Raw genomic sequence first — 288,358 nt, 5'->3', positions numbered from 1 at the left:
TACTCCTTTTACAGATGAGGACGCTGAGACTTTAAATCACTCAGGTCATTTGCCTAATGTCACATCGATGGGTATAGCCAGGATTTGAACTTGGATCTCTTTGTGTCCACAGCCTTAGTCACTAGGCTGTAATAGTGGGTTAAATGATCGCCCTGACCCCTCTCGACTCCAAAGTCTTAGAATTTTATGATTTAACTCAAAAACGAAGAAGGGGAAGATAAAGAGAAGGCAAGTTCAGGTAGATGTCTTCTGCCCAGAGGATTGGCTGCGCAAGGTTAGCTTTTCTTGGTCTTTGATTCTTTCTCTCGGGAGACACAGGAGGTTGGATGGATGGGGAGATAGCAAGAGCCCAAGAGTAAGAAGGTTCTACTAACTGTCCAGACTTCACAGCAATGAGCACTACCCTCCCAGGCTCTACCTTCTCATGAGATCTTGGCAGTGGGTTCACTGTGGAGGGCAGGCACCCCATCAGTATGGGTTCTGAGGACCCACCGAGACTGGCACAGCTCTAAATAAGTGAAAGGTAACTCTTAGCCCATCCCCAATGCAAAAGAAGATGGTTTTACCTTGAAACTAATGATCAAAGAGTCTACACCTAATTTTGTCTTCATAGCTTTGTATTCTTTTTCTTAAAGAACTCCCCTATTCCTGCAAATTACATAGGCTTCAGGTATGGCAAAACTACTCTTGTTCTGACATATTTTTGTTCCTTAGAATGCAAGTAATTTAAATAATTGAAGTAGGGCTCCTTGGCTTTAAAAATATGGACTTGTTTTAAAGAAATGTTGAATTCAAGTCATTTTCGAGACTCTTCAATAACTTCCGGAAATAAGGTTCAGAAAAATCACCCATTAGCTACGTAGTTTTTACCAAACTGTGGTAGGCACTACGGAAGGTTTTTGTACTCCTTAAAAAAATGACTCTAGCATTTTTCCATAAAATAGTTGATACCTATGAAGCTCTTATTTAGGGCTGATCTATAGTCAGTGAGTTTGTTGGTAATAGGATTAGTTAGGAGAATATAGCCTCAAGTACCAAATGTTATTCTTCAAAAGAAAACATTAAAATTAGCCCTTTTGTTTTTTATCTTTAAATTAGTGATTATTAACATAAGTTCCCAGATACAAGGCAAGGAGTTTTTCTTCAAAAGTTATCTTTCCCCACAAGAAAGGTTTTAACTTGTGCTTAAGTTTCTGTAAAGTCTCTCATAATTATTAGTGTTCTGTCTATTATTTTATTATGAAAAAACAAAGTCCACTTTAGAGAACACATGTGAACTTGAAAAAAATCTCAATCATTGTTAGTTTGGGGGGAAAAAAAGAGGCAAAACAGATTTAATCACAATACTAGGGTTGATAATCTCACATTTGGAAAGACTACTTATCTTTGTAAACGATTTAATGATCAATTTGAAAACTTTACAGGAAATGTTTAAACTATGGATGATACAAATGTATATTGTTGAATTTATATATATATTTACATTAAATATATAAATATATTTTGAATTTTTAAAAAATAAATTATCCTAATACTAGGTGAAAGGATACTTGGATCTTGGCGTAAAATTTCCAAAGACAGCATTATATGCAGATGCAAAAGATGTATTTATCTAACACTCAGAAGGGAGTGGAAATTATGTGCTCTGGAAAACTTACAGATGACTTGAAATCATGAAGGCGCTGAGATAAAACTGGGTAGATAAAACTATTCCTTGAATTGTGAAAAAGGTGATTTCTAAATTAACACATCTATCGCTTTAAATGTGCATAGGAAAGGTACTTCCTAAATGTTACATATAGATACTTGACTATTTCACCTACATCCCTAAAAGTTTATATATTCTAATTGTTAAAAACAAATACATGAAAACCTTTTTTGGTCTTTTTGGTCTATCTTGTTGAAAAAAATGGCAATCACTTTATATTTGAACATATTCTCTTTATAATTAATAAAAATTTCTGTTAAAACACACCTATTTTCAGTTCGGACAGGTTAATTGATTTACATCATCATTAAATATATTTGAATTTTCTCCTAGGAATGACAAAGTTGTGAACTGCTTATACCAGAATCGTAAGTCACCTTTTAGGCTAGTTTGCTTTCCCTGGGCAGGAGGTGGCTCCAATTATTTTGCCAAATGGGGCCAAGATATTCCTAATCCAATGGAAGGTATGTGAACTTTCATCACCACCTAAGTAATTTATAAGGTCAGGTGACATGCACATATAGGAATGCGAAGCACGATAAAGCTTTTCCTTACTGGTGAATAATTAATAGTAATAGGCATTCAAGAGTGCTCTTCAATAAGGTGATTTTTATATTTCTAGAGCAAGAAATTCTGTTACCTTCTGTTTCCTAATTAAACATGATATATCACTTGATATTGTCCAACAGGGCACTGAGACTCTGTTCACTTTTTTTATGTTCCTTTTGTCTCTGTGCTTCAGCTTACATTTATTGCCCTGTCTGTCCTAGGAACTTTCTTGTTGGTGGATTGTGAACTTGAATTTTTCTCACAGCAGCATGAAACTGAATACCATTATTCTTTTAATTTTCTGATTGTATTTTCTTAATCCCTTGATGTGTGACGTTTAAGACTAAATCAAATGCCTTGAGGGACAAAATGCTGTACCTCTTGTCTCTGTGGCGTCCAATTCCTAGCTGGCTCTGCAGCACTGTCTTCCAATTTTTATCTCTCTAGCTCTGTGGGAATGCAAATAGCTTGCTGGCCTCTTGCCCTCTTAAAAGTAGGCCTCAGCCTGCAGTCTAGAACTTGTGACCTCTACCAAGTAATTGACACATCTCCACAAGGGGAGTAAGGCTGGAAGAATCGCACTTCACTTCTCCAGGATTTTCCTCTCTCCAGGAATGTCCTCGTTGCCTCAGAAGCTCAATGATGGCTTCAAACAGATCAGTGTGTGTGTGTGTGTGTGTGTGTGTGTGTGTGTGTGTGTGTGTGTGTGTGTGTGTGTGGATTCAGCTTATCTACCTGTTCAGTGAGAGGGTTTTTCTGCTGCAAGATACTTTTTTTAAAAATTTTTTATTGGATTGTAGTTGATTTATTGTACAATGCTGTGTTAGTTTCAGGTGTACAGCAAAGTGAATCAGTTATACATATACATATATCCACTCTTTTTTTTTTTTTTTAAGATTCTTTTCCCATATAGGCCCTTACAGAGTATTGAGTAGAGTTCCCTGTATTATACAGCAGGTTCTTATTAGTTATCTATTTTATATATAGTAGTGTGTATATGTCAATCCCAATCTCCCAATTTATCCCTCTCCCCTCTCCCCCCTGGTAACCATAACATTGTTTTCTACATCTATGACTCTATTTTTGTTTTGTAAATAGGTTCATTTGTACCATTTTTTTAGATTCCATATATAAGCGATATCATACGATATTTGTCTTTCTCTTTCTGATTTACTTCACTCAGTATGACAATCTCTAGGTCCATCCATGTTGCTGCAAAAGGTATTATTTTGTTCTTTTTTATGGCTGAGTAATATTCTTTTTTTAAAAAAATTTTATTGGTGTATAGTTGATTTACAATGCTATGCAAGATTCTTCTTAACAACCAGAACTGGAAAGCTGGTTTAATGGAGTAATCTAACAAACCATCGTATATCAACTACTACCTGCCTTTTCAATATTACTATTTTGAAATATTTGTTTCAGATTTTATTTTTACTTTTGACAAAGATCTCCATTCATTTTTTTTTTTTTAAAAACAGCTATTTAAAAAAACAGTTTTAGATTTATGGAAAAGTTGCAAAGGTTGTTCTCATCTATCCCTCACCGCATTTCCTCAATTGTCAAAATCTTTCAACACACAGTTTCATGTCTTATTTTATTTCAGGGAAGTTTGCATGGACTATAATTTCAAATATTAGTTCTTTTCCAGTGTTTCAGTTTGTTTACCTTTCTTCAGAGTCTCCAATTATTCCTGTGTTGGAACTCTTTCTGCCTTTTATAATTATCACCTTCTTTGGGGATCTTTTCCTTCTTTCTTTGTTTTCTTATTCCTAGCTTTTTTATTTCTGTCCTCCATATCCATTTAAATACTTTGCATCTATTATCTCACAGATAACTTTCAGTCATTTTTGAAATAATTTTTGTCTTCTTATTCAATTTCTTTCCAGCATTCTGTCAGCTTTTTTTGCAATTGTTTGTCTATTTCTGTTCAGGATTTAAAATTTGTGAGTTACAGTGTTTTTTCATACCTGCAATTTCTCATTTGAATTTATGTTGGAGTGTTGTATTGTTTGCTTTGTGAGTTTCTTTTTTAAATTTTTATTGGAATATAGTTTTTTCTTTTTTCTTTTTGGTTGCGTTCGGTTTCTGTTGCTGCGTGCTGGCTTTCTCTAGTTGGAGCGAGTGGGGGCTACTCTTCGTTGAGGTGTGCGGGCTTCTCTTTGCAGTGGCTTCTTTTGTTGCAGAGCACAGGCTTTAGGTCCACGGGCTTCAGTAGTTGTGATGCATGGGCTTAGCTGCTTCACGGCATGTGGGATCTTCCTGGACCAGGGATTGAACCCGTGTCCCCTGCATTGGCAGGCAGATTCTTAACCACTGAGCCCCCAGGGAAGTCCTACTTTGTGAGTTTTTTAAAAAGCATGTTCATTAGCTGAAAAAGTTTAATTCCTACTTTCTTTGTTCTGTGTGTTACGTTTATTTCTGTTCATGATGAAGTGTGTTGGATTTTCCCGACACACAAAAACAGGTCGTTCTATTGGGGGGGAGCCCAAGGTGATTAGTTGCTGACTCTGTTTATTAGTTCAAGAGTGCCCTCTTCTGTCGCTATAGTGAAGTGCAGTTTAAAAATAAATGACACTTTGTAGAGCTGCGGTTTCCACATTCTTCTGATTCTTTGATCCTACCTTGTATCCGTAGGGCTCTTATCTTCAGCTCCCTCCTTCTTTATTTTTGCCAGCAGGTCTCCAAGAGATGTTTCTCCCCTTTCCAAGATGCCTTTCTCACCCCTGGAAATGTTGCCCTTCCAAACACCACCCCTCTCTGCTCCCTCCTGCTTTCCAAGCCCCTTTCTCTCCACTTTCCAGTCATCAGTACTCTGCCATGGAAGTCTCAAAACAATCCATTCATTGGAAGAGAGCCCTGTTACTAATGTGTAAATATATTTTTTCAAATTATTGGAAGTAGTTTCATACAAGGTTTTAAATCAACAGCTGACGGTTTAATATAGACATTTCATGTGTTTTTCTAACTTTATATAAATGTACCATATTGTAAACATTCCTCTGAAACTTGTGTTTTTTATCCTCTAATTTTTTGAGATTCATCACGTGGGTATGTGGATCTCCACTTCATTGATTTTTAACTAGTGTTTATTATTCCATTGTGACTAAAACACAACTTATGCATCTACTCTTCTCTTTACAGGTATTAAAGTCTTTTTCATTTTTTTGCTATTAGTAATAATTTCTATGAGCAGTCTTATATACAGTTGACCTTTAAACAATGCAGGGGTTAGGGACACTGACCCTCTGCACAGTCGAAAATCCACATATAACTAGTAGTTGGCCCTCTGTTTTCATGGTTCAGCATCTATGGATTCAACCAACCGTGTTTCCTGTAGTACCATAGTATTTACTATTGAAAAAAAAGTCTGCATATAAATGGACCCTCACAGTTCAAACTCTTGTTGTTCAAGGGGCAACTGTATGTGTTCTTGCATGCATGGCTAACAGAGTCTATATCTAGGGGTGGAATTTCTGGGTAGTGGAATAGGAGTGTCCCCAACCATAGGAGATATTGTCAAACTTTTCTCCAAAGGAACTGAAATGATTCACACTGCCAAAGCAGCACATGAAAATCCTCATTGCTCTATATCCTTGACAATATTGTTATTGCCAAGGTTTTTTATTTTTTGCCAATCTGTGCATGAAATTATTCTGATTTTGTTCTATTTTTTCCAGTTTTACTGAGATATAATTGACATGTAATACTGTATAAGTTTAAGCTGAACCATATAATTTGACATGTGTATATATCGTGAAATGATCACCCAATAAGTTTAGTTAACGTCCATCACTTCATATAGTTTCAACCTTTTTTTCCTGTGATAACTTTTATCTTTCAAATATACAATACCGTTTTGTTAACTATAGTCACCATGCTGTACATTATATCCCTAGAACGTATTCATAGTAATCAAAATAGTATGCTATTGGCATAAAAACAGACACATAGGCAAATGCAGTAGAACTGAAAGCCCAGAGATAAACCCCCAAATACACAGTCAACTAATATTTGACAAGAGCGATAAGAATACTCAGTGGAAAAAAGACAGTCTCTTCAATAAATGGTGCAGGGAAAGTTGGATATTCACAAGCAAAAGAATGAAACTAGACCCCTCTCACCACTTACAAAAATTAACTCAAAATGAATTAAAGGGGCTTCCCTGGTGGCGCAGTGGTTGGGAGTCTGCCTGCCAGTGCAGGGGACACGGGTTCGAGCCCTGGTCTGGGAGGATCCCACGTGCCGCGGAGCAGCTGGGCCCGTGAGCCACAATTGCTGAGCCTGAGCGTCTGGAGGCTGTGCTCCGCAACGGGAGAGGCCACGATGGTGAGAGGCCTGCGCACCGCGATGAAGGGTGGCCCCCACTTGCCGCAACTAGAGAAAGCCCTCGCACAGAAACGAAGACCCAATGCAGCCATAAATTAATTAATTAATTAATTTTAAAAAAATGAATTAAAGACTTAAATGTAAGATGTGAAATCATAAAACTCCTAGAAGGAAACAAAGAAAAAGCTCCTTGACCTTAATCTTGGTGATGATTTTTCAGATATGACACCTAAAGCACAAACACAAAAGTAAAATAAACAAGTGGGATGACTCCAAACTAAAAAGCTCTGCACAGCAAAAGAATCAACAAAATGAAAAGGCAACTTACCAAATGGGAGAAAATATTTGTAAATCACACATCTAAGAAGGGGTTAATACCTAAAATATATAAGGAACTTATACAACTCAATACCAAAAAAAACAAACAATCTGATTTTAAAATTGAATAGACAGAGGAATTGAATAGACATTTTCCCAAAGACAACTTACAAATGGCCAACAAGTACATGAAAAGGTGCTCACCATCATTAATCATCAGGGAAATGCAAATCAAAACCCAAAGGTATCACCTCACACCTGTTAAAATGACTATTACCAAAATGACAAGAGATAACAAGTGGTTGATGAGGGTGTGGAGAAAAGGGAACCCTCGTGCACTGTTGGTGGGAATGTAAATTGGGGAAGCCACTATGGCAAACAGTATGGAGGTTCCTCAGAAAATAAAGAATAGAACTACCATAGGATTCAGCAATCCCACTTCTGGGCATATATGCAAAGGAAACAAAATTGGTATCTCAAAGAGATATCTATACGCCCCATGTTCATTACAGCATTACCTACAATAGCCAAGCCATGGAAACAATCTATCCATCTACAGATGAATGATATAGGAAATGTGATATCTAGATAGAGAGATAATGGAATATTATTCAGCCATAAAAAGGGAAATCCTGACATTTGCAACATCATAGATAGACCGTAAGGGCATTACGCTAAGTAAAATGAGTCAGACAGAGAAAGACAAATACTGTATAATATCACTTACATGCAGAATCTTAAAAAACAAATTCAGAGAACAGAAGTGGGTAGGGGAAATGGGTGAAGGTGGTCAAAAGGTACAACTTCCAGTTATAAGATAAAGAAATTACTCTGATTTTAAATGGAATAACCCTCTTTATAGATGAGACTGGGCATTTTCATATATGTATTGCTACTTATGTTTTCTTTCTTATGAGTTTCTTATTAGTATCTTATGCCCACTTTTCCATTTGAATCTCTTTTTTTATTGACATGTAGAAATTCTTTACATATTCTTGACCCTAATTTATTTTAGGTTTGGTTGGTTAAAATGTCTTTCCCGGTCTGTGCCACCTCTTTATGTGTTGTCTTTTGATTCACAGAAGTTTTAAAATTTAATATAGTCAAGTTTATTACTCTTAAAGTTTGTACTTTTTACAGCTTACTTTTAAAAGTATATCCTAACCCTCAGTCACAAAGTTATTTGCTGATGTTTTCTTCTATCAATTCTTAAGTGTTTTGTCATATTTAAGTTAGAATTGACTTTTATATATGACGTAAGAGCTTGGTATTTAATTTTATTTTTTCCACATGAATAACCAGTTGACTTGGTTATTCAGAGATCTACACTTTCCCCCACTGATTTTAAACTCAGTTATAAACTGAGTTTCCACATACATGTGGTCTACTTCTAAGCTCTCTATTCTGTTCCATTTGTCTATCTGCCTTTCTCAAAAATTTAAGGCACTCCAATGCCTTGTGCCTCTTGGCCACTCTTTAAACCTGGTATTTTATTTTCCTGATACAAGCAATAAACAGCCATTCTGTTAGCACAGGCTCATGACTGGAATTTTCACTCCCCTCTTATTTTTTTTCTTCTAGGTATTCCATTTACCTTATTGTGAGCCAAACTCTGCATACATGTGATTCATCTAGTATTTCTAAATGTTTTATAGTTGGAGAATATTTTTCAGATATTTAGTCTGCTGTAGTTTGTGCTCTTTTTTAGTCAGCAAATTCCAAAACTTTTCTCTCTTTACATTGACCATTACTATTCATGTCTTTGAAACTGTTCCCATCGTATTAACATAAGCTCTTTCACAGTATCACAGCATTCCTCTCGCTGTCTGTATGTATTAACTGTCTTCCTCAATCTCCAGGGCATGCCATAAGGCTTGCTGGGAGAGAAAGTCGGCTTGAAGATCCTTTTCCAAGTGACATCTACCAGATGGTTGATGAAATTGCCTGTGCTCTGCTGCTGGTCCTTCAGGGTGAAAATTTTGCATTTTTTGGCCACAGGTATTTAATCTCTGTTTTGAAAGACATTTGGGGGAGTTTCTTCCATCACAAATCTATGGTTAATGTTGTTCTTTGTGTCTTGTGGGACGCATGCCTTTGTTTTGGTTACACTGCTTCACCACTGCTTGAAAGAACGATTGATTCAATATGGTTATAGCTGTTCTCAAATGAGAAAGTCAGACCAAAAGAAGCCCTGCAGTAGGGACCAAAAAGATAGAAATGCCAGGTGGTGAGATTAACTGAAATCTTATTTTCAGGAGTGTGTAAATCCTAGGCTCCTCTTGGTATATTCTCTTTTAAAAACAGCCCCAGCATGTTGGGTAATTTTAACCAGCCACAGCTCTTACAAACGGCCTGTCTGTGTAGTCTTCTTACCTTTTTTCCTTATAGGCCAAAAAAAAAAAATCAAGACTTGTAAAATCAAGACTCTAGGCAGCAACTTATATTCCATTTATTTTTAAAATTTGAAAAGGATATAAATAGTATATGTTTCTTAAGCTAAGTTATAGAATTTTAAGGTTAGGTCATGAATTCTGGAGTTCTGTCTGCCTCCTACTCAGTTTGAACTTGGGCAACTTCCTTAGGCTTCTAAATTAAGTTTCCTTCTCTGTAAAGCTGGAATAATAATGGTTCCCATTTGTGAGGATTAAATGGATAATAATCATAAATTACTTGGTATTATGGTAAGGACTCAATAATTTTGGCTACTATATTATATATATTGGGTTGGCCAAAACGTGCCTTCAGTTTTTAAGTTAAAATAAAAGACACATTTTTCATTTTCACCAAGAACTTTATTGAACAATGTATTCATCCTTTTGTTCCACTACCTTCTACCATTTTTCAGGCAACTTCATAATTCCATCTTCCTAAAACTTTTTATCTTTTTGAGCAAAGAACTGTTCCAGGTGCCCTTTACAGTCTTCCAGGGAATTGACATTTTTTCCATTAAGAGAATTTTGTAAAGACCTAAATAATGGAAATCTGAAGGTGCAATGTCTGGTGAATACGGCAGTTGAATCAGAACTTCCCAGCCAAGCTCTAACAGTTTTTGCTTGGTCATCAAAGAAACTTGTGGTCTTGCGTTATCCTGGTGGAAGATTATATGTTTTCTGCTGACTAATTCTGGACACTTTTTGTTGAGGGCTGCTTTCAGTTGATCTAATTGGGAGCAGTACTTGTTGGAATTAATGTTTGGTTTTCCGGAAGGAGCTCATAATAGAGGACTCCCTTCCAATCCCACCATATACACAACATCACCTTCTTTGGATGAAGACCGGCCTTTGCTGTGGTTGTTGGTGGTTCATTTCGCTTGCCCCACGATCTCTTCTGCTCCACATTGTTGTACAGTAACCACTCGTCACAATATGTTTTAAAAACGGAACGTTTTCATTACGTTTAAGTAGAGAATCGCATGCGGAAATATGGTCAAGAAGATTTTTTTCGCTTAACTTCTGTGGAACCCAAACATCAAAGTTATTCACGTAACTAAGCTGGTGCAAATGATTTTCAACGCTTGATTTGGGTGTTTTTGAGTATGTCGGCTATCTCCCGCGTGGTATAACGTTGACTGTTCTCAGTTATTGTTTCGATTTGATCGCTGTTAACTTCAACGGGTCTACCTGACTGTGGAGCATCGTCCAGCGAGAAATCTCCAGCATGAAACCACTTTTGACACGTTCGATCAGTCACAGCACCGTCTTCATACACTGCACAAATCTTTTTTTGCGTTTCAGTTGAGCTTTTACCTTTCTTGAAATAATAAAGCATAAAATGCCAAAAATGTTGCTTTTTTCTTCATCTTCAATATTAAAATGGCTACACAAAAATTCACCAATTTTGATGTCTTTTTTAAATGCACACTGATATGACAGCTGTCACATGCAATCTAACAAGATTGTTTTTAATGAAGTTAAAGACAACCAAGTGCTGCTAGAGCCATCTTACGGAAAAAAATGAACAAACTTATTGGCTAACCCAATATTCATAGATATGCTCAAGCAAAAAATGAAAAATGAAAAGTATCCAGTATCCTAGATAATCCTTCAGAATTGTGATGTGTCTTCATAGTATTTTTGCATGAGGAGATCCTATTTTATATTTTTTCCTGATTTTTTTCCCCACTTACTATTGCTGTGGAGATCTTTTACTGCTGTAAGATTACATTGCTTCATGACTTTATCAGTCCCCTTTTGCGGAGAGAAAAGTGTTTTCTGTTATGAAAACACTTCAATGAACACTTTTGTAGAAAATTTAGTATACACCTCTTATAAATTTCTTAAGGACCTATCTCCAGAATTTAGGTTAATGATATGACATTGATAAAGCTCTTGATATATATTTCCAAATTATCTGCAATTTACACTCCATCAGCAGTGAACATGGGACTGAGTTTCCCTTTCTTCATCCTCCAAAGATATTTACAAAAAATTATCTCTGGCAGTATTGTCTACAAAATATAACTACATAATGTCCACAGCAGTCCATAAACTTTTTGGTCCCAGCACTACTTTAATACTTCTAAAAAGCATTGAGGACCTCAATGCGGTTTTATGTGTGATTTATCTGTCAATATTTACCATATTAGAAATTAAAACTACGAAACTTTAAAAACACTTGGGACTTCCCTGGTGGCGCAGTGGTTAAGAATCCGCCTGCCAATGCAGGGGACACAGGTTCAAGCCCTGGTCCAGGAAGATCCCACATGCCACGGAGCAACTAAGCCCGTGCACCACAACTACTGAGCCTGCGCTCCAGAGCCCACGAGCCACAACTACTGAGCCCGCGTGCCACAACTACGAAGCCCGCGTGCCTAGAGCCTGTGCTCCGCAACAAGAGAAGCCACCGCAATGAGAAGCTCGCGCACCACAACAAAGAGTAGCTCCTGCTCGCCGCAACTAGAGAAAGCCCGCATGCAGCAACGAAGACCCAACACAGCCAAAAAATAAATAAATAAATAAATTTATAAAAATACTTGACTTAACATTAATAAATCCCTTATATGCTGACATAAAGAATATATATTTATGTAAAAGAATATATTTTTCAAAAAAACATAGTGAGAAGAGTAGCACCGTTTTACATTTTGGCATATGTTTAATGTCTGGCTTATTAGAAGGCAGCTAGATTCTCCCTTCTGCTTCTGCATTCCAACTGTGGCAATACCCCATGTCACACATGTGGTACGGAAAACTCAACTATGCTCTCATGAAAAAATGAGAGTTTTAAAGGCAAACGATATTTTAGTATTATCCTAAAATAGTTTTAACCTCATAGGCCACCTGATAAAACCTCATAGACCACGTGAGAATGTCTCAGGAATTCCTGGGAGTCCCCAGACTGTACTTTGAGAACTGCTGATAAATATTATTAAAGACATAGTGATATATATATCTTTCATAGAGAAAAGGAAATTTAAATTAATTTCAAGACATTGTGGAAATCAGTACCAGATCTTAGTTTGAATTACCTAGGATGTCTTGAAACACTTCTTATGCGCTATAAATCATTGAAAATATACCTTTTACAAATAAGTTAGTTATTACTCAACTAATGTATGCTTTTCTTTGGACTGTTTCATGACCACTGCTGTGCGTATGATGCTTGTTCTTGTGGAGTCCCGATGGATTATCATGAGTTTTGTTGAACAGTTATTATCATGTTTTTCTTCCCCAAATGTAGTATGGGATCTTATGTTACTTTTATGACTGTGCTACATCTAAAAGAAAAATATAAGCCAGAACCGGTGTATTTATGTGTGTCAGGTATAAGCGCTCCTCATGTAAGTAATTTCGTTTTCCTTAGGGAGGCTGGTGGAAAGGAGGGAAACGGGGGGAAAAATCAAGTTGTTATTTTCCTATCTGGCGAATTTTGATCCAGCATAATGAAGGATTAATGAACGATACTATTGGTTAATGAAACACCCACAAATCTCTTTCAGTATCTTCTCTCCTTTCCTCTGAAATGCACTTTAACTGTTTCTGGTCAGTGCCTGCACTGGCCCTAGCATCTCCAAGCTAATATTGACTCTAAGTGTATTTTCTTTCATTCTGAGGCAGATGAGAACTTAACTTTCAGCAAACTAACTGGATCAGAGAATTCTTGAAATCACCAAAAGGGAGAGTGGGATAGCTTTTGGTGTCTGAACAGGTGTGTTACATGAAACATCAGACTAATGTTGTTAACGTTTTAAGTCAAAGGCCAGACTTTGTTTTTCCGAAGATCTGTCAGAAGAACAAATTACCTGTCTCCTAAAGGATTTGGTAGGCATCCCTGCGGATTTTGTTGATGACCAGGCATTTTTACAACAATTTCCCAAACTGGTGACAGATAGTCGCATTGTTAGTAATTACATGTAAGTAATCGAGACAAGTTTTTTTCTGATATATAATTATCTATGGAAGATGCAGGTTGGCGGTTCTCTGGGGCTGCTTATCCAGGAAGGCAGTTTGACTTCCTTCCCTTTGAGGCCCACCTGTAATATTTTTGGTGCCTTAGAATGGAGCTGGGCCTGGAAATTACATCAATTAAGGATGAATAGAGCATCTTTTTTTCTTCAAAAAAATATGGTTCAACATGTATGTTTTATCACATAACAAATATTTGTTGAATAAATCACTAACGCCAAAGGATTCTCATCTTAGGGGGTCAGCAGAAGGGGATCCCTACTTATTAAGTGTGGAGGTGATCCAGGACAGGGGAGTGGTTTGCTTTTTTGGGAATTTTGTCCCAGATCTCATTTGGCTCCATGGCACATGACCATTCCTCTGTCTCCTGAGGTGTCTCATTGACACTTGATTCTTCTAACAGGACTGACGTCCTAACATTCCAGATGCTGGCCCCAATAATCGGAACCTACAAATGGTTCTTCCTATTCTAACTTCCCCACAGCAGGCCCTATGGGGCCAGCATGCGGCCCTTAGTCACCATTATCTACTGCCATGCATTTCTTCTATTTTGTCTGGGCTTTGTCTCCTTTGTGGAGGAGCTAGATGCTTGGGCCTGTGTTTATTTCCACCAAAAAGCCTGGAACTGGGCCTAGGGCCACCTTGGGCACTGCCTGTGACTAGAAGTTTACACAAATAGCTTTTAAAAAAAAAAAAAAAAGTGGAGCAGATTTGAAGCACCTTGAGAACAGAGACAATCCCGTTCATCTTCATCACATCCCGGCATTCACCCCAATGCCCACCTCTACTCGATCACTAGGTCCACCATCCGTCTCCCAGCTGCCCCAAGTCTGACCATCTCTCTCCACTTCTACCCCATCTAAGCAAATGTGGTCCTCACAGGGCTGAGCTGTGTTCCTGGCTTAGCACAGAGTCAGAATCCAAGAAACACCCGTCCGGCCACGGACCCGTGACCGTGGCAGAAGCCCAGAAATCAGAAGGGGCTGGCCAGGGTCTTGTGGGATCCTCTTGTTAAGATGCTACTGAGCTTTTTTATCCAAGGATGGTCTCCCAATAACTGCATCCCTCACAGCAGCCTGAGTGGAATTACCAATGTGAGAAGTGGCCTGCTCTAATACATATGCTGCACCAGAATGAATAGCACCGCCCAGCTCACGATACTGACCAGAGACCTGAGGTATCCCCAGGTGAGAAGCGCTATTAACAGCAGTCCAACCGTACAGCTGAACAGCTGAGCCACCACCTAAAGACCAATAAAGCCAGTGAGGCCCGAAGCTATGTACAAAGCCACAATGCCTGTGAAGACCACTGCATTCGGAGGGTGCTGCAGACCTTCTTGCTACCATTGTGCCTGCAGAAGTTCTCATAGAGCTCCTTGATCTACTCCGCCAGCTCCTGCTGGTAACGAAGGCAAAATCCAAATCACTGTGGACATTCACTGAAATGATAACGTAGGCAAAAGCTGCTTTTTAATAATTAAGCCTCGCACAAACACGCCGTCTGCAGAGTCTGCTTCCCAGGATCCAAACCCTTGGCTTAGTAGCTGTGAGACTCACAGCCAGGGTCTCATCTGATGAGAGTAACTCTCTCCAGGTGTGGCAGTGAGGATTAAATGAGATCATGTTTAGGAGACAGCATGGCACGTAACAAACCTCATGCAATTTTAAAAACCAAACACAGCAAAACAATTCGCTACCAAAGGCTCTTGTGACTCTGTCGAATTAACATTTGTTAAGAAGAACCCTGGGGGTTGGAAAGGGAGCAGAGGTTCAATAACAGACCCCAAGAGAAACTGAAATAGAGACGTTCACAACTCACAGGTCCTGCAGGATGTCCACGGCACAACTGGAGGGGCCACACAGGGAGGTCAAGGCGGGCTACAGGCAGAGAGGTGGCAGCACCTGAAGGACATGCCCTTATTAGGGGGTGCTTTATGCATGGGTGGAGGGCTTTGGGGTTCCTGGGCTATAGGCCAAACTGGTCAATTCAAACCCCAAAGAGCGGGTTTTGGTAAACTTCACGGGAGAGTTATCTAAGAGGCACACGAGGGAAGGCTCTGGGAGGCCAGGAGAAACCTATCACAAAAGCTGTTGGGAGGGTCCTATCAGGAACTCACTCTTTTTTTTTTTTTTTTTTTTTTTTTTGCCAAGCTGCACGGCTTGTGGGATCTCAGTTCCCCAACCAGGGATCGAACTCGGGCCCTCGGCACTGAGAGCACAGAGTCCTAACCACTGGACCGCCAGGCAATTCCCAGGAACTCACCCTTATTTGTGACTCTACATGTGCTCGCAGGAAGGGCTAGTGTCAGTGCCATGCTCCCACAGGCCACAGTGTGGATGCCAAGGCAGCGGTATTATAAAGCAGTCCTGCTAAACTCTCAAGAGCTCTCAAAAGAAACCTCCCCCAAACCAAAAATAAGAGAAATCACTCACAGGGATATTCCACTCATAGAAAAAAACAACAACAACAAAAACTCTGTAACAGTCTCACCCTCTCCCCAGAGAATCAGATCACAGTAGCTACTCACAGCTCTTCGTTTCCTGTGTCTCCAAATCCTGCACGTTCTCCCCAAGCCTGCTCAGCGCATTCTTCTCCTTTCGCTCCTGCCGCTTCCCCTTGCTCAGTCTGTTCTCCTCTCCCCGCCTCGCTGTAGCTCTCAGGTTTTTCCAATAGAAATGAAATCAGGCCTGAGAACGTCTCTCAGCTCTTTCCCATCACCCAACCCCAAGGCTCAGAGCCTGGTGGCCAAAATGAAAATCTGTGACAGGTGGGAAAGCTTCGTCAGCTCCCACCTCACTTAAGCTGTCCTCCTGCCCTACCTGGCCTCATGTGCTGTTCTCTTTTCCATCTGGGACCCTGACTACATACACCACATGTCAGGCTGTCTGATATTGTCCCAGGGCTCTCAGATGTTCTGTCTCTTTTGTTAAGTTTTTTTCCTTTTTGTTTCAGTTTGGATAATTTCTATTAACCATCTTCAGGTTCATTGATTCTTTCCTCAGCTGTGTCAGGTCTCCTAATGAGCTTGACAAAGGAATGCCTCATTGCTGTTGCTGCTTCTTTCTAGAATTTCTTTTGGGCTCTCACAGTCTTCACCTCTCTAATGAACTTCCCCGTTTGTTCATGCATGCCTACCTTTTCCATGAAATGCTTTGACATCTCAATCATAGGTCGTGTAAAGCCCGTGTCTGATAGTTCTAACATCTGGGTCTTATCTGAGTCTGATTCTTTGGATTCAGGATTCTTTGGATTCTTTGGATTCTTTGTCAAGAGCTTTGGCTCTTGACAATGGAGTTATTTGTTGCCTTCTTGTGTGTCGGATCATTTTTTTGGATTGAAAGCTAGATATCATGCACGAAACTGACATAAATATTTTTTACACTTGGATTTGAGCACATCCCCTCTTTGTCAGGCCATTCATGTGGGGAGTTGGGTCAGTCCAGACTGGAGATGAGCTGTGTTTGGATTTTGTTGTTACTATGGTTACCCCAGGACAACACTGCTCCCAAGTTACTGTGTGCGTACTGTGGAGTCTGGGCTGCTGGAGAATTTTTCTCAATTTTTCCATCTTCTCTATGCCTCATAGAACAGTCTCTCCCCAGGCTCACGCTGACAGACAGCTGTTGCTTGGTACCCTACGTGTGATGCTAGCATCTGGGGTAACGTGGGGAGTTCTTGGACATCCTAGCCAGTCTTGAGCTTCAATCTTAGGCAGGTCCTCTGTACCTGGGCCTTGTGGGTGGGTCTTGTGGGTATTGGGGGGAAGTTTCCAGTCCCTCCCCAGGAGTAGAAGACTTTTTCTTGGTTTTTGTATAGAACTGTGGCCCTGGGGACTTCCTGGCAGTCCAGTGGTTAAGACTCCGTGCTTTCAATGCAAGGGGCGCAGGTTCGATCCCTGGTCGGGGAACTAAGATCCCACATGCCGCACGGCATGCCCGAAAAAAAAAAAAAAAAAAAGAGAGCAAAAAGAAAAAAAAGTAAATGGAGCAAGAGAGAACTTCTATGGGAAACTGGTATTTAAAGGGAATTAGATGTGTAGTTGTGTTTCTCAAGCATATCCAATAAAAATGACTCATGATCTGTCACATTTAAAAAAAAAAAAGAATTGTGGCCCCAAGACCCTTTCCCACTCCTTCCCCAAGCGTAGAGGGTTAATGCTTCTATCCCCTACATCTGTGGGTCTCCTCCTGCGCCTGGGGCTGGAAGTATTTGATGCCCTGACTCCAGCAGCTGAGGCCTGCTTAGCAGGAGGGGAGGACTTGGGCAGGGGGCAGGGTTAGTGCCCATCTCATGGTCACATCCACTTTCCTGCTGCCCACCTGCCCCGCAGAGAAGGTTCTTTCTGGCCTCTCGCCTTGTTCCCAGTCTTTCTCGTGAAACCCCTAGTGAGGGCCCACGGATGGGACCCTGTGAGTCGGTGTGAACTGCATCTGACACACCACCCCACACTTGGTCTCCAGCCCTTGCACATTTTAGCGGATTTCTTCTTACCCACATGGACAGCAGGCACCCCTTCCTCCCAGGCTTTGCCCACATGAGCCAGTCCGCATGTCCCACCTCTGCTTAGAGGGGCCCGACCTTCCCCAGAGTTCGGTTTCTAGTTTGCCTTGCAAGCTCAGCTCTCTGATGAGCTCAAGAGAAGTTACGATTTTGCAGTCTGTTGGGCTTTTGTTCCTCGTTAGGCCAGGAGTGGTGCTCCTAGTTTTCTACATTCTGGGCAGAAGTGGGAATTCTTGCCTGGACTACTGAAACAACCCTTTGCCCCTTTCGGTCCCACATTATAATGTGCTCCTCACATTATACCCGGAGGGATAACAGTCAAGTTTGGTCATGAGTTGCCTTGCCTTAAATCCTCTTGGGGGCTTCCTGGCTGTCTTACGATGACCAAAGCCCTTCATGAGGCCTACACTTGGCCCTTGCTTGCTTCTTCTACCTCAGTTTGTCCCGATTCCCCATTCGCTCTTGGAACAATAGCCATTGGTTTCTGCTCATCTGTTCCCTCTTCCCCTGCTGCCTCTCTCCCCTTTGCCAAGTTTTTCCTATTTATTCAGATCTCAGGTCCAACTCCATTTCCCAGGGAGTCCCTGCTTGATGCCTCCCTACCCCCACCTGTCAGGTGTTCACAGATGACCCTGAACTTGGTGACACATCTCTCCAGTCGTCCGATGATTTAATTAATGTCTGTCTCCCCAGCCAGTCTCTAAACTGCAGGAGGAAAGGGACTGTGCTTATTTATTCAAGTGTCCCTAGGGGCTAACACAGCACCCAGCACCGAGCTCGGTCAATGTTTCCTGCTGTTGTGATTAAACTGAGAATTGGTGGAACCAACTCAGGGGCCCTGCTTCCATAAACCTGCTTCTGTTCTGTACACAGCAACCCTCTGCCAGACGATGGAGGGCTGGGGAATAGAGAGGTGGTCATTTGGGGGGAATGACACTTAAAGATACTATATAACCAGCCTCATCCTGAGCTGGACTGGGTGCCCAGGTGCCATCCTGCTGCCACTGGCATTGTTCTAGAAGCCAGATGATCTTGGAAAATAGCCTGGACCACAGTGACTCTCAGGTGCTGACAGGTAGAAGAACCATGGATAAAAAAATGTTTGTAGGGCTTCCCTGGTGGCGCAGTGGTTGAGAATCCGCCTGCCAATGCAGGGGACACGGGTTCGAGCCCTGGTCTGGGAAGATCCCACATGCCGCGGAGCAACTAGGCCCATGAGCCACAACTACTGAGCCTGCGCGTCTGGAGCCTGTGCTCCGCAATGAGAGGCCATGATAGTGAGAGGCCGCGATAGTGAGAGGCCCGTGCACCACGATGAAGAGTGGCCCTCGCTTGCTGCAACTAGAGAAAGCCCTCACACGGAAACGAAGACCCAACACAGCCATAAATAAATAAATAAATAAATAAATAAATAAATAAATAAATAATAAATAATAAAAGCAAAGTCTAAAAAAAAACAAAAGTTTGTATTGCTGTAAATAACAAAAGGGAAAGAAGTGAGGACACGCCATGTTTGATTTTAATGAAGCTATTAGGGCTTCCCTGGTGGCGCAGTGGTTAAGAATCTGCCTGCCAATGCAGGGGACACGGGTTCGAGCCCTGGTCCGGGAAGATCCCACATGCCACAGAGCAACTAAGCCTCTGCACCACAACTACTGAGCTCTCATGCAACAACTACTGAAGACCGCGTGCCTAGAGCCCGTGCTCCGCAACAAGAGAAGTCACCGCAATGAGAAGCCCACGCACCACAACAAAGACCCAACGCAGCCAAAAATATAAATAAATAAAATTTTTTTAAATAAATAAATAAATGAAGTTATTAATAGGAAAAGATTCTGGGGGTGTCTATTGTGAAAAGTTACCACCCGGCTCTTCTATGTTTGCAGCTTTGATACACCCTCTGAGGCTGTTCTTTCTTGTGAGTTAACATGACTCAACATGCTTTACTGGATCTGAAGATATACCAGCGGATTTGGAAGGTGAAATTATTTTGATGGTTTGAGGTATTTTATTGAGATATCTGATGATTTTTCAGCTAATGTCAACTAGCGGTTACATGGAGTAGAAAATTGGCCCAAGTTTTATTTAGTGTAAATGGAGAGATGTTGGTTGTGTGTGAAATGAGAGAAGGCAGGTAATACCGCTGTATACCGATAGGTCTCTGAGAAATTAAAAATATAGGAAATACGGAACCTGAGACCTTGGAAGTAACTCTACCACTGGTGTCAGCTCTTAGAAAAGTAACATCTGGAAGTAAATCTTCTGTTGTTGGCGGTGTTATTTGTTATTGAATATAATTCTGTTTCTTTTTAGCCTGGGAAGATGTAACCAGTGGAAGTTTTGATATTCGTGTGCTTCCAGGACGCCACTTTTATCTTTTGGAACCTTCCAATGAGATCTTCATCAAGAATTACATAACCAGGTCTCTAGAAGTATCAATGCTTCACTGTTGTTGGATATTTTCCCTCTAGGTCTTAAAATAGTCCAAGTGATTGTCTGATACTCCTCTTCAGTTTTCAGAGTAGCTTATGAGTTTGATTCAGAGATTGGAAAATGATACATTTGCTACTGTCAGGGTGATTTGTTATCTACAAATGTATTTCCCCACAGAGCATTTAAGTATCTGGGGGATGAAAAACACATCAGTTGAGAATACTTCTGGGAGGGTCTTTCTTCTTCATATTAGAATCTCATTTGAGTCTCATCTGTGGAAGGTTTGTCAATGAAGTTCCTGCTTGGTCGACGATCCATTTTTTCCCTTCAGTTATTTTGACAGTGAAAATGATAGACAGGGGAAGTGCTTGAAATGAAATGATTCTTTCATTAACACACTGTGGCTCAAAGCCTGATCTCATCTTTTGAAATATAGGGTTGTCCCATTCAATGAGGAAAAGCACCCTACTGCTTCGTTAAAATAAGACAGTCCTGACTAATCATTGCTGCCTGTCCTGGCAAGTCCTCGGAATGCCCATAGCCCTGGTTCTCGTCTAAGGGGTTCCTCCGACCTGGACTGCCTGTTGTCTCTGTGTGGTCCCGCTGCTGCTCTGGCGGTGACCGACGGGGACCCAGGGCGAGCCTACCACAGACAGCCCTTGGCGTACAGAGGGTCAAGCACACCCAACAGGCTGCCTCAGATGTAGGGAGAAAGCGCAACAGTTGAAAACAGACAGGAATAAGAAGGGAAACAGGGAAAACTATCTGAGACGGAGCAATGGCAGAACACTACAGATAGGATTCACAGGGAATGAAGAGGCACCATATACCCGGAGCTGCGTGGATCCTGCGATCTCTAGCAATTCCCAAACTGTGTTTGTCTCTTGGAATCCCGGCTGTTCAATCGGTATCTTGATTTGTTATCTCCCACTGATCTTCACAATAAACCCCCCTACTTCATGCAACCGATGACTCTTCCTTATGGCTTAAACTGCTTGACACAGCATTATACACTAAAATGTCACCTTTTAAAGCACAGATATGGGGCTTCCCTGGTGGCGCAGTGGTTAAGAATCTGCCTGCCAATGCAGGGGACACGGGTTCGAGCCCTGGTCTGGGAAGATCCCACATGCCGCGGAGCAACTAGGCCCGCGAGCCACAGCTACTGAGCCTGCGCGTCTGGAGCCTGTGCTCCCAACAAGAGAGGCCGCGATAGTGAGAGAGGCCCGCGCACCGCGATGAAGAGTGGCCCATGAAGAGTGGCCCCCGCTTGACGCAACTAGAGAAAGCCCTCGCACAGAAACGAAGACCCAACACAGCCAAAATAAATAAATAAATAAATTTAAAGCACAGATATGTTTAGGATCACATAATATGGGTTCATGTTTTTGTTATGATTTAAAAATAGTATAGAGAGAGTCTCAGTACCTAAGATTAAAGTGCACACAGGAGGTATTATTTAGAATGTATCATTCCTTTTTAACCAAGTGCAAATAATATAAATTTCATTATGGGGGGAGTTTTGGGTTTTGAGTTAGAATTCATGTAATAAATTTGAGCTAAAAATAACCTCAAGCGAGATTACTACAAGCAACTATATGTCAATAAAATGGACAAACTAGAAGAAATGGACAAATTCTTAGAAATGTACAACCTTCCGAGACTGAACCAGCAAGAAATAGAAAATATGAACAGACCAATCACAAGCACTGAAATTGAAACTGTGATTTAAAATCTTCCAACAAACAAAAGCCCAGGACCAGATGGCTTCACAGGCAAATTCCATCAAACATTTAGAGAAAAGCTAACACCTATCCTTCTCAAACTCTTCCAAAATATAGCAGAGGGAGGAACACTCCCAAACTCATTCTATGAGGCCACCATCACCCTGATACCAAAACCAGACAAAGATGTCACGAAGAAAGAAAACTGCAGGCCAATATCACTGATGAACATAGATGCAAAAATCCTCAACAAAATACTAGCAAACAGAATCCAACAGCACATTAAAAGGATCATACACCATGATCAAGTGGGGTTTATCCCAGGAATGCAAGGATTCTTCAATATATGCAAATCAATCAGTCTGATACACCATATTAACAAATTGAAGGAGAAAAACCATATGATCATCTCAATAGATGCAGAGAAAGCTTTCGACAAAATTCAACACTCATTTATGATAAAAACCCTCCAGAAAGTAGGCATAGAGGGAACTTACCTCAACAGAATAAAGGCCATATATGACAAACCCACAGCCAACATCGTCCTCAATGGTGAAAAACTGAAACCATTTCCACTAAGATCAGGAACAAGACAAGGTTGCCCACTCTCACCACTATTATTCAACATAGTTTTGGAAGTTTTAGCCACAGCAGTCAGAGAAGAAAAAGAAATAAAAGGAATCCAAACCAGAAAAGAAGAAGTAAAGCTGTCACTGTTTGTAGATGACATGACACTATACTATAGAGAATCCTAAAGATACTACCAGAAAACTACTAGAGCTAATCAATGAATTTGGGAAAGTAGCAGGATACAAAATTAATGCACAGAAATCTCTTGCATTCCTATACACTAATGATGAAGAATCTGAAACTGAAATTAAGAAAACACTCCCATTTACCATTGCAACAAAAAGAATAAAATACCTAGGAATAAACCTACCTAAGGAGACAAAAGACCTGCATGCAGAAAATTATACGACACTGATGAAAGAAATTAAAGATGTTACAAATAGATGGAGAGATATACCATGTCCTTGGATTGGAAGAATCAACATTGTGAAAATGACTATACTACCCAAAGCAATCTACAGATTCAATGCAATCCCTATCAAACTACCACTGTCATTTTTCACAGAACTAGAACAAAAAATTTCACAATTTGTATGGAAACACAAAAGACCCCAAATAGCCAAAGCAATCTTGAGAAAGAAAAACAGAGCTGGAGAAATCAGGCTCCCTGACTTCAGACTATACTACAAAGCTACAGTAATCAAGACAGTATGGTACTGGCACAAAAACAGAAATATAGATCAATGGAACAGGATAGAAAGCCCAGAGATAAACCCACGCACATATGGTCACCTTATCTTTGATAAAGGAGGCAAGAATATACAGTGGAGAAAAGACAGCCTCTTCAATAAGCGGTGCTGGGAAAACTGGACAACTACATGTAAAAGAATGAAATTAGAACACTCCCTAACAGCACACACAAAAATAAACTGAAAATGGATTAAAGACCTAAATGTAAGGCCAGACACTATCAAACTCTTAGAGGAAAACATAGGCAGAACACTCTATGACATAAATCACAGCAAGATCCTTTTTGACCCACCTCCTAGAGAAACGGAAATAAAAACAAAAATAAACAAATGGGACGTGATGAAACTCAAAAGCTTTTGCATAGCAAAGGAAACCATAAACAAGACGAAAAGACAACCCTCAGAATGGGAGAAAATATTTGCAAATGAAGCAACTGACAAAGGATTAATCTCCAAAATTTACAAGCAGTTCATGCAGCTCAATATCAAAAAACAAACAACCCAATCCAAAAATGGGCAGAAGACCTAAACAGACATTTCTCCAAAGAAGATATACAGATTGCCAACAAACACATGAAAGAATGCTCAACATCATTAATCATTAGAGAAATGCAAATCAAAACTACAATGAGATATCATCTCACACCGGTCAGAATGGCCATCATCAAAAAATCTACAAATAAATGCTGGAGATGGTGCGGAGAAAAGGGAACCCTTTTGCACTGTTGGTGGGAATGTAAATTGATACAGCCACTATGGAGAACAGTATGGAGGTTCCTTATAAAACTAAAAATAGAACTACCATACGACCCATCAATCCCATTACTGGGCATATACCCTGAGAAAACCATAATTCAAAAAGTCATGTACCACAATGTTCATTGCAGCTCTATTTACAATAGTCAGGACATGGAAGCAACCTAAGTATCCACTGATGGATGAATGGATAAAGAATGTATTATTTATAGGGGGCTTCCCTGGTGGCGCAGTGGTTGAGAATCTGCCTGCTAATGCAGGGGACACGGGTTCGAGCCCTGGTCTGGGAAGATCCCACATGCCACGGAGCAGCTGGGCCCGTGAGCCACAATTGCTGAGCCTGCGCGTCTGGAGCCTGTGCCCCGCGACGGGAGGGGCCGCGATAGAGAAAGGCCCGCGCACCGCGATGAAGAGCGGTCCCCGCACCGCGATGAAGAGTGGCCCCCGCTTGCCGCAACTGGAGAAAGCCCTCGCACGAACCGAAGACCCAACACAGCCAAAAATAAATAAATAAATAAATAAATAAGAAAATCCTTTAAAAAAAAAAAAAAAAAAAAAAAGAATGTATTATTTATATATACATAAATATTATATATAATATTCCATTATATAGATATAATGGAATATTAATCAACCATAAAAAAGAAGGAGCTATTGACCTTTGCAACAATATGGATGGACTTGGAGGACATTATGCTAAGTGAAATAAGTCAGACACAGAAAGATAAATACTGCATGATCTCACTTATATGTGGAATCTAAAAATAAAAACAAACTAATGGAAACAGAGAGCAGATCGGTAGTTGCCAGAGGTGGGGGGAAGAACAGTTGAAGATGGTGAAAAGGTAAAAGAAAAACGTGCAAAAAATTATATCTGAGAAATTCCAACGCAAAGTTTTTCTCATAAGTTAGAAGTATATAAATACAAGTTTCTATTAATTTTTTAAAATGGCATTACCTTCACTTTCTTGATCATCCTCACGAGCACGTCCTCCTCTTCTTCCAAAATCTACACTTTGCTGTATGCAATAGCTTTGCTGCCAATGAGTATCTTTGTCCAGGGCATTCGTCTCCCAGTGCCTCTCTGCCCACATGCTTCAACAGCAGCATTATTTATACCTATTGAGTGGACTAGCTAGTTTCTGAGGGCAGTACTTCTGATTGTGCTGAGTTGCCTGTATAGATTCCTTGAAAAATTGAGACCAAAACTTGTAAGACTTATTTCAATTGATTTCCAGAAAAGAGAAGTTGTTCAGTCAACTTAGCTGATTAGTGAAAAGAAACTGACTTCCCGGAAATTCTGTATATAAATATACTGAATAATAAACCTGTCCTCCCCATTCATGACTTAACTCTGAAAACCCTGACCTGCCTAGTTCTCAAGCCGCTAGGGCTGGCCCAGGGTTCTCAGCCCGGGGCTCGGCCAGCAGCCATCCCCTTCCCCTGGACTATTCCACATAGGGATAAAGTGCTCCTAGCAGATTTATCCCTTTCTCCTTTTAACCTCTTAGTTTATATACAAAGGCTTTGCTGATTACTTTCAACAATGGAATTGTTCCATTCTTTTTTTTCTCCATTTTTTTCCATTCTTTTCTTTTTTCCATTCTTGTGTTATTTGTTTGAAATCAGGAGTAAGCGGGAATTGTCAGCAGCCTGGGTATCAAACAAGAGAGGCTCAAAGAAGCATTCTACCCCTACCCCCTACTTTCCTTCTCTGAAGCCAGAGCTCCCTTTTGAGCCAAAGATCCAAAGACCTGGTAGAGAAAGTGGATAGACCACTGTAACATCAGAATCCCTGTGATCTCAGCAGAGTTGCTGGGTAAAACTTCCATCAAGCTCCAAAGACAGGACAGTAGCACAACTAGAATAGTTGTATTGTGATGAACAAAAATCACTTGTAAGCCAGAGACCAGGGTCTCTACCCTAAATATCCTTGAAAATAGCCCAGCCACCTAATCAATTTTTATGGGGATCTGAGAAGCGTGCGTACATGTGACTAGGATGAAGCACAGACTCCCTGCCTCATCTTTCTGAGTTTTTTTCTAGGAAATTGTCAGCTTCTTTATAGATAATATTATGGTTAAGAACACAAGCCCTGGGGCTTCCCTGGTGGCTCAGTGGTTGAGAGTCTGCCTGCCAGTGCGGGGGACACGGGTTCGAGCCCTGGTCTGGGAAGGTCCCACATGCCGTGGAGCAACTGGGCCCGTGAGCCACAACTACTGAGCCTGCACGTCTGGAGCTTGTGTTCTGCAACAAGAGAGGCCGCGACGGTGAGAGGCCCGCGCACCAATGAAGAGTGGCCCCCGCTTGCCGCAACTAGAGAAAGCCCTCGCACAGAAACGAAGACCCAGCACAGCCAAAAATAATTTTAAAAAATAAATTAAAAAAAAAAAAAAAAAGAACACAAGCCCTGGACCTAGACTGCCTTGGTTTGACTCTCAGCTTCAGCACTTAAGAGCTGTGTGGTCTTGGGCAGGTTACTTAACCTCTGTGTGTCTGTTTCTTCATCTGAAATATGAGACAATATGCTACAATACCACCACCCACCCACTTGTAATACTTATTTATGAGGATGTAAGTTGACAACAACACATGCAAAATATTTTAAATAGTGCCTGGCACATAATGAGTGTTCAATAAAGTATAGCTGCTGTAATTTTTATTATAAGGCTCTTTGAAAAAAAAACTAGTTCTAGAAAAAACTGCAAAAAGTACTTGCAATGAAGCAAGATGTGAAAAATGCTTTTTATGATTTAACAAAGGATACAGCATTGTTAACATACACTCAGCTTTTAGAAAAAAATGAATAGAAAAAATATACTAAAATGTGTCAGTACTAATTGCCTCTGATTATTGGTAAGTTTCCTGTTCGTTGGTTTACTGTCTGTACTCTCTAAATTTTCTATAATGTGCACATACCGTGTCTATAACAAGGACAAAGTTAAAATGCTACACTACTGCCCTCAGCTTCCTAAGGGCAGAGCAGGGCTAGGCTGTCCAGAGGTATAGCGATCCTCCCCTGCAGGGTTGGCAGGCATCTCAGGTGTTGTTTGCTGTCAAGTCTCGTGCCATTTTCCAATGACAGCAGCTCAGTTCCTTTTGGCAAGCTAAGCCTCGATTAGAATTCTAAGGCTTCTTAAAAACCATGCTAAGTCCCTGCCTTCCAGGAAGGAGTTTCTGGAAAACTGTGCTTCATGTTTTGAGGGTAGGGAACCGTTTGGCGATCCCATGAATGTCTCGGACCCGCTCCACCCAAGAATGCAGCCCCTGACAGTTACCCAGGCAATTTCAGGGGTCCCCTCCCTCCTCCCTCCCCAGGTAGAGAGAAGCCCACTCCAGAGCAGGGCCCAGGACTGCTCTTCCTCTCCAGCATGCCCTTCCCTGGCGTCCCGACTTGAAACACTCCTGCTGTACGTGGTAGTTCCAATGTACAGCTCCCCCAGTCCGACCATGACGAGCTGCCGTGGGAAAAACATCGGCCTTGAGTCAGGATCCTGGATTTGAATCTAGCTTTGAGATACACTGCCATGGGACTCTGCACAAGCAATGACGTTCCTCTGAGATTCAGCTTCAGCCAAAAAAAGGATAATATCAACCTCAGCAGGGACGTGTGAGGATTGAACAAGATTAATAACGTAAATATTCTTGATTTCATTCTGCTAACTCTGCCCACCCAGAGCTCATCACTTGTATCATACTATTCACCACGCCTTGAACACCTGTGATGGGCCAGGCCCTGGCTGAGCAAACAGGGATGAACAGGGCAGCCGGCGCTCACAGAGCTAGGCGTCCAGTGGGAGGTGAGCAGGTCACAGTGACCATGGGATACCTGCTCTAACGGGGGAGCGGGGGGTGCTCTGCGACCACAGAGGAAGGGGCAGCAGCGGGTGTGCAAGAAGCCTTCGCAGAGGAGACGGTGCTTAGCTGAGCCTGGGGGGTCCGCGCCTGCGGGATGGACAGAGGCAAGGAAGGGTTCCAGGCAGCCCCGACAGCATTTATTAGGACCCAGCACAAAGTCTACAGGAAACGTATTTATTTGTTCCCCCACGCAACCACGCTAGAGGACAGGCACGAACATTCATCTTGGTAGCAAGAGCCTTGGCAGATGGTAGGAACCCATCTGAGCCCTGTACCTCCTTGTTGAGGGAATGCATGATAAGTGAGTGGATATTAGGAGGGCCTGAAAGTTACCATAGGTGAGCAACAGCTTTAGCGGTACAGCTGTTTTCATTCGAGTCCAAGCACTCTGGGCCAAAGGGAAAGTTTCATGCCCCCGTGCTGCTCTAGAGCTGGGCTCAGTGCTTTCGGTGAGCAATTTCAACCTCCGCTGAGCTGACTCTCCTGGAGCTGGGTCCTCGGCATCCCGCCTGAATGTGCGTGCACTCGATTTCCCCCGCAACTGTGCTCGAGGCTCTTCAAAACAACTGCCTTCAGGCCTCTCCTCAGACCTTCTCCTGTTCATGTTTTCAGGTTTCACAAGGCGCCCTGACCCCGCCCCTAATGTAGCAGTGACCCCGGTGTCACCACCGACACTCACATCGGGTGCATCCTGCCATGCACCCAATGCAGACATTTAAAACATTTTAAAGAATATTTAGTTTTGACAAAACGCTCATAATACAAAAAAAAAAAGAGCAAAACTATATAAATAGCAAAGTCGGTAGATGTATAAACACGCACATATACATGCACATGCGCACATAGACGGTTAATGCGGTTATCACTTGGGTGAAGGAATACCTGATGGTTTTACCTTCTATTTATTCTTTCCCGCAAATTTCCACACTGGACATTTTTTTCCCAAAGATCATAAAAACAGTATTTTTAGATCGTGGTTTTCCAGACTGCACTTGCCTGGGAGAGCCCCTGGACACCCCAAGGAGCAAGGTGCGCGGGTGAGACCGCAGGCGCCCACACCTTCTTCTCCAGGATGGGAAGCGCCGGAGGATCAGGGCCCGCGGGGTCCTCCCGGAGCAACTCGGCGCCCGCCTGCCCCCTCGGCCCAGGCCTGCTTTGCGTCTAACCAATCCCCGGGGGTCACAAGAGTTGCCATAGGGAGCCCGGTTCGCCGTCAACAGCTGGCACCGTCGCTGGCTACCGGCAATCACGGGGCGGTCGCGACGGGGTGGGCGTGTCTCGGGGTCCCCGCGGACGGCTCGCGGGGGCGAGGACCCTGGGCTGCCCGAAGCGCCGTGCCATCCAGGGGTCATCACGCCGGCCCCAAGCCCCACTCGAGCGCTTCCCTGCGGGGAGCACGCCTCTCCCCACCCCCGCGGCCGGCGCACCCCCAGCTCACCTGCAGGGACACGGTGGCGCGACACCCGGACGCTGCGCCACCCCAGGCGCTGGGTTCCCCGACGCCGCGCCCCTTCGCTCCTTAAAGGGCAGCGCGCCTCCGCCCGCCGGTTCCCATTGGCCCTGCTCCCGGGCCCGGCCGTCTCCCATTGGTCGCTGCCCTTGGAGGGCGGGGCTGGGCGGTGAGCGGCACCCGCCCTGCCCGCGGCGCCTGAAAGCTAAGGGACAGGAATTTAAACGAGTTCTACTCCGCCTCTGGCTCGCTGCCCTATTCTTTCTCAATAGGTTGTTTGCAGGAAATCCAGAGAGGTCTGTCTCCCCAGGGCACGGACCTCACTTGGGATTTCTTTTGATATGTATCTCTGTCCTCTGCATGATTCCTAAAAACCTGGAAGGCAGGCAGGTGTTTCTTCAGACCTCTCTGGTTTCCCCACCGGTCTCTACGCACAGCCCATCAGGAATGGAAAAGGCTGGTAGTTTGTCTCTTTTCTCCTCATTAGGCCACTTAGATTCTGAACACGCGCTGCAACCACCCTGAACTGATTTTCAATTAGGGTAAAAGCACAGGACTCTTCAAGTTGACCCCATTCTCCAGGGGAACAAACCCAATGTCACTCCAAGTCTGCAGACACAGAATGGGGTTTTGATTCACATTTGATTAAATTTTCAAAGAACTGTAACTGCATTTTCTGGTCTTCCGAGGAGTTCATTTCGGACTCTGTATTTACATAGAAGCCTTAGTGGGGCAAAGTGACTGGAAGAAACGGCAAACTTAGTTTGAAGAAAGTTACTGATTTGAAATGTCTAAAAATGCAACAACGTATAGCAATTCGAGGCCCCGAAACATTGTAGCTTGTTTTTGCATAAAATTACATTTAAAAATTATTTGCTACTTTTTCATGTAAATCCCTTGGTTTTTTATTTTCTCCTCGAAAATATTTTCATGGTGAAATCAATGCGTTTCCAAATAAAGAACAAAAAGCAAATTTTAGAAAAATGTACTGGGGGAAATTCCCTGGCAGTCCAGTGGTTAGGACTCTGCGCTTTCACTGCTGAGGGCCCCGTTCGATCGCTGGTCAGGGAACTAAGATCCCACAAGCCTTGTGGCGTGGCCAAAAAAAAAGAAAAGAAGAGAAAGAAAAATGTACTGGGCAGGATTTTTTTTTTCTTCCTAATTTCCCGACTATGAGAAACACAAAGGCGCAAAGGAAACAGCAGCTTAAGAACAGCAAGCGCCCTGTCTGCTGGGGAGAGCGCTGTTTATCAGCGTGTCAGCAGGGAAATACTGCAGTGAGGTCCAATATCTGTGTGCATCTGCAGCCGAGATAATTTGGCATTATAGTCACTATAAGAAATCAGGAGAAGAGGAGAGAGAAGATATACTGTGCTCCATTTTATTCTCTAAGTCTAGAATGTTCTTTTAAGACCTCTTTTCAAAACATGTTCTTCTCTTGAGTTGCCATCCTCCGACTGGATGCCAGAGCCATTGATGGCCTGTCTCAAGGAGCAAAAAGAAAGAGACAATGGAAACACTGGTGTCCTCTAGTCAGAGATAATAATATACTAGGTACAGTGAAAACTCAGCTTTGTGGAACCCTTAGGGAGTCAGTCAAGTTGGACAAATTCTTTTTTTTACTAGGTAATTAAATATTGATTATAAACCAGTATGCATACATACATAAGTAAAATTTTAAAAATAAGGCACACATTTATGAACATACCACCAGTTTAAGAAATAGAACATTCCCTTTACCCTTGTGACTCTCTTTCCAATGCATCCTATCCGCCTTATTCATTCATTCATTCATTCAAATAGTTACTGAGTGCCAACATGAGCCAGGCACCATTCTAGGTTTTTGAGAAACATCTGTAAGCAAAACAAACAAGGATCCCTATCCTTGTGTCACATTCTGGTAGGGGATGACAGATAATAAACACATATAATAAGCAAATTATATAGTCTATTAAAAGATGTTAGGTGATAGGTGCTATTTTTAAAAAGAGCAGAGCAAAGGGATGGAGAATCTTGTGTATGTGGAGTGAGGAGATGACTTGCAACTGTAAATACGGTGATCAGGGTATGCCTCTTGGGAAGATGACATTTGAGTAAAAATTGAAGGAGGTGAGGGAGCTGACCTGGAAGATCCCTGGGGAAGTGTTTCCCTTGAAAAAGCAGCATCCGGTACAAAGGCCCTAAGGAATGAGCTTCCTGGCCGATGTGAGGAACAGCAAGGAGCCGGCGTGGCCAGAGCAGAGGAGAAAGAGAGGAGGTCAGAGCGAAAGAGATGGAGACCAGATCATATGAGACCTTGCACAAAGGCATTTGGCTTCAAGCGGGAGGGAAACAGAACCACTGAATGGTTTTGAGTGAGGACTTACATGATCTGACTTACTGTTTTAAAGGATCACTCCTGTTGCTATGACTACAAAGAACAAGGTTGGAAGCAAGATTCTTACTGTAATAATAATCCAGGAGAGAACTTATGGGGGTCTCCAACTCAGGTAGTAGCAGCAGAGGTAGTGGCAGCAGAGGTCAGATTCTGGATGTATTTTGAAGGTAGAGTCAACAGGAGTCCCTGAGAGATTCTACGTGTGATGTGAGAAAGAGAGGCATCAGGATAACTCCAAGATGCTTGCCCTGCCCTGAGTAACTGGAAGGACCATAGGTGGAGTAGGCTTGGTGGGATGGCAAAGGTCAGAAGTGGAGTTTTGGACATGCTGCATTTGAAATATCAGACATCCAAGTGGAGACGCCAAACAGGCAGGTAGATATTCAAGTCTCGACTGGGCTGGGTATATAAATCTGGGACTCATGGTCATAGAGATGGTGTTTAGAACCTGGAGACAGGATGGCCCTAGAAACGAAATGGGCATAGAGGAGAAAAGGAGAGAGAACTGAGGAGTGAGCCATGGGAAATCCCAACACCAAATGTTTGAGGAGAAGAGGAAGAAGGAGCAAAGGAGGCAGAGAAGTGATCGCTCAGGTAAGAGAAAAACCAAGAGAATGCGATGTCGAGAAAGCTTAAGGAGTGAGAAAGTGTGTTAGGTTAGATGAGGACTGAGAACTAACAACGGGATTTAGGTCATTGTCAAGATCACTGATGACCTAAAGGGACGTTTTGATGCAGTCATCGGGGGAGGGGGGCAAGCCTGATTAGAGTGGGTTTAGGAGCAAACACGAGGGGCAACACAGAATAGTTAGAATCGTTTTTTGGGCTCTGCATTTGTTTATCCCTTCACCTACATCACACTGTCTTTTTTTGGGGGGTGGGGAGTGCATTGGGTCTTTGTTGCTGCGCGTGGGCTTTCTGGAGTTGCAGCGAGTGGGGACTACTCTTCGTTGCGGTGCGTGGGCTTCTCATTGCGGTGGCTTCTCTTGTTGCGGAGCACGGGCTCTAGGCGCGGGCTTCAGTAGTTGTGGTGCATGTGGGATCTTCCCAGACCAGGGACCGAACCTGTGTCCCATGCATTGGCAGGCGGATTCTTTTTTTTTTTTTTTTAACATCTTTATTGGAGTATAATTGCTTTACAATGGTGTGTTAGTTTCTGCTTTATAACAAAGTGAATCAGCTATACATATACGTATATCCCCATATCTCCTCCCTCTTGGGTCTCCCTCCCACCCTCCCTATCCCACCCCTCTAGGTGGTCACAAAGCACCAAGCTGATCTCCCTGTGCTATGCGGCTGCTTCCCACTAGCTATCTATTTTACATTTGGTAGCGTATATATGTCCATGCCACTCTCTCACTTCATCCCAGCTTACCCTTCCCCCTCCCTGTGTCCTCAAGTCCATTCTCTACGTCTGCGTCTTTATCCTGTCCTGCCCCTAGGTTCTTCAGAACCATATATATATATACATTTTAGATTCCATATATATGTGTTAGCATACGGTATTTGTTTTTCTCTTTCTGACTTACTTCACTCTGTATGACAGACTCTAGGTCCATCGACCTCACTACAAGTAACTCAATTTCGTTTCTCTTTATGGCTGAGTAATATTCCATTGTATATATGTGCCACATCTTCTTTATCCATTCATCTGTCGATGGACACTTAGGTTGCTTTCATGTCCTGGCAATTGTAGATAGAGCTGCAATGAACAATGTGGTACATGATTCTTTTTGAATTATGGTTTTCTCAGGGTATATGCCCAGTAGTAGGACTGCTGGGTCATATGGTAGTTCTATTTTTAGTTTTTTTGAGGAACCTCCATACTGTTCTCCATAGTGGCTGTGTCAATTTACATTCCCATCAACAGTGCAAGAGTGTTCCCTTTTCTCCACACCCTCCCCAGCATTTATTCTTTGTAGATTTTTTGATGACGGCCATTCTGACTGGTGTGAGGTGATACCTCATTGTAGTTTTGATTTGCATTTCGCTAATGATTAATGATGTTGAGCATTCTTTCATGTGTTTGTTGGCAATCTGTATATCTTCTTTGGAGAAATGTCTATTTAGGTCTTCTGCCCATTTTTGGATTGGGTTGTTTGTTTTTTTGATATTGAGCTGCATGAGCTGCTTGTGAATTTTGGAGATTAATCCTTTGTCAGTTGCTTCATTTGCAAATATTTTCTCCCATTCTGACGGTTGTCTTTTTGTCTTGTTTATGGTTTCCTTTGCTGTGCAAAATCTTTTGAGTTTCATTAGGTGCCATTTGTTTATTTTTGTTTTTATTTCCATTTCTCTAGGAGGTGGGTCAAAAAGGAGGTTGCTGTGATTTATGTCATAAAGTGTTCTGGTAGGCAGATTCTTAACCACTGCGCCACCAGGGAAGCCCCCATCACACTGTCTTAATCATTAAAGCCTCTCAATTTCGTTCTTCTTCAGGAAGGATTGTCTTTGGCACTTTGCTCTTCTATAGAAATTTTAACATCCATGAGTCAAGTTCCATAGAAGAAAGTTCTTGAATTTTTCTTGGCATTGCACTGAAACTCTAGCACATAAAACAAGTTGGCAAAGCATGGTCCCATTTTTGTATTCTGGAATGAATCATGTAGAATGGAAAAAATTACAAAGGAGAGGTCACCGAGCAGTCAGTGACATTTGAGCTGACTTTTTTCTTGCTGTCTCCCTCACTTCCAATCCCTGGGGTAAAAGCCCACTTTCGAAACACAAGGAAACTTGGCCGCTTATCCCATAGCTTCTCCACCCTGCAGCCAGAGTTAGTGTCCTGTCATCCAAAGGACATCCTGCACCCCTGCTGCCTGCATGTTTCAGGGACCTCCCAGCTCTCTTATGATAAACCCCAAACTCTTCTTGGCATACAGGTGGCTCTAATGCTCGTCAGGCCCTCGGTAAAGCTCACCTATGAGATTTTCCTGGGAAGAACCCCTTCAGGGCTCTGATACGGTACCAGACTGCCATCTCGCCACACTGGCTCCCTTCCCCCACAAGCACGGAAGAAGAGAGGGCGAAGGACGAACAGCAGAGACAGGCGGCCCCGATGCAAACGGGGCTCCTGGAGGCGCGTCTCCCTGGAGGCTCCCGGCCACCTTTTGAAGGTGAAGCTGCAGTGAGTTCTGGAGGGAGTGCTTTCCAAGCCCGCGGAGGTGCAGCTGTCCACTGAAATGGGACTCCGCTGAGCGATGGCCGTGACCGGTTGGACCCCTGCGCAAGGTCCTCTTGGCCGGGCTGCCCTGCATCCAGAGCAGCGCAGATTTCCTGTTCAGCCCTCCCTGGCCGCTGTTTCCTTCCAGCACCTGGTCGATCTTCTGCACCTTCTCACTGGGTTCCACGAAGTTCATGATCTTCAAGTGTAGCGAGCGCGACCTGGCCTCCCCACGTTTTTTCTTCTTCCCTGCCTCTACTCCCGCTCCTCGAGGTGTGAGTGTCTGCCATCCGCCTCTGCTTTCAGGTTCCTTCTGACAAACCTGAAACACGGATGTTTCAGGATGAACTTGAACTTGAACCTGGTGAAGAAGCCCCCTGCTGGTTCTTCGGAGGAAAGGCTGGGGTGGCTTATCCTTCGGAGGTTGCCCAGTGGATGGAGTTTCCTTTGGACACAGCCTGGGGCAAATTGGTTCTTTCTGTGTCTCTGCCACTACTTCTGATGTGTGGGCGGAAGAAGTGGCCAAAGGGACGCACTTGGGAGTCTGTGCTGGGCTGGGGACACATCCCACCTTCCCTCTGTGGGGCACAGCCCTGAGGCCTTGGTGAGCTGCACCGCTTGGATCCCCATGCAGGCGTGGCTTTGTCAGGGAGACTGGGGTGTGGAGGGGTGCAGAGGCCGTGGAGCCCTTGACCTTGGCACAGTTAGGCCATCTTTGCCCTTCCGTGTGGAGGCCTGGCCAAGGCCGGCCCACTCCCGAAGCAGGGAGTTCCTGCGTTGACTTGTGCTAGTGGAGAGGACACTGTTCCTGAAGGTGAGGTGCTCTCTTCCCCTCCTTGGCTTTGCTGCTGCCCTTCCACCCTGACACCTGGTCCTCCTCGGGTGGCTTATGTTCTGCGTTGCTCCTCTGAGTATTCTTAGGATGGGAATTAGTGGCGGGGGCAGCTAGCTAGCTGACACGCCACTGCTGTGTGTTGGCAGAAACTTCAGGTGGGTCCTTGGTGTGCTGCTGTTGGTTAGATCCACTGAAGCCTGGGGTTTCAGGGCAATGACGTGGCCCTCCTGCTCAGCTCTCTTGTACCTCAGAAGCAAATAGATGGCCATCACTTGGTTGTGCTTCTGGCCATCAACGAGCCTTGGATCTCTTCCATGTTGTCACACATGGACACCATCAACTCAGTTGGCCAGGGTTCCTGGTAGTCAGAGAGTGGCCCCACAGAAGGCTTCAGTTCATCTTCATGACCTGTATTCATCCATGGATCTTTCTGGATGGGCTCTAACGTGCCTTTCTTGCTGGAATTGAGAAGGAGAAATTTCCTGAGCAGTTTTTCACATTTCCTGGACGTGTGAAGGGGCATGTGGTGTACACCACTGACTACCCACTCCTGCTGCTCCTCGAAGGCAGGGGTCCATCAAAAGGCGGGGGTCTGCTGACCGGTATACACAGGATGACCCTCAGATTCCACACATCTACTGTGGGCCCATCTTAATTGGACCTGGAATTGCTCCAGGGCGGCATCACGAGGGACTGCCAACGAACGTATCCAGCTTGTTGCCAAAGGTGAATTCGTTGCTGAAGCCAGTCTCCAAACTTGATTTTCATATCAGCATCCAAAAGCAGGTGTTCTGCCTTTAACTCTATGAATAACGCACTTCTGGTGACAGTACTCCACTGATGGACTTTGCCAGGACCTCCTTTTCTTGTGGACTTCCATGAACCACTAGGTACTCAAACACATCTCTTCCACTGAGTACTTCCTGACAAGGCACAGTGGATCACTACAAATAATTGTTTTGGGATGGCTCAAGTCCTTCATGATTCTTACTTCAAGGGACCGTCTCTGGAGTTTGGAGGAGTTTGGCTAAGCCTTGTCAATGATCTTCATGACTACCTCTTTCCCAAGTCAGATGTACTGGGCCAACTTCAGCTTGGTCAAGTTGCCCTTGGCAATGGTCTTGACTGCCAGTGGTTGTCAATATGGTGTCCTCCTCAGCAGCGATGGCTGAGATGACTGCAGCATGTTGGACTTATTGCTGACTGGGAGTCGAGGTGTCCCAAGGTCAACTTAAAATTGGGGAAAGCTGGTCAGAAACTTGACCCAAATCACCTCAAAAGAAAATCACTTCCAGACTCCCCCTGATGAACTGATCTTTATAATGGAACCAAAACATAATGCCAGACGTACAAATAAACAAAACCAAATACTGACAAACCTAAGTAAAAGGAAAGAGAGAAAACATAATTTTAGAAAGAAGTGAAAAAAGAAAAAAAAAAAGATGAAAATGTGAAAAAAAGCTTAAAAAAAAAAGAAGGAAAAAAGAAGAAAAAAATGGGGGAAAAAAAAGTAAAAATTAGTAACAGACAAAAACCCCACGATATCAATGAGAAAAGTTGGTCAGAGTTCTTCCAGTCACTGAAAACCAGCATCTTGAGCTAGAAGAACTGAAAAGTAGCCCAGCCAGGGAGCTAAATAAAGGTTCAAAATTTCATAACAATGTCTTCTTGTGAGGCCATACCAAGAAATGGGCCCATCCAAGCTGGGGATCATCACAGTGGTTTTCTCACTTTGTGAACTCTAAAACACTTTATTCTTTTAAATAAATTATTGAGGCCCCCCCCCCAAGAGCTTTTTGATTAATGGGTTATAGCTATAAACATTTACCTTATTAGAAATTGAAACCTGGGGACTTCCCTGATGGCGCAGGGGTTAAGACTACATGCTCCCAATGCAGGGGGCCTGGATTCGACCTCTGGTCAGGGAACTAGGTCCCACATGCATGCTGCAACTAAGAGTTCGCATGCCACAACTAAGGAGCCAGCGAGCTGCAACTAAGGAGCCTGCCTGCCACAACTAAGACCCAGCACAACCAAATAAATAAATAAATTTAAAAAAAAAGAAATTAAAACCTGTAGCATGCTTCAGCAGCTTTTTCATTTCCAGTTTGAAAAGCTATAATAATGTTTGGCTTTGAAGAGCTCATACTAGCTACACTGAAATAAAAGTTATATATGAAGCAAACTTCATTTTTCAAAGATTTTCTTTTGAACATAGATTAAAATTTTCTACTGATTTTATTTTTTTTCCTGCTTTGTTACATTTTCTATGATGAGTTTAACCTTATTATTTTACTAGTCACTAATCAGAAATATCAGCTTTTTCCATAAATATAAGTGGTTTTAAATGATACATTAACTACTATGATATGCTTCTCCATTTCTGCTATGTGGTTTTGTGTGATTGGCTGAATTTGTTCATGGTCTGATTGGCCTAAACACCTGTCAGTGATGAATATTCACAAGTAAGGAAGTGAAAAGACTCACACTGGTGTTGTATATTTGAAATGAGTCTATTAGCACTACCAAATCCATTATGAACTGGTCCATGGGGAGAAAATCAAAACAGGATTCTTAGTAACTTCTGACTAAAAGATGAGGTCAAGTCACTCCTAAGCTAGTAAAGTTAGAAAGTCAGTGATGTCCTAACACTGAATTAGTGATTACGGTACAGGTGATTATGTCACAACTTTAGATGAATAAATAATTTTATACAAAAACATTTTAATAAATATAATTTCCTCAAACAACAAACAACCAGTACAACTTCCCAAAACAAACAACTAAGTAGGCATAGCCTAGACATGGAAGGTTACATTTAACATCATTTTAAAGTTAGGATTCTTGAAGAGAACTCCTTGCAAAAAACTAACCAGGGGCTCCCCTCGTGGCGCAGGGGTTGAGAATCCACCTGTCAATGCAGGGGACACGGGTTCGAGCCCTGGTCCGGGAAGATCCCACATGCCGCGGAGCAACTAAGCCTGTGCGCCACAACTACTGAGCCTGTGCTCTAGAGCCCGCGAGCCACAACTACTGAGCCTGCATGCCACAACTACTGAAACCCGCATGCCTAGAGCCCGTGCTCCACAACAAGAGAAGCCACCGCAATGAGAAGCCCATGCACCGCAACAAAGAGTAGCCCCTGCTTGCCGCAACTAGAGAAAGCCCGTGCGCAGCAATGAAGACCTAACTCAGCCAAAAATAAATAAATAAAATGAATAAATTTATTAAAAAAAAAAACAACTAACCAGGATGATTTCACTGTAACAAGTTTCAGAAAAAGACAATATCTGACAGGAGGCACTTTTACTTTCATTTGGTTTAATTTTTATATTTTTAGAGTTTTCAAAGTAAAAAGGTTCATAAATATCTTCCAGCTTTTACCCAGACTAACAATATATAATGGCTAGCTCAGAGCTTTGTCTTCTCAAGGTACCACTGCCAACAACCTTCTATTTGTTTAATGTTCCTCGTTAAACTTGTGTCATTTCTAGCCTTGGTTTCAATGATAATACGTAGACAGGGCTGAATTAAAGTACACATGGCTCATAATTTTGTTTCCACCCTGCTCGTTTGGTTATCATATTGCATGCGTTTTACATATGCATGTCCGATTAATATATTCTGGAACTGAACTCCATTAAACAAAATGTCTCCCTACTGGGGATATCATTGGTTCCCCACCTAGCAGCCTTCCCCCTTCGTTTTTGTCAACAGTCCTGCTTCCGTTTAGTTATGGAGTCATGATATGCTCAGGGTCCATCTCCAGGAGAAGGCTCATAATTGGTCTCAGCCAGTCTTTTTTGACTCATTCACCTCCGCCAGTGACTGGTGTAGGTGTGAGCGTGTGACCAATGCTGTCCAATGAGCCACAGAGGAAGTCTGTCTGGGTTTCTTAGGAAGACTTTTCTTTCTGATAAAAAGAAAGAAATGCATGGGGGAAAACTTACTGCCCCCCACCGCATGGTTGTGTAGGATGTGATGATTGGAGCTGTTACCACTAAACCGTGAGCTTGAGAGGACAAGCCTGAGGGCCAGTGCCAAAATTCAGAGGATGGCAAAGGGCAAGTACAGAAAGCCCTTGGGATTTTGCTGAGATGTTGTATAGCCAAATGAGCCAGTCACGGAAACGATCCAGACTTGAACGACAGATAGTAACCATTGAATAACAACTTTCAGTAGGATGCTTTGTTACCTGCAGACTGAAAAGGTCATTCATTTTGCAGCTCATCACTAAAGTTCTTCTAGTCACTGATTTTAAAATAACTGATTACTGTTTGTATAACAACTGTTATGTATGATATAGTAACAATCACACTGTGATGGTTAATTTTATGTGTCAACTTGACTGGCCCGATTAAACATTATTTCATTATTTCTTTGTGTGTCTCTGGGGGTGTTTCTGGATGAGATTAGCAGTTGAATCAGTGGACTCAGTAAAGTAGATGCCCCTCCCCAATGCAGGTGGGCATCATCCAATCCACTGAGGGCCTGAATAGAACAAAAGTCAGAGGAAGGAGGAATTTCCCCCCTTGTTTCTTGCTTCCCTGATTGAGCTGGGACCTCCCATCTCAACTTCTCCTGCCCTTGGACTGGGATTCACACCATCGGCTCCCCTGATTGTCAGGCCATTGGGTTTAAACTGGAACGACATCACCAGCTTTCCTGGGTCCCCAGCTGGCAGACAGCAGATTGTGGCATGTCTCAGGCTCCATGATTCACATCTGTTATCTCCTACTGGTTCTACTTCTCTGGAGAACTCTAATACACACACACAGAGCAAAGGTTAGGATGCCACAGAGGGAAAGAAGAATCTGGTGCTCAATTCTCTTACATTCTTCTATTGACAAACTTCCTTGTTGGTAACTTTCTTTCATCAAAAAATTGTGGCTAATGACATAACTTATCACCAAGCCTCTTAAATCATTCTCACATCACGGCAAGCGTATAAATCTAACCACAGTCCAATTCTAGAAGGAATATAAAAAGAGCGTTTTATATTCAAAGACCAAGTTGAGGTTCTACACGGTAAAATAACGGTAACAGCTATTATTGAAAAGTAAACTGATTAGAATAGGATACCAAATATATGAGTTAAAGTGATAACTTGAAGACTATGTTTGGGAAATATGGGGAAAAAATGTTATATGGAAAGAAAATGAGAACACAAAATTTAATCTATATCATTTAACAATGTAAGTGCACACTTAAATGTGAAACAAATTATAAGGGAACACTGAAAGGAAATGTGTTTTGAAGTAATTGGGTCGTGGGCCAATTTTTTTTCTTTTTACTTTTTTGTTGCAATGTTTGTGTGATACAAATGGGAGAGAAATTACCTTTGAAATGTAGTCATTCATTTTAGCAAAATTTTTGTGGAAATTATATTGATTAGTCTTAAAATAGAACAGAAGCACTAAAATCATAGAGGCTTAATTTTTATTACCCTAAGTCTTAATTCAGGTTGTCACTAGATTCATCAATTCCATTTACTAAGCAGTTTGTATGTGCCAGGCACTGTACTAAGCATTTTGAGTAGATTATTTCTTCTAATCCTCACAACAGGTACTATTTTTATCACTTCACAGACAGGGTTAATTAGTTTGCTTTAGGGTCACGTGACTAGTTAGTGATGAACTTAAGATCTCGACCTTAGCTGGTCTTGCTCCAGAGCCATGGATGTAGTGGCTGCGAATTTTCATAGAGCAAATATAAGCAGAGAAGATGCTCCGGTTACAAATCTGAAACCTTAGGGGTACAAAAACTTAGCCATATTTTTTTCACATTACTCTAGCATTTCAATCAGACACGTGTTTCTATTTGTCTTACAGCGTAAAAGCTAGATCTGAGAAGACTTTATTTTTATTTTACTATTTTTTTAGATTTTAAAATATTTATCAGATTACTTTGAAAACATAAGATTCACAAATGTTTCATTCTTTTAAAATTATAATTACCTTCCACTTTGATTGAATAATTTCTTATCTTTTTATCCAAAAATTTCTACTGAGAGCTTTAAAAACTTATATTTGGTGGCATTACTTAAAATGTGATTTATTTTCATTTACTTTCAGTATTTATCTTTGAAATGATACTTTATCATTTCTTAAATCAACGTGGGTTCATTGAATGTTTGAGAGCCACTCTGTAGGACTAAGTCATTAGCCTATAATTTTACAGTAGATGAAGTACTATGTTTTCATTACTTTGAAAAAAAAATAATAATGACTTTGCAGTTGACTCTTACATTTAACATTTTAATCTCAGCTTTGCCACCATTAAGTATAACTGTTTGCACTGACCACATAAGAAGCCAAAAAATTACTGGGTCACAGGTTAATCTAATTCAATTTAAATCTAACAAAGATAACCATAATTAGCAATTTACCACAACAAAAGCCAGAGTTATTACTTTCAAAACTGTATCGATTTGGGAGTAACTAGCCTTAAAAGTTAAAACATTATTCTGGGGGTGCTGAAGCTCTTTCAAGAGTTTAATAGTTTCAAGGGTTGAGTGATTTATGAAGTCTAATCTATTACCTAACACAGGCAACACTGTGGTTGGACCTACTATCTGAATCTTTATAAATAGGCCTTTTTTTCACTTGATCTGCCTTAGGGTCTAGGGTCACAGCCTTTATCAGTGGTAGTATAAAGGCTAGTCCCCACCAAAAATTTTAAGTATTTTTAAAAATAAATTTATTTTATTTATTTTTATTTTTTGGCTGTGTTGGGTCTTCGTTGCTGCACGTGGGCTTTCTCTAATTGCGGTGAGCGGGGACTACTCTTCCTTGCGGTGCGCGGGCTTCTCATTGCGGTAGCTTCTCTTGCTGCAGAGTACGGGCCCTAGGCACGCGGGCTTCAGTAGTTGCAGCATGTGGGCTCAGTAGTTGTGGCTTGCGGGCTCTAGAGTGCAGGCTCAGTAGTTGTGGCACACGGGCTTAGTTGCTCCGTGGCACGTGGGATATTCCCAGACCAGGGCTTGAACCCATATCCCCTGCATTGGCAGGCAGATTCTTAACCACTGTGGCACAAAGGAAGCCTCAAAATTTTAAGTATTATATTACAAAATCACAAGACACGAGCTTCTTGCCTTCCAATGCCCAAAACGCCCATCTTGTTTCTAATGAATAAGGCGACAGACATGATAGAAACAGGACAGAGATGAATCAGGACAGTCAGTGACATTTCAAGAACAGAGGAATTCTGTTGGGCAGCGAGGTCGGGCTGCCCAAAACTGTTTGTGATCTGAGACTAGTTTAGCACTGCATGTTTGCAGCTCATCATGACGATTTCTTACTATTCATTTTATGAAACAAAAGCCTGTTGTTACACTCAAACTCGTAAATTCGTTCTTAATTTTTCTAATGGTGATTTTTTAAAAAATTGCACTTTACCCCGTCTAACCTGCAATACTCTGACCACACGCATAGCTTTCCGTTTTGTTTACGGCCAGTTGGGTGGTATGTAGGTGATGAAAACTGAAAACACAGAAACTAGACCAAAGAATGGGAAACAAAACGAGCAGTGAAGAAGAGATTGAGAAAAGGAGGAAGATATTTAGAAGAGGAATAAAAGTGCTAAGTTAGACTGGAAAGGGAAAGGAAAGGGGGTGGGGAGGGAGGAAGCTCACTGGGTCAGAAGCAACCTAAGGTTTCGGTCTTGGTTCTCGACAAGGGTAAATCAACAGATGCAGACCGCTGACCTTGAAAGTGTTCTTCAGCTGGCTTACAATTGCCCATGACTTCCCAGCGACTCCATTCGTAACCATTGAAAGTCTCCATTGGCTGAAGTCGTCACAGCAGACATCTGGTGGAGTTTTCTGAACCGCTGTCGCAGAACTCAAGATAGCCTTTATTCTCCTCTTTCCGGGGCTCAAGATCTCCTACATTGGTGCCTGCAAACACGTGGTTTCCTCAATCCACCTCCCCATCCCCCATTTATCTTGATTTCCACGGTGCCGGGGATTCGGCAGAGGCTCGGTGATGGGGGAACTGGGTCAGAATTTTGATTCCCTTAGGCAAGCCAAAAACAGAAAAGTGAGGGGCTCAGACTGCCAGGCACTGAAAGGTAGAAACTGGGTTAGAAGAGAGCGGCGTCAGGTGAGACCGCCAGGCGCCGGAGTCTAACCGCGGTACACTGCTCCCCAGGCTGCGCAACAGAGAGCAAGGCGGCCGGTTACCGGGCAACCTGAAGTATCGCGAGACACACAATGCGCCTGCGCACTGTCGCTGGAGGGCCTTATCCGGAGCCTCCGACCCGCTCCTAAACTCAGGGTTTTTAGAGAAACCTTCCGTCACTCTGTCGCGACGTCCTGGGCCGACTTTCCCGTTTGGAAGTGGCCCGATGCAGAAGAATGAAACGTGTTCCCTGAGCCGTTCCTCCTCCCCTTCCCCCGCCCCACCGCATCGGAAGGCGGGGCCCGGGAAGGGGTGGGCTCTGCGCACGCTCAGTGTGGCCCACGTGGAACCGGCGCAGGGACGACCGTGAGTGGGGTTCTGCGCTGGGGTCTGAGATCCGGAGGGGCCGCTGGTGGGGATCGAGCCTGGGACTCAGCCGGGTGCGCGCAAGGTCTCCCAGGCTCCCCGTCCCTGGGGCCGCCCCCGCCCGTACCGGCGTGTTTTCCTGCGTCCCGGCCTTGGCTCACGCTCCGCTCTCTGCCTGGAATTGAGCGTCTGTTGGGTACGAGAAATAGGTAAAGCCCCACCCTGGCCCTTCTGTACTCCGCGGTCTAGAAGTGGAGGCGGACCAGAAAATGACTCCAGTCGCGTGTGTTAAGTAGGTAGGCACTCGATAGAGAGGCGGCAGACCATAGGAAGAGAGTAACTCGGGGGTCGGCTACCAGATCCAGAAACCCGGAGTCTTCCCTGAGTCCTTCTTCTGCTTTACCCCGAGTTCATCAGTCGGGCGGATTGCACCTCTTAACTGTTCCAAGTAGCATGCATGCATTTCCGCCCATCCCCTCTGCGGCGACTCTAGCTAAGGCCACCGTCATTTCTTACCAGGACTACTCTGGAGCCTCTTTGCTGCTTCCAGTCGTGGCAAAGGACTCCTCCTGGCCCGAGTCCCCAAAGATCTTTCTATGACGCCTTTCCAGCCACGCCACTCCTCTGCTTTGAACGTTGCAACCGCTTCCCACTGTACGGTTTGCAAGTGTATTCACCATCTGGTCCTTCCTCGTCTTTCCCAGTATCTCTCCGCTCTCTCTGGCATCTCTGCCCCGGCGACACTGACATCATTTCCTTTAATGCAGTTCCCTGGGATGCTCTTCCGAATAGGTACTCCCTTTGGTGGGTATTCTTCACGTGTGGGTTAAAAGGTCACTTCCTCCGGGAGGCCCTTCCTGACCCCTTCAACTGAGTCAGGCCTCTGCTCAGGATCCTGTAGGTCCCTGACCTTAATGTGCATCACATGTTGTATTTTACTTGCGGGTAAGTCTCCCACATAGATCCTAAGCCCAATGAGTTCAGTGGCTGTTTTTGCTTTAATTCATAATCTTTCTGGCTTGGTGCATTGTGGATAATCCACAAATACTTGTTCAAGTAAGAAAGGTGGTGGTAGGGCTGAGGGTGGGAGTAGTTCCCCAGGCAGAGGGAATGTGCGTAAAGCCGTGGAGGGAAGGAACTAGTGACCTCATTAAACGTATGTGGTTCTGTGGTGGGGTGTAAGGAGGAAGGCTGATGGTGACAGGGGGGCCCTCGGATGTCACTCCAGTGAGTGTGCACTTGATCTCATGGGCAGCAGAGGCCTGCAAAGGCACCTCAGCAAGGCCTTCCCAATTTTCTCCTCCAAAGCTGTTACTTGTTCCACTTTGGTTTTGGATTATATCCCATGAGACTCTACTTACCTGAACCACTTGGCTCTTGTCTCCCTCGCCTAGATTCTGAAGACAGGAGGAGCTAATGCCCAGAGCAGCACGTAACTGTAAGTACCTACCCCCTGTCTGAATGCTGAGGCACATGAACTGTAGTGTGTGGTCTGGCAGAGCTCCGATAGATGCTCATATTTGCTCCTTGGTCGTTTATTTCCCTTTTCCTGACCATCTTCAACCTGGTGCCAGTCTCTGCCAGTCACTTCCTTGGACTTGGACGAGCTGCCTCCTGCTTCGCACGGGGATGACGGGGATGGGGAGGGCTGCACCGGAGGAAGCAGCTCAGGGGGCAGACGCCGAGTCTCTAGCAGTGGGCAACGCTGACATGAACGAGGTCTGAGCTCACACCCCAGGGAGCTGAGTTTTGGTTTTCCGTGAGAAGGTGACGTAGGAGGAACATCTGAGGCCGGCAGAGGTCAGGAGACCCTGTCTCAGGCCTGTCCACTGCGGAAAGGCCCCCCGTCCTACACCAATGGTGCCCAATCCCGGTTCTGTATCACATTAAGCTGGGCAGCCTTTGGACAAGTACAGGTGCCCTGCTGTATTCCCCAGGATTCCGATTCAGCAGACCTGGGGTACGGACCAACCATCTCTATCTTTTTTAAAGTCACAGATTATCTTTTCGGTGCAGCCAGGATTGAAAGAGCATAAAATTTGGATTTGGGAAACCAGTTGTGACTCTGGCACGGTACTTAACCTGAGTCTGTTTCCTCCTCCACACACAGGGCCATCACACAGGAATCGGGTGGGAACCAGATAATTCTTGGAGAAAGTGCCTTACGACGCACTCCACGGGACACCTGCTCCTCAGCATGGGCAGCCGGGCTCTTAGGAGGGTGTTTAATTGGAGGAGATTTCGTTTTTCATCCTGCCGGGGGCGCTTGGGGGAGCGGGGAGCAGGTGTCCGTGGGATGAATGACCTGAAGTGAGAAAATCTGGTTACCTGAAAACAGGAACAGTTCCAAAACCAGACTTCTCCAGAGCTGCCTTGTTTAACTTCCTCCAATTCTGCAACTTGGGTCCCTGTGGTTCCCGGCTGAGCCCAGGAAGGAAACTGAGGGAAGAAAGAGGGATATGCAGTTGCCTCTGGGCAGGACAAACAGGACATGTCCTCAGAACAGTGGTGTATAACATTTCCCCAGCAAGGATCCCTGTTACTGTTTTGCCTTAATGGATTAATATTTTTAAATTTCATTACGATATTTCCCTAGATTTTATCACATTGTCAGCCAGAGGAACGGCCAGCTTGGACTTATCAGGGGAAGGGGGAATCTGTGTATCTGTGTTTTAGGAAAGACAGACAAGAAACTTAGGGTCCACGGAGGGAAGGAGACTTACAAAAGGGCACAGAATGAAAATATCATTTGGATTTTTAGTCATGTGCATACATTATGGTCCCAGTTCTTAAAAAAAAATCACAGCTGGTTAATTATGAACGGCAGAGGCTTCCAGGGCCCTTAGAGACTGTGTGCTGAGGCAGGCAGACTCGGGGACTTACAGAGGTGGTGGTGGGAACTTGTTCACGGCTGAAACCCGGTGCCCATGACTCAAGAGTTGGAGGTGCTCAGTGAATGTTTGCTGAATGAATGGATGGAAGCCTAAGTAGAGGGCAATACAGAAAATGGTAACAAATCTATCAGACTAATACCAGAGGTCCTGAAGAGGATAAATAATTATGAACAAGTAGCAACATGGAACATTTTAAATAAAGGAAATAAATAGAAATTCAGTATGATCGCAGTAATGCAAAACATTCATAAATTGCACGTATATGAATGAAGACCAAGTCACAGGAAAAAATGGGGAAAACTTAGAAGTTAGATGTATGGTCACATATATATATATATATGTACGTGTATATATGTCCTATATAAGTAGGCTTGCTTTAGCCTTTCCAAAATCAGAAGGAGCACAGCCAAGAAATCCTTAAGGCATGCCTGTCTAGTTAACACGTGTTTTCCTTTGTCGTTTTGCTCCTCTGCAAAGGGTCTTCAGAATGGCCGCAGCCCCCCAGGCACCAGGGAGGGGCTCTGTGCGGAAGACGAGACCTTTACCTGTGAAGACGTCATTGAACAACCCGTACACCATCCGCTGGGGTGCCCTGGACGGGGAGGATATGCACTTCATACTACAGACCCTGGAGGACAGGATTAAATCTCTGGGGCTTCAGAAGACTGAGGACAGGAAGAGAAAGAAAAAGCAGCCCGCTTTGAAAACACAAAGCGGAGACACGTGCAGCCTGGATGTGGACACCGGTGAGGATCTGAAGGAGGAAAAGCCAGAAGGTGGGCCCCAGGCATCAGGGTGGACCCCTGCCGACGTCAGAAAGCAGCTTGCCATCGGCATCAATGAGGTCACCAGAGCCTTGGAGAGGAACGAGCTGCTCTTGGTCCTGGCGTGCAAGTCGGCCAAGCCAGCCATCGTCACCGCGCACCTGGTGCCGCTGAGCGCCAGCAGAGGTGTCCCTGCCTGCCAGGTGCCCCGGCTCAGCGAGAGGCTCGCACCCGCCATGGGCTTGACGTGCGTCCTGGCCTTGGGGTTCAAAAGAAACACCGCTGCCTTTGCAGAGGAAGTGAGGGCCATCATCCCCAGAGTCCCCCGTCTGGACGTGCCGTGGCTCCGAGGCACACTTGAAGACCCCAGGGAGAACCCGGAGATGGAATCTTTGGAAAGCCAAGACAAAGAGATTTTGGACACTTCCTTCGAAGACCTCTCTAAACCCAAGAGAAAGCTTGCTGAGGGTCAGCAGGCTGCAGTGTTACAACCCCTGAAAATAAAGAAACTGATTCCAAACCCCAATAAGATAAGGAAACCACCCAAAAGTAAAAAAACGGCTTCAAAGTAATCTTGTATAAACCTGTCACTTCATACAGTTGTAAAACGACACCTTGTAGAGAAGCCTTGAAATGAATAAAATGACTTTTACATATATTCTTGGGACGCTGTTTAGTATCATTCCTTTCAAATGTGTAAGAGTCTCTGTAGCATACAGATACGCTGAAGCTTAGGGACACTAAGTGCACAGAATATTCAGCAGTATGAGTATCAAAAGTTTATTAAAACTAATGTCCATGCTTGTATAAATTCACTATTTAAAAGGCTGGCACAATGCTTGTGAGCAGGAACATCTATCCTGCAACGCTGGACATCTTTCTATCCAAACTTGGCAAACAGGCCACACAAACACGGTTCTAGTTGGCGGGGGAGATGAAACTGGATGGCAGGTGCACCAGCAGTTGTAAAGGAAAGATAGTAAATGCCAAGCAATACATTGTCCTCAGAAAAAATACATTATTATTTTTTACTGTCAGTTTGCCTTTCTTTGTAGGCAGGCCTAAGCGTGGGCTTGGGAGAAAGGCTAAACATTTATCAAAATTGCCAGATAAGGTATTCTGACTAGTTAGAATTCACCCCTTTACACGGTTAACTTACTTCCTTGGGACTTTAGCATGTATCCAAAGTATGATGGTAATTAGGTGAAATAAAGCAGTAAGAGAATAAAAAAATAAGCGGAGGAGCTTGGGTGCTCAGAGGTGGGTCTGCCATGACAGGGGTCACTCGTGTTAGTGTATGGAGCAGAGTCAATGCTCTATGTTAAAGTATCTGCTCTTTACAGCATGTGTTTGGTAAAGGTGCTTTCTGCAATTCACGGGGAAGGTACTGGCTTGCCAAAGTTTATTTTCAGCCTAAATTCTGGTTGATCTGTGGATTATGCCACTTCCTTTTAAATTTACTGAATGCCATCTTGACCAAAAAAAGGCGGGGTGTGTGGGCAAGGATACGTCATGGACCAGAGCATTTCCATTACTGACAAAGGACACGGGGTGGTGTGGGCTTTTTGAATCTGTAAGACACTGTATATTGCATTGAAATTTAGTTCTAACGGCTACTTTATAAACACAAGCAGCTGTACTGATTTTCTACTTTAAAATGCTCATTGGTAACATGCGTAAGTTATAAAGAGGCATTATAAGGCGGCAAATGTGCTAATAATTTATAAATTACTGTACTTAAAAATTACTGAGTAAAAGAACATGAACTCTCTTAACTGCAATTCTGTAAGTGGAGAGAGGAACAATGCCACAGTTTTGTCATGAGGTGAGCCCGTGACACAACTTCTGAGGGACAATCCTGCAATTATTCGAAAACCTGCTTCATGTAAGACTGCCATAAAAACGAGCGGAACGTAAATCCCAACTGGAGCCTCGACTCTGGATTATGTTAAAAATCTTGTTTGCTTAATTCTGGCGTTTCAGTGAATTGGTTCACTTTTGCTTCTGCAGGCATCCTCCTCACGTTAGGAAAAAAAAAGGTAACGCAGTTGGGTTTGAATCATCCTATAGAAGTCTTCCCTTGCGTCTTCGAGAAGGAACACAGTGCTGTCCTAAATTAAGGACGACTTCGGAGCCCACGCATGCCCCCTAGTGGAGGTCCCAGGGTGCCACAGCTGTGGGGTGGCCTTCAGGATGACGGGAAGCTGCGGAAAGAGGCTTTCTGATTTTCAGAGGAAATCAGGGGCAATAGAACTTTTTCCCTAAAGGGCCAAGTTTAGGCCTTTGGGTCCATAGTCTCTGTCGGAACAACTCAACTCTGCCTGCCATGTACAGGCAACACATGAATGAATGAGGCCTTGTTCCCATAAAACTTTATTTATGGATGCTGAAATCTGAATTTCCTGTAATTTTTATGTGTCACAAAACATTTTTTTTTTTTCTCCTCAACCATTCAAAAATGTAAACACCATTCTTAGCTCGTGGGCTGTACAAAAACAGGTGATGTGCTGAGTTTAGCTTATGGGCCACAGTGTGCTTAGCTCCTGCCTGGCTTTTATAAGGTATGATTGTGTCCTTTGACTACTTGTAACATGAAGGAAGGGCATCCTGTTGTCGAAGGTAATTAGGTTTTTCTGGACTGAACGGCCTAGGCACTGGTACATAAAGGCAGGAAGAAGTATCTGCTTTGTGGTATTTGAGTTGAGGCCATTTTAGGTGGCCTTGTCCAGCATCTTCTTCCCCTTGGGCTATTGGTGATATATACATTATCTATGTACACCGAGAAACTTGGTTTTTCAAATCCTAGATAAAAACACCATCAGTAACAAAACCACAAGACTTATTTACAAATAAGACATCTTCCTAGAGCACGACAGCTTTCATGATAAATTAGAGTCAGGATAAAGGAATATGTGCAATTCTGCATAAGTAATAAAAAACATTCAAATTATCAGTGTCCTGATGGCACTAATAAACTCCACTGGGCATGTCTTCTGACTTAAGGGCTTTGATTTTTCTTTTCCTCACGTATCCTGGCTGTTGCTGAGAAGAAAAGAGTCTCTGCAGGAGCAGAACAGTCTAGTTTGTCAGGGGTGTGTGCTCTTCAGAGAACACACTTAATGCTTGCCCCAAACCTTGCTTTGGAACCAATCCACAAACCTGCTGAAGATCAAAGTACCCATTTGTGTGTTTATTGATTTGGCAACTTTGCTTCTAGAGAAATAGTCAACCAGTACATTTTTTTTTTTAATTTCTGTAGCTCTAGGCCTATCTTTTTATTTTTTAATTAATTAATTTATTTTTATATTTATATTTGGCTGTGTTGGGTCTTCGTTTCTGTGCGAGGGCTTTCTCCAGTTGCGGTGAGCGGGGGCCACTCTTCATCGCGGTGCGCGGGCCTCACTATCGCGGCCTCTCTTGTTGCGGAGCACAGGCTCCAGACGCGCAGGCTCAGTAGTTGTGGTGCACGGGCTTAGTTGCTCCGCGGCATGTGGGATCTTCCTGGACCAGGGCTCGAACCCGTGCCCCTGCATTGGCAGGCGGATTCTCAACCACTGCGCCACCAGGGAAGCCCCCAACCAGCACATTTTTATCTCACTCTTCACTTTAACACCCACCACTCATCTCTGCGTTACAGAAATGCTGGCTCCATAGAGGTTCCCGATGAGATCATGTGCAGTGACATAAGTAAGCCCTTTCCACATGGCTCCCTCATTCTGCTACATGGACCCACAGACCCCCACTTAATAAACAGAAAGGCAGCAGTTTATCTCCACACAATGGCAAAGATTTTCTTACACGATTCTGTGATTCTGTTCAATCCATAGAAAAGCGGCCCATTTTTCTAGAGAGGGACAAGTACCTTCTCTTCATTGAGAGACAGTCAGAAGGTTGAAAATTAGAGGAATGTGCTCTTTGTATCCTCCTTCCATCCCTCCTACAAATGGGTCAACAGTGAAAAAAAGGATGAATGTTAACATTCTAGCTAGAAATGTGTTCTATTGGTCACCAGTGGATGTTTTTCCATCTTTTCTGTTACTGACACTTCGATGTCACTTAGGTTGTGCTTTTATTCTTTGGAATGGCAGTTCCAGGAATCATTAACTAGGATATTAACAAATGATGACATCAGAGTTCTAGAAATAGAAATATCCATCTACTGTAATACGAGTCCAACCTAAAGGGAGGGAAGAAATGGAATAGCAAAAACAAGTGAGCAAGAAAAATTATAATGTAGTACAATAGATCTATATTTTAAAAAAGCTACTAAAGAAAAAACCTCTCAACAATCTGAAGAGAAGTAAATATGGGATTTTCTAGGTAAATTTATCAAGTTTACAAAGGTTTATCAACTTCACTTACCTTTTCGGACTCTGTCCCTGGACACCTCCAGTTGTACAAGTAATACTGTAAATTGCCATCGCCTATGCCAAACTTGAGTTTTTCCAAGAATGTCTTATTTTCCATCAAATCTAGCGCATTGAATACATCAAATCCTTTCTGTCAATGTAAAAAAAAATTTTTTTAATTTTAAAGTTTCAAAGGATTAGAGTGTTTTGTATATTATGTATTTCAGTATAACATTTCATTCCCCTACAAATAGCTTGAATTGATAATGCATTTATAATAAGGTTTAATGTCTGCAATATATAGTATGGGTTAGGAATTCAGTTCAAAACTGTCTTATTAAACTAGCAAGCAGTGAATCTGATGGAGTCAGCAAGATTATCCAGAAATGCTGAATCGAAAAGTACAGTCTGATGGCTGACAAAAAATAATCTATTAAAATTTCAGGAAATATTTTGTCCCTGTTTTTGAAGCAAACAGTTGCCTAGATGGCTCTATCACCAGAACTGTTAGTTACTGGCCTTTCTACGTTCTGACTTACCTGAACCTACGCCAAGAAATCAAAGCTGTAAAGACTTTAAATCGTGTATCTGTCTTGGGCTGATAATGGGAAATAAATTTAGTAACATTTCAATAGTAAAAACAGAATTTAAAAAAAAGGTTAGATAATACTATGCAAAATGTGATATAGATGAAGTACCTACATTTCTATTTCTCAGGGGTTTTACCTTAAATAACTTATTACTGGCCTTTTTGGGAAGGTAGTTGAAAATGAGCTACAAGATCAAAGAAGCAAAGGAGAATGGTGATTTGGGGATCCACTTATAATAGATTAAAAAAAATGTTTCCAATGATCAAATACTAGGAAGACTACAAGGAAGACACTTTTGATGTGTTGCTCCCAATTTCTCGTGAACAATATTTATCTTCTCACTCAGCAATTACATCAGAATGTCCCCGTCAGCTGATTTCAATTTCTTTTTAAAGGAAGATATTTGTAGCAAGAATTTAACAATTATCCTAACTACCACACTGAGGAAATAGAAAAATAATGCAAATATAGTAAGGAACATTTTGAATTTAATTCGTTTCATTTTAAATCCTTTTAATAATAATAATTCTAATAGTTAAAATTAAATTTCTTTAATTTTAAAATTCAGAGACTATTTATTTGAATCAAAAAACCTACTGTTGCCAATTATTCACTGCAACACATTCATATTTTCCCCATACAGACAGACCTTGTTTTATTGAGTTTCACAGATTCTGTGTTTTTTACAAATGGAAGGTCCATGGCAACCCTGCATCGAGCAAGTCTATCAGAGTCATTTTTCCAATAGCATTTGCTCACTTCGTGTCTCTGTGTTCCATTTTGGTAATTCTTGTAATATTTCAAACTTTTTCAATATTATATTTGTTATGGTGATCTGTGACCTCTGATATGACTACAACTCGCTGAAGGCTCAGATGATGGTTAGCATTTTTTTTTAGCAATAAAGTATTTTAAATTAAGGTCTGTATATTGTTTAAATATGCTAGTGCACACTTAACAGACAACACTATAGTGTAAAGATAAATTTTATATGCACTGGGAACCAAAAAACTCGTGTGGCTTGCTTGATTGCAATGCTTGCTTTACTGCAGTGATCTGGAACCATCTGGAACCAAACCCACAATACCTCCAAGGTATGCCTGTATCATGGGATCACGTTATTTTTCTTATATTCCTTACATTATGAATTTCATGTATCTTTATATAAGGGTTACAAGTTTCTAATTTGTACAAAATGTCTTTTTGGTTAAGTTACAACAGAATTAATGATGAAAATAGCCACTAAAGTTAAAAAAAAAAAACCTCTTTTCAAAATTCTTCCTTTGACTGTCAACAGTAAGAAGTATCTCAAACAAATCCCCCCACCGTGTGGAAGAAAATACGAGGTGTTTTATATACTCCGATATACATATTTGGAGACACAGACGGGTTGGCAAGGAGTGAGTCGCGTACCAGCTTGGCGATGATAAGCGCGTCATTCATGAGGTCCAGCAGCGGCGTCTCTGTGTGGACATTGTAGAAGGAGTAGGCGGCTTTGAGGCTCTTGTGAGCGGGGTGATGCATGACTGTGGAGGGGAGCGTGTAGAAGCTCAGGAAGTCAGTTAGTTTACCACTGGAGTTCTAAAGAACAAAGGCAATGTCAGGTAAACATCTCCTTGAACAAGTTTCACCCAGGCATCTCAGCTCACGTCTTGATCTCTGACTTGCTCCACAGCTTTCCGTTAGAATGAAAAGCAACAGCTCATGCTCCGCTCTCCAAGTCTGATGTGGAGCCCCTTACCATATGCTGGGCAGAGGCCAAGGAAGAGCGTGGAGCTGTGCCTCAGCCTAAGTGCTCGTCAGTGACTGGCATCAAGTTCTTAAGAAGTAGAATGTTCTAAAAAGAACGCTCTCTGGTTGACTAATGAGTCTCTCTAGACTTATGGGACAGTGATAAAAGTAAATTCATTGTTTTTGCAGGAATAAGAGCACCAAGGATTAGAAGGCTACCTTTTCCAACTAAAGGATACTGTATAATAATCTTCTTGGCACAAGGCAGGAATTGTATCAGCTTAAAGTGAAGTTGGATAGGATTTGGAAACTGTTTTTTTAGAAGCTTGTAAAAAGGCATTGGTACTGCACCAAAATATATGTGTGTGAATAACTGAGAAAATCTGAAGCTATCAAAAATCAAAAGGGATGCAAAAGATGGTGTTTGTTTTGTCATCACTGGTACACTTTCTATACAAGAAATTAGCCAATATTGTTTGCATTGTTTCCATTACCTGCAGTGACCTATGCAAGTCTGCATATAATTCAAACCATGATATATTTGAAGTATACAGCTGCAGAGGCTAGACCACATATGCCATTGCTAATATTTGTTTTAGCAGAAAATTCCAGAGGATGTATTATCTGGTTTTTGAGTGCTTCTGATTCATTAAACCTTTTATTCAGACATTATGAAATTAAAGATGTTAAGCAAAAGTGAGAGATGACTTAAAGACCTAAATTTTCAGCGTTATTAAGGATTTTCAACTTGAAAAACACCACAGCAGAAATTAGAGGAAAAAAAAAATCACTGGATGGGCTCAGTAGTAGAGTGGAGATGACAGAGGACAGAATCACTGAACTTGAATTTACCCAATCTGAAACAACAGAAAACAGACTGAAAAAAAAAAAAAGAATTAAGCCTCAGGGATCTGTGGGGCAGTAACAAAAGATTCACCATTCATATCATTGGAGTCCCAGAGGGAAAGAAGAAAATGTGGGGCTGCAAGAGACAATGGCTGAAAAGTTCCCAAATTTGGCAAAACGGACATAGTAGATTCAAGAAGCCAAGTGAACTCTAACAGGATAAACCTAAAGAAATCCACACCAAGACACATCATAATGAAATTTCCAAAAACTAAAGACAGAGAGAGATCTTGAAAGTAGCCACAGAGAAACAACACATTACCTATGGGGAAATACTAATTCAAATGACAGCAGACTGCTCACCTGAAACCACAGAGGCCAGAAGCAAGTGGCACAAGAGCTGAAAGAAAAGAACCGTCCACCATGAATTCTGTATCTGGCAAAACTTCCTTCAGGAAAGAAGGGGAAATAAGGACATTCTCAGACAAATGAAAACTAAAAGAATTTGTTGCTAGCACACATACCTTTAAGACTGGCCAAAGTATATTCTTCAAATAGAAAGGAAATCATAAAAGAAAGCATCATGGAGCATCAGAAAGGAAGGAAGAAGGAACAGAAATCTGGGTACACACTTTGAGCTATGCTTCTTCTCATGAGTTTTATAAATGACTTGATGATTGAAACAAAAATTATGACATCATCTGATACTCAAGACAGTGATATTTAAACAATGAGACTGTACAGCAGAAACTAACACAACATTGTAAAGCAATTATACTCTAATAAAGATGTGAAAAAAAAATGATGAAAAAGTAAAGAGAAGTAAAGTCAGTTGAAGTGGTACAACATGGATACCAGGAGACTGTGATAAGTCACATCTGTATATTGTAATACACAGAGCAACCATCATGAGACCTACACAAATATACTCAAATGCACTATAAATAAATCAAGACATCCAAACATGTTCAAGGAACAGGAAGGCAAGGAAACAGAAACAGAGGGACAGAAACCAGAAGAAACAAACAGAAAACATGTATCATAATATAGAAGACTTAAGCTCTAACATATCAATAATCATCAAATGTAAATGGTCAAGAAACACCAATCAAAAAAAATTCTGGCAGAGTGGATAAGGAAACATGGCCCAAATATATACTGTTTACAAGAAATTCACTTCAAATTCAATGACGTAGATGGGTTGAAAGTAAAAGGACTGAAACAGATATACCATGCAAACATGAATTTTAAAAAAGTAGGAGTGGCTATACACGTATACCTCAGAGATACTGTGGGTTTGGTTCCAGACCCCTCAATAAAGTGAATATTGCAATACAGTGAGTCACACGAATTTTTTTGTTTTCCCAGTTTATATGAAACTTTTGTTCACACTATACTGTAGTCTGTTAAGTATGCAATAGCATTATGCCTAGAAAACAATGTACATACCTTAATTTAAAAATACTTTATTGCTAAAAAATGCTAACCGTCATTTGAACTTTCAGCGAGTAGAAGTAGTAACATCAAAGATCACCATAACAAATCTAACCATAATGAAAAAGTTTGAAATATTGCAAGAATTACCAAAATGTGACACAGAGAAACAAAGTGAGCAAACACTGTTGGAAAAACTGGCACCAACAGACTTGCTGGACACAGGGTTACCACAAACTTTCGATTTGTAAAAAATGCAGTATCTGCTTAGTACAATAAAGCAACGTGCAATAAAACGAGGTCTGCCTGTATTAATATACAAGGAAGTAGACTTCAGAGCAAAGAGAACTACTGAAGACAAAGAGGGGTGTTACATGATGATAAAATGATCAATCCACTAGAAACTCATGCAGGTCCAACATGTATAAGTACCAAACAAGACCCTCCAGAGACATCAAGAAAAAACTGACAGAACTGAAGGGGAAAAAGACAAATCCAGAGTTATAGTTGGGGACTTCACACCCCTCTCATTAACTGACAGAACTACCAGAATTAAATAAGGGCTATGACTACAGATTCTGTAGCCATTAAAAGGGAATACTATGAACAACTTTATTCTTACAAATTTGACAATTTAGAAGAAGCAGACCAATTCTTCTAAACTGTATTAAAACTCAAACAAGATGAACAGTCCTATAATCATAAAAGAAAGTGAATTCATTATTTCAACACAAAAGAATTCTCTAAGGTCAGATGGTTTCAACTGGAGAATTCTAGCAAACATTTAAGGAATTAACACCAATTCTATATAATTTCTTCTAGAAAACAGAAGAGGAGGTCATACTTCCCAACTCATCTTATGAGGCCAGTAGTATCCTGATACCAAAACCAAACAAAGACAGTACAAAAACAGAAACTGCAGACCAATATCTCTCATGAACTCAGCAAATACTCAACAAAATATCAGCACTCCAAATCCAATAATGTATAAATTATATACCATAACCAAGTGGATAATTTTTCTAGGTATGCAAGGGTGGTCAAACATTTGAAAATCAATAAATGAACAGACTGAAGAAGAAAAATCATGATGGTATGAATTGAAGCAGAAAAAGCACTGGACAAAATCCAACACCCATTTATAATAAGAACTCTAAAGAAGTTGGGAATTTTCTCAAATCAATAAGGAGCTTCCATGAAAAACCTACAGCTAACATCATGGAATAAGATTCATGGGGTAAGACTGAATGCTTTTCCCCTAATATCAGGAACAAGGCAAGGATGTTGATCTTCACCACCCTTATTCAATAAAGTACTGGAATATCTAGCCCCTGCAATAAGGCAAGAGAAAGGAAGAAAAGGCATACACATGGGAAGGGAAGAAATAAAACTGACCCTATTTGTAGATGACACAATTGTCTATGTGGAAATCCCAAGAAATCTCCAAGTAAATTCCTGGAACTAATAAGTGATTTCAGCAAGCCTGCAGGATACAAGAGCAACAAAGAAAAACCAATTACATTTCTACATACTAAAAATGAACATGTGGAAACCAAAATTAAAAACACAATACCATTTATAATCACTCTAAGGAAATGAAGTATTTAGGTAAACACTTTTAAAATATATATACAGGATCTGGATGCTGAAAATTACAGAATGCTGATAAAATAAGTTTTAGAAGACCTAAATAAATGGAGACATACCATGTTCATGGATTGGAAGACTTGTTAATTCTCCCTAAATTAATCTACAGAGTTAACCTAATTCTTATCAAAATCCCAGCAAGGTCTTTTGTAGATAAAGACAAGCTTATTCTAAAATGTATATGCAAAGGCAAAGGAACTAGATTAGCTAAAATAATCTTGACAAAGAAGAATAAAGTGGGAGGAATCACTCTACCTGGTATCAAGGCTTACTATACAGCTACAGTAATTAAGACAATGTGGTATTGGTGGGGAAACAGACACAGAGATCAATGGAACAGAATAGAGAACCCAGAAATGGACCACAATACAAAGTATCAGTATTCAGGCTATAGAAAACTTTTACAGGGAATTCCCTGGTGGTCCAGTGTTTAGGACTTGGCGCTCTCACTTCCAGGGGCCCAGGTTCTATCCCTGGTCGGGGAACTAAGATCCTGCAAGCTGCACAGTGTGGCCAAAAAACCAAAAAAACAAACAACAACAAAAAAACTTTTACAAATCAAGAAGACAAGGGTTGCGTGAAGTGGTTGAATTATGCCATCTTGAACAAAGGAAGTTCAGTTCCAACCAGTTTTGCAAAAGCAAAACAATATTAAACTTTGGGACACATCCCTCTCAGATGAGATCATCCAAACTGGCCTTTTCAAAACTAAGAAAAGCAATTAATCACACAGACAACAACAGAGCAGATCAGAACCCTGATTCCCCATGATTAAGTAGCAAAAGTTGTGCTCTTCTGCCAGGAATGGAAGCTGTAAGAACAACTGGTTCTGAAAGGGTGAGCAGGAAGCTGGTTCAGAAGCAGTGAGTCATGGGGGCAGGAAGGGAATGGACACTCTATGATCCTTCTGGAAAATGGACTCAGTTGCACAGTGTTCTCATACTTCTCTGTACTATCTTATCACCTTCTCTTTACCTCCACTACAAAAGTATCAATGATGTGCTCTTGGGGGAGGAACCAGTGGGCTACTTCCTCTTCATCCATCACCGGGGCTAGATGAAACTGCTTCAGGTAACTGTTGGTTAGTTCTTGAACAGCTTTGATATCTCTTGGTTCCATTGGCCTCAAGCCTGAAGTTTTTGTAACCTGTTGGAGTGAAAACAAAACCAGTTGGGAGGGGCTTCCATGGTGGCACAGTGGTTAAGAATCTGCCTGCCAATGCAGGGGACACGGGTTCGAGCCGTGGTCCAGGAATATCCCACATGCCATAGAGCAACTAAGCCCGTACGCCACAATAACTGAGCCTGTGCTCTAGAGCCCGCAAGACACAACTACTGAGCCTGGGCGCCACAACTGCTGAAGCCCAAGTGCCTACAGCCTGTGCTCCGCAACAAGAGAAGCCACTGCAATGAGAAGCCCGCGCACAGCAACGAAGAGTAGCCCTTGCTCGCCGCAACTAGAGAAAGCCCACTTGCAGCAATGAAGACCCAACACAGCCAATAAAATAAAATAAAATAAAATAAATAAATTTATTAAAAAAAAAAAACCAGTTGGAGGTTTAAATAAGAGGAGTAAACAAACTTGGCACCAAAGCATGATCCCCAGACCAGCAATATTAGCATCCCATGGGAGCTTGTCAGAACTGCAGAATCTTGGGCCTGCCGCAGACCTACCAAGTCAGGATGTGCAGTTTCACAAGATCCCCTGGTGATTTGTATACACATAAAGCTTGAGAACCACTAGTTTAGAATATAAGCTACACGACATGTTCTATCCTATCTTTGTGTACCAGGTCTTTGGTCAGTATTACCCAAGACCCAGACAAAACCAACGGGAACACTACAAGTTCATCTATATCCCCATGCCAAGAACTTTAACAGCCTACACGATAGGGCAGAACAATCTCAGCATGTGTTCTGGAGGATCACGCTTTTAAGACTGCCACGTCTGACATTTTGAAAACACAGTTGAAAATGGCTGAGAAACTTTTTGTCCAATAGCCCATGAAAAAAATGTAGCTCTTCTGTTCTTGTGAGCAATAAAAATGAAAGAAAAGTAAAAATCATATCGGTCAGTATGGGAAGGGAAGCATTTTAATTACCAAGAATGAATGGCTGGTTGCCAAGTAGTGGCCCTGGTCTCTCATGCCATCTTTTGATTAAAAGGTGATCAGAATAGGCATCTGAATCCATCATTCCAGAACATCAAAGTTTTTATATTAGGCCATGGGAATAACAAACCCTCAAGGTCAGGACAAGTCCCCATTTGGATTTGTTCAAGTGCTTATCCTTAAAAGAGCTCCAGACAGCAACTATAGGAAGTGTACAGACACCAGGACACTTGACAACAGAAGTGCGAAAGGTCACTACATTTGCTTGTTTGTACAAAGAAAAAACTTAATACTTACAGATACAACTGCATTTTTCCAGTTAACTCGATATTTTTTTTCTTGAAGAAATATTGGATAAATTTTAAGTGACAAATAACTTGTATATAAATAGTGCTATTCTAGCTTTTCTGTCTTAAATTACCACTAAGTACTTTTAGATTTTTTTTAATTGAAGTACAGTTGATTTATAATGTGCCAATCTCTGTTGTACAGCAAAGTGACTCAGTTATACATACATAAACATTCTTTTTTTATATTCTTTTCCATTATGGTTTATCACAGGATATTGAATATAGTTCCCTGTGCTATACATTAGGACCTTGTTGTTTATCTAAGTACTTTAAAATTAAAAACTGCCTTTAAAAATTAGATCATCACAATTCCTGCATGCCCCCAGACTAGTGGTAGGGGAGAAGCCCAAGGTGGAAAATGGGTTTTCATCTTGAGTGTCAGCTCTGATGGATGTTAGTAGTTGTGCTGAGGTTTCTAAGGTTCTGTGACAAGAACCGCTGATTGATTACTGCTTCACTTTGGGAGGAGACGGGCTTTGTGTTTACAGACCCAGCAGTCCTTAGCTGAGTATTTACTATGTGCCACTCTGTTATGATTTATGGAATCTACAAAGACGCAGTAATGCAGCTAAAATAGTTTAATATTCTAAACTGACAGAATTTAATTCCTTGACATTTAATAGAGAACTCATACTTTTAGTATTTCTGTGGATCTCAAAGCCAAAGGACCCGAAATCTCCAGGTCCCAGGTCCCACCCAAGGCTTAACCCTTGGTTAATAATGGCCTGAATAGGTGTTGAATGAATGAATGAATTCCTAGGTTTTCAGCACAATCATTTACCCAATAAGGTGAGGTGAAGGCTGCAGACACGGAAAAAAGTCACTGTCAGCTCTGAAGAGATGATATTTCTATGGCCTGGCATTTAAGTACAAGCCAGGAGTGAAACTGTATTTTTCTTTTGTTTCCCTAAGCCAATTTTAGTTATTCGGAGCATTTCTACACTGCAATTCATGGGAAGAGGGAACCTATGTGATTGCTAAATGGTGTTACATGAAATAAATACACATTTCTAAATGCTGGTAGGAAGGCCAAAGCCATACCAAATGTATACTGCAGTCATTTGAAAAGATTATTTTTTACTATGAGGATGACCTTGATACATTTTAAATAGCCTTTCTCAACATCAGATTGTTCTTTCTTTTGTTACTGGTTCAGTAAGAATCAATAATATCAAGCAATGAGATTAACTAATGAAAGCAACAGGATACATCCTCTCTGTTCACAGAGAACATTCAGAAATGAAGACTGAAGCTTGCCAACTCCTTTTTGGAGCAAAATATGCTTCTGCAGCACAGTTCTTATTCACTGAATTTTCATATTGTGTAATCACTAAAATCAACATCCTTTTTGCCCAGAAGACACCCTTAAAGCAGCAGTTCTCAAATATTTGTTCTGGGACTTCGTTATGCTCTTAAAAATTATTCAGTACTCCCAAAGAGCTTTGCCTACGTGGGTTGTATTTATCCGTATCTATCATATTAGAGACTAAATTAGGAATTAAAAAAAAAAGAACATATAAGCTCACATTCCATACAGCCTCTGGAAGACTGCACAGTGCACTTGTAAGATAATGAAATGAAAGATGCAAGTTATACCTCCGTGTTATTATAAAAAATTGACTTCACAGGCCCCCCAAAGGTTTCTGGGAACTTCCAGGGATCCCTGGACTACACTTTGAGAACTGCTACCTCAGGTCTCTGAAGGTCAGAAAAATGGGTAATAGAATTTAGATAAGGAAGACTCAGTGAAACAGTATTGTTTGGCAAACCGGCAGGGAGAAAACACATAAACTTGGTAATTTCCAAGCACTTCAAACAAGTTTTTACAGGAGCATTAAAGCAGGAGAGAACATCAGACTATATCCAGCTATAAAAACATATAAGGTCCTAGACACAGGGGAAGAATATTTACTTTTGCTGATTAACAATGGCTTATGTGTCTCAGAGCCTAAACTTGTTTCTTTCTAACATCAGAAAGTCACATCCTCTCTAAGAAATCTACAGAAGCACGAAATAAATTTTAAAATATAAAATTATATTTTAGGGAGCTCCCTGGTAGCCTAGTGGTTAGGATTCTGGGCTTTCACTACTGTGGCCCAGGTTCGATCCCTGGTCAGGGAATTGAGATCCTGCAAGCTGCGCAGCGCGGCCAAGAAAAAAAAAAAGAATTATATTTTATATAATAGCTGTTGTCTTCAGGAAGAGGTGGGGGAAATGTTATACCTAGATAAAAATTTCAGCTTTGGCATAATCTGAAAGAATCAAGTGGCAATGTTTTCTGAGACTTCAATAAAAAGCAGAAAAACTTTCAGTAACTGAGAAAATCTTAAATTTCATAAGCAAACTCTATTTCTGAATCAGATACTTTCCCACCATCCAACTAATATGCATTACTTGTTGGACTCTATATGCACTGAAATCTGTGTAAAATCTGCTTGTAAGCACATAAGGAAACAAAGCTCAGAGCCCTACTGAAAAGCAGAAGCAGTGCCGTTCTCTGTCAAACTATGTGGTGTGAACTGATTTGGAGCTAAGATTCCATAGCAGAGATGTCAGCAATGATTATGGTTATTTATTTGATTTAAGAAGGAGCAGTAGGACATTAAACACTAAAAAAACATCGACAGGTACTAAATCGAGAACACCTGAGTCTTAGCATGTCTTCCCAGGCGTAAAGTTCTTGCAACACAATGTAAAGCCACTGGGAAATTAACCTGACTCCTGCTTTTTATCTGCTTCAAATTCCTTCACCTTGAAGAGCACCGACCAAAAAAAAAAAACCCAACGTGGTTTGGAAATTCTCAACACCAAATTAAAAACAAACCAACACTGAAAGGGTAGGAAACTGTGTTCCTCTTGGGAAAACCTTAGTCTCGCAGGTAACAGTAGCTAATGGCATGGGCCCTGGGGATGGTTCTGTCCTGACTGGAAGACTCTGGGCAAATCAATCTGGTGTCTTAATGTCCTCTTCTGTGATTGGGGACGATGACCCGCCCTCTCTGATCGGTGTAGATAATAAATGAGATAATGAATGTTAACAGTCTGGCATAATGCTGGCTGCAATCAGTGTTGACTTTTATAGTCAGACGTCCACAGCAAAGATGTAAAGCCGGCACGGTGAGCAGAAATGGGCCTGGCGAATCAGAAAACGAGATAGAATCAAAGAGCAAAAGCTGTATTCAGTAAGGTTCTTGTCTTTACACTTCAAGGTACAAAAATGTTCTTAAACGATGCAGTTGCCAGTGGGGGCGTCATCCGTCTGGGCCCTCGGGAGAGAAGGAGGTGGTCTGCTGTATGCTGCCTCGTCCAGCTTCTAACTCAGGAGCTGACACCACGGTGGCTGTTCGAAGCACCTTTCAATTTTCCAGTGTCTCTACTTGCATCTCTTCTATCTTATCTCTCTCTTTTTTTTTTATTAATTTACTCTTTAGTTTTCTTTCCTTCCCTATGACTTAAAAGGAGGAAGGGAGGCTGGAACACATCAATGAGAGGTGTTTGGACCTCGACACTCATCCCTTCCTGCCTCAACCTGGTCTCTAATGACGGCACAGTGAGACGTCTGGTGGGACTGGGCCTTGGTGCCCCCAAGGCGGTTGTGTTAGAGGTGAGGGTGGAGGCAAAGGGACCTCACGGGAGAAATACGGACGTCTAGGGCCTGCCCGCCAAGTCCTCCACTTATTACTGACAGGCCCTGGTCTAAGCATCAACCTTCACAAGCCTCAGTCTTTGCATCTGTACGATGGGGATAAGAATACTGACTTCAAAAGGTGGTTGGAAGAATATACTGAACAATATACGTGACAGCACTTTATAAACTTCAACTTATTAGGGAAGAAAAAAGGCAATCACCATAGCAACACGGCCGGACGAGGACTGCTCCACCAAGGAAACTAGGTTAACCACAACCAAGATGCCAAAATCTGGTTTCACCACGAATGCCCGACCAGCGATTTATCACCAGCTTGTCAAAACTTTGTTACCTATGAGTTGATGGATGCTTGTACAAAAATATGGAGGCTGATGGACAAAGTCAAGTCAAAAATAACTTTCAGTACCTCTAATTCTAATCATCCCGAATAAACCAACGACAACTACTACAATTCCTTATTCTTCATTCTATGTTAGGCAACTATGTGTAAGGGGGCACATTCCTTACCCACAAGCTAGACAGGTTTAGGCTCAAGGAACTTAAATCTGGGGAGACCAAAGAAGAACAGCATTCGCCCCTAGTGAAAAAAGGAGGCACGCCTCCAGTTCTTATTTCAACTCGCATACGGCAAAGTATGTGACAGTCTGCAAGGAGGACGCTGAGAATCAGTGGTGTCTTGTCTCAACTGTGCACTGTGCCTCTCTCGTGCCTCTTTATTTCTCATGGCCACTTGTGCCTCTGCATGACTCTGTCCCTCTCAGTGGCTCTGGGGCTCGGCCACTAGCAGAAATTATTTCTAGCTGATCAGTAAATCACGATGGTCATGATTATGGTGTGACCCCTTAGAGCAGTTTCCTGCATCTCCATTTCAGTGCACACATCTCCATACACTTACCTTCAATTCTGTCACCCCAACTTGAGGGGGCCTGGTCCTTCTTCCCCAGGACACGTGGACCCTCCTTCATTGTGTCACCTGTGCTTTTTATTTATGTCTGTTCTGATCTATGTGGCCCCCTCTGTCCTTGACCTCACAGATAGGCAGTGAGTTCATTAGTTCGAGCCCCACTGTCTGCAACTACAGCTTAGGCAGAAGGGAGACCGTGCCTTCCAGGCCCTCTAGCAGGTGGTGAAGCCCCAGAATGACGACCCTGACATCTCCAACACCTGGTTTCCTTCACCTCCACTTTTCTCCCTATGAAATTCTGCCTGAGTCAGAAATTAGTTGATTCTGGTCTGTCATCAGAAAAAAGACATCAATTCCTACAGCCGCAGACCACATGCATTTGGTAAACACACAACTGACCCAAGACAAAAGGCGCTAGAGTCGGCTGCACCTTCCACTGGTGAAGTCCTCTCCTTCTTTGGGAGGAACACGGCTATATTGCACCAGAATCCCTCAATTGAGTTAAAATATCTACTACAACCCAAAAGAAAGAGTAGCTCTGACGAAATCAAAAGTTTACACGAAAGATCCCATCTTTGGCGGACAGATTCCACGATGGCCCCAGTGACGCCTGCCCTCCTGTTCATGTCCCTCGAGTTCATGTCCCCGCCATCCACTTGTCTCGAGTGTGGGTGGGGCCTGTGACTTGCTTCTAACCAATGACATACAGCAACAGTGATTCCACTTTAATTGATTACACAGGGTTCTAACTTCCATCTTACTAGCAGATGCGCTCTGTAGACTCTACTCGCTGGGTTTGATGAAGCAAGCCGCTGTGTTGTAAGCTACGCTACAGAGAACCCCAGCCGACCAGGAGCTGAGGCAGCCTCAGGCCGACGGCCAGCAAGGAACTGAGGACCCCAGGCCAACTGCCCATAAAGAACTCAAGGCTGCCAACAGCCATGTGAGCTTAGAAGTGGATCCATCCCCGGTCAAGTTTTCAGATGAGGCCCCGACCCTGGCTGACACCTTGATGACAGCTTCACGAGAAACCCTGAAGCAAAGGCCTCAGCTAAGCAGTGCCTTGATTCCTGACCCACAGAACCCAAGAGATAGCACATGTGTTGGTCTGAACTTCTACATTTGTGGTAATTTGTTATGTAGCGATAGATAATTCATTCACCATCTGAGCCCCAAATAAAGCTAAGACTGGTAAGCACGTTTAAATTTCCACTTATTAAGAGACAACTTTTCACACTGGGAATTTACTAGTTTAAAAAGATGCTAATTTAATGAGACATTATTTCCTCTCCCCGGGTTCCTTCTTTAAACCTTATTCCTTAGTTCCATGTGTTAAGATATCATCAGAAGCCTGAACTTTTCTTTCCTCTTCCTAAACAGAATATAAATACTCAAAATTTCAAAACTTACATGTCTCGAATTCAAGCCCTTCCAACCCCAAGCTGAAGAACTTTAAAAAGCCTTAAAAAAAAAAAACCCACCTCCTTTTATCTGGCCCCAGAGTTCTATGCAGTCTTTTTAGCTGCATATTCACATCCTCAGACCCATGAGCCAGTATTTAGCTTCCTGCAAATAATTCTTTTCTACATTAAAAGTTTCCATTATTAACAGCTTTGAAAAACTGCAAATCATTCTTACTTACATCCGGAAGTCTGTACAGCTTCATTGTTCTCTGCAAAGTCATATTTCTACTCAAGTGAGAAAATTTCACTTCTACCAATTTTCTGGGGTTTAGTGATCGATGCCAGTATCTGGAATACAATACAGATTTTAAGATCTAATTGATTTCTGACTCTCCAAGTTTTTAACCTTTGTCTAAGCTCAGCTGTTATAGGAGCATTGAATGAACACTTAGGTTGGGCCCAGTGCAGTGCTGGATGCTGGCCCTCTTCCTATGCAATTATTTTATCCGTTCTTTTTTACCTCTAAATGATGTCCCACTTATGTTCCTTTGTTGTTTGTAACCGTCCATCTCTTTCAATAAAGAGAAATCTTAGAATTGCAGAGGGAATATTGATAATGTTCAGTCTGTAAGTATTGAATGAGCATCACAGATTCTAAGATGGCAAACCAAAAAGTTTAAAAACATGAAAAAACTCTCCTTAAGTTTAGTAGCCTTCACATTTATATAACGCACACCAAAGAAGACAACTTTTTGAAAAACAAGCTTGAATTTCTTAAGTGTTTCTAGTTTAGGTACTCGGATGAATGATTATATTAAAATAACACCTGTGAAGTCTTATTTATTCTGTTTATTTATGAATAAGTTAATAGGAGAGAGTCATTTTACAGTTTTGTCTTTTATACTCTGTTTTCCTGAAGTTTCATCTTATTTGAGTCAACAAAAATAACAGAGGGAGATAAACTCTTTCTGATGCTCTAGGAACAGGTCAGTCAAGTGACAATCTGATAGACAATTTTCTTACTAGATTAACCTTTGAAAGCTTGATAAGAGCAGATGAAGAAATAAAAACAGCTTTAGCCTTCTTATTACTCTTAGCAAACGAGTATGAAAAATGGGTTTTTCAGCTGATGTTTATCAAGCTTTTGGAGTAGCTCCTGATAGCACTGGTATAACACTGAGTGTTAGAGAAGGAAAGAAAATCGTACTACAGAGCATCTCGAGATAACTGATGCCCTGGGTTTCCCAAGGCAGAGACTATTCTTTCAAATGGAAGAGACACAGAAATGGAGGTGTAGCACCATTAGTATACAGGTGACTGTGGGGTTTACTGCAAGAATACTGGGCTAGTGGTTCTTGGTTCTAGCTCTATCTCTGCTACCCACCAACCACATCATCACGGGTCAGCCAAAGTCCCTCTGGGTTACTCGGGTGGAGAATAATACTTGTAGCAACATGGCAGGGAGGCTCAAAGCGTTAGGTACAGCTGATATGCAAGATACAGGTGGGGTGCTATTACCTGCATGTGGCCACTGGCTTCGGAAGAACCACTCCAGCGGTATAAACGGCCTGGAAAATCCCTTCCAGGTTCACTCTTCTGGTTATTTCTCGAATCAACACTGGGGCTACCCGTTTTGATCTCAGTTTCTTATGAACACAAAGAAAGTTGATTTCGACCATCTTCTTCACGCTAAGAAATAAAGGTGTTGAAAGTTAGAGCCACCGTAAGAGGAAAACATTTTCAAAAAACAAGACAACACCTACAACATTTCAAAGAATAGGAAACTGAAAGCCCTCCTTTAACACAATATTTAAGAAAAATATTCTACCTTTTAGATATTTCACAGATTCAGTTCTTTTCCATACTCCCCCACCAAAATGATCATAACTCCAGGCTATGGAGATGCAAACCCTCGTTCTAAATAAATTTGAAAACTTTGGTCTCTTCTGAATTTTCAGTGTAGAAACTGGATCAGCTGTGCCTCAAAGTTTCTGTATCTGTTTTTCCTGTAATGTATACAATTACGACAGTAACTGGGTCACCCAGATGCAGAATCTAATAGGACGTTGCTTTGGAGCATAATGCAATACCCAGGATCCCTGGGAAGTGCCTCGACCAGGCCAGAGCTGGTGCTTTTCTGAGCGACAATGAACCTTCTAGAGCTTCAAAGCCCATCCTCTGCTCTGGTTCCAGATACGCAGGCATTTCATTTGGCACAAAATATTCCTTGAGATCAAATGCTTTTCAGCAGTAAATAAGCTCACCCAGTACATTGAAAGGTGAAGAGACCTATTATGCATTAGATCTTCGTGTTTCATAACTGTATCTTTGACTTTCTGGGCTGAAGACCCAGAGCAAAAATGGAACAGACATATCCTGTGGATAGAAAGACTTAAAAAGAATCCCTCGAGCAATTTTTTCCCCAGAAACAAATCTGAAATACCTATTTACAGTTTTGTTTTTTCTGCTATGTATATATATACATACCTGTGTGTGCATGTATGAGATTGAGAGGCAGAGAGAGAAAAAAGATAGAGAAAAATACAGCTCTTTTTTTTGGTCACTGTTCACAACCTGTTTTTTTATGAATTATTTTTAACTTTATTTTTTAGAGCAGTTTTAGGTTCCCAGCAAAACGGAGCAGCAAGTACAGTTTCCATACACTTCTGCCCTCCCCACACACACAACCTCCCTCATCATCAGCAGCCTGCATTCAGTCATTTCAAAAAGCCTATTCTAGGGGATTCCCTGGTGGTCCAGTGGTTAGGACTCCACGCTTCCACTGCAGGGGCCGCAGGTTCCATCCCTGGTTGGGGAACTAAGATCCCACATGCTGCGCAGCGCGGCCAAAAAAAAAAAAAAAAAAAAAAGCCTATTCTCATCATAATTCTTGGAGAAGCAATGTATCAAAACTGACAAGCTTCACTGTGTACCTGTCGTAGATCCGAATGTTCGCGGGAATGGCGCTGATGAACCCCACTAGTTTTTTGTTCGAAGACACCCTGACTCCACAGTGCCACTGGAGGAGCCAGCCTGGGGGCCGCAGAGCCCTGAAGTCAGTGCGGGCAAGGAAAACAGGTGCGGTGAGTGTCTAGGAAAACAGGGACAGACAGAGACAGGCCAACCCCACCTCGCCCTGTCCCCAGCAGGCACACATAACCGGCGAGACTCACCACAGCAGGAACTCGGGCGAATAGTCAAACCGGAACATGTTGTCGTCATCTTCCACGTAATTCTCATTCAGCAGCGTGTACAGCTCCCTGAGCTACGAGACCAAACAAGCGTCCTGCCTGTGATGCTTGGGACCAGCGCAGAAGCAACCCATGCCAACTCGGGGACCGAGGTCGAGGGTTTTACTCACCACTTCGGCGTTACCCAAATCTAAAGTGTCCCACATAAAACCCTGCGGCAGGGAATACGGTTCTTGACGCACGTTTTCTTTATCAGCTTCAATTGCGCCATGAGATGTTATTACTTCATCTGGGACAGGGAGGAGGGGAAAAATAAAGACAAAAAGAGAGACGATTCAATTACAGAGTGTCCTGACGATCCAAAATGGTCAGTTACAGGAAACAAAAGCGGGCTTATTAGGGCTCTTGAGTTCCATATAATCCTTAAAAGTACTGTATCGTTTCAGCTGCTGCCAGCGTGAAGCGGGGTGGTTACGCAGTGGTGGAGGGTTACGGTAGTGGACCAGTTACAGGAGAAATCCTCTGTCATCCCCTGGCAAACTGGACATTACGAAACAATGGTGACTTCTCAGTCTGAACTCCTAGATTACAGATTAATCATTCAGCACAACTGCCGGCGACACAGGCTTGATACGACCGCCTTAGAGATGTTTTCTGTTTAACTCTGCTTTTTCAACAAACGGGGGGCAAGGGCTGCAGTGACCTGACCCTTCCCAGCAAAATTCAAAATTAATTTCAGGACTGTTTACTTCTGTCTGGGCAGCTGGCAGCACAGTGCAAGCCATCAGTGTCTCCAGCGATTTCCACAAAGGCGCCCTTTCCCACTTCTTCCTCCGGAGCTTCCCAGCGAGGCTGGGATAAAATCCAGGCCCTTGACGGTGGCCACTGCTTGCCTGGCCACCGTGGACACATCTACCCAGCCCTGCCCTCGGGGCTGCGGGCCCACCGCCCTCCCTCAGACTGGGCCTCTGCTCAGAAGGCCCGTCCCCCGCCTTTCACACGGCTGGCCGCCGGCATTTTTCAGCTATAACCTTACACGTAACGTCCTCACAGCACCCTCCCCGACCACAGCTCCTTCCTACAGGGAGTATATCCTCCCCACCAGCCCACCGTTTATCCTGCTTTCCCACCACTGCTTCCCGGGTCTGCACCCCAGTGCCTGGCATTTAGTGGTAGACACTCAATAAATATCTGCTGAATAAATGACCTTCAGTTACAGTTATTACCATCACAGACCTTTTTACAGGGGGGAAGTCACAGGGTTTGTACCAGCCCCGAGGGGTTTCTTCTTTCCTTCTTCCTAATCCCTAACTCTGCACGTTCATCTTATCTCCACTCTACCAGCACACCCCCAAGTGAATACCTCAGGCTCCAGGGTCAGCCCTAGGAGCCAGATTCCCAGCTGTTCCCCTGGGGTTCCTTGGGAGTTGCCCAGGGCTTGGCCGACCCACACAACACCAGGGGCCCACCAGCTGGGTGTGTTTGACTGAACCGGGACATGGCTCTGGAGAGAAACGAAGAGGCAGAGTCTCCCTGACTTTCAAACGTTCTCCCCGACCTCAGGCTCCCTCTTCCACCATTAACCTGGTGTTGCCTTGATTGAGGTATGTAAAGAACATTCTAGGAACCCGAGAACACTGCAGGGATTTAGGGGAGGGCCCGAAACGAGGTGAGCGGCGGGGCTATCTTCCCAAAGAGGTGCGCTGGGGTTAGGTGCCAGCTGGAAGAGAATTTTCTCCCCTGGGCAGTGACCCAAAAGCCCCCAGCAGAATTTAGCCAAACCCCATACATTCAGATCAATAAACCTACACCCCTGTAGCTAATGGTCACTCAACTCAATGTCATTTAAAATCCAGTAAACTCATGCTAGAGGGTCTTCCTCCACTACCAAATAATTTCTAGAGCCTGAAAGAAAAGAAATCAAGCAAAGATAATTGCTTTCCTCTTTCTTTCATGCTCTGAAGCTCATGATTTTGAAGCTGCTTGGAGTGGGCATGGGTGGAAAAAGAATGGTCACTTTTAAAAAGTTTGAAACCCATTATTTGAAGGCACAGAGAAGGACTGTTCCTTGCTTTATATTTGTTAAAACTGATTATGTGTACGTAACTGGGCTAATAAGAGTTTGGGATGGCGATGAATACCTTCTATTATACAGATTTTGGAGCTGGAACTATCAAGGAAGAAAAATATGGACATAATATATGGAAATATGTATCTTCATATAAACATATGACAAAGCAGCAGGTTTAGCTTGTAATACATTGAAAAACATTTTTATGGCATTTATATCATCTTTTTTCTGGCATAATGTGAAAGAGTAACAATGAAATTATTAAGTTTCTTTATTAATTATTAAATTATTAATTTAATAATTATTAAATTATTAAGTTTACAGAAACTTAAGTGGTAAAAGTTCAAGTGAAATGTGATGGAGCAGGCCAGGCACCGAGGGAAAGAGGCCTATTACAGATTTTTACACGACCCAGAGCACTTATGAAGGCCTTCACGGGGTGTCCCAATTCGCTTATTATACTGGAATGTTATCACATTGCTAATAATTAACAACATGGGTGAGTGTTCAGAATCCTATTGTTAATCAGAGCAAAATTTTCCATTTCAGTAAGATTTAACAGGGCAAATTTTCTGTGTCTTTTGGGATAACTGAGGTGTGAGATTGCTAAAAATTTATGCAGAAGAAAAACCACTCCATGAAGATCAGAACCAAAAAACTGGGGGTGGGCGAGAGCCCTCTTATATACATATATTTAATACACTAATGTTTGAAGTGTGGGGAAACTATATTTTTTATAGGGACAGGAGCTAGATTAAAATTGTTGTTACTGAAAGCCAATGTCGCCACCCAACACTTATTTTAGGAAGAAAAATATGACTTTTGTATAAATTTCGAATCTGCGGTCTAAAACAAATCATATAAGTGAAGTAAAGTCTCTTTTATGTTTTTTTGTTTGTTGTTAACCCAGCTTTGTTTTTGGGGGGAAAAGGCAGAAAAGCTTACTTAGTTTGGGTACCGGCTGCGTGTCCCAAAACTGGTATCTGTGTTTGGCAGCCTCATCAATGTTCCTGGCGGGGCCCTGGCATGCGGATAACAGCTCCATTGCCCTCTGGATATCCTGCAACTTCTGCATTGGAATGGTAGGATTCTACAACAGCAAAGACACACAGACACAAAATATGAGGAAGCTGCCGCTGCTCCCAAACCTGGGGCAGGTCCACGTGCACCTGCACTGGAGACTATACAGCGTTCGCTGGAGAAACGCACAATCTTCCTCTACGCCTGGCCCTTGGGCTCAAGTATGCTAACGTATTAAAATACAAGCAAACGTATTGGGTTAAAGGCAACAACAGTCCTATAGCTTCAATGGGGCTCTGACAGTCTGGGAACTCTCAAGCAAACCGAAGCACTCTCTGCTTCAGTTTCCCACCCATCTGCAAAGGGTCCTCGGTCCTCACCATTAACTACTCATGTGGGCGGGGCAGCAGAGAGAAGTGCCGTGCCGTGCAAATGTTACTATCACACAGCAGCCGGTCAGACTCCAGCCTTGGCTTCGCTGTTGGGGTTAATGCTCGGCAGGAGCAACGTGGGGACAAGGGAAATAACTTCTAGAATGGAAACCAGGCAGACAAGGGAAATTTTAGTTCATAAAAAGAAAGAAAGAAATCTGAACGTAGTGCTGGGCTGGGAAGGAAGTTCATCAGGAAAGGACTCTCTGAGGATGCCTTCTCCTGGACCACACCCCGCCCTCTCCCAATTCTGACGCTCCTCCAGAGACAGCGAGGGTGAGCAGTTTCCTCTGTGAATTCAGATCTTCTGCAACCATAAAAGCCTTTTCTCCCCAACCCAAGCGTTGGAAATAACCTCCCTTTTAAGTAATACATATCCTCAGTCTATAAAATTGACAATGCCTTTAAATACTAAAGTTCCTTCCTCAAAGCCAATGTTCCTGTCATCTCTGAAGATCCCGCAGCTCTTTTTTTTTTTTTTTGGGAAATCCCTCATCGAAAGTGAGACTATAATTGAAATGAGCAAGTGGCATGTAGGACTGAATATGGAAATCAGTGAGGTTTGTTCAACATGTGAAATTATCGATTAGTTTTAGAATTTTGATGCCATACAAAGAATGCTCTTCACTGTGGGTTCAGAATTGGTTAGAAGGCGTCTCAGAGTCTTCGGTTTCCCTGTAGGTCAACACCATGGGCACCAAGGAGAGGTACCATCGACCCTCAATGGTTTATTAACAGCAGCTCTGGACTTCTGTTCCATTTTGACTCTGAAGTCTGTGGTCTGGAGCAAATCTTTGAATCTGGGAAGCTTGCTTGTTTGACCCAGTACAAAACAGGGTTTATTTAATACAGACCATCCTGTGGTGGCTTTACTCACTGGGTTCCCTTAAGATTCTTGCCCCTAAAATGATTCCAAGAAACAAAGTGCTGGAGTCTAACCAGAGGTAGGTTGAAGTCTTAATGTCTCCTCTTGGAAGTCTAACAGCATCACCCAGGACTGCCACAAATTTTGTAAGCCGTTTATCTTACATTTTGATTGATGTCTGAATCATCAGGTTCATATATATCAATTACACATACTAATTTAACAAAATAATCTTGTTGTTCTAATTTACTGTATCTTTATATTTCTCTTGTTTGGGCCTCTTTTGAACCTCCCACACAAAAGTAACTGATTTCTAGCAAATGAAATTTACATTCACTTGAACCCTCAACAGTACAATCAACTAGGAGACCTGCAACTTACATAAGGTGAGAGCACAGCATATTTCAGCTAGTAATGCTTGAACATGCACCCGTTTATCTTAAAATAGGCCAAGTAGAACCCAGTCTTACAAAAATATACCTACAGTATCTGCACCGAATTTGCCACGGTAACCCTTCTTTTCCTGCTATTTGAGTTAAATCCTCTAACAGGACTATATCAAACTCCAACCCTTTTGTAACAAACATGCATCAGCATCTTTGTTCCAAAGGAGCCAATGATGGTACCCCGTCTGCATGAAGAAGCCTTCAGAGTGCTTTCTGCCTTGGCAGGTTGACCAGCAGTCTTTACATGAAATCACCATTCATGAAAGAGTCATATTCCAATGCTCACTATTAAATGCTTTCGTTTTTTATTGAAGTTAGGTTGATTCACAATATTATATTAGCTTCAGGTGTACAATATAGTGAGTCAATATTTTTATAGATGACACTCAAAGTAGATTCAAGTAAGTACAACTTTCAAATCCATAGCGACAGAGCAGTAAGGAAAACTCAGCTATGATAAAGTCTTAAACCTATCCAATCACCTACCACAGCAGCACCAGATGGGGTGTTCGGAAAGGTGAGAATGTGTATTGACCCCGCATTAGCCTCCCACTATCATATTCTGCTGTAAGAGTCAGACACGCCTCTTTTCCTCCATATCTGCTCCCTGGGAAATACTAAACATCAACTGTTCTCTTTGCCCATTATTTTCCAATTTAATACCTTGGAAAAAATGTTCAAGTCCTTCATCACTAAGAAGTGTACAAGAACCCAAATATCATTTTATTTTGGTTCTTGAGCGTAGACCACAATATTCTCTAAACTGAAGAATCTCTAAAGGTCACTGTAATTGACGGTGTTAATGTAGAGCTGGCATCAGTTTCAGGGAAAGGAGCCGCAGTTTTTAAAATGCAGTGAAAAGCCCACACTAAAACAATTTTGACTTAGTCTTCATGAAAAAAGAAAAGAATTTCTCTACCATATCATGGTAGCAGTTCCTCCTGCCTTGCCTGGCTGTAGTTTCTTTTTCTTCTTTTTTTTTTTAAACTCCAACCACCCACTCATTTTATTTTTTAATTTTTAAAAATTTATCGAAGTATAGTTGATTTACAATGCTGGGTTAATTCCTGCTGTACAGCAAAGTGACTCAGTTATACATATATGTATTTTTTTTCATATTCTTGTCCACTGTGCTCTGTCACAGGATATTGAATATAGTTCCCCGTGCTATACAGTAGGACTTTGTTGTTTATCCGTCCTACATATACTAGTCTGCCTCTGCTAATCCCAAATTCCCATTCTGTAGTTTCTTATAAGTGACCAGAGGCAGGGGAAGGGTCCTAAATCACCAGGGGTACAGGGCTGGGCAGCAGCTGATGGTGATGACAGAAAGAATAAGGAGACGGTCACAACTGCATGTAAATAACACCACATTGGTCTGATGAAGCAACGATGAGAAATGGAAAAGATACCTTGCCAGCTTACGGTGCACCTTATATGAGTTACCTTGGAACTTATGTCTGTGGACAGACTATTTATTACCAGAGAAGCAAGTTGAAAAGCTAGTGAGGGAAACTGCACTTTCTTCTCACCCCACAAAGGCAATCAGGGAAAAATTGGGGCAAGGAATTTTCCTTCTCAGTGATTCCTGGTCCTTATGTGTAAAACAGGTAACAACGACAACAAAACTACCTGCAAGACTCACTCAACATCGTAAGATGTAAAGTTTGTGCAAGAAAAAAACCTGAGACCCCACAAAACTGGCGTAATGGTAACAACTGCCATGTATACACTGTGCTTCACAGCAGAGGTCCCACCCCCAGGGCCACGGACTGGTACCGACCGGTCCGTGGCCTGTTAGGAACCGGGCTGCACAGCAGGAGGTGAGTGGCGGGCGAGTGAGAGAAGCTTCATCTGTATTTACAGCCGCTCCCCATCGCTTGCGTTACCGCCTGAGCTCCGCCTCCTGTCAGCATTATGGTGAGCTGTATAATTATTTTATTATATATTACAGTGTAATAATGATAGAAATAAAGTGCACAATAAATGTAATGCGCCTGAATCATCCCGAAACCATCCCCCCCCGCCCTGGTCCGTGGAACAACTGTCTTCCACGAAACCGGTCCCTGGTGCCGAAAAGGTTGGGGACCGCTGCTTTACATGGTATAAAAACCACGTTATAAAGATGGTCTGATTGTGACCTCATTAACAGCCTATGAGCTGGGGAGGAGGCGTGTCCCCAAGTTGCAGATGAAATGAGCTTAAGGAAGGGCAGAGCCTGGCAAAGGCTCACAGCTTGAGAGCTTTGGGGCAGGACCAAGCTCCTGCCGTGACACCACGCACTGCTCAACTTACTTGGAGCTACAACAATCAGATAACCTCTGCTTTGTTATACTTCTGACTCTACCCTTTTCGCTGTGAGTTTCTGGCATCGAGGGCTCTGTGTTTCCCTGGGCCCAGCACACAAGGTCTCTGTTCACAGCCAGGATGATGCGTGGCCCCAGGGAAGTGGCGCCTGGCATCGGCATCTCCAGAAGCATACAAAGATGCAGGGCCCAGCAAGACCACTTCTGGTTTGGTCCAGAATGGGTTACTTCCTCTACCCTTGGCAATAGAATTAAGAATGGCCGCTGCAGACTGGTCCAAGGCAAAGTCAACGTGAGACTTACCCATGGTTGCTCCTGCTGAAACCTGCTGCCGGATGGTGCTGTGCTATTCAGGTCATTAGACACCCAGAAAAATGAACATGTGAATATCTTCTGAACAAAAGGGAATCAAATATTAAGCCTAACTACAAAAAAAAAACCCCAAAAAACCAGAAACAAAAACCTAACAAGGTCACGGTGAGACTTTCTTCTATGACTACAACCTACGTACTAATTCACTGAGAAAGGGGGGATGCGGGCAGAACACACACACACAGAAGCCCAGCACGGACCTCTTAGTTTTCTGGGTGCCAGCGTCAGTTCTGGGAAGGCTGTAAATACCCTGCTGTGACCACGCAGCACACAGTCGCGGCAACACCCTAACTACACCTCTGACCCAACAGGGCACTCGCCTAAGCTGCCCGGACCCGCTTTCACACGCATGGGACACCACGGAGGTTAAAAGAAAGCACGGTTCTCACTTTGGAAGGCGGCTGAATTTTAATCTCCTGGGAATCAGATGCCGAGTCTGACTTGGTGCCTCCGGAATTCGGTTTCTCCTTTTTTCTCTTCTGTTTCTTCTTTTTCTTTTTGGCACCCAAATCACCTCCGGGACTTCTGTTAGGAAATTCACAGGGTTTGTAAAAACAACAACAGGTCATCACGTAAAATCTGAATTGCATGAAATTAATCATTTAGGAAAAACACATGTTATACACAGGAGGGAAAAACTACGTTAGGACGTGCAATATTCTGATTGATAAAAAATATATATATTTTCAGATGACCAAAAATATATATTTTTCATCTGTATTTGGTCTTGATCCATGGCTCCTGGGTCACAGCTTCCAAAACCCTTGGAGTTTCCTAAAAGATTAGAACTTAAAGGTGTCCCTTATGTCATGTTAAGGAGGTCACTTCTGGAAGCATCTAAGGACGGGGGCAGGTCTCCAGGGGAGCCAACCCTGTGATTAGAGGGTTGGAATTTTCAATCCCATCTCCCTGGGGCTGGAGGTTGAATCGAACACCAATGGCCAATGATGTAATCAATCATGCCTATGTAAGGAAGCCTCCATAAAAACCCAACAGGATGGGGGTTCAGAGAGCTTCCAGGTTGGTGATTTCTCTCCACGTGGAGATTTGGGGACAGTGGCGCCTGGAGAGGACATGGAAGCTCTGCGCCCCTTCCCCATACCTTGCCCTGTGCATCTCTTCTATCTGGCTGTTTCTGAGTTACATCCTTTTATAATAAACAGGTGATCTAGAAAGTAAATGTTTCTCTGAGTTCTGTGAGCTGCTCTAGCAAATTGACCAAACCTAAGGAGGGGGGTCTTAGGAACCTCCAGTCTGTAGCCCGGTCAGAAGCACATGTGACAACCTGGGTTTATGCCTTGGAGGGGTCGGGGGGGATAGTCTCGTGGGACTGAGCCCCTAACCTGTGGGATCTGATGCTGTCTCTGCGTAGACGGTGTCAGAACTGAGATGAATTTCAGGACACCCAACTGGCGTCTGAGAATTGCTTGGGGCTATGTGGAAACCCTCCACCCCTACCTCCCCACTGCAACTGGGTCCAGGAACCCAGAAGAATATTAGTCTACGCTCAGTCATCCTGCAGGGTGCTTAGATGACATTTAAGCAGGAAAACTGTAGCAATAAACTCTATTTTATCACCAAAGTCAAATAGCTTTCACAGGTATCACTGCTCCACTAACTTACTTTTTAATCAGCCTTTTCAGGGAGAGATACATGTCGTAAAATATTCCATTATAAACATCTCTTGGGCACAACAAACCACGAATCTTGACACAAGAGAACCAAAGAAAGGGCATCTCTGCTGGGGGTGGCACTTTTTCTAATAAAGATTTTTATTAGAAGGATTAACAATAAAAAAAACTCTACAAGAAAAAAAATAAGTTCACTGGTAAAACATTTGTTTGGAACCCTTGTCATCTTAGAGCTGTAATCTTCTGAAAGAGAAAAAGAGACACAAGGAGATTTAAAATTTCTCTTTCTTTGGGCCTACTCTCCCACAGTATTCCCAGAAGGTAAATTCAAATTTCGAGTCAGAGATTATTATTGCATTTTCCCCTGATGCAGGGAAAAGTGATGGAAATAAGCAATTCTGTTCTATTGTTCTTAATTAGCTCTATCTGTTCCTATTTTCTTTCTTGAATTTTTACCTAATTATCAAATACATACTCATTATATAAGACACAAATGTCATTAATTAACAGCCTTATAACAGGGTCCCTCAAAGGCAGCCAATAGTTCTTCTGGTATAAATTCTTCTAAAATAGTCTTTCTTCTCTAAGCATGCCTTCGTTTTTACTACGAGTAAGTTTTCAACAAAAATTGAATCTTAAACACACTATTTTGAAACCTGGCTTTTTTTCTCCTTCCACTTAACAAATGTGTCTTGGATTTCTTTCTTTCCATGTCAGGATATATTGAGCTACCTCATTTCTTTTTAGCAACTGGGTAGCATTCCATTGTGTTAGTATATCATATTTTACGTAACCATTCCTATATAAAATATGCTGCTGCAAAAAAATACTCTGGTACTTCCATCTTTGTGCATTCATGCTAGTATGTCCAAAGGTGGAAATGTGAGGTCAGAGGGCATGCACATTTTTAGTTTCAGTGGATAGTTAAGCCTGCTTTACTAATTACTATTCCAGTTTCCACTACACCAACAGTAAATCAGTTTCTGGTTCTGAATACAAGGAGCTTGGAAGTCACCACTCCATCCCAGCAGACTGAAAAATCAACAGTTCTTCTGAGATCCCTAAGGGAGGGAGGCAAGGACACAGGACAAACTGCTGTCCCCAAGGTTGGAGAGACAGCTTCTGGGAGCAGAGACTCACGCGTGGAAACTTCCATGGGAGCCGGCGCTCAGGCGGGAACCCCTGGACCGCGATTCACAGAGCCCTGGAGGCTACATGTGGACAAGCCCGGGAGTTACGAGCCCAGTCACAGGGGTCTCCCACGCTTGTGTGAGTTTTCCCCCAGGAGCGCAGTCAGGTTCCCACAGAAGAGAGCGAGAAAAATCCCCTCGAGCTTCCGGTAGACGGAGGGGAAGAGGAATCATTTCTGAAATCGGCCAGACGTTCTGTGCTGCTTAACAAGGCCTGTCCTCAGCAGAAACTAGTCAACCAGAGCCTAAGCAGCTGGGCTACGGTCAGAGCGTAACTAATCTGGGGGAAAGAAATACCTGGCTCCAGCCCCCATTAGCCATCTGTTCACTTCTGTGACCTCACGGTCCAGGGGCGCAGGCTCACTAAAAGCCTGAGGCCGGATCACAGGACCCTGCAATGCCTCCCGCCCCGCACGCCTCACCACCGCATGACAAAAGGCCTACTTACAGCAGCTCCTTTCACCCAGGACATCACATCCGGCTATCAAGAAAAAACTGCAAGGCATTCCAAAAGGCCAAAAACGCGGTTGGAAAAGATACAGCAAGCATCAGAGCCAGACGTGGCAGGGACGGTGGAATGATCGGGCCTGGGATTTGAAACAACTATGATTAATATGCTAAGGGCTCAAATGGACAGAGTAGACAGCATACGAGAACAGACGGGCAATGTAAGCAGAGATGGAAATCCTAAGAAAGAACCGAGAAGAATCAAAAACGCTGCGACAGAAATGAAGAATGTCTTTGACGGGCTTATTAGTAGACTGGACATGGCTGAGGAAAGGATCTCTGAGCTTGAGGATATAGCAGTGGAAACATCAGAGGCCCCCCTAAACCTGAAAAGCAAAGAGAACAAAGATGGAAAAAACAGAACAGAACGTCTGAGGACTGTGGGGAAACTACAGAGAATATAATATATGTGTAATGGGAGCACCAGAAGGAGAAGAGAAAGAATCAGGAGAAATACTTGAAACAATAATGACTGGGGATTTCCCCAGGTCAACAGCAGGGGCTAACCCACAGGTCCAAGAAGCTCAGAGAACACCAAACAAGATGTTGGTGCCCAACATGCCCCCAAAATGGCACCTTGGCAAATCATTTTCAAACTACAGAAAATCAAAGCTGAAAGGAGCCAGACATGAAAAATTACCTTACCTGTAGAAGAATAAAGGACCGAACAGTAAATGAGAACAGCAATTTCCCTACATCTTTGCCAGCACTGAAATATAACCATTCTTTTTCATACCTGACAATCTGATAGGTAGAAAAACATTTCACTGTAGATTTAATGTTCCTTTAGTTAACCAGGGGTGAGGCTACATATCTTTTTTTTTAAAATAAATTTATTTATTTATTTTTGGCTGCGTTGGGTCTTTTTTGCTGTGCGTGGGCCTTCTCTAGTTGTGTGAGCCAGGGTTACTCTTCACTGCGGTGTGTGGGCTTCTCACAGCAGTGGCTTCTCTTGTTGTGGAGCACGGGCTCTATGCGCATGGGCTCAGTAGTTGTGGCTCGCGGGCTCTAGAGCACAGGCTCAGCAGTTGTGGCGCACGGGCTTAGTTGCTCGGCAGCATGTGGGGTCTTCCCAGACCAGGGATTGAACCCGTGTCCCCTGCATTGGCAGGCAGATTCTCAACCACTGCGCCACCAGAGAAGCCCTACATATCTTTTTATATGTTTAGAGACCATTTATATTTTTCCACGAATAGCTCATTCATATTCTTTTTCCATTAGCCATCTTAAAAAAAAATGATTTGTAGGTGCCCTTTATAAAAGCATGGATAGAACTTGTCATTTATTAAGAATTTTTACTTTGGGCACTTTAATCTCATTTAATCCTCACAACAGGCCTATGAGAGATACTACCCTCTGCTTATATTCCATTGCCTAGTTTGTTGTCTACTGTTTAGACTGTAAATACTTTACACAGTTTAGTTTTTAGCATTCCACTTAATTTATGGTATTTTTTCCTGTACAGACACTTAAAAATTTTATGGGGTCTAATATTTAAAATTTTTCCCTTGTGGCTTTTTGGCTTTTAAATCTTGCTTAGAAAGTCTTCCCAATTCCAAAATTACATAAGTATCCTTCTATAACTTTTTCTCTTTTAGCTTTATGACTTTTGGGGGAAAATATTTAGCTTTCTAATTCATTTGGAATAAAATGTGTAGAATGTGAAGTCCTGTATTTCTACTTTTCAAAAATACGTTTCAAATACAAGACTGCCCCATTATAACATAGCTTGTTATTACAGGGGTCACACTGTAGCGCCCAAAGACTAACAAGCAGATATAATAAGAGAGGCGGAAGTGCCTACTCATTGGATACAATTGCATGGCAAGGTCTTCTTGTTGCCAGACGCTGCTCCAGGTGCAAGCGGTTTCGAAACGTGCCTGCCAATTCTTTGATGCTTCTCCCATCCAGATGTGGGGGTCTCTGTCCCTCCTCTTGAGTCTCGGCAGGCTCGTCACTTGCTCGTAACCAGTGTAAGTGACACTACATGACTTCTGAGACTAGGTCACAAAAGACCACGCAGTTTCCACATGGCTCCCTTGGGATGCTCAAGTCTGGGGGCAGCCAGGAGCCACGTAAGAGGTCTGACTGCCCTGAGACCACCCACTGCAGCCACGGGAGGGAGCCCTCATGAATGCCCAGCGTGGTCAAGTCTGCAGAAGACTCCAGCCCAAGGCAACATCTGTCTATAAGTGCACAAGAGACCCTCGATGAGGAATTGCCTTTCCCAACCTCCTCACCCACCGGATCTGCAAGCCTGATAAAGCAACGTTGTTTTGTGTCACCAGGCCTGTAACAATGTTGCATGCAGCAATAAAAACTCAGCCAGAAACGGTGGGGTGTGAAAGTGGAGGGCTGCTGTAACAAAAACCCAAAACACACGGCCCTGGCTTTCAGACCAGGTGGAAAGACCCTGCGGCGACTGTAAGCAGAAGCCTGACCGTCTCAAGGAGGCTGGCGGTGAGGGCTTGGGAAAATAAAGGAAATGATATGGGAAGATCGACGGAAGGGGACCCTCATTACGTAGTAGAGGAATGTTTATAAAACTGCTGCCAGAGATAACGTGGGAAATAGAAAAAGGACCTAATGAGCATGAAAATCTAAAATGATTTCTGGGCAGATGGTTGAAATTGTGCTGGCTTCTCCCAGCTGTCCTCTAAGAAAATGAGAGCAGAGAGAGATTAACTCAAGAATGAGCTTCTCAGCAGTTGAGAGGAAGTTAGAGAGTACATGAACCCAGGCAGGACTTGCTAGACTCAAAATTAAACTGTCCCTCATCCCCAGCATCTCCGGAAGGCAAAGGCTGCACATATTAAGAAATGGTCTCAGGACAGAAAGTCAAACCTGGAATGGAGCTGTGGCCAGGACCTCAGAAAGATCCAAGGTGGTGCTCCACAGACCATTCCAAACAGACAAAACGCCCTCTCAGTTTCTGAAGGACGTGCCTCTTCTATTCTCTCTCTAAACAGTACGGCTTCTAAATCTTCCGGACGTTCAACCTCACATAAAGACCAAGGTAGAGAAAAGCTTATCTTGAAGAAGAGATTGGTGGGTGTGGCTTTTGTACAGTACAGTGGATTATACCAGGGGGTCCCCCACCCCCGAGCTGCAGACTGGTACCCGTCTGCAGCCTGTTGGGAACCGGGCCACACGGCTGGAGGTGAGCGGCGGGTGAGCGAGCGAAGCTTCATCTGCCGCTCCCCATCGCTTGCATTGCCGCCTGACCCATCCCCCCACCCCTCCCCGTCCGTGGAAAAACTGTCTTCCATGAAACTGGTCCATGGTGCCAAAAAGGTTGGGGACCGCTGGATTATACATTGAAACAGGAAGTCCTGTACATTTTTTAAAGAATTACACCAGCTTGAAAGAGACAAGAGCAGGACAGAATGCAAAGAGGCCTTTGGACCCTCAGCCTTTTACAGGCAGGAAGCAGACAGAGAAGGTCACTCACTCAGATGCAAAGTCATCTTTTCTTTTGGAAGGAGGATTTAAAGGGCAGAACCCAGAGCCCAAGGGATGGAGGCCAGAGCCATGGAGAGCAGCTCCTGAAGATCAGGACTGAACTCAGACCAAGGGACTGGCGACAGGCTCCTGGTTGGAGTTCAGAACTGCTACGGACCGCTGGCTGTGCTGTGCTGCTTGCCCTGTTTGAAGGGGACCACCACCGTGGCTCCCCCACATCTGTCCGTCCTTCCACAACGGGCGTGTGGGGAGCAGACAACACACCTGCTCAGTTCACGGGCACTGAGATGGACTCTGAGGGCCCCCATCCACCTAGACTTGGTTTAGATGATGAGGTCCTGCACTTCAAGCCTGAGCCTCATATATAAGCCAAAACGCGGTACGATTTGCGGGAGAGCCTCAGGGAGGGTAAATGTGTTCTACCTGGGGGAGAACGTGCATCCTTTTAATGGCCAGAAGATGGACTGTGGTAGCTTTCAATACATCCTCGAATTTTTTAGAGACTCCTCCCAATGAACGATGGAATCTAGCTCCCCTCCCCTCGAACGTGGACGGGCTTGTGACTCACGACCAATCATTCACAACAGACGTGTCAATATATGACTTCCCAGTCTAGGCGAGAAGCCCCCCCCCCCCCCCCCACTGCTAGAGATGCACCTGCTGGTGAGGCCACGTGGCTGGGCTCTAGTCAACAGCCAGCGTGGACGGACAGTCACGTGAGTGAGCCCCCCTGGGCGCCCACTGCAGGGGCGCCTTCAGCTGACTGCAGCCTCAGCTGAAATCTGACTGTGACCCCATGAGACCCCCAGCCAGAACTCCCTCCAGCCATGCCCTTTCCAAATTCCTAACCCACAGCATCTGTGAGCCGAATAAAATGGTTGCTGGCTTATTAAACAGCAAGTTACTGGAACATAAAGATACAGCAATGAACAAAGCAACGTCCTGTCCTATGGAGCATATATTCTTAAGGCAACAGACAACACACAGATGGGAGGCTTATGGGAAATTAAACGAGGCGGAGCCTGCACATTGTGCAGCTTAGCGTCTGGCCTGGAGTAAGCCATTCAGTGACTGATAGGTACTGTTATATTATTACACATTTACGCATGTTGTTTCCTCTGCCAGGACACCCTTCTCTCCTTCATTTCCTGGCAGATTGCTTTTCGTTCAAGATTTAGGCCAAGACAATAGACACATGAAAGGATGCTCCACATTGCTAATCATTAGAGAAATGCAAATCAAAGCTACAATGAGGTACCACCTCACACCAGTCAGAAAGGCCGTCATCACAAAATCTACAAACAATAAATGCTGGAGGGGGTGTGGAGAAAAGGAAACCCTCCTACACTGTTGGTGGGAATGTAAGTTGGTGCAGCCACTGTGGAAGACAGTATGGAGGTTCCTCAGAAAAATAAAAATAGAGTTGCCATATGATCCAGCAATCCCACTCCTGGGCATATATCCAGACAAAACTATAATTCAAAAAAGATACACGTACCCCTACGTTCATAGCAGCACTATTCACAATAGCCAACATGTGGAAACAACCTAAATGCCCATCGACAGATGAATAAAGAAGATGTGGTATTCCATATATACAATGGAGTACTACTCAGCCATAAAAAAGAATTAAATAAAAGCCATTTGCAGCAACATGAATGAACCTAAAGATTATCATACTAAGTGAAGTAAGTCAGAAAGAGAAAGACAAATACCATATGATATCACTTATATGTGTAATCTCAAATATGACACAAATGAACCTACCTATGAAACAGAAACAGAATCACGGATATAGAGAACAGACACGTGGTTGCCAAGGGGGAGGGGGTTGGGAGGGGTGGAGTGGGAGTTTGGGGTGAGCAGATGTGAGCTTTTATATGCAGAATGGATAAACAACAAGGTCCTACTATATAGCACAGATAACTATATTCAATATCCTGTGATAAACCATAATGGAAAAGAAATAAAAAAGAATGTATATGTATATATGTATAACTGAATCACTTTTTTGTACAGCAGAAATTCACACGATATTGTAAATCAACTATACTTCAAAAAAAAGATTTAGGCCAAGAATCACCTCTTCCGAGAACCCTTCTTGCTCCTTTCTAACCTGAAGTAGGTGCTCCTAACTCAGTGACCCTTCTGCCCTCTGAGTACCCTCCCATCTGGCACACTCAAAAGCCGGTGCTCTTACCTCTTTCCCCACTAGAGTGTAAGCTCCCTAAGAACAGAAGGTCTCCCATTTCTTTAAAAAACGTGTGAAATAATAGAGAAAATATACATTGGTCTTTGACCCCAGTCCCCGGCACAGAGCTCCTAGAACCCTTGGAATTTCCTGGGAGCGAGCAGTGTCTTTTGCTCCAGTGAGGTGCCTCTGCGTGGGCTCCTGGATGGTCACGACAAAGACCAAGCCATGATCAGAAGCTTGAAATTTTCAGCTCCGTCCCCAGTTCTCCAGAGAGGGGAGAGGGGCTGGGAATGCAGTTAATGATCGATCATAAGCCTTCATAAAAGTCCCCAGAAGTGCAGGGTTCAGAGAGCTTCCAGGTTGGTGAACACGTGGAGGTGTTGGGAGGGTGGTGCCCGGACAGGGCATGGTCACCCGTCCCCCGCACACCTCGCCCATCCGGGTGTTCGTCTGTATCCTTTACCACGTTCTTTCACAATCAACTGGTGAACGGTAAAAAGTGTTTTCCTGAGTTCTGTGGATTCAAATTAATCGAATCCGAGGAGGGGTTCTTAGGCAACTCCAATTTGTAGCTGGTCGGTCAGAAGCACAGGTGACAACCTGGACTTAGGATTGGCATCTGAAGTGGGGAGGGGGCAGTCTGGCGGGACTGAGCCCTCAACCTGTGGGATGTGATGCCGCCTCCAGGCAGACAGTGTCAGAATCGAGTTATATGGTAGGACCCCAGCCCGTGCTAGCGCTGCAGGAATGCTCAGTGTGGGGAGCCCCCGACACCTGGTGTCCGAAGCGCTGAGGGTGACAGCAGTGAGAGTCAGGAGAACACAGAAGGAGAACTGGGGTTTTCCTACTCAGGTAAACACTATCTGTGCTCACCGACATTTCTGAATTCCCCTCCTGTGGACGTTCCAGAGGATGACGCATACACTCCGCCTCCCACCCCCCCACCCCCCCCAAGTGAGAAAGGTAGGCCCGAGCAGGCTGAGCCAATGGAAGCTGAGGAGGTGGAACAGGTCCTGCTCCCAGGTGAGAGCACATGAGGGCCACCACACCTTCTTCTTTGCTGACTTCCCCTCCCAGCGAGCCCCAGAGCCTTGTCAAGATGACGCATCGGGAGGGGACGGGCCTCTGTCAGCTGAGGCCCAAGAGGCCTCTGAGAAGTAGAGGTCCCCACGTGCTGCAGGTAGTGCCGGGGGAGACCAAGTTTTGCTGACTTAATGTGACAGAATTGTGGGCTTGGTCTTCACCACTTAGAGGATCCCAAGGGCCAGCCTCATCACCCAAAATCTAGGTCACACACAGACGCTTCTTTCTGGCAGTTATTCATGTATTAAAATCAGAAAACTTTCTGAGTTAAAGTAATTCATTCCTCTGTAGAGTCAAAGCATGAAAGCCATGTTCAATAGTGAGAAAAAGTGTTTAAAAGACAAGCGCATGAGCTATAGATTCGTGTTTCCCTGTTCTCCCTAATCCTGGAATAGAAACTAGTGCTCATTTTTGGAGATACAAGAAGACCCCGCCAAGTGGCACCCTCGTGGTCTAAAAACAGTAATGCGTTCCCACCCCCAAATGAGCAGTTTGTTTCCATCAGTAGAATCAAATCTGTACTATATATTGTGATGTTTATGTTTAAAATCATCTAGTAGTTAAGGACTTCCATAAATATCTGACTAGCAATTGGGCTTAAACAAACATATCACAGCCAGATACCAGAGCTAGAAATATGCCATGGATGGTACGGTTTTGTACATTCTCTGATTTGGGAGTCTGACTATTTCGGGTTTTCCTCCCTCAGTGTTCCCAGGGTTGGCACCTCATAAAGTGGTGAACTTGCTGTGCTGTGCTTATGTGATTTATGTGCGCATTCGTGTCAGTGTGTGCAGGGTACAGAAGAAAGCTATTCCTGTGTGTATCCCTAAGATCGCTAACGTTTTAATGCTTGACACTAGTAGATTTTTATAACAAATGTTTGTTGAATGAATGAATAATTCTTGGGGTAGCTCCAATCACACACTGCCAGGAAGTAGAATATCTCTGAAAGCTACAATTCCCCCAACCTGCATGGTAAAGTTGATTGCAGCCTATTATCATGTATTTACTACGCCATCTACTATGTACTCAGCATTGTGTTGGGTGCAGGGGAAGGGTGGAAGAGGTCTAGCCTCAAAGAGACTGGAATTTGGGAATCAGAGCTGACAGGCATACCACTAGTCCCTCACTAGGACAACTGTAACCAAAAAAGATAATAACAAGTGTTGGCGAGGATGTGGAGAACCTGGAACCCTCACACACTGCTGGTGGGAATGGAAAATGGTGCAGGTGCTTTGGAAAACAGCGTGGCAGTTCCTCAAAATGCTAAACAAAGATTTACCACATGACTCAGCAGTTCCACTCCTAGGTCTATGACTAAGAGAATCGAAAATATTTGTGCACACAGACACTTGTATACAAATGTTCATAGCAACATTCTTCATAACTGCCAAAAAGTATAAACCACCCAAATATCCATCAACTGATGAATAAATAAAGAAAATGTGGTATATCCATATAATAAATATTATTCAGCAATAAAAAAATTGTAAATAAAAGAAAGTATTGATACAAGCAACAACATGGATGAGCTGTGAAAACATTACACTGAATGAAAGAAGCCAGTCACAAAGGGCCATACACTGTATGACTCCATGTATATGAAATGCTCAGAATACGCAAATCGAGAGAGAGAAAGTAGATCGGTGGTTGGTGTCAGGGGCTGGGAGGATGAGGAGGGATGAGGGGTTTCAGTCTGGGGTGACGAAAATGTTCTAAAATTGATTGGGGTGATAGTTGTACAACTCTGTGAATATACTGAAAGCCACTGGATTGTACACTTTAAATGGGTGAATCACAGGGTATGTGGACTATATCTCATCAAACCTGTTGAAAAAGTGGCAGGTGAAATTCCTGTCCCCGGGGGGTGATAAGATGCTGCAAAGGGCTCAGGATAATAGAGGAAAATCCCAGCTCAAGAAGATTCAGATTCTGAGGAAGAAAAAGATTCAGACTCTTAAGTGCCTGAGGCTGATTACTGAATCCCAGACGTTTAACCATGGAAATCACGCAGCCCTTTTACAAAGCTCCCTTGGCTCTTTAAGAACAGAAGTTCCATTTCCCACCTCCCCAAGAATTCGTACAAAAAATCCATAAGGAAAAGCCTCTCCATTTTGCTACCCCAGGAAGGAAAGATACTTCCGTCTGTGCCTAAAGAGAATCTTTGGCACATTCAAACCCCAAGTGTAAACCAACAAACTCCTTGTCGGCCACGGAAATGTCAAACTAAATTTAATAAGCACATCCAGGAAATCTCTTCAGAGATATATTCAGGGATTCTGCAGACAGGACTTAATGGAATGAGCAAAGTAACACATTTTACAGGAAACTGTAAACGTTTTACAGTTGCCCCAGGAGAAACAAGTGAGAGAGAGACCGCCAGCTGCCCACAAAGATCCATCCCCGCTTCGTCCGGGAGCTCACAGCGTGTCAGAGAGACCACACTTCCCCACTGCTGGCAGTCAGGTACGGCCATGTGACTGAGTCCCAGCCAGCGGGATGGGAGTGGAAGCGAGCCTGCCACTTCCTGCTGGCCCAGACAGGCTCCCGGGGGTGCTCTTCCACGCTCTCCCTCCCCTGGGCCGACTGAAGGCAGGTGTAGGATGAGACAGTAAAGGACGGCAGAGCCACGTGACAGGAGAAGGCAGCCTCTGATGGACAGGATAAAGGGAAGTTCCCCTGCCGTCCACCTGAACACCTGTCTGGGACTGTCCCATCAATACGGAAAAAAACTGGGACTTCCCTGGTGGTCCAGTGGTTAAGACTTGGCGCTTCCAATGCAGGGGGTGTGGGTTCCATCCCTGGTCGGGGAACTAAGATTCCACATGCCGCATGGCGTGGCCAAAAAAAAAAAAAAAGGAAAGAACTTCCATCGTGTTGAGCAATGACACCATAGGGTCACCATAGGGTTACAGCAGCTTAGCCTGTCATAACTAATACATTAATTTTAAGAGCTCGATTCACAGTATGTGAACCCCAAAGATAAGAAAAATTTTAGATTTCACAGGATTCCACCAGAGAGATCACTTAGCTCCTCCCCACAAGGACCATTAGTAGTTTGATATTATAATTATTTTACAAAATTTTCCCCCTTGATTTCCAACTTCCTGCATAGAAAATGGTGGGATTATAGGTGATTTTAAACGCTGCTGTATTTTCATGCATTTTCTAAGCTGTCTATAAAAGCCACAATGCCTCTGCAACTAAAACATTATTAAGATACAACAGAGCTCAAGAACAGATAAATAGATCAAAGAAATGGAGTAGACAGACCTGTTACAACTCACAGCATACAAGAACTTGATATATGATAATGATTACATCATGAATCAGTAGTGAAAACATAAACTTTTAAATAAATAGTATCAGAAAAACTGACTTTCTATACAGAAAACATTAAATTAGTTTGCTACTACCCAAGAATTATAAAAACAAATTCCAAATAAGTTAAATACCCAAACGTGGAAAACAAAACCGAAGGCGGTGATTAAGGCAATGATTAAGACCGAAGGCAGTGATTTTTGCCGGTTTTGCTAACATCTATCCATGCCTAGTACAGCGTCTGGCATATATGGTCAAATAAATATTTGTTGAATGAATAAGCGGAAGAATGACAATAACTTCATAATATCAGTGAAGAAAAGAATTCCTTAAATAAGGACCCAAAAGTACAAACCGTAAGATAAAAAGGGGTAACTTGACTACATCAAAGTTAAATATTTTGTGGCAAAGTGATTATTGACAAAATTTTACAACTACAGAAGTAGGGGAGGTATTTATAAAGCACATGATAAAATATTAAGTCAGAACATATAAAAAGCTCTTTTCCCATTCACATTTTATCTCCAGCATAGTATAGACAGGCAACATAATATCCTGGTCAGGACTGCAGGCATTAGCTAGAGTCAGACCACCTGGTTTTGAATCCTGGCTCCACTATTTCCTAGCTGTGTGACTTGGAATATTTTACTTAACCTCTCTGTGCTTCAGTTTCCATACCTGCAAAAGGATGAAGCTTTCAATGAATGGTGTTACAACAATTGTCAGGATAAAATGAGCTAATACATTAGTATCAATAGTTGGCAAAAAGAAATCACTCAGCCAATGCTAGCTATTATTATGATTATCCTGCTTTACTTTTCTTCATATAACTTATCACTAGCTAAAAACGTATTATTTATTTGTCTTCCTCTGACTAGAACATAAGATCCATAAGACAGCCTTTTCCATTGTATTCTTAGCACCTAAAACAGTGTCTGAGGTATAAAATAAATATTTGCTGGGTGAATGAGAAATCAATGTAAAAATCAATAGGAAGACAAAACACTGAGAGATGAATGGGCTGAGGATATGAATAAATGATTCACAGAAGAGGAAACCCTACCAGCCTATAAACTTATGAAAGGATGCTCAACCTCACCAGCAGCAAGGAAACTGAAAATGAAACCACTTCAGATTCTACTTTTTATCCACTGACTCGTCAAACATTTTCAAGTCTAATAACATCAGAAGAATGTGAGGAAAGGTAATATTTATATAATGCTGGTACAAGCAATTTGGAAACAACCTGGCATCCCCCCCATAACTATCATCCACATCATCACCATCATCATCACCATCATCACTCCCACCATCATTACCATCAATCATCATCACCATCATCATCACTATCATCACCACCACCACCGCCGCCATCCCCACCACCATCACTGTCATTGTCACCATCGTCATGGTCGTTGTCAGAGCAGCTAACACTTTAGTGCACTCACCGTGTAAGCACCTTATATATATCAACCTCGTAAATTGTCACAACAACCTTGTGAGGTTAAGTCCTACAATTATAGTTAATCCCATTTTATAGAAGAGGAAACTACAAGACATAGAGGTTAAGTAACTTGCTGAAAATCACAGCTAAATAATGGCAGAGCCAAGGACTCAAATCAGCCAATCAGACTCCAGGATTCAGGTAATTACTACAATATATCGTCTCTTGTTTATGCGTTTCCACTGGATGAATATCTGTTTAGATATTTATTGGCGGTCTTGAGGTCTTCTCTGGGGAATGACCTCTTCTTTTGTGAACATTTTTTATTAGCCTAGTTGTCTTTTATTGACTGGTAACAGATCTTTAGTGTGTGTGTGTGTGTGTGTGTGTGCGTGTGCGTGTGTAGGTGTGTATGTGTGTTCTGTTTGGGATACCAAATCACTTTATTTAGAGGGAAATGCACTACCCAGGAGAGAAAATACATGAGGCAGTTTGGCACAGTTTATGAAAAAGGTAACCCAAAGGAGCATCACGGTGCCCAGGTGATGGAAGAGAACTCACAGCCACAGCTGCAGGGCAGGTGGGCTGAGGCAGACTCAAACTCTCCCGGGTACCGGCCACAGGCTGCTCTCATGCTGGATTGGGGCACCCATCTGATACACGCTCATCACCTGGCCGCCCAACTCAAGAACGGATTTTATCTATAGGTCAGGTTCTTGAAGGCCCACGAGTGAGTCTGTTTTGTCAGTGGCTCATGTGTGCGATTCCAGTCACGACTTCTTCACCCGCTTCCTGCACAAGCGTGATGCACAGTCCAGAGCAAGAAGCTAACCTTGCCGCCGTCATCACCTGGCTTTGCCACGGCCTGACCTCCAGCAGGATTTCCGCCTCCTCATCAACGCGGAAGCTTCATCCCTCGCCCTGCACCTTCCTTCCCCTCCTGGGGCTGATGGAGGAAACACCTGTCAGAAGTTCTTTAAAGCCACATCATCTCTGGTCAAAGCGGTACCTCGCCGAGAAGCCCTTGGAGGGCTCCGAGCTCAAAGCTGCCCTAGAAGTTTATGATCAGTGAGGGGCGGAAACCTGACCGTGATCCTTATCATTATAAAGGTCAGCCAAGGAGGCAGGCAGCGGTAGCTACTGAGGCTGGAGCATTGGGTAGAGGTCACGGTGGGACCGGCCAACAGTTCCAATGTTTCCATGGGTGTCAGCAGCAGAGGGCGGCTGGCTCCTGGCAGTGGCTGACCAACAAGCCCCGAGCAATGCGGGCCTAGCTGCAGTAGGACCCGGACGATTCCCTCTGCTAGCTTCTGGCCTAGAGTTTGCTAACCAAGTCCCCTTTCTTACATATTGGGCTGTTTCCAAGGTTTTAGTTCTTACTGTAATCGAAATGTGGGAAAATACCTTCTACCTCATTAGCCTTCTCTTTCCACAAGTATTTCATTATTATTCAACACATATGGGGCCTACTTCCCATAAAAACCCAATTCTAATAAGAGTTAATGTTAACTCATCATAAAATTTTACCAATACTCATTGGCCAGAAACTAGTCTAGCGTGAAGTTTAGTTTGTGAAGTAAGACCTGTCTTTGCAGACTATCCAAGACCAGAATAAACGAAGAAATATGTAAAATGCTCCTAAAAATTGTCTGGATATCTTTAAGATCACTACATGTAACTGAAAGACTACATTCAAATTCTCCAGCTATTCCACAAGCACATTTCTTAAAGGCTTACTTCCTTGCATCTTAGGTAAAACTGTTCCGAAAGATAAGATGGTGAACAAAACAAGCAGAAAAATCAAGTTTCCTAAAAAGGCTGAGCTTGTTGGCAGAGTATATCCTTTGAGACAGTCTAGATTAGTTGGCAGAGTATAACCTTTGAGACAGTCTAGATTAGTGAAAAACTACCCTATTTCCTACAGCCTGTTCTTACTCATGCTCACAAATGTTTTTCTGATAGAAGAATAGCCCATACACACTAGCTCCTACTTCTATGACTTTTCTCATTTCTGGGCCTTTCAGAGTTTACTGAAGGAAGACGATTAACAAATCAAAAAAAATTTTTTTTTCTGGCTGAGATTCATTTCAATATTGTATTAGCGCTGGTATAGATAATAAAATTAATGTGTCAGCAAAGTTCACAATTCAGTGTGCTTTTCAAACGATATTCCTATTTGTGAATTCCCTTGCTAGATCCAATATTCATTTTTTACTCTCTCTTTTGTATATTCCAATTCTGCCCATGGACCTACTCAATTCTTTCATTAAATAAACGTTCCATACTTTGATGAAATCCTCGTGGTTACAGAGTGTGGCAAAATATTAGGCTTCCCCTCTCCCCTAGAAAAATCTGGTGAAGAAGTAAGGGGCAAGACATGCCCCACGGGGAAGGCAAATCACCGCCTCAGGCGGTTAAATCTGCGAGGAGGGGCGAGGAGGCGCCAACGGCGAGAAGGTGATGGTCAAATCCCATCTAGGCTGGAGGGATTCCAGGGACCGATGGCCCCGAAGGGGTAGAAACACTAGAACAGAGAAAACACTAGCTCGACCTCGAGTGGAAGGGCTGAGCAATGAGTCTGGGATATGAGACCAAGTACAAAGGCCAGAAACGGGATGCAGAGAAAACATGATTTCAGTGGACGGTCAAGGGTCAGAGGCCAAGCAGAGGTCGCACAGGTGTCTCTCATCTCCAGGAATCACAAAGGTGAACTTGGAGTTCTCAAACACAAAGGACAGGACCTCCCAGATCCAGAAGGGAGCCAGAGGTCATGGTCCACTTTGCGGTGGCAGAGGAAAGAGACAGGACATTTTTTAAAAGCACAAGCATATGCAAACTATTATATACAGAATGGATAAAAAACAAAGTCCTACTGTAGAGCACAGGGAACTATATTCAATATCCTGTGACAAACCACAATGGAAAAGAATATGAAAAAGAATATGTATATGTATAACTTTGCCATACAGCAGAAATTAAAACAACATTGTATATCAACTATACTTCATTAAGATAAATTAAAAAAATAAAATAAAAAAATGTAAAAAGCACAGAAACACCCCAGGGCTCAGAGAAAGTGTCTAATAGAGAAAGAACAGCTGGCAGTGCCTAGAAGTACAGCTGAAAAGTGGGACAAGCCAGGAGATGGGCAGGACAGGCGTCTCTCTTCTGCCTACATTTATCTTGCCCCCTGACCTTTGGGCTATGGAAGCAGAAAGTCAATCCAAGGAGCTCTGGGGGCCTGACAGCACCCGTGGCACAAGGTCTGTGGTCCTTATCCCCTGAGGGTAGGGACCAGGCCCAGGACCATGTGTGTACTTGTTAAATCCCTGTTAGATCCTAACAGTTTGAGAGCCAAATGCTTCAATTTCCCAACAAGACACTCCTACCCAGAGAGATGCACTGACCAGTATTCCAACATCCAACTGAGGGTGAGTGACAGGAGTTTCTTGATTCCTGGTTTAATACTCATTTCCACACACCACACCGCCTCCTTAAAACTTGTTATCTGGAAAGCTTTTTAAAATATTTATGAAGAAATATTCTGGAGAAGTGCTATACATCCTAGGATACTCATTTCAGCGCCGTTTGTTAGCACAAAAGACTGGAAACAATCTCATGATCTATGAACAGGGGACAGATTAAATGAGAAATGGGACATCCATTCAACAATAGCATGCAGCCTTTTAAAAAATGAGGTTGGGAGAATTCCCGGTGGTCCAGTGGTTAGGACTCCGCACCTTCACTGCCGAGGGCCTGGGTTCAATCCCTGGTCAGGGAACTAAGATCCCACAAGCTGTGCAGCGTGGCCCAAAAAATAAATAAATAAATAATGAGGGTGGCCTATGGGTTTTGATATATAATATATATGCAAGGATTTCCAAGATACACTGTTAGGTGAAAAATCAAGGTGCAGCAATGGAAGGTCACACTCCCACTGCTGGTGAATGTCCGTGCACATGTAAGCACGCCCATGCACACATGCACCGGCCCCGCATCCTTGTACGTGTACAGAATGCCACCAGGAGGACATGCCAAGAACTGGCATCCGGAGCTGCTCACAGGGAGGGAAACTCAGGGCTGGCAGAATGAGACTTCCTTTTCACTGGATACCCTTTTTGTGCCTTTTGAAGTTTGTACCATATGCTCATACTACCTATTTGAAAAATAATAATTAAAAAAAGAAGGTGTCTACAAAATCAAAGGTAATATACAGATGTTCTATCAGTTAGTGTACAGGTCAAGCTGTGCGGGTCGAGTCCCAAAATAACAGCAGCATGGGACACAGAAGCCCACGTCGCTCTCACAGGAAAGTCTTGCTTCCCTCGGTGGGGAAGTTCTGCCGGAAGAAGATCCAGAATCCCTTCACCTGCTCTCGGCCATCCCTAGGATCCCTGGGATGTGTGCTGGGCTCACCTGGTCCACGGAGACTTACCATCTCAAACAAGCACACCCTGGCCCTGCTCCTTTGGAAGAAGGGGCCACTAACGGCCTCGGCCACTGGGACCCAACAACAGGAGACTGAACAGACGAGGGTATTCTATTATCGCCACAGAGTCATATGATGGACTAGTTAGCCAGTTCCCGTGACTCCGCAGGAGGCTCTGTAACACCCTGGAAAGACGGTCCTGGTACATCAAGTGACAAACAGGAATCTCCAGGACCAGAGGAGCAGTGTATTTGCATTTTTGTAAATATATACGAACCGGAAAATGTGTAAATGAATATGCCAAGTCATTGTCTTTTTGCTTGGTGATACATTCTCATGTTCCATTTTAGAAATGATGCGCTTTTGCAAAAAGGGTTTTTTTAAAAACTTCAACTGGAAAAATAAAAAAGGAACGCTGCTTTCAGGGGCTCTTTCTTCTGTTTCTTTAAAACGTTAATAAATACCCAAGGGCAGTAAAGAACAAGTATCTACCCCACTGCCAAATACTAAATGAAGAAATTGTGGGAAAGTATCATAGTAAGTGAGTCGCCATCTTTCTCTGGGAAAGTAGTACACGAACTTGACCATGGAGTGAACACAGAATAGAGAAGCCCATATTCCCCTGGCGTGTGTGTTCAAGCCAGCAACAGAAGCGCAATGTGCTTACAAAACAGAAATTGCAAAGGTAAATCCCAGCTCAGCATGGGGCCCGCACCGGGTGACCGTGTGCTGGGTTCTCTCCCGTGACGGGCCACCAACTGAGAGGAACTCAAAGCGTCGCCCAGAAGCGCTACCCATGGTGGGCGCTGCACAGGCCGGGCTGCGGAGCTGGGGTACCGGGTACCGAGGGGCTGACGCGGCTTCCTCCGGCAGTGCTACCACCCAGAGATGTTCAGTAACCGGATTCCTAAGCCCATGTTGCTTCTTACAAGAATCTGACTTTGTGGAGGCGTGAATGATGGCAGTGCGGGAGGGAAAGGATGCTGGTGTGTGACAGGCTACTGTGGGCTACACGGAACTTGAACCAGAAAGGAGAAGAGACAGCCAGGAAAGAAGCATAGAAGAAAAAGGATCTTATTGCAACTATTGATGCTATCATTAAACGCAGTCCTTTGACGAGACCAAAAGACAAACTAAGAAAGGGTCTTCTATAATCGAGGTGCAATGTCTTTTAAAACAAAGAAACGTATGCATTTATTTCCTTTTAAATTCACTGACATTTCTTGGGTTGGCCAAAAGGTTCATGTGGGTTTTTCCATAACATCTTATGGAAAACCCAAACGAACTTTTTGGCCAACCCAATAGTATACCCATTACGCTGGTGAATCTTGGCTCCAGAGGCGCAGAAGCTGGTAATCTACGACATATGGGGAGATGAACTTGAAACATTATCAAACAAACTGCTCTGTATTGAGAGTCCACTAAACCATGCAGTTTGTGAACAGGCAGGGGTCGGACAGTCAGACAGTGAGAGGCCCCAAGACCTAAATCTGAATCTAAGATGTGGCCTGGGCAAGTTATTTAAACCTGGAGAAGGCTCAGTCTCCTCACCTGTTATTATAATGATTCAGTGAGAAAAAAAATAATGTATATACAAGGAAAGAAGCCCACGGCAGGAGGAGTTCAAAAGATGAGCTATCAGGCTTCCCTGGTGGCGCAGTGGTTGAGAGTCTGCCTGCCAATGCAGGGGACACGGGTTCGAGCCCTGGTCAGAGAAGATCCCACATGCCGCAGAGCAACTGGGCCCATGAGCCACAACTACTGAGCCTGCGCGTCTGGAGCCTGTGCTCCGCAACAAGAGAGGCCGCGACAGTGAGAGGCCTACGCACCGCGATGAAGAGTGGCCCCCGCTTGCCGCAACTAGAGAAAGCCCTCGCACAGAAACGAAGACCCAACACAGCCAAAAATAAAAATTAAAAAATTAAAAAAATTAAAAAAAAGATGAGCTATCATTTTCCCATGCTGGGTCCTATACAGCAAAGAGCACAACTAAGGATGCCACAGTCCACATCCTTCAAACGCAGAATTAGGAAAAGGAAGTCCTTGACGTCTTCCTAATGCACACAGGGGAACATCTTTTCAGTTAGAAGTTGGCCTGTCAGTGAAGATGAGGAACCACTGGAATCCACTCAACAGACCTTTACGAAGCTACCTATGTGTGCAATTCCCAGATATTACAAGGATTGGGGTCTGTGTGAGCAGACAGGTAGACACATGTCTCGTGTTCTGTAGGCATGTTTTTTTGTTTTTTGTTTTTTTTTGCCTTTTTTTTTTTTTTTTTTTTTAATGCTATTCTTGTCTGCTTACATCCTTTTTATGTATGTATGTATGTATGTATGTATGGCTGTGTTGGGTCTTCGTTTCTGTGCGAGGGCTTTCTCTAGTTGTGGCAAGCGGGGGCCACTCTTCATAGCGGTGCGGGGTCCACTCTTCATCGCGGTGCGCGGGCTTCTCACTATCGCGGCCTCTCGTTGCCAAGCACAGGCTCCAGACGCGCAGGCTCAGTAATTGTGGCTCACGGGCCGAGTTGCTCCGCGGCATGTGGGATCTTCCCAGACCAGGGCTCGAACCCGCGTCCCCTGCATTGGCAGGCAGATTCTCAACCACTGCGCCACCAGGGAAGCCCTGTAGGCATGTTTTGAGGTGCCAGCCTTGTTTATTATCTCCTTCTCTGAAAACTACTTTGATTCCAGACCTCCCTGAAGGCCTGGCCCTAAATGGCCATGTTGTACCACGTGACAACCCCCTCCGGCTGCCGGCTCACCCTCTGCCACCCCTGCCTGGACCCAGCCTGCTGGTAGCGGACGGATGGAGGGAAGGCTAGACGGACAGACAGACCCGCCTTCCTGACCTGCTGGTCCTCAATTCTAATAAAGTTCAGCCATGCTTTATTTCAAGACAACCTATTGTATGTGTAAAATAAAATCTATGTGAGCCAGTGTGTAGATGGTACACATACATGTTAAACAAGAGACACTGGGAGTTCCCTGGAGGTCCAGTGGTTAGGACTCAGCGCTTTCACTGCTGAGGGCGTGGGTTCAATCCCTGGTTGGGGAACTAAGATCCCACAAGCTGCGTGGTAAGGCCAAAAAAAAAAAGAAGAGAGAGACACCAAAAACTCTGTTCCCGCCTACAACGCACCATGTGACCCTGGAGAAGTCACTTACCTATGAGCCAGAGCTTCCTTCCCGTAATACAAGGGTCTGCCTGAGAAGATGGCTGGGGGGCAGAGCGACTGGTGGAAAGGCACGCGTGAAGGATACACTCAGTAAGGGTCCCAGGGCCTTCGCCAGGGATTGTCACCCTCAGTTATAATGACCAGAGAAGGTGTCATGAAAGAAAGGACACTGGAGCTGGACCTTGAACTTGGAGAAGAGGCAGATGTGGGAGGATTAAGAGACCACACTCAGAGGGACACTGAGCGAGGCGTGGCCTATGGGGGCCAGCGGAGGATGGACGCCAGTAAATCCCTTTGGTGAACAATGATGTCTGACGTTGAATTTGAAGTTGTTTTCTGCCCTAGGCTATAATCAAACCCCTGCGCTCTTGATTCACAAAAGCTTCAGCAAATGCTGTGCAGGACAGCCCCGTGTATTAGTGGTTCCTGCCGGGGGAGGGGGATGAAAGAGAGCTGACTGGATTCCACCAGGGTCAAAGGTCTCGGGAGAAATGCTATAGGACCCAAAGCATTAGGAGCTAGTGATGGGGCAGTTGGGGCCACATGGACGTGCTGGAGGACCACGAAAACCTCGGTCCCCACGAGACCCTCACAAATACGTATGAGCTTGAGCCATTTTGTTAGATATTAAAGAAAAAAGTGACCCTGGAAGGTTAAAGGATGTGGAAACACTTGGGTTTTAGGAAAATTGGGAGAAAAATCCTACCAGCTTCTAGACTGAAAACAAGTCAAAACAAAGAAAAAGAATACGGTTACCTATAAAAGAAAGAGAAGCAGATTGGCAGAGAAACTTCTGTTCCACTAAATGCTAGAAGATACTAAAACAATGTTTCTGGAGTTTGAAGGAAAACGGTTATCACAGAATTACACTTATACCCAGACTCTGGTTCATGCATGAGAGTAAAAAAAGGCATCTTCAGACATATACGAAGTTAGAAAATATATCATCCACCTACTCTAATAAAATTAAGGGAGAAAATAATCAAAGAAGAAAAGGAGAGGGTGTAGTTTATAAGAAATAGTGGTAAGCAATGGAAACAGTAATGCAGTCAGGAAAGTTTAAGAACTTTTTGATACCATGGATGTGACTGTAACGTTAATAGTTAAGAAAAAAGCTTTAATATGATATAAGGGCAAAAATTAAAGAAGCTACATGGAATTGAAATTTCAGATTATTTCAACAAAATCTAGGAAATGTAAAGGAAGGAGAAATCCAAACATCCTACAAGGTTTGTCTTGTTTGGTAGTACACAGAATATTTTGGACATTGGTTAATTTTTGACATTGATAGAGAAATACAGAAAAAAAGCACGCTTGCTTGAAATTTAATGATAATTCCTAGAAGAAGAAAAATAGGATATAGAGCTCCTAAACCACTAGAAGGAGAAAAAAAAAAAAGGAAGAATGGAAACTTGATATATTCTGCAAAACACAAGAAAAGAATAAGGAAATATTTTGAGTACCGAGAAGGCTTACAAAATTCAAAGGCAGGATATGATCTGAGCAGTCCAACACAATGGCCATGACCCACATGCGGCTATTAAATTTAAATGAATTAAAAATGAATAAAATTTAAAAGTCGTCTCCTAAGTCACACTGGTCACAAGTGGCCAGTGACCTCTGTATTGGACATTTCCATCACCACAGAAAGCTCTAGCAGACAACACTCATAGTCAGTGCACAATACAAGGTAATATGAGTCTATGTAAAGTATGATCCTATTTATGTTAAACATACATTTATATATACATATAAACAGATAAATATAAATGCTAATTGTCAGTGGAAAGTAATAGATAACAAAAGCATCTGTGTATAAAGTATAAAGTACGATCTTATTTATGTAAGTATATGTGTAGGTGTATATACATGTATATAAATATAAATAAGTGTGACTTGATTACACTGTCAATAGTGGTAGCTCTTAGAAATGAGATGATGGGGGCTTTTACTCTCCATATACTTTACTGTTTGCATTTTTAATAAGCATATTTTAGAGGACAATGAGTAAAAGTCATTTACATATTTTCAATGGGAGTAACCACCAACCAACCAACCAACTAACCTCTTTCTTGAACCTGGTACAGAACCTGGTTCCAACCCCATGGTTAACCCAGTAACTAACCTGAACTCGTAAATAGCTACTGTGTACACTCAGGTTGATAAACAATTTCAAGATGGCACTGTAGGTGCCCTATACTTGGAGACTTTCTAGAGTTTAGCCAAGCTCTGCAAGAAGTTTGTTCTGGGCCTCAGGGTGATGTCACCCTTTCAGATGTTAAGCCTGAACCGACATTTGATACTTCTAAATGTCATTCCCTAAATTGGGAGGTTGCTTGGGCAAAGGCTGTTAGCTCACCTTTCCATTTAGATTTATACTATTGATAACAGATCACATTTCAGAGGAGCAGCTTTCAATTAGCCCTTGAGTTTTCCATGACAAGAAAAATCTCTGGAGAGTTACAGTAATTTTTTTGCATCTTCCCACCGACTCTACAGTTGACTAAGGAGAAGTTCCCACCGCCCGTCTCAACAACAGATAAAATCAGAACTAACAACACAGGGCACACAGAATAACTTCCATTTTTCCTCTTTAAATTGGGGGTAACAGAAGAGAGGTTAGGGTCTCTGTTAAAAGAATTCCGAAGTTTTAATTTTAATCTTTCCCAAATACCAGATCTTTAATTTTTCTAAGAAAAATAACTTATTTAAAATGTCTGGGGGCTTCCCTGGTGGCGCAGTGGTTGAGAATCTGCCTGCTAATGCAGGGGACACGGGTTCGAGCCCTGGTCTGGGAAGATCCCACATGCCACGGAGCAGCTGGGTCCGTGAGCCACAACTACTGAGCCTGCGCGTCTGGAGCCTGTGCCCCGCAACGGGAGGGGCCGCGATAGTGAAAGGCCCGCGCACCGCGATGAAGAGCGGTCCCCGCACCGCGATGAAGAGTGGCCCCCACTTGCCGCAACTAGAGAAAGCCCTCGCACGAACCGAAGACCCAGCACAGCCAAAAGATAAATAAATAAATAAATAAATAATAAAAAAAATAAATTAAAAAAAAAAAAAAATCATTAAAATGTCTGGGAAGACCCCTCAAATACCAAAACTATTTCAGATATACCCCAGGGAATAATTTGGTCATTTATCTGCCAACATAGGCATCTTCATATATGCTTATTTTATTCCCTATGTAAATATTCTTGGTAGCTGCCTCTATTCACCTCAGCGAATAATGAGGGAAAGGCTCTCTGCATGAAAAGGAGATGAAACACATCAGTTCATCCAGGAACTATGCATTTTGCAAGTCAGTGTTGGTAAAGCAAGGAGAGAGATTTGCCAACTTGAATGTTAACTTCACATGGGGCCAACTGTGTGCTCCCGTTTCCACCACGGGGCAGTAACTATGCTTAACGCGGGGTAGGCAGGCTAAGAGATAAAGACCAGGACCCACTCTGTTTTACAAACGGAGAAGATGCAGATCAATGGGGCAGATCTAAGATTACCTTAGAACTTTTTTTTTTCCGTGTCCCCTGCAGTAGAAGTGCAGAATTCAAACCACTGGACCGCCAGTTCTACCTTAGAACTTTTAATATGCTTGAAAGTTTTCAAGTTCCCTCAAACGCTTTACAAAGACACACTTCCCCTAACTGTAAATCATGTGCTCGAGCAATATTTAAAGCATGTTTCTCGGTAATCCTCCGTTGGTCTCCTTCTAATCGCTGCATATCGTTTGAAGGTAATAAAGCTACACTTTTTTGAATTTAGTCTTGCTAATTAAAACGGACACAAATCCCTGCCCTCCCCCAAGATTTTTGGAATTCATGAAATCTGGGTAGTGGTGTGCTACTTTCATACCTGGTTGGACCAAAAAGTTAAACGAAGAGCACATTTTCCATGAAAAATACGGCACAGAGATAGTGAGGTGCAAGTATTTTATAACATGTCAGCCATTGCTTTTAACTGAACAAAAGTCATATTTCATTTATGGGCTTCTGGCATTATCCACAAAATGAAATACCTGTTTTAATTCATAAAAAAAAATTCTACAAAAATGGAAGAGAAGCATACACAGTAGTATTTACATTGTGCGGACAAAAGAGTCTAATTTGGTAATTTCCTTTTCCCTGAGGCTCTAGTTTTAGTATGTCTAAGACACCCTATAAATACATTATACTCAATAGTGCGGGTGAATTAATTCTTATAGGTCACAAGGGTACTATTTAGTAAATGACTGCTTTCTGCACTGACCCATACCTAGAGGCCTCAAAGTGATAACTTACCTTTCAAAGGTAAAGCGTGTACATACCCATTCCTCCAAAGCCTCATTATTTGTCACCTGATTAAACTGGTGGAATGAAGAGGCCAGGTGTCAAAAAGAGGAGTCTTTCAAATTGTAACATTTACAAACTTGAGCTACTTAAGAAAAAAAATCTAGGTTTCCACTGAGCCATATCATCAGTACCCGAGCCAAATAAAACACAATTACCCCCAAATTGGCACACAGCATCTGAATTCAAATCCAGAAAAGCAGTCCAAGTAGCACAGCAACTTGGATTTTCACTAATCTCCTTACATTTTAATAGACTACAATAAATCCATTACAACGATTTCTTCCTTCTAGAAGCTGAAATCATGTTATCTGTTCTTGGTGAAAACCTTTCAGTCCATTGAGCAGCTCTAATTTTGAGTAACTGTGCTAACATATAATTAATGTGCTGATGTACAAAACTGAAAATGTCTGAAGAAGGCATGGAGATGATTCTGAGTGCTAATCTGGGAACTTCGCACAGCCTCCTGCAAGGTTCCCGGGGGCAGGTCCTGATCAATGGGTACACAGATGAGTAATTCTCTGTACCACGGACATTCTTGACTGTATAAGCAAAGAAGTACATAATCAAACCTTCCAAAGGATGAAGAACAACAAACAGACATTACAGTGGAGAAGGCAGTCCATTACAGTGGACGTCCAGGGTCTTGCCAGAAAGACAGGAGCTAAAGTTTTTTGGGTAATGCATCATATTTGCATCTGGGCCCATTTCTGGCACCAGGGCCATTGTTTCAATAACATATCTATATTTAGCTATCTATCACAGACAAATTTCTATCACTGCACAAACAGAAGTCGAGCTCAGATGTCTGCAGAATTTCCTTTCCTCTCTTTAAAAAAAAACATTCTAGACCAGACTGATAACATTCTGTACTTGCAGCTGCCACTGAAAAATATTCATGCCAATGAAAGATACATTTAGTCAGCTTTTCTTTTTCTTGATCTTTTAATATTTTATAACACATTAAAGCTCAAAGTTCCTTTCTTAAACAAATCTTCAAGCAGACGTTAAATAGAATGCAAATACTTTACACTTTAAATCATCAATCATTTAAAGAATCCTCTCCATGAACTGAATAAATAAGCCATCTGTGACTACGGCCTCCCTATCATGTTTTTAAGCTGACCCACTTCTTCCCCGGTCACCATGGTTTGTAAAATCTCACTTCTAAGGGGATGAGTGCTCGGTGCCAGCCCCTAGTTCGCATTCAACTGGGTAAAAGGGTAACGTAAACCCCAGGCAGCATTTAAAATGACCTCCCCTACCTACAAAAACAGAACTTCAATACCCTCCCCCCCCCCACCGGAAGCAATCTTTTCTCCAACCGGAGAGCAAATCAAGAATGCGAGGGAGAAAATGAGCCAGTGAAAGGAGGAAGAAACCTGATCAGGTGTTAAAACGCATGGCTCTGGACATCAACCAGCAAGCAGGATCGCGTCCGGTCGGCGGGAGCTGCTCCCCAAGACGGAGCTGAAATCAAGGTCGGACCCGCTTCTAGAGATGCTGACCCACTTCTAGAGATGCGGACCCGCTCGGCGGCGGCGAACCTGCGCGTTCCCAGGAGCCTGGCCGGGATGCCCGGCGCCCCCGGCCCGGCCCGGCGCGGGGCGGGGCGGCCGGGGCAGCACAACTTTCCGCAGCTCCCCGCAGCGGCGCCCAAACGAGCAGGGGCGAATCTCAAGCCGCTCCCGGCCATCATTGGCTCTTTTCTCCCGGTGGTGGTGGCGGCTGGGGGAGGGGTGGGAGGACTTCGGGAGAGGATGACAAGGAGCGGAGAGAGGAGGACCACTTCCCACCGGCCGGGCCGCCACAAAGGGAAGGGCGCCGCGCCCCCCTCGGTGCCACCGAGTCTCACGCCTGACGGGATGGGGACGCGCGAGGGCCGGCGGGCCGCGCGGCAGGTGACAGCGGCGTGGCGGGTCCCCGCGCCTCCCCGCCCACCCGGGGCCTCGCCTCCGCCGCGCGGCTCGGCGAGCGAGACGCGCCCCCCCGGACCTCCCGCCGCCCCTGAGCCCCGCGAAAGCCAGGCGGGGGGGCCGCCCGCCGCTCAGCGGTGCGGCCGCCGCGCCCCGGAGCCGGCGTCCGCGAGGAGCCCCGGGCGCGCCTACCCCTTGGCGTGCTCCGTCTCCTCCTCATTGTCCCCGTCGATCCCGCACGTGTCCTGGTCGTCCAGCTCCAGGCTCTGCTGGCTGGCCGCGGACTCGCTGTCCTCCGCCATCGCGGCGGCGCGGGCTGGGGCGGCGCTCCGGACAGCGGGCGCGGGGGGCCGGCGCGGCGGAGGCGGCGCGGCGAGCAGCTCCCTCTAGCGCCGCCCGCCGTCTCCTCGGAGCCGGAGCCGCAGGCGTGCCCGCCCCTCCTGGCCCCGCCCCGCCTCGCCTCGCCCCGCCCCGCCCCCTGCGGCCTGGGTCTGGTGGAGGGCGGTCCGCGCGCCCCCGCGGCCCGGGGTAGGGAGCGGACGGGGCGGGGGCAGTAGGGGTGGTCGCGACCCGCCGCGCGCAGGAGCGTAGCCCTGGGTCCCGGCCGGTGCCTGAACCCTGCGCTCGCCTCTGAATGGAGCAACCTGAAGACCCCGAATCCTGAGTCTTCGTTTTGGGAGCACAGGCAACGCGATTTTACATCTCTTCATATTAGGAAGAATTTTAACTCTTTGCAGGAAATTCTTACTCAGGGGTAGGCGTGCCAAGAACACTGATTTCCAGAACCCTAACCCCCGCCCTTCACCTCATCCCCAACCCCGAACGCTTTGTAAAAGTTCCATTTCATATGTCTCTGTCTTTCCAGTATACTATAAAATCAAAGCCAGTGTCAAAACAGTGCTTCCAGCCTTCCCGCCTCTCCGTTCCAACGAGACTCGCAGCCCTAAAACTCTTGACAGAGAAAAATGTGGAACTGCCCCTGTTTTTGCTGGACAGCTTAGACCACGACCATTTTGGGGGAAATGGGACTTGTCCATGATGCTGGGGCCTTGGACAGTGTCAGTGAGTGAGGCAACTCTGGCGTCCTCAAGTGAAGGTTATGACCTAGACCTCCAAGCAAAAGTGGGTGGCCTTCTAGGCTCAAATGGTCCCGTGTCTCTCCCCGTGAACGCAGGAGGGGAAGGAGGCACCCAGCGGATTGCCAAATAAAACGCGGGTGAAGTCCAAACTCTTATTTGCTGTTGCGGTCTGTACACCCCGGTCCCTTCCTTTGTTCTCCTTTCATGAGCAGAGTTCAAGGTCCCACTAGGTCATGGGAAGCCTACATGGTTTTACAAAGGCAGTGGAAAGATAGTTATCAGGAATGCTCAGAGAGGAAAAAAGAGACTTTTAAAAGCCACCTGAAATTTTTCGTGCGGGTCCTTTTTTTTGCAAAAGGCATCGGGAATATTTTGGGGCTCCTTTTTTCCCCACAAGCAAGACCATGCCCTTAAAATACAGTAAGATAGAAGTATGTAAAGACAAAAATTGCAGAGCTATTTCAAAGTTCACCAGACTTTTATGACTGACTGAGGTTGAACCAGCAAAGGTTCTGTAAGAAGTGCAAAATGGGGCCAAACCACGAAGGAAATACAATGCTTTCTTTCACAATTGCAATGATTTCTGAGGCAGAAAGTCACATGTGGCCTCTGGCTTCAAACTTTAGGCAAATATAGATCAGTGAATTTCCTGCTGCTCATCCCTGTGAATGTGAAGAGTTGGATAACGGTAACCTGGTTGGGTAATCAGCAGGATCCTGACCAGGAGGAAAATCTATCCCATCAGTTGCTATAGCCTATTGGAAGGGTTCTCGAAAATATTTTTAAAATACAAAGCAAAGTCAGCAGACACGTATTCATCTGAATTCTCAAGAAATTGTGACTGAGAACCTCTCGAAAAGAATAAGAAAACAAATTATCCTGGAGAAATATTAAAATGAGGGTATCAAAAACCAATTAAACACTGGAAAGCAGTGATAAATAGGGAACATCTGTTCCCCAGAATGCAAAGAAGTTGGCCCAGATGACTTTTTGGTACTGGATGGAGGTATTACATAATACAAACGTGTGTCATCATTAATCATTTGAAGGAGAACAGAGTTTGCCGACAACCCTGGAAAATTCTTAAATCCTATTGTTATGCATAGAAACTCACTATGTTTCTAAAAAATTTTGCTTCTTCCTCTGGTTTAATCCCAGAGTTTGGGGGACTGGAAGCAGGTGGTATCTTCTAGAATCTCAGATCCAACATTTATTTGGGGGAAGAGAGTATTGTACACTGGTTACTAGTGTGTTAAAAGAAGCTCTTGGAAATTTCCTATCCTACTTGACTCATCTCTTATTATAGATGTAAGATCATAGTTGTATAATTAGTCTTGTTTTATTTAAACTACGGTAACTTTTTGCCTTTAAAAAAATTGCACCAAATTACACATACCATAAAATTTACCATCTTAACCATTTCTAAGTATACAGTTCAGTAGTATTAAGTACATTCACATTGTTGTGCAAGCCCATCTCCAGAGCTTTTTCATCTTGCAAAACTGCAACCATAACCGTTAAACAACTCCCCATTTACCCCTCTCTCCAGCCCCTGGCAACCACCTGTGGATCTGACTACTTTCTATCCCTCTGAATTTGACTACTCTAGGTACCTTGTATAAATGGAATCATACAGTCTTTTTGTGACTAGCTTATTTCCCTTAGCTAAACGTCCGCAAGGTTCATCTGTGTTGTACCATGTATCAGAATTTTCTTCCTTTCTAAGGCTGAATAATATTCTGTTGTATGAATAACATTCTGTTGTATGAATAACATTGTATTATTGTAAATCATAAGATCCTGAACTTTGAGGCTGATGCTGTGATTTGGGTGAGATGTTGGGGAGTCTTGTGGGCAAGAGGAAAATGTGAATATAAGATGGATGTGATGTAAGAAGGATGTGAATAACTGTCCAGAAGGTAGATTGATAGATTCATTGCAAAAGTATGGCCTCAAATCTCTACTCCTGTCGTTGGCAGCTCCTCCCATCAAGAGATGGAACCAACGTCCCCACCACTTGATTCTGGGATGACCAACAAAATTTGGCAGAAGTGACAGTGTGGCAGTTTTGGCACATAGAGTATACCCTTTTGCTTCCTCTATCCCTTTACTTCCAGCCAAAAGAAATGCTGATGATACAGGGTGTGTATGTAGGATACATCATATTTATTAATATGAGAACTAATGAACTCTGGCCAAAGGGAGGCTTGCACGCCCTACTCTACCCAGTGGAATGCTTCCCCTCCACAGGCACAAGCCTAGGTTAGCCTGTGGGCTGGACCTGGAGTGAGCCCAGACCTCCTGGGCTCTCCAGTTCTTGGTCAGTCTGCCAACTGACCACAGAAACATGAGCGAGCCCCACTAAGCTCAGCATAACCCCCATAAGCCCAGCTGACCCATAGATGTGTGAGAAATAATCCATGGTCATCGTTTAAAGCCATTAAGTTGTGGAGTGGTTTGTTTTTTTGTTTTTTTGTTTTTTGTTTTAATGCAGCAATAACTAACTGATACACTACAGAAAAGCAAAGACCAACAGAAAATCTTAAAAATTGACACATTCTTTATCATCAACTTGATAACTGTCTATATATCAGGGTACGTCTGAAAAAAAACTCCTGCCAAGTCGAAAGTTCGCACGTCCCGCTCTGTGCTCACAAAAACAATGCCCATTACTTTTGCATTGTGTTAACTCTTCCTGATAGCCGGTCTGCTTCACACTCAGGTTGACTTGATCTTGATTAAAAAAAAAAAAAAGTGACTCCATTTCTAATTGTGGAGGAAGCTCTGACCACGCTGTACCTTTTGCAATTGTGTGTTTTGACAAGCACTTCTTGGGGTCAGTCTGAGCGCCGTTTTCACCTCCCATTGCTTATGATTCTGCTGAAAAGTTTTCCTACTTGTTCAGGCTAGCAGGGTGGTGGCACCAGACCAGCTGCATTATGGAACTTCACTGTTGGTGCGACTGTCTTACTCCCTGTGGGACAAAGTAGGGTGTGAGGGGGACGCCAAGGAAACTGCCAGAGGATGTAGAGATGATGCCATAGCGTGAGCTAGAAGGTGCCTTAAGTCTGTAAACAAGGTCATTTCGCGACCACCCTGCTTGCCCTCTGAATATATCCAGGCTTTGTTCACCAACACATCACTGGATGGTGTAGTGCCAAAGTTTATCAGTTCTTTTATGAATAAAGACTGTCTATTCCAGAAGCACATTCTCATCAGAAATTTTTACTTGAAGTATAAGTACGAAAGGAGGCAAAAGGATCTATTCTAGCCTGTCCAGGATTAGGGTTTCCCAGTCCTCTCAGGAAGAAAGGGTGGAGGAGAAAGGAAAAGAGTAAAGGAAGTAGGGAGAGTAGGTACGGGAGCGGAAGGGGGGAGGGGCAGAGCAAGAAAAGGATGCTAGTGGGATACAGGGAAGCAAAGAAAGGCGTAGGGAATCAGCTGCCAGCAACCCAAAGGCCACAACGGCCTCCCAGATGAGAGGACTCCCTTCCTCCAGCCTCTACCTCCCTTTAGATCCTTTTCAACAGCGCTACTCAAATGATGCTTCTATAGCAATCTGATCAGTCCCCTGACTTACAACTTTTGCGAGTCCCAATTGCTCTCTGCACTGAGTCAAAGCTCCTTAGGTTAGCATTCAAGGCCACCCACAAACTAGCCTCACCTTGCCTCTGGTCTCACCGTCCCCAAGCCTCCCCATGACCAGCATACTGTTTCCACTAGGATACCCCATCCAGTCTCTATAAACGCACCAGGTCTTTACTCAGATTTCACTGGTCTCTTCCCCCTTCTCTCATCCATCACTAATGACAGGTCCAATGTTGCTTCCCTGTCAAGCTTCCCAGACACCAGAGAGTTGCTCAGTGCCCTGTGCTCCCAAGGTCCTCTGTTCATGCCTCTGTTACAAATGCAGTAATTCATCTTTTTCTATGCTTGCAGCCATCCCATCATGTGACTGTCAGCTCCTCAAGAGTCCTGCTCCATTTATTTACTGGTCTCAGTAGCCCTATCACCCAGCAGTGCCTGGCTCAGAACGAACTAATGAATGACTGTCCCTTCCACCTCATTTCTCCCTATATGCAAACCCATCACCTTCTGACGGTTTACTTGCAGAGGCATTCAGGCAAAATTTCTTATCATGGAAATCCATGGTAAAATCCCTACCATGGATTTTCATGAAAACTTAAAGATGGGAAGTAGAGACACAGTTTAACTTGTTTCTTCTAAGAACAGAGATTTCTTCCAGGAATCATATGTGAGCACATGATTCTTGTTCCCACTTTTTCAAAAGTAAAATATGTGAGGGAAGAAGAGGAAGGGAATCTATTTGAACAGTAAAAGAGGAAAACATGCTTTCTCATTGCTAGGACCTTTCGTCTTTCTACAAGCTAATACCATTACCGGTACATCAGTCCCTGAAGCCAAGTCAGTGGGGCTCCCCGGGAACCTCCCATGCACACTCAGTTGATCTGCAAGAAAGGAAGATGTACATCTCGCCCAAGCTTGCTAAGATGCAGACACTCACGGGCTCACACTGGCACTCCTATTGTGTCAGAGCTTGGTGAGAAAGTTCCTGGGAAAGCCAGCTATATTTCCTCGGAAGTTTGGGAACAGACATGAAGATAGAGACTGCTCCTTGCTCCGTGTCTGGGTAATTTTGAAACAAAAAGCTTGCTGGAGCAATCATGGGTCAAGCAGAGACTAGGAATGGTTCCTGGCTTTGGGCTGTCTTGCTGGTACCCTGTCCAAGAGGGGAGCCATCAGCCAAAGGGACCCCAGCAATAAGAATCGGAGTGTATGACCAGGTGCGGGGCTGGTGGGAGAGATTAGAAGTCAGCTAGGCAGGAAACTTATGGGCCGTCAAAGGATTTGTGTAAAAGCACCACAAGAGAAGCAACATTTGGATACTGGCCACTCAGTGGGTGTCGATAACCAAGAGGAGATTATATCTGCACCAATTAAGTAAAACAGGTTACACCATTTTTTCTCTAATCCCTCTTCCCTACCACTTGGGCTCTGGAGGAGCCAGAATCGGGCATGCGGAGAGGTCCTGTGAACCACGGGGAAATGCCAGAACCAAGGGTGGTGTGGACTTGGCATTGGACAGATTAAAGATTAAAGATTCAAACAGAATGTGACTGGAGTGAACTTTTTAATACCTGCAATCACTGGAAGCTCTGGAATCTGCGCAAGATATCACTAAGGGTAGGGAAAGGGAGATTTGAAAGCATGGTTGAAGGCAGTGGTTAAAGAAAAGACACACACTCCCCTTTTTTTTTGGCTGCGCAGTGTGGCATGCGGGATCTTAATTCCCCTACCACGAATTGAACCCAGGCCCCCTGCAGTGGAAGCGTGGAGTCCTAACCACTGGACTGCCATGGAAGTCCCACACCCTTTTTATTTTATAAAGACAAAAACACCCCACCTATGTATCATTTTATTTATTTGTAAATAGTGTCTCCGAGCAAAAATGGTACCATCCTTTTAAGAAGAAACTGTAGATAGATTCAGATCCCTGTACCTTCCTATTCCTGTTTATAGCCAAGGAAGATACATATTCACAAGATTTGCATAGAGTAAACCTCAGTGTTAAAATTTGTTGAGGGTTACAGCCTGGTTGAATTTGTAAAAATTCTGAATTGGAGAATGTTTTTACAGAAATTTGTAGAAAGTGATTTAAGTCATACTTTTTCATTAGACACAACCATTTACCCACAGAGATTTCTTAGTGCTTTCCTTCTTGTCCGCTCAGGACAGGCACTTCAGTCGTTTGCTCTGCAGTGGAAATGGGTTCGTGCAGATCCAACCACGTTCTCTCATCCTCATTGGCCTCAATTTTCCCCCTTTAGAGTAACCAGAATCTTGCCTACTGGCAGTACATCGTGTGGCCATCAACCGAGGAAACCAATTCGACCCTTGCTAGAAGCCAATGCATGATACTGGAGTTGTTTAATCCTCATAGCCTAACTTACAGAAAAACAACAGAAACAGACTTACAGATACAGAGAACAAACTAGTGGATACCAGTGGGGAGGAGGAGGGGGGAAAGGTGAAATAGGTGTAGGGGATTAAGAGATACAAGCTGCTGTGTATAAAATAAATAAGCTACAAGGATATATCGTACAGCACAGGGAATATAGCTATTATTTTGTAATAACTTTAAATGGAGTATAATCTACAAAAAATTGAATCACTATGTTGTACACCTGAAACCAATGTAATATTGTAAATCAATCAGACTTCAATAAAAAAAGAAAACACTAATTTGAAAAGACACATGTACCCCAATGTTCATAGTAACATTAGTTACAATTGCCACAATATGGAAGCAACCTAAGTGTCCATCAACAGATGAATGGATAAAGAAGATGTGGTATAAATTATATATACAAATTATATATACAACAGAATACTACTCAGGCATAAAAAAGAACTAAAATTTGCCATTTGCAGCAACATGGATAGACTTGGAGGGCATTACATTAAGTGAAATAGTAGGAAGTTGTGCAAGAGAAAGTATTTCAGAGATTTTCAAGCACTACATAGATGTATAGAATTACCATGAGGCTAGGCCTCCCATAGAGTATGGCAGCACTTACAATTCCAGTGAAAAAAACTAATGATTTATCACTGTCCATTGGTTTTTCTGCCCTGTTAACGACCAAATGTTCAAATGGTCCTGTTCAGTGGGACAGATATGACTTCACATCATTGCTGGTATGAGTTTCCTGGAGGATGTGGGTTTGGAGATGAATTTTGCATAAAAAGAATTCTTGGATCTTGGGTAGAGAGAGCAGGAGCCTTTGATGACAAATTGGAGCAGTGAGAAGAAAACCAAATGTCTTTTGCGTAATTGGCAGGGAAAGAACCCATGAGTGAAGCTGGGAGGTGATATAATTAGGATACTTTGATAGAGTCCTGAAATCAAATGTGAATAAATTGAATCCACTGCAGAAGCATCCACCGATTATGTTGTCAAAGATGCAGGTGGGAGAAATGGATTTCACTACAGTGTTTTGAGTGTCTTGTAAGGAACAGAGTCTGGAGGCAAAACTGCCAGTTAGTGTGACTTATTTCAGATGAGAAATGACCACAGACTGTCCCAGAGACTCTACAGTGGAGGAAAAAAAACAGCCAAACACACACAAATTAAGAAACAACAACCAAAAACCCCCAACACTCTAGCAACGAGCCAGTTGCAGGAAGGAGCGGGAGATGATTCAGAGACTCCATGCCTGAGGGAGTGTGACAATGGATACCCCCATGATCTAGGGGAAATGTGTTAGATACTTAAGTGTAGTTACAGAGCCTTCTTGTAAATACGATGAAGCATGATTTCATTTTAAAGTAATTCCTACCAGGCCAGCCTTTGGATTTTTTATGTTTACTTTTATTTTGCATGTCAAGTGGATTTTTTTAAAACAAATATCCAAAAAATTTCAAGAGGATCATGTTCCAGGTGAACGCTGTTTTATTTGGTCACCAAGTATTTATTGTGTATTTTCTCTGTAAGTGATGGGGAGGGTGAAACAAATGTGTATTTATGATGTCAGGTATTGAAGCAGAGACTTTGTACTATATTGTTTCATACTGATCTCTACAACAGCTCTGTGATGTAGGCATTATTCTCATTCTCCATTTAGGGATCTGAGCCTCAACGAGGTTATGTAACTTATCCAAAATAGTGTCTTAGCAAATTCTTACAGCACTTACAGCTCTGCGTTGCAAGTTCCTGTTTTCTTGTTAGAGCAGACACTTGTCTACACAATGTGTTACCCTACCCTGTCATCAGAATCCACCTGCCCCTGTAGACACTGCAAACGCCAGCTACTCACTTTGGTGGCTTCTCTCGCAGCTCGAGGTGGCACTATGACCCCGTTTTGTCAATGAGACATAAAGACTCCTCCTGGGGGCCGTCAGGGGAATTGAGCAGCTGCAACTACTGCCCAGCCACTTGGCAGAGGGGAAGGATGTGAAGAGCTTGATCCTCCGTGGGGTCACAGAGTCTCTGAGCTCTAGGACCACCACCTGCATGCTTCTTGTTAGGGGAGAAAAATAACTCCCTAGTGTTTGGGTTCCTTGTATTTGGATATTGTCTTACTTGCAGCTGAGAGCATTCCATCAATAGAGGCAGGCCAGGCTTGCCTCTGTATGCGCAAGTTCTCGCCACTCGCTTTGAGGGAGAGGGCCCTGCCAGCAGGTCACTGCAGGGAGACAGGGCAGCCTTCCTGGGGCCAGCAGGACCATCAAACGGCCCTGCATGAAAGCATCCCCCCCAAAAGGGTGTGAAGACCAAACTGGATTCTCTCTTTTGGGAATTTGAACTGGAGATATAGGGAGACGGTTTTTTTATTTAACAGAGGAGGGAGACATCAAAACAAAAATGAAACAAGACAAAACAAACAAAAGAGGCTACGAGAAAAGCTGAGTCATATCAAGGCAGTGGAGTGCACTCCAGTGAATACCGTCTGTCAACTCCCGACGCCCAAAAGGTGGGATGACCAGAGGTGGAGATCATGGTGTGGACCAGTAATTCTCATCAATTCCACGTAGGCCTGAGGCCTCAGCTCCTGCCTCAGCTGAATTCTGCGATTTAATGATCCTCTTCTCAATTTCATTTTTAGTTTCTGGGGAGAAGTGGCTGAGAAGGGAGGGGGGCTAAGAGAGCCCAGGCTGAGATTACTGTTTAGATAAGCGACTCTGCTGTTTGCTCCTTAAGCATCTAAGAGCTTAGGAAAGCAGGCCTTGGTTTCAGGGGCTCCTGGAAGGCCTTGGATTCTAGGAAAACCCCTGAGATCTGATGGATGTGGAGGCTAGTGCACCCCCAGGACAGAATCCAGGGAACTCAGAGCAGCCTAGGCCTTTTTCCTCTCCACGATCAGGACCATGCCGTTTCCTTGCCAAATCCTCCAACTAGACTAGCACATTCTTTTTTTTTTTTTTTATTAAAGTGTTGTTGCTATACAATATACTCCATTTATAGTTATTATAAAATATTGGCTATATTCCCTGTGCTGTACAATATATCCTTGTAGCTTATTTTATGCATAATAGTTTGTGCTTCTTAGTCCCCTACCCCTATCTTTCCCCTCCCTGCTTCCCTCTCCCCACTGGTAACCACTAGTTTGTTCTCTATATCTGTGAGTCCGCTACTTTTTTGTTATATTCATTAGTTTGTTGTAGTTTTTCGATGCCACATATAAGTGATATCATACAGTATTTGTCTGACTTATTTCACTTATCATAATGCCCTCCAAGTTCATCCATGTTGTTGAAAATGGCATTATTTTCTTTCTTTTTTATGGCTGAGTAATATTCCATTATATATATATATATATATATATATATATATATATATATATATATATATTCCAAATCAAATGCTGAACAAGTACTGGGAGATATATATATATATATATATATATATATATATCTCACATCTTCTTTATCCATTCATCTGTTGATGGACACCACTTAGGTTGCTTCCATACCTTGGCAACTGTAAATAATGCTGCTATGGGGTACATGTATCTTTTCGAATTATTTGGTTTTTTTGGCTATATACCCAGGAGTGGAATTGCTGGGTCATATGGTAGTTATATTTTTAGTTTTTTGAGAAATCTCCACACTGTTTTCCACAGTGGCTGCACCAGTTTACATTCCCACCAACAATGTACAGGGTTTCTTTTTCTCTACATCCTTGCCAACATTTGTTATTTGTGTTCTTTTTGATTATACCCATTTTGACAGATGTGAGGTGATATCTCATTGTGGTTTGGTTTGTATCTCCCTGATGATTAGTGATGTTGAGCATCTTTTTATGTGCCTGTTGGCCATCTGCATTTCCTCTTTGGAAAAATGTCTATTCAGTTCTTCTGCCTGTTTTCTAATTGGGCTGTTTGTCTTTCTATGTTGAGTTGTATGAGCTGTTTATATACGTTGGGTATGAATCCTTTATTGGTCATATCATTTGCAAATATTTTCTCCCATTCAGTAGGTTGCCTTTTGGTTTTGTCAATGGTTTCCTTTGCTGTGCAAAACCTTTTAAGTTTAATTAGGTCCCATTTGTTTATTTTTGCATTTATTTCCTTTGTTTTAGGAGACAGATCCAAAAAATTATCGGTACAATTTATTAGACCAGCATATTCTTAAGCAGCTTCAGACATCCATGTCATTCATGGCCCGAACCACCCCCTGTACCTGTGCCCCAGCTGCTGCCACTGTCTGGGCCCAGAGCAGCGGCTGGTTGCCAGCTATCTCTGTGAGGCCTGGCAGCAAGGCCACTTCTGGGTTTCTCGCTTGTTTCACTGTCACAAGTAGCTGTGCGGGAAGCTCCCCCCAATCTGATGTAAGCTGACCCACGTCCTGCTAACAAACCAGCCTGCGTAACACAACTCATCTGCCTCTTCTCCTAAATCCTAATTTCTTTATGTACTAGTCTGCTTGGGGTACTGTCACAAAATACCGTAGACTAAGTGGCTTAAACAACTGAAATTTATCTTCTCATCATTCTGGAGGCTGGAAGTCCAAGGTCAAGGTGCCAGCAGGGTTGGTTTCTGGTGCGAGCTCTTTTCCTGGCTTGTAGATAGATGGTCAGCTTCTCACTAGGACCTCACATAGCCTTTCCTTGATGGGTGTGCAGAGAGAGAGGGCACAAGAGTAAGTTCTGGGGTCTCTTCTTATAAGGACTCTACCCTATTGGATCAGGGCCCCACACTTAATGACAGCATTTAGCCTTAATTACTTCCTTAGAGCCACCATCTCCAATTACAGCCATACTGGATGTTAGGGCTTCAATATCTGAGTACTGGGGGAGACACAATTCAGTCACATTGCCTTGAAAGTGGTAGCCATGCCTGACTAAGCTTTTACTCACCCATCGGAGCATAGACCTGACATACCTTGTGTCCAATTACTGCTAGTCAGGGAAGTCATGAATGAAATGACAGAGCTTGGATTTTAACACAGGCTTTCTAGCCTCCAAATCAAATGCTGAACGAGTGCTGGGAGTTAAAGGAAGACACAGGCGCGGCTCTCCCTCTCGGAGCTTAATCATTTTATGGAGGCAGGTCAAACCACTGGAGTAAATTACATTACGAAGCATCATGCCGTAGTGAGTGGGCCCATTGGGACACATGGAAAGCGTTCTAGAAGATCCCTTAGGGACACAAGCTGACCCTAAGAGGCTGGTTTGCTTTGGGACCTTGGAGGACAGATGGGGGAAGAGGGAAGGGCACCCAGCCAGGAAACCATGGGATCTGAGATCTGAGATGGAGGTCTGAGATTCAGCAAGGTGGGGGCTGGAGCAGAAGTGCAACACGGGGTGAGAGTTCCAGAACAATCAGGGCGGGAGGGACCAGACAGACAGCAGGACAAAGATGGGGAGAGTTCTGGAAGATGCCGAAGGAGAGGATGACATCTTAAAGTCTAAACTAAACTTTCCACTTAGAACAATAGCTCTGACATTTTTTTTTTTTTATAGTTTATTTTTATTAAACTATATTATTTACTACTACTCATATTATTAAATAATAATAAAATAATATGATTAAATAATATTATTAAACTATTATTTTTAATTTATTTATTTATTTATTTTTGGCTGCGTTGGGTCTCTGTTGCTGCGCACAGGCTTTCTCTAGTTGCAGCGAGTGGGGACTACTCTTCGTTGCGGTGCGTGGGCTTCTCATTGCGGTGGCTTCTCTTGTTGTGGAGCATGTAGCTCTGACATTTTAACCAACCATTTAAACATTACTAGAAAATGTAATCCTGTCCTCAGTAAAAGGAATTATTTCATAGTTTAAAAAAGGTTTTTTGTTTTTGTCCTATGGACTGTTGATATAGTTGTGCAGAAGATGCTACCATTTTAAAGTTAGAAGTGCATCCAATATTCATGGTGAAATTTTAAGTGAGTTCTTTATACAACTAAGTATATCTTTTCACATATTTTTTTCAATCCAGATATTGGATTGTATAATACCTGCAGTCACGCTTTATGCTTTAACTTGTACTTCGTTTTTCTAAAATTATTTGTTATTTGGGACAAGTGAACTCACGGAAGTATCTTTCCGAGACCAAGACTGACTTCAGAATTTTCATACATATATTTCAGGAGACAGTGCTAAGAATACTGTATTTTTCGAAGTAGAATAACATGAAAGAGTAACATGCCACTCCTTAGCAAAACTATTGAAAACCACACCTACTCTTGGGAAAATATTCCGATAGTGTGGTGAGATGACCTGCTCTGTAAATGTTAAGAAATTCAAGCTTGAAGAGCACCACACTCCCACCATACACTATCTACAGTGTGTCATCATATCCGTCCCCCAGCACCCCCTGAGGGTCCACCCATGGAATCGGTGATGTTTGAAAATTACATGAGATATTTAGAGTTTCTCAATACAAACTTAAGTGAGCCAGAAGCTTTTAAGAAGTGTGGGTATTTAAGAGTGCTCCTTCCTATTTGTGTACGTGTATGTCTGCGACTTTTTTCGTAGTATAACACTAAGAGAAGTCAGCTTTTAAACTTTCACACTACTTTACAATGATCCTTCTGAACGACGTCACACAACTTTCCATATTTAGTGGATCGATCGGTCCATTCATTCTTCTATTCATTCTTTCAACATCTACATGCATATTATTACCCCAACTTTGGGCATATTTGGGGCGTAGAAGAACAGCTATTGAGGTGGTAAGAGTCAAGCTAAATCTCACTTCAGTATTGAGTTTAATAGTCAGTTTTGGACAGAATGTTCTACAGCCCCATTATTTCACACGAAACATTTTCTTTCACTCTTCTTCCTCATTCAAATCAGCATATGGTTGCCCTGGCAGTCTCTGTCCTTACCCTCCTTTCTCCCTCTTTCTTTCTCTCCCTTTGGATAAAGTAAAAAGAAATGAAGAGAAGTGTCATTTTACTTTTTGGAGATTTTTCAGGAACCTGACCTCCGTGGAGGGCAGAAATACTACAACAGAAAGTAAAGGTCAAGTTGACTGCGGTGAAACTCAGGCTTTTGTTTGGCTGTCCTATGGGCTCCTCTACTGGGGCCTAGAGCCTCTGATTGCTGCAGCTTTTAGCAAAGGAAGAACAGCCTGGTGCTTACAAATCCTGCAGCTGCTTTCATCACAGTTAGGCACAGGAAGAGCAGGCTTGGGTGTCAGGGAAGCTGAATTTCTAGTTGCCTTTCAAACTTCCGGTGAGTTATTCTTTACTCTTGGACAAGTAGGAGTTAAAGATACGGAGTGGCTGAGGGTAGGCAAAGATGCCACCTCCCATTTACCTCCTGCTTCCTGCCCAAGCATCACATTTCCTAACCAGATCCCAGCTCTGACTTGACACCTTGAATCTGGACTGTTAAGTCGGGTTCATTTCACTCCTGGCTCTGAACAGCCTGCTTCTTAGCTTGCCCGTGTCTGGCTTTGATCCTGGATTTCAGAATCTGATACTGCTTCCTTCCTTCTGATCTTCTAGCATAGATTTATTCCCCCTGCTGTTCTGGATTCTCAACCTTGGTTTCTGATAGGGTGGGACTGGGAAACAGAACTGGGTCCCTGGGGAGCATTGGGTCCTCGGCTCTCTGTGTTTCTGCTACTGCATGTGGCCATGCAGACGCAACTTGCCTTGCTGCCAGCATTCCTGAGCTCTTGAACTGCTAGACCTTATTTTCTAATCCGCTTTCTTTTACAAGGCAGAGTGTTCTTCACATCTGCCTGTGAGTAGAACAAATCCTTTGTGCTGTGGTAATTAGAGACGAAGAAAGAAGTTTTGCTTTCATCACAATTTTCTAAATTACCTGTTGTACTCCTAGCTCAAATCACACCTGATTTTCTTTTTAAATAACTGACAGTGAGAGCTATCATCTAGCACAATTGCACACCTCTGTGGTGGCATTTCTCCAAATCATAATGCAGCCGGGGTGACTTCTGGGGGCTCACACGAATAATCTACAGACATTCAATTTCAGTTCTCACACACCAAGTGACTGAATCCCATGAAGCGTTCTTTGATGCCAGGCTTTTGGAAGACAAAAAGCCTATTTATGAGGAGATGAACAAAAGGAAATGATAAAAATTGCAAGTGAAAGCATTGGCCCAACTCTAATTTCATAACCCTGACCCTGTAGTTAGAAGGTTCTCAATGCTGGACATCTTTCCTTAGGAAATATTTGATGGGAGAAGGATGTAATAATGTTGATGACTTTCTCCAGCCAGGACGTGGTTGCCCCTGGGCTTCCACTTTTAGTGAATCTTTTTGTTCTTATGGAAGCTTGGGAAGGGCCAAGTTGGCTCTTCAGATATCATCTGAATGTAGAAAACAGACTTATGGTTACCAAGGGGGAAAGAGGGGGGAGGGATAAACTGGGAGATTGGGATTAACAAATACACACTGCTGTATATAAAATAAACAACAAGGACCTACTGTATAGCCCAGGGAACTCTACTCAATACTCTGTAATGACCTATATGAGAAAAGAATCTAAAAAAGACTGGATACATGTATAACTGATTCACTTTGCTGTACAGCAGAAACTAATACAACACTGTAAATCAATTATACTCCAATACAAAGTAACAAAAAAGATATCATCTGAATAAGCAAGATATCACTGCTGCAGCCCCTACATGGGACTCAGTCCTCTCCAGAGCTCTTCTCCCAGCTTGGGTCCTTCATATCCCACTGGCCCTTGTCCCCTAGGGCCGTTACAGCAGATGGGAATGGCCGATCTTTTATTGCCCCATTTGTTTTTACGTGGGAGTACGATACTGAGCCATACCAGACCTCAGTCCATTTCTCTGTACTTCTTGTGCTGACCAGTACATTCCATGGCGTGTCTTAAAGCCTTTCTGTACCCTAAACGTCAGCATGTCCGTAACGATTTACAACAGAAGCCCTAACACACAGGAACACTGTTTCACCTTTCGTGGTTCTTACAAGGTGAGATAATCACAAACAGAGCTTTAAAAGTAATCAGTTATGCTGGATGCTCAACTGGTTGCATGAGTGAGCTTTGAGGGCAGAACCCTGTCGCATTTCTTTCTTTTTTTTAAAGTAAATTTTTAATATTTTATTTATTTATTTTTATTTTTGGCTACGTTGGGTCTTTGTTGCTGTGCGTGGGCTTTCTGTAGTTGTGGCGAGCAGGGGCTACTCTTCGTTGCAGTGCGTGGGCTTCTCATTGCGGTGGCTTCTCTTTGTTGCGGAGCACGGGCTTTAGGCGCGTGGGCTCAGTAGTTGTGGCTCGCGGGCTCTAGAGCGCAGGCTCAGTAGTTGTGGCGCACGGGCTTAGTTGTTCCGCGGCATGTGGGATCTTCCCGGACCAGGGCTCGAACCCGTGTCCCCTGCATTGGCAGGCGGATTCTTCACCACTGCACTACCAGCGAAGCCCCTGTCACATTTATTTCTGTACCCCCAGAACTTTGTTTAGTGCTTACTGCCTGGTTATTACTTGAGAAATAACTGCTTAATACCGAATGATCCTGCATGAACTATAAAACAACATGCACTATTTTAAGATAATTTATCCTCTATTACTTCAGCCTTTAAGGATCTCAGTAAATGCAAGAGGAATCATTAGAAAAACTGGAAAGATACAAATGGACTAAATCTGACTCTTATTCAAGAGGAAATTTTGCTTAGCAGAAGTCACCCACCTTCTCCGATAAAGAAGGGAACAGGGAATAGTTAATGCAAATTCAAGTTAAAAATAGCAACATGTAATTTATGCATAGATATTTTTCAGCTATCACCCCCCCGAATATCTATCCAAAGAGTTGAATGCTTTGGATAGATGATGTCAGGGAATCCATATGCAGGGCAAACAGCATGTGAAAAAATTCACCAGTTGCATCAAGTTCCTGATGTACTGTCTTTGAAGATCCTCAAATCATTCTCTTTAGAGCAGAATATCCATTTTTAGAGGGCTTACCTTGGGCTGGTTGGCCACTCTTGCCGTTCACAGCTGTAGGTCGCCTCTCTGTGGTCAGTGAAACCAGCCTCAATCTAACCCTTCATTAAATCTGCAAATAAGGAGACTGGACCAGGGGACCTCTGAGGGCCTTTTGGCTCCTCCTTCTGGGATGACATCAAACCATCAGAGTAGATCTGGAAGCAGTGAGCTTCTCTCTCTGCATGTTTTTCCCCCTGTTCCTCTGAGTTACAGCTGTGAGGGCAGGTGTGAGGTTAATTTTTCAAATCCCTTAAATGGCTCAATTTTGGCAGCTCCTGTACTGCCTAATCCATCCCTTGAGAGCCAGCGTAAGAGGTCTTGCTGCTCCCCCCGAAGATGCTGAGTGGATTCAGGCTCCCCACTTTGCTTCTTCTTCTGGACAAGAGCCCCCGCTCCCCACGCTGTGAAGCACGCTCCTCGGTTCTCGGACTTCCACTGCCATCCTCCACGGCCTCCTTCTACGTACTTCTCTCCTTCTGATACTTTTTAAAAAAGCCTAACAGCAGGACTGCAAGCTAAGAACAAATCCTTGTTGCCACTGCCTAGCACAATCCTTTTCAAATGCTGTTATTTTTTTAAAAACTGATATCATTTTAGAAAAAGTCATTACACGAGGCCCCCTAATATATAAATCAGTAAAGACTGGAAGATTCTGTCTTGGCTTCTGACCTCAAAGAACCCCAGTATACTTCAGAATAATTTTAAAACCAATTGCTGGGTTTCCCTGGTGGTGCAGTGGTTAAGAATCCACCTGCCAATGCAGGGGACGCGGGTTCGAGCCCTGGTCCGGGAAGATCCCACATGCCACGGGGCAACTAAGCCCGTGTGCCACGACTACTGAGCCTGCGCTCTAGAGCGAGCCACAACTACTGAGCCCACGTGCCACAACTACTGAAGCCCACGCGCCTAGAGCCCGCGCTCCGCAACAAGAGAAACCACCACAATGAGAAGCCCGTGCACTGCAACCAAGAGTAGCCCCCGCTCGCCACAACTAGAGAAAGCCCCGCGTGCACCAACGAAGACCCAACGCAGCCAAAAATAAATAAATATATATAAAAAAACCAAAAAACAAACCAATTGCTTAGGATACTGAAGAAAGAGAAATTATTGGGGGAAAAAATAAGTATCAGTAAAAACACTCTACCTGCTCCCTTAGCTGTTACAAATGTTTGGTAAAAGGAAATAAGACCAACTTGAGCTCACTTTTAAGAGACCTTTCTTCGGGTTCTTTCATCTTCCCATTCATATTGATGGAGGCATTATGACCTGGGTCAACCAAATATAGAAAAAAAAAAAAAAAACTGGAGTAGGAAGTCAAAGACTGTGAGTCATACAGAACTATCTCTTTACCAGGACCAGCTCCAACGAAAAGAATGATGAACAGGAAATGTGCAACATCATAGCATGAGGTTGGAGTTAAAGAAACAAGTTCTACTTAAGTATAACAAGAATAGAGTCAACTTCATGGGCTTGTAACCAAAGCCAGATAGCGTGGCTAGCATACTCCTTCAGTCTCTTAGCTGTACGTTGTCCATGCCTGGCCCTTAGTTTTACGGCCATGTGTCTGTCTGGGCTTCTGCCCTGGAGAAATTCAAAATAATGATTTAGGATGGGGAGCTCGGTTCCTCTGTTGCCTATTTCTACGCTGCGTCCCAGCATCCGTGCAGGCAGGGTTCGCGTCTCTGTGTTTAGCGGGAGAATCATGACTCCCTCCAGCCCTGCTCAGCTCTCCTGAAAGCTTTTCCTCTGTTGATCTGAAGCAAAGAGCTTGGCTTTTTCGACCACATCAGACTCAAGTCTGTCCATCCGTTAAAACTGTCAGATTGGGCTTCCCTGGTGGCGCAGTGGTTGAGAATCTGACTGCCGATGCAGGGGACACGGGTTCAAGCCCTGGTCTGGGAAGATCCCACATGCCGCGGAGCAACTGGGCCCGTGAGCCACAATTACTGAGCCTGCGCGTCTGGAGCCTGTGCTCCGCAACAAGAGAGGCCACGATAGTGAGAGGCCCGCGCACCACGATGAAGAGTGGCCCCCGCTTGCCACAACTAGAGAAAGCCCTCGCACAGAAACGAAGACCCAACACAGCCAAAAAATAAATTAATTAATTAATTAAAAAAACAAAAACAAAAAACAACTGCCAGATTGATGACATTTCTGGTCACTCTCAAGGAACAAGTCTTACAGATCATTCGGTGAAAACAATGAGTTTCGATTACTTAATCAGAAGGCTCAGTCCTGTGAACAATCAAAACTTCTGCTGATTTTGGCATTGGACTTTTCTCTTCTTCCCAGGTGGGGCTGCCATGATGGAAAACACGCGGTCAGACAGGAGGGCTGTGATCTACGCCCCTCCTGCCACTCCAGCCTTTTCCCTCTCACAGGTTTTGCCCCCTCCCCAGGGTCTGGCCCTGGGCTTGGGGGCAGGTGGCTGGAGTTCACAGCACCGCTCTGTTTAAAGAAATGCTTCAAGATGCTCCCACCCTCATGACCCTTTTATAAGTGGGCTAAGAGGCTGAGATCAGTTCGCAGACATTTCCTTTGTAAGTTCTGCACACCCACTCTCTGCTGCACTCGCTTCAAATTCTGGCAGAGTCCTTTCCCTTTCTGAGTCATTCAAGGCATTCTTTGCAAGACTAACTCTTTTTTTTAAAAATTGATGTATAGCTGATTTACAACATTGTGTTAGTTTCAGATGTGCAGCAAAGTGATTTAGTTATATATATATATATATATATATATATATATATATATATATATATATATAAAATCTTTTTTATTTCAGATTATTTTCCATTAGAGATTGTTCTAAGATCTTGAGTATAGTTCCCTGGGTTATACAGTAAATCCTTGTTGCTTATCTATTTATGTATGTATGTATTTATTTGTTTATTGATGTATTAGCCACGCCGTGCAGCATGCGGGATCTTAGTTCCTCGACCAGGGATCAAAACCCACGCCCCCTGAAGTGCAAGCTTGGAGTCTCAACCAGTGGACCGCCAGGGAAGTCCCTATCTATTTTCTGTATAGTAATTTGTATCTCTTAATCCCATACGTCTAACTTATCTCTCCCCCACCTCCCTTGCCCCTTTGTTTTCTATAATACTAACTCATTCTTAAGAGAGTGAAGGCTGAAGTTTGCAGATGAACCTGCTCCTGGCCTCCCCGAGGGCTCTGAACTCTGTGCCACGTGCGGCTGCAACATTATTTAGCAAGAGGCATCCCTCCTCGTGCTTCCACACGGAAGCAGCTGATATGCCACTCTCAGTAATTCCACGGTGTGGTTCTCTCCAGCGGTCGGAATTTGTCTTTCAAAGATGCTCGCGCTGATCACAACTTTACGATCTCGGACAGGTGCATGCTGACTGTACCTCTTGATCCATTAACTTCTTCACGATCTTCTGGGTCTCCAGGGCTTCAGTCCTTCATGAAACCTATACTGCTCTTTCCATTTAGTTTTTCTGTGTGAATTAACCTAAACTCAACCTTCCCTCGGGATGGGAGAGTTTCATATATAGACGCAGAGTCTTATATCCCATCTACTTGCACGGTTAATGTCTCAAGTATGTATATTTGTTTCCTCAGCAAAACTGTAAGTGTATCAGGAGAACCAAGGGTGACAGCCCGGCATTCCAGGGGCAGGAGCCCACTCCTCTTGGACGACAGCACTTTTACAGGTAAAGTAGTTGGAGCATCTTCCACAGAAGCAAATGCTGCGGCTACAGGGCTTGGGGCTCTGTAGACTGGTTAGGAGTTCCACAACCTGAAGCAAGAATGCGAATTTTCTATTCACAACCATTTCAAACATCTCACAACCTTTTTATATTGGGGCTGATGACACTTGGAAGGAGGGAATCAGATAGAGCCATCACCCTGTTAATGTCTCAGTCATAAGCATAGGGTATGAATAGATAGATGACAGAAGGGCAATGATATGATTTTATCGGTAGATCCACACATTGAAACAATCAGGAGTGACTTTATCAAAGGAAGCAGATAGTGGATAAGCATCCTGGTGAGTAATCTCATTGAGAATGTGGTGACTTAATCCACCAAGAGTTTCTGGAATCCTGAATTCCTAGGGCGGCATCCGTGTTACAGGCCTCAGAGGACAGAGGGAGAAAAAATTTTGAGTCATACTATGGCATTTTTCTAATTATTCCAAAAGTTATTCTCAGATGAAAAAAGAAGTCATTGTTACTATGGTATTCCTGAAAACGGAGAGATTCTGATTCACAAGAGATGCCATCATCTGACACCTAATGTCTCCAAGGATAAAGTTAAAGACACTTTTTTTGTGTGTGAAAGGATTCCGACCTTTTAATTAACACATGAGTCTCCTCACATATTTATCTTTCCTTTTCTTTGGTGAGAATGTTTACATTTTACTCTCTTAGCAAATTCCAATTACTATACAATACAGCGTTATCAACTATAGTCATCAGGTTTTTCATCTTAGAAAACTTGTACCCTTTTACCAAACTCTCCCTATTTCTTCCGCCTCCCAAGCCCTGGCAACTATTCTTCTACCTTCTGTTTCTATGAGTTTGATTTTTTTTAGATCCCACATATAAGTGATACCATGCAGCATTTTCCTGTGTCTGTCTTGCTGACTTAGCATAGTGTCCAGGTCCATCTGTGTCGTTGCAAATGGCAGGATTAATTTTTTTTATTCAATTAAAATAAATAATTAAGGTACATCTTGACTGAAAAAGTCAAGATGTTAACACAGTAGTAAGTTCACCTTTATATCTTCTAGGTTCATCCCTCTAGAGTCTTAGGCACAAAGAATAAGCATCCAAAGAAATGCAAATTGGGAATCGGAGAACCGACCACATCCTACCCTTGGTTCCTGTTGCCTCCTCATCCATCTCTTTTCTCAAAAAAACTTTCTCCCTTGACATTCTAAACTGAGTGTAAGTCTCACATCCTTCTTGGACCCTCCCAGGCCCTCCTTATCATCTTAGCCCTTATCTATTTAACCTGTGAATTGTGGTTAAGACATTCCAGGCTTTGTCTCAGCAGAAAAGGCACCTGTTCCTAAATTGACAGCTTTGATTGACACTGACAGTTAGCACTGTGATTGGTCAGGTGAGTTGGTTGGCTGTTCACGTCCTGTGCTTTCGGCTTATCGTATGGTTGCGTGTTAAGGCAACATATCACCATAAAGTCAGCCACAAGCAGATCTGTCCTTATGCAAATTCACAGGTGTACCTGCCAAGGCGTATAGAAGGTTGAATGTAGGCCTTAAGAGAAACAAAGAAGCTTAGTTAAGAAAAAAATGGAAGAAGATTTTTTGAAATTAATTAAAAGCAAATCAACACAGGAGAAAAAGGAACTCTCCTACACTGTTGGTGGGAATGTAAATTGGTGCAGCAGCTATGGAGAACAGTAGGGAGGTTCCTTAAAAAATGAAACATAGAGCTACCAAATGATCCTACAATCCCACTCCTGGGCATATATCCAGAGAAAACCATAATTTGAAAAGATACATGCACCCCAATGTTCACTGCAGCAATATTCACAACAGCCAAAACATGGAAACAACTTAAATGTTCATCAAAAGAGGAATGGATAAAGAAGATGTGGTACATGTATACAATGGAATGCTACTCAGCCATTAAAAAGAATGAACTAATGCCATTTGCATGGACCTAGAGATTATCATACTAAGTGAAGTAAGCCAGACAAAGACAAATATCATATGATATCACTTATATGTGGAATCTTAAAAAAAAGATAAAAATAAACTTATATACAAAACAGAAATAGACCCACAGACATAGAAACCCAAACTTATGGTTACCAAAGGGGAAAGGGGGGAGGATAAATTAGGAGTATAGGATTAACATATACACACTACTATATATAAAATAGATAACCAACACGGACCTACTGTATAACACAGGGAACTGTACTCAACATTTTATAATAACCTATAAGGGAAAAGAATCTGAAGAAGAATATATATGTGTGTGTATTTATATATATATATATATATATATATATGCATCACTTTGCTGTACACCTGAAACTAACACAACATTGTAAATCAACTATACTTCAATTAAAAAAAAAATCAACACAAACACGGGGTTTAAAAGACAAGTAAATTAATTTAAAAACTGTTAATCAGACAGTTTTTGCATCTTAACTTTGAGGAGTCTTTGTTCTCACTCTCTCCTTAATATCAAGGGCAGAGACTGTTTTGTGAACCAAATTAGAAAATGATTTTGATTATCATTCACAAAATTCATGATTATGCACCTTCTCTCTATCTATCATGGGAAAATAGTATAATTCAAAAGTAGGTTAAGTTAGGAATGCTCTTTCATTCTTATTTGTAGAATGGAGAGCATCTAAAATGCAGCAAAATGAGACTTTGTTGTTTTGTCATGGTGACTTGTGGTCGCTACCGTGGTGACTTACGCATGTAATGAATGACTGGGTAGCATGAACAATCTAGGACTTTATGATGCAAATGTTCATATCTTTCCACAGAAGTCAGGTTAAAAACTTCTAGAAGTGTATATTCCAGTTGATTTAGCCTTCCAAAGCACAAGCATGTCTTCAAGTGTCTAAGTTGTGTTTGCATAATGTAATGCAAACAGATACCCCACCTTCACTGATGAGTTTATTTCACGAGCTGAGTTGCCAGGTGTTGAGATGCTCAGTTAAGACAACACGCCAAAAGGAAAGTCAAGTCTTTAATCACTGCTCTAGGATAAGCCAAGAGGCCAAACAGGAACACGCACCAGCCCCCGAAATGTTCCATCTTCCCCATGGAATGGATGTGTGTGTGTACACATTGTCTGGTGGGGGAGAGCAGCTTCCCTACCCAGCAAATCTTTGTAATTGCCTATGGTTGGACCTGAAAAATCCCACGTAGGTTTTTAACCAGGTGCTACATCTGGCCAGTAGGATGCTTTATTTCTGGGCTCTGTGAGATACTAGTGACAAACAAACTAGAACTATCTGACAATAAAGGGGAATTTACTGGAAGGGTATTGGAACATTTTAAATAATGGAAGGGAGGGGATGAAGGACAGTGATCCAGGTGAGCGCTGGCAGCCAGGATTCTCCTCTCACTCACCTCTTCTCTGTGTGAGTCAAGTTCCCTCTCTCTTATTGTGGCCTGGATGCCTTAGGCAAAATGGGGACTTTACTGGAAAGTTAGTGGGGTGGCTCGGATAATCCAAGGAATACGACTATTAGCAACTTTCGAGTTTCATATATGCAGTTCCACCACTAGCCCTACCTCTCCCAGTTCTAGTTAAAAAAATTAAAAAGCCAGAGAAGAACTCTGATTGGCTCCTGCCTAGATCAATCACTGTGAATGTGACCAATCACTCTATTCCCATCATGGAGACACGACCACTGGGCTCCACCCTACTGGGCATCATTTCCAGAGAAGGAATTATCAGTCAGAAAGAGGCATAGAAGATACCTCTTTAAACACATGAGAAGAAATGTCATTTTGGTACCATGTCTAAGGATGTAAAGGAAAAAAGGTTATTGAGAAAACTGAGCTAACAGCTTTTCATCTGCCAAATAACTTGTTTTATAAGTAGAGGTAACACCAAAAATCACTACATGGTTCAGTAACTTTGTTTTTATAATTTTAAAGTTAATTCCTTTATGAACCAGTGTTTCTTTGAGCTTATATACACTGTCCCTCTTCTCCTTTACACACACACACCCAAGTGCGCAAGTCTGAGGATACAAAATGAATGAAACACGAGGTTTCTGTTCTTAAAGGAAATTATATTTCCTCTGTCTCTCTTGATTTTCACCTTCAGTGTGCTAAAATTTTAGTTGACTAGCCTATATAATTAATTCAGTACATGTACCTCTGGAAGTATACCAGCTTTCCAACCATAAGATTTTTCTGAAAGTCTACATTTTATTCTATTCCCCCAGTGAAAAAGTTAAGCTTAAACAGTGTGTTGTATTCTTAACAGAAGGAACAACTCTAGTTCTAGTTCATAGGAAACGACAACTGATGCTCACATAAATAAGTTTCATTGCAGTTCACAATGACTATTTGGCTATTTATTTGCTGATACTCTGTGTCATTCCAATACCCACTGGCAACAAGCTAACTTTAGTATTATAAGATAATAACCACTTAAAAAAACAACTCCCTTTCACATGAGACTCACCAAGTGCTCTCTGGCCAAGAATCACCTCTCCTCCGTGAAGCTCCTTCTCTGAAGATGCCTCTCTCCAGCTTTCTTTTACCTCCCAATCTAGAAAAAGGCAAACCTCCCTGAGAAATAGTTTACATTCTTCTTCTCTCACTCAAGAGAATGAAAATCTGTCTTTCCTGGCCTCTTTGAAGGAAAAATGTAATTGATCTTCAATGCAATTTGAGCTATTCTCTATTTCCAAGTAGTTCTATTGATATATTCATCACCATGATTCCCCTTTTGTGTGTCTCCTTATATCAAACATGAATTTTTTTGCTGCTGTGCATTTGATCTCACTTTAACCTACTTTCCTACCTTGTCTGGCTTTTAAGGGGGTGACTAATATCACAGGACTCCAAAATTTCCCCCTTTGGGGAATAAGTATCAAGTTATCTTTCTAAGGCTCACAGGATCCCTTAGGACCTCAGTGACCACTGCCATGTTTCTCGAAGGAGTTTATAATTGTTATACTCTTTATCAAATTGTTGGCATTCTGGGAAACGACATTTTTAGCTTCCCAAAAGACAGTTAACACTATTTCATAAGCATTGCAGAAAGGCAGAGAGCATAGGTCTATGGACGAAAAATGTCACCTGCCATACCAGTAAACAAAGGATCAAGCCATTAATCATTGCAGCCACTCCTGAATGTGCACCCTGAGGGGATTCACCCTGAGGAGAAAAGCAGGATACTGGCCCTAGATAGTTAAAGTTGCCTATCAAAGGAATGATTTCAATGAACCCATATTCTTGCATCTTCCCACACATAGAAAAGTGCTAAATTCTTTAACTTGAGATGTCTGTTTTTCTTTAATTGACAGTAATCTTTTGATGGTCTGCCTACCTGTTTTTTGTTTGTTTGTTTTGCAAAAACTCCTATATATCCTGGCTCTCCCCTTACTTCTTTGGAGGGGTCTCTCAGAGCCATCTGAGATGCTGCCTCCTGGGCTTAAGTCCTCAGCAAGTCTGCCAAATAAAACATAATTCTCAGCTTTTAAGTTGTGGATTTCTTTCAGTCGACAGATCCATAAGGTAAGTTTCTCTGCTTCTCTAGTTTCCTCATCTGTGAAATGACAGAGTCCTGATCTCACAGATTCTGGCGAGGATTCAATGAGCTGAGCCCCAGGGAGCGCTTAGAACCTTACCTGAACACAGCAGGCACTCAGTGTGAGTTCTGTGACCATCCCTGCAATTCATCTCTGTGAGGCAGCCAGGTGCTTCGGGGAGAATACGTACTGTACTTCCGGGAGAAGTGTCTGGGTTTCTGCTCATATCCTGGGTCTTTACCACTGTTGGGGCAAAACAGTTCTTTTCTGTATCTTTGGATGCCAAAGTAGATTCACATCACCTGCTTTAGCTAGATGACAGGGATGTCGTGATCAAACAAGATCATTCATGATGAAAGCAGTCTATAAACAAGAACCCCTTCACGGGGCTATGATTGCAGGCAGATAGGGTAGTGGGTCCCAGGAGAAAGGGAAACGGACATGGCGTTTTGACATAAGAGAAGCCATTTTAGGCCTAACCCATTCTGTGAGCTAAACCTGGTCACAGCGCTTGCCCTTGCAGAATAGGTCTCAGTAGTTAATGATTTTAAGGGAACAAAAGAATGTAAGAACAAATAGCTATTACCAGCCCAGGGAGATAACCATACTGGGGACAATAAAGCAGTTGTAAAGACTCCCAGTTCTGTTTCAAAGGTAAAGATTAGCCTGAAGCACATTCTTGAGCTGTTTTGCAGGATCTAACACCCCTTGAGCACTCAACCACCAGGCTAACTAGAGCCTAAGGACTGATGATGCTGACCTTTGCTGACCCTGACTTCAATCCACTAGAGCCTGGATGCTGTCAACAAACGTTTGCCCCAGTTCTATGCTGAATTCTCCTCTGCCCAAGCCCCTTCATGAATATGCATGTACCGCCCAAGCCCCTTCATGAATATGCATGTTCCCTGAAAACTTCCCCAATTTTGCTGTTTGGGGAGACACTGCTTTAGGAAATATCCCTGGTGTTCCCCTTACTTTTGCAAATAATAAATCCTTCCTTTTCCTGCTCTTTGGCTTGGTTGTATCTTTTGGCTTGATACCCACCAAGAGGTGAACCCAGTTTTGGGGTATCATTATTATACTCTGTCTTTTGTGGTTTGGTCCCCTTGCACAGTTTGGATACCAACTCTGATGTGTGGGTGTCAACACCACCGAGCAATTCTCTAACACCAGCTGGGTGTCCAACAGTTCAACTCCATTCCAACACTACCCACCTGGAAATAGCATCAGATCTCCCGAGTTAAGGGCTCGGTCCCACAAGACTGTCCCCCGCTTCAGATGCCACCTGTACTTCTGACCAAATGGCGATAAATCAGGGGGTCCCACCACCCCTGCCTTGGGTTCCATTAATTTGCTAGAGTGGCTCACAGAACTCAGAGAAATATTTTACTTCCTAGATTACTGGTTTGTCATAAAAGGATATAACTCAGGGACAGCCAGATGGAAGAGATGCACAGGACAAGCTACGGGGAAGGGGGGAAGGAGTTTCCATGCCCTCTGGGTGCATCACTCTCCCCGAATCTCCACGCTTTCACCAACCTAGAAACTCTCTGACCCCCCTCCTTGTGGGTTTCTCTGGAGCCGTCATGGCGTAGGCACGGTTGATTACACCACTGGCTGTTGGCAATCAGTTCAACCTCCAGCCCTGCTCTCCTCTCCCAAGGTCAGGGGTGGGACTGGAAGTTCCAACCCTCTAATCACAGGGTTGGCTCCCCTGGTGACCAACCCCATCCTTCGCTGTGGCCCCAGAGTCACTTCATTAACATAACCTCAGGTGTGATTGAAAGGGGGTTGTGATGAATAACAAGACACCTGTATCACGCTCATCACTTAAGAAATTCCAAGGGTTTTAGGAGCTCTGTGCCAGGAACAGGGATGAAGACCAAATATAGATTCCTTTATATACATCACACTATCACAACCTTATTTCACCCGCCTCCCAAATCTCCCTTTAATGATGACACAGTCCCTCATTTAATTGATGCTAGTTTGAGTTTGGCTTCTGTCATCTCCAACACTATTAAGTGACATGACTGGATTGTACATCACACTTGAGGCAGTGTGGGCGTGGATGGGGAGGGGTGGGGTGGGAGACGGGGGCTGTGACAGCCCCGCCGCTTAGAAATGGTGATGGGGTGACAGGAGGGACTGTCTGGGAGATACTTAGCATATGATAAGTCTTTATGTATTTTATCCTGACAGCAAAAACAAGGTTTCTGGATCAGAGGCTGATCTATTATTTACTTTAAAAATATCTTTACATTATGCTTCATTTTACCCCTTGGGGGATGCGATGAGGGCAGATATCACATCACATATATAAAGGGGGGTCTATATCACATCACATATATAAAGGGGGGTCTGTGCTACAGGAGAGGAACTCCTGAATTATGAATTTTGGAGCTTTTATTTTATTTTTGGCTGCGTTGGGTCTTTGTTGCTGCGCGCAGGCTTTCTCTAGTTGCGGCGAGCGGGGGCTACTCTTCGTTGCGGTGCGCGGGCTTCTCATTGCGGTGGCTTCTCTTGTTGCGGAGCACGGGCCCTAGGCACCTGGGCTTCAGTAGTTGTGGCATGTGGGCTCAGTAGTTGTGGCGCACGGGCTTAGTTGCTCCGTGGCACGTGGGATCTTCCCGGACCAGGGCTCGAACCCGTGTCCCTTGCCTTGGCAGGTGGATTCTTAACCACTGTGCCACCAGGGAAGCCCAATTTCGGAGCTTTTAAAACAATCCTCTCTGGGAAGAGAAGGAAAGGTACTTCTCTGTTATAATGAATGTAAATGAAGATCAGTGAATGAATGGCTCCAGGGGAGATAAATCTGTAAATCTCTCTGGAGTAATTCACTCTCTTTGTCTTCCAAGGAATGGTTATATTCATGTATCCTTAGACCTAGGATGCCAGCAAATTTTCCTCAGAAAGCCCTGGCCAGCCAGAAGCATGAAATTTTCACACTGTTTCTTGACAGCAGGTGAAATTGATAGGATGTGATGCCTGAACCCAGGTGGTAAGGTTGACAGAGGTTTGGAGGGTGACCCTGAGGTTTCTGGCTGGGGAAATTGTGTATGGTGAGGCTCTTCACTGGGGTGGCAGATGTGGGAGGAAAGTAGGAGAATTGGGCTTTTTTTTTTTTTTTTTTTTTTTGGTGGGGGGCAGGCAAGGAGGTTCATGGGATGATACATGATGATTCCATCTTGCGACAAGTTGGTTTAGGTGCTTGAGGGTCATCTGGATGGAGATGCACGGTCAGCAGTTGGAAACTGAGTCTGAATTTCAATAGCAGATTTGGCTGCCGATATAGCCATGGGAATCCTTCACAGGCAGTGCTCTGAAATAGCCATGGTTGTGATAACAATGGGTATGTGTAGTACCCCTGAGCAGGATAGATGACGGAGCTCAGGGGTTGTCAACATCTAGATTTTTGACAGTGTGAACAAAGCAGAGAAGAGCCCTGGTCACATCTCTTAGGCATGTGCCGCTCAGCTGGGGGGACTGTTATTGACTGCATTTGCCCTTCCCAACTGCAAATCTAGGACAGGGCTGCTAACCTACCCTAGAAACAAAGGGGAAATCCATCACTCTCAGAGCTGCCCAACGGAAGGCGCTACGGAACCGTGATGTATCTTCAGAGTTTCTAAGGCAGTGGTTTACAAGCCTGACTATATCAGAATCAGTTGCGGAATTGTTGTTTTTGTTTTTTTCTTTTAATATCAGTGCCAGGTTTCCCCTGCAGAGATTCTGATTCTGATTGGTCTGTGGTGAGGCCAAAATACTTTTTTCCAGCTCCCAGGTGATGCTATTGTGCTTCTGGGTTTGAACACCACTGTTCTCAGGTAACAAGCACATGAGCAACTAAATTAAGGGATGAAGAGGCTGCTGCTGTGTTTTGCAAAGGCATTTATCTTTGTGGCCAGTAGCAAATAATTTATGGTTATTGGGCACCTACCCCAATGTTATTGCCTTGTAAGCATGTCCTCATACATGTTTCGAGACCACCGTGTAAGGAGGCTGCATCTTCACTGAGCTCCCTGGTTTATGTCAAATACCTGGCAAATCATCTTACTTGTGCAAAGAGAGGGATCACTCCACTGAAGGTTGTGGGAAGCAGTAAGCACGGGAAAGAAGAAGATCCTGTTGTTTTGTCTACCATTTTCCTAAAAACCAGCGGAGAAGCTGCTGGTATAACAAAAAAAGATCATTGTTAAATTGTAGCAGCAGGATTAGGGAACTACAAGATTCAAAGAATAATTAGGAAGAGCCACAATTTACGTTTGTACCGTAACTTACATTTTACAACGAACTTTAATTATTCATTGTCTCATTTGAACTCAACTCCCACCCCTCCTCCTCCCAAGAGGTTGGCAGCCAAGGTACCATCATCCCTCTTCTGCAGTCCTTGAAGTTAATCACCTGTCTCATTCATAAGAGTCAGGTCTGATGCCCAGGTGTTCTGCATCCAAATCCAGGGTTCTTCCCATGGCCCTGAAATTTTAATAATTAGCATGGCTTACAATGCCTTATATTCTGGATATTGAGTATCTATTGCACATGGAATGTGAACAGATGGCAGAAGGTACAGAAGAGCTGCCAGGAAGAGCAGTGGATGGAGAAGCCATCTGAGGAGGTGGACACACACAGAGCCAGGTGTCGGGAGATGGGGCCCTGTCTCATGCTATGGCCTGAATGTTTGTGTCCTCCCCAAATTCATATGTTGGAATCCTAAAGCCCAAGGTGATGATGGTATTAGGAGGTGGGACCTTTGGGGGTGATTAGGTCATGAGGGTGGAGCCCTCATGAACGGGATTAGTGCCCTCGTAAAGGAGGCCCCACAGAGCTGCCTACCCTCTTCCACATTGTGAGGTGGCAACAAGGTGAATCAGGAAAAGGGTCCTCACCCAACCATGCTGGTGCCCTGATCTTGGACTTGTGGCCTCTAGAACTGTGAGAAATAAATGTTTGTTGTTTATAAGCCACCCAGTCTATGGTATTTTGTAGCAGCCAGAACAGACCAAGACACCCCGTGTGGTCTCTCACTGCCTGCATGGGGGAAGTCATCCCAACACTCTTGGCTCCATTTCCTCCTGTGTGAGATTATCGAGGCTCTTTCATGTTCCACATTCTCAGGGACTCTAATGCCTGTTCATCCTGCTGAGGTGAAACAGCCTTACAGGAATTATTAGTCACTTTTCAGGTACCAGAATACCAGCATTAAACAAGTCACAATCTCTGTAAAGAATGATAAAAACATTTATCAGGGATATTGGTGTGTATTTATAGCCACAGCTTTGAAAATACAGTTTGCAGGGGGAAAAAAAGGGGGTTGAAATTTCCACTTCACCTAAAGAAACTGCAAACTTCTAGTTATAAAATAAATAAGTCAGGTTCTCTTTTCTTTATATAAATTTATTTATTTTTGGCTGCGTTGGGTCTTTGTTGCTGCGTGCGGGCTTTCTCTAGTTGCCGCGAGCGGGGACTACCCTTCATTGCGGTGCCCGGGCTTCTCATTGCAGTGGCTTCTCTTGTTGTGGAGCACGGGCTCTCGGTGCACAGGCTTCAGTAGTTGTGGCTCGCAGGCTCTAGAGCACAGGCTCAGTAGTTGTGGCTCACGGGCTTAGTTGCTCCGCGGCATGTGGGATCTTCCCAGACCAGGGATCGAACCCGTGTCCCCTGCATTGGCAGGCAGATTCTTAACCACTGTGCCACCAGGGAAGTCCCGAAAGTTCTTTTCACAAGAAAAAAATTCTGTAACTACGTATGGTGACAGATGTTAACTACACTTAATTTGTGGTGATCATTTCGCAACATATATGAATATGGAATCATTATGTTGTACAACTGAAAATAATATAATGTTGTATGTCAATTATACCTCAATTAAAAAAACCTCTAAAGACAAAAACAAAAACAAAACTGTGGAACTACGAAATAGTTGAAAAATCACCACACATTTCTACCTTTAACTGTACTCAATTTTCTCCCCTTGTCCTCCAAATACAGAGGGTCTGAAAAAGTAAAAGTTTAAGAGGATGAACACAAGAAATCATAGAGTTTATCATACTTGTGGCTGGATTATTTTTAGGTTTTATGGTCTATTTCCTTTTTGGTTCCAGTCTCATTTTCTTGGGCACTTTGCCTCACTGTTTTAGCATTATCTATGTTAGTTTATACTAAATAAAGTTCCCTAAAGCACGGGGTCTCTGTCATTTAAATGATGTTGCATATGTCCCAGCATGGTTTAGGGCACATAAATTCATTTCTTTCACAAATTCTTCCAAGTCCTGCAGCCAGACCCAAACCACAAGAAGATACCTGGTTCTTTTCCCAGTGAACACTGCCCATCTTCAACTCTGAGTTACACTACAGCTTGGAAAACAACTGCACCTCGAATTTTCCGTTCTAACTCGGGGTTTCAATGTGAAGCTTCATAAGACAAGAGACCAGGCTCTGGAGTCAAGCAGACCTTGTTCCCAGGCTCCTACCTTCTTGCTAGTGGCCCGTGGAGTGCTCTGACCCACGCCCCGAACAAAGCTCAGCTAACACACGTACTCTCCACACCAGGCACACCACAGCCTTCTTGCACTTAGGAAAGCTAAACAGCGCTTCGGCACTACGCTTGGGGGCCGTTTTCAGCAGCAAAATCACCAACAAAAAGCACAGAACTGCAGAAAATGCGGCAATAAGCAGACTGTAAACTAGGGTCACTTATTTACAGTCTGAGAGCTGAAACAAGAAGGCAAAGCGTCGCCCAGTTCAGCCTTGGCTGGGAACATGCGTGTTGGGCAACTCAGATTTTTCATTGCTCTGTGCTTGTCTGTGAATGATCTCGAAAGCCCAGTGAGGGGTGATTTGGGGGTTACAAATAAATTTTAGTAAACAGGCAGATTTGTCAATATGGAATCCCCAAATGATGAGGATTAACTTATATGTGACTATGCTCTGAGGTTATTTATCTCTAGTGTATCTGTTTGGTGCAAATATAACTATGTGCTACTGTGCATCTCTCCTAACTTTTGTGTGCGGTGATGTCACTTTAGTTGCTTGATACTGGCCACATGGGAGTATTTACACCGTGGATATGGACAAATGCTACAAATCAGAGCTTGATTTGTTGACTGTACAGATTTAAGAAAGCGATGGAGGGCTTCCCTGGTGGCGCAGTGGTTGAGAATCTGCCTGCCAATGCAGGGGACAAGGGTTCGAGCCCTGGTCTGGGAAGATCCCACATGCTGTGGAGCAACTGGGCCCGTGAGCCACAACTACTGAGCCTGTGCGTCTGCAGCCTGTGCTCCGCAACAAGAGAGGCCACGACAGTGAGAGGCCCGCGCACCGCAATGAAGAGTGGCCCCCGCTTGCCGCAACTGGAGAAAGCCCTCGCGCAACGAAGACCCAACACAGCCAAAAATAAATAAATAAATAAATAAATAAAATTTAAAGAAAGCGATGGAGAAAATGTTAATAGTGCAGATTAAACTTAGAACTGTATCATGTCTAGAGCCATTACATTGCCAGTAACACACACAAAAAATCGAGGAATTATTCTTACAGTGTTCAAAAACTATTATGATCCAGCAAAGAAGTCACTCCATGATTGATCAGTGAGTGAAGTTCTGACACGTATCATCGTTGTTTCAGTTACATTAATTAATCATTAATGTAAAAAAAAATCAGCAAGTGTTTATGTCACAACTACATCCTTCTGTCAATTGCAACAGGTTGGCTCTGACTGAAATCAACGAAAGCATTCTGTGAGAACGAATTATCAAATGGAATTGACAATTATGCATTTTATTATGATTTGTAATACATTTTTAACTCAAATGCATTCATTTCCAGAGAGCTGGCCATGTAAGTGACACACCACTGATTCTAGCTGAGTGACCTCGATTACTTAACCCCCAGTCTCCATGTAGTTAGGTGTAAAAAAAATAAAATAAACCTCACAAGATTTTGAGAATTGAATGCATTATTGTTTCCAACATAATGTTTCCAGGTAGAGACTCAACAAACGTCAGCCCCGTCTCCTCACTCATCTCACCCGGGGTCCAGAAGCAGCATCTAAGGCATCCCTGTACACACTCACCTGTCTTCCCAGACCTGGCCGCAGAGAGCTGTTTGACTAAAGTCTCCTTAAGAGGCAGGTGAAAACTCACCACTAGGTGGCACAAGCAAGGTGCTTTTGAAGGCTTTAGTTCTTCACACAACATAATTGGTTCGGAACACGGAACACTGCGATGAAAAGATAAATACAATGTTTAAAGTCCACACGGTTAGGGTGCCCTTTCCAGACAACTCTAGTCTGGTGACCAATCTTGGCTCCCCGAGCAAAAACATTAGCCTCTGAGCCTCTATTTTGGACGAGCGTAAAACGAGTGAGCTTCATCTTCGGCAGAACCAATTTCCCTTTGGCAAACCCACTGTCTTGTCTTTCTAGGGACGTAGCGTCTCATGACCACTGCTGGCTGCTCCACACCTTCCATAAACCTGGTTGACCCAGGTATGTCCCACCTAATGAGAAGGAATCAGAAAAGCCCCTCTCCCCCAGTCTTCCTGCTGAATCTCCCATCATCAGTACTGACAGGTAACAAGTCACCTACAAGTCACACGTAACATGCATTGTAAACGAGGCTCTCCTGGAAACTAATGCTTTAAGGAGATTATGGCATTAGCAGCGCAGCAAAGCGGTGGGGACCTTCTGGCATTCCCCCCTCACCCATGTCTGACCTGGGTATGCTGGGAGAGGCCACCTACTTCTTCTTTGGAGAGTGACAAATGGTTCTTACCTGGAATTTTAGTGGCATCCGCCAGGGTTCACCTGCCACCTATTGGTGAGAATGTTCACTTCCAAACAGTCACTCACTTGTTAAACCCCAGACTCCCATCCATTCAGATGCTTCAACAATGTCAGGGACTCTCTCAACCATTTTAAAAGCAAAACACTAGACATCAGCATGTGAGAACTAAAATCGTAAAAATCAGCTTGACTCATTTTTCTGCCTGTGTGAAATTCATGAAGATAGATTTTATAACGAAGCTAGCTAGCTTAATTTATTTCCACCAGTCTGTGTTATATGCTGACGGCTCCAGTAATTATTTTGATTAATAGTTTCACACATCTGGGATGGTTCTGGTCATTTGAACGACATCTTTTTGAAGCTGGATCAACACTGAACATAAAAGAAAACATTAGTTTTTTGTAAAGTGTGGAAACACAATAAAATGTTACCTTGTATTCTTGAATGAAATTAAACAGCAAGGTGGATTTTTAGGATTTAACCATCATGTCAATTCCTAGGCGTCTATGTGTTAGTCTTTTTTGTTTGTTTGTTTAATTTTTATTGGAGTATAGTTGATTTACAACGTTGTGTTAGTTCTCCTGTACAGCAAAGTGAATCGGTTATATGTATACATATATCCACTCTTTTTTAGATTCTTTTCCCATATAGTCCATTACAGAGTATTGAGAAGAGTTCCCTGTGCTATACAGTAGGGCATTATTAGTTATCTATTTTATATATAGCAGTGTGTATATGTCAATCCCAATCTCCCAATTTATCCCTCCCCCCACCATGTGTTAGTCTTTGAATATAAATCCAACAACTGGCCTTCCAGACTGCCAAGGGATGAAGAGAGAATTCTTAATGGCAACTCTAAAACCAATTACGGCTCAGAATGAATGAAAAGGACCACAAGACAGGTTTTTGATTTTTTTTTAAGAGTTTATTCTGAGTTTTCATTTTTGGATAACCAAGCAGCTCTTTAAGGAGAATGCACAGAAGAGTCATTCTGGCACTTTCGGATAGTACATAAGATTTGTTTAATAGTCACATTCAGTCTACTTGCTCAGCCCATACTCCGCGTTTGGAGAGCAAGATCAGCCCATAGGATTCCAGAGTTAATACGTAACCGTATATACAAACAGCCAATAAAACCATAATGGTGCCTAGTGGCCAAAAGGATGGCGGAGGGAAGGGGATCGCTAAAGTGTCCTCTAGGCTAGCTTAGCTAAACAGAATCCACGTCACACGTGAGAACGAGAGAATACACCGAGCTGAAATGAGAATTCGGAGCACGAATGGGCACTTGGCGGCATGCAGTTGAAAGAAAAGGGGGATCGTTTCATAACTTTATAAAATCCAGGCAGTTCAATGAAAGAAGTTAAGAAAAACAAACGAAAAAAAAAAAGCAAAGTAAGGGACTGTCTGTTGTCACTGTAAAAAAGGCACTTGGAGTTAATGGGACCAGAAGTGAAGAACTGGCAGCTGATAAAAACTTCAGCACGATTTCATTAAGAGGCTTGGATGTTCAGAGGCGACACTCAGGAGTTCCTGAAAGGAGATACCGAAATAAACCACCGGGAAGCAGAGCAGGTGAAAACGAAGGAATAAATTCCTTACAACCAAATTGTGTGTGTGTGTGTGTGCGTGTGTGTGTGTGTGTGTGTGTGTTTAACAAAAGCAAATCGGAAACGAAACCTAGCCAAAGCAACAATCTAAGCAAAGTAAGACCACGAAGCAGCGATGCATAGTTTTCCTTTGAGATAATGCATACCTCCAGACACTAAGTGCCAAGCTAATTTCTCAATAATAACTTCACAGGAGCATTATTGTGATAGAATGGATTCAAGCAATGCAAAAAGAGTTTCATCTGTTCCCAGAATCTGCGGGAGAACTGAGGTTATCATCAGAACCCAGCGACATCACGTGTGGTTCTTTGGTGCCCTCGGGGGTGGACACGTCAAGTACGGGGAACGACGCGGACATTCAGACACTCCGTTCGGCCATCTCCCTGGAGGCGACGCATTCTTCCTTCTGAGTAAGAACTTTACTTCCTAACACTTTGACAGCAAACGGTACTTTCAAAAAAAAGTCCACTTCCCACGGAGGACGTGGTTCAACTCCCTCCGCAAGCAGCTCAGCGCTTCCGTGAGACAGAATTTTTGGCAACTGGATTCGAGTCCCCTGTTGGGCGGCTCGGGGCCGCTCATTTGATGTTGAACGCCATCAGGGGTCGCTCCTCCCGCTTCTGCCACGGGCTCTTCTTGCCTTCTCCCTGGTCGTCGTCGTCATCGTCGTCCTCGTCCTCGTCCTCCTGAGCCGATCGCCTCTTGTCGGGACTGGCCGATGGCGCCGGGGGGACGTCCGAGGTTCGTTTCGTCGTCTCCTCCTGCAGGCTGGGCAGCTGGCCGCCGCTTCTCCGGCTGGAGCCGTCCAGCAGGCACCGCAGGGCGCTGTCCTCGGGCGTCCCGACCGCGGTGCCGCCCTCGCTGCCGCTCTGGTCCGTGTCGTCCAGGTACACGAGCTGCGTGTAGGCCGAGCTGTCCGCGGCCCGCGGCTCTTTCTGCGCGTGCTCCGGGACCGGTGGGTGGTTCTGCGGCAGAGGCAACGGGTCTCCTCTTCCCTTCCGGGCAGATTTGGGTTCATTCATATCCACGCCAGAATCCAAACTGGCATCATTGCTTCCGTTCCTCCCAGCTCTTTGGAGATCAATGTAGGAATGTCTGACGTGTGCATTGGACCGGCCGTCCAGGGAGACGAACCAGGCCCGGGGGTGGGGAAGGGGCTTCCCACCCCCAAGTTCCAACAGCGCCTTTTCGGTCAGGAGCTGGACCTCGCTGTTCATCTGAGCCAAGGCCGCGTCGTTCAGGGATGCCGGGATGGAGAGGGACTCGGACATGGACGCATTCTGCGGGGTCCACTCCCGGGTGCCCGCGTCCTGCAGGTGCTGCTGCGAGATGGCCTGGCAAGATAAGGGCTGGGCCTGGATCTGTGAGGAGGCGTGTGGGAAGATCCCCGCGTGAGGGCTGGAGAGCTCGGCCTGCAGTCTTTCGATCTCGAGCTGCTGGTCGGCTGGGACGACCAAGGGCTGGCCCACATACGAATGGTCCCCTGGGAGTTTCATGTAATGAGCCGGGATGACCAAGGCAGGTAATACTTTCCTGTAAACGCTGTCATTGACCTGGTCCACGGAACTACAGCAGATCAGCTGGCCGGGCCGCGGGAAAGAGGTAGGTCTCTCCAGGTGGTCTACCGATCGCGACATCATACATTCAGTAGGTCTGCGCTCCATCAGCTGGTCTTTCTCCGGAGATGAAGGCGCGGGGTACATGTGTTCCTGAATGGTGAGCTTACTTCCTGTGGAAATGTGGGTCACGGAGGCCTGACAGTCTCTGTCTTGCTTTTCAAATAAAGGCTGCGAGAGCATGGCATTGTAATTCCTCCTGTAGTCACTGTTGCCGGGGGACTCATAGCCTTCCCTTTCCACAGATTTCCTGGCCTTTAAGGGGAACATCTCCACCGACTTACGGTAGTCTTTTCCCAACGTCCCACTCGGTGTCAGGTTGTCAAAGGAGATTTGGCTTTTATCCTCCTCCTTGTGAGACAGGAGTTCCTCCCGAGAGCTGAACTCCTGCGAGGTGCTGTAGGAGAGCTTCAGCATGGGCGTGTGCATGTCCACCTCCCCGCTGGAAGACATCATCTCTAAATGGACTCCGCTCATCAACTCCTTTGAGCCTGGGGCGTCCGGGGGGCGGCCCTGGCTGGTGACGGAGAGCGGGCCAGGGAATTCTGATTCCCGCCGAGAAAACAGCAGGTTGATGTGTGACATGGAAGTTGACTGATCCCTTTTGGAACTCTCCAGGGTGGCAGGAAGTTGCAGTTTTCTATGGTGCTGGCGGGGTTTCAAGCACTTCCGCCTGCGATCAAAGATACAAACCCCAAGATTAAAGATTCTCAGAACAGTGAAGGTTCAAGTCGAAACCTAATTCTCAATTCCCACAGGAAGAAACAAGACACAACGAATTGGCAGCCAGAAGCCTTCTCACCCCACACCCTCAGCCCTAGTTTGATTCTGAGGGTCGCAACGTGCAGATTTTACCCCAAGTACATCCAAGTTATCCATTCAAAAGCAGAGTCGATGATAAACATTCTTGCAAGTCGATCAGATGAGGCATCAAAATAAGAATAGTTCTGCTCTGTCCTTGAGAATATCATCTCTTCATTACCATGTAGGACTATTCTGAATGAATCATGACAACTTATTTTTTTGTGACCGCCCTTCTAAGAAACATTTTACACAGTGTGCCTCCCACTTTGTTTGCAACTTACGTGACAGATGTTCAGTTCTTAGGTACTTTTTCATGAGAAAAAAAGGACCTCGACTCACAAAGGGACCTCGATAGCAATGCTTGCGCAAGAAATTCCAAATTAAAAAAGACAGTGCCTCAATGGTAAAACTTTACCTGCAATAATATAAAAGGAGACACAGCAAAACCAAAAGAATGAAAGCCATTCCTCCCAAGATGGCCAAAAGAAACACCGTGTGATACGTGGCGATGTCCTGTGTGACAACGGGACCTAAAAAGTCAGAAAAGGGCATTTGAGACTTGTGGAAACCTTTAAATAAAAAGAGGGGAAATGAACTGAGAGCGTGCTGTTTTTCTTGCTCTTATTGGCTGGGGTGTGGAGCGGCGGCCAGACGGAAACACCCTTTAGATGATGTGCCTGAAGCATCACCATAACTTCCCTCAGTGAAAAGGGATGACCCAAACCATCGCTAGAGCACTCTGAATACTCAAGTTCTATGTGCAGTGTCCAGGGTCCTTCCTTAGCATTGGGTACCATTTTCATCATTCTAAATATGTGATCTTTTAATAAAAGAAAACTAGATGCATGATCATATAATGAGGGGGACTCATCCATTCAGAGACACGGCCTGAAGACCTGGGGATTTTATGATACTGCAGAAGAAAACAAAAAAAAAATCACGAAATTTGATTCTCACTTTCCCTGGGCAATGATTACTATGTAATCATTGGCCTAAACCCTTGGCCTAAATGAATCCGTTGAAATGTATGAAATAAATTTCTATGACTTAAAAAAATAATCCGCAGCTTATTACAGGGGTATCAAGGATTTCTAAAATGCCTCCCATTTTTAAAAAATAACATCTTTCTCTCTAGTATCTGTTCAGAATGGCTAACCTCATGTGGCAACAGACCTTTCCAAAACTTACAGACAAGGTGACCAGAGGTAAACATATTTTCTTTTTAATCTACATTAAAATCCATTAGAATCCATTAAATTAAATTGGGATTTAATTTACATTAGAATCCCAAGAGGTAGTTTAACTTACTCCTCATGTTCAATAGTAGTAAGAATCTATCTTAATGTTGCTAACAATGGATTGACAGCACTAACGAAAATGTCCCCAGATTACAATATTGGGGCACTTATTGGTGTCCAGGTATCCTGGCAGTGCTCCAAAAGATGGGAAGGAAGGAATGTGGTTATATTGTACATTACGTCAGAGGAGCATGGTTATGATTACTAAACACCATAAACACCCATTTATTGATTGATTTTTTATATTCTAAGGGACAGATTTCTTCAAAAATCTCTTAAAAGCTAGATAAATCCAAGGAGACTTGTGGATTTTTGAAAATACTGACATTACTTAAGTTCAAAAGATAACATCATTCTCTCCCAATTACAAATCATTTCAACGGGGTGAGGGTGAATATTTACAAAAGTTGGAAAAATTACTGACAACTACCTACCGCCTTAATTGTTCAGAGAAACTTTTGGTTTTTTGGAAAAATTACTGACAACTATCTACCGCCTTAATTGTTCAGAGAAACTTTTTTTTTTTCTTTTTTGACACAGAGACAACCCCACAGACATAGGTAATGCCTTGGCAGGGGTCACCAAGAAATCATTTCCAAATAACTGAAGCTTGGTCCTTTTAAGTACTTAAAATGCTATTATTTTAACTTCTGCCAGTGGAAATCTTGATAAACTTCACAGTCATACTTCATTTCCTTCTTAACCAGAGAATGAAAGAGAAAACTCTATTTTCTTGTTGGTTTTGGGCTCACGAAAGCACAGCATCACTGTAATTTGTTTTAATATAAGTGATGGCTGTGGGGTTACCAACATACATATTTCTACGTTAAATGCCGTCAGGGCTGTACTATATGTGCTTTTTATGGCTTTTTGTCTCTTCCTTCACTGCTCTTCAGGAAGCTTGGGTCGACCTACATCTAGCAGTTCTTCTTCCCCTTTTTACAAAAGTATCTATTAATCTGTCGCATGATAGGAACACCGATCGCCATGGTTCTTTGAAACAGATCTAAAATAAAAGTTAACTTTAATGCACGGGCTTTGTGGCCTCTACTTTGGTACTTGAGGACTTTTTTTTCTTTCTTACCTTACTCATAATCATATTCTAGATATTTCAGATTTGGAGACTGAGGCATTTCTGTAGCTGGTTCATGCCTACGTGGCTACAAGAACCATACGGTAAAGGGAAACGCATACTCTTAAAACCCAGATGTGAAGTGTACATTTTCCCAGGATTGGACTATAAAGTAAACGTAACTGATTTTTCAACACCCATCTAGGGTTGGCCTCCATCAAATTAGTTACTTTGGGAGTCTAAGTGTTCATCCCAGTGATGATTCCATTGGTAAAGTATTTTGGACCCCCATTTTGGAACTGCCTTCATGGTTAATTGACAAAAGACAACTTTTAATCGTAGCACATTTTGACCTAGCTCAATTACCTACTTTATTCACCAGCCTTGGAGGTGGGTGACTTTTAGATGTGTCTAAGAAAAATCAAAGGGACCCTCTGAGCAAAAAGATTGGCCACCTATGAAGAGTTTCGCTAAGGATGACAGTCCAAGGGAAAAAGGTTCTAAAGGCATTTTGAGTACTGGAAGCCATCCACTGGAAAGACTTCTCCTAAGGTGACTATTTTGAAAAAAGCAATTCTAGAATACTCCTAGGGATAAATCAGGGTGGTTAGGTTAAAAAAAACCCAAACTTTTGGTCAAAATATTTGTGAAATTAAACTTCAGTGAAAAATATGAGTTAATTCATATATCCTAAATGGAGATGAATATTCTTTTAGATATAAAACAACAGATTTGCTTTTAAGCCTTTCAGAAATGCCCGATCAAGGTTTTTGCCCCAAGAAGCCTCCAACGGTGACTTTCTGCTGGTCCCTCTGGTGACTGCCTTATATTACGTGTTCTCTTGCACCAGGCCACAGCTGTTTCAGAAATTAGGGAGGAGGTCCGACCCGCCTCTGTGGGCTTTAGATTAAGAATTCCCTACGGCAGCTGTCTGAGCAAAACAGAGATTCGAGACAAGGCTATTTTCTATGCATTATTCTTATCCTGGATGGGAGAGTTCCAACCAGAACTCCCCCACCCCCAGGAAAAACCTTTGACTCATCATTTGCTTTTTCACACTTTCAACCACATTTAAGGAAGATGTGATCTCCCTGCTGACATCACTTTCAAAAGCACACTTAGCCTGAACCCTCAAAGGAATCGGTTCCCATCACTGCAGATTTCGGGGGTCCTGTTACCTGGGTTGGGAGGAGACATGGCTGCCACCCAGTACCCCAACTGAGGGGCGATATATGTCCACGTCAGCTGGCTTCCTTCCTGGTGCACGAGGCCGAGACCACTCTTCAGCCACGTTCCTGTGGGATGCGGAAAAAAACTTCAGCCACATGCACGCTAAACTCCTATTTAAGGCTTAAGCCCATTGTACAAGTCACCTTCAGTGTCGTGTTTAGAACCCATCAGAGAGCCAAAAGGGTCCAGCTCTCACGGAGGGACTGCATTTCGCTTTCAGGAAAGAGTCGAACTTCTGTTTTTCTTCCTGATTAAATGACTTTCAGCCCCTTTATCACACGTCCCTACTTCCAAACGCAGATAATTTTAGCAGAAGCTTTTGGAGTTTACTCCTCCACCATCATGTCCCATCTCCTCCGGAAGCCTTAGGGGTTTAGAAGCAGAATAAAGGTAGCATGAAAAGGGCTGGTGGGACGGGAAAGAAGAGGGGAAACTCCAGCTCTGTTTATAGTCTTCATCCTCAAGCAAATAAACGGATTTCCTCTCTGGAATCGCAGACCAGTGACAGAGTTGCTTGGGGAAGTTTGTTTTTTTTTTTTTAAAAACATCTTTGTTGGAGTATAATTGCTTTACAATGGTGTATTAGTTTCTGCTTTATAACAAATGAATCAGTTGTACATATACGTATGTCCCCATATCCCCTCCCTCTTGTGTCTCCCTCCAACCCTCCCTATCCCACCCCTCTAGGTGGACACAAAGCACCGAGCTGATCTCCCTGTGCTATGCAGCTGCTTCCCACTAGCTATCTATTTTATATTTGGGAGTGTATATATGTCCATGCCCCTCTCTCACTTCGTCCCAGCTTACCCTTCCCCCTCCCTGTGTCCTCAAGTCCATTCTCTACGTCTGTGTCTTTATTCCTGTCCTGCCCCTAGGTTCTTCAGAACCATTTTTTTTTCTTTTTTTTAGATTCCATATATGCTTCGGGAAGTTTAAAAAAAGTATATAGATTCCTTGGTCCTATCTTTGCAAATTCTAACCCATAAAGACTGGCTTAGGTGAGTATTTTAAGAAGCTTCTAGTTGGTCCTGATGCTGGGAGACATGGAGTACGTCCAGGTCAGGGCTGTCTTCAGTCACTACTGTAACCAGTATCTCACAGAAGTGAGCACCTCCTGTGTGCCGGCCCGTCGCAGCAATGTGCTTTCTGTACACGCTGTCTACGGTTCTCACAGCGACCCTACAGAGGAGGACTTATTTCCCCTTTCAGACACTGGACCCTGGTGAGACACGGAACTCTTCCGAGGCCTCCCAGGGGTAGAGGGCAGAGCAGGGGCAGACTAGGTCTCTCTGTCTGTCTGGCCTCAAGGCCGGTGCTACCTCTTCCACTCTGCCCTGCCGCACCTCCTACAAAACCTGCCAGCGTTTGAGAACTTTTGCACTTTGTAAGGTTTCCAGGAGCCCGTCGCCCAAGGCTGCCTGGCAGTCACCGGTCTCACCCGCAGAGAACCTTGCTTTGAGAGCCGGGGGGCAAGGGAGGTTGCTGGCTAGGCACCCCCCAACCCGGAGACACGGGTCCCTCACACAGCGTTCCTCCTATGATCACCCACTCCCCCGAAATGGCCGCACATGGAATCCTGTCCCCTCTGGGACGAAATGCGCCAGCTGTGCACCAAATATTCCACCTTCCAGTCTCTAAATCCCTGCCTTTCCTAGGTATACACATCACCGAGGTGGCAAGAGCGGTTTTCTTTCCCCCCTGAGGAAAGAAACAATACTTGGCAGGCTTTCTAGGGCCCGTCAGTTGCCATAGCAACATTCAGATGTAGGGGGTGGAAAGGTGCCCCAGCAATGCCTCCCATAGCCCTCCCTCCCCCCCTCCTCCTCCATCTCCTCCCTCCCCCCTCCTCCTCCTCCATCTCCTCCCCCCTCCTCCATCTCCTCCTCCTCCATCTCTTCCCCCCTCCTCCATCTCCTCCCCCTCCCCTCCCCCTCCTCCTCCTTCATCTCTTCCCCCTCCCCCTCCTCCATCTCCTCCCCCTCCCCTCCCCCTCCTCCTCCATCTCCTCCCTCCTCCATCTCCTCCTCCCTCCTCCTCCTCCCTCCCCCTTCCTCCTCCTCCCCCCTGCCCCCCTCCTCTTCCTCCTCGTCCTCATCCTCGAAGACAGAAGGTGAACAAAGAAGGAAGATGGGAAGAGGCCAGGCGTCAGCGGGTGCCCTGCGTAGTCTGACTGCCCCCTGCAACAGGCTGACTCATGGCTCCGGAAGATGTCAAGTCAAGTTAGACGAGAACATAAGCTGGAAGGTTTCCCAAGCAAGGATGCGGATGCTCGCTTCAGATTCACTGGCTGAAGAGCCTCAACCCAGAGGTGGTCTAGCCACTCCGAGCACCACTCACTCCACAGGGCTGCTGAGAACATGGGAACAGGGAGCATGTGACACAGGCAGCTAAGGGGGTTCTGCGTCGGGCCAGAAAGTTCGCCTGAAGGCAGAGGACGGATTGTTTGCCACTACTTCCGGTTTTCCCCTCGGGGACCCCATGCTGTTTAGCTCGTGACTTACACACCGGACCCCACTCTCACACGCTCCCCCACAGGAGTGGCCCTGCCAGGATCTCCTACCAGCCAGGAAGCCGCCTGCACTCTTTGGCTTGCAGTTTCCCTCTTGAGTGGAGCGCATTAGGTTAGGCTAAAGGCAACCAGAGGAAAACAGCTGGAGGCTAAGAGCCCTTTCCTGCAGCTCACGCAAGGGCAAACCACCTACCTGGATGGCTAAGTCGCCTTGGCTTTCTACGACACAGCCAGCTGGAAACGGGCTTTTACAACACCTCCCAGTTACACTGGGAACACGCCTAAAGGGTGGACGGACACACACACCCCGCACCCAGCTAACAGGCCCCCAAGTCCAGCCTGTGATGCTGGTGGGAGCCAGAAGAGCCAGGAAAAGGCAAAATACAAGCTGCTTCGGGAGCTCAGTAAGAACGAGTGCCTCTTGGGGTGGGCAGAGAAGGCGGGGGACGAGCTGGGCTCTGGTCAACAGGCAGGACTGTCACTGGGGGTGGACAGTGGCCGGGAGCAGAGAGAAAAAAGAGGGAACGGCGTGCACAGAGGCCCGGTACGTGTACTGGCCCGGGGAACGGGAGGCAGTGAGACTGGGGAGGGCTGGGCAGGGCTTCCTGCGCCATTAGCAATGGGAGGCCACACCCCCCGCCCCCAGTTCTTCCCAGGTTGGTCCTCACAACACACACTTTTACCCGAGTCCGTGACTTTGCCCTCAACTGTTGTTCCAACCTCACATGCTTTTCCTCTCTTCCAAAAATCTACCCATCCTTCAAGATTCGAGTCATATCCTGTGTCCATCCTGAGTCCCTCCTGCGCGCAGGGACCTTCCAGGTCTTGGCGACCCCAGGGCACGTGTTACTGCATCACCCGTTTTCCAAAGCATACCTCGCCGAAGTTGCTAACCCTCATCCTATGTTCCCTTTGTCTTCTCAACACCCAGAAACATCCCTGGCGTGGGAACGCTACAGTACTTGAGGGTGAAAGCCAGACATGCAAACTCCCCACTCCCCCTCAAATAATATCAGATGACCTCCTGTGCATAAGTGGGTGTGGCTGGCAGGAAATGCAGTTAAGCTCGGGGTTCTACTCTTTCAGACCAGAGGGAACAAAGCCAGCTGGGAAAGAGGCATTTATTTCAGCCTAAGTTTTCTGTGAAACATACATGTGTACAGTGAATAAAGGGCAGCGCTGTCTTGGGATTCAGCAATCACGCTGTTATTGGCAAAAGCCATTTCCAAGCTTTCTGTGTAGGAAATTAGCTACAGGGAACACAAGAATTAATGAATTGTGTACTAGAAACATATGCTTCTCATTACTGAAATCCTGATGCTGTGGTGTGAGGCTGTTTTCCCACCTGAGGAACCTCCGCACACGTAAGAGATTCCTGTGCTCGTGGCTGGAGAGCCAGTGCCGGGAATGGTCACTGGTGACTGGACAGCCGGACAAACAGACCTCTGGAGAGTCTCTTTTGCTGAGCAGGTTATATGACCGCCAGACCCGCGGCCAGGGTACCAAGAGCGGGTACCCTTCCATCTCTGTGGGAGCCTCGGCGCTGGTCAGGCAGATCACGGGAAGACCCGAGTTGCTCCTGCTTAGAAAATTCCAAGTGCAAGGCCGCTGGCTTGTTCCCCTCCCTCCCGGGTGGGGCCAGCCTCTGAACACCCCTGGGTCATCACAGCTGCCGGCAGGGCTGTCCGGGTCAATAAGCTTGTCTCCCCTGTGGTCCGGACATTAGGGCAGCCCCTGAGGTCATAACAGCATAACGGGGCTTCCTGCCGACTCCCTCGGGCTCTTCGCGAGCGGGCCGTCCAGGCAGGTCTCAAGGTGGGTCACCTGGTGAAGGTGTGCAGGTAGGGGGAGGGCGCCACGCTTCCTTGCGCTCCACAACGCCAGCCCAGCCAGGCTGCCACCTTCCTGCACGGCGGCCACTGCCCAGGGAGGGTGGCTGGCTGTGAAGCGGGTGTGCCAGGAGCAGGGGTGCTGGCGGCCGCGTGTGCCGCTGTGCTGACGGAGCCCCGTGCCGCGTCCATTACTGGGACTCTATGCGTGTGAAGGTGGGAGAGCGATCCCTCTAGCATGACCGAGGGATGAAATTCCGCAGTACTGAGATTTCTAGATCATCAGCTTTCAAAGCATTTGAACTCTTTCTCTTTAATGGAAACTTTGTATTAAGAAAATTAAGAAATTAATATATAAAACGGATAAAAGACAAGCTTCTCGGGACTTCCCTGGTGGCGCAGTGGTTGGAAATCCACCTGCCAATGCAGGAGACACGGGCTCGAGCCCTGGTCTGGGAAGATCCCACATGCCGTGGAGCAACTAAGCCCGTGAGCCACAACTACTGAGCCTGCGCTCTAGAGCCCGTGTGCCACAATTACTGAGCCCACGTGCCACAACTACTGAAGCCCGTGTGCCTAGAGCCCATGCTCCGCAACAAGAGAAGCCACTGCAATGAGAAGCCCGCGCACCGCAACGAAGAGAAGCCCCCGCTCGCCGCAACTAGAGAAAGCCCGCGTGCGGCAATGAAGACCCAATACAGCCAAAAATAAATAAATAAAAAAAATTTTTTTTAATTAAAAAAAAAAAAAAGACAAGCTTCTCTGCAAACAAGTGACGAGAAACCCCCCCTCCCGGGCACAACCCCCAAGACATCTCCTGAACAAGGTTTGGAAGCTATTCTTCTATAGAACTTGGGTCTTATTTGCCAAAGTTTGAAAAGGCAATTTTCTATAATTCTAAAAAGTATCATTTACTCCTGCCTTATAAAGTTGAATATAATTTTGATGTTTTTCATGATAATTCATGATTATGATCAACTGATGCTGGTCCTAAAATATTGACGTCCTTAGGTCCCTACTGAGGAACGAAGTTGTTTGCTCTTATGCTAAATACTCCCACCCACAGCTGTGCTTTTTTCTTCCCTCCTCCCCCCACCTCCTCCCCCCTTCCCTCCCCCACCCTTCCTACACACTGTTATCAGCGGTTCTGTTATCAGCTCTGCTTCCTCACCACCAACGACCCCCAACTCCCCACCAGGGGCATCTACTACTGGGGACTAGATAACCCACCTACAAAGACTGCATCTAGAATAAAGTCCACAGGCAGCCACATGAGAGACAAATCCAGAATTGGAACAGAGATATGCTAAATCCAAGTTTCTTCAACACACATCCTCAGATAGGTTTTTGTCTGAATTCTTATTCTCTAGAGTGAAACCCTGCACAATGGAAAGATTTTTCAAGGAGAAATACTTGGTTGAAAAACCGTCCTCATCTTTTTTTAATTATTATTTTTTTAAAGATTTATTATTTATTTATTTTGTTTTATTTATTTTTGGCTGCCTTGGGTCTTAGTTGCAGCACGCGAGATCTTTGTTGAGGCATGCAGGATCTTTTGTTGTGGCGCGGGATTCTCTGTAGTCGTGGCGTGCAGGTTTTCCCTTCTCTAGCTGTGGTGCGCAGGCTCCAAGGCGCGTGGGCTCTGTAGTTTGCGGCACGTAGGCTCTCTAGTTGAGGCTCTTGAGCTCAGTAGTTGTGGCACGTGGGCTTGGTTGCCACGCAGCATGTGGGATCTTAGTTCCCTAACCAGGGATCGAACCCACGTCCCCTGCATTGTAAGGCAGATTCTTTACCACTGGACCACCAGGGAAGTCCCTGTCCTCATCGTTTGAAAGCGTGTTAGTTATGTATTCTGCTGGCAAGGTTCATTGTGTGTATAAAGCACCACAAGATCTTAACTTGGAAGCTACATTTAACTGCAATGATTATTACACACAACAATTGACAGGCTGAAAAAGACATGCCTTATGCTCGTCTGTAAGATCTGATGGGGTCTCTTAGCGATCACCAAGGGTGCCATTTTCTTGCTTGGTTACCAAGCAGGAATGAAAGCAGCTTTTATCTGCAAAATATAAAGACCATTGAGTTCAAAATTTAAACAAATGACTATTGAGAGGGAAAAGAACTCTAAAATATGAAAAAGGGCCAAAAATATAATGTCTAATTAGAATACGACTCATACGGTTCAGATTTGCCTTGCTTCTTCTGCCTGGCTCACTTATTCTGCCCAGAAGCCCCTATTTTCTCAGCTGCACGAGCTCATCTCAGCATTTGGTAACAAGCAGAAAAACCCTGTTAGGATGAGTACTACTGATTTTGAAAGGGAAAACTCTAAGTGAAAACCTGCCCTTTTAACAGATTACACATTGAAGCTGGCATCCTGCACCTTCGCCAATATACAGAGAAAGAAGTCATTGCTCTTATACTGGGACTTGTGACCATGTCACACCTCAGGACACCGGGCAGATAAAAGTCCAGTATGATCAAGGGCCGAATGAGTGCATGGACGACTTGCCCGGCCTAAGATAACCCCGCATGTGAATCCCAGCTTTGCCACTTTCCAGCTGTGTGACCCGAGGACACGTGAGGATGGCCCAGCTGGGGGATGGAAGGTCCCTCGTGGCTGCTTCACACTTCCTTTGTCACATAAATAAATGGTCTCATCATTTAAGCACTTGTAGTTGGGGATTCTACTATCCTGTGCAGCTAACATATTCTAACTGATGTATTTTTCCTGAAAGAGGCTGCAGTGAGTTCTACTAGGTCTGTACGCTGGGACATGAAGAAATGTCACAGCCGTGCAGAAAACCCATCTCAAAAAAGTTCTATCGATTAAAAGGTGAATATTCACTCTGTGAAATAGAGCCATTTCTATTCCTACGACTTAATTGTTCACTGTGAACTATTTGGGAACGTTCATGGCGAGAGGTGAGACATATATACATGACACACGCATGAATTTGGACAGTAGGAACCTCTGCTGTCCTGCCCTTCAGCTGTTGGTTTTGGCCAATGACTGTCTCCTCGCTTGGGCTGTGGTGACTCTTGCTGAATAATCAGGATGGCGTGGGCATTAGCTCATTTGAGGGCAGTCCTCTTAAGAGGTATGTACCACTCAGATCCACAGTGAATGGTTATTAGTATTATTGCTACTTATAATCATAGGGGTTCCCCAGCTTCCCGAATATGCTGGATTTCTCTAGAAACCAGCATAGACTTACTTCCCAGGATTTCCATCTGCATTATCTTAAGCTATAACCTCTACTATATTTTTCTACCAGATGTATGATTAGCAGTGTCAAGGTCTGAGTCTCTTTTATCACATGCTTTAACAAAACTTCAGTGGGACGAGATCACCCAGAAAATCAGAAAAGTCCATCAGCCCTGAAGTCACATTCATCAGTAGAGCAGAAACAGCGACAGTATCTATTTTTATGACATTGTGGAGTAGCCTTCTTTTTTTCCCAAATTAAAGTCTATGCCTTTGAATAGCTATGTTCCCTTTTTTGTAATTATTTTTCTATGAAGTCTGTGAGGATACATTCCTTGTTAATTACACTGCAAAGTGTTTACCTGGTGGTCAATTACCTAACCATGCTTGTTGAAAGCAATGGAACTGAAGAGTGAAAGTCCTGTACAGATGGTTGCATTCCTGTAGCTTCCGGCAAGTACATTTCAGGACCAGTTTAAACAAGAATAAAATTAAGGGCAACTCACTATAACCAATGACCTTCTGTTCAAAGCATAAAATCACAGATATAATCAATTATTAGAAATTAAAACAAGAAATGCATCTGTATTCAGCTACAACATGTTCCCTGAGTATTTTTAGGGTAAATTTTGAGGAATGGATTCTTAAAAATAAATTTAATCTAAGTGACTGATTTTTTTTTTTTTTCCCCTTTCAGCTTTAGCTGAGCGATCACAAGACTTACTGAAACAAATTTTAGGACAGAGCAGTAATGGGAAACCATAACGCTTCTGGCAGAGCTAGAGAAAGCTCATGCCTTAAATAGGTAGCCAGAAGTATCAGCATGCATAATAGCATTAATAAAATTTAATGAGAGAATTTTGAATTTACAATAGGTATATATAAATTTCCAGAAAGCAGCATCAGAGTGCAGGCTAATTAAGTCCATATGGAGAGAAATTTTGTTCATTACCCACTAAATCCAACATCCATCTTGCAATTACATGTCAGATGGGACTGGGTGGGGGACTCAGACCAGGATTCTGGGAGGCACAGCCACGAATCCCCAGCATTTAGAAAACTCGCTCAAAACAAAGGGTGGCAGAACAGAGAAGGCAACAAACATCTGGACGGATGCAGTAAGATGCTCTCAACCAGTGCTTATTCAAGAGCTTGTTACAGTGGAGATCTTGTCAAAATGCGCATTCTGATTCACTGGGTCTGGAGCAAAGCGTGAGATTCTGCAGTTCGAACAATCTCCCCGTCCGCAGACCACTCTTTGAGTAGCAAAGCTCTAGATGGTTTGTACTTTCGTGGGGTGTGGCGACCCTTTCAGAAAACCCTAAGACCGTTTCCCACAATGTTGCCGGGGTACATCAACTGGGTGGCCAGTACTTGAAGCAACTTCAGAAATATTTCTAATATATTCCAGAAATAATCTAGTCACTTGTCAGATTACCGACGGGGAGCTGACAAACACTTATCTGAGTTTGTTCCAGATGCTTGAAGGGGCAGTGCCTCTCAGTGACCTGGCTGCTGCGGTTGTGGACAAATTGGTTCCAATCTTAAGACCTTTGTGTTGACCATTTTTTTTCTGCCCAGAATGTGCTGCCCCCAAGACGTTCCCATGTTAGACTCAGAGGTATCTTTGGGATCTCAGCTCAAATATCACTCCTCCATAGGCTGTGACCAGCCAATCATTCTCCCTGACATCACCCTGCTTACCTGTCTTACAGCACTCATGCCAATGAAGTAATAAACTGGTGCATTGTCTGTCTCCTCCGTTTAGAACAAAGACTTCATAATTACAGGGACCTTCCCTGACTTGTTTTGTCATTGCTTTATCCCAAGAGCCTAGGACAGAGTAAAATCTGGCACAAAGAAGATGTTCACTATCTATCTGCTGTAATGAATGAATTGTTCAATTTTTAAAAAAGAGAAGCCAAGAACAGAATTCCTCAGGAAATCTTTCAATATTTAAATGTTGACAGTAAGTTAAAACACAACAAACAAATAAATGCCCCTAAATCAACTGTATGGGCCAAACAAAGCATCTCGGAATGGATTGTTTTGTATCCCCAGATCCAGTCCATCATTCTATTAAGCCACATTAAGTCTTGGCATAGAAGCAGGAATGCACCAAAATCAGAGATTCTAGAACAGGAAGAGGATTTGAAGTCTGAAGGAAATCATGTTTTGCATCTCCCCTTCTCCATTCCCAGCATACTGTACATGTGTGCCAGGTACTTCCCTGTGCTGAATTTCGGTTTCTTTCTGATTAAGAAAGAATGTAGTCCCCCAACCTCTAGGGTTGCTTTGAGCATAGTGATGAAAAATGTTGGTTTATGGTCATATCTGTTTTGCTAATGAATAAGCTCAGCTGAGAATGAGTAGACAAAAAAATGCTTTCCCCAAACGGTCCTATTTTTCTTCCCCTTCAATATAGGCGTATTTCAAATTGCCCACCATGTGAAATGGCGGAGCTGCCGTGTACAACTCCACTACGGGTCATAATGAGAGCCAGCAAGCACGCTTCTGCAGAAACCTCTAACGCAGCACATTCTATGTGGGCTGAGTTGGTTCGATGTGTTTGTTCTGTGTATGTATGTGCATGTGTGTTCATGCAAATAATTTTAAAGGGGTGATTCAAGAGAAGGGGTAAAAAGAACCACGATATTAAGAACTTAATACATGCCTGGCAATGCGCTAGGTGCTTTATGTACATTATCTCAAGTCAAATTAAAAGGCAACACCTATTCTGAACTTTGAGTCATTTAGAAATAGGGAGACAGCAATGACATGCAAAATATGGGACAACTAGTAGAACAAGAGTACCAACCAATTAGACTGGAGGTCCAGGCATACCAGCTACAAAGCAGCCTTGGCTGAGACTGGAAATTCAATTTAAAGACACTAAGACTTCACTGTACTTGTCTGTCTTCCTTATATTACGCTTTACCCAAAATGCACAAACTACATATGGGCTGAATGAGGGCAGTGATGATTATAATAATGGCTAACATTTATAGAGCACTTTACCCAGTGCCAGGCACTGTTGTAAGGGCTCTCCATTCTCGACAGTTCTATGAGATGGGGATGATAGCTATTATTATGCCCATTTTATAGATGAGAAAACTGAGGCCCTGAGAGGCTAAAGGACTTGCTCAAGATCCAGAGGAGCCATTGTTCATGTCCAAGCTGCCTCAATTGCTGGGCTACAGGCTGCCTGTGTTCTATACACTCCTGCCAAATCCTGTACAACCAGTGCAATATTCAAATCAAAAATAATTTTACCTTTTAATTACCCATTCCAGTGGAGATCACTGAAAACAGAAGACATTTATAAAATATTTGGTTTTAAAATAAATGATGGCAGCTTTGCCTTCCTAGTTATTTTTCACCCAGGCTGATCTTAGAACGAGCATGTTAGATGCAGTGCTTAAAATCCAGGCCACGTGGTAGCAAAGCAAGGCAGCTCTGAGGCTTCTAGGTGATGGGAAAGTCACTGGAGGATACACACTTGCCACAGATAATCCGCAAAGTGAATATTCCGTAAGTGATAATTAAGGGCTGACTATAACATGAGACATTTTCTTTTAGGTGGAACATATGGATCTATACACTCTAAGGCCACAAAGCGGGCTACCATCATTTGTTAAGCTTTCCAAAAACTGTTTCTGTTCAACTCAAGCATGGGAAGTTCTCATTCTATATAAAAGGACCCTTTAGAAAAATTAAGTCTCTAGGAATAGGGTTTCAAAACAAAAGTGGCCCTGAACCATGGCTACAATATACCTAATGTGATGGTGTTGTTTTCTAAAAATTCTTTTTGTTGCTGTTGGGGCGTATGGCTACAAACACAAAAGGCTTAACAATTTTTAGGAATGGACTGATATTACGACAGTTGTTTTTTGAGTTGCTAGGCAACATCAGAAAACAAATGTCCATGTTCTGAGATCATTCTGCATTCGGTCTCCCCACGGACAGCCCACATGTTCCGTGGCCGGACTCCATTCCACTTGGTCAGCAGGAGTGGAATATCCCAACTGTGATGCTGATGGTCCGGAGTGGTCAAAAGACACCAATCTGTGTCTGAAAAACAGATCACAGTTTGTTGGCCACCTGGCAGTCAAGATCTGTGGCCAAAGTTTTTGCTGGACTGGTATCGTTTATCCAAATTAAGTCCTACCTTCAGGGTTCTTGTTGATTTGTTACATCACTTCTGTCAGCTTTCTTTGCAGGTACATTATCTTTTTCTCCACTCCTATATATCTAAGGGAAGCCCAATTCACTTTTATGGGCAATTTTAACATCTGGGAACATAGAGACTCTTCCTGAGAATTCTTTCTTTGTTTCTAACAAATCACCTTCATCCTCAGAAGACCCATTTCAGATCATCTTTCTTAAGGATATACTGACATTATACTTTGACAGGTAAGTCTGCTTCCTTCTTTGTTTGATTCCATTAACTATTGAGTCTGTTCTTTTTGAAAAAAAAAATTATAAAGATGATACACATGGTTCTAAAATTAACATCACACATGTAAATACATACTCAACTGCTAGAAACATGAACCCCCTTCTTTTGTTCTAACTTTTGCCCACCCGATGCACTACAGTTCATTCTTGTAATTCAATCACTACACCTCTGCATGGCAATATGTCACCTCCTATGTAAGATGCATGGCTCATGATATATAGAGAAAAAGACACACCAGTAATACTATTTTCATTTTCTTAAAGTGACAAACAGAACTTAGTGCTTTAAGAACTCCCATCCCTTTCTCCCCCCGAAAAACAATGAAATGGAAGAAAATCTTAGATCTGTATTTTAAATCAAGCTCCACCTTCAAGGGCAGGCTGGCCATGACTTACCTAAAAGGACTAGTTCAGTGAGCACAGCATCAGCCGTAATGCTCACCGTCTATGCAGAGATGAATCCACTACAGGCCAATTATGAGCGGGTATTGCTGAGGGCCTGATACGTGTGCACCATACGTGATAAGAAGCTGGTTCAGTAACCACCATTTCTATAGCAACGCACACCATCTGCAGGCTGCGTTCTGGGAAAGCAGTTAAAACTGGATCCTGCAATGTAGCTTCACTTGGAATCTGCTTTTATTTCTGTCACCTCATTAGAATGAGAGTCTTCAAGCCACATAACTTATTGTGAAACAGCAGAAACTTATTGCATAGAGGATCTTAAATCGTGATTTCTCTGCCACTCAAGGTCAGTCAGTCACTTTCAATTCGAACCACTGACCTGGTTTGCTTATTCATAAGTGACCATTCCCCAGGGCACCACCCAGGACATGGGACAGCCATCTGCTGTCCCAGTTACAGGCTAAAGAGAGTAAATGCCCGTGAAGCTGAGCTGACACGCCACCTCTTACTGTCCAAAAAGCCACAGCTAAGATGCATTCGCCATGACCCACAAAACTGCATCTGCCAGACTAGGGGAGGAAAGCTGTTTCTTTCAAAGGTCGAACTGGCCCCTGAACATGACCGATAAGGTCACTTTATCCCATCCCCTCAGACACGCCTGGACACCCAGGCCCCAGGCACTGGCACTGTACAACTTTTCAAAAGAGAGAGCACCTTTAGAAGATCTAGGTTGAAGAAATCTGGTAATTCCTCAAAGGAAAAGACTTACACTCACTAAATAGAGGCCTCCCTTGCACCATAAATCAAGTGGCATTTTAACACGGTAGCTTCAGCAAAATCAGCATTGCCTGTAAATGCGGCAAAAGTTTCGATTCTAATACGTGCAAGTCAGGCTTCTTAAAAAAATAATATTTCTGAGCGTGCATACCATAATCAGCCAATTCATAGTGTTGTAACACACGAAACAAAATACAACTTCACTTGTGTTCTAGGAGACTGTTAATCTATTAGGTCACCCTCGGATGAACACGTGGGTTAAAATACAGAGATGCTAATTATTATAATGGGAAATTCTTTGCCTGTTCCCCCGCCCCCCGGCAAAAAAAAAGACAACTGTGGCCATTAAAAAGAAAGAAAAAGAAAACTGTGATAAATGATAGCACCAAATACTGATCCACTCTAATGGTGCTGGAGAGGGTGTGGAGAAAAGGGAACCCTCCTGCACTGCTGGTGGGAATGGAAATTGATACAGCCACTATGGAAAACAGTATGGACTGTCCTCAAAAAACTAAAAATAGATAGAGTTGCCATATGATCCAGCAATCCCACTGCTGGGCGTATACCCTGAGAAAACCATAATTCAGAAAGATACATGCACCCTATGTTCATTGCAGCACTATTCACAATAGCCAAGACATGGAAACAACCTAAATGTCCATCAACAGAGGGATGGATAAAGAAGATGTAGTGTGTGTATATATATATATGTGTGTGTATGTATATATATATATATATATACACACACATATATGCGTGTGTGTATATATATACATACATATATACACACATACATACATATATACACACACAATGGACTATTACTCAGCCATAAAAAAGAATGAAATAATGCCATTTGCAGCAACATGGATGGACCCAGAGATTATCATACTAAGTGAAGAAAGCCAAACAGAGAAAGACAAATACCATATGATATCACAGATATGTGAAATCTAAAAAGAAAAAAGAAAGGGAGTACCTCTACATTTCTCTCCTGAGTAAACTTTCAGTTATCCAGCAGTCAGGAATGAAAGTATTTGAGTTAGCATTAAAATGTGGATTTATTTTTCAAATAGAAGTCCCATGGAACTTAAAAAGAATTTCACTTTTCTTTAAGAGTTTGAAATCGTGCCCTATAACCAAGGTGTTATCACTGAGCATCAGCTGTCACTTGGGGCCAAATGCTGGAAGGCTGCCTGGATAACAGGACGTAGAGACTGTGACTGAATCAGGCACGCTGTTCGGCCCTGCAGATGGAGAATATACTTGCATTTTAATACTAAGTGGTAAGAGCTTCCCTGTTGAATGCATCTTAGATCAGAGGGTCACAAACTTTTTCTGTAATAGTCCAGGTAGCAAATATTTTTCAGTTTGTGAGAACATACACTCTCTGTTGCAACTATTCAACTCTGCTGGTGTAGGAAAAACACTCACAGACCACAAATGAACAAACAAGCATGGTTGGGTTCCCATGTTTTATTCCATTTGGGCTGCTGTAATAAAATAAACTGGGTGGCTTACGAGCAACAGAAATTCATTTCTCACAGTTCTGGAGGATGGGAAGTCCAAGATCAAGGTGCTGGTTGATTCAGTGTCCAGAGAGAGCCTGCATCATTGATTCATGGATGATGCCTTCTTGCTGTGTCCTCACATTGTGGAAGGCAGGAGAAAGTTCTCTGGGGCCCCTGTTATAAGGGCACTAATCCCATTCAAGAGAGCTCCACCCTCATCACCTCATCAACTCCAAAGGCCCCACCTCCAAATACTATCGCTTTGGGGGTTAGGATGTCAACATGCAAATTTTGTGGGGGTGGAATACAAACATTCAGTCCATAGCACCCAATAAAACTTTATTCAGGGATGCTTACTTTTCATCTAATTTTCATGTGTCTTGAGATACTCTTCTTCTTTTGATTCTTTCTTCAAACATTTAAAAATGCAAAAACTGGACTTCCCTGGTGTTGCAGTGGTTAAGAATCTGCCTGCCAACGCAGGGGACACGTGTTCGATCCCTGGTCCAGGAAGATCCCACATGCCGTGGACCAACTAAGCCCGTGCGCCACAACTACTGAGCCTGCGCTCTAGAGCCCACAAGCCACAAATACTGAGCCCGCGTGCCACAACTACTGAAGCCCGCATGCCTAGAGCCCGTGCTCCACAACAAGAGAAGCCACCACAATAAGAAGCCCGCACACCGCAACGAAGAGTAGCTCCCACTCACGCAACTAGAGAAAGCCTGCGCACAGCAATGAAGACCCAATGCAGCCATAAATCAATCAATCAATCAATCAATAAAAATATATAAAATAAATAAATAAAAATGTAAAAACCATTCTTAGCTTTCAGGCCATAGTTTGGCGATACTTAATTAGACGAAAAATTCTTAATGGATTCACGAATTTCTATTTCTGGCTGTTAAACACTTTGAAATTACAATTACTTTGATATACCTCAAAAGTAAATAATTAAAGTGTTAAACTGGTTGGAAGTGATTATCATATTTGACTTAATCATAAATAGCAGATAATTAGTAAATAGTGCTATGTGCTTAAGATGTGTTCCTGGTTTTTTTCCTGATCTTATAATACACTCTTGGAACTTTTCATTTAACTAAAATAATTTAATTTCTACCTAAATAATGATATTACTGATTACACATAATAGAAAACCCCTTATGAAATATGTAGGCTTCTACTGAGTTTAGTGAGTTAAAGAACATATGGTTTCTTTGAAATGTCCATCCAATCTTAAAGTTTTCAGAAAACATATTTTAATTCATTTGATCATTTTTGAATGACTATCCAAATGTTGGCTTTTCTCTGCACACATACAATCTGTTAAAGCCAAGAATTTGGCAGTTACATTTTTCACTGTAGATGCTAAGTTAAAAAGACCATTTAAGTGGGAAGAGATCAACGACACAATGGAGATTCTCAAGGACAAAAGGAATAATGCCATGGGGATTATTTCCAAAGAGGAAGTAGAGAATTGGATAACTTGTATTTCAGAGGCTTTATAACAATGCACATTTCTTTGTTTTCACTGACTTCTATAGTATATTAATTTCCTTTTGCTACTGTAATAAATTACCACAAACTTAGGGGCTTAAAACAACACAAATTTATTCCATTATTGCTCTAGAGGTCAGAAGTCTGAAATCAGTTTCACTGGGCTAAAGTCAGGGTATCAGTAGGGCTGGTTCTTTCTGGAGACTCTGAATGAAGAATCCATTTCTGCGCCTTTTTCAGCTTCTCACGGCTGCCTCTGTTCCTTCGCTTGTGGCCCCTTCCTCCATTTTCAAAGTGCATCCCTCCAATTTCTGCTTCCGTCATTACGTTGCCATCTCCTCTGATTCTGATTCCTCCTGCATCCCGCTTATACGGACCGTTGTGATTACAGTGGGCCCACGAGGATAATCTGGGAGAATTTCCCCATCTCAAGATTCATAACTGAATCACATCTGCAAAGTCCCTCTACCATATAAGGTCATATTCACAGGGTCCAGAGATTAGGATGTGGAGATATTCAGGGGGGGCATTATTCAGTCTGCCATAGATATCAAAAAAAATTTTTTTAATATAAACTTTTGTTGTTTGTGAGCTGTATACAAAATAAACCAATGAGAGCAAGGATACTGCGTCTCTAGACCTGGGCCATATCGTTATGACACGTCTGTGTATGACTCTCCAGTGAACGCATCACTGTATTAGGAATACAACCTTTTATACCCCAGCCTAATTTATCTACATTCAACTATATACATTCAAAAATGAAGAGGCAGGAAGGAGTAGAATCATAGCAGCAGGGGTGGAAGCTCTAGGATGGAGAAAATCCAATATAACTGCTCTCTCTCTGGACAGGCGCTCAAAGCACGGTTCTTTCATTAAACATATATCTATATATATATACACAGATAGGTAAAGGTAAAGTCTGTGTATAGAGTCATCTTTTTTTTTTATTGGAGTATAATTGCTTTACAATGTAGTGTTAGTTTCCGCTGTACAATGAAGTGAATCAGCTACACGTATACATACATCCCCTCCCTCTTGGACCTCCCTCCCACCCCCTCCCCCCATCCCACCCATCTAGGTCATCACAGAGCACGGAGCTGAGCTTCCTGTGTTTTATAACATGTTCCCACTGGCTATCTATCTTAACGCATGGTAGTGTATATATGTCAATCCTCCTCTCCCAGTTCGTTCCACCCTCCCTTCCCCCACTGTGTCCGCATGTCTGTTCTCTAAGTACCAGTATTACATTGTAATATCTTAAACCGCCTTGAATCTTAAAACACCTAAAAGCTCCTCATCTGATTCAATCATTTAGCAAACATTTTGCTTAGATACCTAGCAAGTGCCAGGGACTGTCTGTGATCACGATGATTCAAAGATGAGGAAGACTCAGTGAGGACACAGAGAATAACTGAGACGCTGCAAGGCCGTGTCCTCACAGACTTCTAGTGCCACTGCTGAATGGACAACATGCTTGAGAGAAACCAAATTACCGTTCAGCGCGTGGAGAAAGGGATCTCAGAGGAGAGATCCTGCTCACGCAATGTGACAAGTAATGAGGGAGACCCAGGCACATCCAGGGAACGGCAAACGGTTTGGTGTGGGAGTGATGGAGGGTGTGCAGGGAACAGAGGCTGGGAGTGAGCTGGAGAGCTAGGCAGGGACCAGCTCTGCAGAGATCTGTGTGCCGTGCCAACGAGCGCGGACAGCCTCACGATGAGTACCCCTGAGATGTTCTCATGTGGGAAAGGGGTCTGTGCTTCTGAAAGACAACCCAAGTAGCAACCCATTAGTCCTGGTGGAGGGAAGGAGAGAGGAAGACAGGCAGACAGGCTGCAGGAATTGGCCAGAAGAGAGGGAAGAGTCTGCACCCAGACAGAGGTAACCAGAGAAGGAGAGGAGAAGGTAAGTGGGAGAAACGCTGATTTGACATCAACATGACCTTGCAAGGGACCAGACGTGGCCGCCGGTGGGGCAGGGGGGTGAAGCAAAAGAGTAAATGGGGGATAACTCTGGGGTTTCTACTTGGATGGTCTGGTAGATGGTACCCTTCACCAAGAGAGGAAACTCAGAAATGAACAGGGGTAGGGGTTGACGTGAAGCGAGTCAGTGGGTCCGTTTCAGGCATGTGAATCTGAGTTTCCTGTAGGACATCCGGAGATGGAGGTCTAACGGACAGTCAGGAACACAGATCAGAGAGCAGACTTGGTGGCACGGGGTGGCTGTGGCAGTGTGGGAAGCAGGTGGATACCCCAGCGACGGCGTGTGAAGGAAGTCAGGCGCTGGGCGTGGGGCAGAGCCCACATGACAGGAGACGGGGACCCCGGGGACACTGAGTCACAGAGCCCAGGGAGGCGGGCCTTCCTTTCTAGAGGAAGGAAACCCTCCGATGCTGCAGAGATGTCCAAGGGGATGAGGAGGTCACCTGAGGCAGCTGCTGCTTAACTTCATGACTGTGGTTTCAGGACAGCGGAAGGGAGACGCGGGACTGCAGTGGGTCGAGAAGTGGAAGCAGCACATGGAGAACAGTCCTTCAGGAGATCTGGGCTAACGGGAATCTGGGAAAGTGGCTTAGAGGTCACAGGTCGAGAAACCCTTCTGCAGAGGAGGGGAGACCTTTGTTCACTGAATAAACTCTTTGGGTGTACCATGTACCAGGCACTGAACTGAGCTTCTTACAAATATTAACTCATTTATTCCTTGGGGTGCTTAATTTGATGCGTCAACTTGGCTAGGTCACAGCACCCAGATATTTGATCAAACACACCTGGAGGTGGCTGTGAAGGTATTTTTAAGATGAGATTAACAATTAAATCAGTAGACTGAGTAGAGCAGATTACGCTTCCTGTAGGTGGGCCTCATCTAATCAGTTGAAGGCCTCAAGAAAAGGCTGACCTCCCCCAAGGAAGAGGAAATTCTGCCAGCACATGGCCCTTTGGATTCAAACTGCAACATCAACTCTTCTCTGGGTCTCCAGTCTGCTGGGCCACTGCAGATTGTGAACTTGCCAGCCTCTTCAAGTGCATAAGCCAATACTGTAAAATAAATCTCTCTCTCTTTCTCTCTCTCTCACACACACACACACACACACACACACACACACAGCCTACTGGTTCTGTTTCTCTGGAGAACTCTGACTAATAAACACACTCTTCATAACAGCACTAGGTATTGATACTATTATTATCCCCATCTCACAGTTGAGCAAACTATGGCACAGAGAGGTTAAGCAACTTGGCCAGGGCCACACAGCTGGTGGCCAGCAGAGCTGGAATTCCCATCCATTGTGCCTCAGTGTTGCTGCTCTTAACCACACGCTCTACTTCAGAGCACTGCCCCGGCATGTTGGGGCCCAACCTGGATGGACGACGGCAAACGGAAGACTGGACAAGGGACGGAGAGCCTCGATCAACGTGCGTCTTGTACAAGTGAGGAAGCAGGACAGGTGATTCGCCCAAGGTAGGCCTTAGAGTTTTCCAAGTGGCAGATCCAGGGTTTCAGGAGGCCAAATGCAAGCTTTCCCCTCTCCTTCCTACTCCCTTTCCCTGCTTTGTTATCCACGTCCTTTCCTCCCTTCAGAATTCCCGTCTTCCCCAGGGGTTCCCTCAAGTCCCTTTCTCCCGGGAGCCCAGGGCTCCTTACATCCTGATCAGGACCATGTGCCTCTAGACGTCACCAAGCCGTGGAGAACACACGCCAATGACAAAGTGCCCACGTGACCCAGAGCCACATGTCCACGCGGCAGCACGATCCTTCTAACAACATCAAGCTCGGTGCATCTGGTAAAGCCAATGAATTCCACACAAATAATTATGTGGTCTGTTAGTAACTGGAAAACAAAACAAAACAAACCTCAACTCCCCCCAAACTCCAGAAAGCCCAACAAGCATTTATTTCCAAATATAAATTCCTAGAACTAGAATTTGACTACTCAAGGAATTAGGTGTCTTTGAAAATACATTTGATACCAAAAATCCCCCAAGAATTTTTATGCATGGTCTAACAGTTTAAAACTCTGAATGGGGTTATTTGAAAACCGGTCTTTTCAAGTTTGACTTTCACGGGATTCAGAACCAACAGGGTATAGGGACCAATGTGCCGTCCAAACCCGAAACACAAGCACGTACTTCTTCCCACATTCTTACTACGAATGTCAACTGTAAAACCTCCTGGAGGAAAATTTGGAAATATGTATTAAAAGCTTTAGAATTTTGTACTTTTTGAAGTCAGCAATTCCACTTCTTCTAAAATTTTATCCTAAGGAAACAATCATGGCCATGTATAAAGATTTTGCTACAAAGATATTTATCACAGCGTTGGTAAGAAGAGTAATTTTTTTCTAATTTAGGGGATTGAGCAACTGAATTATGACATAAACATATAAGGGAATACCATGCAATCTTAATATTGACATTGCAGAATAACAGTTGCTATGGAATAATAATGCTAGGGAGAGATGTTCATGACATACAAATGGTTTTTAAAGGCAAGTTATAAAACAGTACATAGTGTATAATCCCCTTTCTGTTACATGTTTATTTTTGGGACACAGTCTCTAAGGGGGCCCAATGACCCCCCCACTCCTGGTGTTCACACACCTGTGTGGTCCACCCCATACTGTACCAGCATCTGGCTCTGCGACCACCAGCATATGGAAAGAAGGGAGCGGAGGCCACTTTGACCTTAGGTGATAAAAGACGGTGACTTCCATTTTGCCCACGTGTGCTTCTGTACTTTTTGTTTATTTGTAAATTTCTCTTGGGTCACTTGCTCTATTGGAAGCAAGCTGTCACGCTGCGAGTAGCCCTGTCGGGATGCCCACGTGGCAAGGCACTGAAGCCTCTGGGCATCAGCCAGTGAGAAGCTGGGGCCTGAAAGCATGCGTGCAGCCCCTGTTGAACCCTGAGACGAGCTGGTTGACAGTCTGACTGCAACTTTCTAGGAACCCTGACCCAGAGCCACCCAGCTAGGCTGTGCCCAGGTTCCTGACCCTCCAAAACTGTGAGACAACAGATGTTCACTGTTGTTGAAAGCTACGGGTTTTAGGGCCATCTGTTACGCAGCAAAAGATAACTAATACATACATCCATAGTGCAATGGCTGGAAGGAAATACAGGCTCACTTTGGAGATACTGTGGGTTCGGTTCCAGACCTGCTGCGATATATCAAACATCGCAATAAAGCAAGTCACGTGAATTTTTCATTTCCCAGTGCATTAAAAATTATGTTACACTATACTGTAGTCAATTAAGTATGCAATAGCATTATGCCTAAAAAACCAATGTACATATTTTAACTAAAAAATACTTTACTGCTAAAAAATGCTCACCATCATCTGACAACACAGGGTTGCCACAAATATTCAATTTGTATAAAATGCAGTATCTGTGAAGCGCAATAAAGCAAAATGCAACAGAACGAGGTCTGTCTGTAATCCAAAATACTGTTAGTGGGTTTCTCTACATGTGGGATCATGGGTAATTTTTATTTTCTTTTTTTTCTGTACAGTATTGGCAATGTTTTTTTCTTTTTTCAGAACACAGGACCAAGAGAGATCATGTGACCATCTAAAGACTAAAAGGATAAAGGTTAGGAGAGCCAATTTAGTTCTAATAACCTTTAAAGATTCTTTTCAAGCAAATTAGCTTAAATGTGAAAAAAAAACCCAACTCCAAAGAGCGTGTAAGACTTACCCGCTAGAAACCATGCAATGACTATGAGCAAACGCATTCAATAATTTCAAGGAAAAGGAACTTGCACAGGCTTCTTAAAAGGGAAATCAAACAGTAATGAAGTTATCTGTTAGCCGATCGCTGGCACGGGAGCTTGCTTACCTAGCTTCTGGTCAAACCGCCACGCTGTGACATAGGCATTGTGCCTCAGACTGCTCTGTGTGGCCAGGGGCACGGTGACATAAATGGGGCCATCCACCAGCACCGGCGTTCCGTCATTGCTGAGCAAGTGGACGCTGACGGCTGTGACGGGGGTCAGGTCGTACCTGGTGCCGTTTCCTGGAAGCAAGAGACATTCTCCATCACATGCACACACAGGGCTTAACGTGGGGCTGCAGAAACTGTTCACAGAGAAATATCATAGCTACCATCTACTGAGGAGTGGGCCTCCTATAAGCCAGGGACTCTATTCAGCATCTTAGACACATTATCCTCACCACGACATTCTAAGGTAGATAAAATTCCCATCTTACACATAAACAAGCTGAGGCTCAGAGAGGGTAGTAATGAGAGCTGGTCTTCGGATACAGGCTGGTTTGAATCTGCAAACCTGATCCAAGCTTGGGTTTGCAGATTCTAACCACTGTGCTGTGCTTTCAAAAAGGGCCTCAAGGGACTTCCCTGGTGGTCCAGTGGTTAAGACTCTGAACTCCCAATGCAGGAGGCGCGGGTTCGATCCCTGGTCGGGGAACTAAGATCCCACATGCCGCGCCCCTCCCCCCAAAAACAAGGGCCTCAAAAGAGAAGGGATTGTCTATAATGGGAGAAGAGGTGTGTGTGGAAATCCCTGAAATCAACTTCTATACAAAGTGAGCACTGCACACATGTTAATTACTCGGCCATAATTCCACCATAATGGAACCAAATGATTTAAATCAGAGACTGCTGAAAACAGAAAAGGAGTGAATTTCTTCAAGGAGTACTTCAAAATATTAACTTACTGCTACTGAAAGTACACTACTGAAAACTTGGACTTGAAATATTTATGAGTTATTTTGGTTGCCATTGTTATTTTGATCTGTTTAAAAGGAATTTAATATACCAATTATTTTGCATTAGAGGCCTTTTATCCAAGCCAATCCTTTAATGACTGTCTACAGATAAACTGGGGAATGCTTATGAGAGCAATATTATATTTATACAGTTAAGCGGTCCATTTGAGAAGAATTTTTCTCCAGTGAAATATAATATATCATACAAAATGTATTCGGTCATAATTTAAAATCTTCCCTTGAACACGATGAAAACACACTGATAGAAAAATTTAAGCTACATTAGAAACACCATTTATAGGATTTCTTAGTAAGCTACTTATATACTTACCTACCGATCAACGAACTACCCAAGCTAATGCAAACCTCCAATGAGGACTAAATTTAAACATTTAAAACAAATCTGGTGAATTTTAGAGTTTGAACAACCAGTGAGAGCTAAACCCTTTGTAGAGCAATCTCTATATGGCTAATGTTAGCACTATCTTTTATGATTCATACCCATCTCTGTTTTCCAGTGAAGGGAAAGGCATGGAAATGAGGATTTCATCAAAAGGTCCACGTTGGAAGCATAGATTCAAGTTCTGAAATCTTTTTATCCTGGCCATTTCATTTTAGGGTGAAGAAAAACCAAAACCCAGAATTTACCATCTTTCTGGTCAAACTGTCTTGTGGATGGAGGACCTAAATGTGTCCATTGCCCAAAGGCAACACAGAAGCAAAGGCAGGTCTCCAATGTACCTCTCTAGGCTCTGTTAGACTCTCTAAGTGAGACAGGACTTAAAACAAAGTGAGATTAAGTAATTTACTAGACTTTACATAAACAATTTAAAGATAATGTTTTCAATCAGGAGGCACTGCTTCTTTCATCAAACCCGAGGCAGGATGTCTGCCCAGGGAAGCAGCAGGTAGAGCAGAAAGGTACCCCAGACTCATCATCCTTTCGCCCCACTTAACACTGTCTCTTGATTCCCAGAAACGGCATCCCCATTGTCCCCCCTCATCCCCTTTCGAGACTTCCTTCCTATAATCTTGTGCATCCCTAGTCCAGGAAGCCAGGGTCCCAGTACCAGATCCGCCACCGACTACTTATGTGGCCTCTGGCGGGTTACTTCCCTGCTCCGGGGTCCGTTTTTCTTACCTGCAAAACTAAGGAGGTTGGACTAGATGCTTTCCTGTGAGGCTACAGAAAGGAACGAACTCGACTATAAACATTCAGAAGTAAGAACAGCACTGCGGAAAGGGGCATATTCTTTTAAAGCAACATGCCCTATAGGTGCATGTGCTTTAATGTTCTTTAAAATGTTCTCTGTTAGAAGACATCACAGGCAGGTATACCTGCTCTCCTGAGGCCTCTTTCCTCTCTCAGTGCTTCCACTCCGTGCCTTCCACATGACAGTCAACCCTCCCACTTTCTTTATTCTGGACATACTTTGAAGGCTGTTTCCCTTCCAGCCCTCGTTATTAGAGGGCAACACAACACTGAGTTCTCTATATAAGGAGTCTCTCCTTCCTGTTCATCTTGATGTTACCTGACTCCCATCATGTCCAAAGAAAGACAGGTGTCTGTCAGGCAAAAGCAGCAACCCTGGACCAAGCTAGGAGGCCACCAATTCATCACTTAGAACAGGAGGGGTTTTGCTCGGATAGCATCTCCAGTTCTGTTTGGCTTTGGACATTAGTCATACTACTGACTCTTCTGTTTTCTTGGATCTACTAGCGAAGTAATTTCTTGAAAACCCCTCGGGAGCGTCACGGAACAGGTCTGCGCTTTCTTGGCAACCACAGGGGAGAGCGTGAGGATACACGGGAACGAGCAAGTGAGGGAGGGACTGAAATCTCCACGCGGCTGCGTTTCTCTGTCTACAACTCTGGATCCCTCCAAGGGGGGAAAATAAACAACCCCCCTTAGGACACGGCAGGGAAACCAGCCTCTTTCCAGCCGCATTTGTGGCCTCTGTGTATTTTGCTGAATTCTAGTGATAACCTGTCACCTCACACGGGTTTGTGTGGTCCAGGCTCTCACACTAAGCTGAAGTCTGTTAGATGCGGTTTATGAAACGGGAGGCCAACGTGGGGCAGAAGAGAATCCCTAGTTGATGGGCTGCTGGGGTGCTAGGCAGACACCACGCTGCCCTTCCTTGGCAGGAGGTCTGAGTCTTCCTAGGTCAACTTGGCCAGTTATTTCAGTGGAAAACAAATTGAATATAACCTTCCAAAGACCTTCTCTCTTCCCTCTGAAATAAGAGAGTGATTTTAAAATAAAACAAACTCCTCTAAAATCAATAGTCCTATGTCTTCTCTACCTTACCGTCGTCTCGGATTTCATAATTTATTCAAGAGCTCTTGGAATTGGGGCACAGAAAAAAACTGAATGAGCTCCAAAGAACGAGGTTGTTCCTCCAACTCGGGGTTTTATGATGGATGGAGGTTTCATGATAGCCTCGGATTATCCTGTTCCCCGAAACACTACTCTCCTCCCAGGCCTGTCCCTTTAAATGAAAAGTCAACTTTTTTCTTCCCAATAATATTCACTTAAGATGACCACCATGTGGGGCTTCCCTGGTGGCGCAGTGGTTGAGAATCCGCCTGCCAGTGTAGGGGACACGGGTTCGAGCCCTGGTCTGGGAAGATCCCACGCGCCGCGGAGCAACTAAGCCCGTGAGCCACAACTACTGAGCCTGCGCGTCTGGAGCCTGTGCTCCGCAACAAGAGAGGCCGCGACAGTGAGAGGCCCGCGCACCGCGATGAAGAGTGGCCCCCGCTCGCCGCAACTGGAGAGAGCCCTCGCACAGAAACGAAGACCCAACACAGCCAAAAATAATAAATCAATTAATTTTTTTAAAATAGTTAAAAAAAAAAGAAAGACGACCACCATGCAACTTCTCTGGTGGTCAGTGACTGACACGTCCATTGCATCATCATCACGCAAAAATTCAAGGAAGAAGAAATGTTTCTCAGGACGGGTATCGCAGAGGGAAGAAAAGCAGGTAACAAATCACCACGTGAGCTTGATCTGTAACCAGACATTTATTAACATTCTCCAAAACGGATCAGATGTGGCAGGTATAAAAAGCTTTTGCAGAACGATCAGTTTCTGTAAAGCACTGGACGATTAAGTGAAATTCAATCAAAGCGTCCCTGGGAAACGCAGTAACGTACACACCTAGCGGGATTTAACCCAGAACAGCCTTTGGTTTTCAAGTTTATGTTGTGACTCGTGTAAAGTGTTGGGGAAAAGAAGAGGGGGAGACAGGAAAATGATTCCGGGCTTGAGACTCGGCCACCATCCATTCACCACAAGGAGGACCGGGGACCACGTCAGCACCGAGCTCTGTCGGCCGGGAACGGAGGTAAGGGCGGTCTTTCACCGGTAAGGAACGATTACCTATTTTCCGGCTGGTGGCTCTTAGTTTCTGTGATCTTTGAGCAGTGTGTGTCCTGCCGGCCTAGGGTGAGAAGGACCACGCAGACTTACAGGCCTTCCAGGAGATGTTCCAAAGTCAAGCACGAAGCCTCACCACTCTTCGCAGAGGGGAAGGCAAAGAGAGGGCAAACTCAGAGAAAGGGAGGTCGTGAGCAAAGGCTGGATGGACTCAGCCGCTGGAGCCCAGCGGCTCCCTGCCCCCAAGTGCTCCCTGTACTGGTGGGCGGGGGCACGGTGTGCTCCTCTGGGAATCAGGCCCAGGGCCACCCCCGCCCCTCCCAGCTGTGACATGTGCCCGGGTTGGGGCGGGGGGTCAGTGCATCTCCGCATAGCTGGGCAGGCTGCTCCAACAAACACACGTTCCAGGGGCAAGTGGGGCGAGGCTGAGAACAGGGGGACAGAAAACCTCTAACTCTGATCTGACACTTAAAGAAAATTCAATTAAAAGAAGTTCTGGGAATTAAATATACTTCGTTGGCCAACGGAGAGCTCAGGCAACTGGTACCAAGAGAGAGGCTCAGGAAGACAAGCTCACGAAAGGGGCGCAGGCTGAAGTCCTCAAATGACACTTTCAGTGCCCTTGAACTTGCAGACGACAGATCTGCCCTTCTGCACCTCGGGTTGGGTTCTCCCACTTATAAAGATACAAACACATATAAAGATGCAAACGCAGACTCCCCGGCTGGAAAGAAACGAGCCTCGAGTTACCTGTTCCGTTTCCATCTAATCCCCGCAAATAAGGAAAGCTGTCCACCTCCGAGGGGGAGCCGGCGGCCGTGAGAAAGGCTGTCAGGTCACTGTAGCTGGTGTTCTCGGGCAGCCGCAGAGCTCTCCTCTGGAAATGCACGCGAGGCTGAGGCCGGGCACCTGCGGAAATGAACCCTGGAGTTACCTCTCGGAGGGGCGGTTTCTGTTTCCAGAAAATGCAAACCCCGGAAAAGCTCCTCTAAGGTTTCAGCGTGGCTTCCCAGTCCCCACTCCGCCCCTACATCCCCTCACATCGCCCATTCACGCGGGGCACAAAGATGTGACAGCATGTTATTATGGGGAGAGAAATAATAGCCCATTGTCACGTTTGCTTTGACACAGGATGTTATTTAGGTTTTTCACAAAAAGCTCTATTTGTGAGCGGTCTTTTCACCGCCCAGCCTTCGCCTATGGGTAGGGGTAGCGTTTTGGGAAAAAGTCCACGTAAGTGAAATGAGTAGATGACAATTAATCTCTTGATACAAACAAGGCAGGAGAGACCCTCTGACACCGTTACAGACACGTCCTTAGTCTTCCTGGTAAAATGTGGTCTAAGTGCACAGACCAAGCTGAAGCAGAGCAGGGCAACAGACGAGCAGCTGGACGAGAATTGCAAATAAGAACCCACAGTAATGAGTCCTCTCCCTTTGGCGGAAGCGGCCTTTTGGCGTTCCATCTACTCCGGTGGGTGCATCTGACTCGCGACGGATCATGTTACAGATTCTATGATGAGCCTCTTGAAAGGATGTGAGAACTGCTCTTTTCAGCAAACTCAACTCTGTGCAGGATGGGTTGAGCTGGTGACCCTGTGACACAGTTACCCTGTGACACCATCCGCAGTTTGACTTTGCTCCAGATCTTATTTTGACTGTAAAACCTGAACCCGTTTTTATCTATTGCTGTAGCGAGGGTCACAAGATGCAGACGTGCTATATCAGTTTGCACACACCCAGCAAAAACATCGTGAAGACAAAAATGAATAGAGATGGGAGTTGGAGCATTTCCTGACGGAAGTACACATCTCTCTGGGTTAAAATAAAGTGGTTCCTTGGACTTCCCTGTTGGCGCAGTGGTTAAGAATCCACCTGCCAATGCAGGGGACACGGGTTCGAGCCCTGGTCCAGGAAGATCCCACATGCCGCGGAGCAACTAAGCCCGTGCGCCACAACTGCTGAGCCCATGTGCCACAACTACTGAGGCCCGCGCGCCTAGAGCCCACGCTCTGCAACGAGAAGCCCCTGCAGTGAGAAGCCCACGCACCGCAATGAAGAGCAGCCCCCGCTCGCCGCAACTAGAGAAAGCCCGTGCACAGCAACAAAGACCCAACGCAGCCAAAAACAAATTAATTAATTAAAAAATAAATAAATAAAGTGGTTCCTCAAACGTGGTGGTCTGCGCTGATGTTCTGGTCATCATATATCCCAGCCCAGGCTTGAGGGAGACCACGTTTCCCTGTGGTCAGCTGGGGGCTTCCTCTTCCCCACCCACGGATGTCCTGACACAACAGCCCTGCCCAGAGTTCATGGTCTTTATGTCTACACCAAGGTTCCTCTTCACCCTGGATCAGAAGCTTTTAAAGGGGATTTCCCTGGTGGTCCAGTGGTTAAGACTCTGCGCTCCCAATGCAGGGGGCCCGGGTTCGATCCCTGACCAGGGAACTAGATCCCACATGCATGCCGCAACTAGGAGTCTGCATGTCGCAACTGGGGAGCCTGTGTGCCGCAACTCAGGAGCCCTTGAGCCACAACTAAGGAGCCTGCCTGCTGTAACTAAGACCCGGTGCAACCGAAAATATTAATAAATAAATAATTTTTTTTTTTTTAAAAGAAACTTTTAAGAGAGGAATAAGCCTATCAAGAAGTGTTCTAGGGGAATTCTCTGAAGGTCCAGTGGTTTGGACTCTGCGCTTTCACTGCCGAGGGCCCGGGTTCAGTCCTTGGTCAGGGCACTAAGATCCTGCAAACTGCAAAAAAAAAAAACCCAAAAAACAAAAAAGCAGTGTTCTAGAATAACGGAGTTCTGGAGCTCCAAGGATCAACTAATCCGAGTCTCTTCTGACAGGCGAGCCCACAAAATGGACTCACCACCAACACAGACTTACGGGGTGGGCTGCCTTGACCATGTATGACCAAGGTGGTCACAATGGCACCTGAAAATCACTGACTGCATTTCTCACGTGACTGGTTCTCCATAAACACTGGCCCAGCTTTAGATCCCGTGGGAGCCAGGTGCCCAAACTCACAACAGTCCTATCTGAAGCTAAGTGGACACGGACATCGGGCCTGTTCTAGACCATCGATGCCCTTTCTTGGTCCCTAAAACAAAGCTATGGTGGTGCACTGGCATACACATGGCTGAATCTTTCCACTTTCAGCTCTTGTCAGTCTGCTCTCCTTGTCCTCTGATCTCACACGACAGCAATGTCTTCCTGCTGTCGCCTCCTCGGTCTGCGCAGGGCTCGGATGCCTCACGCTCCCAGGGGGTGGGGCGTTCTCCATGCCGGCCCGGAGCATCGTGCCTCACCCGATCCCTTTTCCCCCAGCCCGCTTCCCGCACGTGCTGTCTGCCTCTTTCCTTCTTCTCCGAGCTGCCCTCAGAGACGGAAGGTCAAAGCGAACCCTTTCTCGTCCATCTCCTCACCCCCAACCACGTGACAACATTCCCTGCTCCTGTTATCATTTTCTTTCAATGCTAGTGAATGTCCTGCGATTTGTTTCCTCTTCTCCATCCACTGTTCTTCAGCCTAAACAATGCTGCTGCCGCCTGGGTTTCATGCACTGGGAAACGGGGAACTCGCTACTAGGAAGGACAGAAGGGCGTGTCTGCAGTCCTTTGCGTGACGGCGCAAAGAGGGGCTTGTCTTCACAAGGGTCAAGGCAGAAAGCAGGGGCCAGGCGGGTTACCCCAGAACACCGTGGGTCCTGTGTGCCCCTCCAGGCCCCCTGAGATGGGCAGGTTGAAGTCACCGTGAAAGCCCTTTTGGCTGAAAGAAACAGAACCCACTCAGCCTGGACCAAGGAAAAGGGGACGTTGGTGAAGGGTGAAGGGGAGTCCTGCTGAACGCTAGGAAACCAGTCCAGCCAGGCCTTACGGGGACCAGCCTGGGACCCGGACACCACCACCAAGGCTGTTCCCAGCTCTCGGGCCACTGGGCGTCTCATTCCCATTCTTTTTTTTTTTTTTTTTCTGATTTAAAATTTTAATAAATTGAAGTTTAAAGAAGTCCTCCTCAAATTCAATTTAAAATGGTATCCCTTTCAGATTGAGGGAGATTTTAAAGAGGTGGCTACTTTTGTCATTGGTTCCTCATTTTTTTTTTTAATGTTTTTTACTCTACTGAGAGATGTTAGATTTTAGTTCTTCTTATTTATTTATTTACTGGCTGCGTCAGGCCTTAGTTGCGGCACGTGGGATCTTTCGTTGCAGCGCACAGCCTTCTCTCTAGTTGTGGCGCTCTGAAGCCTGTGCAGGCTCAGTAGTTGTGGCGCGTGGGCTCCGGAGCATGTGGGCTCTCTAGTTGAGGCATGCAGCCTCAGTAGTTGTGGCGCGCAGGCTTAGTTGCCCCGTGGCATGAGGGATCTTAGTTCCCAGACCAGGGATCGAACTGGAGTCCCCTGTGTTGCAAGATGGATTCTTAACCACTGGACCACCAGGGAAGTCCCAGTTCCTCATTTTTTTTAGTTGAAGTATAATTGATTTACAATATTGTGTTAGTTTCAGGTGAACAGCAAAGTCATTCAGTTATACGTATATTTTTTCAGATTATTTTCCATTATAGGTTATTACAAGATATTGAATATTATTCCCTGTGTTATACAGTAGGTCCTTGCTGCTTATCTATTTTATATATAGTAGCGTGTATCTATTAATCCCAAACTCCTAAATTATCCCTTGCCCCCTTCCCTGCTCTTTCCCCTTTGGTAACCATGAGTTTGTTTTCTATGTCTGTGAGACTATTTCTGTTTTGTAAGTAGATTCATTTGTATTATTTTTTTAGATTCCACATGTAAGTGATACCACATATCATCGCAGTTCGGTGTCTGTCTGTCTGTCTCTGTGTGTGTGTCTATTTCTCTCCGCCCCTGTGCGTGCTTCTCTCTCTGCCTTTTTGTCTCTGTGTGCATGTCTCTGCTTCTGTCTCTCCCTGGCACACTGCGCGTTTCAGTGGGAGACGCACCTCTCCCTGCTCCTCTTCCCCTGCTGCCCCCCTTCCCTTTTCTGTGCAGAAGAACTCGCTCCCTGACCAGACACCGTGTCTGTCCCCCACTTCTGGAGGAGTGGGGGGCACAGAGGGGCGATGCTGGGGCAGGTTTACTCGAAGAGGGTGTGGCTGGTCCAGCTGCTTTGACACACGCTGTGACCGGCCCGCCCTGATGCCTGTGGAGGACTGAACACAGGAGCACGGGCTCTGCCTGATGAAACGCCCCGAGAAACGTCTGAGGAGTGTAAGGGTCGAAGTACTCTGAGCCGCAGCGTAAATACGATCTAAAGTGGGTACGTGTCGGGTTGGGGGGTGGTTATGCTCTTAAGCCTAAGTTTATGGATGAAAGCTGCTGAGTTCCCACACATTTCAGGAGGGACCTGACCAGGTGGGGAGGGGAGGATGGAGGGGGACACGTCTGTCCCTCTTCTGTGGATGTCTCTCCTCCACACTCCCCACAGCAGCTGTGTCATCCCCCAAATGCTCAGACCCAACTCTACTGAAAACACCGCGGCGGGCTTCTCGTTGCAGTGGCTTCTCGTTGCGGTGGCTTCTCTTGTTGCGGAGCTCAGGCTCTAGGTGCGTGGGCTCAGTAGCTGTGGCTCACGGGCTCTAGAACGCAGCCTCAGTAGCTGTGGCGCATGGGCTTAGTTGCTCCGTGGCATGTGGGATCTTCCCGGACCAGGGCTCGAACCCATGTCCCCTGCGTTGGCAGGCGGATTCTTAACCGCTGCGCCGCCAGGGAAGCCCCCTCCGTCTGCCCTTTAAAATCTTTTTTCCCTCTTCTCTGCTGCCTCTTCTGCCCCTGCCCTCCCCCAAGATCAACCCGAGTTTCCTAGCTTTTGCTTGTTTTATTGCAAGACGTGACTCGATCCACTATTCTTGCCTTCATCAAAAATCTCTCTCCGGAAGCTTTTCCTCCCCAACCAACACGTATACTCCTTTCTTCCTCAGCTAGAAAAACAACAGCAAGACACGACTTTCGCTGTTATCCCCATAAGCCTCCTCTCTTTCCCCCCAACGCCCAGGGACGTGGCTTTCACCCCCCACACACGCCGCCCTTGGAAATGTCACCTGACGACTGTATAATCTGCAAACCCGTGACCCTCGCTCGCCTTCTTGCCTCCAGCTGCTCACAATGATGAGCTCTGTTCCCCGCCCCCGCGGGGGTCACGGTCCTGCACTCGGCTCTCCCCAGAGTCGCCGGCTTTTTCCTCTACGAGTGCTTTTTTCTCCTCCTACTTCGGATGAGACAGCTCGCGAAGGTTCACCACAGTCGCCTCTGCTGTTCCTGACTCTCTCCTGACTTGCCTGACTCTCCTCCCTGCTGGAGGCTCACCAGTTACCTTCCGGTCCTGCCGGGGACTCCACGCCTGCGTTCCCTCCGCCTCCTCTGCACCTCGGCTTGGATGCCCGTCAGGCACTAAAGTCATCACTACCTTCTCTGCAACTTAACAAAGCCCCACTCCCCCCAACACCTGTGTTTGACTCCAGGCTGTCACCATCACTTTCCCTTTCTACCCTCCTGCACAGTCGCTCAAGTGCCGGGACGGCCCAATCTTCCCTTATCTACGTTTCTAGCACCTTCTTTTCCCTCCGTCCTGCCTCCACCCTACACTACCCTGTGACGTAACCCCTCAACTCTCGCAGAAGTCTCCTGACTTCCCCTCACCCCTTTCCCGCCTCATCTACTGATGGTTCTCCGATTCCACTCTCATCACCACCTTTCCCCACCCAGAAACCTTCAATGGATCCACCGCCTCCCAAATTAACAACAGCGGCAGCAATCATACACCAACACAGACCCGAACTGCTGCTCCAGTTCTCTCATGAGAGGTGCAGTTCAGCACTTCAGAATTTACAAAGTTCTTACATACACATTATTTCACTTAATAATCTACAGCAGGATAAAGAAGGTGTGGTACATGTACACAATGGAATATTACTCAGCCATAAAAAAGAACAAAATAATGCTGCCATTTGCAGTGACAGGGATGGACCCAGAGACTGTCATACTGAGTGAAGTAAGTCAGACAGAGGAAGACAAATATCCTATGATACCGCTCATGTGTGGAATCTAAAAAAAGGGTGCAAATGAACTTGTTTACAAAACAGAAACAGAGTCACAGATGTAGAAAACAAACATGGTTACTAGGGGATACGGGGGGAGGGATAAATTGGGAGATTGGGATTGACATATACACACTACTGTATATAAAATAGATAACTAATAAGGACCTACTGTATAGCACAGGGAACTCTACTCAATACTCTGTAAGGGCCTATATGGAAAAAGAATCTAAAAAAGAGTGTGTATATATATATATGACTGATTCACTTTACTGTACACCTGAAACTAACACAACATTGTAAATCAACTATACTCCAATAAAAATTGAAAAAAAAAAAAACAAAACTGCAGCAATCCCGTGAAGAAGGAGCTCTCTCCTCTCTTTATGGGGCAGGAAACTGAGGCCCAGAGAGGCCCCCAGTCATTCTGTTTGCACGAGGCGGAAATGAATTCTTTGAATTCCGACCTCTGCGTCCCTTCCTAGCACATCTGCCCACGTCAGAACAGATGCTCTGCTATTATTGCCCATGGCCCTCACCCTCCGGCCCACGCAGCTCTGCGTCTGCGCACGAGCTCATGTTCTTCCCCGCATCTGGAGCTTCTCCGCATCGTCTCCATTTGCAGATCCTACCCGTCATCCAAGGTGCACCTCAAATGCCACCTCTCCTGTGTGGCCTTTCTGGATCCCACCCCAAGCTCTAAACTCTACTCGTATCTCTCTTACAGAACCGATCTTCCTGCGCCTGGTATTACGTGTATTTGTGTATTTGAGCATCTCCCTAACCAGAGGCGCCATGAGGAGAGGACATGGGCAGGAGTGTCAGTGTATATATCGCTCTGTTTCTATCTTTCCTCCACCACCTTTGAGCTGAGTGACTTTGGGGTTTGGGTTCTTTATCTTTAAAATGGGCGTGGCCCACGCCTGTCTCATGATATGGCTGCTAGGAAGTTAGGTCAGAACTCACATGCATTGATACGATGTCTCACGTGGCCTCCTGGTGCATACCAGGTGCAGGATCGGCAATAATCTCCCATCGCCTCTCCCCGTTTAGACGGCAGCTCCTGAAGAGCAGGTGTTCTGTGAAACCCATGGCACCCCGTTCTGGGAATGCTTATAGGATTAAACGTAAAGATGGGTTATTCCGGGCAACTCACTGGGTCCTGGTAACGGTCTGTCTCAATTCTGACTAGGTCACCATCCCGCATTCACAGCACTATTAACATTTTGGGCCACAAAGGCACTTCTTTGCTGGGGGACAGGGGCTGTCCTGTGCATTGTGGCATCTACCCAGTAGATGCCAGGAGTGGCTCGCAAGCTGTGACACTGCCAGATGCCCCTGGGGGGAAACTGCCCCTGACTGAGAGGATTCCACAAGATACACTGAGCGTCCTCAGAATGACCCAGACGACATGGACAGAGTCTCCTCCGCCCCGGGGCACAGGATACATGATGGGGAAGAGGAGGAAGGTCCTGACATCCTGGAACTCCAGGGTAGAGAAGGTAGTCATGGCAATGGCTGAATCATCATAGTGTTTTGATGCCAAAATAGAGAGTGATGCCCAAAAAGTACAGGAGAAGCTTCAGCAGAGAATCATCAACCACCCAGGAGAGAAATTCCAGGGGTGACAGACATCTGGACCGTGGCCAGAGGCCAAGGCCTCCCCGTGAGCCCCGTGCAGGCTGTGTGGGCTCCGGACAGAGGGGGAGGCTCGTGAAGGGCCTGGTGCACCCCAGTCAGGAGTCTGAACTTGAGGCGACCTGCAGGGGAGAGAGTCTCCCGGGGTTCTTGGAACGGGAATGAAGGAATCATGTTCGTTTTTACCCAATTCCGAGAGCAGAGTGGGGGGTGGCTGTGGGTAGAGAAATCCTAGAGTCAGAGCGACCAGCCAGGCTCTTGTGAGATGTTTGGTGAGAAATGATGTAGTTCCAAATAAAGACAGTGGCCTCGGGGAAGAAAACAGAGGGGGTGGCTGGAGCTGAAAGCCGCTTTTGGAATGTGGGCGAGGTGGGGAAGGGAGAACCGGGGAGGAGACGGGGAAGCAGTGAACAGGAGTCGAGGAGGGAGGGGGGGTGCAGGAGGAAGGACCCCAGCTCGGGGACGCAGGCAGGACGAGGCCCGGGAAGAGGCCGCCGGAGCTGGCAGCTCAGTCTCCGCGAACTCAGCACGAGAAATCCCTAAAGAAAAGTCTCGAGGGCGGACGGCTCCGAAGTTTGAGTGGGAAAGGAAATGAGGCATCGGGAGTAAGATGGGTTTCCTTGGAAGGGCAGGCTTCGTAATTCTGGGAGCTGAGAAAGAACCAGAGGAGAAAGATGGAAGATGCGGCACAAACAGAGGGAGGTGGGGTGGGGGGGAGATGAGACGAGGGCTGGACTGTAATGTGAAGGGGCTCCTGGTGGGAGAGGAGCCACGGGGAGACACGTCACACTGTCCCCTTAGAAGGGGACGCAGAAAAGCGGGCCACCGAAGCCAGCCTCCCCCGATGGCCTCTGTGTTCCCTGGAACCATCGTCAAGGTCACGGCTAAGAGGAGGGCACGCAGGTCGGGGGTGCGTGCAGAGCGTGGGAGAGTCTGACAGCACTGCCTGGGGGACAGAAAGGGGACTGTCCCGGGGACCGTAAAGAGAGCAGCGAAGAGGCCCGGCAGTATGGACACGGCCGGTTTGGGTGGAGCCAGCTGGCCTGACGACAGTGCAGCCACGAGCTGCCCGGGGCATCTTTATGGTACTTTCTTATTTACCGTCATCACACTCTGAGTCGACAACATGCTGTTTCTCCCGAGACAGCCTGAAGGTCTGAGAGAGCCGGCAGTAGAGCAGCAACTCCTACCTTACGGTTCATCATCGTGAGGTTACGTTTTGGAATCACCATCAAACTCCTCCTTGAAAGCTTTCAGTTCCTCAGCAAAGGACAAAAAACTCTCAAAGAAAATGATCCTTATAAAACAACTGACAAGTGTTCTCTCTTTCCACTCTCCTATGATCTCATTGCAAAGTTTAAAAGCCATTTGCACTATCATATGATCCAGCAATTCTACTCCTGGGTATATATCCAAAGAAAATGGAATGAAAACACTAATTCAGAAAGACACATGCACCCCAATGTTCACAGCAACATTATTTACAGTAGTCAAGATATGGAAGCAACCTAAGTGCCCATCAACAGAGGAATGGATAAAGAAGATGTGGTACCTATACACAGTGGAATACTACTCAGCCATAAAACAGAACAAAATAATGCCATTTGCAGCAACATGGATGGACCGAGAGGGTATTAAACTTAGTGAAGTGAGACAGACAAATACTGTATGTTTTCACTTACATGTGGAATCTAAAAAATAAAACAAATGAATGACTATAACAAAACAGAAACGGACTCATAGATACAGAGAACAAACTAATGGTTTCCATGGGGGAGAGGGGCAAGACAGGGGTAGGGGATTAAGAGGTATAAACTACTAGGTATAAAATTAATAAGGTACAGGATATAAGATACCACATACAGAATATAACCAATATTTTATAATAACTTTAAATGCAGTATCATATACAAAAATATCAAATCACTATGTTGTACATCTGAAACTAATAGAACATTGTAAATCAACTATACTTCAATAAAAAAAAAGGTAAAAAAAAAATGTAAAAGCAATTTACAAGCATTCTGTGATAATGAGCATACTTTTAGACCCAGCGTCTGCTGGGAAAGATCCGTATACGTAGTTAATCAATGACTATGTTGGTCCTTCCCCTTCACCACACTGTTATCATAAGACTGCTCCAGGCTTTCTGTATAAAATAGTGTCAACAATGATAACGCAATCACTTTCCTCACTTTTCAAATGAAATCGAATGCTAAGGCCAGTTCCATTGGAAACATGCATTTACTCTGTGTGTGTGTGTGTGTGTGTGTGTGTGTGTGTGAAGGCACTGCACATAATCCCACCTCGTCTGATGGGAATAGTTTTAGGGTGTGTATGGTCAGAATTTCAATAGATACCATACCTAGAGAGAGGAAAACAAGTGAGTAGTCTTTTCATTCTTCAAGGAAAACTCTCATTAACCATGAGTTTATTCTATTTTATTTGGTTGCAAACATTTCAAAACAAAAACTTCACCTGAAGCATTAAACATCTTCCCATAGAGAACATCTTCGCCTCTCCTGTCTCCACCTCTCTCACCCAGTGGCCTTCGTTCTTTCAAATCTTTTGCTTCAGTGTCACGTAAAACCAAACAACGGGGCATCACCCAAAACTATGCACATAACACGGGTGAGGCTTTGTCAAACTGTCATCTCACTACCTCCCCACCTCCTTGGGGGGGATCTGACACACAGTAACATCGAAGCAACACACAAAAACTCAAACGGCTGACAGTACTTACATTTCTGATTGGCAAGAGTTTATTTTTTTCTCCTCTGACTCCATTAAAAAATTAATAAATGCACCTACACATGACCAGTTAGAGAATAAAAATTTGATATATTATTTAGAAATTCAGTTCTGTATTGGCTTTACGGAACAGAACTGCAAAGACTAAAAATTATCTACACGTGGCTCTCCTTCCAACTGGTAAGAAAACGTGAAACAAATTAACCCAGTGTTATTCCTGCTGTGCCTCAACTCTACTGAGACAAGGAAAAGTACAACTAGCAATAATTAAACTCACGAAGTAAGGTAAGTTAAAAAATTAACAAAATGTAGACAATTTTAAAAAGCTGGAATGTAAATGAGATTTTTGGCAAGGGAGAAATAAATGGTTCTCAGTTTCCGGTTACATACAGGAGGGAAGTGACATACTAGACTGAATAAATTAACCATAACAAAAACTACCATAACGAAAACTGCCATGAATGTCTTACATCCTTGGGTTTATAACACGACCATACTTCCTGCTCCTTAGAGAGAGAGAGTTATTCAAATACTCGTATGTTTGTGTGCGTGTGTGTACATGTGAACTGTCCCCTTAGCAGCCACAACAAAGAAAATAATTAACCCAAGCTTGAGTGATCTACACAGGAAGTGCAAAAAAAGGTGGGATCTGGACGGTTTTTAAATATTTATTTACTCAACTCTTCAGTGAATTGCTCATTGTGTACGGATCCTAAGGCGAGCATGGGGCCAGGCCCTGGGGATGCTAAGTGAACGTGACCCCCTCCTTGTTCTTCAGGTTTTTCAGTTTTAGTCCGGGAGGTAAGATATTACTACCAGATATGGCAGAAGGGGCGGCATCGTGGTAAGATACAGAACCCCCAGCTGGAGGGCTGTTTTAATCCACCCTCCTGGTTACTGATAAGGACAGGACGGGGCATGAGGGAGACAGGACGTGTGGAATCCAAGGCTGGAGCCGGGGGGCGTGGAAGGCGCGGGAATGCCTGGATCTGGGCTCAGGGCAGCTCTGGGACCACGTGGCAGGAGTTTGTGGATTTCACCTGAACATGACTCCACAAATCCCGGTCTGCTTCTCTCTGGCCTGCTACCAACTAGCTCCCTTTTCTGACTCATACCTACTGTTCCCTTCGAACCTGGGCTTGCAGATGACCTGGTGTGATTACAGACCTACTGCATCTTGTGACCACACAGTCAGCTGAGAGTCTCACCTCTTCTGGGTTCTTAGTTCCACCCCGGTAAAAGGAAGAGAGAGAAGAACTCAAGGCTCCAGCTATTCTCCTCCAGCTGTGTCCCAGCCCCTGGCCACACTATGGACTGGTGACCCCTCTGAGTCGGGGGTCCCATGATATAAGTCCCTTGGCAGCTGAAGGTGAAGAGCAAGACACCGGCATGAATCTCGTCTCCAGGGAAGACACAGAAAAGACCTCCTGGAGAGTGTGGCCTTGAAGCGGGTCTTGATGTCCAAGGAGAATTTGAAGACAGATTGGGAAGATGGGGTGGGACATCTCAGATGGAAAATAGAAAAAGAAATTCAGTTAGGCTAGAACACAAGACATGGAGGAGAAGAGCCCTTAGGAGGGAGGTTGAGGCCACGTCAGGAGGCCGGGGTGTGCTGTGTAAGGAGGTGGGATTTCACTCTGTGGGCAAAGGGTTCTGCTCCAGGAAGATCACTCAGGCAGCTCAGTGCAAGGTGTGTTGGGAGGAGACACAAGAGATGGGACATCTGGTTGATCTTCTCAAGTCCAGCACCAACGCTAGCTCAGCGAGCGGACACCAGCACACTAGCTGGAGGCCACTGCAGTGGCCCAGGTGGAGACCGGGACCAGGGCTGAATCAGGGCATGGGCCATGCAGTGCAAATGTGCAACATGTGGGCAGCAGAAAGAAGGCAAGTGTGGGACTTCCCCGGTGACGCAGTGGCTAAGACTCCGCGCTCCCAACACAGAGGGCCCAGGTTCGATCCCTGGTCCGGGAACTAGATCCCACATGCATGCCACAACTAGGAGTCTGCATGCTGCAACTAAGGAGCCTGCCTGCCGCAACTAAGGAGCCCACATGCTGCAACTAAGGAGCTGGCAAGCCACAACTAAGGAGCCCACCTGCCGCAACTAAGACTCAGCGCATCCAAACAAACAAATCAATCAATCAATACATCTTTAAATTAAAAAAAAAAGGCAAGTGTGGGCAGACCAAGGGATAACCACTGTGGGATTACTCTGGTTAAAGGGCCAGGCTGGCTGTGACTCTGTGTGACTCATGGGAGATGAAGGTCATCACGACTGCTGCATGTTCAGAAGGTGACTGCTTACGGAGGGCAAATGACACGGGCACCGAGGTCCTTCATGAACCCCCTCGGAGCCACTGGAGGGGACAATGCAGCATCAGGGCTGGCGGATGGCAGGGAGGAGCAGAGCAGGGGCGACGAGGAGGTCTGGCACTACGACGGGGTAAAGCGTGGCCGTAACAATGGACCCTGTGGGCTGCAGTTTGAGTCCTTGTCACAAACACCTTGCTAAGGTGAGTGCCGCTCCTGGGAAGGGGGACTGGGAAGGGATGACCCATGAGGGTGCTGTGCACGTCAAAGGTGGCCGTGAAGGAGAAGAGCTCGACAAAGGGAATTGCGGGGCTGAAAGGGAAGTAGGAGGGGAAAGGGGCGCAGGGAAGATGATCTGTGGGGAACTCTGTGTGTAGATACAACCTCCGCCCCTTCTCACCAGTGGCGACCTTCCAGGTAACAGGGGCAGCCTCCAGAGGCTCAGGGACAGGGGCTGTCCAGCCCTGAGTGTAAGGAGTTGGGATTTTATTCCAAGTACAATGGGAAGACCACTGAAGAACGGAAGCCAGGCGACTTGATTGCTGTAATTTTGTGAAGACTAGATTACAGGCTGGCAAGAGTGGGCACAGGGCAACCAGTGAAAAACCCACTGCAGTTCTCTGGGGGAAATGGTGGTGTCTTGGATTCACGAGGCAGCAACACCTATGGAGAGAAGAGGGTCTGCAGGAGAACCAGATGTGAGGAGAAGAATCAAGGATGATTCCTAGAGTCTTGGCTGGGTGCGTAGGTGTGTGTTTACACCATTCACTGAGATGGAAGGTAAAAAACATCAAGAGTTCTGTGCGTCTCTGCTGAGTTTGAGATGCCTACCAGATGCCCAAGTCAAGATGTCAAATAAGGGCCTCCCTCTAGGGGGAAATTGGGAGTAATCAGTGCCCAGGGCGCATGAAAGCCATGGGTCTATGAGCTCCTCTAGGGAGAGCACTGGGAAGAAAAAACAGAGGCCCAGGACAGTCATGGGAGCGTCCAGAGAAGAAGTAACCGAGAGCTGGAAAGAAAGGCAAGGCATGATATGGAAGCGAAAGGAAGAAAGTCTCAAGACAGAGTGCCCAGCTGTCTGTGTTGAATGTTGTGCGGACATCCCAGGAGAGGAAGAGAGAAGTGACCTTGGGTCTGGCCGCACGGGGGCCATAAGACACTCTGACGAAGCGCTGAGGGAGGAACCCGGACCGGAGCGTGCTGGAGGCAAGGAGAGGGGAGAAAGCAGAGATGAGGGAGCAAAGTCCTTCCCAAAGGACAGCAGAGAAACAGGGCAGTGGCTGGAGCACAGGATGCTCAGGGGAGCATGTCTGGGGGTGCACGAGCTTGAACACTCGCCCACTACAGAGTGGGAGAAAACGGCAGTGCGGGAGTGACAGGGCACGAAGTAGCCATCTCGGAGAGTCAGAAAACAAGTAATTAGGAAGTGATCTCGGTCCTGCAGGGCTGATGCCCACCTTGAGGTCTGTGTAACCAGTGGATGCAGCTGTGAGGTTTTCTCCAGCCACTTGTTCCGGTGTGGCCATGAGTGGCTGAGGTCACCCAGGGTCAGAAGTTACTTATTCAGGCAAAGACAGGAGCATTATTCACAAAAGCCAAGACATGGAAACAACTGAAGTGTCCATTGATGGATGAATGGATACAGGAAATGTGTGTACACACACACACGTATAGGTATATATATGCAATGGAATGTTACAGTAAGTCCCCTACGTACAAACCTTCAAGTTGCAAACTTTTCAAAGATGCGAATGTGTGTTCCATCAACGTCAGGCATGAGTGAAATTGCAGCTTGCCCTCCGTCTCCTATTGTTGAGGACCCTTCAGCTCTACCATCTCCCACCTCCTCTCCCTCCTCCAGTCAGTAACTCTTCTTGCCTGTTCACTCGATGCCAGCCCCTGGATGCCAGCTGTTGTGCTGTACTACTGTGCTTTTCAAGGTACTGTATGGTAACATTTAAAATGTTTTCTTTATTTTTTGTGTTTTTTTATGTATTATTTGTGTGAAAAGTATTATAAACCTATTACAGTACAATGCTATATAGCCGATTGTGTTAGTTGGGTACCGAGGTTAACTCTGTTGGACTTACGAACAAATTGGACTTACGAACGTGCTCTCGGAATGGAACTCATTCGCATGTAGGGGACTTACTGTATTCAGCCATAAAAAAGAAGGAAATCCTGCCATTTGGGACAACATGGATGGACCTGGAGGCTATTACGCTTAGTGAAATAAATCAGACAGAAAAAGACAAATCCTGTATGATCTCACCTATAAGTGGAATCTTAAAAACAAACAAACAAACTCACAGAAACAGAACAGATTGGTGGTCACCAGAGGCAGGAGGCAGGGGGTGACGAGAGCAGATAAAGGTGGTCAAAGGGCACAAACTTCCAGTTATCAAGTGAATAAGTCCTGGGGAGGTAATGTACAGCACGGCGACTACAGTTAACAATTCTGTAGTGTATATTTGACAGCTGCTAAGGGAGTAGATCTTAAAAGTTCTCACCACAAGAAAAAACTCTGTGTGGTGAAGGATGTTAAGTAGACTTACAGTTGTGATCATTGTGTAATATACACACATATCAAGTCATTAAAGATATATGTCAATTATATCTCAGTAAGACTGGACGAGAAAAATTATCTTTCACTTTCTTCCATCGTCTTTCAGTTGTGAAACGACAACAGCAAAGCTAACTAAAGAGAAATTGGAGGTACCAAGGCCAGTAGGCCCCAGTGTGGTTCTCACACGAAAGGATGCTGAGGACGCGGGCCTAGCTCTGCTCTCTCTTAGGAGGAGAAAAAAAAGTTGCTAACTTAGGGCTTTCACTACGCAGATGACATGAAAATCTGTGTCTCTGTTCCTGTTTTCTCTCCAAACTCGAGTCACATACGCTCCCAGACGCTTCTACTTATTTCTCTTTACATACGTCTTTTAAGAGCAGCACGTGAACCTCCTTGTACGTTCCCACAGCTACTCAATAAAAAAAGGAATAAATCAGGTCACCTCGTTTGCAGATGGCACCTGGATGTGGTCAGGTAGAGAATGACTGGTGTAAAATGGTATTAAAAGAAAGGAATACAGTAAACAAAAACTGAATCTGATGAAACCTTAAAAGCCAGGAAAAGGCCCATGATTTAGATGGAAGAAACCCATCATCTCAGCACAAAAAAGGGTTTGACACAGGCCTTATTCCCAGTTCTAACCCCAGCCGCAACCGAAGGGCGAGTGCCACAAACCTTCTGTACCAGCTTTTCTGAAAGAGAAGTTAGAGGGGTGAAGCCACATTTACACCAGTGCCCGTGAGATGCATTAAAAAAATGAGGGGACAAGGGATAGAAAAAGGCCACACGCGAACACCTAGGACCCTTTTGTTTTTTGTTTTTGGTAAGGGAAGAGTTTTTTTTTTATTGTAAAAAACACGTAACATTAAATTTACCATCTTAACCAGTTTTAAGTGTACAGTTCACTAGTGTGAAGTGTATGTACATTGTTGTGCAACAGATCTCTAGAACCATTTTGTCTTGCAAAACTGAAACTCTAGGGAATTCCCTGGGGGTCCAGTTGTTAGGACTCCGTGCTTCCACTGCAGGGGGCAACTAAGGGGGATTCCCTGTTCGGGGAACTAAGATCCCACAAGCCACGTGTGGCGGGCCAAAAAAAAAAACAACAAACAAACCTGAAACTCTATACTCTCAAATGCTTATGAACCTTTTCAGAGAGACCCCGCCCAATGGTCAGTGAGGCCCAGGCAGGGTCCGGACTCTGACCCCAGGATGAAGATTCTCGCCTTCGGAGAAGAGAGAGACGTGGTGTGAACAGAGGGTGGAGCCCCTTCTTACCTCTCATGCACTTAAAGGCTGGGCCGATAAGAAAAAAGGCCCCAGCCAAGAGACATTTCACCAAAATGCCAATGTGTCGTGCACTCGTAGGGACCACAGGCATTGTTACTTCCAGCTGTGGACACATTTCACGGCCATCACTACCCGACAAAAGAATCATCCCTCACAAGATTTTCAGAGTTGGCCCCAAAGTTACCTTCACTTCTCTTTTTAAATATCAAACATACCTTGGAATCCTGAGACTATTTGGACAACATCTTCATACACCATCAGAGTAGCAGATCGTTCTGGAAGCAGGCCCAGGCTCAGTGAAGAAAACACTGCAGAAACAAGGATGGATATGAGGGAATTCATTTAAATCAAAATGCCCACTCCAGTTTTTTAAGTACTCTGCATTCCTTGGATTCTCTGATTTCTACTCAATCAACAATATTGATTTTTAGTAGTGTGGCATAATAATAAATACATATTTGGTCTCTGCCTCTGGTTCCTGGCTCTTAAATCCCTTGTAATTTCCTGAGTGATCAGAGTATCTTTTGTTCTGATGAGGAGACTCTGGGGGGGCTCCTGGAGGTGGGCTGCTCACCAAAAAGATCAAGCCGTGATGAGAATCTTGGAACCTTCAGTCCCACCTGCCATCCTCCAGAAAGGACAGAGCGGGAGGAGAGCTAACGATTGATCATGCCTGCCATGACTGACGAAGCTACCATGAAAGTCCCAAAGGTACGGGCTTTGGGGAACTTCAAGCTGGTGAACAAGTAAATGTGCTGGGAGGATGGTACACCCCAACTCCACGGGGACAGAAGCTCCTTCTGGACCCTTCTGGATCTCACCCTATCGTACCTCTTCATGTGGCTGTATATCTGCATCCTTTATAATATCCTTTGTAATAAACCCGTGAATGTAACTGTTTTCCTGAGTTCTGTGAGCCATGAGAGTAAATGAACCCAGGGAGGGGACCATGAGAACCTCTGATTTACAGCCAGTTGGTCAGAAGTACAGGTGACAACCTGGGGCTTGTGTCTGAAGTGGCAGTTGGTCTTGTGGGACTGAACCCTTAACCTGTGGCATCTGAGCTAACTCTGGATAGCTACTGTCAGAACTGAACTGAATTGTAGGTCACCCAGTTGGTGTCCAGAGAGTTGGAGAATTGGTTGGTTTGAGAAAAACCCCACCCATCGGGTGTCAGAAGTACTGTAAACAGAGAGAAAAGAAACAGTTTTTCCTTTAAGTATTATTAGCAAAAGGCTTTCAAAACGCCAAAAGAGTCCTGCAGTCTCTCATAGAACAACTGCTTGCCCTACAATAGTCAACTATGTTTTTTTTTAAATTAATGAATTAATGAATTAATTTTTGGCTGTGTCGGGTCTTCGTTTCTGTGCGAGGGCTTTCTCTAGTTGCGGCAAGCGGGGGTCACTCTTCATCGCGGTGCGCGGGCCTCTCACTATCGCAACCTCTCTTTTTGCGGAGCACAGGCTCCAGACGTGCAGGCTCAGTAGTTGTGGCTCACGGGCCCAGTTGCTCCGCGGCATGTGGGATCTTCCCAGACCAGGGCTCGAACCCGTGTCCCCTACATTGGCAGGCAGATTCTCAACCACTGCGCCACCAGGGAAGCCCAACTATGTATTTTTTATTCCTTAGAAGCTGTTAGTAAAGTATCTGAACTTCCTCACATTAGGAATCTATTAAAAGTTACAATGTACACACTACACAGATGTAAAACATTGGGTATTAACATTAAGAAAGACTTTAAAAATATGTGCTTAATTACTGTGTGCCTCATGATAAAAAAAAAACCTTTCTTCCCTATTCTGGGAACTAATAAGATGACAGAACTTGTGCTATTTTTGAACATTCTTGTTGAAGTACCTGGACTTCCAACTAAAAAATTCACAAAGCTTACATGTTTCTGGGGAGATCATGAAATTTAAGAAAAAAACAAATCAACATATTATGGAACAACAATAATCATTAACATTACTGAACCCTCACTAACATGTCAGACATTATTCTAGGTGCTTTAATTTTGGTAATTTATTTAACTCTCAAAACAGCTTTATGAAATAGGTGTTATTAACATGCCCATTTGACAGGTAAGGAAACAGATTTATAGATAAGGAATTAACTTGTCCAAGACCCCGCAGCTGGTAAATACCGGAGCCAGGATTTGAACTCTGGAGTCTGACCTCGACTGCTATGCTTCACGGACTCAAATTCAAAGGCTTCTTGGACACCATCCAGCCTAAGTCTCTAAGTTTAAAGAGGAGGAAAGTGAGGCCTAGAGAGGTAAAGTAACTTTCAAGGATAATATTAGGGACCAGAAATATCAAATGCTAAGAATATCAATTACTTAGCACAACTGGCTCTGGATAATGCTAGAGGCGACCAGTGAGCGGCCGGCCTTGGACATGACACTTCTCCCTACACATTTATTCCATTCATTTAGCTGCCAATATGTACAAAGGCCCAGAGCTAGACGTGCGGAACAGATCAATGTTGGGGGCAGTCTGTGTCCTCAAGGGTTCTACGTTAGAAGGAGATTTGGACACACAACCAATAGCTGTAGGACAAGCAGAACATGGCAAGTGCCATGACAAAGATAAGGATGTACCTTGGTGTTGTGAAAACAATCCAGCAGTTCCTCCAAATAGTAAACATAAGAGTCACCATGTGACCCGGCAATTCCACTCCCAGGTATATACCCAGGAGAACTGAGAGTATATGTTCATGCAAAAACCTGTACATGAATGTTCAGAGCAGCATCAGTCATACTAGCCAGAAAGTGGAAACAACCCAATAAGCCATCAACTGATGGGCAGATAAACAAAACGTGGTCTATCCACACAACAGAATATTGTTCACCCATAAAAAGGAATAAAGTACCGATTCATGCTACAACATGGACAGACCCGGAAAACACCATGCTAAGTGAAACACGCCAGGCGCAAAAGGCCAACACACTGGAGGATTCCATTCATCTGCAATATGTGGAACAGGCAAATTCATAGCGACAGAGGGATTAGTTGTTGCTGGGGGCTGGGGGAATGGGAAACAGCGAGTCAATCCTAACGGGCATGAGGGTTTTTTTGGAGGTGAAGAAAATATTCTGGAAGTAGATAGTGGTGATGCTTGAACAACCTTGTGAATTATACACTTTAAAATGGTGAATTGTATGGTGATATGCATTATGTCTCAAAAATAAATAAATAAATAAATAAAGCAAGAAAAAAAAAAGAATTCACCTTGGGGGTTTAAAGTTGGAAGAAAAATCTATACCAAGTTGGGGGAGGGAGGATTAGGTCCTGTGTGTGAGCCAGGACTGAAGGGAGGAGGCCTGACTTGGGTAAATCCTGCAAAACCACATCCCAGGGAAACTTAACCTTCTTTCACAGAGATCCTTTCACCCAAGGGCACAGGGCACCTAATGGCCAGGAAAGAAGAACCAGATTGCTGGTGCCTGTAGCGAAGAGCTCACCTCCAGACTTTGGCTTTGCCCTCCCTGCCTCTCTAGGTAGTACAGACCTGGACCACACTGCTCCCTTCAAGAGCTCACACAGAGCCTGGAGGCGTTTCCTTGGCCCTGAAAACCTCTGTGCTGTCTGGCTTGGGAGACTCTGAGCTGGAATCACCTGTGACTGGTCTCTCGAGATGCGTGTGACCATTACAGGATGTTTTGAAACATTTCTTGCCTATAGCATTTGGTGCTTCCAAACATCAGACATCTGCTCTAGCAAACTCTTGCGCAAACCCTATTTCATACACGAGAAAAGATGATTTCTTGTAATGACTAATGATGAGACGTGGGTGGTAGAGACACCTGCAAGGGCTTCCTGGGCGGGAGGTGGCAGAGACGCCTCAGACCCACAGGCAGGCGGTATATTACCCACCAAAGAGGAGATGCTGGCTGCTGTCTTGTTTTCTGAGAAGTAGAGAGAAAGGAACATCTAACTCCACCTGGGAGAGGCTGGAACACTTCTGAGCGCAGAGAACAACCACACTGGGCATGCACGGACAGAAGACAAGCTTGCGGAGGGAACAGTAAAGGAACAACAGTGCAGACAAGCACAGAGCGGGTAAAACGCCAGATTCCTTCAGAGAACAACAAACTGCCCAGGGTGACCAGACCGTGAGAAACGTAGGGAAAAGTGGCTGGGGAGGAAGTCCCTGTGTTCTGTTTAGTCTAAACTTGATCCTGAGGACATCAAATGCCTTTAGGCAGACGTATAACGTAATTAGACAGATGTATATACAGGCACACCTCGGAGATGCTGCGGGTTCAGGTCCAGACCACCCCAATAAAGCGAATATCGCAATAAAGGAAGGCACGTCAATGTGCTGGTTTCCCAACGCATACAGACGTCGTGTTTATATTATACTATAGTCTATTAAGTGTGCAATAGCATCATGTCTAAAAAACAACAGATATACCTTAATTTAAAACTACTTTATTGCTAAAAAGTGCTAACCATCATCTGAGCCTTCAGTGAGTTGTAATCTTTTTGCAATAGCAACACGAAAATCACAGATCACCATAACAAATATAATAATAATGAAAAAGCTTGAAATACTGGGAGAATTACCAAAATGTGACACAAACACTAAACGAGCAAATGCTCTTGGGAAAATGGTGCCGATGGACTTGCTCAATGTAGAGTTGCCACAAACCTCCCATTTGCAAGAAATGCAATATCTGCAAAGTGCAATAAAGTGAAGTGCAATAAGATGAGGTCTGCCTGCATATATATATGGATGTATAAATATACATCCATATATAAATACATATATCTAATATATAAATATGTAAAATTATTATATTATAAAAATAATATAAATATATAAAGTACATTTTAAGACACTAACGGTCAGTAATGTAAAGGGCCTTTTGAAGGGGTCAGACTGAGCTGGCCAGAGGCCACTGCAGTAGCCCTGAACTGTTGCAAAAGGCCTGAGCTATAGAGGTGGAAATAATTAAGATGTGGAATCACAGTCTTTAGAGGATGGATGGCACTTCGTATAGCTGAATCTGTTCCCACCTGCTGCCAAAGGTAAAGGGTGCTCTCCTTTTGCTGTGGTCCCCTGTTGCCCAATATGTACCCCCTTCCATGCAAGGGGAAAAAACCCCCACATCCTCCAGGAACTACTGTCAAGGATGAGAAAAGAAATCTATGCCCAAATCTCATAAGAACGCGTATGCAAACAAAACCACGGGTGGCCATGTAGTAAAGAAATTATTTTTTAGTTTCAAATTTAAAAAATATTTTTAGAAGAGGTCCCCAATTCTTCTCTCCTCCTCACTCAATTACCTGGGCTACCAAAAGTGCACCTTCAAAAATATGCATGAGGGGCTTCCCTGGTGGCGCAGTGGCTGAGAGCCTGCCTGCCAATGCAGGGGACATGGGTTCGAGCCCTGGTCTGGGAAGATCCCACATGCCGTGGAGCGGCTGGGCCCACGAGCCACAACTACTGAGCCTGCGCGTCTGGAGCTTGTGCTCCACAGCAAGAGAGGCCGCGACAGTGAGAGGCCCGCGCACCGCGATGAAGAGTGGCCCCCGCTCGCCGCAACTGGAGAAGGCCCTCGCACAGAAATGAAGACCCAACACAGCCAAATATAAAAAAAAAAAAAAAAAAAAAATATGCATGAAAACAATAGTATACTCTGTTTTTCACAGCAGACCAGTCTAAATTTTGCTCACGTTTTCTGTTAGATTCTAGTTAAGAGGATCTTGTTATGTTGACAGGGCAAGCAGAGAAAAAGAAAGACATGGGAGGGTCCTTGAAAATTATTCGGTCTAATTGATTTAGTTTTAGAAACTAGAGATTTGGGCTCAGAAAGCTGTGATGGGCCCCCCCATGTGAGGGCAGAGGTGGGGGCGGGCAGGCCTAGAACCCAGGCATCTTCAAGCCTAGTCCGAAACTCTTTGAATTAAACTATATATTTTTTACCATTATTTACTCATTTAAGAAGAATGGATATTATGAAAATGGTAGCCTTTTTCTCAAATGATCATGTTAACAAAGTCAAAACAAATGTAATTAGAGTCCGTCCTTATTTGTGGGTTCAGTATTTGCAAATGTGCCTCCTTGCTAAAGGTTATTTGTAACCCCAAGTCAATACTTGTGATGCTTTCTACGTGCACGTACAGAGGGGCCAAAAGTCTGAGTCTCCTCCCAGCTGAGGTCGACCAAGGCGACGGACGCTCTGCCTTCTCGTTTCAGCTCTCACACCATAAGCATCCTTTCTGCAATCAATTTAGTGCCAAGTTTTTGCATTCCTGTGCTTTTCGTTGGTGATCTCCCTGCTTCAAACAGCCCCTGAGTGCTGGCCCAAAGTGCTGTCCAGTGTTTCTACCTGCAGGAGGCTGGGATGTGCCTTATTACACGTTAGACAAGCTTCCCTTAGCCATGAGTCACCGTGCTGTCGGCCGTGAGTTCAAGGTTAATGAACCAACAATATACATTGAGTCAGGTATCTTGCAACAGAAACACACATCAAACAAGGAGATGTACTAATCAGTGGATGAAAACGTGACCAGGGGCTCTCAGGAACCTAACCCTGCATTTCCCCCGGGAGCAACGGCTCAGGATTCACCAACTCAGTGTTCACGGTGACTCTGCAGAACGTTAACTCCTGTGATGGTGAGAATCAGTGGTATTTTGTGCTGCTGCCCCCCCCAGCAAAGGTGGAGTTGAGGCGTCTGGATACCGTTTAGACTTCCCCCAGGGTTGTTTCCAGTGTGAACAATGGGGGAGGTCAAACATTGTCTTTAGCAAGAACCTAACAAGGACCACCTTTCTTATCGTGCTGGCCTTCCCAGGGTTCTGCCCCAGGCCCACTCCCCTCCACTCTCTGGGTTAGATCATTGTTCTGAGTCTCCCTTAAAAGCTGCTGATGACCCCAAACTCCACCTCCACCTCCAAACGTCTTAAGCCCCAAACTCTTTTCAAACTAAAGCCCGAACACACTTGGCGTCCCAGAGGCAGCTCCAGTCCAATCTATGCTAAGTTCATCACCAACTACAATCCCGACACGCATCCCTTTCTCCCCATCTCCCCACTCCACTCCCACTTCCACCCACCTTTGCCTGAGCCCCAAGCCTGGAGAGAGGGGTGCACACGGGAGGGAGGAAGAGGGCTTCTTTCAGCCGACGGCATTAATCAATCAAGTCAACTTGAGGGAACCACAAGGTGGCAGGTCTCCCAAGCCCACCGCCCGCCTGTTATTCCATCCCCTCCATCACCAGCCAGAAACCCGAGACTCAACTTCCATTTAGTCTAATTCGTCCCTTCCCTCACATCTCTCCCACCCATTCTCCAAGGCTGTCTGGATTTTGCCCGCTAAATATTTCTCAGGTTTATCTCCTTTTCTCTAACATTTTCCTAAAGGATTTCCTCAGTTGTACCTATTTCAAATCCACTTTCCATAGCTCTCAAAGCAGTGGTCCCAAACTATAGTGAACATTTTTATCCATAAATACCCGGGGTGGGGGGGGGGTAGGAGTTGCTTGTGAAAACGCAGATTCCTGGGTCAATCTGCCCAGTCTGAATGGTTGAGTCCTGGAACCTGGATCTTTTCACAAGCACCTTCTGATGCTGATGTCTATTCGTCCTCACGACTCAGCTCCCCTCTCAGCCTCTCCAGGAAGCCTTCCTTCATTCGCTCACCTAGGCCGGTGAACTGGTCCCCAGCGTCCCCGTAGGCACCTAAATCTATCAGAGCATTGATCCCATCAGGAGGAGTCGGGTTCTGCGGCTGACTTCATAACTAAACGACGAGGTCCCTAGGGGCGAGTTCTGCGTCTTTAGATCTGTATCCTCAGTGGCCAGGGTAGTGCCTGGCACACAGTAGCTACTCAATAAGCGTAAACTGAACTTAAAGAGAACTTTGTGGCTGAGGGTAGATGCTGGGGCTGGAAAAGACGGGCACAGTCACGCTTCGCTCCCATGTGCCCCAGAGGCAGCAGGGACCCTGATGGGGCGTGTCCAGTGGCACACAGGTGAGCACTAATGCTGGCATTTTGCCAGGCACTGTGTTAGATGCTACACGTTTATCAAGCCCCTACTATGTCGTAGGTGCTGTAAGCTAGTGCACCTACATTAACTACTTTTTACTCAGAATCACTCTACAAGGTGGTATCAGCTCCCTTTTGCAGAGACTGGCATCAAAGCTGGAGGGCTCAAGCACAGACCGGGAGCCAGAACCCAGGTCCAAAGCCCTTGCTCCTCCCATCCCCCCACCCCCGCTAGCCTCAGAGCAATAGTGCCGGCAGGTAATGTGGTCCAGGCACTAGATGCAGCCGGAAGTGAGGGGACTGAAGCGGCACTGTCTGCTGCTTCCCACCTACTCCATCCCCAGCTGAACCCATGTCAGGGACCATCCCAGCCCCTTGTGGTAGACCGGCTGCTTTGCAGGGGTGAATGGTAATGTGCTATTGTGATTTATAATAAGTAATATATATTTGGTCTTGGTCTCATTCCTGCCTCACAGCTCCTAAAACCCTTGGAACTTCCTAGGTGATAAGGGCAATAAAGGTATCTTTTGTTATTTCTAACAAGCCACTTACCATGGGAGTTTCAGTTAATATAGTAATTTTTGGAAGGCCCCTAGATAACCCAAGGATGGGGGCTGGTTGCCAGGGGAAACAACCATGTGATTAGAGGGTTGGAACTTTCGATCTCACCCTCACTGAGCTCCAGGGAGGAAAGGAGAGAGGGCTGGAGGTTGAATAAATCACTAATGGCCAATGATTTAATCAGTCATGCCTACATAATGAAGTTTCCATAAAAAACCAAAAGGATGGGGTCTGGTGAGCCTCTTGGTTGGTGAACACTTGGAGGTGCTTGGAGGGTGGTACACCTGGAGGGGATGGAAGCTCCACACCCCTTCCCACAGACCTTGCCCTACGCATCTCTTCCATCCAGCTGTTCCTTTAATAGCCTTTGTAATAAACTGGTAATCTAGTAAGTACCCAGCTGGTGTCACAGAATCCACAAATTGCTGGATGTGTGGAAAAACACCCACATGTTTGGTGATCAGACACGCCAGAAGTGGGGTAGAGTGTTGAGAGGGGAAGAAACACACGGCAGTGTTCTTCCTGAGCAGGTGAGAAGGTGGGAAAGAGAAAGACAGTGTCGCCATCATTCCCCACCTTTTGGCCAGCCTTGCTCAGACCCTGAAGCAAGACGAGAAAGCCCCATTTCAGAGCACTGCCCCAATCCCATCGGCTGGTTACGATCGGTAAGGTACAGAGCGGAACGCTGGGGAAGTGAGTTCCATTACATGGATAGTAACGTACAACCAGCTTCATACCGGGATCCCACCTTTCCTGCACATAAGGGGCCCCAAAAGCTAAGGCAGAGAATGAACAAGTATTTTCCTGATTGTCTGACTTAACCCTTAACACTTACAAAATTGTTTCTATGTCTGACTCCATCCCTAGCCTGACTATAAGCCCTGTTGTAGAGAAAGGTTAAGACCACCTTACCGGGTAACCGGATTGGCTTCCACGGGGCAGAGTTTGGCACGTAGGCATGCTTTGTGGCGGTGACAATCAGCTGACTGCCCAGCTTATACTGGAATTTGAGGAAGGCGACGCCATCTGTCCCCGAGGTGCCAGAGGCGATGGAGACCTGGTTGGTGAAAATCTCAATGAGGGCATCGGGGACAGGCTGATGGGTGCTGGCGTCACTGATGTGGACCTTCAGGGTGACCTCTGGAAGAAGGACAGAGCAACAAAGAACAGTGGCTATTAATTGGGCAACTCCAACAGTGATTCTGCTATAACCGCGATAGGTAGTAGAAAGTGGGATATGCTAAGAAAATCTCGATCTACATCCAAAATATAAATCATTTTAACGGGGAATGTTCTCTTCTTAGAGGTCCTTTTTTTTACTTTACATGATTTCTTACCTTCCTCAAAACCACTGCCCATAACAAACTGCTTTCCCCCTGGCTCCTCCCGGCTCACACCAACAAATAATTGAGAGAAAATTTCTATCCCTTTAAATAAACACAATGCTCTTTTATCCTGCCCAGCGCTGCTGGCAAACACAGCCTAAGCAAGGCTCGGGCTGCTACAGAAAGACCCTGCAGGTGCTAAGATTTGCAGCAAAATTCTTCAATGGTCCTGGTGAACACGGATGTGTACAGCTCAGGGTTGCTGTGCTAGTAATCATGATGACGTTACTGAAAAGTAGTCAAAAATACCTTTAAAAGGGAGGACCCAAACAGTGGAGAAGGTCAGAAGAAGAAAAAAATAAAAGTAAACATTTGAAAAGATGGCTGAAGTTGAGTTAGTAGTATTGGCAAAACCAGAAAACGGATGTGGGAAATGGACAGCTCCAAATTAACGGTAAAAATTACACTGGAATGGATAATTTTCATTTATTCAGGCAAGAGATGTATATTGAACTGTTACCCCACACCTAGAATCATGAGCAACTGTGCACAACTACAGTGGGGAAGGGAAGGGAGTAGACAGGTAAGTGCTATGCCCGGGGGGCATCTGGTGGAGGCACCAAGGGGGCACTTACAGAACAGCACATGCAAAGGCCCAGAGGCAAGAGAAAGCCCTGCTTCCTGGAGAAACGGAAATAGGAAATAGGTTCTGAAGGCTGGAGGGGGAGTGTGAGGGGTACAAAGCCCAGGGAAAGACAAGGCTTGAGAGGCCAACAGGGGCCAGATCAGAAATGCCTTTATAAGTGACCTAAAAGGATCGTTCTTTACCCTAAGGGTGACCTAAAAGGATCGTTCTTTATCCTTTATCGTTCTTTATCTTTATCGCTCTTCCACCTTGGTAACTTGCTGGAAATCAAATTTATGCGTAGAAACACCTGGCTTTGGATGAAGGATGGACTCGGGGATTGGCAAGACTGGAGACTGAGCATCTAGTTAAGAGATTTCTGTAATAACCCAGCAAGAGAAGGCGGTGGACCATGGTGGACATCAGTGAAAGGATGCTGATTCCAGATATATTCTAGAACGATCAGTGTATTCGGCTCCAAGAAACCCCTTTTGCTAAGGTAGGAAGGGAGTAAATGGTAGCCAGTGACCTAAGTTCACTAGCCACTTAGAGGCACTACTTGCCATACCTCGTGAGCTGCCTCAGTTCTGAAAGCCTTACTGGTGATTTGGGAGAGGCAGGTGGGACAAGGAACCGGTGAGCAGGGAGGCTCACGTTTAAAGAACCACTGGAGAACCGCTGGCTCAGTGGAGAGACCATTGGGGAGGTCAAGGCTGGCTGGGGGCAACCTGAGAGTGAGGGGAGGAGGCGTCCAAGCCAGCCCCACGGGAACTGCCCAGCGTGCATCTCTAGAGTTCTAGGCAATTCACACTCTAGGTCTGACCCTCGGCTCTACCAAGCTCTAGCCACATGGCCTTGGGCAAGTTACTTATGGTTTCCAGGTCTCGGTCTCCTCATCTATAAATGGGGAATGATAACGACATATATCTCAGTATAATTACAAATACAAGCTAGTGCCATTACGGTATTCCAGACACTATGCTTGAAAGCATTCGGTCACAGTGTCCGAGGGTCCCAGGACAGGGCACAGGGAGGAGAGCTGGAGGGGAAAAGGGTATGAAACTAAGTGGAGGGATGGGACATCCTTCTCGGGGGCTAATAACTCAATATCCCAAGCTCTTCCCCAACTGGGGCCACTACATTGATTAGAACTTCTTTTGGTTCGAGAACTTCCACCTTGGTAACTTGCTGGCGATCTTATGATGCGAAAGCAACGTTTTCAATATTGCAAATTTCACTTAGTCGATCATTTTCTCACCCTTTTTTCATATACCAATGAGATAGGCTGGGAGCCGGGACCCTTTAGCAGAATGACTGTACCTGGACAAACGTCTCCTTGAGCAACAGAATAGAAAGAAACTATAAAGGAATAAAAAGTAACTGCACTCATGCACAGTTGGGGCAATTATGAACAGTAAGATACAAAAGGCCACAAACCAACCGCCACTTCTTAGGGGCCGGGAGCAAAAGCAGGGTCCTGTGCATGGTCCCCGCACACAGCACCAGCAAGGGGGTGGGCGGACCACCGAAGCGACGTGTCCCGCCTGGCCCAGAGACCTGCCCCTGTTGTTATCCCATCTAAGGAACCAGTTCACCCCTCCTCGGGGAGCGAGCAAGGGCACCTATTACTTGTTTCTGCTCCCTCGTGCTGCAGCCTCCCCAGTAAAACCTTGCCTGAATTTTTCGGCTGGCCTCTTCTCAATTTCTACTATTAAAGAGTCCAAGGACTCGGTCAGTATCACTTACTTGATCCATTTCTTGACTAGATGACCATGAGGAACCCCTAAAGAATCCTAGACCTTGGTGCTATATAAGGTCTGCACAAAATAAATCTCTCAAAACCTTGTAGAGGGGTTTCCCTGGTGGCGCAGTGGTTAAGAATCTGCCTGCCAATGCAGGGGACACGGGTTGGAGCCCTGGTCCAGGAAGATCCCACGTGCTGCGGAGCAACTAAGCCTGTGAGCCACAACTACTGAGCCTGTGCTCTAGAGCCCGCGAGCCACAACTACTGAGCCCGCGTGCCACAACTACTGAAGCCTGCATGCCTAGAGCCCGTGCTCCGCACCAAGAGAAGCCACTGCAGTGAGAAGCCCGCACACAGCAGCAAAGAGTAGCCCCCGCTCGCCACAGCTAGAGAAAGCCTGCGCAGAACAACGAAGACCCAACACAGCCAACAATAAATAAGTAAATAAATAAAATGCCTTAAAAATAAAAAAGCCAATTGATGAAACCATTTGTGGAAAGAAAAAAAAAAAACCCAAAAACCTTGTAGAGAAAAAAAGTGCTACAGAAATTGAACCTGGTTACTTCATACTACAGGAGGAGAAAACTGCCAAAAGAGGGATAAAATCAACATCAAGAAAATCAAGGATATGGCATTACAAAACATATTTAGTTGATTCCTTCCAATCTTATCATTGTTATCTTAATGCAGGTTTGCAGTATGTACAAACACACATTTGTTTTCTTACTGAACTGGGGTCTTCCTTGTCCCCAGGTGGTATGGGAAGTTATAAATGAATTAACATGCGCATAGCAGAAATCCTCTCAAACAGGGCAAGTGGGAAGGTGGCTTTGTAGCATTGCAGTGATGATCTACGTAATCTTATGGTAATGCAACATTTACTAACAACTGGGATTACAAGGTTTCTGCTTTCTCTTAACTGTTTGCTGAGAAGGCAAAAGCAGCTGAGATTTGGAAAAAGCTAAAGGATTTGTGAATAAACACAAGAAAGGAGTTCTCCTATAATCAACGTCCTAGATTCTACCACTTGAATTGCTTCTAAAACAGGAAGCCTAGTTTATGTTCTGCAATTGTAGTCCTTGGGAGAGATTATGTAGCTACTTCTTTTGGTGTGATAGGATGTGAAAACATGTCACTATAGTTAAGAAATTATTACAGACCACTGGGGTATCATATTTTTTAAACTTTTGCAATTTGCTTTATTCATATGACAGTACAGCATGAACAGTCCTCTTGTTCAGTGGTTCTATATCTAGTTCATTGTTTTAGAAATGGACTTTATGTTTTAGAGCAGTTTTAGGTTCACAGCAAAATTGAGTGGAAGTCACAGAAATATCTCACTGGGGTATCATTTTTATAGAAATACTTATATTATCCATTCAACAGCAAATAAAATTATTCCCACTAAATGACAACCAGGGGAGTGATCTTATGACAAGGTGGAGCATTATTAACTATTTATTAATCTCATCTTGCAGATAAAAGGAAGCCCCTATACATGGCCACAGACCTAACTATGCATTAAGATCCACTCCTGGGCGTGTATCCGGAGAAAACTCTAATTCGAAAAGATACGCGTACCCTAATGTTCACAGCAGCACTGTTCACAATAACCAAGACTTTGAAGCAACCTAAGTGTCCCTCGACAGATGAATGGATGGAGAAGATGTGGTACATATATACAATGCAATATTCCTCAGCCATAAAAAAAGAATGAAATAATGCCATTTGCAGCAACATGGATGGACCTAGAGATTATCATACTCAGTGAAGTAAGTCAGAAAAAGACAGATACCATATGACATCACTTATATGTGGAATCCAAAATATGGCACAGATGAAGTTATCTACAAAACAGAAACAGACTCACAGACAGAGAGAACAGACTTATGCTTACCGAAGGGGAAGGTTGGGGGGGGAAGGATAAATTAGGAGTTTAATAATAAATTAATGAATTAGGGATTAGCAGATACAAACTACTATATACAAAATAGATAAGCAACAAGGCCCTACTGTATAACACAGGGAACTATATTCAATATCCTGTAATGAACCATAATGGAAAAGAATATGAAGAAGAATATATATATATACGTATATATATGTATATATATATGTGTATATATATATATACATATATATATATATGACTGAATCACTTTGCTGTACAGCAGAAATTAACACAACCTTGTAAATCAACTATACTTCAATTAAAAGAAAAATAAGATGCACTATGTTTCTTTGTTGGTCATGACAGCTGATGTATCCTGCTGAGATGGGGCACCTGATTACTAATTTGAAGCTGGGACATTATTCTTTTACCCTCTACCCTGAACATCCATCACCAAGTTCTGCTGATTCTGATTCCGGAATATAGATCTCAAAGCCGGCCTTTCTTTCCCATCCCTTGTTCACACTGCCCTATCTCAGGCCGTGGAAATCTATCACCCAGACTGCTGTTCAGCCTCTTCACAGAAATTGCCACTGTCTTAAGACCTGATCCCTGAGCTCCCACTGAAGCCAGTATTTCAGGGAGACACGTGAAATACTGATCTCACCACTTTCTGTCCCCCTTCCAACCCGACTGTGCTCCCCACCAAACGTGGCCGAGGGCCAGGTGTGGCCAGCTGCCTGTTTTGTGTGGTCCATCAGCCAAGAATGGTTTTTCCACTTTTAAATGATTGCGGGAAAAATAAATTCAAAAGAGTAATAGTGAAATGAAAATTACCTGGAACTTGAATTTGTGTGCATAAATAAAGTTTTATTGGAACACAGCCACGCCCAGTGATTTACATATTGTCCAAGGCGGTTTTTGCATTTCGATGGTGGAGTTTAGAAGTTTTGACAGAGACCTAAGGCCTGCAGAGCCTGAACTATTTACTTTCGGCCCTTTAAAGAAAAATCTGCTCACCCCTGACCTACACGATCCATTTTAAGGCGCCCAAGGTCCTCCACAATCCGGCTCACCTGGTCCCCACACAGCACAGGCCCCAGACACTGTCCCCTACGTTTCCTACTTTCCTTCGTGCTGCTGCTTCTCATCTGTGTAGGAAATGCCGTTGTCCAACTTTGCTTTCCTGTTGCTAATGCCTCTTCATCCTTTAAAAGTCCTAGTTAAGGTTTATTCGAGAAACTGCTCCCAACTCACCAACCGCTCTCCACACCGGGTTAGAGGCCCCTCACCTGTGTCCTCAGCACTGCATACACTGAGACTGCTCCCTGTCTGTTTCCATCTCGGTCCGTTTTTATTGCACACCAACAATGTGGGTAGACAGCGGTGAACGGACCCCCAACTCTGAGGAGCTCTTGGCTTTAGACATTAAATAAATAAAGACCAAGTATAATTACAAACTGGGAAAAATGCCTCCAAGGAAAGCTGGGTACCACAGGACAGCAGGATGGAGAAGAGCTGAATTTCAACTGCAAAGGCCTTTCAAGGAGGTGTCACGTAAGCTCAGGCCTGAAGGATGCACAGGAACCCGCCAGGCAAGGGGGCGCAGGCGGGGCTACAAACCCCTGGAGGTGAGAACAACCTCGTGGCTTAAATGGAGTTAGGACAACGTGGAGGGAAATCCCGGAGAGCAGCTAACCGTCTCCTAAGACTGCAGTGTGGGAGCCACCAGCCACAGGGGGGGGGGTGTCAATTTAGGTTTAAATTCATTAAAATGAAATTAAATTAGAAATTGAGCTCCTTGGATACACCAGGCACATTTCAAGTCCTCAACAGCCATGTGTGACCAGTGGCTCCCATACTGGACAGCACAGAGTGAACATTTCCACCAACACAGAAACTCCTACCAGACGGCACTGATGATGCATTACAAACGCTCACCTCAGAGTCCGAGTAAAGAGATCCAGGGTATCTGGGCGGCTCAACAAACTCCCAAGGAAAGCACGTCAAGTGTGATTCTGCAGCCCGCCTGGATCTGACCTTGACTCGAGGCCCCTGCAGTGACTTTCAGGCTCCATGTGTTCTCCACCCCACAGCCAAATTACCTCCCACTCAGCTCCTACACGGCTCCCACCCCCAGTTCAAGGAGCTGCAAGGGGGCAGGCTCTTTGGGCTGTTTCTTTCCTCGGCAACCTCCCCCTACAAACCCATTCCCCGGGGCTCCCGCCCTCACCTCCTGAGCCTCTGCTTAAATGAGGCCTTGACTGACCACTAGTTATTTCTTTTAAACTTTTATTATGGAAATGTTAGAACACATATAAAAGTAGAAAAAACAGTATGAGGATCCCCCCAGCATTGATAAGCTTCAAATATCAACTTTCTACCATTCTTGTCTCATCTGTGCTCCCCGCACCCGATTTTCCCTCCCCTCCGCTCCCCTCCCCTTTCCTCCCCCTCCCTCCCCTCCCCTCCCCCTCCCCTTCCCTTCCCTCCTTCCTTTCGTCATTCTTTCCTTCCCTTCCTCATTTTTTTTTTTTTTTGCTGAAACATTTTGAAGCAAATCCTAGACATCATAACATTAGGTCACATCATTTCCCCATAAATACTTCAGTTTACAACAGATAAGGATTTTTAAAAAAATACCCCAAATGCCATTAACAGACCCAGTTTATAGAACAACCTCTTTATATTGTCTCATACCCAGCAAATATTCAATTTTCTCTGGTTGTTTAAAAACAATCGTTTTTACAATTCTGACCATCCTCTCTAAAATGTCAATCCCAATGTCTCCCTGAACTTCTGATATTATCATGCTCTGCCTTTTCTTTTATGCATTACACTTATCGATTCTAACATGTTTCTAATTTATATGTGTATTAACCATCTGACTCTTCTGGGACATAAACTTTGAGACAGCTGTTTTGTCTGTTTCTCTTCCCTTCTTTATTCATGTATCCCAAGCACATAGAATAGTCTCTGGCACATAGACCCTCAATATCTATGTTGAATGAATTACTAAAACTAACAAGCATTTCTGGGTATCATCTGGTATATGGCCTAAATATACCTGCTTTTTGTTGTTCCATTGATTTCTTATTCATTATTGTTTTATTATTATTATTACTATTAATTAATTTATTTTGTTTTGGCTGTGCCGCATGGCTTGCGGGATCTTAGTTCCCCCACCAGGGACTGAACCCAGGGCAGTGAAAGCGCTGAGTCCTAACTACTGGACCACCAGGGAACTCCCCGTCATTATTGGGGTTTTTTTCTTCATTATTTTTTTAAATAGAAATTATCAAAATTCATTTGAGGAGCATTAATCAATCCAGATAACTAATTAATTGTACTTAATTGGAAAATATTTATTGATCAGCTACTATGTGCTTGGTATTATACTAGGGACTGTGGAAGATGAAAAAGAGAAGAAAAAAAGATATGGTTACTGTTTTTAAGGAGTTTACAGTTTTTTGGGGCGGGTAGGGGTGGGGAGAGGTAAGACCAATCCACGTGCCAGAGAGCAAGAAGGATGAAGCTGGATATGACAGAGGAGAAACAATAGAGCAAAAAAGAGACTAAGAGGGTCTGGAGTTTACAAACATAAACACAAACTAACAAAGAAAAAAGATCTGAAAGTACCTAGAGAAGTAGAGGTGATGTAGGGGTGATATTAACAATTTAAAAAGGGGTACCATTGGCTACACAAGCATGTACGGTATGAATACTGGCCGTGATCATGGTTTATTGAATTCAATGGGGGAATGCTTCTTGGAAGAGAAGAAAGTTGAAGCTGAGACTGGAAGGGCGGGTAGCACAGGAAGATGAACTCTGATTGCCAGCCCAGCATTTTTGGAAGATTTCAGTATGTTCCTGCATCACGTGTTTGGTCTAAGGCAGAAGCCAGGGACTTGTTTTCCCAGCCGCCCTGGTAGCTAAGATGGAGAAATGGATTTTGGCCTTGCTAACCTAACTTCTGCTAATCTGCTCCACCCTCATGCTGGATTTTGATTTAGAAGAAAGCAGGTGCTAAAGCAGGTGCTAACAACAAGGTCCTACTGTAGAGCACAGGGAACTATGTTATAATAAACTATAATGGAAAAGAATCTGAAAAAAAAATGTATATATATATAATTGAATCACCTTGTTGTACACCAGAAACTAACACAACATGTAAATCAACTACACTTCAATAAAATTAGAAAAATAATAAAAAAGAAGCAGGTGCTTTTTCTGACCAAGGGAGCAGGGAGGAGACGTCTGGCTGGGGGCAGCAGTGTGAGCCGCCCCGTCTCAGGGCAGGAGGGCAGTAAGGTGGTCCCGGCTCAGTCTCATCATATGGCCGTGCACCTCGTGCTCACAGGAGTTTTGTGAGCTCCCTAGCTGGAGTGGGTAGGGGTGGGTTGCACCCTCAGGTTCTGTGCTTTCCTGGGATGACTCTATACGACAGGGGACCATCTCTTTGAAACTGCACCCACCTGGTTCTCCTCCCACCCCCTGGCCTTCCTTCTCAGCATCTGTGATGGTTAATGGTATATGTCAACCTCACGGGGCCATAAGGGGGCCCAGATGTTTGGTCAAACATTATCCTGAGTGTGTCTGTGAGGGTGTTTCTGGAGGAGATGAACATTTAACTGAGCAAAGCAGCTCACCCTCCCTCATGTGGGTGGGGCTCGTCCAGTCAGTTGAAGGCCTGAAGAGAACAAAAAGGCTGACCTTTCCCAGAGTAAAGGGAGACTTCCTCCTGCCTGCCAGCCTTTGAACTGGAACATCGGCTTTTTTCCTGCTTTCAGACTTGAGCTGAAGTTTCGGCTCTTCCTGGATCTCAAGCCTGCCAGCCTTTGAACTAGAACTTATACCATCAGCTCTCCTGGGCATCCAGCTTGCTGACTCACCCTGTAAACCTTGGGACTCGTCTCCATAATCATGGGAGCCAATTCCTTAGAATAAACCTCTTCCTAAGTGTCCGTGCATCCTATTGGTTCTGTTTCTCTGGAGAACCCTGACTACCACAGTCCTCATCAGGGGTTCCAATTCTGCAGCATGGTGGGTGGACCCGTGGGTGTGCGGCTCAGACCTCTTCTTGCGGCCCACCTCCACTAGAATTCAGAACTCCTTTGCTCTTGGCAGGGTTGAAGAGCCTGACTCTGCAGGCACGAACCAGTCCCTTTTCGAAGAGCACCTGCTTGGTGGGTAGAGCACTAAACAGTATCTTTCAGTCCAGCATGATCTTCTCGCCATCTCCTTTCTATCTGCCACAGACTTAGAACTCAATGCGACAAGTCTGTTTCAGACCGCTGGTTGGAGAGGGGGCACCCACACAGCAATTTAGAGCAAACATAACGGCAGGGACCAGAGGAGGGAATCACAGTGCATCCTTCACAGGTGCAGTTTCACAGAACTGCCTGCAGACACCGGGAGGCCAGGCAGCAAGCATGCCTTGTCTTCTCCCCTTTCATCTTCAACTAATAATCCACGGCTTTAGTTATTTTTCTACAAATGACAGAAGCCAGTTATTTCATAACTTCTCATGCAAACTCCAAAACCAACATTCTCCATCTCTCTTAACAGTCACCTGCTAACAGGTACTACTCCGGATCACAGCGCCCTCTGTGGCTCTCACTGGGAACACAGCTGAGAGGACCACTCTCGCCGGCGGACTGAACAGCCTCCGTGCCTTGGCTTCAAATCTATTCGAACAAACTCTGGCTCATCATGGAAGGGAAAGTGAAGCCTGTGGGCTCCATCTTTTTTATCTTTTTTGGTTTCTTTCTGTGAAGTTTTTGGCTCCCTCTGACCATTTTTCATGCCTTTTTATATTCCCTCAAATTGGCCTTGATTCTGGGATTTTAATTTTTTTCTTTCCTTTTGGTGTTTAGAGCTGTTGGTTTCCACAGCAACCCACCTCGTTGGGAACCCAGTGTTTGCTGGGTTGGCCATCGGGCTCTGTGGAAAGAAAGTCCATTTCCACCAGCAGATCAAGCAAAGGCTTTTATCCCAAGCTGCCTGGACCCCCCATGGCTGCCAACCACCAGGGAAAGCAGCAGAAAAGCAAGTCACTCGACTCAGCCTCCAGCACTGCAGTTAGTTATATTTAACCCCAATTCAGGGGAGTCACAAAGGATTTCCATCTCTTAAGTCAAAATATAAAAAAAATTACTTGCTCATTTAAAAACATTTTCTAAATGGGAGGTTACTTTTAAAATGTTACCGGAACTTTGCTCTAAGAGATCCTGCCCTATATTACTTGGTGCTAACATTTAACAGTATCTGTATACATGGAATTGCCAGTCCTTACACAGCAATTACAGGTACATCCTGAGTTGCCCAACATGTGAAGGGGCAGCTTTCTATCCACTTATTTTATTTCTTTTAGAAACATGAAAGGTTTATCTTGCTTTGTAATCTGATGAAAGGAGAATGCACTTTGTTACACTAGTGTTTTCTTATAATTTATTTTCTCTGGTCTCATAGAGTGCGTATGCATCTTATATATTGTTCAATTTTATTCTCTTCCCAAAATTAGTGAATCATATCCTTCAAGAAAATTATGTTTTCTAAAAAAGACCTATCTATAATATTATAGATTGTATAATATTAGCTATCATCTATAATATTGTGCATTATATAATCTGTATTAACATATAATGTATTATTAATACATTAGTTATTAATAAATTATTTTAATATAGTATATAAATATATTATTATATGATAACAATATAGCAATATTAATAATCACATTATATATTAATTATGTAATTATATTAGGTATTAATATATCACATGCATTATATATTAACATTAGTTATATTCTGTATTATATAAATTAACATATAGTGTACTACAGAATATTATATAAATATTATGACATATTCTTATACTGATATATTATCTATTATATATAATAAAATATACAATATAGCTCAATAAAAATCTGCTACAATTTGTACATCCTAGGACTCCCTTATACCCAGTTTCTAGCTGCACAAAAGCATTTGGCAATTTTTGTGTATTTTCATCCTAAAAATAATATTCAGTTTGGTATTCTGCGAAGAAGAGAAGGGACTAATGCAGGCAAGTGTCGGGGGACACATGTGCTGGCACTAGTCCCTCCTAGCGCACTGATGGTCCCCTCAGCACCTGTTCTCTATTTAATCACCTTTGCTCTTGACCGTACCAAGCGCTGCCCTAAAACCTCTCTATCAAGCTGTGGTCACAATATCTGACACAGAATTCCCACCCACACAAGGCTTTCCTTGTAAAAGTGCCCCTTAGTTTTCAGTGGAGGATTGTGATCTCTGTACTTCCATCTGAATTTCTACCCACTTGAAAAAGCATATGAGATATGTCTGCTGCGGCAGCCCTGGGAACTCAGGATCTCATTTTGTGCCTTTTTGTGTTCTCCAGTTTCCGGCAACTGACTCCTACCTGAACTTCATGAAAAGACGGCTCCGCGGTGACTCATGGTCACAGCTTCAGTTTGGAACACGGACGAGAGCCCTGTGTGAGCAGCCAGTGAGCGCTGTCCCCAGGCGCCCTCCTGCTGGCCGCCCGCCTTCCGCAGGGCACATGCTTTGAGCTTTTTCACCATCACCATCTCTGCAGGCTCTGCACATGAACATTCACCTCAACCCCTCGTGTCTGTCCCTCCCAAACATGAACTTCCGTCTTGGCAGGGCTGCTAGGATCTCTGGGGCCATAAATCAGTGGATTCCTCCCCCTTCCCATAAGATGTATGTATGAGGATCACGCTGATGATCATCTTGTTAACAACGCTTTCTAACCAACATCGTCAAGTTGCCAAGAATGTCGAAATACACAATAAACATTCATCACAGAAGTGCAGCAATTAAAGAAGCTCTGATAAATGCATACAGGATACATGATATACACATGTATGACATGTATGACAGCGACCTTCTGCTTTTTTCAAGTGACAGGATGCCTTCTTCTCCCCACATGAAACACTCTCTAATGGAAATAGAAAATGCAATACTCAAATGCCAACAACCTCCTACAACTTTTTGGATAAGGATGCTGTTAAGTTTATCTATTCACCAATAAGTTAAATGGCAGAAGTCATTCTCTGTTATTGCACCTGGTACAAAATAAGGCTGGTTCCACATACAGGTTATGCTATAAAAGCAACTATAAAGTGATTACACTCTTGCAACTAATCAAGGGGTGATTTAGGTTAAACATCCCAGGATAACCTGAAAACCATTGCTGGATATACCTGATTGAACTGTACAACTTACGTATATAACCAAGTGCTCCCAAGCAAAATAATTTCACAGTGTTTCTATGATCTCACCTAAAAAATTATCTGACAGCAAATGCCACTGACACAATCCCACTTTTTAAAAAATGGCAGCAGGAATCATGTAGATTTCACTTTAAAGCACTATATGAAAATATGATTGCTTGTCTTGGGGGAAGCTTCTCTGAAAAAAATTCAAACCAATTTAAAATAAAAGAAAGCTTTAACTCTTCAAAAGTAATTAGAATTGAAGCAGTTATTGAACACCAAAATGATGCTAAACATAGCTAAAAAGAAAAGTTGTGGTTCCAACTTTAAACAGCTTTTCCAGAAAAATCAATGCATATATATAAACCTAACAATTTCCTCATTTTACTCAGACATGGGAAAGTATGTAACAACTATAACAGGAAAATGTAAATACGGTAAATGTTTCTCTAAGCTTCGCACAATCTCCTTCACAATTAAACAAGAGAATAAAGATGATGCAATACTGCGTTGAAAGAGGACCCACAAGTATTTGTAAGGAAATTACCATAGAAACCACTTGAAGATGACTTCAGTTTTGCTGGTATTTTAAACTTTTCACAGAGGCACAAAAGTTTCCTTAAGAGAATTTAGAAGAATCCAGAAACCGTGACGTTAATGAGCAATATTAAGCACGTCTATAAAATTTACATACACACCTCAACCAAGCTTTAAAGATGTGTTGGAAGATGCTTGTGGATAGGTTGCCAAGGGAACCCGGTGGAGGAAAAATTCTGCATGCCTGTGTGTGTGTGTGTGTGTGTGTGTGTGTGTGTGTGTGTCTTTCCAGATCTTATATTTACAGATATGCATTTTTAATAGTTTGCCCAGGGCTTGGTCAAGAGCAAAATTACATGGCATTTCTTTTGAGTAAGAAGGCTTCAGGTGTTTATTATTAAAAAAAAATTTGGGGGGGCTTCCCTGGTGGCGCAGTGATTGAGAATCTGCCTGCCAATGCAGGGCACACGGGTTCAAGCCCTGGTCTGGGAAGATCCCACACGCTGCGGAGCAGCTCGGCCCGTGAGCCACAATTACTGAGCCTGCGCGTCTGGAGCCTGTGCTCCGCAACAAGAGAGGCCGCGATAGTGAGAGGCCCGCGCACCGCGATGAAGAGTGGCCCCCGCTCGCCACAACTAGAGAAAACCCTCGCACAGAAACGAAGACCCAACACAGCCATAAATAAAATAAATAACTAAAAAATAAATAATTAAAAAAAAAAGAAGTACATTGCAGAACACACTATTAAAAAAAAATTTTTTTTTAGCAAGTCATTTCTCTCTCTAGGAAGAGACCAGTTAGAAGGTGCTAACTGGAGCTGGCAGGGAGGAAGCTGACATTAAGTACTTTTAGAATTTAAAAAAGGGGCAAAAAAGGCAAGCAGAAGAGGCTCGCTCGAAGGCTGTGAATGGCCTAAGTGTGTGAGGCTCGCTGGTACTTGAAGTACGTGAGAGAAGGATAAAGGTCCTCGAAGCAGCTGTAGTGAGAGCAGTGGTTATCTTTCCAAAGAAAGAGATATTTAACAAGCTACAGTGAACCTATTATTAAAATTTTCTTTTCGGAACTGTAAATGGAAAGTAACCTTTAAAAATTGTATAAAAATTAAAAATTAAAAAAAAATAAATAAAATAAAATATTTTAAAAATGCTATATACCCATAAAATTTTTTCTTTCCTGTTTCAGAAGAAGCTTAATTATCTAGGGCACTTTAGGATCTTCCATGTGAACACCCCCGGCTACCGGGGAATGTGTACAGAACGCATGGCTCACAGCCAGCCTATCTGGGGTCGGCTTCCAGGCTCCTCACTTAGGAGCTGTGTGGTCTCAGTCAAGTCCAACAGCTTCCTTGAGCCCCCATTTCTACATCCATAAAACAGGGGTTCCAACTGCCTTGAAGACATTGTAGGATTCGTAGCAGGAGGACGGGAAAGATGTCTGTAAGGCGTCTGTGGGCACAAAGTCATTCCTCATCCTGCCTCCTTGCCAGTATTCCTCTGACTTTACCTGGTGAAACAAAATCTCAGAACCACCCCTCACACCCCTTCCTCCTCCAAAAGCCTCTCAATGGAAGAAAAATAAAAAAGGGAAGACTGTGTTTTTCAGAGCACAGGGCTTGGGGCTCTGACCACATGGATTTGAGTCTCATCTCTCCATTTACTGCTTCGCGCTCTTAACTGGAGTTTTCCTGTCTGGAAAAAATGGGGGTGATGCCCCCCCCATAACCATCTCAGAGAGCTATCGTGAGACAGTAAGGGTAAGGCGCTAGCAAGCAGCACAGCACACAGTGAGGGTTTAATGAGCTTCCTCTCTCCCAACATTTGACTCTGAAACAAGGATCATCGAGGGTCTTCAGGAAGTTTACAAAAGCCCTCCTGAAAAGGTTCATGAAAGGAGCTGACCACAGCTGAGTACGGTTCACGGAAGATTCCCTTTCTCCTTCACACCCACCGCTGACAATTCCCAAGGTGACAGGGAGCTGGAGGGGTGGCAGAAGCCATTGTTAGGCTCTGCCGAACATGAATTCTCCCTGGGCTCTTGCATTTCTGCACACTTCGTGAGCCAGGCACTGACTACCCTGGTTGTGGACTCTCTCTTCAAGGATGTTTGTTTAAATGCAGGGGAGGGTGTGGAGAAAAGGGAGCCCTCCTACACTGTTGGTGGGAATGTAAATTGGTGCAGCCACTATGGAGAACAGTATGGAGGTTCCTCAAAAAACTAAAAATAGAATTACCATATGATCCAGCAATCCCACTCCTGGGAATATACCCTGAGAAAACCGTAATTCAAAAAGATACATGCACCCCATGTTCATAGCAGCACTGCTCACAATAGCCAAAACATGGAAACAACCTAAATGTCCATTGACAGATGACTGGATAAAGAAGATGTGGTACATATATACCTTGGAATACTACTCAGCCATAGAAAAGAACGAAAGAATGCCATTTGTAGCAACATGGATGGACCTAGAGATTATCATACTCATGAAGTAAGTCAGAAAAAGAAAGACAAATACCATATGATATCACTTATATGTGGAATCTAAAATATGATACAAATGAACCTATCTACAAAACAGAAACAGACTCATGGACATAGAGATCAGACTTGTGGTTCTGGGGGACAGGGGAGGGAGAGGGATGGAGTGGGAGGTTGGAATTAGCAGTGCCAACTATTATATATAGAATGGATGAACCTTATAATGTTCTAATTAACACCGATATTTACGAAATCCAATTTATAGGGGTTTTCTAAGAAATTTAAATGCTTTCACAACACAATTTAACTTTCTTGCTTCATCTGAGGGGAAAAAAAAATCTGACTCTTCTGAACAACAGAGTACTTGGTCCTTGTGATGTTTTTCCACAGTGATCATCAGCATACAATATTTTCCACACTGTTTACGTTTATAGAACTGGTTCTTCGTTTGTGCCAAATGGATTCACATTTTGCCTTCTAACTTTCATAGCTCGTGTACTGGCATCAATGTCAATATAAAGGGATTTTATTTTCCACTCTTGCCTTGAAAAAGAAGAGTTCCACGCTGCTCTTCACAGCCAACTCGGTTAATAATTCTGCAACATAAGATGGATAATTTTCCCAAGTTGTAGTACAGAAGGTCTGCCATGTTTTGTCTTATACTTGGAAGTCGATGTTATTTTTAGCTCTGGCTTCACAAAGGCGTTATTAAATGTCACCTGTCAGATGGGTCACAGGTGCAGAGTGCACAGGGCATAGTCATTTGGCTCAGGCCAAGAACTCAAAAGTCCTAAGAGTGGCAGGGCCAATGACGGCATCCCAAAGGCACCCCACTGGCCCAAGGTGTTCAGGATACAAATGTAGGCAGGGAAGTCCACATATGAAAGAGATTAAAGTGAAGTTCCAGGGCAGCCCATGGCTGATGACTTTCCCTGCACATTATCAGGGAGGGAGAGACTGCCGCTGACTGAAACTTCTGCGAACCTGGGGATGGGGGTAAAGTAGTGGGAAGTGTGGGAGGCTTCACCTCCACGAGGAAGAAAGAATGAGCTCTTGGCTGTGCTATATATAGCCTTTACATCTCCACTGCCTCCATGAGGAGCTGGAGTTTCTCATTCAAGGTTACAGAGCTGGTTTGTACCTGAGATGGGACAGTCAGGGTTGGCAGGTGTACGAATCATGTCTTTTTATTCTGTACTTTGATGCTTTGACATCTTGGGGCTTTGCTGACTCTCATGGGACTGCAATTCCTAAGGCTAGTTGATTCCTAGTGATAGCAAAGTACTATCTTGGAGGGCCCACCTTTGAGCGGCCTTCAGATGCAAACTAACCCACCCAGAACACACAACCACACCAACCTCCTTCATGGGGCTCAAATTCCAGCCCCAGGCCACTATCCACCTGCTCTAATCTCCCCAGGGCCTGATACCAGACGACTACAGACAGTTCCCATGCCGCAGAGCCTATGAAATCATTCAAGCTAGACAATCCTAACCCTGCCTGGCCTGCTTACTCTGCTTCACCCATTCCTTCCCGAGAAAACCACAATAAAGGCTCTTGCCTATGTTTTCCCCTCAGTCCCTCTGCCGCCTAACTGTCCCTGGTGCTTCCCCATGTGCCCCCCTGTGGAGTGATGTACCCCTTCTTCTTGGGAACTCTGAGTATAACAAAGTATCTCTTTAAGGGCAGTCAGCTCCTGTCTGTTGGCCTCCCCATACCTGAATAATAATACAATTTATATTTTAAAACAGTGGATGACTCAAGGTTTTCCTGGCTGAGGATAAGCCAGGAACAGAGAATTGGTGCAGAATTAGTTAGGATTACACTTGTGAAGACAAAGAACTTTCTAAAAGGTCTTGGATGCATGAATAAACAGTATGTTCCATATCACAGAAAATACTTCAGCAGCAAGAGGGGAAAAGGATTTGTCAGCCAGGCACAATAGAGCACTTACATCAGACCTGATGAACCTCTAAGTTACCTTCCAGACTCTGTGACAGCCGTAAAGGACCTCATGTATTAGGCAGTGAATGAGAAATTGCAGACTCTCAACAGTGCAGGGTGACTGAAGATTTCTGAGCAGGGGAGTGAAGCAATTAATTTTTTAACACTATGCAAAATGGACCACAACAGAAAGTGACTGTTGGCAGAAGAAATAATGGGGGGATTCCTGGTGAAGTCCAGTCCCAAGACCACAGAGAGAGGCTCGCTGGTGCATATGTGGGGTGCATAACAGTGGGGACAAAAATAGGAGGAAGAGTAAACCTGAACTTGAACTGACCCCCCTTCTCAGCACAGGTGAGGAGAGAGACCTGGGCAGAGGCTCTGAGTGGAAGAGATTCAATATCTCATGAGGGCACGGTCTGACAGCATTAAACAGTGACCTGCAAAGGACCCACCCGAGCGGTCCACGCATATTATTATCATGGGTTTCACATTCGTGTGCAAGAAATGTACAGACATTTCTTGCCAGGGCCCGCCCCCATCTTCACACTCAGAAGCACATTTATCTGAATCAGTTGATGCAAAAAGATTTTAAGTTATGGATTTAAGTTCAGGTCTTTCACTGAGGCTATGACAGCTAACATATTTTTGGTTCTCCTTTGAAAAAGTCACATTCAAGTATTAGAATTGTGCAAAAGAAGAAATGTTTAAATCATCCTGTCGTCAATATCGGGAGATGAGATGTCCTTTTGAAATTGACGGTCATGATCATCCAATTTGGGGGTGAAGACTCTCAAGGATGACCCAAAAAATAGAAATGAGGGCAGTAGCAGAAAACTGCATCCCAAATACAACGATCTGCACACAGAGAACCAGCAATTACTTCCGGATTCCCATTCTTCTGCTCAATTAGGTCACATCTACCTTCTTATCAGAACTAAATTCAGCAAACATCCACCGTGGTGATCACCTCTGCCAGGGCAAGCTTTCTAGAGCAAGGCTTTCCATCATTCCACAGTAATTCTGGCGTGACCTGGTGATCCTTTCCAGGGCTTTGGGTTGTGACATTTTGTGGGTGCAGACACACGCTTGGATCCAGTGTACTGTTGAGGTGGTCTCTGCTGAGTGATCTTATTTCCTGCTCCCATGTGTTGACCCAGGTGTAAATGGATGACAACACCCACACATCCTCAATGGGGCAAAAACTTTGACTTGTTTTTCAGGAAGTTGTGAATCAGCACAAATCCTACAACTTCCTCCTCACTTGCCTAGTGCAGTTAGATGCCATATACATAGGCCATATGGGGACTGAACCCATGACCTTCGCAAAACATCTATGGGGTTTTAAAAAGCTTGAGCTAACAGGCCACACACAGGATTAAATAGTTATGATTTTATCCTAAAAAATGAAGGAACTTGAGGAAGACTCCAAAACAATAACATCGACCACCACAAGAATGTAAATATATTCTTCCAACATTGTGACGTTTCCTTTCCAGTCAACCAACTAGTTGAATATTTAGTGCTTATTTAGGAACAGGGAGGCAAGGTGGGGAAATGAAGACTTTTACTTTTAATTATTAGAAAGAATTAAACATTTTTATCATTCTCATGCTGTCCATATTCATACCTTAATCTTTTAAAAACAGTGGTTGCTAGGCATACAATCCAAGTGCAATACATTCTACTCCATGTCCAAGTATACAATCCAAGTACACACAGGATTTTCTTAGGAAGGGCGGGTATTGCAATTAGCCAGAAAGCAAAATTGTTACTTCATTGCGAAAGTTAATAAATGCTAGGGGGATAAAGAGAAAGTCTTATAAATAGACAAACATATGCTAACATTTAGTTTTTAAAAACAGAAAGTTAGTTTTTAAAGATATGGAACAGCTCAGACAAATTACCTCGACAAAGCCTATATTGATCAGTATTTCCATAAATAGCTGCGCTAGTTTTTCAACTTTAAAAAAACAATTACAACCTTAACACGAACAGCTATTTCTTGTTGCAAATCTGGTCCTACTTTAAACTTTGAACATTCTGTTTTCTTTCTCATTCCTTATTACCATATAATTTGTGAACAATAAATTAATGGATGTAGATAACTTAAACATGAATACATATTAGAGGTAAGCAGAAACCAAGTTTACCTTATTTTCTAATGTAATATTTACTGTATTAACTGATACTCAAGTAGTTATATTTTCACAACTAACAATTTAAAAGCTACCTAAAACAAACCCCAGCATTGCTTTAAAATGACATACTCCATAGCATGTGAATTTAAATCCACAAAGAAACAGAATCTTTGGAAGTGAAGAATCTAACTTCTAAATGCTTGCTTTAGGACTTGAAGGAAGTCTGTATTTTCTATGCTTTTATTAATTAAAAACACAGGAAATGCTAATATTTTAATGTAGAAAGCTTTTGGTGATCATTAAATTATTTTTGCTTAATGATAGGGTGAATCTTCAACTGGGAGGAAAGAAGAACATAAAAGGTAGGTTTAATTTCTAAATTCTGATCTCTAACTTTGGGAGGTCTCTGGGGTTTATTCTTAAGCACCAGAAATAAAGTTGTCTTCTGGGTCTAGGACCAACCATTCTGACTGTAAGAGAAAGATGAGCTTCACCAACCAATTGTACTTGATAGTTAAATTTTCTTTTTGGCCTTGAAAGACCAAATATGTAAAAGAATGACCTGTTTCCAATTTCTATTGCCATGACTGCACGGGGGCGGGTGTGGATCTAGGGAAGGAGTTTGGTGAGGGAGGAATTTGGTGGGAAATAGTACCATAAAAATGATTTTTTTAAAAAGCCTTATATATGTATGGAATATTACAGTTTCCAAAGAACTATCATTATAGGTTCTGTTATTTGATCTTAGTAGCAATCTCCGGACACAGAGCAGGTCAAGTCCCCTGCTTACAGTAAAGGCAAGTGTGACCTAAAATGCTTTAAAATACCCTAAAAATGGCAGAGTTGAGAGACAAGCCGGACTGATCTTGTGGCCCAGCCATGCGGTACCCCATGACCAGCCCAGGCTAGCTCTGCAGAGAAGCAGCAGCCAGCCCCCTCTCGGCTACAACCCTATACTAAAAGCTCTCTAAAAGCACTCCCCACCTGGCCTGTCTTTAAAACGAAACTTTCTTCTTGGATAAAGATCCGTTGGGTTTCAGCATCGACCCTCCAGAAATCTTCTGCCTCCCTCTCCACCTCCCAGGGCTGGAAAGCAGCTCTACAGCAGGATGGGCGTTAGCCATCAGGAACGACGGGGGAAGGGAAAAGTCCCAGGAGGGACAGAGCCCAGGTAGCAGTGAGCACAGGGAACCCAAGGGGTGCAGGATGGAGGGCGCCCTGAGCATGATCTGTTCTGCCTGCAGTTACAGCCCACATGGTCCTCCCTGGTCCCCAAACAATACACATTTACAACTATTGCCTTCCTTTTCAAAAATGGGCCACCTATTTTAAATTGCAAGTCTAAGCATTCCTGTATGAAGACTGAGCAGGCTTTTGTATATTTATAAGCATCGTACGAGACAAGCTTTCTGCCAGCACAGGTATAATCTCAACGTATCATTTCTAAAATTTCCATTTGCATTTAATGTTTCAATGAATTAGAATGGAGAGAAGAGACAGAAAAAAATTAAACCCATATTCCCTCTTAATTACTTTTGACCCATTTGCTGCAAAGGTAGGGAATGGCATTTGAAGGCTCCAGTCTGTGTGAAGTGACCTTCTCTGTGCAAATGCTTTTGTTTCCTCCTTTAAACAGATGTGATCCCCCTCTTGCCATTAAAATTGAATAGTCAATAAGGCGGGATCTCCATTTATCCTGGGACTCCCCTTAAATAAGCTCTAAAATGCTGCTCTGGGGGCTTAGACTGAAATCTTGGCTCACATCTGCTAGGTCTGGTGCACTTTTTCTATTCCCCCAAAGCTGCCTACCATCCAAGTACCAGAAACTGCCTTTCAAATCTGACCAGATCAGAAGGTCACCAAAGAAGGAGATAAAGAGTCCCCTGCTTATAAAAGTGCTCTTGAAAGAACAACAGGAAAGAATGTTCAAGGTCCAAAGAAGCAAGGTTAGACGTGGAGCTGATACTCCTACTGACCTGTCATCCTCACCCCAAGCCCCCATTGCCACGCTGCTGCTGAGCTATGAAGTGAGTCTGCTGTTACATGGGGGAGGTTCCCAACATTGTTTGGCCTTCGAGTCCCTTCTTTAAAACACTACGCTGAAGCTAAGGGCGCGTGGAGACTGCTCTGGCTGGAGCCAGTGGGGCAGGGCTGGAGAGAGCAGGGTGGCCTGGAGCACCACCTGCTCTGAGCCCTCACCTGCCACCCCACACCTGAAGGACTGTGCCACTCAGAGGTCCACAGAATTGCTGTCTGCAAATTGAACCCTGACTTCTTAAAACATTTGCTGCCAGAGTGTCAAATCAACTACTATTCTGAGTTCAGCACTTTTTGCTTTTTGAGCCAGATGCTCTTGGTGAAGTAAGCAGAGTGCCGAGTTCATTCTGGCGTGAGCTCTGTACCTCCCTGGATGCCAGGAACAGAGCGTGGTGCTGGGGAACCAGCTCCAGGGGGTCCTGGAGTCGAACAGCCCTTGACGAGAACGTGTTTTCATCCACCATGGAAACACATTTGGAACTCCTACTCTCAACAGCATGAGCTGCTTTGCAGCCATAGAAGCTTCTCTCTGTTCCAGGAATCAGCAGCTGGAGAAAGGGAATCTGAAAGATTCAGGAGGGAGATTTCCAGCATCTGTGGCTGAAATGCCCCTGGATTCCCTGCCCAGGGCAGCAGCCTATTCCATGGCGCAATAGCTTTGGATACTAGAAAATCCTTCCTTTTCCTGACCTGAAATTTTCCCTTCTGTAACTTCTCTCTCCTCACTACCTTAACTGGGGCCTCGGGAGTCAAAGATTAACACTTAGCTTCCCTCCTAAAGACCCAGCCCAGCAAGAATTTGGAGACGACAGTATCTAAACCATAGGCGGCCCTCTACATCAACTAGATAAACTTTCACAAGTCAACTTTACTATGTATAATAGAGGAAATGACCATTTTTAAAATGCCGGAGACCTGGGCATTGTGTAGATTTTAACTTTTGTGCATTTCCAAGTCTTTTATAATAAAGTGCATCCAAACTAAAAGGAAAATTAAGGTGAGTAAATAAATATTGCAAGGGTAAAGAAGAAGAGAGCCCTGCCAGGTGGGTAACTCCACTCACTCCCCACACTGTCATCCTGAATTTGGAGAAAAATGAAAAAAAAATGTATTTACAAGTTTGCAGGAGTGTGTGATCTCAGGAAAGCAAGTCTCCACTGTTCCTGAAAGAGGGCAATTTGCTTCCTGCCAGAACTGAGCAGAATTTCATTGAGTCCACACTCTGAGCAAGCAGGAATTGCTCCTGCCCTGTGGACTGAGGACAGGACAGGACTCACAGAGATCTGGCCTCTCCTCCCATGCTCTTGCCCTAAGCCACCTCTGTCTCGCTGACAGATATTTCCTGTTGACAATATGCTTCCCTGATCAGAAGCAGAGAAGCCAATTCCCACTGCCAAAGCCCGATGACACAGAGGGGTGAGATGTTAAGAGTCTGATCATACGGTCTCAGGTAGGACAAACCGCCACCCTGTCATTGGAAAGGACTTCAAAACCGGAGGCCACATACAATGGTATAAAAACATAGGCCTGAAGGCATGCCATCATCTTGACTGAGATCTTGCTGTTATTGGCAAAAAAAAAAAAAAAGAGAGAGAGAGAGAAGAGAAACCCATTTGGCATGTTTTAGAATTCTTTAATTTAGCTGATTAACCGAACACGCACTGTTAAAAACACAGTAGACTTGGGCACTCGTAGATCTGAACTTTTGTAACGTTGCCTATTTGCAAGTCTTTTTAAGGCCAGCAATATGGGGAAAAGCATAATTTGGGGCGTGAACCATGTGCACTGTAGAAGACAGATGGTTACTGGGCCCATCTGGCCAGCTACCCAACACCACAGGCTGAACGTGGCAGGGAGGTCTCTGTGCATATCATGTAATTTCCAGGGAAAGAGTTCAAGGGACTCCAGCTCCCTTCCGCATCCCTGGGCAGACCAAGGCAATTCATCCCAACCCCACAGAGGGGGAGCATGACCCCCAAATGGCCCGCCTTCCTGCCCTGCCTGGAGGAAAGGTCAGGGCCATGTGGTGCCCTGCTCCCCATCCGCCCCCCAGGACTGCGTCCCAGGCCCCAAGCCTGCAAGGCCGTAGCAGCAGGAGACGGGCTGAACCAGCTCCATCTGGGCCGTCACTCTCTCCTCTTCTTCTGGAGTCAGGGTGTGTGCTGTGGATGGGCCCCACCTGTCCTCATATCACAGTAGTAAATTCTCAGACTCCAGTTTGGAATTCGGGAAACAGGATACCGCCAGCCCTTTTTAAAACAACCGACTTGATAGAGGTATAATTTAGATTATACCCCATCTTAAGTGCACAGTTGGGTGAATGGTAACAAATGTACACACCCATGTAACTGCCTCCACAACACATACAAATATAGAAGTTTCCATCACCACCCAAAGTTCCTTCTCCCCTGACCTGCTTAGACCCATTAGATCCATCTGATAAAAAAAGGCAGACTGGGTTCTACTCTGAAGCTATGCAGCTCTGCCATTTACTAGCTGGGTGACTGGGTTGAGTTATCTACTCTCTCTCTTGGTTTTTCCATCTGAAAAATGGGAGAAATAATAACATTTAACCCATTGTATACTTTGCGTGTGGATTATACGGTGTGATAAGTGCAGAACGTTTAGCGTTGTGCCTGGTGCGTAGCTATCCTTCCGTACGTGTCAGCTGGTACTACTGTTGTTGTCATTGTCATCATCATCATCATTCTTCATCATCGCCATCATCATAATTCATCATCATCACTATCATAATTTATAATCATCAGTATCATAATTCATCATCATCACCATCACCATCATTCTTCATTATCACCATCATTATCATCATCACCACCACCACCACCACCATCATTCATCATCATCATCACCATCAACATCACCACCATCATCACCATCATCGCCATCACCATCATCATCACCATCATCGCCATATCATCATCATCACCATCACCATCATTCATCACCATCATCACCATCACCATCATCACCACCATCATCACCATCATCCTCATCATCGTCATCACCATCATCATCATCACCATCATCATCGTCATCACCATCATCACTGTCATCATTACCATCATCATAATTTATAATCATCAGTATCATAATTCATCATCACCATCATCATCATTCTTCATTATCACCATCATTATCATCATCACCACTACCATCATCACCATCACCATCATTCATCATCATCACCATCATCACCACTATCATTCATCATCATCACCATCAACATCACCACCATCATCACCATCATCGCCATCATCACCATCACCATCATTCATCATCATCACCATCATCACCACCATCATCACCATCATCATCATCACCATCACCATCATCATCATCACCACTATCATCACTATCATCATCATCACCATCACCATCATCATCACCATCATCACCATCATCATCATCATCATCATCACCATCATCAACATCACAAGAAATGGCTGGGCCTCCTTCTCTGTGGCTGAATTTCTCTACTGTGGAGGGTGCTTGTGACAGGGCCCTGGAAAAATCACCTTTAATACCACATTATCCCATAATTCTAATAGACTCAGTACATCTGCAAACACAGATTTATTCGCAAAGGTCTGAGTAACGCTCTCCTCAATTAAAAGAGTTTCCTCTACCACATCAGGCTCGCTGAGACCATGATCGCATTGGCAACCCATCTCTGTTCCCCTGGGACCAACCTGGTGTCCCCCTCAGTCCCAAGCTCAGGCTAAGATGGTCTGATGTCCTTTTTACTGTGGACAAGGAGGGGCTGGAGGGAGCTGAGATTTTTACCTTTTTCCTCCCTGACCACCAGTATAAGGTAGGAAATTAATACAGAAAAATATAAAGAAGCAGCAAGAAAAAAATATCCCACACACACAACCCCATCTCCCAGAGGCAACTAAATCTAACATGCTGGCAGACTTCCTCTCAGGTTTTTGTTGTTTTTTGTTTTTTGATTTATTGCCATTTTTTTTGTTTTTTGATTTATTGCCATTTTTCTTTCTATAGCAAGAAGGTTATATTTTACCTGTACATTTTCAACTTAAATTTAGCATATAGACATTTTCCCTTGTCACTAAAAATGTATGTTAAAGATTACATAACATTCCAATCTTATGGATATGTCATATAATTATCCCCTATTCTGGACTTGTCGGTTGTTTCCAGCTTTGCATTACTATAAATAATGCTACGAGTACTCTTGTGTATAATTTGCCTGTTTGAAATGACAGGCATCCCTTGGTTTGAGAAGCTGTATTTTCTGTTTAGACCGTCTGGGCTGTCTCTGGGAATGCACAGACATCACCCCAGGGGGCGGCTTCCTCCCTCACCGATCCGTTCCCTCCCCACGTGTTGGAAGGACCTGCTTTGGAGTCCATCCAAACTGCAAAGTTAGTACTTGCTAAGTGAAGGGCTTCTGATGGCCCTGCTCTTATGACGAGAAGGGTCTTCTAAGGGATCCAGTGCCCTTGGCTCTTTATTTCTAAGGAGCCATTCTAGCTTTTAGGACCAGTTTTCTAGATGCTGACATAGTGACTGAGGCAGGATGGACACCTCCATCCAAAGGGGGCCTTTTTACCTCTTAAGACACCATCACTTTCTTTTCTAATCCTCAACAAGAGCGAAGGTTTAAGCAGAATCACAGAAAAAGCTGTAACTGTGAGGCAGCAGTTTTCACCCATCTGACAGGCAAAAATCGTAAAGTTTGATGATGCACTGTGTTGGCGTAACTGTGTCAAAACGGGCACTCGACGTTCCCTCCTGGTGGGAACACGAGTCGGCATTACCCCTCCGGAGGGCAATCTGGCAACGTCCATCCAAGTCACAAACGCACATACGCTTTGACAAGCCGGTCTCCTTTTATGAACTTATTCCACAGATAAACTCACACATTCTCTGACACAATGTAAAAAAAGGTGTTCTGCTCACCAGGGGTCCTGAAGCAGGCCTGGGTGACACAAGGGGGAAAGAGTCAAGCAACGTTTGGGATTCTCGGTGTCTATCAGGAGCGCCGTCTAAACAGATATCTTCAGGGGGAAGCTGATGAAAAATTACAAGGTGCCGACAGTTGCTCAGGGGAGAAAAATGGACCTTTAAGAGTCAAGGAAGAAGGAGAGAGGAAGGTCATGGCAGACAAAGTGAGGCATGTGTAGAAAGAGAGGTACCCATGAAACACAGAGGCCTGAGGACAGATGGGGCCAGGGGAAGCCTGAACAGAGGCTGCGTGAACTGTCTGAAGACAGAGAGCAAAGCAAACCTGTACGGTCAGGAGGCAGGGTTGTGGTCGGCAGCAGAGGAGGCTGATGCCATAAATGAGGTCTGGATTTACCCTGTAAGCCCGCGGTCACGAAACTGAAGCGTGGAACTCACTTATATACATTTCTACCTAATAAAGAAATCCAGTTGTACTAATATTTTATACAGATACATGTGACGTAACATCATTTATATGTACACACATTAGGGGCATATGTTCCATTTTTCTTGCTAGAAGTATGCAATCCAAGAGGTGCAGAGATGAATGATCTCGGTGATGGGTAACCCTGGAACTTTCTTCGCAGGAAAGTGACATGATGACATTTGTTATGAGGACACCAGGAGCTCAAGACTCCTCCACCTTAATTCCCAGGGCGAATGAATTTGGAGGAGGAAAGAGATCAGGGACTCTTTCCGCGTGGAGCTGAGGTCCAGCTCGGCCCTTCTGGGATGGGAGGGGCTACTCAGATGAGAAGCAAGATCCCAGTGCCACGCAGAGAAGGGCCACGAGCCTGGATGCATACGTGGACGGCGCGTCGAACAGAAAGACGGCCTCCTGCAGGGAAAGCCATTCATCTTCTTCCAAGCAGCTCGTGTCACCCAAGATGCTCCCCTTTGGACCTCGGAGGACAGGCATCTTGGGCCAAATCCCCTATCAAGGGCTAAACCTGGTTCCTCCCTGGGGTTTCAGAACATATCAACTTGGTTGGTTATTTTTTAGGAGTTGTGAGGTGTATGCAGTCTTATTTATCCTCTGTTACGCTTAATTCTACGCTTAATTCAACTTCCTTTATATCCTTCTAAGTGTGCTTAATAGTTTAATTCTCTTCCCATCCCTTGGAGGCTTTCTAGGGGTCTACGTGCGGCTACTCTGGGAGCGCCGCTGCCTGGCCCGCAGCCTGGGGGTATAGAGACCCTCTCTATTGGGGACCACGCTTGTACCGTCCCTCTTGCTAAAAGCAAAAGATGAAGCAGTCCCAAGCTGTTCCTGGGAAAGCAGTGACATGTGACAGTCACAGGAGGAAATTCAGAGGCCTCTTGATGGTTCATGAGGGATAAGGAGCTTCAGAGGGAACTGAAGGGAGAAAAGAAGAAGAAGAACCATAAAGTCACCAGAGGGATGCCCATTCCCACTCCCACTTCAGTATAAAGACCATCGAAGTGTTCAGAGAACAACCAAGAAGGCTGGTGTGTGGGCAGCTATCTAGAGGGAGAGAGTCAGACTCAAAAGGATGCTGAAGAGACCTCTGGAAGCACAGGACACATGCCCATGTCAATATTCTAGCCTGTGGATGGGATGAATATTTAAAGCTGAGCAGGACCCCACAGGGCCTTCCTGGGACAGACCCCCACCCCCCACCCCCATGTCCTCTGCCTGCCTCTTGTCTGTAGAAAACCTTTAGTCAAAAAATGAATTTAATCAGAGAAATGAGAAGATGGAGAAGCAAAGGAAAGCAGTCAAACAGGACAAAATAATAGTAAGTGAGTCATTAAATAAAGTCACGGACCTTCAGTTCCTCCTCAAGGGATATAGGAAATATTCTGAGCCATATCCTGTGAGCTGTCTTGTAGATCCTGAAACCCTCACTGGATGGAAAAAGTTAACTACATGATGCCCAGACTGTAGCCATGACATAAGCTGCCGCAATTCCGATTACTGGCCTCGAGGAAATGGGAACAAATCAACCCTGGAAGTAAAGATTAGCTGTACTTAAACAATCAGGGTGACACAGATCAGACCACCCCAGGACCAATTTCAAGATGACTGTCAGCGCTGCCTGTGCTCTTCTGCCCGACGTAGCCCCCTCCCTCCACCTAGGCACTGACTCCCCTTTAAACACTCTGGTCCCCAGGTCCACAAGGGGGAGTTGCTTTTCTGTCACTTGTTCATTCCAATAGAAAGCCCATGTTTGCCACAAAAGAAAAAATACGTCTCCCCTCAATTAAAAAATAAGACATGGCCAGGGATTTTGAACATATATAGGGAAGACTCTTAAAAGTGGAGTGGGAGTGGGGAAACCAACAAAAGCAAAAAATTCCTCAATCCAAGAACTCAAGGAAGGCACAGAACATATACAAAAATATTTTTGTAACACTCTTCACCATCTGGAGCCCTTTTAATTAAAGATATAAAAACAGCAGGTAAAACTACTTAAGCTTTTATATTAAATATATCATTTTATACCATATGGCAATCGTGCCCACAAGAAAGCATCTTCTCCTAGTTCTACCTACATAGTTATGGTAATATCGTGCAGTGAAAAGTGCTGAAAATTATCAGTGAAAGGTATGGAAGAGTTTAGGTAATTCAACTAACTTTTAATTTGTCTCAATCAAATGCTTTCTAAGTAATGTATTTGAAAAGAGAGTATAATGGTGATGGAACGTGGGCAGACTTTTGTGTTGATCTTGGCATTTAAATTCATATTACTGTCACAAGCACATTAGTTTATCATACATTTGATCATTTTGTGGCCTGACTCAGGAAGGCTACCATATAAAAGAAGATTTTCCTTCTACATTCAAGTTTGCTACTGGGGAGAGAAAATCCAGATGATATATGCTTTTTCGAATGTCTGAAATACAATATTAAATGCTTTAAGTAAGAGATAAGGTAGCTCATACGATTTTCCTGTAATGAATCAGTTTCAAATCTTAGAAGCCACCCAACAGGTTTGTTCCACATTTTTTTTTTTTTTCACTAAAACTATGACCCAGTTTCACAGTCAAATATCCCATTTACAATTCTGTACAACTTTCACTAAAATAAAAACTTTTCTGGCAAACATTCAACCACAAAGAAAAACCAAAACACAAACACTTTGAATTTTTTTCTAAGTCTCAAATTTCAATATATTCAAATACTAGCCTTCCCGGTCAGAAACCTAAACCCTTGAATAAAAACAGAGAGGAAAAAAATGGATGCTTCGAAATCAGAGTGGTTTGTGCCTCAAATGCAAAAGACCATGCCAACTGCATTTCATAGCATTTCATATCATCATAAGCTCATAAAACTGCACAGGCCCAGCCTCTCTATAAGATGAAACGTTTAGAATAGGAATTGACCCGATAGTTGTTTCCAGTTCTGTAGTTATGTAAAGAGTACATATAGCTCTGGTTTTTATCTTACATTATTTATCATGTAGTTGAGAAAGAGAGAGTAGATACTGTCGCTGACTACGAGCCAGGACATCTATATATGATGACGTGACACAGTGCAAAATTTTGCAGGAAATAAAACCCTGGTTATAATTCTTTTCACATAAACACTTACTGGGCGTCTCTTTATGCTTGAGTGGTAACTTCAGGCCTGATACAAGTGTGGGTTATTAGATCTTTTAAAACCCTGACAGAGATTAGAAGGCTGCAGAAAAGTACTACTGGGGGTTAAAAAACAGCTTTCTGAAATTGCTCAAAATGAACAAATAATGCTTTGCTTTCTTGGACAGCTGTTCCGTAACTGAATACAGCTGGGGAGAGGGTCGGCCGCCAGGAGATTTCTATTTGGTTTGCTACCAGGTTTTCTTTTCCAGGATGCTTTCCAACGTGCAAACGATCCTTACTTATCTTGAACGCATGAGAAAGAGATGATTCTTATTTCAAATTTTTTTCCATCATGCTTCATCCTTGTTAAATAACGTAAACTGTGGGTTTAAAGGAGACAGCCTTGAGGTTAAGGCAACTCTACTCACCTCAGCTTTAGCTGGACACGGGTGGACATATGGCTGATTGACTGAAGTTACCTCTGACAGGATACAGTATTCATTCAAAGGCACTGATCCCTAGTTGACACTATTAGTCACTGTTACCAAAACACTTAAGAGTAACTATTTATGTTCAAATGAAAAGCATGAGGATGGTAGAGCTCTTTCAGCAGCAGCAAGTAAGCTGTACACGAAGTGGTCTCCTAGAGTGGGGATATTCTGGGAAATTCCTCTGTGTCCGGGTCTGGTCTTCAGCCCTGATGGATAGCTTGCCCCCAGGTGGACTCATCTTACCAGGATGACAGAGACTGATGAATGAAAATGAAATGCCAATGTCTTAATTTGCAATGAAAAATACACCTCTCATCAGATAACCTGTACGTTCTCTCCCTTGAAAGCCGACCAACCCAAGAAGCCAACTTATAATCAGAAAGTTACCTGGTGGACCATTTAGAATTAGAAAAAGGAGAGCTAACTATAGGATTCAAGGGCATAACAACGGCATCCGGCTAAAATAAACCAGTGCATACATCTCGGCAATCAGAAAAGTCTTGTGAAAAGGACCATGATATCTTCTACCCTATGTGTTAGGTTTTACTTAAAGTAAGTGGGAGGTAATATAGTTGGGAGAAAAGAACATGGTATTCCAGTGTGATACAGCACCTAGTTTAGTTTCAACAATTAAAAAAAAATCCTTAGGGGCTTCCCTGGTGGCGCAGTGGTTGAGAATCTGCCTGCCAATGCAGGGGACACGGGTTCGAGCCCTGGTCTGGGAAGATCCCACATGCTGTGGAGCAACTAGGCCCGTGAGCCACAATTACTGAGCCTGCGCGTCTGGAGCCTGTGCTCCGCAACAAGAGAGGCCGCGATAGTGAGAGGCCCGCGCGTCGCGATGAAGAGTGGCCCCCGCTTGCCTCAACTAGAGAAAGCCCTCGCACAGAAATGAAGACCCAACACAGCCAAAAATAAATAAATAAAAATTAAAAAAAAAAAAAATCCTTAAACACAGTGCAAACACTTTCAAAGTAACAGCCACCTACCTGCCAGGAAAAGCTTCTACTTTCAGCACTATTAAAAATGTAATGGTGACAAAGTCCACATAGAGCATAAACTATTTCAAAATGGAGCATCAAAAATGGGAAGGCTCGGGCTTCCCTGGTGGCGCAGTGGTTGAGAATCCGCCTGCCAATGCAGGGGACACGGGTTCGAGCCCTGGTCTGGGAGGATCCCACATGCCGCGGAGCAACTAGGCCCGTGAGCCACAACTACTGAGCGTGTGCGTCTGGAGCCTGTGCTCCACAACAAGAGAGGCCGCGATAGTGAGAGGCCCGCGCACCACGATGAAGAGTGGCCCCCACTTGCCACAACTAGAGAAAGCCCTCGCACAGAAATGAAGACCCAACACAGCCAAAAATAAAATTAATTAATTAATTAATTAAAATACTTATTAAAAAAAAAAAATGGGAAGGCTGGTAGGTAGTCAATTTTGCCAGAGTGCTATCATGTAACTTTTAGCTCGAATTCTTGAAATACATACATGGATGGCGAGTGCAGTGAATGACAGCAAGATAAATATGAGTCTGAATCTCCACCCCAAAATGTGTAAGACTGAAGATGGAAACTGACATGCACAGTGTGTGATTTGGATTAACAGGGAATTTAACACCTAGGCATCTACTTGTCACATCTACTTGTCACGTGTCCAACTGAGATCCAACTTTCTCTTCTTCCATCTTTTCCTCAGAGACGATAAAGTTATTGAAGCGGAGAAGAAGTCCACCCCAAACAGGGCAGGAATGCAATGAAGATCCAGTCCGGGCAATGCAGATCCTTCTCCAATCCTCAAATGACACATTAAGAGGCCCATCCTTTTTCTTCTTTGGGGGGAACATTCTTTATATAGTGTAACCAAATATATTTTATTCCCACAGCATAACATACTGTTAATGCTCCAAGTTTTAATCACTGTCTGCTGGCAATCGGCAATCTCTGCATTGCACTAAAGCACTTCTGGTGGCATTAACCCCAGTCGACCTCCAGCCTCATGTGCTATCCATCTATCATGCACCCCCAGCTGAGACTGACTGTTTGTATTCAGTGGTTGTTTGACTCACATTACACACATCTACCCAAGGAATGGTTAAGAGGTTTCCTATCGACAATCTTAAAATCTGCTTCACCACCAGTGTCTACTAAAGCCTTAGAGGTGAGGGCGAGGGGAAAAAAAAAAAAAAAAGAGTCCACAATAAAGAACAAACAAATCAGCCCATCCATATCCTTGTTGTCGGGGGAGGAACCACGATTTACTCATGGATCTAATAACAAATCACAGGCAGACCAACGCCAACTAAATAAAGGCCTTTACACTTCTGATCACTCTCTGAGTGAAAACATCTGCCCTGATACCGTCCACCCAGCACTGGTCCCCACAGCCCAGGACTCAGAACAAAACGGAAAAGCAGCGGAAATGACAAGACTTGGGAAAAGCTGGAGGAGCCATCACGTAACACATCTGTCTAATGATCAATATCTAAAAGGAATAAACTGGTTAGAACCAAATAATAAGATACGATCTCTACTCCCTCTTTCCTTCCCTGAGAGCTAGTGGAGTGCCAGGTCCCTTTCCTGCAAAATCTATACCCACAAAGCACTGTCTACAGTTTCCAGTTTCTCTTTAAGTGGAGAGAGAACTCTTAAAGACCCTTGAGAAGCAACCTGCTCCAAAATCCTTCTAGCTTTTAATGACAGCGCCCCTTCTGATCTTTTTTATGGTTGTTATGACCCAAACCTTTTTTTTGCAGTGGCTGGCCTTTACTGAATCTTCCCAAAACTTCAACTTTGTTTTAAGATAAGATAACTTTCTCTGTGCACTTACATGGCTTATGTAATGTTTAATTAAAGTCAGTTCAACTGGTGATAACAGTTTGAGATTGAAATTCTCTCCAGAAGCTCCCAGGGCAGCACCGCGCAGTGGACTAGGGGCCAGCTGGCCACGCATCGGCCAGACACAGGCACCCCAATCCACCACCAGGTAAAAGGAGGACGACTGTCTGCTTTATAAGGTAAAATGCCTCTTAATTATTTCAAGAGCTCTCACCAGATCACCTTTCTGCTTAAGATCCCGCAGCAGTTAACTGGTCTTCGGCATTGAGTCCAAGCTGATTTCCGTGGCTCGCGGACCCTGCAGACTCTGGCCCACCAGCCTCATCCCTGCGCCCTCTCGAGGCACTCCCCTTCCCCTCCTCCATTTCCGGTTCCCTGACTGTCCCTGGTGTGGCTGGGCCTTGGCTCCAGTCCTCCCCCTGGCCTTTCCTCTGTGCTCTGTCCGTCCAAACTCTTCCAGCTTTCCAGGACCGGCTCAGTTCCACCTTCCCTTGCCCCTTTTCCAGGCCTTTCTGCCGTCAACGCTGTGTACCCCAAACAAACACTTCTCGTCTATGGCAGGGTTTTTCATGTTCTGCTGGAACTCAGGATTTCCAAAAGCTTACTGTGTTGTGTGGGAGCCCTCGAGTAGAATTACGCTGTATGACTGGCTGAATCCCAGAACGTGTACCCATTTCTTCTTCTCTTCTCCAAATTACACCCTCATCTTCACTCCTGGCCGGCCGGGCATGGCCTCCAAGTCCAATCAGGCCAGGAAGTGAATGACAGGGGAAGATGCTGAGTGGGGTCACTGGCAGGTAAATGCCATTGGACTCTGACCTGGGTGAGGGTGAGTCATAAGTGGTCAAGAGAAATCGCTCTGTTCCGTCCCACCATTCTAGCTTCTCCTGTTCATTTGTCAACAATCATCACTTCAGACTCCTACTTGTAAACTACACTTCTGAGTTCAACCTAGTAGAGATGAAACACATCCAGGGCAAAGCCCAATCTAAATAAGGATGCACAAGAAATTTATGATGAACTGTGCAGAAAAAGAATCATTTTCCATGGCAGCTAATTACCCTCTAATTCATCTGTTGAGCAAGTTTAGATCCTTCTATGTTATGTTCTATTAATAATCCATACAAGAGTCAACTGAACTCACTTATCTCCTCCCTGCCGCCCGCCCCAGCCCTGTAACCCACAATTTCATTCACAGTGGGTTTGTCGATGCAGACTCAGTAAGTAGTTAAAAATAAGTCTCAACTGGCTGCTTCAACTGGGAGTGAGAGCTTCCTACTACCCTTTTTTTGGGTCAGGAGGTCACAGCCACACATGGTGGTTTTTTTGCCACTAAAACGTGGCAACAATGTATGTGAAATGATTAACCATCTCTCTCTTCTCTCAAGTACCCATCATAAATCAATATATACTCCAGGCTTCAGACAAAGCATTCCCTTAAAAAAAATTAACTGAGATCAAATCACTAGCGGATAGTATAGTACAGGGACCAGAATACCTGGGATGAGTCCCAGCTTTGCCCCTTGCGCACCGAGTAACCTGGAGCAAGGGACCTGTCCTTCCCAGGTCACTGGGGTGTTAGGGAAGGAACAAGGCAGTGCATCCGCAGTGCTCAGAACAGTGGCTGGCTGGGGATTCCCTGGCGGTCCAGTGGTTAGGACTCCGCGCTTTCACTGCCGAGGGTGCGGGCTCCATCCCTGGTCGGGGAACTAAGATCCCGAGAGCCACGCAGCGTGGGAAAAAAAAAACAAATCAGAACCGTGCCTGGCTACGTGCTCACCAGGTCCTAGCTGCAAGGATAGCAAAGATGACCTAGCTGGCCATCCTCTCCATCTCCTAACTTGCCTCAGAACAGCCTAGATAAGGATAACTATGTAGGCACTGCGTAAATCTACCAGTGCTTTTGTACCCTTTAAGAAACATCTTTATAAAAACAAATACTCAGCTATTGGTTTTCATCAGAAACTGGGCTATTCTGAACAAGTGTTGGCAGGTACCTTGGAATCTAAACCTCTAAGTGCAGGAACACGGGTGCCCCTAAGAACTGCTGGAGCTTGTTCTTTCTGTGCCTTACCCACCGAGGAACAGAATGAGCCCATGCGCGGGTCTCCCTTGCCCTGCAGTGTTGTAGGAGTTTGGCGGCTTCCACTTGGTTGAGGTCATTACTTTTCCTTCATCAGCTTCCATGATTTCCCCACCGATTTTTTGTCTCCAATCCCTATCTAGCCCCGGGGATTTGGCAACTGGCTTCCCAAACAGCTCAGGCCTTGGCAAGCATCTCCACTCCAAGTTCTAGAATCTAGCAATGGCAAGTAACTCCAGGGCACCAGCAGACTTGGCTTCTGATTATGAGGCTCGAGATCAGAAGCCACACATTCATCGCCGGGCTGCTCTTTGTGAGAGGACACATCACCTTAGAAAACATTCCAAACAACTCTGTCGAGAGGGCAAATTACACAAAGAACCCGTGGCTCCCAGCTGAACTAATTCACCCGTGGTCATGCAACACATAAGGAGTGCTGGCAAAACCACTGGTGCAATAAGTCACCATGACCAAGATTCCGATGGTCCCAGGTGGCAGCAACCCCTCAGGTATAGTGATGTGGAAGAAAGAGAGCCTCTCCATGGTGGGCTGCAAAGCAATGAGAAAAGACAAGGACGACATGTATTTGGACAGATCTTCGTCTATGGGTTTAAAATATATATACTAACTTGAACTAATAACTAAGAGTTGATCGACAGGAGTCCTGACCAACCAGCCATAATGAACAGATGGGGACTGAGAGGCCCCAGCCTCCACTAAGGGCTCCACGTGGCCACAGAGGTAACACCCACGATCTGGACTGACCCAGTCAGCACAGCTCATTCCCCTCTGCCACCGTGTCCTGGTCACAGGACCAGAGCAGATCCAACAAGAAGGGATGGGAGAGTTCTTTCCGGGGATGCTGGGAAGGGGGTGCATATGGCCCTATGACCCACTGGAAGCCATCTGAGGGTCTCAAGGAGAGATCCTTAAAATAAAGTTGACACCAGGGAAAGCAAAGCAGATGGAAAAAAGAAATCCGGACCCTGAGCGAATGGTGCTGACCCATATCAAGATTTGCCCAATGCCAGTACCGTGCCTTTTGGCTTTTTAGTTTCATAAACCAATACGCCCTTTACTGTTTAAGCCAGCCTTGAGTTGTGTTTCTTTTACTTGCAATCTCAAGAGTCCTGTTGCAGGATGCACGTAAGATAAGCACTTGATTACAAAGCATGGCGGCGTGACTTGCTGAACCTTGTGAGTTTAATTCACTTGGTAAACATTTTTCCCTTCAGAGATGGTTGGTATAAACAGTAAGCTTCAGTCTATTCCAGACTGGATTATTTTACTATACTGTCAAAATCATGATTCCCTACTATTTTTAAAGGTACACAAAGCCATTTCTTTGGGAGCCATAGAGTAGGCAAAGGGAAGTGAAAGAGACAAAGGAGAAAAGCTTCTGCCTAGTAGTCCAGGGGAGAGAGCTGACAGATAGCCAGATGCCACAGATTCACACAAAAACTTCGTCCAGTCATTATTAATAAGATCACCTAATAATAAAACAAGAGCAGTGCACCAATCAAAAGCTTTTCAGGGGCTTCCCTGGTGGCGCAGTGGTTGAGAGTCTGCATGCTAATGCAGGGGACACGGGTTCGAGCCCTGGTCTGGGAAGATCCCACATGCCGCAGAGCAACTAGGCCCGTGAGCCACAATTACTGAGCCTGCGCATCTGGAGCCTGTGCTCCGCAACAAGAGAGGCCGCGACAGTGAGAGGCCCGCGCACCGCGATGAAGAGTGGCCCCCGCTTGCCGCAACTGGAGAAAGCCCTTGCACAGAAAAAAACAAAAACAAAAAAAAACGAAGACCCAACACAGCCATAAATAAATAAATAAAAATAAAATAGGTTGCAGTTTCTTACAAACAAAACAAAACAAAACAAAAAAGCTTTTCAGTTAATTCCTTCTGGCACAAATGTAAATGCCACGCACAGGGCGTGTGTCATCAACCTTCTCCACTGCTGCCTAAGAAACGCTCCCTGTAGCATGTTTCCATGCTACATGTTTCCAATAAGGACATTCCTGCAATGTAAGGACATTGGTGTGGGCTGGGAGGCGTTGTCAGGCCTGCACTGCAAACGGAGACTGAGATCTGCAGAAACTGAGTACTTTCCTCAAGTTCACAGGACTGCAAAGTAGGAGGAGCCAGACGCTGAAAGACCCAGGTCTCCTAACTCAAAACCAGAGGACCTTCCACCATATTACCTTGTGACTCCCCAGCAGTTCTGGAAGTATCTCCTGTCTATGAGAGCCAGTCGGTTGACACCAAAGAAGTCTTCCTCAGACCTCCTATAAGAGCAAAAGATTAAGAAACAAGCAAGCCAGACAATCTAAAAAAGGGAACAAACAACCTCTGAACTTTAAAAATTAGCTCTAGGGACTTCCCTGGCAGTCCAGTGGTTAGGACTCTGCGCTTCCACTGCCGGGGGCATGGGTTCAATACCTGGTCGGGGAACTAAAATCCCGCAAGCCACGCGGTGTGGCCAATAAATAAATAAATAAAAATAAAAAATGAAAAAATTAAACAAACAGAAAAACCCAAAAAGCAAACAAACAAAAAAATTAGCTCTAGAAACACACCCTTTCATCATACTCCCAGTTCTAGCAGCCACTCCTAATCCCCACTGGGCACAAAGCTTTGGCTGGTACTTGAAATACACAACACACAAAGTCAAATATATGCTGATGACATCACTGATTTTGTATTTTTCAAAAATACAATTAAGATTCAAGAGCTCTGGGGCTTCCCTGGTGGCGCAGTGGTTAAGAATCTGCCTGCCAGTGCAGGGGACACAGGTTCAAGCCCTGGTCTGGGAAGATCCCACAGGCCGCGGAGCAACTAAGACCGTGCATCACAACTACTGAGCCTGCGCTCTACAGCCCACAAGCCACAACTACCCAGCCCACGCGCCACAACTACTGAAGCCCACATGCCTAGAGCCCGTGCTCCGCAACAAGAGAAGCCACCGCAATGAGAAGCCCGTGCACCACAACGAAGAGTAGCCCCCACTCGCCACATCTAGAGGAACCCTGCGCACAGCAATGGAGACCCAAAACAGCCAAAAATAAATAAATCAAAATAAATTGAAAAAAAAAAAAGATTCAAGAGCTCAAGTACTAATATCTATAGTACCTAAAAATTTGTACTAGCATTTTTTGAGGCATTTGTATTTTTTCTTGAGAGTTCAGAAATTCATCTGTTTTATGTATGTATGTATGTATTTTTTATTGAAGTATAGTTATAGCTACTTTATTTATTTATTTATTTATTTTTGGCTGTGTTGGGTCTTCGGTTCGTGCGAGGGCTTTCTCTGGTTACGGCAAGTGGGGGCCACTCTTCATCGCGGTGCGGGGACCGCTCTTCATCGCGGTGCGCGGGCCTTTCACTATCGCGGCCCCTCCCGTTGCGGGGCACAGGCTCCAGACGCGCAGGCTCAGTAGCTGTGGCTCACGGGCCCAGCTGCTCCGTGGCATGTGGGATCTTCCCAGACCAGGGCTCAAACCCGTGTCCCCTGCATTAGCAGGCAGATTCTCAACCACTGCGCCACCAGGGAAGCCCTGAAGTATAGTTGATTTACAATGTTGTGTTAATTTCTGCTGTTCTGCAAAGTGATTCACTTTTATATATATACTTTTCAGATTCTTTTCTATTATAGGCTATTATAAGATATTGAATATAGTTCCCTATGTTATACAGTAGGTCCTTGTTGTTTGTATGTAGTAGTGTGTATCTGTTAATCCCAAGCTCCTAATTTATCCTTCCCCCACCCCCTTTCCCCTTTGGTAACCATAAGTTTGTTTTCTATGTCTGTGAGTCTGTTTTTTAAATAAGTTCATTTTTATCATTTTTTTTAAGATTCCACATATGGGTGATATCATATGATATTTGTCTCTCTCTGTCTTACTTCATTTAGTATGATAATCTCTAGGTCCATCCATGTTGCTGCAAATGGCATTATTTCATTTTTTATGGCTGAGTCATATTCCATTGTATACATGTACCATACCTTGTTTATTGATGTAGTCTTTATACAAAAAAAATTCATTCCTATGTTGTAAGGAGTCAGAGTAGGAATAATTGGAGGATCAACTCCTAAGGAAGAAATGTAAGCAGATGATATCTTATCTGTAGCTTCACACCAGAACCTTAAGCTTTTCTGGTATTCCTAAACTATAGTTCACAGTAGCTTTGGTGGCTTCAACTGAACAGGGTATCCAAAGAGTATCTTTAGTTTAAATATACCAAAGGCCTTTGGAAAATAGGGAAAAAACCCACAGCACTCTAATTAGCAGTAGGAAAAAGCACTCTTTCAAGATTGTTATGGCTCACTTTTCATGGTTTTAAATAAACTTCTACGTAACAAACAAAACACTCTTCTTAGCAGACATACCAGTAGACAGTCCAATTAAATATCTTCACTGAAATACTGACTTTGGAATTCATCCTGAGGTCTGATTCAGATGCATATGATCTGATCGTGACAGTTTCAGAGCTATAGAAGCTAAGTGCTCGCCTGGATCTCACCTGTTCAAAAAATAAATTTAGTACAAGGGAAATCTTAGTGGTTCTCTATTTGAAACTGGTATATCTCCAAGCACAAGCAGAATTTCATCTTGTTCTAATTCAGACCTGGAACAGTTGAGGGGAAAACTCACTATTTTGTATGCTTTTTCACAATAGGTATAAAAATAAACAATACTTATGATGTGTGTGTCAGACTAAAATGAATGCCAATTAATAAAGGAAAGTGCAATTAACAAAGTCATTATTTATGGTACTGCTTTTGCTTCTGTTGTCATGACTAATAATCTGTTTTGACATTTTTTGCCTTTATTATACCTGCTAATGTCCATAAATAAATAAATTCACAGTAGAGACCTAATATTATATGTACATTTTACCTAAAACCAAAATAAAGGAGACCAATGACATTTGTGAAGAATATATTCTGATAGTCTTAAGAACCCCAAATTTGAATATGGCATATATTTTCTCCTATAAAACTTGTGTTTTTAGTTAATAAGCATCACCTTCTAAAACCTAATCCCTTCTACCCCTAGCACCAAAATTTACCTTCCTCCTTGGGATTATTTTATTTTTTAATAAGCTTTCAATTTGAGAACAGTTCTAGATTTACAGAAAAATTGCGAAGATAGTATAGAGTTCCCACATAGCTCTCACCAGTTTCCCCCATTAGTAACATCTTATATTAAATTGGCACATTTGTTACAATTAATGAAGCAATATCGGTACACTATTTTTAAGTAAGATCTATACTTTTTTCAGATTTCCTTAGTTTTTTCCTGATGTCCTTTCCTGACCCAGGAACCCATCCAGGATTTGTCATCACATTTAGTCATCCTGTCTCCTTGGGCTCTTCTTGGCTGTGACGTTTCTCGGACTTTCCTTGCTTTTGATGACCTTGACACTTCTGAGGAGTACTGGTCAGGGATTTTGGAGAATGCCCCTCAGTTTGGGTTTTTCTGATGTTTTTCTCATGCTCAGACTGAGGTTATGGGTTTGAGGAGGAAGACCACGAAGGGAAAGTGCCCTTCTCACCCCATCATGTCAAAGGCACATACCGTCAGCTTGGCTTATTACTGCTGATGTTGGCCTTGATCACCTGCCTGTCTGTCAAGTTGCTCCCCCATAAAGCTACCCCGACCCCTTTCCACATTATCCTCTTTGACAGGAAGGTCACTGAGCACAGCTCACACTTAAGGGGCTGGGGGTTATGTTCCCTCTCCTTGAGGGCAGAGTATGGACATCAGTTATTCAGAATTCTTCTGTTGAGGAGATTTGTCTTTCCTCCATTCATTCATTCATCCACTCCCTCCCTCCCTCATTCATTCATATCAGTATGGACTCCTGGGTCCTCAGAGTTCATTTTCAGGAAGAGGCAGGAAGGGGTTTTGCTGTTGCTTGTGCATGTGCAAAGGCCAGGGAAGACAGAGGCCGCTGATGTGGACACGGGACAGTCACCAGCCTCCTTATGGCTCCGAGGCTCCCCTCACACACCAGTCTCAAGGCCCACAGTTGAACTCGCTGCTGTGATATAAAGTCCTGTGTGTTGTAGACCACTGGGCTCAGTCTGAGCACTGAACTGCAAGTGCAGAACCCACCCACCTGCTCATGTCAGCGCACATCCCTACTTTCGTCCTCAACCCCATTGTTAAAGTGACCAGCAAATCACAGAGGGGACGCATAAACACTCGGAGTCCGGATCCTATCGGGGGGAGAACAACTAGGGCTCGCAACCCACCCCAACAGCCTCTCGCACAGACCTGCGCACTTGGTGGCACGCGCAATAGTGGATTTTCAGGCTGGTCAGTGACTTTAGGATAAACATTTCTGCAGCTCCTGATAGGGAGTGTATTTGGACCCGGAGGGGTGCCTACCTGTAAAACACGGCAGGTGACATAATGCAGGCTGTACAGAGTGTAGGGGAGCCTGCAGAGAACATCACTCAGGGATGACGGCTGAGATGGAGCCAGAATAACAAGAGTGTGTGATGCAGAAAGGGGGTGGAGTCTAACTCTCTCAGTATTTGCAATGTAAATATAAAAATAAAGTCTAATGAATGCTTTTAAATTTGCAATCTTGCTTCTGCCAGTAGATCTCAAATTTTTCAGGTGGCAGAACACTTAGAAGTGATGGGGAAATTTGCACTGATACGTAGGTTTATCAAATTTAAAATAAGTTTCCAATCTGGGGTAGGATAGAATTCCTCTTGTAAAAGGTTCTAATAGAGACAAGCAACGTGGATAAGAAAAATTTATTGAAAAAAAAAAAATTTATTGAAGGAAAAATTTGTTTAAAATTTTATCTAATTTGGGCTTCCCTGGTGGCGCAGTGGTTGAGAATCCGCCTGCCAATGCACGGAACACGGGTTCGAGCCCTGGTCTGGGAAGATCCCACATGCCGCGGAGCAACTAGGCCCGTGAGCCACAACTACTGAGCCTGCGCGTCTGGAGCCTGTGCTCCGCAACAAGAGAGGCCGCGGTAGTGAGAGGCCCGCGCATCACGATGAAGAGTGGCCCCCGCTTGCCGCAACTAGAGAAAGCCCTCGCACAGAAAGGAAGACCCAACACAGCCAAAAATAAATAATAAATAAATAATTTTTTAAAAAATTTATCTAATTTATCTAAAGGTTTATCTAATATTTTCCAGGATGAAATAGGAAAAGTCCCTAAATATTTTTATTTGGAATCGTAATATTCCAAATATTCCTATTCTCAAATAGGGCTTTTTGTGAGCCAAACACCTCTGCTGAGCTCACAAAAAGCCCCATTTGAGAAATTCTGGTTTCTATTACTAATCTATGTAACAAATCCTATTTTCAGTTGACTGAAGGATATACTTTAGAGGTCATTCCCTAAATCACTTCAAAATCCAAATTAGCAAAAAATGAAGAGGTAAAATTTTAAAACTTTATTCAAGAGTTTCCTTAGTTTTTTCAATTGCTGCCAACCGTCACTGTTCTATTTTTAGCTCTACTATTCACTAATGAAGATTTACGATAAGACACATGGCATTAGTTATGAGTTAAATGTGGAAGACTCTGCTCAGAGTTTAAGAAAAAATCTGCATTCAAAACAACAGGAAGAAAGTATCAAAGAGAGAAAAGTGGTACCATTTCAGCGAAGCAGAAAGACAAGCTGCCCTCAAATTATCAACTACTATGCAGAGCTGGAGATAACCTGGGACGGACCCGGTACTTCTGAGGATGCCCAGGAGATCGTCACTCTTCTGCGAAGGCGAAGAGGTCATATACCAATGTCCCCAACAGAGGGAGGTCTGCAGAAATCATTATAATAGCAAAAACAACAACAATAATAATAATAAAAATGCTCCCCACAGAGGGAGGTTCACAGAGATAACAATAATAACAACAACAATAAAACTGCCCCAAACAGAAGGTCCATAGAAATAATAACAACAACAATAATAGTAATAATAATAAAACTGCCCCCAACAGAGGGAAGTTCACAGAAATAATAAAAATAATAATATAACAATAATAATAACAATAAAGAAGGAGGAGGGGAAGAAAAAGAAGGTTGGCCTCTACCCCCATCTGACTTCAGTCTTCTACCTTCAAGATGCAGTTTAGACTAAGCCCTTGACCCCAGCACCAGAATCAGGAGTTCTTTACTGGACTGCAGGCCCACCCCCCAGAGATCCTGGTTCCCCAGCTCTGAGGCAGGGCCCAGGAATCTGCATATTTCACTAGCATCCCAGGATTCAGATGCAGGAGGTCCTTGATGACCCTCGGAGACACTGACTTGGGGCTACAAAGCATAGGCGACCTGCGGGCCAAACCAGCCCTCCACCCGGGGACTCGCCCCACAGGACTTTTAGTGACAGGACAGATGTGTCAACCTAATGATACGTCACAGTGTTAGCAAGTGCCGCTGGGACGGGCTTCTCTCAGTCAGTCTTTACACTGAATTATATTCAATTTCACACTCGTTGCTTTAACTCTCCCACGTTAACTCCACTCGGGTCCCATCAGCCAGTCGTACAGCACAAAGGACTAATGACAAATGGAAAGTAAGCATGAATCCAGCTCCCATAAAATTTTAGCTCCAATTTGAGGCCCTCCAGTGTGGGAGTCGGATCCTCCGCACCCTCACTTAGCAGTGATTTCAGGAATGCAGTGTTGAGTCGGTTTCTAAGCACTGCGCTGCTACTGAAAGGGCTTGGAAGCCTCCCCTTTGAGTCACGGCTCAGAATTACACTGGCCACGTGTTCCCTCCACAAGCAGAGGTTGTGCCACTTGCCGTTCCTCCTCCGCACCCGGGCTCAGAGAATCCTTCACGACCACGTGTGATGCTGAAACAGCCGGTCTCAACTCTGGCTCAATCTGGGGGAGGGCGTTTCAAAATTATCCGTGTTCGGCCCCCACCAGACACCTGACTCCGAATCTCTGGGTGCATCCCTGGGCATCAGTGTTGCTTTAAAATGCTCCCAGGTAGGGACTTCCCTGGTGGCGCAGTGGTTGAGAATCCGCCTGCCGATGCAGGGGACACGGGTTCGAGCCCTGGTCTGGGAAGATCCCACATGCCGCGGAGCAACTGGGCCCGTGAGCCACAACTACTGAGCCTGCGCGTCTGGAACCTGTGCTCCGCAACAGGAGAGGCCGCGATAGTGAGAGGCCCGCGCACCGCGATGAAGAGTGGGCCCCGCTCACCGCAACTAGAGAAAGCCCTCGCACAGAAACGAAGACCCAACACACCCAAAACTAAATATAAATAAATACATTTTAAAAAAAATGCTCCCAGGTAATTATAACGTCCACCCAGGGTCCAGACCCACTGGGAACGCTTTTGTTCCTCACAAGACTGTGAGCGTCTTGCAGGTGGGCACAGTTTTCTCCGCTCTGCCTCACGCGTGGAAGGTTTAATAAATTACTGCTGAACGAAACTGAATGTACTTACATACCAGACAGCTTCTACTGCTGTAACAGCTGAGCAACCCCAGGGATTAAAGATTGGGCTGCCATTCGCCATGTCATTTTTCCCACTTACCCTGCGACACTGTAACCCTCCAGGCTGAAGGACGTGCGGGGAAAGAGTGAGCCCCCTTTTCACTGTTCCTCCAGCTTGGGGCTGAGACGTGTTCTAAGAGTTCTTAAAGTTGGCAAAGGCAGTGGTTTTCACCACATCCTAGGATGTCCCTCTGAAACATGGCCGTGATTGAAGATAAGAGCCCCAAACGGCGAATCCCAGTAACTAACTGCCTTCTGCCAGTCATGAGGGTGGCCAGATTTAGTGAATAAAAATGCAGGATGCCTGGTTAGTTTGAATTTCAGATGAACGACAAATACTTTTTTAGTGTAATTACGTCCAGTGCGATATTTGGACATACATACACTAAAAATGTATTCATTGTTTAACTGAAATGCCACTTGAGTGTCCTGTGTTTTACCTGGCACCTCTACCAGTAACAGCCCACAAAGAGTCTATTTGTTGCCTTGCGTTGCTTTGTTTCAGGAGAAAGAGAGGATGGTATTACAAGATAGAAACATTTGAAAACCCTCTGCTTGCTCCCCAACAAAATACTTTGGTCTTCATGGCATAGGAACTGTCCAGAATGGGATATAAGCAGAATATTCCTCTCTCCCTTTCAAAGAACTGAGTTCTTCAGCTCTGAACAAAGGACAAGGCAGAAAGGAAACTTTTGTTGCTGGCTGCAGCTGAGCAAATGTATCAAACAAAGGAAGCATTCAACTCACACTTTTTGCATCACACACACACACACAAAATTTCAACAAACTATATGTAGAAGGCGGAAACAGTGATGAAATTTTATCTGGCTAATCCTGTAATTATGAAGTTGTATTTCCTGTTTTTGCTCCTGCGAGAGATGGTGGAAAGACACCAGCAGAAAAGGGAGACAGGAGAAGGGAGAAAATCAGCATAATCGGATTTGCTCTTTCAGCAAACACTGAGGACCCCGAGGAGTGAGGGGCAGCTCTGGCCTCCAGGGGAGACGGATGGCGGACACGCGCACACAACTGCTCGCTACAGGGCAGCAAGTGTTAGGACGGAGTTTTCTGCTGAACCCTCGGCACCTGGAATAGTGCCTGGAACACTGAAGCATTCATATTCATATTCAGTATTTGTTGAATAAAGAGCAAAGGTATGTGCACAGACCTGAAGGAGGGAAAGGGGGGACCAGAGATGGCTCCCCAAGCGGGTGACACCTGATGCTCTAGGAAGAGTGAAAATTAGTTAGTTGGGCAAAAGCTTTCTGGCCTGGAGGAGCGGCTGGTGCAAAGGCACGGCAAAGCCCGAGAGCTGGGCTCCCGGGACTGAAGACCTCCATCCACCAAACAGCGAGAGCACAGGTGGGCATTCAGGAGGGAGGCTGGACAGGGGACGGAGGTTGGAGAGTCCATCAGGAAGACGGCTGGAAATGGAAGCCCCAGAGGAGAGAGGATGCTCCGGGGGTCCACGGAGGGAGCCCTGGATCACATCTTCCTCTCAAGGGGAAGTGCAGGAAAGGAGGGACCCGAAGGAGACTAAGAAAGGGCAGCCCCAGCAGGAGGAGAGGAGCCAGGAGAAGCCACTGCCATGGGAGCCCGGACAGCGTGTCATGGAGATGGAGGGGCCGGGGTCAAAGGAGAGAGAAAGCAGAGGGTTAAGGGATGACTTGCGGGTGACAGTGGAGAGACGGCACAGACAGCGGCATTTGTGGCAATGGGGTGTGAGAAGTGGACAGCCTGAGGGATGACAGGGCCACGGAGGTGCCGTTTCACAGGTGTGTCTTCGGGTGGGAGAGGCCTCAAGATGTGCTGAGATAAAGAGGTGGAGCCTCAGGCAGGAAGACCCTGATCACACGGCTCAGGGCTGAAGGCTGGGATGCTGTGGGCCAGGATGGGGCGGGGGGAGCGGAGAGCTCTTCTTAAACTCCTTTCCCTTGTGCCCCCTCCTCAGCCCCAGATGCCCTACAGTAGGAACTAGCCTTGGCCCAGCTGGGTCTAAAGCCCACTCCCGAGCATTCTGGCTTTTACCTGGGTGAGTGGCACCTCTTCCGGAGGCGAGGAAATGAACATTTCAAGAGGTAATTGACTAGGGGATGCAACTCCACCTCGTTCATTTAGAAACACAAAACAAAAATAAAACCCCCATAAGCCAGAAAGACAAAGGCTCACACGGATCAATCATTCTGCTGGTTCCTCTAAGGTCTCTGGGACTCTTCAGGCAGCCAAGAATCTCCACAGAGATAAATTACAAAAAGGTCACCCAGGAATTCTGCTGCCTTGACAGTGCCTGAACCACCTTCTACGCTACGCAGGGACAACGAAGTAAACACAGCTGGGGCAGCTGGCAGCTGTGTTACTGTGTTATCTAGGTGTGGTGCAAAACCCACGTCTTTTGAATAAAACAACTCAAAGATCTAGTCGGTCATTACTCTTTTAAAATAATTATGGAAAAGAAATCGGGGACTCTACATCTCTGAGTAACAACAGTCATTGTTACTATTATTTCTTTAAACAAGCCCCAAACAGCTGGCAATGAGTGACTTATTCAAGATGCCATTTGCACAATCTGAAAAAACCACACTACCATAACATGGATAAAAACGTGTAAGCTTCACGGTTTGTAAGAATTGCACTCCACAGAAAAAGAAACAGTATGAAAAGGCAGTTCAATATCAAGTGCAAACTGGAACCAGACCAATATCGGTACTTCCGCTGCTCCTCAAAATCATTTTCATCAGGTCAGAAACAAACGCAGTCCAACTGGAGATGGTCTAAAGGCAGATTAAAGATAACCGAACACGAAGTCCACAATCAGGATCCCCAGGAGCTATGGGGAGTTTTTATTATGTACATAATAAGTACATAATAAACATTTTAACGGTATGGACGTTTAAGGGAGTGAATACGTACATAGGGAAAGATGCGCAGTCCCTTCCAAGACATTTGTGTCCATCACAACACCCGAGTGGACTACATCAACTACCGATCTTGAAGCTAGGCTTTGAATAAGGTGAGAATGAGTTTTCTAGGTAGCTTTCTTTAAACTGAGATGTTAAAAATCTAAGGAAAAAGTAGCAGCGCGTTTACCTGGTGGCAGGCGCAGTGGCCGAATAACAGGGCATATGAGAGTAGCCAGACAAAACGGATTGCTTCCTGGCTCTGCCTCTGTCTGTCTCTACACATTAGGAGCTGACTGGCAGCGGACAGCCTCACTATTTCAAGTGTGGTCCCCTGACGGGCAGCATGGTAACAGCTGCAGCATCTTAGGGGCCACAGGGGACCCACTGGACCAGGATGCACGTTTAACCAGACCTGCCAGGGATACACATCCATACTGGAGTTTGGGGAGCAGTGGTCAGCAGAGCAAGATCGGCTGGCTTTCCTTCTGGTCGCTCCACGCCTAAAGGTAATACGGAGACTAGGCACGTCACCTCAGGAAGTTATCAAGTGCTCCTTTCATTACATTACATTTCATTGTATCACATTTTTCAGTTTTATTTACCTTTTCTCTAAAGTAACAGTCTTCCTTTTCTTTACCCATAGTTCTTTTTTTTTTGATTTTTTGAATTTTATTTAATTAATTTTTTTATACAGCAGGTTCTTATTAGTTATCTATTTTATACATATAAGTGCATACATGGCAATCCCAATCTCCCAATTCATCCCACCACCACCCCCCGCCACTTTCCCCCCTTGGTGTCCATACGTTTGTTCTCTACATCTGTGTCTCTATTTCTGCCCTGCAAACTGGTTCAGCTGTACCATTTTTCTAGGTTCCACATGTATGCATTAATATACGATACGTGTTTTTCTCTTTCTGACCCATAGGCCTTTATTTTTCAAAGTAGTTTGGCTTCATGCTACCGTCTAAGGTAATGTCAACTTTTTATGTTGTATACACTAACAGGGTGGGGCGAAATAGAAAATGCTTCTCAAGTTCAATTTTAGATATGATTTTTTTTTTTTTAATAAATTTATTTATTTATTTTTGGCTGCGTTGGGTCTTCGTTTCTGTGAAAGGGCCTTCTCCAGTTGTGGCAAGAGGGGGCCACTCCTCATCGCGGTGCGCGGGCCTCTCACTGTCGCAGCCTCTCCCATTGCGGAGCACAGGTTCCAGACACGCAGGCTCAGAGATATGATTATATAATTTTTTTCCCTTTTCTTTCTTTGGTGACAATTGTTAATTGACTCGTTAGCAAACCGGTGTTTTCACAGCAAGCTAGGAAGTCACTTAGACCGTTATCCAGAAAGATGACATGTAATTAGAACCACACAGAGGAGGCCAGCGCTGGTGTCATCAAAAGCAAGGAACAGGGCTGCACGCGCAGGTGTCCACAACAGACCTAAGTGCACACGTCTCCGTCTGGAGCAGCGGTCCTGCTCACTGAAGAGCTCGCTGCAGCCACTGTATTGTAAACTCTGGCAGAGTGGGGACCATGAATCTATTTTATACTGCCTGACAAAGAGTAGGAGGGGTTGAATAAATATCCATGAATGAATGAGTGAATAAAGGAACAGCTCTTAAATCCGGGGTCTCCCTACAACACTCTGCACCTTACCTTTCAATTCCTGCAAAAGTGAGGGAATTCAAGGGACCTCCTGATTCCCAAGCAGCCGTTCCCTACACTGACAGGTCTCCGCATTGCTCCCACGAGGACCACCAGAGGGGCCTTTTCCTCTGGGAACTAAATCGCTCCCACCCCATCACTACAATAGTTACCATCAGCTCCTTTATCTCGATCACTTCTGGACTTGGAAAGATAAACATAGCGCGTTCAATAACTCTTATACAAACTAAGATCTAGGCGTAAGTGGTTATTTTCAACAATGGGATTCATCTCCAAAATATACAAACAGTGCATGCAGCTCAATAACAAAAAAAGCAAACAGCCCAATCAAAAAAAATGGGCAGAAGATCTAAATAGACATTTCTCCAAAGAAGACATACAGATGGCCAAAAAGCACATGAAAAGATGCTCCACATCACTAACTATTAGAGAAATGCAAATCAAAACTACAATGAGGTATCACCTCACACTGGTCAGAATGGCCACCGTCCAAAAGTCTACAAACAATAAATGCTGGCGAGGGTGTAGAGAAAAGATAATCCTCCTACACTGTTGGTGGGAATGTAAATTGGTACGGCCACTATGGAGAACGGTATGGATGTTCTGTAAAAAACTAAAAATAAAGCTACCACACGATCCTGCAATCCCACTCCTGGGCATATATCCAGGGAAAACTGTAATTCGAAAAGATACATGCATCCTAATGTTCATTGCAGCACTATTTACAATAGCCAAGACATGGAAGCAACCTAAGTGTCCATCAACACTTAGGATGAATGGATAAATAAGATCTGGTACAAATATACAATGGAATACTACTCAACCATAAAAAAGGATGAAATAATGCCATTTGCACAGATGCACCAAGAGAATATCATACTAAGTGAAGTCAGACAGACAAAGACAAATATCATAATCACTTATATGAGGAATCTAAAAAAATGATACAAATGAACTTATTTACAAAACAGAAACAGACTCACAGATTTAGAAAACATGGTTACCAAAGGGGAAAGCTTATCAGGGAAGGATAAATTAGGAGCTTGGGATTAACATGTACACACTACGATATATAAAATAGATAATAAACAAAGACCTACTGTATAGCACAGGGAACTCTACTCAATACTCAGTAATAACCTATATGGGGTCTTCTCTGGTGGTCCAGTGGTTAAGAATCCTTCTTGCAATGCAGGGGATGCTGGTTTGATCCCTGGTCGGGGAACCAAGATCCCACACGCCGAGGGGCAACAAAGCCCACGCGCCGTAACTACAGAGCCCTCACGCTCTGGAACCTGCATGCCACAACAAGAGAGAAGCCCCCTCACCGCAATGAAGAGCCTGCACGCTGCAACCAAGACCTGACGCAGCCAATAAATAAATAAATGAAATAACCTATGTGGGAAAAGAATCTGAAAAAGAATAAATATATGTATAACTAACTCATTTTGCTGTACACCTGAGACTAACACAAAATTGTAAATCAACTATACTCCAATATAAAATTAAAAAATTTAAAACAACAACAAAAAAACACCAAAGTCTCCTCCTGCTGCTGCTGAAATTGACTTTAAGGAGGCTGACCTTTCTGTACCCTTTTGGTTGCTGTGATGTGGATACTTTCTCTTAACTCAACTAAAAAAGCAAGAATAAGAATGGGGAAAAAAAGGAAAGGAGACGGGGAACAAAGACGCGTAACTGCCTTCTAAATAAATTACACGTGATTAGCGTAGGAGGCTCGGGTTACAGAAAGTTATGCTGCAAAAGCCAGAGCCTTTGATGTTGGACTATGTGGTTGAAGATTAACCAACCAAGCAGAATAGATGGGAAAAGAGGTTTTATAATAACTGGGGAGAGGAAGACAGATAGGAGTGGCAACCCGTTCACAGACTTAAGAATAACACCCACTACTCAATATGCCCTGTGGGATGAGACATGAGTTTATTAGCAAATTCAGCAACTCCACTGATACTTTTTCCAACAAAAGAAAAAAAACAGCTCTTTTTCCAATGCTTTATCAATAAACTCAGAAGACTTGGTTGCGGGTGATGTCATTATTCTTATGTCCCCCCAAGAGCTACGATTCACAGGGATGGGGGTGTGGCCCTGGGGGTGCCTCCCTCCCAACCTTCTCTACAGGATTAGTTCTTAGCCTTAAACCCCGGCTCCAAAGCCTCTTCCCTGGGAAAGCCTCTCCGGCAGCCCAGCCAGTCATTCCCTCCCCTGCAACCCTGCACGCTTCGCTTTTTGCTTATCTATGCTTTCCCCTCATGGGAGCTTGAGTTCCTGAAAAGAGGGGCTGGGTCTTAATTATCTTTGAAAATTATCTCAGAAACAGTGAGTGTGAATCCCTAGAACAACTGAGAGACACGCTAAGAGGAGAGCAGAGGAGGGTGGGGGTGGGACCTCCACCTCCACGCTGTACCAGCACATGACTGCAAGCCACATTGCTTCTCATGTATAAAAAGGAATAATCCCTCTCCCAAATACCTCTCAGGATTATGAGGAACAAAACAGATAATGGCTCTGAAAGCACTTGAAAATCTAATGGATCCTATAAATTTAAGATAATTACATCAATGTTTTGGTGGTGAAAGGTAAGGCAAGCAGACTCTTTGTTGGATGGGTGGATGAACAGATGGGTGGGTATAAAGATGGGTAGATGGATAGATAGGTGGGTTGATAGATGGATGGATGGATGGGTGAATGGGTGGATGGGTGGATGGGTGGATGGATGGATGGATGGATGGATAGGTGGGTGGGCAGACAGATGGGTGTGTAGACAGGTAAGGGGAAGAGTATATAAAGAATGGCTAATCAGCCATGAAGCAGCTAACAGGAAGATAAGGTGAGGAAGCATCTAACTTCAAATCTTTCCAGAACATTCTCTAAGGTAAACATCTCCCTAGGGATTCTGAATTTAGAAATGGGAAGATGGGAGCAGGGAATAGCCCCACCTAATTAACAAAATGTTATCTAACGAGTACACATAAACAACAGCCCTGGTCTAAGAGCTGATAACTCCTTTCTCATATTTACTTAGCATTTATATAGTATTTTAACATGTATTGACTTGGAATGCATAAGTTTAATATTTAACGTGACATCTAATAGATTTCCATCAAGACACTCAAAGAACCATCATTATAGGCAATGATTCTATCTTTAAATTTAAAAAGGCAAATGAGGTTTATCAAGATAGTTTAAAAAAACTGGTTCAAACAGTAGGGGAGAAAGTTCATAATAGGAGCATTTTTATCAATTTTAACTTCAACTAAAAACCTAAGTTAGAGCACAAGAATCAGTTCTAAGGAAAATACAACTTGTGCATTAAAAGCCTTTTTAACAGTCTGCTCTGCCCAGAGGTGAGTGAGCTAAAAGGATCACTTTCTGAGTTTAATTTCACTAGGCAGTCTTTAAGTTTATAGGAAAGGAAAAAATGTGTCCATAGGAGTATCTGCCAAGGGAAGTTGTTTAGGAAGGAGACCTAATTTTGCTGTGGCCATACTAGTAACATTGGGACAATCCTGCAGGTACTCTGCCTGGAGAGCAGAGCCATATTTTAAAAGGGCTCCCTGTGCTCCAGCAGATGGGCTGTAAACTTGACCAGACTGCAGACACTGTGTCCTCCACACTCACCAGTCGACTGCATTAACTTCTCTATCCCTTTCCCATATGCTTTATCACATACTCACAAACACGTCTAGCAGATGGTAGGTAACAAAGAGAGAAACTTATCAGCTGAGCAAAAAGTGAAAAACCTTGTTCTAAAGGAGGCATCTAAAAACAAATCTCCTGGGCTTCCCTGGTGGCGCAGTGGTTGAGAGTCTGCCTGCTAATGCAGGGGACACGGGTTCGAGCCCTGGTCTGGGAGGATCCCACATGCCGCGGAGCAGCTGGGCCCGTGAGCCACAACTACTGAGCCTGCACGTCTGGAGCCTGTGCCCCGCAATGGGAGGGGCCGCGATGGTGAGAGGCCCGCGCACCGCGATGAAGAGCGGTCCCCGCACCGCGATGAAGAGTGGCCCCCACTTGCCGTAACTAGAGAGGGCCCTCGCACGAACCGAAGACCCAACACAGCCAAAAATAAAGAAATAAATAAAAACCAATCTCCTTCAACCTCTGATTAGATGGGAATATTTTAAATAATCAAATGACGTGAAACACAAGTAACTTCTTTCATGCCATCCTCAAGAAGCACTGCCCTTTTGTATTACAATATTTAGAATAACAGACGTATATGGATCTAATGCTATTCTGTTTTCCTAACTCGGAATAATCACAGACTTTCTTAATATCAAAAAACACTGACACAATAATAGAGCGACCAGCAACTCTCAGAGGATGATTTTTCTATCACATTAAACACCAAACAAATGCAGGGCTCTGAGGGTCCACATTCAGGCGTCAGACTGAACACTCCTATCTCGTGAGCATCACAGCAAGAAAATGTTCTAAGTTCGGAAAAAATCCTTTCCTTTTATAAAATCTCTATTTTAATATAAACAACAGAAAGGCTATTTATGCCACTAAATCTGTCTCTCTGGGTAGAAGTCCAAAGAAGTCAGACAAAGGACTTGGGGAAAGTACCTTCGCTGAAAGTACCAACAGTATATAGAGCAGGGAAACCGTACACAGGTGTCACTGTTCTTAGCATGGATACAGCTTCTAAAAAAAAGCAGGCAGCTCTGAAATAGACTAAAAGTTAGGAAAGGCCATATGAGGGAAGAAACAGAACTGAAAAAAGAGGACCTGACTCAAGCACCCACTTTTTCCCGAATCCCAGTGAGGATTTCTGGAATGGCTCGTTCTGTGAAATCTACATGCAGACATGCACATGCATCTGCAACACCCAATGTACATTTCTATAGGTTAACGGCACAAGCCGAGGAAATAAGGGGACAATCCTATCTGGTCTCAATTTCCAAATGATATACCCAGTCTTTAGGGGTGATTTTAAATCTCAAGAAATTTCACTTTTTACAGCAGGTCATCTCTTGGTATGCTCAAGTCTGATTCAAAATATCTGACTTCTGTGAATAGATATGTTTAGAACTTTATTATTATCTTAACTTTAAAAAAGACTATTAGACTATGAGGAATTGAATCAATATACGCATGACTCAAAAGGGTTAATGAAGTGTCCCAAGTAACTTCTAGAAGCTGCTTAGTCATTAAGAGATCCTGGTACTTGCTAGGGTGTATCGACTCTTGCACCTTCCAACTGACATGTTTAGTTTTTTTTTTTTAATTAATTAATTATTTTATTTTTGGCTGTGTTGGGTCTTCATTGCTGTGCGTGGGCTTTCTCTAGTTGTGGCGAGAGGAGGCTACTCTTCATTGTGGGGCACAGGCTTCTCATTGCAGTGGCTTCTCTTGCTGTGGAGCACAGGCTCTAGGCATGTGGGCTTCAGGAGTTGAAGCACGCAGGCTTAGTAGTTGTGGCTCACGTGCTCTAGAGCATAGGCTCAGCAGTTGTAGCGCACGGGCTTAGTTGCTCCGCGGCATGTGGGATCTTCCTGGACCAGGGCTCGTACCCGTGTCCCTTGCACTGGCAGGTGGATTCTTAACCACTGTGCCACCAGGGAAGTCCCTGTTCAGGTTTCTTTTAAAGAGGAGAACAGGCACTGAAACAGCCCTATATAACCTCTAATTTTGCACTGGTAGGATGCAAATAATAAACTCTGGAAGGGTTATTTTTGTTTTCTTTTTCTTTCCTATTCCTTCTCTACCCTGACACACACACACACACACGAGCACGCACCATGCCTTATCTGGTTGATATGTAATCAACTGGTTCTACATAATCAGATGGGATACTCATTGAGGAGCTAATCTGGTCATGTGATAGACTTTAATAAAATATCAAAGAGAAATAAAAGTCCACATTAAAAACTGTTGAAAATAAACATAAACATAATGGTGAAACCTTAATTTTGATTTCTAAAAGTGCTCCAATACTCTTCAAAAACTAAAGCCATTACAGCTGGAAAATGAAATGTATGCACTACATTGTCTGTCTTTCTATTATCTGTCTATCATCTATTTATCTATCTACCTACCATCTAGCTGTCTTTTATCTATCTATCTATCTGTCTAATATATGTAAATCTGCCCACCAAAACGGCTAAAATTAAAAAGACCACCACTACCAAGTGTTGGTGAGAGTATGGAGCAATAAAAATTCTCACATGTTTTTTTGATGGGCGTATAGAAAGACACAACCGATTTGGAAAAAAGGCCTAGTGGTTCCCTTTGAAACTAAACATTCACCTATCCTATAACTCAGCGATTCTGCTCCTAGATATTTTCCCAAGAGCAATGAAAACATACGTCCATAGAACAACTGTATAAAATGTTCCCAGCAACTCTATTTATAATAGCCACAAACCAGAAACAACTTGTGTGTTTCTCAATAGAAGAACGGATGAACACACCGCAGAATATTCCTCCAGTGTAATATTATTCAGCAATAAAAATAAGCAATCCATTGGTACAAGCAATAAATGGATGGATCTGACAAAAATGTTATGGTGAACAAAAGAAGCCAGGGTCCATACCGTATGATTCTATTTATAGGAAGTTCGAAACAGGCAAGAAAGTAATCTATGGTGGAAAAAATCACAACAGTGGTTTCCCCTAAAGGGTAGGGGCAGGGACTTACTAAGAGGGGCATGAGGGAACTTTCTGGAATGATATTGTGTATCATAATGGGATTTGGGGTTGCATAGGCGAATGCACAGGTCAACACTTAAGATTTGGGTATTTCCTTGTACGTAAATTTTCCTATGAGAAAGAACTCAAACAAATATTGAACACTAATTAATGATACCCATGCTGCAGTATTAGGAAGAAAGGGAACTGATACCTGATACGTGCTTTAAATTTCACTGAAAAATAAGATGGATTAATGGATGGATAGAAGAATGAATGAATTGATGGATAAGTAATAAAGCAACTATAGTAAAATGTTAATTGTAGAATCTCAGTGGCCTGCATGGGGTATTCCCTGTAAATTCTTTCAATTTTTTTCACGGCCAAACGTTTTCACGAAATAAGATGGAAAAAATCTATTATAGTCCCATAATGGCATCATTTAAAATTCTATTTTCAGGATCATTATATAAGCAAAGAGGAACTAAGAAGCTTTTTGTCAAGAGTGAAAAAGATTAAACTTTTGCAAGTAGGTTCAAATATCAAATAAACACTGTATTTCACACCTACTTTGGAGTGAATGAAGCCCCTAGTTGATGCCTAAGGAGAACAAGGGCATCTGTGCAATCCAAACATACATGAAGGGCTGTTTCGAAAATAATCACATCCTTCCCTACCCCTGACTGTCCAATTGCTGGGTTCTAACAGGTTTCTCTTGTTACATAAACAGTTGGCCAAATACTAATGGTCTCTGAACACAAACCAGAAGATTCTCCCAGGCCCAGCTGGGTGTAACCCCAACTCCCGCCCTGCTTGGCTGGTCCTCCCTCAGGAAATCATGAGAGTTACTAGTGAGAGCCCCTTACAGCGGCTACACACGTGCATCCCACACGCCACCAAGCCCAGGAGATGCTCTTAGGAGATGCTTGGAAGTGTCTGTTCAGGGTGGCTTTCCAGGGCTCAAAGGCCAACAGGGACCACACAGCAGGTATTTTGTCTTTCTCCATAAAAACAAACAGGACCATCCAGAGCCCCCTTATTACTGGTAAAATGCCATGAGGATCAAAATTGCGTGAAATTCTAATTTAATCCTCCATGTCAGAAAGCAGCCCGGTGTGAGGGTGAAGGCCAGGCTGCCCAGTGTTGCACAGTGGACTGTGTCATTCACTGTGTGACTCTGGGTAAACGGTTTAACTCCTTTGTGCCTCACATTCCTCTTCTATAAAACGAGACTGATATTTACAGCTTGCAGGATTGATGTGCAGATTAAATTAAGATAATCCATCAAGGGACTTCCCTGTTGGCACAGTGGTTAAGAATCCACCTGCCAATGCAGGGGACACGGGTTCGAGCCCTGGTCCGGGAAGATCCCACATGCCGCAGAGCAACTAGGCCCGTGCGCCACAACTACTGAGCCTATGCTCTAGAGCCCGCGAGCCACAACTACTGAGCCCGCGTGCCACAACTACTGAAGCCCACACGCCTAGAGCCCATGCTCTACCGCAAGAGAAACCACCGCAATGAGAAGCCTGTGCACCGCGACGAAGAGCTGCCCCTCCTCGCCGCAACTAGAGAAAGCCCTAGCACAGCAACAAAGACCCAACGCAGCCAAGAATAAAAAAATAAAAAATAAAAATAAATTATAAAAAAAATTTTTTTTTAAAAAGATAATCCATCAAAGTGCTCAGCATCATGCCTGGCAGGTAATCAGCGCCAAGTACCTGTTAGCTAATCATCCTGATGACTTTTTTATGTCTAAGTGAGTGAAGCTGAGACTGCCTGTGAGTATTACACTGATTTAACATGAAGTATAAGAGAGATATTGCAAATATTGATCATTCAAAGAATGTAGTAAACCTTAGGTATCAAAAGGAACGTCACTTCTAGGTTCTCAGGTTCAAAATAACAAAACTCAGGACCACTTTAAATATAGAATTTGGCACTGCATAAGCTGTCTCCAGGGTTTAGATAGAGCTTAGTCCACAGAGTTTAGGGTCCTACAGTCTCAGGGCAGGAAGGGGGAGAAGTCTCTCGTCCAAGACCCTTCTTGAGACTTAGAGAGAACACCCGCAGTCGTCTTCCTCCAGGCTCCCCTCGGCATCTCCAGCGGCCGGGAAATCTGCCTCCCTCCCACCCACCCTATCCACTGCAGACGCCATGACCCATCTTTACACTGCAGCTGATGCAGGCAGGATGAGATGCCCAAAGCCGTCCCCGCCCTCACCGGGAACTTTCGAATATGTCACACTGACAGCAAAAAGGACTGCAGAGGTGATGAGGGCTACGGACTGGAAGACAGGGAGACTGTCCTCGATTATCCGGTGGGCCCAACCTAATCATATGAGCCCTTAAAAGCAGAGAACTTTCTCTGGTTGTGGGCAGAGAGACGGGGCAGAAGGAGAAATCAGAGAGACATGACCTGTGAGCAGGACTCCACATGCTGCAGTGGAAGGAGCAAGGTGACAAGGATACAGGTGGCCTTAAGGAACCAAGAAAGGCTCACGGCTGTCAGCCAGCCAAGAAACAGGGACCTCGGCTCTCTGTTTGCGAGGAACTGAATTCTGACGACAACTTGACTGAGTTTGGAAGCAAATTCTTCCCCGGAGCCTCCAAGAAGGACCACGGCCCTGCTGATGCTTTGATTTTGGCCTTGTGATGCCTTAAGCAGAGACTCAGCTGAGCTGAGCTGTGCCCACACTTCCCACCCACGGAAACTGGGGGATAATAATGGTGCTGCTTTATGTCGCTGATTTGGGATAATCTGTGAAGGCAGCCGTAGAAAACAAATGCAATGGCCCTTAAAATATCTGAGGTTCGGGCTTCCCTGGTGGCGCAGTGGTTGAGAGTCTGCCTGCTAATGCAGGGGACACGAGTTCGAGCCCTGGTCTGGGAAGATCCCACATGCCACAGAGCAGCTGGGCCCGTGAGCCACAACTACTGAGCCTGCGCGTCTGGAGCCTGTGCTCCGCAACAAGAGAGGTCGCGACAGTGAGAGGCCCGCGCACCGCGATGAAGAGTGGCCCCCGCTTGCCACAACTGGAGAAAGCCCTCGCACAGAAACGAAGACCCAACACAGCCATAAATAAATTAATTAATTAATTAAAAAAAAAAATCTGAGGTTCCCCAACAGGTCTTCTGGTATCTTTATTTTTTTTTAGACCAAATACTCTCTGGGACTGGACCGTCTTTCACAAACAAGGCTTTGAGGCTACCCTCTTAGCTGCTCTGCTTTTAAGAACAACAATGAAATGCCTGGAGTTCCTCCATCTGATGAACTTGGTTCAGCTATTCCGGGGCTGAGCCTGTGATGACCAATAAGGATAAGGTTCTGTTGGAGGACTGTGTGAACATAGGGGCCTCTGGTCCAGCCCAGCACTTGCTAACATTATGGACAGGTGACCACATGATATGGAAACCACAGCATATGAAGCCAAGCGACCCGATTTCAAGCTCTCCTTGGAACGTGTTCTGGAGGGTCAACAGAAAGCTTAAATCTGGCATCTAGGACCAAATACAGTCCTCCAAGTATGGTGAGACCAGCACATGACACGGCAGGCTTATATCCTAATCCGCCTTCTAGAAACCACAAATTCAAGGCAGCCCAAGATCACCCAGGCAGTTTTGATAACCAGTCATACTTTCTACTCACTTTTTACTTGACTAATCTTATAGTCACTTGAAGATCTAAGTCTTTTCCCCATTGATTAAAAAAAAAAAAAGTCTTCCTTTCTATTCTGCAATTTTTTAATCTTTAACTCATAGTTACTGCCTGGGGAGAGGTTGGTTTGTTTTGTTTTGGATCTCAATCTTGCAAGCCCCCTGCCATAGACTGAATGTCTGTGTCCCCCGCAAATTCATATGTTGAAACCTAATCCCTAATGTGATGGTATCTGAAGATGGGGCCTTTGGGAGGTGATTACATCATGAGGGTGGGGACCTCATGAATGGGATTAGTGCCCTGATTAAGAAGAGATCTCAGAGAGCTCCCTCACCTGTTCTGCTATGTGAGGACACAGCAAAAAGATGGCCATCTACGAATCAGAAGTGGGCTCTCACCAGGCAGCGCATCTGCAAACACCTTGATCTTGGACTTCCCAGCCTCCCAAACTGTGAGAAATAAACTGCTGCTGTTTATAAGCCAACCAGTCTACGGTATTCTGTTACAGCTGCTTGGGTGGACTGAGACACCCCCTTTCAGTCTTTATTTCATAAGAAAGTATGATCAATATCCCTGCAATGTACTCATCCAAATCATTAATAAAATATTATTAGAAATCAACTATAAATTATAAATAATCAAACAAATTAAGAATAGGCAAATAAATAGAATGTTGTTAATAATAAAATATTGAGACCCAAGTTACATGTGCTTTAATTCTGTTAAGACAGATTTCCATTAACAAATGCTTGTTGTTGACCCTTCTCTCTTAAGAGGAGAGATCTAAGCGCTAATTGTGGGGCTGAGGAAACAAAGCAAAACCACACTCGACTACAACCAGTATAAAGTCATCCATGAGACTGCTACTAGTTACTGGTTTGAAATCAGAGGTCTTACTAATGTGATTCACCTTATGGATTGAGGCTAGCTTTCATCAAAGCGTTTATGTCTTTAGTTCAGCTCTGTCAAAATTACATTAAAAATCTTTCCTTCAACATGAATTCAATAATTTTTCTATTCGAATTCTGAGCTCTAAGAAGTCTAGGCAAATGAAATGTTCATTTGACTTGGACATGGTTGTCTCTTCTCATTACACTCAGGCTTCTCTATCTCTGTGGGGTACAGCTCAAAACAAAACAAATAAGAAACAAACCAATCTTTTACAAACTCAGTACTCACTTCCAAGTTAATTTCTCCTAAGCCAGCTTTTCCAACACCACTGGCTACTTCCCACAATCCCAAAAGATCTTGCCAGTTCTCATGTTTGCGTATGTTTATATGTTTTATATAAAGTTAAGCTTCAGTTAAGGGCTCAAACTATTTGAACATATTAAATCCACATTTGATCATCTTACCACCCCACCCTTTGTAAGTACTGTGAGTTTTACCTAATTGTTTCTGCAATTGTTATTCAGAGCTTCGGCTGATACTGGGAATCACTACAGCACCAACACTGTCCAACCAATGCTGTCCCTGCTTCAATAGCTAATCACCAAAATGACGTGTCTTACGTAACGTACAACTTTGAGGAACACTAAGTGACGTTCTGTGTGCTTGTGCTCTCTCAAACACAACTTCCTGTGGCCTACTGTGGACAAATCCTCGAAATTTCTAGAAATAAACATCATAGACAACTTACAGCTGGATTTTAGTCATGCAACTGTTAATGGTTTCATGTTACGCAAGAGATTCTTGCCTAATTACATTCAAGTACCCTGGTGATGTCCTTCTTAATTTATTTTTCCATCTCTTCTTCAATTGGGTTGTAAAATGTGAAAAAGTAAGCACCCCTAAAGAATCAAGCTTACCCCAAAATATACTGTCTCCTCCACAGCACCCTGTTTCTGTCTAACAAGTGTTTAGCATACTGTCTTCATACAGTAGACATTTCCCATTTAGGATTTTAAGAATAGAAAAGGGGAGCATGGCTGTGAGTGAAGGGAAGTGAGGATGTACAACCATCACCCAGGGGACAATGATGGAACATTCTAGCCGGAGGGGATGATTTTCACCCGGCGAAGAACGGAGCTAAAGCTGGAACAGGCACGTGAGGAAAGGCCAGACGTCATAATTTAGACGCCATACTTTGGGCAATGGGAAAAGAGTTAACGTGTCTCTTTAGGAGAGAAACATGAATTAAAATGGTGTTTGACGAGGGCCACGTGGAGAGAGCCTAGGTTGAAAGAACAGACTGAAACAGAGGGAGAAAGACACGCTGCTTTGCACAAGTACCTGGGAGGGAAAATGAAGAGAGATGAGTGAAGGAATGTTGATGAGATGGGAGGGGAAGGCAAGAATGATGCCTTAACACGAGGCAAGGTCTTCGGCCTGCAAATAAGGGAGTCATTCTCTCCCTTTCTCCAATCTTTGTTTACCTTTAGGCTAAAGCCCTGAAATCGAGACGGTTCAAGCTTCTGTCCATTCTTGGGTCTGCTCCTCAGGAGGAGACACTTCATTATCCTTCCCCTTCTCCCGTCCCCACATCACTCCACCATGTCACCAGCGACCCCCGCAGTGGTGGCTCCCTTCTCTGGGCTACGCTGAACGTTAGTCTTTTGCTCCTAGCGGGATAGTAACTGCAGGAGACCACGCAGTGTCCCTCTTCCTGCATTCTGCAATCGGGGCAGTGTCGAGGATTATTCGGGTGTTTCCATACTGCTCTGTCCTCCACCTGCAGGAGGCGTCTTTTTTTTTTTTTTTAATTAATTTTATTGGAGTCTAGCTGCTTTACAACGTTGTGTTAGTTTCTACTGTACAGCAAAGTGAATAAGCTGTACATATACATATATCCCCTCTTCTTGGATTTCCTTCCCATTTAGGTCACCACAGAGCATTAGAGTTCCCTGAGCTATACAGTAGGTTCTCATTAATTATCCATTTTATATATAGTAGTATGTATATGTCAATCCCAATCTCCCAATTCATCCCATCCCCCTTCCCTGTGGGGGGCATCCTTAATGGTTCCCGTGGTCCCAGGCCCCCGAGTTGGTGGGGCTCACCGGCCCAAGAGAGACAGAGAAACATCAAGGGGATGTGCTGAACCTCTGAGACGACACTGGGAGGCCGTTCCACGTTAGGGGTCCCCTATCATTTTATTATACGATGGCTTCGGGGGCCGATGGTGACATTCAGTCGTAACTTTCTTTTACCTCATTTAGTTACCGATAGGTATGTTTCGACAAAGATTAGAGCCAAGTTTAAAAGGAAGCCAAATTTCTAAAAGAGGCTACCGCTTCTCCCTGCAGGTGTGAGTAATCCCAGCGCTAGAAGGAACACCGATAATTGGATGCACCTTGCTTACAAATAAAAGTCACAGCCCACTGAGCTCCTCTGGAAAAAAAAATAGTTATTTTGGTGGTGATGGTGGGAAGGCCCTTAAGGCTTTCCCCAAGGGCCCCCAACAGGGTTCCAATTAGGCAGAATTTTGTTAAACAGATGCAAAAAGCCTCCAAATGTTATCTTCAGCAGCTTGGTCCCCCAAAGTGGTCCAAGCTGTACCATTACCCTGGCTGTATGGGTGCATCTCCTCTCACAGTCCTAGGGGGTCAGTGTCTGTATTGGTTTCCTATTGCTACCATAGCAAAGTACCACAACTCAGTGGCTTAAAATAACATGAATTTACTATCCTATAGCTCTGGAGGTCAGAAGCCCCAAATCAGCATCATGGAGCTAAAGTGAAGATGTTGGCAAGGCAGCATTCCTTCTGGAAGCCCTAGGGGAGAATCCATTTCCTTGCCTTTTGCAGCGTCCAGAGGCCGCCTGCATTCCTTGGCACTGTCTTCATGGCCAGCAGTGAAACATCTTCATCGTCTCTGGCTCTGACCCTCTGCCTCCCTTTTATAATCCCGAATAATCTTCCCATCTGAAGATCCTTAACTTGATTAGCTCTGCAAAGTCCCTCTTCTCATGTAAAGCACTACTGTATTCTCTGGTTCCAGAGATTAGGACATGGACATCTTTGGGGGCCATGACTCTACCTTCCACAGGGTCTGTGCGGCTAGAGAACACCATTATCTGAGGTCCCCTCACTTCTTTGGGCCTGGGTTTCCTCATCTGCAGAACCAGAAGTATAAACTTGACCAAGAAGCGCCTTCTGATACTATATAAACGCATCCACCTGGATCTAAAGACATCTACATAAATGTGCTCTATATATGCACCCTTACAATTACCAACTGTATGGATTATAAGGTAGAGAAAGGATCTAAGGGGACACCCAGATTTTGAGTCTAGTTAATAGAGAACTTAAGGTAAGCTGGATTGGAGAAGGAGGCTGGCAGCTGAGGAGTTTGAGGTCAGCTTCATGCACTGAATGGAGACGTCCAGTAGCTTGTTGGACAGAAGGAACTAGAGCTACGACACCAGGTCAAGGCAAGAGAGAGAAAAGTTGGAGTCATCCACGTAATAGGGTTTAATTACTGGAATCTCTATGGGCTAATAGATCCTGCAAGGGGTAAATGAAAGAAAAATGGGCAAGTGTTTGCAGCCTCACTTTTTTCCGAGAGGAAGAGGAGCTGGCAAACAGAGGCCTGATGGGAGGAAGGTGGAGTCGCCTTAAATACGCGGAATCAACTGTTTATTTTAAGGGAACTCATTATGAAACCATTTCTAAAGTGGTTAATTGCCTCAAATGTGGCCTATTTACAAGTTTGCCTTTACAAAAGTACGTAATGGTTTTCTGAATGTAGGGCATACCACTGGGTCACAATATAGAATTTTTAAGAACGATTACTTCTTAGAATGAATTGGTCTATTTAGGGTGCTGATGCTTAATTTAAAAAGTACTTTTAAAATACATTCACTTCCGTTTTTGCTGGAACTGAATAATTTAGCCAGGACTGTGGTCTTTAAAGGTCCAGAAGTTATATTTGGTGAAATAAGTGAAAACGACTTGTTTACAGGATTTCTCTATAACTTGATCTAACTATAAAAGCATTATTGATGTATATGTGTTATCACAGGGCGAATTCTTCCAACTAGATTTCTGAAATGTTTTTGTATTCAATTTTTCCTTCAATATACAGTATTATACACGTCTGTTGTCTGTCCAACTTATTTCCGTGTGCTTTTTTAGTAAGTAGTATTTAATAAAACTACTAAATTAGCGTTTGCCAAGAATAATGAAAATAAACAGATTTACAGACATATCAGTAATTTGTTTAAAATGAAGGCTTGATTAAAACTGAGAAAGTACCTCCATTTGCAAGCTATTAGTTCGGAAATCCACGCAATATTTTCTTTCTTTTGGTTAGATTTCTAAGCTAATAAGCTGTAAGTTACCAAGTATTACAGGACAAGTACAAACAGGATACAGAAATAATTTTTAAACTCATCTCAAAGACTTTGCCAGAAATTCCCTAGACATTGCTGTTGCTTCTGCATAGAATTCCCACACCTGGCGTGCAAGGAAGTCCAGAGGTCTTGGCAAGTTCAAGTCCTGCAGTTTCCCAGGATGTGAGCCCATGAGTTTTATTTAGATGTTATGCTCTTAATATACTGTCAGCATAAGTCATGCTTGTTGGATGGTCCTCCTGATAGCTTACATCCCTTCCTGGTCTTTCAACCGATCACGATGTTCTAAAAACCGAAATTTGAATTTGGCCAGGAATAGACCTTTTGCAGAGAAGAGAGAGAGCCAACCATACACCTCAAATGTTATGATAGATTGTAGCTATTCTGAGAGGAACAAAAAAATAGCACATCATTGCAAAATACTTTACTGTTAGACAATGAGCAGCAACCTAGCTCTGACCTTTCTTCTGGCACATAAAGAGAGTGCTGGAGTTCAAGGATACATCTCATAGAGCACGTCTGCACAGCTTACCACTCTTTAAGTAGGGGCCCCTTCTATCAAGCTGGTCTTAGCGCACAGTTGTGTAAGAGGTGGAGAAAGTCAGAATTAGTAGATACTTGTGAATAACGGTTTCTATAAAACTCCCAGAAAAAAAATTAGATACTGTGACCACTTTAGGGCAACTCAAATGAAAACACTTCATAAAAACACGCAATCATATGCTGGAGCTGGTTCAAATTCATGACCAGCAAAGCCAAGCCTCATGGTGATAGCTAACTGTTGCCTTTGAAATCCCTTTGCTGATTCAAAGCAGCTACAGTGGGAAGAGCCAAACTTTAAATTTTATCTTGAATATATAAAGAGCAAAGTGATGCCGAGAAGTTTTGCAGATGTTAGTTTCCTCTGACATAACAAAGATTCATTTAAAAAGGAAGGTGTCATTTAGGCCTAGGAATCTAATTGAGGTGCTCTGGCCTATGATTTGCGTGTTTGAGGTATCCAAGTAGTTTTTCCTAATCTAAATTTGGTTGTTGCATAACATCTATGTGAGCACAACGCATGATCGAAGTATGATTCATAGGGACTTCCCTGGCGGTCCAGTGGTTAGGACTCCACACTTCCACTGCAGGGGGCATGGGTTTGATCCCTGGTCAGGGAACTAAGATACCACAAGCTGCGCAGCCAAAAAAAAAAAAAAAAACCAAGTACGATTCATGGAACAGTTTCTACAATAAAAGCAAAACTCTTACAAATTAGGTTTCCGGGCAGGTAAGCATGAAGTTTTTTTCTTAAAGTGTATGCGTGGCGCCCTTTAGTATATGCACGAGCTGTCTTCAATCCTTTACTCTTTCTTTCAACACAACCTGAGCACCAGCTCTGTGCAAAACCCTCTACAACCTGCTGCGGAAAATGCAAAAGTGAAATCAGAGATTGCATTTGTTTTCATTGTGTATGTGATCCCCGAGAGCAGAGAAGACATGAATTTTAAAACTATGTTACAAGATAAGTGTCAAAATGGTTGGAAGAACTCAGTGGGGGTGAAGGCGACCTTCTAACGTCAAAGGAGCAATTGTCCATTCCCTGAAAACACGGTACTAGTTCAAACTCCAGATGCCAGGTAGTGAGACCCTGAGTTCTGGCAGAGCTCCTGGGCTCAGCTCTTTAAAAAGCCATCCTACCCAATAAAGGAAGTAATCCTAGGCAAAAATATTCCAAGATACTTGATCTCCCACTCCAAACACACAATATACTAAGGTACTCCTAGCTGTGCATAAATATCTCACAGGTTGCCTTTTTCTCACTCACTGCACAGAATATTCCATTTCTGAGACTTTAGTTACCAGATAAGATATTTAGCAGCAAGCTCTCTGCAAAATGCGGTGTCTGACCTAGACCTAGTAGGTTTTTTTCATGACTTTTTTGTTCCAGTTAAGGCTATGCCTTCCCCTATTTTGTAAGTGCACAAACTTAATGTTTCCATGTCCCTATTCCAACTGCAAAACAAAAAATTCACCCATTCTTTGGAATTAATGGCCTTGTTGAAACACAAATATCATATTCATTGAAACAGCTGATTCAAAGAGCAGTAGGGGATTAATGAAAGAGGCTACAATTCAACACTGATGAGCTAAATGTCCTAAACATTCATTTCCTACATGAAGAGACAGTCTTTTCTGCACCTTGCCAATGTTCCCCCTTCCGTAATATACTTTACTAAATTTATACACAATTCAGAATGGTCTTGTTTCATCACAGCTATAGAAAAAGCGATGCATGAAAGAGACGCCAGCAAATGATACAGCAAGCGATGACTATGAAAACCTTGAATTCAACATGTAGGTAACAAACCAAACCCAACCGACTGTGGGTAGAAACTCCCTTCCCTGTCTCAACATGAGAGGTGGAAAACCACCAGGGTTCTCTGCTCCCAGGCACTCCCGGGCTCTGGGCTCTGAATATTTGCCATAAGGAAAGAGGGCGAGCATATGGAAAAGGGCGTAAGGCAGGGTCCTAGCAAGAGGATGGAGCGAGCTGGGAGGGAGCGCTCCCCGTGCATTCCGTCTGCTGGGCGGACTTCACAGAACACACACCTTTCCTCGAGGAAAGGACGCGGGCAAGGAGTCTGGGGGTCGGGGTGCGGGTGAGGGTCTCCGGGGCTGCAGGGAAGCCCTCCCGGGAGACCAGAGAGGCCCAGCGAGGCCCGGCATTGGTGTCCTGTGTGAACGCCAGATGTTCATCTACGGCGGCCTCACTCACCCTTTCGAAAAGCCAGGCAACAGAGAAGCACTCGATTTAGACCGCACAAACCCGTGCAAAGGAAGCTTCGGGCTTCCCCAAATAAATTCTTATTTTGAAAACAAAAGACAGGCTCGTGGCCATTCTCAGAGGCGAGCACATTGCTCCCAGGGCTGGAAAGCATATTTGCAGAGGCCAAAGATTAGACAAAAGCCTTGAGCTGGGGACACACAGCCGTGGAAATGATTTTTTTTTTTTTAATTGACTAGGGCCTCCCAGTTCCAATTCTTTCTCCCCTTCCGGGGATGATTCCTGGGCCGCCGAGCAGAGCCCTTAGGGCCTGTTAAAGACGTCGGATCGGGAGGGGGAGGAGACCCCGAAACTTTCCCAAACTGCGGCAGGCTGGAGGCTGGCAGCGGCCGCGGACCTCAGGGTCCCGGGGAGCAGGGGGCACCCCAGGGGCGGCGGCCACCCCCTCGGCCGCCGCAACAAAAGGGCCGAGCGTAGCCTTCGCGATCGGGCTTCGAGAACCGAGCCCCGAGGTGGGAAGCGGGCGATGGCGACCCGGAGGCTGCCGTTTTCGCCCGGGCGAAGGAGGAGATGGAGCCGCGTGTCCGCGGCGCGCATAAAGGACCTTCGGATGCATCCAAACCGGCCACGCGAGGCGGCAATAGCTGATGCCACCCGCACCCCGGCGGCCCGCGGCCCCCCGGGAGCGTCTGCCCGGGTATCTCGGCGCCCCCGGGCGGCGCCGCCCCCTCGGGAGCGCGGCGCTGGGGCTGCAGGCCCGGTGGCGGCAGCTCGGGCTCGGGCGGCCGTGGCGACACAATGCGGCCCCGGAGCCCCGCCGCCGCCGCCGCCGCCGCCTCTGCCGCAGGCCCGCGGCCGACACAAAGCCCGCCGCCGCGCACCGACCTTGGGCTCCGGCGCCGGGTTCCCGCAGCGTCTTGGTCACCGCCTTCCAGACGTTGCAGCCCAGCAGGCAGAGCAGGAGCGCCGCCGACCTGCTCATCTCCGCGCCGCAGGGCCCCGGGCGGCGCGGGCTGGCCGACCACCGGCTCGGAGCGGCGCGTCAGGGGCAGCCGGCCGCCGCGCCTCCCTCCATATCGCCTGGCTCCGCGCGCGCCGGGCCCGCCGCCCGATTGGCCGCGCCCCCGCCCGGCGCGGCGCCGGGCCCCGCAGCCCACGGCCGCTCCCGCCTCCGCGCGCCCCGGTGGGTTTCCCCGAAGAGCCGCCGCCGCGCCTCCGCCGCCTCTTTAACCCCTTCGCGCCCCGCCCGCGGCGGCGCCCAGGCCCCGGGCCGTGGTGCCACCTGGCGGCCGCGCGCCCACGTGCCCCGCCCGTGCGGCCACCCCCTCGGGTCCGCCCCGCGCGCCCCCCGGTCCCCCGGGAGCAGTGAACGCGACCCTGGCGTCCAGACCGCCCTGCCGCCCCCCTACCCCGCCTCTTGGGAAAAACAGTAGCTGCCTTTCAGGCCGAAACCCTCGCCCCAGGTTAGCTGACGGCCCTCAGGAGGTCCTGGGGTCTCCCTGTGCGACCCCGCTCGGTTTGCGCAGGAGCGCGGCGTCCTGCAGCTCTTTCTGTCCCGATCCACCCAGGAACCCCAGGGGAGATCTGACACCCAACGCCGAAGGTCGGCGGGAACAGAATCCCCCAGCCCGGGTACACCGTACGCAGGCGACCGTCAGCGCCTGAGTGTTGACAGGCGAACATCTCCAGGTTGTGTCGGGCTTGGATGTTTCTAGAAGGTTATGGTGGGGAGGAAATTTACACTTATTGAGGCCCTAAGTACTTGTTATTTCCCATTTTTCTCTTCATAATATAGGAACTCAGAGGTAGGTATTGCTATCCCCATTTACAGAGGAGAAAATCGAAGCTAGAGAGGGTTAAGGAATTTGTCCTTAGCAAGTAGCTGATGGGTGACAGAGCCAAGGTTCGAATAAGACAATCATCCTGGCGCCAGGGTTGAAGCTCTCCGCGAGAACCTCAGGCTTCCTTGAAGCTGAGGTACCCACCCACCAACTTCCATTCTTTAACTCCCTCTTGTCTGTGCACCTTCCTCCATATAACCCTCACGTCCCCCTGACTCTCTCCACCCCATCTCCCAACCAGCACTGCAGGGACCCTGGGACCTCTGCCCGGGACCCCCGATCTGGGGAAATCCTCTAGGCTCACTAGCGGCCCCGTGCTGCCTCCAGAACGGTAGGCCAGAGGAGGGTTATTATTGTATTTTTATAATTGGGCATTAGGGTATGGCAGGCACTGTACCAAAAAGAGAATGAAGGATGGCGCTTGCCCAGTGGGCTTATTAGAGACAAGTCATTGTGAGACACAATAAAACCAGGAGGAGGGGAAGCCCCGGTGGGTGTTACTGGCACCCTCAGGACCAAGGCTGCCATTAGTGCAAACTGGGCACCTGTACAGGGTGGCAGGTAGTCGGGAAGGTGGAAAAGAAGACCCCCAATTAGGGACTGCCTGATGCCTCCTCCTCTGACTTCCAGCATCAAAGCCTTAGGGTAATTCCAGGGTCCACATCAGAGCCAGGGGAGGGGAGCATAGAGAGGACCATCCGGGTCAGTCCGCCCTCAAGTCCAGCTTGGGTTCCTGCCCCCAGGAGCACAAAGAGGCCAAGCCAGCTAGCTTGCTTGGTGGAGGATGGCTTTTGGAGCAGGGCAGACCCAAAATTTTCAAATCACTTTCTTGGGGTAGGGGGCTGCTTCTAAGAGAAGTGACATTAAGCCCAACCCAGAGTTGAAACTTCTCACTTCATATCTTTTGAGGATATGCCTTTGTCAGGGATGTTGATGATAAGAGACAGCACTAGCCTGAGAAAAATAATAATGATAACAAGAATAATCGAAAACCAGGTTATTATTGGGAGAGCACCTGGGACTCCTACAGAATCCTGGGCGCTGAAGTGTCAGGTCTCATGAGGGAACCAAGGACTCTATTATATTTGGAGTTCCTAGTATTATAGATGCCACTTTCATTGGACTGGAGGTATTTCCTCATGACAACTTACTTGGGTGGTATTATTATTCCTATTTTACAGGTGAACAAACTGAGGCTCAGTGACAAATAAGTTGCCCATAGTATCTGGGTCTGATGACAGCAAACTCAAATTCCCTATATCAAGTTACCTCCAAGAATAAATCTCATGCAAATGACTCAGGTTACCACTAGCTGTGTCCACATTGTTTTAAAAACGGGTTCTAATCCCAGTAAAGTCTGAATCCAGTTAATAGTATCTAATGAATGGTATTGTGCCAATGTCAATTTCCTGGTTTTGATAATGTGCTATAGTTATATAAGATGTTACAACTGGGGGATGCTGGTTGGGGGGGGAGCTGGGTGCAGGGGCAAGGGACCTCTCTGCACCATTTTTATAACTTCTTATGAGTCTATCATTCAAAATAAAATTTTAAAAAAGCAAAAAACCTTGTTCTATACCATTTTCCCCCCTAAGCTTCATTGTTCATTGTATTTGGGGTCCTATATCTATTCTAGTATAGAGTTCTAGAACTTTTAAGAGTGGGAGAAGTCTAAATAAACACTAAGTGATAAGTCTATTCAAGTTTGGGTCACAATCAGGACTTGTAGGTGCTCAAGATAATGGTTGTTATTATTGTGCATGTAACAAAATTTCTGTGGATGACATGGCAGTTTAGAAACACTTTATATACCTTGATAGCAACACTGAGGCTTGTATAAATAGTTTCTCGGAAGGACCAGCCCCATCCCATCTTGCAGATGAAACAGAAGGTTAGATACTTTGCACAGTGCGCCATCTCAAAGCCAAAAAGAGAGCTGAGGCCCCCATGATCATTGGCTCCCCATGTAGATGTTCTCCAGCTACTTGGGTGGGAGGCTAAGAAAGCACAAATTCTGCAAAATCACATAAACAACTGCACTGTGCATATCATCTGCCTAGAATTATGTAAGAATTAAATAATCACCCTTCTCTACTGGAATAAAAGAATATGGTTTACCTTTTCTCCTGTTCCAGAAACCAGACTCCCACTTAGTAACTGGGGGTGGGGGGGGGGGGAAATAAATCACTGCTTCGGAGGGAGTGTTTGCAGAACAATGGAAATCAGAAGTGTTCATTCCTTCTAGAACTTTTCCTGTTGCTCTTATTAAAATCTCACATTGTTTGACTAAAGATGAATTATGACTGTACTTACTTGAAATTGCTTAGAAGTTGCCTGCCTGTACATTTCATTTCAATTTTCGAGTTCTCTGCCAAAAGCAGTGATGCCATATACAAAACTTTTCCTGGCTGAGTTTTTCCAGAAACCTTGATGTCAGAGGCTCTGTGTCAAGGTTTCTTAGGCCAAGATTATTTCTTCCATTGAAATCTTTCCTGATGTTGGTGCCCATGTGGTGGAATTTTAATTGTCTGAATTTATTTCAAGAGGCGTTGTCCTTCCTTCTCCCCTTTCTTCTCCTGCCCCCCTGCTCCCCCTCATCTGCCCCTGAGTAAGAAGCTGCCTGTGAATAACAAATTTAGTATGAGGTTTGTACAGATCAGGAAGTGTGTCATGGACATTCCAACTCCTGTTTTCTGATGCTTTAATTAAACTTAGATAAAATGTAGCCAGAGGTGGAAATTGGAAGGGCTCAGCATTTTTTTAGAACCTGTTGGCCATCCATTTGCAAAAGACAAAAGAGAAAGGTAAAGAAATTACTGAAAAGGAATTGATGTGTCCCATTAACCATAACACTCCCACGTTCCCCTCTATTGGTGAGTCACACCCACATCAATCCATGTGACTTTCCAACAAGATCTTCTTTCAGCTTCACATGAGAAGTTGCAAATGTGTATTAGCCTACAAGAGGGAATCTCTGGCAGTGTGATGTCAGATCCCCTGTATGACTGTTCTTCTTTGCATGCCCCGGAGTCACTAGAAGACTCTGGGATGCATCAATAGGTCTTGGCCGTTGAGAAGGATATTCAAAGGCTGGTGGCTACCTGAGAATCTGGTTGCCTGTTCCATTAGAGCAAGGAGAATCTTCCAGTTCAACCCTTTGCTGGCCATGGAATTACTGTCATAGAGTCAAGGAGGGCTCGAGGAAAGTAGGAAAGTCAGCTTCTGTGGACGGAGAATGTCACCTGGCAAATCAGTAAACAAAGGATATTGCAGCCATCAAGGCTTCAGCCACTGCAGCCACCCCCAGACTGTGCACCCTGAGGGGACTCAGGATGGAGAAAAGCAGGATACTGGCCCCAGATAGTTAAGGTGCATATCAAAGGAATGATTTCAGTGAGTCCAGACTCTTGCATCTTCCCATACACAGAAGTGGGCTAAATTCATTAACTCCAGATGTCCGGTGTTTCTTTAATTAGCAGTAATCTTTTGATGTTCCAACTGCTTGTTTTGGGGGGTTTTTTTTGCAAAAACTCCTATATGTCCTGGCTCCTCTCTTGCCTCTTTGGGACAGTCCCTTAGAGCTATCTGAGAGGCTGTCTCCTGGCCTTAAGTCCTCAGTATGTCCGCCAAATAAAACGTAATTCTCAACTTTTAGGCTGCGCAAAAACTTAAAAGAGTTAGGGAAAAGACAGGAAGCTAATGAAGAAAATGGAATAGGTAATTAACACTAATCGAATTCTTGTTGTGTGGTTCATTCTGTACCTGGAACAGGGAGGAAAGCTTTGCTGTGCTGTAGGGCCTCACTTCCCCTAATCTCTGGTCAATTTCAGGCTAACTCTTTCCTAGTGGTACTTTGTTACTCTTTTCCTTTCTTGTCATTTCCTCTCTGCTTAGTTTTGAGGCTCTGGACCCAAAGCTACCTGCTGCCAGGTCATTTCTCTTAATGCCTGTTTAATTCTTAAACGAAGGTTCTCTCCCTCCAGCAGTGCCCTTCATTACAGGCCCCTTAAACATGGAAGTGGGGATGAGGAGGGGATATGTCTGCTCAAACAATACAACGGGCTTAGATATTATTGTAATATTAATTTAGTCATTCAGCCACTCTCACTAAAATATAAACTCCATGAGAACAGAGTGTTTGTCCAACTCACTGACATAATTCCCGGCATCTGGAAAAAATATTTGGCACAAAATAGGTGCTCAATAACTATTGGCCAAAGTGAAAAATTGTGTCTAACCTTGAAGAAATATTTTCTTCCAGTCAGTCTAAATATCACTCTGCTACCTTGGACTGATATATGAATTAGCAGGTACTAACTGAGTCCTTACCATGGGTCCAAAGTTTTAGAAGGTAACTCAAGATGCTTTCCCACCTTCTGAGCTTCCCTCTCACAATTACTCATCAGAGATCCCTCCTCAGACAGGCAGGTCTTGAACTGGCCCCTGAACTTGAGCCTTTCCCACTGTGGGACCGGTGTTGATACTGACCTCTCATCCTTTCCTATCCTTCAAAACGCAGATCAAGTCACATCGCTACTGTGTCCTCAGCCTGGCAGATAAGGTTCGCCACATTCACTAACCACTTTGTAAAGTTAGTTATCATTATAACCACCTGCTCCCACCTGTTGCAAACATCTGCTTTCAACACATAAGTTTAGACCATGTACAGAAAAGATGTAGAGTGGGATTCCAAAGTGAGCTGGGGTCAGCATTGGCCAAAGTGCATGCTGTCTGTTTGTAACAGTCAAAACTGTAACATCTGGTGCTGCTATCTGGGAATGTTTGTGTAAACTTTTGACGTCTGAAAGCACATGATTCTTCTTTTTATAATTTTATTGGCGTATAGTTGATTTACAATGTTGTGTTGGTTTCAGGTGTACAGCAAAATTAATCTGTTACACATATACATATATCACTCTTTTTTAGATATTTTCCCATATAGGCCATTACAAAGTATTGAATAGAGTTCCCTGTGCTATACAGTAGGTCCTTATTAGGTATCTATTCTATATATAGTAGTGTGTATGTGTCAATCCCAATCTGAAAGCACACGATTCTTAAATTCTGACATCAGTATTTAGGGTAAAGGCTTATATAGACAATAACTCCAGAATCTTCTCAAAAGAGGGCAACCTTCAGTCATTTGAAATAAACTCAAAATAGTATATCTGAAAATCTGAGCATGATAACTTTTCCACAGTAATGTCTTATCTTCCCAACTTACAAGCTCTGAAGGAATCTCCTTTTCGACATCTTTGTGGCTTGCTCAAGATCCCAACGACGCCTTGCTTGGAGCTGACTTTCCGCAAAGCCACTTGCTTACCAATTGGCTGGTATACATAGGTTTGATTGATTGGTTATCATTCAGAGGAAATGCAAGTTGCCACGTGGAACACGAGATTTTGGTGCACATATGATCTTATTCAAAAATTATTCTTTCCACTATTTTTTTTAAAAGAGAAGTAGATGACTTTTTGAAAACAATTTTTAAAAAATATTTTATTTATTTACTTATTTGGTTGCACCAGGCCTTAGTTGTGGCAGGCAGCCTCCTTAGTTGTGGCACATGTGCTCCTTAGTTGCTACTCGCTGGCTCTTTAGTTGTGGCAGGACAACTCTTAGTTGCAGCATGCCTGTGGGATCTAGTTCCCTGACCAGGGATCGAACCTAGGCCCCCTGCATTGGGAGCATGGAGTCTTAACCACTGTGCCACCAGGTAAGTCCCTCTTTCAACTATTTTTAAAGAAAGGTGTTACATAACACCAGCATTTTCATCTAAATAAAGTATTTTCTTTTCAAAGAAATATTTTTTGGAGTCACCCCTCTGCAAGACTTAAGCATGTCTCTCCCACTCCCTCTGCCCCACCCCTCCTCCCAAGAATCTGCCTTTACCTGGGGTGAAGGTGTTGACAGATGTATGAGCGGTGGTCCCGGGTATGTGTCCCTGAGGAGGATGGCCTGTCCCCAGGGATGAGGGGAAACAGGGACCTGGAGAAATCTAGTTATGAGGCAGGTGTCCTTGAAGGGAAAAGGAATGGGGTCCAAGCCACATGGAAGAGCCCAGACGCTCACTCTGAACACACTGACAGCTGACTCCCAGGAGCCCCGGTGGGAAAGCATACAATAGGGGCATAAAAGGTAACATTCCTAAGCTAACAAAAAGCATCAAACAAACGGACTGAAAAATCCCACAACCCAGAGACTTCCCTTTCACCCACCCCCAATCAATGCCTTGCTAAATATAGGATTCCTTCGCTGGGAACCTTATTTGGAAGCACCCCAGTATCTTCCCATATACAGTAAACCCTCTCTCCACTGAGGCAGGTAGCATGGTGGTTAAATGCCTGAGCCTGAGCGCTGACTCCGGGCTGACTGGGCTTGGACTTCTGGGATGTTCCTCACCTTGCTTTGCTCCTTTGTCAAATGGGGATGAAAAGAGTAGTACCTCTGTCCAAGGGTTGTCACATGGATTTGGCGAGATAAAGGACAGAGCCTGGCTTGTGGTAGCAGCTGTCCGTATGCATAGTGGCCATTTCTCCCCTGCAGAAGTAGGCTGGTTCTGAAGATGGGAAGTTTCTTGGGCAGCAGTGGGGACCACTGGCTTGGCCTTGAACCTGCCCTGTGAGGTCTGCTGGGGGCCCCCTAGGGTGCTGCTGGCTCCGACTCTTCAGATGAAGTGGAGATGCTTTCACTGCTGTTCCTTCTAGAACAGTCACTCATGTGACTTAGCAGTTTCTCATTCATAATCCCTTCTGCGGGGCTGTGGACCCTACAGTCTCCTGGATGCCGGGAATGAGGGAAGTCGATGCCTCCTGGACTAAGATGGGTGCTTCCCGGAGGAGAGTGGAAATCAACAGTCCCTGGGCTCATTTCCTCGGCCTGTCACGTGGTCCAGTCTCATACTGGAGAGAGCCCAGGTAAGGATAACAGGGCTGGGAGAATAGCCAGGCTGTCTTTAGCAACCTGCAGGCTGAGGACCAGCCGAGAAAGTCAGGGTGAGGCTTCCCTGGTGGCACAGTGGTTAAGAATCTGCCTGCCAATGCAGGGGACACGGGTTCGATCCCTGGCCCGGGAAGATCCCACATGCCGTGGAGCAGCTAAGCCCTTGCGCCACAACTACTGAGCCTGTGCTCTAGAGCCCACAAGCCACAGCTACTGAGCCTGCGCTCTAGAGCCCATGAGCCACAACTACTGAGCCTGCGCTCTAGAGCCCGCAAGCCACAACTACTGAGCCCATGTGCCACAACTACTGAAGCCCGCGCACCTAGAGCCTGTGCTCCACAACAAGAGAAGCCACCGCAGTGAGAAGCCCGTGCACCGCAACGAAGAGTAGCCCCCGCTCGCCGCAACTAGAGAAAGCCCATGCGCAGCAACAAAGACCCAACAGAGCCAAAAATAAAATAAATAAATTTATATTAAAAAAAAAAAAGTCAGGAGGGAGAGAGACATTGGACCCACAATCTGGAGTCTTTAATGTTAATTTATTTACCAGTTCACATTAAAAAAAAATAACTAAGTTGTCAGAATATAAGGATTCTTTCCCTCTTAACAAAGCCACAGAAAATGAAACATAATCTGGAATTGGTTCTTTTATAAACATCATTACACAAAATGTTTTGCAAATTAAAACTGGAATACTGGAGAGAAAATAAAGCATTTCATTTTCTTGGCGTCCTTGGAACTTTATGTTCTAGACTGAGGCCTGAAGTCCAGAACAGGTAGGTACCTGTGGCTGACAGAGTCTTGAATGTGATTCCTACCGTGTATCTAACCTTGAACTTTGAAATCATTTCTATCAAATTTTGCCCCCAAACACTCACACCCATACACCAAAAATTATGGTACAGCTTTCTTTAAAGCTTGCATAAGAATAAAAGATTTTAAAACCTGGGAGAGATGGTGATCCACTGCCCACTGACATGAAAGAAATAGTACTTGCAAGTGAGAAATGATACATGAGTTACAAACATGCAAAAATGGGCACAGCCATCCAAGAAAGAAGTGGGAGAGAATTTAACGGGGTGGATTGAGTAAAATCTGCCTCAGAAGTTCTAGAAAAAAGTTGCATATGTTAAAGCAAACTATTCAACTTCTTTTCCATAGAGGCAGCTGCAGCTGTGACTTGATCACAGCGCACATTCCTTGTTTTGCCTGTGGGGTATCCAGGCTCCCTCCATTTGGTGATGGAACCGGTACTTTCCTAAAGTATCTACCCTCACTTTCCTCTCAGTCCAGGTGATTTAGGGCTGGCTCCAAGGGTAGACATGTGATCCACGTCTGGCCAATCAGCATGGAAGCCCCCCTCTCTAGCCAGTTCAGAGGTGGGACCATGGTCCAGTCAGTCCAAATCAGACTCAATTCCAGAATGTTTTTAGAATTTGAAACTCTTGAGAGAGAGAAGGGCTTTTCCAGCTGGGGTTAATGAGAGGAGAGGCTAAAACATCGCAACCTCTGGCAGCCATCTTGCCACCATGATGTAAGAAACTAAGAGTGCAGACAAAACAGAGCAAAGCAGAACTGAGAGATGGAGAGAGTGATATAAGCCCCTGAATCCAGCCAGTGTCTTCCTGGGACTTTCACTTGTTGAGTGAGTAAACTCCTTTCCTTTTTCTTTTAGCCATTTGGAATTGGGCTTTCTGTACTTACAACTGAAAGAATCTGGCGGATGCAGTTGGAGAAGAGAGATGGGGGGTGCTCACAGTTTGCTGGTTCTTGCTGCTTTCCTAAGGTTGAAGTGGCATTTACCTAACTTCCCGATGTCCATTGACTGTGGTTGTTATCACAGTGAAGAAAACTTTCCAGAAGACCAGACTCTTTCGGGAAGGCTCTTTTTTTTGGGGGGGGGGGGGGAGGATATTTTCCACGTGGATAAGTGTATGAGAGACATACAGCAGCAAAACCAGAAACTCTGGACTTGCCCAGTCAATCCCTTCTTTAAATCTTACTTCACACCAGGTGAAGAAAACCCTAAAAGCATGATAATTCTTTGTGTATTAGATCCTAAATTTTTATCATGCTTTGAAACTTAATCTACCACCGTTCTCTCTTTTCGTTTGTCACCCATACATCTGCATCACAGACACTGACAGTGACAGATCTGCCTTTTCACTTCCCTAGTGGGAACTTAATTGTCTTTTATGTCCAAGTGGTGCCCACCACCTGTGATGCCTCCTGGGCAGGAAGAGGCAACAGTCTTTTTTGTGGAGTAAATCACAAAAGCCAGACCCGCTTTGGGAAATAGACTATAACCATCGTTGGAAACTAAGCTTTCAAGTATGAATGTTATCCTGGCCAATACAAATAGAAATCACCATACAGGAGTTAATTAAACATAATAAACAGTTCAGGCGGAACAGGAAACTGCTATTTTTCCTGTCTCCAAAGCTTCTATCATAGGGGAAGGAAGAGGTAATCAGCAAAGAGCCAGGAACATGAGAAGAATGGGAATCTCAGGGTGAGGACTGAGCGTTGGGCTCTGAAGAAAAGCAAAGTCATAAATTTAATCTCTGGTGGGCTTTCAGTCCGTGCCTGGGGGGAGGGGGAGGGGTACAAAACCGTTTGTGCTGATCAGTTATCTATAGAGAGTATCATGTAAAACGGCAAAGTTTATGGTTATGACATCACGCTGGGATTTGCAGGGAGTTGTACCAAAATACTTCTTTGGTGACAAGATCATACATGTCAAAGAGCTTTTGAAGACTGAAAAGCATAAATGCAGGGAGTTCCCTGATGGTCCAGTGGTTACAACTCGGCGCTTTCACTGCCAAGGGCCCAGTGCAATCCCTGGTTGGGGAACTAAGATCCCACAAGCCACATGGCGTGGCCAAAAAAAAAAATGCAGAGAAGATATTCTGTGAGAAAGGGGAAGATGAGCAGAGGGGGAGAGGCAGGTGGAGGAATGGGTATGATGAAGAGAATTGTTTCTCTTCTGGAAATCTAGGCACTCAAAGACCACTCATTAAGAAACCAAACAGAGGGGCTTCCCTGGTGGCGCAGTGGTTGAGAATCTGCCTGCCAATGCAGGGGACACGGGTTCGAGCCCTGGTCTGGGAAGATCCCACATGCCGCGGAGCAACTAGGCCCGTGAGCCACAATTACTTAGCCTGCGCGTCTGGAGTCTGTGCTCTACAACAAGAGAGGCCGCGATAGTGAGAGGCCCGCACACCGCGATGAAGAGTGGCCCCCGCTTGCCACAACTAGAGAAAGCCCTCGCACAGAAATGAAGACCCAACACAGCCATAAATAAATAAAAATTTTTTTTAAAAAAAGTTAAAAACAAAAAAAAAGAAACCAAACAGGAGATGCACTGCACTCCAAAGACGTCAGTAGGACTGAGACTTGGAATAACTGAAAAAACAACTTAAGTGTCCATCGACAGGTGAATGGATAAAGAAGATGAGATACATATATACGAGGGACTATTACTCAGCCATAAAAAAGAATGAAATCATGGCATTTGTAGCAACATGGATGAACCTAGAGATTATCATACCCAGTGAAGTAAGTCAGAAAGAGAAAGACAAATACCATATGATATCACTTATATGTGGAATCTAAAAAAAAATAGTACAAATGAATGTATTTATAAACCAGAAATAGACCCACAGATATAGAAAACAAACTTATGGTTACCAAAGGGGGCAGAAGGAGGGATAAATTAGGAGTTTGGGATGAACAGATACACACTACTATGTGTAAAATAGATAAACAACAAGGACTTACTATGTAGCACAGGGAACTATACTCAGTATCTTTTAATAACCTATAATGGGAAAGAATCTGAAAAAGAATATCTATACGCCCACATACACACAACTGAGTCACTTTGCTGTACACCTGAAACTATCACAACATTGTAAATCAAATATACTTCAGTTAAAAAAAAAGACTCAGTGTGAAAGGGGACAGATTTCCAAAGATCCAAGGCCCTTCTCTTCAACACAGAATCTTCCAAAGTTAAGGGTGGGTGGGATGGGCATAAAACAAGGAGGGAACCACCTCTTTCCACAACGCTCTAGAATTGCACACATCACCTGGCGTTTGAAATGTGGCTGTCGTGAGAACAGGGTCACCCTCTGCTGGATGTGAGGACTCTGGGGTTTGAAAACGTATCATTTTCCCTTTCTAGGAGCTCAGGCCTCGTGTCTCTCTCCCCACAACCTGAAGATAGCTGTTCGCATCTGCTCGGGTTCCTCCCCCGCTGAGTGCGTCATCTGTCCCCGTGAAAGATGAGTGAGGCTCGGGGCTGAGGAGCTGCAGACAGCCCTACCACGGACCCCGGGGTCCTGCTTCTGAGGAGTAAACCCCAGAAAAACTCCTCATGCTAAGCTGCTCAATGGTAAAAGTGCAGTTAAGAGAAGGTGAGGGATAAACACAAAAATTGTTCTAGTATTTCAACTTGTCCCTAAAGTAACCATTTGTGCTGAGGTCCTGAGAGCTGAAAGGGGGCCAATTATAAAGAGAAGGGGGCTGGAGACTGAGGGGGCTGGGGACTTCCCTGGTGGTCCAGTGGTTAAGACTCTGGCTCTCAATGCGGGGGCCAGGGGTTCAATCCCACTTTGGGGAACAAAGATCCCGTGTGCCACACGGCGTGCCAAAAAAAAAGAGAGAGAGAGAGAGAAGGGGGCTGGAGGAAACTTTGAAGAGGAAGAATGACAGAATGAGATTTTTTAAAAAATTAATTTATTTATTTTTGGCTGCGTTGGGTCTTTGTTGCTGTGCGCGGGCTTTCCCTAGTTGTGGCGAGTGGGGGCTACTCCTCGTTGCAGCGTGCGGGCTTCTCATTGCGGTGGTTTCTCTTGTTGCGGAGCACGGGCTCTAGGCGCGCGGGCTTCAGTAGTTGTGGCACGTGGGCTCAGTAGTTGTGGCTCGCGGGCTTAGTTGCTCCGCGGCATGTGGGATCTTCCCGGACCAGGGCTTGAACCCGTGTCCCCTGCATTGGCAGGCGGATTCTTAACCATTGCACCACCAGGGAAGTCCGAGAATGAGATTTTTACCACTTTAATACATGGTACATTTATTTATTTCTGTGCCAGAAATACAGAAAGATGCAGGTAAGCTGAAGAGAATCTGAGAGGCACTAGGACCATTTAGGAGGAAAAAGAACATCAGTTTTCTATAACTGACCAGCAAGCAGTTAAATTTATGCAGAGGAATGAAGATGAAGACATGTACCTGGTTATGGTAAAAGAAAGAAGCAATGTAAGAAGAAATGAGAATATTTAAGCAAGTTTTCAAGATGGCAGTAATTCAAAGAACCAAATAAATAAAACTGAGTGAGAAATTTAGCTTTGAACTTCCCCCAAGCAAATTAAAATAGTAGCCAAAACTCAATGGGTTAGTTTATTTGGAATTATTATTTTTCAAGGAAGTAATTACAGCACTCATTTCAGATTTTCTACAACTTCAAGAACTTCTCCCTTTTTGGAAGAAGTGGAGACAGAAACCTTGACTATTTGCATGATTTTTGCCAAGTCACGTTCTCTTTCAGACTCACTTTCTTAATTTCTGAAAAGTGGGATGAGAATAAAAACTACCTTACAGGGTTTGTGGAGGTGACGAAATGTGACCATATATGAAAAATAAAAGTACTCAGCGACCTGAAAGCTCTAAAGAAATTATAATAGTGACAAACTCCTTAATATTTCAAATTTCCTTTGTCTTCCTTGCAGTCACATCCACAGAAGTCATGACTTCTGGGGTAAATTTAGGGATTAGTTGCTCTCTTTAGCTGACCCTAAACATTGGTCATTGGGGGATTAGAAACACCAGCACCCTGGAGTAGGCATCTGGAAAATTCTGAAACTGAAAATCACCATGAGTTTTATTTAGGTGGCTATCCCAAGTAAACCACCATGTCTGACCCCAAATAACAATGTTTATAATATGAGGTTAAAATAAGCGTTGAAGTACAGTGTGGTCAAACCAAGGGGACACCATCAAAACATGAGTGGCAATGACAAGTAAAGGAGAAGGGTGGGGACCAGCATCTCTCCTGTCACTCAGGCCAAAAACCAATGAGTCACTTTTTGATGATGGCCATTGTGACTGGTGTGAGGTGATACTTCATTGTAGTTTCGATTTGCATTTCTCTAATAATTAGTGATGCTGAGCATCTTTTCATGTGCTTTTTAAACCATCTGTATGTCTTCTTTGGAGAAATGTCTATTTAGATCTTCTGCCCATTTTTGGATTGGGTTGTTTGTTTGTTTGATATTGAGCTGCATGAGCTGTTTTGAAATTTTGGAGATTAATCCTTTGTCAGTTGCTTCATTTGCAAATATTCTCTCCCATTCTGAGGGTAAAAGAACAAAATAATGCCATTTGCAGCAACAGGGATGGACCTAGAGGTTGTCATACTGAGTGAAGTATGTCAGACAGAGAAAGACAAATATCATATGCTATCGCTTATATGTGGAATCTAAAAAAGAAGGATACAAATGAACTTATCTACAAAACAGAAGTAGAGTTACAGATGTAGAAAATAAACTTATGGTTACCGGGGGGGAAGGAGGAGGGGAGGGACAAATTGGAAGATTGGGATTGACATATACACACTACTATATATAAAATACAACAGATAACTAACAAGGACCTACTGTATAGCACGGGGACCTCTACTCAATACTCTGTAATGACCTATATAGGAAAAGAAGCTAAAAAAGAGTGGGTATATGTATATGTATAACTGACTCACTTTGCTGTACACCTGAAATTAACACAACATTGTAAAGCAGCTATGACCGAACTAAAACAACAAACAAAAACCCAATGAGTTGCAGGGAGGGGAAACGAGAGTTTGTGTTTAATGGGTAGAGAGTTTCAGTTTTGCAAGATGAAGAGTTCCGTGGATGGATGGTGATGCTGGGAGCACAGCGTGAATGTACTTCATGTCCATGATCTGTACACTTAAAAATGGTTAAGATGGTACATTTTATGTTATGTGTATGTTTCCACAGTTTAAAAACTTATAAAAAAAAACTTATGAGTCACCTTTGATTCCTATATTCATTCTTTAATAAGATGAGCTAACCTGAAGAGAGACTGAGAGGCTGGGACATGAGGTTCTGAAATCAATGAATGTTGATGTAACACTTCTGACTCCCAGGCTGGTTGCTCGGAAGCAGAGATGTTTCTGAGTACCAGGGTTTTTTTCCACCAGGTGATGCTTCCAACACAGCTTCTGTCACCAGTTCCTCTCTACCAGCCCCAGGCAGTCAAACCTCTGGCCCAGAGCTAGTAGCCCTACTTCTCTTCCCTTGTACCAGCTCTGAGTGAGAGGAGTAGGAAATAGAGGGGAAAGACACTTTGAAATCGAAAATAAGAGACAAACAATCCAGCATTAGTTTCCACAGAATCTTTTTTAGATTCCAACGACGTGACTTGGAGCGATTTCCATGCCTTTCTGGATAACAGGAAGACTCATTATGATTTTATAAAGACTCTGGTGCCTCATATGTTGGATATCATGCCCCTTGATGGTTTCACTGTGTAACAGAAACAAAAATAGGCAAGTGAGTGCTCTGGGAGCAGGGTTAAGGACTTTGGCCAGAAATAATTTCCCAAAATCTGTGTCAGTAGGTGATGTATGACACAAGATTCTCATCCTGGCAAGTCCAAAGCTAAAAATGTAAACAAAATAAACCAGAGTAACAGCAGACCAGGAAACCAGTAAAAAAAAACTTCCCACAGTTTATTTTTTGGAAGCTGCTTTCTAGAGAGGAGCTATGGGTTTCCATCTTGATACCTGTTGCTAACACTGGAAACTGCAGAGGCCTCAGGTGTTGGGAGTGGAAGAAACCTTTGCCTCTTCTTATGACCCACAGGGAAGCAGAACATGAAGGGGGGTGGGTGGACTTCAGGTAGATCTAGAGGCTGATCCTATGAGAGACATACCTTCATGACATTTCTGGCCATGAGGCCAGAAATGCTGTGACTTGAAAATGGCTAATTACCTTCAAAGGGAGGTTGAACTGGAACAGTATTTTAAGGACCTTAAGAAGGTCTGTGTGTGTGTGTTTTAATTGTTTACTCTTTTTATTTTGAACATACAGTAGGATTCTAGTACGTTTATTTCATCAGCACAAGAAACTTGTGAAATATTTGAATATTCCATATTCAAATACATTGAAATAAAGATGTTTAGAGCCAAAAGCTATGTAAATCCCATTTTTTCTTGAAAATGAAGGTCTACATTCCTTTGACTGCAGCTTTCCTCAACTCCTGTCCCCCATGACTCCCAGAAGTATGAAATTGATAAATATCTATTAATTGATTACTCTTGGTCCAGCAATTCCACTCAGGAATTTGTCTTGTGAAAATAATCAGTCAAGACCAGTATTGCTGTGACAGCTGTTACATTGTTTTTACAGCTTGTACTAACAAAGAAAAAAATTGGCAGCAACTTAAATATTGTATTATTAAATCATTTATGATATTCTTATACAGTGGAATACTATGAAGCCATTAATAGGATGGCGGAAATCTATTCATTGATGTGAAAAGATACATGTAGCTTGGCAACATGTATCAATGCTTCAAACAAAGTATATAGACTTTAACCCTTCCTCTCAGGAATTTATCTTCAAACGACAATAATAAAACAAGTCTAGGATGTTCAGCAGAGCAATGTTTACAGTACAATGTTTACTGTTAAAAAATACTGCTGTAACATGAAGCTCTATTAATTGAGATTGGTTAAAAATATTATATCATGGAATATCATTCAGGCATTAAAATTATGTTGTAATTTATC

General features: G+C 44.3%; 5 protein-coding genes across 12 annotated transcripts in view; 2 read left to right on the top strand and 3 right to left on the bottom strand.

Moving 5' to 3' along the window:
- The window catches only part of MEIG1 (meiosis/spermiogenesis associated 1), a 53,205-nt gene extending 42,946 nt beyond the window's left edge, over positions 1-10,259 (top strand). The window contains exons 3-4 of the mRNA XM_057543771.1: positions 8,764-8,902; positions 9,750-10,259. Coding sequence (XP_057399754.1) covers positions 8,764-8,902; positions 9,750-9,867 — 257 coding nt within the window. The 3' untranslated portion in view covers positions 9,868-10,259. The remainder of the gene's footprint in view (positions 1-8,763; positions 8,903-9,749) is intronic.
- Positions 1-43,873, bottom strand: part of DCLRE1C (DNA cross-link repair 1C) — a 129,983-nt gene extending 86,110 nt beyond the window's left edge. Inside the window, exon 1 of one of the 2 annotated variants that reach the window (XM_007196432.2) lies at positions 43,426-43,873. The gene's annotated coding sequence lies outside the window, so the exon portion shown is untranslated. Of the gene's footprint in view, positions 1-29,336; positions 29,378-43,425 lie in introns of those variants that run through there. The other variant, XM_007196431.2, reaches the window with a different exon arrangement.
- A 99-nt stretch (positions 43,874-43,972) lies between these two features.
- On the top strand, positions 43,973-48,522 carry RPP38 (ribonuclease P/MRP subunit p38). Of its 5 annotated transcripts, none has more exons than XM_007196429.2 (3): positions 43,973-44,206; positions 45,601-45,644; positions 47,578-48,522. In XM_007196429.2, exon 3 carries the CDS (start codon positions 47,588-47,590, stop codon positions 48,434-48,436), a length of 849 nt encoding a protein of 282 aa, XP_007196491.1. In that variant the 5' UTR covers positions 43,973-44,206; positions 45,601-45,644; positions 47,578-47,587; the 3' UTR covers positions 48,437-48,522. The 5 variants fall into 5 exon arrangements, with proteins under 5 accessions (XP_007196491.1, XP_007196490.1, XP_057399752.1 ...); XM_007196428.2 differs by having other exon boundaries at positions 44,162-44,402; XM_057543769.1 differs by having other exon boundaries at positions 44,162-44,502.
- Positions 48,523-51,282: 2,760 nt separating this feature from the next.
- Positions 51,283-106,655, bottom strand: NMT2 (N-myristoyltransferase 2). 3 transcript variants are annotated; one of them, XM_057543762.1, is made up of 12 exons: positions 106,455-106,655; positions 77,969-78,104; positions 73,085-73,229; positions 70,239-70,357; positions 70,051-70,142; positions 69,811-69,927; positions 68,396-68,566; positions 67,117-67,225; positions 59,437-59,607; positions 54,217-54,384; positions 52,227-52,364; positions 51,283-52,041 (listed from the first exon to the last, which is right to left on the bottom strand). In XM_057543762.1, exons 1-12 carry the CDS (start codon positions 106,562-106,564, stop codon positions 52,021-52,023), a joined length of 1,497 nt encoding a protein of 498 aa, XP_057399745.1. In that variant the 5' UTR covers positions 106,565-106,655; the 3' UTR covers positions 51,283-52,020. The 3 variants fall into 3 exon arrangements, with proteins under 3 accessions (XP_057399745.1, XP_057399746.1, XP_057399748.1); XM_057543763.1 differs by lacking the exon at positions 69,811-69,927; XM_057543765.1 differs by lacking the exon at positions 51,283-52,041 and having other exon boundaries at positions 52,229-52,364; positions 54,217-54,329.
- A 35,572-nt stretch (positions 106,656-142,227) lies between these two features.
- Positions 142,228-272,034, bottom strand: FAM171A1 (family with sequence similarity 171 member A1). The gene is made up of 8 exons (XM_057544129.1): positions 271,649-272,034; positions 202,339-202,566; positions 193,084-193,176; positions 176,001-176,159; positions 170,976-171,152; positions 148,890-149,006; positions 145,757-145,871; positions 142,228-145,210 (listed from the first exon to the last, which is right to left on the bottom strand). The coding sequence occupies exons 1-8, from the start codon at positions 271,743-271,745 to the stop codon at positions 143,500-143,502; spliced, it is 2,697 nt and encodes an 898-aa protein (XP_057400112.1). The 5' UTR covers positions 271,746-272,034; the 3' UTR covers positions 142,228-143,499.
- Positions 272,035-288,358: the final 16,324 nt, after the last annotated feature.

The sequence above is a fragment of the Balaenoptera acutorostrata genome, chromosome 3, assembly GCF_949987535.1.
Source record: "Balaenoptera acutorostrata chromosome 3, mBalAcu1.1, whole genome shotgun sequence".
Lineage (NCBI taxonomy): Eukaryota > Metazoa > Chordata > Mammalia > Artiodactyla > Balaenopteridae > Balaenoptera > Balaenoptera acutorostrata.
Note: the sequence above shows the minus strand (reverse complement) of the source record. Positions and strands in the feature narration are given on the sequence as shown.

Coding starts and splice junctions, on each gene's coding strand:
- RPP38 (XM_007196429.2), top strand. CDS start 47,588: ATGGCCGCAGCCCCCCAGGCACCAGGGAGGGGCTCTGTGCGGAAGACG.
- NMT2 (XM_057543762.1), bottom strand. CDS start 106,564: ATGGCGGAGGACAGCGAGTCCGCGGCCAGCCAGCAGAGCCTGGAGCTG. Junction 73,230..77,968: donor AAATTCAGCCGCCTTCCAAA/GTGAGAACCGTG, acceptor TTGCTGTTGTAG/AATCCTACCATTCCAATGCA. Junction 70,358..73,084: donor GCAGCCGGTACCCAAACTAA/GTAAGCTTTTCT, acceptor TCCCTGTCCCAG/ATGAAGTAATAACATCTCAT.
- FAM171A1 (XM_057544129.1), bottom strand. CDS start 271,745: ATGAGCAGGTCGGCGGCGCTCCTGCTCTGCCTGCTGGGCTGCAACGTC. Junction 193,177..202,338: donor GAAGCCAATCCGGTTACCCG/GTAAGGTGGTCT, acceptor TTGTTTCTGCAG/TGTTTTCTTCACTGAGCCTG. Junction 176,160..193,083: donor AATAGTCTCAGGATTCCAAG/GTATGTTTGATA, acceptor TCATTTCCGCAG/GTGCCCGGCCTCAGCCTCGC.